Source organism: Labrus bergylta, chromosome 1 (assembly GCF_963930695.1).
Source record: "Labrus bergylta chromosome 1, fLabBer1.1, whole genome shotgun sequence".
In the NCBI taxonomy this organism is placed as follows: Eukaryota; Metazoa; Chordata; class Actinopteri; order Labriformes; family Labridae; genus Labrus; species Labrus bergylta.
In genome coordinates, this window is record NC_089195.1 from 18,039,587 (window position 1) to 18,319,013 (window position 279,427).

The 279,427-nt window shown below is 38.9% G+C and overlaps 13 protein-coding genes, 1 long non-coding RNA gene and 1 other non-coding gene across 27 annotated transcripts; 6 read left to right on the top strand and 9 right to left on the bottom strand.

Moving 5' to 3' along the window:
• Positions 1-5,387: 5,387 nt before the first annotated feature.
• Positions 5,388-14,096, bottom strand: ift27 (intraflagellar transport 27 homolog (Chlamydomonas)). 2 transcript variants are annotated; one of them, XM_065955497.1, is made up of 7 exons: positions 13,909-14,096; positions 13,316-13,395; positions 6,948-7,007; positions 6,556-6,615; positions 6,104-6,221; positions 5,748-5,857; positions 5,388-5,630 (listed from the first exon to the last, which is right to left on the bottom strand). In XM_065955497.1, exons 1-7 carry the CDS (start codon positions 13,940-13,942, stop codon positions 5,526-5,528), a joined length of 567 nt encoding a protein of 188 aa, XP_065811569.1. In that variant the 5' UTR covers positions 13,943-14,096; the 3' UTR covers positions 5,388-5,525. The 2 variants fall into 2 exon arrangements, with proteins under 2 accessions (XP_065811569.1, XP_065811577.1); XM_065955505.1 differs by lacking the exons at positions 13,316-13,395; positions 13,909-14,096 and adding an exon at positions 7,116-8,954.
• Positions 14,097-15,204: 1,108 nt separating this feature from the next.
• LOC109991308 (synaptogyrin-1) lies at positions 15,205-41,251 on the top strand. 2 transcript variants are annotated; one of them, XM_020643599.3, is made up of 4 exons: positions 15,205-15,677; positions 33,698-33,935; positions 35,828-35,973; positions 36,217-38,316. In XM_020643599.3, the coding sequence occupies exons 1-4, from the start codon at positions 15,576-15,578 to the stop codon at positions 36,304-36,306; spliced, it is 576 nt and encodes a 191-aa protein (XP_020499255.1). In that variant the 5' UTR covers positions 15,205-15,575; the 3' UTR covers positions 36,307-38,316. The 2 variants fall into 2 exon arrangements, with proteins under 2 accessions (XP_020499255.1, XP_020499247.1); XM_020643591.3 differs by lacking the exon at positions 36,217-38,316 and adding an exon at positions 38,822-41,251 and having other exon boundaries at positions 15,218-15,677.
• Positions 41,252-42,336: 1,085 nt separating this feature from the next.
• tab1 (TGF-beta activated kinase 1/MAP3K7 binding protein 1) lies at positions 42,337-62,242 on the top strand. Of its 3 annotated transcripts, none has more exons than XM_020643660.3 (11): positions 42,337-42,485; positions 43,466-43,596; positions 44,693-44,846; positions 45,250-45,345; positions 46,054-46,186; positions 50,036-50,152; positions 52,047-52,158; positions 52,950-53,094; positions 53,532-53,745; positions 55,837-55,996; positions 58,806-62,242. In XM_020643660.3, exons 1-11 carry the CDS (start codon positions 42,453-42,455, stop codon positions 59,029-59,031), a joined length of 1,521 nt encoding a protein of 506 aa, XP_020499316.3. In that variant the 5' UTR covers positions 42,337-42,452; the 3' UTR covers positions 59,032-62,242. The 3 variants fall into 3 exon arrangements, with proteins under 3 accessions (XP_020499316.3, XP_020499326.3, XP_020499335.3); XM_020643670.3 differs by having other exon boundaries at positions 58,809-62,242; XM_020643679.3 differs by having other exon boundaries at positions 42,338-42,485; positions 46,078-46,186.
• A 1,362-nt stretch (positions 62,243-63,604) lies between these two features.
• Positions 63,605-145,628, top strand: mgat3b (beta-1,4-mannosyl-glycoprotein 4-beta-N-acetylglucosaminyltransferase b). 2 transcript variants are annotated; one of them, XM_065955524.1, is made up of 5 exons: positions 63,605-64,005; positions 123,299-123,755; positions 128,277-128,935; positions 132,079-132,361; positions 132,580-145,628. In XM_065955524.1, exons 2-5 carry the CDS (start codon positions 123,300-123,302, stop codon positions 133,075-133,077), a joined length of 1,896 nt encoding a protein of 631 aa, XP_065811596.1. In that variant the 5' UTR covers positions 63,605-64,005; position 123,299; the 3' UTR covers positions 133,078-145,628. The 2 variants fall into 2 exon arrangements, with proteins under 2 accessions (XP_065811596.1, XP_065811594.1); XM_065955522.1 differs by lacking the exon at positions 63,605-64,005 and adding an exon at positions 116,075-118,089.
• Positions 64,990-65,061, bottom strand: trnae-uuc (transfer RNA glutamic acid (anticodon UUC)). The gene has a single exon. It is a non-coding gene; the product is annotated as a tRNA-Glu (tRNA).
• A 335-nt stretch (positions 145,629-145,963) lies between the features above and the next one.
• Positions 145,964-153,281, bottom strand: LOC136179352 (uncharacterized). Its single transcript, XR_010666491.1, has 2 exons — positions 151,560-153,281; positions 145,964-146,774 (listed from the first exon to the last, which is right to left on the bottom strand). It is a non-coding gene; the product is annotated as an uncharacterized lncRNA (long non-coding RNA).
• A 2,923-nt stretch (positions 153,282-156,204) lies between these two features.
• c1qtnf6b (C1q and TNF related 6b) lies at positions 156,205-167,878 on the bottom strand. Its single transcript, XM_020643961.3, has 3 exons — positions 167,744-167,878; positions 163,267-163,458; positions 156,205-157,197 (listed from the first exon to the last, which is right to left on the bottom strand). Exons 2-3 carry the CDS (start codon positions 163,445-163,447, stop codon positions 156,650-156,652), a joined length of 729 nt encoding a protein of 242 aa, XP_020499617.1. The 5' UTR covers positions 163,448-163,458; positions 167,744-167,878; the 3' UTR covers positions 156,205-156,649.
• A 14,580-nt stretch (positions 167,879-182,458) lies between these two features.
• Positions 182,459-200,163, bottom strand: LOC109991556 (transmembrane serine protease 6). 2 transcript variants are annotated; one of them, XM_020643880.3, is made up of 18 exons: positions 199,738-200,162; positions 197,139-197,262; positions 196,212-196,354; positions 195,163-195,230; positions 194,723-194,910; positions 194,532-194,573; positions 193,417-193,621; positions 193,159-193,295; positions 192,393-192,505; positions 191,660-191,769; positions 190,683-190,819; positions 190,461-190,559; positions 190,086-190,199; positions 188,761-188,877; positions 188,487-188,655; positions 186,254-186,516; positions 184,657-184,793; positions 182,460-183,290 (listed from the first exon to the last, which is right to left on the bottom strand). In XM_020643880.3, exons 1-18 carry the CDS (start codon positions 199,810-199,812, stop codon positions 183,126-183,128), a joined length of 2,406 nt encoding a protein of 801 aa, XP_020499536.1. In that variant the 5' UTR covers positions 199,813-200,162; the 3' UTR covers positions 182,460-183,125. The 2 variants fall into 2 exon arrangements, with proteins under 2 accessions (XP_065811606.1, XP_020499536.1); XM_065955534.1 differs by lacking the exon at positions 194,532-194,573 and having other exon boundaries at positions 182,459-183,290; positions 199,738-200,163.
• Positions 200,164-201,054: 891 nt separating this feature from the next.
• LOC109991792 (uncharacterized) lies at positions 201,055-212,628 on the bottom strand. 4 transcript variants are annotated; one of them, XM_029279256.2, is made up of 11 exons: positions 212,261-212,628; positions 208,094-208,145; positions 207,239-207,455; positions 207,008-207,155; positions 206,393-206,480; positions 205,662-205,746; positions 205,295-205,422; positions 204,633-204,831; positions 204,187-204,280; positions 204,007-204,085; positions 201,055-203,181 (listed from the first exon to the last, which is right to left on the bottom strand). In XM_029279256.2, exons 3-11 carry the CDS (start codon positions 207,330-207,332, stop codon positions 202,201-202,203), a joined length of 1,896 nt encoding a protein of 631 aa, XP_029135089.2. In that variant the 5' UTR covers positions 207,333-207,455; positions 208,094-208,145; positions 212,261-212,628; the 3' UTR covers positions 201,055-202,200. The 4 variants fall into 4 exon arrangements, with proteins under 4 accessions (XP_029135089.2, XP_029135085.2, XP_020499833.2 ...); XM_029279252.2 differs by having other exon boundaries at positions 201,055-203,184; positions 212,261-212,624; XM_020644177.3 differs by having other exon boundaries at positions 201,055-203,184; positions 207,008-207,146; positions 212,261-212,618.
• Positions 212,629-220,003: 7,375 nt separating this feature from the next.
• LOC109991438 (3-mercaptopyruvate sulfurtransferase) lies at positions 220,004-225,603 on the bottom strand. The gene is made up of 2 exons (XM_020643725.3): positions 224,928-225,603; positions 220,004-221,139 (listed from the first exon to the last, which is right to left on the bottom strand). Exons 1-2 carry the CDS (start codon positions 225,505-225,507, stop codon positions 220,841-220,843), a joined length of 879 nt encoding a protein of 292 aa, XP_020499381.1. The 5' UTR covers positions 225,508-225,603; the 3' UTR covers positions 220,004-220,840.
• Positions 225,604-226,526: 923 nt separating this feature from the next.
• Positions 226,527-230,236, top strand: rps19bp1 (ribosomal protein S19 binding protein 1). Its single transcript, XM_020643801.3, has 4 exons — positions 226,527-226,696; positions 227,130-227,315; positions 227,517-227,614; positions 229,264-230,236. Exons 1-4 carry the CDS (start codon positions 226,642-226,644, stop codon positions 229,408-229,410), a joined length of 486 nt encoding a protein of 161 aa, XP_020499457.1. The 5' UTR covers positions 226,527-226,641; the 3' UTR covers positions 229,411-230,236.
• A 2,791-nt stretch (positions 230,237-233,027) lies between these two features.
• atf4a (activating transcription factor 4a) lies at positions 233,028-236,917 on the top strand. Its single transcript, XM_020643534.3, has 4 exons — positions 233,028-233,196; positions 234,246-234,422; positions 234,746-235,051; positions 235,196-236,917. The coding sequence occupies exons 2-4, from the start codon at positions 234,374-234,376 to the stop codon at positions 236,170-236,172; spliced, it is 1,332 nt and encodes a 443-aa protein (XP_020499190.1). The 5' UTR covers positions 233,028-233,196; positions 234,246-234,373; the 3' UTR covers positions 236,173-236,917.
• A 7,797-nt stretch (positions 236,918-244,714) lies between these two features.
• LOC109990775 (uncharacterized) lies at positions 244,715-249,131 on the top strand. Of its 2 annotated transcripts, none has more exons than XM_029279244.2 (3): positions 244,715-244,911; positions 246,865-247,129; positions 247,654-249,131. In XM_029279244.2, the coding sequence occupies exons 2-3, from the start codon at positions 246,866-246,868 to the stop codon at positions 248,320-248,322; spliced, it is 933 nt and encodes a 310-aa protein (XP_029135077.2). In that variant the 5' UTR covers positions 244,715-244,911; position 246,865; the 3' UTR covers positions 248,323-249,131. The 2 variants fall into 2 exon arrangements, with proteins under 2 accessions (XP_029135077.2, XP_020498641.2); XM_020642985.3 differs by lacking the exon at positions 244,715-244,911 and adding an exon at positions 244,942-246,159.
• A 959-nt stretch (positions 249,132-250,090) lies between these two features.
• LOC136181295 (G-protein coupled receptor 4) lies at positions 250,091-252,367 on the bottom strand. The gene is made up of 3 exons (XM_065962521.1): positions 252,317-252,367; positions 250,993-251,412; positions 250,091-250,621 (listed from the first exon to the last, which is right to left on the bottom strand). Exons 1-3 carry the CDS (start codon positions 252,365-252,367, stop codon positions 250,091-250,093), a joined length of 1,002 nt encoding a protein of 333 aa, XP_065818593.1.
• A 3,743-nt stretch (positions 252,368-256,110) lies between these two features.
• On the bottom strand, positions 256,111-274,253 carry sun2 (Sad1 and UNC84 domain containing 2). Of its 3 annotated transcripts, XM_020644504.3 has the most exons (17): positions 273,974-274,253; positions 268,782-268,905; positions 266,824-266,932; positions 266,483-266,598; positions 265,159-265,527; positions 264,876-264,935; positions 263,587-263,658; positions 261,906-262,060; positions 261,193-261,243; positions 260,992-261,051; positions 260,210-260,404; positions 259,937-260,071; positions 259,346-259,442; positions 258,931-259,046; positions 258,517-258,690; positions 258,337-258,426; positions 256,111-258,135 (listed from the first exon to the last, which is right to left on the bottom strand). In XM_020644504.3, exons 3-17 carry the CDS (start codon positions 266,928-266,930, stop codon positions 258,019-258,021), a joined length of 1,914 nt encoding a protein of 637 aa, XP_020500160.2. In that variant the 5' UTR covers positions 266,931-266,932; positions 268,782-268,905; positions 273,974-274,253; the 3' UTR covers positions 256,111-258,018. The 3 variants fall into 3 exon arrangements, with proteins under 3 accessions (XP_020500160.2, XP_020500150.2, XP_065811650.1); XM_020644494.3 differs by lacking the exon at positions 268,782-268,905; XM_065955578.1 differs by lacking the exons at positions 264,876-264,935; positions 268,782-268,905.
• Between the last annotated feature and the right edge of the window lie 5,174 nt (positions 274,254-279,427).

Below are 279,427 nucleotides of genomic sequence, written 5' to 3' on the forward strand. Positions count from 1 at the left end.
TTGCCTAGTTTTATTTTTACCATGCATTAAGTTTCTGTAAGTGCTTGTTGAAATTTAGATTTTTAATTCTTGTTAAGGATTTGTCTGTTTCTGTAATGAAGCAGTGTTTACTGATAACAATTATAACTATTTTCTGATGCCCCCCAGAATATGTATGTAGGCATTACTTCTATTAGTTGGCTTGAAATAAAGAATTTTAGCTGACAGAAAAATGGTTGGCAACTTTTAGTACATATCGTCTCTCATACTGCACAACATTTTTACACAGAGAGCATGTGTAAAAACACAGTGTGTTTTTTCTTACCACTGTAACTTTTGCTGCTTTGCGAAAGTGCTCATGATGGATAGGCCGGGTCTTTCTAATATAGCAATAAGTAAGGTCTTTTACCTGCTTTTTGTAACATAACAATGAGTATGGTGTTTTTACCTGCTCTTTTGTAATGTTAAAAGACAAAGAGTAAGGTCTTTTACCTGCTTTTTGTAAAGTGTCTCGAGATAACACTTATGTTACACGTTATGAGTTGCTATGAATGCTTGACCCGCTCGGGCTCATGATGGTAGAAAAAGCAGAGGCAGATTGCAGTAAAGGGAAAATCCTTCCTCAGGATGCAAACAGTGTGTACTGCAACATGTTGGTTTGGTTTGTTATTGTAACACTATACACTGTACAATGGAAGCTCTGTACGTTATCCATATGTGTTTATTCACTCAGGCAAGTCCTTGCTCACTCATTCACTCTCTTATCATTACATCCTTATGCATTCATTCAATCACTCTCTCACTCCCTCTCTTTTTTCCCAATAGATCTTTTTTTGCCTGGCTGACCTGCTGTTCCATCAGCTACAGAATAAATGTCAAATTCTTCAACATCAGCCTTGATGACCTGCTGCATGATACTCTCTCTCTCTCTCTCGCTCTCTCTCTCTCTCTCTCTCTCTCTCCCCTCCCTTGGTGTGATGATCAAAGTGGCTGGCATGTCTCTCTGCAGCACTGCTGTGATCACTGAAGAGAGGCGAGCAAGCGAGGGAGGGAAAGAGAAAGGAGGGAGGGAAGAAGGAAGGAGAGAGAAAGGAGAGTGGATGAGTGGGACTGCCTGACCACACTGCCCCCCTCTGGTGTGGAGGTACACTATGATTTTTACAAAGCAGTCTTTGCACTCATTGACCTTGGCAAAGTACACATATCATAAAATTTCCACAATCAACACGAGTAAACCGGTGAATAAAGTTGGCTTTCCCATTAACTGAAGATGGTTAACGTGGTCTATAGGATTAACATCAGTATGACAGCATTTTATACATTATTGATCTGGTGTTTGCTGTCATAATTATAATGGATTTTATGGGTAATCAATTATATTTTTCATGTAGTGATACATTTTATTACATTTAAATACTGTTATTACCAATAACGAACATTTGCTGCAGTTGACAAAAATGAATTGACAATAATTGTATGGCTGTGAGAAGTTGCTGTACATTCAAGTTATACTTCCCATAGTTTCTGCTCCCATCCAACAAGTGGTTCAACATCTATTCAGCAGAAATCACAATTTTTTTTATTTCTTTGAGGGAGAGATAAAACAAATTAGACATGGCATTGATTTCAGTCATGTTTCCATCCAAAGTATTCAGAACCTTTAGCTCTAGCAAATACACTACAAGAAATGAAAAGATAACTTAGTCCTCTCATGAGAAAGCAACAGTTTTCTAACCCTTCATGTTTATGCACAGCTAAATAACAGCAGCAGTGATGATGTCATGTGATTTTCTTTTCCCTTTGCAGGTACCTGTTTTGGGTCCTGACTGCATTTCGCCTCTACATATTGCCTGACAGGGACCAGGCTTCATTTTTCGTTCATCTGTCATTTGCAATTTTCTGAAGGTCGTTCATGTGTTGAGCTCAATGGACAACGTGTATTGTACAAGCCTGCAGATTTTTCCCTGTGGTGAGTTCCTGCAGTGGAACCCTAGCTGGACTGAGCTTTACCGGTAGTAGCTATCGTATGCTGCGGATTTGATCATGTAGTCATGAAGTGGTTTCATCCTTTTGCCCTACCTCTAGGCTAGAGAGCGAGTATATACTTAATGCCCTAAAATGTTACTCCTTTTATGACGACTATTTCACATTTCAGGATGAACCATCAAGGACGTCAGCCTTTGATTGTGTTTACCGTCCTTTTTACAATGTGTGTCATGAGGTTAGGTCTGAAGAATGTATGTTTTATTTTACAAACCATTTAAAAAAAAGAGTGTACCTGAAAGAGTATTTAAGAAATGGCAGAGAGGTTTGTAAAGAAACAGAACATATTTGTTGTTGTGCTGTCAGCTTTGAGACTTTATGGCGGATTTTTTTGTCACTCTGCAGTTCAGACGGGACTGTAGCAGATTCAGGGGAACAGCTGCTGTTTCCTCACCTGTAATTAGCAAGCTTTTTAGGTCACAGACAGTTAGGGGCTACAAAACTATTTTTTCAACACGCACACGCGCGCACACACACACACACACACACACACACACACACACACACACACACACACACACACACACACATACAATCACACAGAGAGTAAGAGAGACCGAGGTTGAGGTCAATTCCATCATTAAATCATTCAATCAAAAATCTGCATTAATATGGATTAGAATCATTTACAATTACGGTATGATGGTATTATTTGGTGGGCTTGCTTTGGGGCACGACTTCCATAATTTAAATGGTGAATGGGAATTAACCTGCAGAAATGAATTACTTATTAATTTTTGGTGTTAAGGTTTGGAAACAGACTCAATGAAATTGAAAAGTCACCAGGCAGACAAAGAGCTGATCTGAAGGAAAATTGCATGAGAAAGAGAAACAGGGCCAGTTTAGGTGTAAGATAAAATATGAGCTGGAACTCTTTGCCCTCTGCTCAGGCTGTGACATGAATACAAAACTGTGTGTTTGTTTGGGTGAGAAGCACTGCAGTGGAAAAATAGCTACAAACCCCCTCCCTCATGTCCCAGAGTAGACCTTGCACAGACAGGACATTTATGCACAGATTGATTTGCGAAGGCTAATTGCGGCTGCCAATGCAGTGTAATTGGCTAATTACCAGACATGCTTTTGCTTTTACATGATTTGAAAGATCGCAGTAAACATCATTTGTAAAGTTTGAACATATGGCCACATGACATTTTGAGGTAATCCATGTATAAACAAAATTACCCAACATAGCAATTAGTGCTTGAGGTGTTGACTCAAGGTTTGGCAATTAAAGCACGTGGGAAGATTTCAACTGTCATTTTAAAGGCCCTTTAGTTTTAATTTATGATAATTACCAGTGAATTTCTACTATCATGAGAACCCACCAGTCAATGTCACATGATGATTTATGTTTTAAATACATTCTAGTATGTCTGAATGTTAGACCAGCTTACATGTTTAGCTTGGGTGAACAATTTACCGGTCAAATACGTTTCTATGATCAAGCAAATTCAACTTTGATTCAACAGTTTTTTTACAAACCATGAAAACTTTGATTGGTTTGATAATCCACAACTCTTTATAATTAGTCTAAAATTATAATAATTATAATATATTCCTACACATTAAGTCTTCTTATTGCAGATCATCTGGGAAGCAGAAAATCCTCATATTTTCTGTGGAACACAGTCGAGTTGGTGGTAGTTATACGATTTTCTTGACAGTGCTCTGCTCTTTTGTAAGTATTTTTAGATATCTAAATCAATTTTAGAGCTCACAGATAAGAGCGGTAGACTAAAAGCAAAAGCATCCACATAATGGCACATGTAAGCATGAATATGTTAGGCATGAACAGTTTTAAAACATTTATAAGAGGTCTGCTGAGTGCTGCAAAAAGTCACTGAGTACATTACAGGATTTCATTAAATGATCTTCAGCCATTCAAGCTCAAAATCAGAGGTGAACTAACTTTACATCCAAATAGTGGAGCAATATTAATGCTCTGCAGCAGGGATCTAGTGTGAGTATATGTCAGTTTTCTTTTTAGTCTGATCTTCATTCTAGGTGCGAGATGACCTCGATGACTTCAATGGGAGTTCTGCTATCAACATTTTTATCTCCCCTGTGCCTGAAAATGTGAACAGCAGATATTCCTGCTGGTCAATAGGTCTGAGACATGGGAGAAAACCGGTTTTGAATACTAATGATTGAGAGTGAAAAACTGCTCCGAGTACAGACAGGCAACTGAGCACACTGGAAGAGTAAAGAAATATCAAAACAGGCTTATCTCGACGCTTCTATTATTGCTGACCAACCGTTTCAATATCAGTGGAAATGAGAAGTCTGTCCCAAAGCAATAACCCAACAACCCACGCTACATCCGGAGATGTTATTGAGTGTTGCTCCCAAGACATAATACTCCATTTAAAATGAAAAGAAGACATACTGAAGGATACTGCTCAAGTGCTTCAGGTTATTATCCCGGATGATCAAGTGCTTGTGTTAAACCTTTACGTGTGAAGCACGTCGAAGCAAAAGGAAACTATTACAGCTGACAATGTAGCGCATGTCACCGACCTGTATGCTCATGGACAGGCATAAATGGAGGACAACCTGCAAAATCTATGTACTGATTCATTAAAAAAATGAACACGCAATAAGGGGTGTAAATAAAGAGAAGGAGAAAAATCCTAATTGCTATAATTATGACCACCCACTCAGAAAGTACGAAAAGACGAGGAGGAACCATTTTTGTTACAAATTCCTAACACACAAGGACTGAATTTCAAAAATAGGACAGGAGTACTGTGTTGTGATTATTGCATGCTGCAGTCACCTTTAATGTTGAGCGTAATCAGATAAAAACCATTGTGTCTGGCTTGAGCCTACTGAATGGCGGCAGCTGGCCTGAGAAACAGGGAGAGAACAAGGATGTGGCTTTGACCTGGTTTGAATGGGAGACAGTTAATTGGAACGGTGATTACTGGTTGTTAGCGCCACAGTTGGGACATGCCTGAAATAATGTGAGAGGGCTGCAGCTGGGGAGTTAACACAATAAGCGAGAGAGAGAGAGAGAGAGAGAGCTAGATGAAAAAGAAAAAAAGAGATAAAGAAAAAGATCAGAGAAAGCAAGAATAAAGGACCAGTATTTTTTTAAAGCAACAGATAAAACCTGATATAGAGAGAAAGAGAAAGTGAAGCAGCAGAAAAGAGCAGAGGAAGAGATGGGGAGAGAATAGAAAAGGATGTAGGCAAGAGAAAGTGATATTGTGATTACAAGAATACATTTGAGGCAATAATAAGGGTGAGTTTCAACCTTTTGTCCTGCTCAAAATCAGGAGCAGACATCTTTGCAGAGGAGAGAAAATAAGAGCAGTGAGGAACAGACTCTGCTCTTTCCTCCAACAAGTAGATAAGACGACACATTTTATCATAAAATAACAACAACTTTATTCATTGTCATATCAAGACATTTTTCAGAGTTGACATTAACTTGTATGTTTAATAAATAAATGATCTGAATGGAAACCCATGTGTCTCTTATCCTGTGACTTTGGAAGGCTTTAGCCTGGACTAAGGTTCTGGATGGTCTCGAGACGTTCTCTGTAGAGAGAGTGGAAGGCCCGGGCTAAACTGAGGAGCGGGGCATCACAGTTCTCCTTCTCCTTCTGCAACAGACAACACACAGTCTCAGGGTTGGGATGATTAATGGTGTTTGGTACTCATAAAGTCACACAACACAACCAATTTGATAAAATATAATGTCCGTCTTTAGATATACTTACAGCCGATGTCTCATGGTACTCAAGCCCCTGGCTTTGGGCCCATTCCTGGGCGACAGATGCCTGGACCTCCCTTCTAGCAGACAGGTCTGACTTGTTGCCAACAAGTACACCTGAGACACGAACATTCAAAAACACACACACATACAAAGAAAAGCAAAATGGAAACAATGACATTTAAAAAAACACCAGGGCTTACATTTCAGGATTTTTTAAACTCGGGCTGTCAGTGTTAATTGAAATGTGGTTGAGGTCAGAAATGAATGCATTTTTTTTCATTGCATGTTATTTATAATTCACATTTTATTGATTTAGTCTGCGACTGATGCACAGATACTTTGACCTAAAGAGATATTTACCGGAAACTTGGCGACTCTGGCAGTGGGAACGTACTCTCTCCATCCAGTGGCTGCAGTTGGCAAAAGACTGCTCACTGGTCAGGTCAAAGACCAGACACAGCAACGACAGCTCGCCCCACTGAGGAGAGTTAGGTGATGGATGGTCAAAAAAGAAGGAAGACAAAGTAATCATCATAAGGGCTGAGTGAAAGAATTGATTCATCTATGCCTTTTGATATGTTTTTCCTCAAAATTCAATATCGATTCACAACATCCTGATATTGATTATTTCCGCTGTAATGACACCACACTCCAGTGAGGGCACTGTGGGTGATTACCATCTCAACTTACTTCTTTTAACTTCTATTTAAACTAAATAACAGTTCAACATCCACCTTAGGTGTCAGTGTTTGAGGATGAGGACGCCTGGATGGTAAATTTCACTTGTTTCATGTAAATGGAACAAGTCTCACCATTTTCTCACAGGTTTCCACTAATGTCTCCTTCCCTGCAGAGTCTATGATGTAGAGCTCCTGGAGGGCGGAGGCGAGGAGAAAGGAAGGGAAGAGGTAAAGTACATGCAGATTAAATCAAATAACATGGTTTTTAAACTTCCTATTCCTTTAGCTTTCGCATTACTTTTCTTTCTACAATGCAGCCCTATTGCTTACTGAATACAGATGAAGAAAGAAATTATATTTTAAGTCCAGGAAAACTTTATTCACACACACACCAGATGAAGACAGCACAGTGGACATTTTTGTTGTTTTTGTCAACAACAAGAATGTCCACTGATGACACTGTTTAAACTTCCCACCCTAAAGGTGCAAATACAGAAGGAACATATTCCCGTGTTTGGACTCACCACACTGTCGTTGGTCTCTGGGATGCTGACACATTTCATCAGCAGCTCCACTCCAGTTGTCTGCAAAACAAACAAAATAATAAGCACTATGCAATGCAAAGCTATGAGACCTGACTACAGCCTGCACCTGATCTCTCAACGGCCAATGTGATCGTGCAAACATCTTGCCGTCTGTGTTTTCTTCATACAAGCTGTAGGGTGTGTTTTTGAAGTAGACAGTTTCTTTAATTTTTCTCCCAAAAGTTGAATTAGTCAAATCAGATCGTGGCTGAGCTTGTTGTTACACGTTGTCTTTACCTTTTATACTGAAAGAAAAAAAGAGAAGACAAAAAGAAGAGGAGAAAAGAGATGTTTGGCTGGCACAGAGTTGACACTTTGCACAGTAGCAAAACAAACTGTCTGGTATGATTTATTGTTAATGTCTAAACATAAGCATGACTAATTAGCAGCTTGGCTTGGCATAAAAGCAGCTTCACTGTCCTGAAAGCTTCTCTCATGTGTCTCCATTACTCTGAATCGTATTATTCTCAACATCTCAATAAAGAAAAAAGAAAAAAGCCTTTAGGGAGACACACAGCAGCTCTGTTGAAGCCTCAAAGAGATACAGGCCCAACATTTGGGCCCAACTGTGGCAACAAGACAGAGTGAGAGTCTTAAAGGTTAATCGAAAATCTAAGGGCAGAGGTTTTCATTTATACTGAGGTTGACATTTACTGGTAGCTAGTAGTTTGGCTTTTGTTGTAGTTAAGTTTCTAGGCTCTTTTGGCAGACCACTGTTATTGCCTCAAAGTTCTTTTTCCCTTTTTGAATTTTGACGGTGAAACAGTGCAGGCAAGACGAGACAGAGTGATGGTTCTTCTTTGGCGAGACTGTTTGATTGTACAAAACACCACGCAAAGATTTGGCCCATAAGTGGCTGACAATGTTCTAGATATAAAAAGAAGGGGAACATAGAAGTTAATGAAACGAAGGCAGCAGAGGTTAAATGACCGATTAGATTGTGGGGCAGAAATGTTGAATCAAGAATGATTAGTATCACGTGTGTGCAGCTGTACTTTTAACAGGCATGGCACCATCTTCGGGTCTGTTTTAAAGTCTTAATCACACATGCCAAGTCACACACAGCAAAAACAATCAGTCACCTATTTGTGTCATCTCGTTTATATTCTTTTTTTTTAACAGCTATTTCAGCTCCTTTGCATTCCAACAACCCTTGAGGAATTTTATTTCGACTTCAACCCTTAAATGCTGAACTATATTGATTAGCTAGTTGCCATCTACAGAGCTACATTTCTTCAAACACCACGTGTGAACCATAACTGTAAAGTTAAAAACTAGATATTTGAAAGATGGTGTAAAGCTTGATAGAACTGAGAAGATCTGCAGCGTTGGTTATTACTCTCTGTTGACTTGTGACGTTAGGCCAACCCTTTCACATACGAGGTAGTATGTGAATCATTGTGTACTCAATAACACTGATTACAGCGGCTTAGCTAATGAAGTCATGGTTTTCAAATGGGGAATGTTGTCCAAACAAAATCAATTTAAAGTAAATAAAACAAAGATGGCAAAATATGAATTTGCATTAATAACAAATGTAATCAGAGACTTATTTATAAGTTTAGATATGCTGTTTCCTCGGGCATTTCAAGAAAGAGTATCGCTTTTAAGTTTTGGGGTGAAGGTTGTGGACATTAAAACTCATACAGGGTGGATCTCAGAGGTGAAGGAGGATGATATAAAAAGATATTAGAGAGCAGGCAGCACAGGGTAAGCAGCAGGATATGATAAATATGGTCTTGTGACAGATGCACGTTCTTCACAGGCTTGGAGATCTAATGAAGTCCTAAGTGGACTGGATGGTAGCAGGCTGCATTTGGCCACTAAGTAACCGCTGGTGTGAGCAGTAGTGACCTTGAAGAAGCAAGGGGAGGTTTGTTCACATCAGCACCAAACTCTAAATTGATCTGATCTCCAGAGCTCACACTTAACTGAGCGTGTCAAATGCCAGGGACTGAAAGACTGCACACACACACACACACACACACACACACACACACACACACACACACACACACACACACACACACACACACACACACACACACACACACACACACACACACACGCGCACACGCGCACACACATATCATTTCATAGTCGCTGCCTCTGTGAAACACAAACAGACCCACACACAAGACCAACATTTACCTGATTCATACACAGAAACAGTTCATAACAGGATCTAACAGTACACACCCACAAACACACACACGCACACACACCACACACACACACACACACACACACGCACACGCACACACACACACATGCGCGCGCATGGCGATCCCACAGCGGTCTAATGAGCTGGTGTGATGCAGAGGAAGCCTCTCACTGGAATTTCAATGAGGGCCTATTAGTAACAAATAAGCTTGGAATATTGCTAACGGGCCGTCTGACATTTTCAAAGAAGGACGTGAGCAGAATGGCTGACAGCTTCTGTTACCCTTCAAGATGAAAAGTTGAAGAACATGAGGGATGACTTCGACGTCTACAAAAAGAGGAGTAACTCTTCAGAGTGCTGCATTCTTTGTCTTTACTTTGGATGGAAAGGACACACTGTTCCTCGTTTCCATCAGCAGTGAAATCATACAGAGAAAACCTGACGTGTCACATTCAATAATGATTCAACTGCTAATGCTCCTCTGATGGATGATTATACACTAATCTCAAGAATTACCGGAAGTTTACAAGCCGCCATTACTGTGGTGGCGTCCGCCTACAACGTCTGTCCTAAAATGTGAACAATTTTCTATTTTTAACATCACTTTTAATGTCACTTTATTTTGACAACAATTTAAAGGACATAAGGGAGAACCTGTGGAGATCTCAGCTGCTCTAACAGCCATGACAAACTTTAACTTTGAAAATAACACAAAGCACAATACACAAGCCTTTACTAGACCTGAAGAGTTCTTCAAAGTCCAATTTCATTATCATACTTGATTTATTATCTTATATACTGTATATATAATTATCTTTTCTTCAGATGTCGTTTTGTGTTTATCAATAACTCGCATATTTCTTTTGATTAAAAATACATTAATCCACCCCAAAAGACTTTGTGTGACGAAGACTTTATTCCTTGTTTTTATTTATTATTATAATTTACACTTAATTTGTTTTAAAACCATTTCAAAAGTTTTCAGAACACCTGAGGCAGAGTGATACAAATGTTTCAAAGTCACGTTGATGTTGAAAAATGAACAAGGTTTATCCTCAGGACAATGTCAAACTCAGCAAAACTTAACAGAAAACAGCACTGACTAAAGATATCTTTGCAGTTTTGCGAGTCAGAAACGTGCCAAAAAAATAATAATACATTTCCCTATGAATCAGACCAGTGGCTGCCAAGATGTTTCTACAGTTATTTACAAGAAAACTGAAGTTAATAATATTAAAAGTTCTATCAAACAAGCGGTTGGCTTCAAGTAGGTGTTTTAGTTGCATAGCAACAGCAGATAGTGTGACCAGCACATTCCCAAGGGTGCCTGTTGCATTGCATCCAGCTACAAAAAAGTGTTGGACTCGGGGGCTTGATCTACAGTTATACATGTGTGTGCTGTGTGCTTTCCCTCTACCTTTTGATACACCATCCGTCATCTGTCTACTCTGAATGAAATGTGCAGTTTTTACACAACTTTAGCTGTGTGTTCTGGATTATTGCAGTGATTTTTGATATTCACATATTGCAGCAGTGTTAATGCAATGTGTTAAGGCTTTCATAGAGCTCAGCAAGCATATCAGTGTAAATGAAATATGCAGCACTATGTCTGCGCCTTTCTACTTTGTTAGTACTCTACTCTAGTGGTTCAACATGAACAGACACGACCAGCATCACAAACTCGAGGGTACATTTGCCTATTCGGTATGAAGAAACTCTGTACACTTCTGTAGTACAGTGTTTGTGGGGTTGTGCTTGTTAAGTACCTGTTCTGGTGGCTTTCCAGAATCCTGCTGTATTAATTATCGACATTCCTGTCACCTCAGAGCCCCGATACAGCTGATGCAGCAGGAGTTGAACAAACACACACACAAACGCACGCTCTTGTATCGTATTTTACCGACCAACCCGTTCTGTACCATAACCAGGTACAAGGATTTAAAGTAAATTAAGAATGAATTATGTGTTATTCCCTGCACTGTTTGTCCCTGCAGCAGCTATAGCATGAGTGTATAGTGCTTTTAGTGAGCAGCCCCTGAAACACTGACAGAGGGAATCAGTGAGCAGCTATGACCCCATATATCACAGTCAGGTTAATGACACAGTTCCCTCCCTCGTGCAGATTAGCATAAATAATGCAGATTAGCCTTCTCTGAATCAGCGTTAATGGGTACATAATGCTGTTTTGCACTTCGCTGATTCCTGTAGTACATTTAGTAGATCTCTGCAGGACCTTGAAAAGCTTGGAAAGAGTTGCACTATGGGAAGTACTGGCATGTGATGTAATCCTGACTATCACTGATCACAGATGTTTTGAAACTGTTACCAACATAAGGGGCAAAGAAAAAAAAATGCTTTTACTGATATTAATCTGGACATTTCAATGGTTTCTTATTCTGGAATTACTGATCCATTGATTGATTGATGCTTGATATGTATATATGACTTATGTGATTCATTATGTAACTTTGCTCAACAACCATATTCATGTTCAACTATTGTAAACCGTAAATATACAGATATACAGAATATGTCAATGTCAATACTGTTCATTTACAACTCCAGCAAAAGTATGTTGTATTTATTTTTTCATATTTAAGACTATCCAATCCAATCCAACTTTATTCGTTAAGCACTTTAAAACAACCACAGTTGACCAAAGTGCTGTCCAGAAGAATAAATAAAATATGTAACAGCTCACATGAGATAAAAGAAAACTACATGTGAAATACAGAATCAAGTTAAGTAAAAATGAATAGGCACGCAAAAAAGAAAGAAAGAAATAAGTCGACGTCTTAGTGTGTGTCAAAGGCCAGGGAAAAGAGATGGGTCTTAAGACGAGATTTAAAAACAGGCAGAGAAGAGGCCTGCTTGATGTGCTGAGGTATATCGTTCCATAATTTTGGAGCCGCAACAGCAAAAGACGAGAAGTAGAAGACTAGAAGTAATTCTAAGTTAAATCCCGGATGTATATATTCTCATTCTTAGTTATTATATTTTTAGTGCTTATTTACTTTGTATTTAATATTATATAATTTTTATTTGCTAATATTGTGTGTTTGATAACCTGCTGCTGTAACGCCACAATTTCCCAGTTTGGAATCAATAAAGTAATTCTATTCTAATACAGAACTGAGTAGATCTTCACAGTAGGAGTACTATCTCAAGTATCAAACTTCCCAAAGACTATAAGATATGTAAACCCTTTTTATGAAACATTAAAAAAAAGTTTCATTTTAATAATAATAATAATAATAATAATAATAATAATAATAATGGATTTTAATCGTAAAACACTATGAATTAAAATAAATATTGACATTGTGTTAAAATTACTCTGCCATTGTTTTATTCCTATATTACATTTTAATTTACTTTTTTCCATGTTACTTCTTATGTCTTTTATAAATATATTTCCGTTTCTATACTCGGTTCTTGGTGCCAGTTTTATTAGCTATTTATTTGACTGCATGGTTTTGCTTGCATTAAATATTACTTTTGTTATAGATTGGTCTGGTTATATTCTCCTTATTCTCTATATTATAAAACACATTATAAACGTGGTGATCTAACCTTTCTGTATAAAAAAAGTGCTAACAATTAAGTTGCTTATCATTACTTTGAACAGAGACGATGAACATTGTGGCGGCATCTTCAGAATGAAATCCAGCTGATTAACTCACCAAACACCAGCTGGACCATCAGGCTGAATACTGGATAAATGATGTATCACTTTAAAGCACCTGGGTCAGAGTATTCCCAAAATACTGCTATCTATTTCGGGCTGGCAGCGAGCCAGGATCAAACCTCATGAGCTGATCCTTAAAAAAAAAAAAAAAAAAATCAAAAGTCTGAGTTATCTTAACTGAATGTAAAAATATAAGCCTGTGGCAAGCCCCTGACTCAGAGCACAGCACAATCCCTTAATCCCTCAACCAGATGTTTTACAACCCGATTCCTCTGCTATGATGGTGTGATGTGAATCTAATGCAGTGTTAACTTAAAAATGAGTCTTAAAAGTGATTGCTTCACATACAATGCAGTATACTTTGAACTATAGACTGTCAGACACGTAACAGGATAACTCCAGGTGATCAAACCAACAACCTTTCATACATTTCCATACATGTATTACAGTTCTCACCATGCTGTAGTTCTTCTGGAAAAGAGTACCGTCACTGTGAAACATGTGGGACAGGGCACTTTTTCCCACCGCAGCATCTCCTATACACAAACACACACAGACACACATGCACGCAAACACACAGTGATAGAAACACAGACAGCATTTTATACATTGTTTGAGAGTGTTTTTTTTTGTGCTTTCTCATTTTTCAGCGTGAAAAAAAGGGTGTGCACTGTACTAGATCTTTTGTCAATTGATTTCCCCAATGACTCTCCTACTTTCTCAAGAAAACGAAGAAAGTTGTTACTGGCACGTTTTTAAAACAGCGTATGAAGAGAGAAAGTGTAAGGGCCTTTTTTTATTTCAGGACAATAATGATGTAGGACATTTGTTTGGACTGCAGATAACTGAGAGCCATTACGTTGTTGTGCCGACCCACTAAGTCTGACTGAGGAACCCTCACAAGACGTAGGCTATTATTTTAGTTCTATTGTTTATCTATCTAGTCTCCCAGCGCGTTAATTTAAACTGACTAGGGAGCAACAATGTATTAGCATTAGCCCTCGAAGCATTAACATTGAGACAGAAGCACGGAATGTACAAAACCTTACCGATGAGGAGACACTTCGCCCTCAACTTCACCATTACAGTGGATACGTTTCACACACTGCAGGTAAACTCTCTCTAAAAAAAAAAAGGGAGCTCAACAAGTAAAACTTTCTGTTTTAGCTGTCCATGCTTCGAGATTTCTTCTTCTACTTACCTCGGCAACATGGACACAACGCGTCTCTTAGCAACCACCCACAGAGGGCGTTCATTGGTCCAGCCAGCGAGTACGTACTGTGTGCGACTTTGTGTGTGTGTGTGTAGTTGTACTGTCATTGGCTTCTTAATATGACGTAAAACAGTGACGTTTATGTGATATGTTTTCAGGTAGATCTGTGATGACAAAGTGGCCCATCTTTAATGTTTCGTGAAAGAGGGGCAGATATTATAAGATTAGTCTTCTTTCTGCTCCTTTTCATTCAAAATTTGAGATTTTATGTTTGTTTTGTTTTTCTTAACTTTATTGTTTCTTTGAATGAAATAAAATTGACAAATAAAAAAATAAAATAATAATAAGTGTATACAAGTTTATACAAACGTTAAGCGTCCTTTATTCTGTAGACTCAGTAGTAGTCGCATTTTCATTAGCCGGCATTAATATGAGAAACAATGTTTTACTCTGAACTGTAGAGGAAATCTAAAGGTGGATGCCAAATTTGGCAGTGTAGAAATTGTGTCTGCCATATTTTTAATTTCCCTGGGAAATTAGTGAGTAGTAGGGCTACGTAGGCTAAAAGAAAAAAGGTGATGTTCTGCTGGAAAGCAAAGCCATTTAAAACCACCAGAGGGCGGGCTTTCTTGACCCCTTCTGCACCACTAATCAACTATTTCAATAGAGAGACTTGTAGTTTTGCAATGTTTGGCCATTATTGTAGGCCTATCGATTTCACAATATTTAAATCAAATTCTTACAGCGTTTTTTTTTTTTTTTTTTAACAAGAGTCAAAGTTTTGAGCCCTTATAAGGTCACAATATCAGATCACAATTTGCCTTAGTACACTGAGCTATCTGAGTTATGTAACTTAGTTTTAACGAATATCACGTTCTGCTTTTATCAGCTTTTTTTCCCTCGCCTTCTTCTCCAGTAGGCCTTTTTTATTATTATTATTAGTTGAGGAAAAAATCCCTCTCAAGACAAATAGGAAAGCGCGTGACTCCTTGTGGCAAGCCGAACAAATGCGCGTTCCCACCTCACACATGCATGCTCTCGCTCTCTCTCTCTCTCTCTCTCTCTCTCTCTCTGTGTGTTGTGTTTTTACGAGAGCTGCTCCTGATCATGAGGAGCGCTCGGTGCGAGAGGGGTGCGAGGCGTGACAACGGAGGCGCGTTCACGAGTTCGCCACCGGCTGCTCCTGCGCTGAGAGAGAGAGAGAGAGAGAGAGAGAGAGAGAGAGCATCATCAAAACAGTTGCATAGACTGCCCGCATATCGAAAGAGGACGTAAAGAGGTTAAATTCGGAAAAACAAACCATAACAAAAAAACAAGCGAAAATAGAGGAGCCTTTTTTTTTTACCAAAGAGCTGAACGGAAGGACGGAGATCCATCCTTGCGTAGTAGTAGCAGGAGCAGCATCGGGGATTTTCCGAGCGGTTGCCCGGTGCTCCACACACCCTGTGCCTTTGAATCAGCAGCGGAGGAGGAGGAGGGGAGCACCAGAGAGGAAGGAGGACCATGGAGGGGATGCAGGCATACGGAGCAGGGAAAGCCGGAGGAGCCTTCGACCCTGTCACCTTCTTCCAGCAACCTCAGACCATTCTCCGCATTGTGTCTTGGGTAAGTGACCGATTTAGTTTAATAGGCGACAAAAACACAATAAGTTTTGCTTACTTCAGCTATAGAGACGCTGCATAGACTAATTACTAATAACGCTGTTAATACGACCTAATAGGCTATAGGCCTACATGCAAATACCAAATGTGGGTTTGAAATAGGCTACATTATTTTGATCTGTTTATCGCCAAAGGGCCAAGACAGGTTAGAGCAGGACATGTCAATAGACAACTCCGTCTCTATTGTATTATAGCTTATTCATATTCACTAGAGGACTGCTAGCACAGTGCAGTGTGTTAGCAGTCCTTGATATCCCCTCTGTGTTTATAACAATCACTTTGGAGTTTTTTTTTAGGCCCAGAAGTCCCTTTTCAGTGATTGTACCATTAACTGCCCTCTTTGCCAATAATAGGCCTATATTAGTTAGCAGCTAAAGCCTTCTAATAAGCACATAACACACAGGCTCCACTCCAAGGACTTCTTCTTCAAAAAAAAAATCTTATAACAACTGACCATCCTCCCCCATGACAAAGATCATTCATCAAATAGCAACAAATGCTTGTGGCTCGGTGGGGTGATGGAGACAATAGTCATTTAAGTCTCCAAAACTTCCTCGATAATGTTATTGGAGTATGGTGATCCCGGTGCAGAATAAGAATACAATTTACTATGATATGTTCACTGAAGCCATGACTCAGTTATTTAGCCTTCTGTTGTGATCTTCATTTGTCACCAGAATAAATCATAGGAAATACAGTCCCATTAAATATTAATACTAACCTCCCACAAAAGACAGAATAAGGCCACATTCATTTCTTATTTCTTTCTCCTCGTGTAAATTGGTGAAGAAGTAGGCCTACTCCTTTTGTCCACTAACTTGTAAAGGTCTCAAGCCTACATCAAAACTAGCTGAAGACTTGAAGGAATTAAGTTATTTTTTGAATTTATTTTAATATATTTATTTATTTTTTTCATATTTATTTTTATTTTATTTAATATGGTCTGAAAAAGTGCTTGTGTGTGATTTCTTTTTAGCTTGGATCAAAAATTTTAATCATTAAGCACAGTTTTTTTTTTTTACCCCCTGGTCCTGATAAAACAGTTTCATTACCTTGTTCACACTTCTGCATAAGGAATCTACATTTGGCCTACTATTTAAGTTAGCTTGTTCTTCATTAAGTGAAGTTTTTTTCAGCCTTTGCAATCCTACATCCCTGCTAAATGAAACATCTAACATCACAGTAGCTAATAGAGAGTTGACTGTCCTGATAACAAACAAAGTTCGTAATGTCCAGTCCAAACTGAGAGTCAGAGGCACTGATGCAGTATAAAAATCCTTTATTTGTCTACGTCGGGACACAAAAAAAACCAGTTGTTTAAATACAATTAAGACGTCATGTGACAGAAGCAATAGTCACATGACACATTGTTAACAAACACAGCAGGACATATCAAAAAAGAGATTTCATAGAATACCTCAGAAAATGTATGTTTCTAACATTCCAGTTGTCCTCGCTTTCCAGCCGAAAGTCACACAGATGAGATTATTTTTTATTTAAAGGTCTGTGTCTGAATATCCTTGAATAACGGCAAGGGCTTCTTCAGGCATACTGAGAGAATAAAGGCACAGGTGGATTCATGGAAACACAGGTTTTACCTTCCAGTAAATGGGCTTGAGCTGACTTGTGTTTCCTTCAAGAGTGGTGTCCAAAGTGGGGTTGACACTGAGAGTGGGGTCCTGAGATGCCTTCCAAAAACTCAAAAATGTAAAATGATTTAAAATTGCCTTCACCCATCATAGTGAAAATATATTCATATTCATTTTTTTTAAATAAAACCATTGGGATTAGGTGAGATTTATGTTGAAATGAAATGATGGTCCTATCAGTGTGACCAGCTTTGCACCATGGTAAACTTTTTAACCAGCTCTAGGGACAAACAGTCCCAAGACTTAAGCACTGTTTTTTGGGGGGGGTTGCGGGCTGAAAAAGTTTGGGGACCTCTGTCCTAGTGTACAGATACACACTTTTTGTTTCAGTGGCAGTTTCTACAAAAAGTACTTTTAGATGTTTGGAACAGAAGAAAATGAAGAAGTATAGTTGAACTTAATGTAACTAAGAAAAAGGATTATGAGTATTCCAGCAATTATGCATAGTATTAATACTATGATCTTATTTCTGTCACTCGTGACTAAAGCTACAAGTGTGACTGATAGTACACTTATCGCCACGGTGACATTCACATCTAAACTGTACAATTAAGTGTGGAAATAGGTCAAGAGAGTGTTAACCATTTAACTCTTAATGACTTGTGAAGCCAGTCATGTGTGGCGATTCAATGAACCGTGAACCACTTCATTGATTCACGTCATCAGGTTGAGTTTCTTATATAAGAATAAGTTGTTTTAGAATCTTTTTTTTTTTAGTCTGAGTGAAGGCATTTAAACACTTAAATCATGTAGATTTGTTGTGTGCTTTATGGGAATTAAACCATATCAATCATGAAAAAAAATATTTTTAACAGCTTATTAATTATTAATTAATTAATTTATTATTATTATTGTTGTTGTTTTAAATTCATAGATAAATATGATAAGTCAATTTTATTTTATTAACATTATGTTTTTCATCAATGGAGAATTCCACTGTTTCCTTAATATAATATAATATAATATATGCTTTTAGAAAATACAGTACAAAAAGCTTCACTCTGCGTGAAAATGATAAACCTGTGGTATGGAGGGACTCTACAGATCCCCCACGAGAAGCCACACCCCCTCGGTGTCACTGCAGCAACAATGTGTCTCCATAGTAACAGCCACAGCCTGAGTTGTGATGTTTGGTGTGATGGTGCTAAAACTCAGTCTGCTGTGGATTGTGGGGGAGGAAACACACTCAGCATTTTCAACATTTGGTGATGAGCGACGTCGAATATGGGCCTCTGTGTGTGTGAGTGTGTGTGTGTGTGTCTGTGTGTGTGTGTGTGTGTGTGTGTGTGTGTGTGTGTGTGTGTGTGTGTGTGTGTGTGTGTGTGTGTGTGTGTGTGCTAGAGGGGGATACAGGTGGAAATGGTTAGATCAGCGTGTCTATAGTTTGAAACAGAGAGAGGACAGTTTGATAATGGTGATTGAGGGTTCTCTTTATTTACCTCACATCTCTTGTGACTTTCGAGGCCTGTCTGTGGAGGTGATACTACATGTCTGAGTGTGTATCTGTGTGTGTCCTTCAGCCTCAGGGAATGAGTCACATGTGTTTCTGATGATGCACGGAGGAGATGAGCAGAGTCTCAGTCGGAGGGAGAATATCTTACTTATATTATATTCTATAAAAAAAAGTAATCTTTTTTTTTGCCTTGGGTTCTACTTTTGATCTGTATTTACAAGAGTGCTACTTTTGAAGTTTTGAGCCTTCTTGCTTTGAGGCCGTTCTTAAGTTTCCGCTGCTTTTCAAGGATTCGAGTTCATCACAGGGGCAACTTTAAAAATCGAACAACTAATTTTTTTTGCGGCTAAATTTGGTTTTGGGTCTCCTTTGTGCTCTATTTCACAGAAGAGGCATCTTTGCTTTTGGAAGTCCCCAAGCGAAATTTCTGTTGGCCACTGGGTGAACTTGCATATGCTTAACTCTCAACAAAGTAAAAAAAAAAAAAAAGAAAAAAAAAAAGAGGAAAAGATAGGGCTGATTGTGATGTGATGATAAGCGCAAGAACATACTCCTAAAAATGATGCAGGAAAGAACTCCTTTTGGACTCATCAAAGTTTAGGTTTGAGATGCTTATTGGATTGAGATACATGCAGTCATGGAAAACCAGAAACACTTCAACACACTGAGCAATCCAAATGCTTTTGTCATCACGGTATGACCTTATAAACCATCAAAATCACAGCATTTCCCCTGCATCTTCAAAATCACTAAAGGCTGGCTGTGTTTCTGTTTCTTTACAAACCCTCTGGTTTAACAGCAACATTTCCTGTCAGTCTTAAACTGAACTTTTATTTACAAACTCTATTACTCACTCACTTTCTCCTTCTTTCAAATGTACACACGCACACACACACGCACGCACGCACGCACGCACACACACACACTTTGCAGTGCAGCACACATTCTGTCAGGTCCATGTAAAACAGAAACACACTCACACACAAACACTAACCGTTTGTTATTGCCTGCATGTTGGAATTCATGTTTGCATTGTAGGATTGTTTTAATGTGCATGCAGCAGTTATGTTGTAGAATTGTATTTTAGACATTGGCCGCTCTGATGAAATCTGTAGATTTGAATTAAATATTTACAAATGACACTAGAGTCGCAGCTAACTAATAAGATTGTTACTGTAATACATTTGGGCATTTGGCTGGTCAGTGTGACTGAGGCCTTCAAGTAGTAAATGATATCATGGTGAATCTCAGTCGGTCAACATTTTCATGCGTATATTAAAACAAAAAAAATGTGATTAAAGCTCTTCTAGTTTCCCTTCTGCTTAACTACAGTTAAAAACAGTATTACGTTTGTTTTGCTTCTCTATTCTTCATCTGTTTGCCCTGCTCTGGTTAAAATATGTCAGGTTTCAGTCCTTGATGCTTAACTTAAAGTCAAGCTCAAAGACACATTCATTTGTTTTCTCATATATAATTCTAAAAACATTGTCTTAAGGAAAAAGAAACATGAACGTACACAGTGACTTTGCAAGGTGCGCATCATGCGTCTGTGATGCATTAAAATATTGAAGGATACAATAAACTCACTTTCAATGTTCCAGGGACGTCTCTTCTAAACAGTGCAGAAGCGATCCTGAGAGCCCTCTTGTCACAGGTTAGTTCAGCCGCTACAACAACAACTAGCCAATCACCACAGATTTGAATTCAAAACGTCGTCGTGGTTAATAAATACACTTTCCCACAGCTAATGCTGTGTCCACTCATGTTGATTATATGGCTTAGGGACCTGTTGTTTATACTCTGGTGGCTGTAAAAAAAAAAAAAGCAGTGTTCACACACCACATACATAAAGCTGTGCTTTTTAGATGACCATTTCCAGCATATGACATTAACCAAACACAACAAAACAGCCATTAATTCACAATTAAAATAAATGTACCAACTATCTGCATTCCACCATCACTTGCCATGTTTTATGCAAATGTGATCTCATATATATTCTGTAAATATCAGATTCAGCTACATTCTGAGTGTATGTGAAAATATCTTTTAACTATGACCATATCATACATAACCAACATCAAATAAGAGTTCAACCAAAAATGGGTATTAAGTTCATAAGAAAATCTTTTGACAGTCTTTTGAAACTTGCTTTCCATACAGAGAGCACAACGTGAAAGTTACAGTGCGTTAGTGTTATATAGATTAGGGACAGATTACATCTGAGTTTAATATGATGTTAATGTTCCTTTGACAAACATGAACAAACATGTTCATGTTCAAAACAATGAACTTTTCTTTTTCACTGTGAGAAAAGAGGAAGTGATCAGGCAGAGTATAGTAGGGTTCAATTGTTGAGGAGGTTTTACATTGACTAACAGACAGTCTACAGTGATGATTAGAGTAAAGAAGAAACCAGATGACCACCACTTCTGACTGTGGTTTCACTCTAACCTGATTTCCGCTCTACAGGATTAGGAAACTGAGTTTCCTTACAAATAATACAACCTAATTGCTCCTGTAATTTTAAAGGGAAGGTCATATCAATCTTCAAAAAGAGAGGCATGTTGAGGAGAGAAGAGTGTGATTGAATGAGTGAGTGGGTAGAACAGAGTGTGGATGTGTGTATTTTAGTGTTGGGAGTCCTGGACTTGTGAACATGTCTCTCTGTCTCCCCTGGATGCTGCAGTGACTCTCCTTGAATTGTACTTTGACAAGGTCTCCTCCCTTTATCACTCTCCCTCTCCCCTTCTCCCTTTCTCTCTTTCTCGCTCTCTCTATGACACACACACACACACACACACACACACAAACACAAACACAGACGCACAACGTGAGCAGCTGCTGCCATGGTGACAGCAGCAATCAGGTATGCCCAGTCTAGGCCAGCACACTGCAGCAGACAATAAGCCCACACACGCGCACACACACACACACACACACACACACACACAGACACACCCTCATAGTGTAAAATATCCTCCAGCACTGTTGACTTGTGAATGCGATTAACGTCAATATTTTCCGTCATATAGATCTTTTACAAGTTTAACCAAACATTTACTGGTATAGATTTCTGCAGTTGGCAGCGGTTGAAAAACTCAAACCAGTGAAGCACAAATTTCCCCAACTAAAGCTGTAACAATCAGTCGATGAATTGATCCATTGAGATAGAGAAATTGAAAGAAATATTGCACATTTCAGATCAATTTATCTTTTCAGTTCTTTTTATGCAGAAATGTCTCAAACATTTGGTCCCTGCAGCTTTGTTAATTTAAAGATTTGACTTTTTTTTGTCATTAATGATAAAAAAATAAGCAGCCTTTGAGTGTCTGACTTTTTGTCGGACAAAACCGAAGATATCACGATGTCTGGGAAATTGTGGTGAGAAGTTTTCACAATACTTAAACTTTGTCTGACTAAACCAATACAACATTATCGTTAGTTGAAACCCTAGTTGCTACCTTTCTATACAGATCAGATTGCCGTAGTGTTGAAGACAAAGCAGACTGTTCTTCATTTAGTGTTGTTTTTCATTGGTAATATTTCTGTTTTGTATATGCAGTAGTTCATAGAGTGTTTAAGTGATTTGAGTTACCTTTAATAAACAAAGCAGACCAATCAAGTGGAGCTGTGGACTGGTTTAACTTAGATTAGTGTAGATTAGTGGTCAGAATGGACCCGGGCCAGAGGTGACAAAGAGTCCTGAGAATTTAGATTTTACTTCTCAAAGTCTGTCTTGTTCACGAGGCTCTAATCCCTTTCCATTGCAGGATACCATGTTGCTTTTTTATTTGTTAACGTAGGACAACGTGAAAAGTTAGAAGTTGTTAAAAAAAAAAAAAGTGAGAGGAGGACATGTTTAGCAATTTCACTCCTAACTTGCTCGCTCAGGCCAAAATATTTGTCTACCCTTCAACTTTCCTCTCTCATAATCGGGCCCCCACATCAACTGTTGATCTGCTTTTTTTTTTTCATGTGTTTGTAACCATTTACTTCGCCGGACAAAGATGTTGCTATTTTGAACGTAAATCACTGCGCCGTGTATAGCAGGAGCATATTTCACATTTCAAAATCCATGTGACAATAGTAAGGACAGTGGACCCAGAGCTATGCAAAGAGGCATTTGACTGATGAACTGATGTTGGATGATGAAAGTTAGCGCTCTTGAGCAACATTAGCACATTTGTTTTCCCTACAATTGTTGAAACACCTTTTTTCACAACTTTTTTGACCCATTGTATTAACTTGTGTAATTTTCCAGTCTTGTTTTCTTTTCATCTTAAACTCAGATTTCCACATCACTAAAAAAACAAGAACTTCAAACCGATGCTGTGATGTATGAAGTACTGACTCTTCATCAGCTTGATGTGTTTCATCTTTTTGTCGGATCACACAATTGTCCTATTTTCCCACAATCAACACATGTCAACACTCCAGAAAGAAATCTGATTATTCGTAAAATTCACTCCATGGATCATCACATCATGGCTCCTATACTTAGTCTACTCCTTTCTACATAATGTGTGCTGTAGGAGCCACTGTACTCTACGGTGCAAGGGTTCATAAGTCTTGCAGTTCAGATCAGATCACGGATTTTTGCCACACATCGGTTCGTTTCTCAGCGAGTGTTCATGGCAGCTCCACGCACTGCTTAAACTCTGCCTTCTTTTCACTGAGACGCTGCACAGGGCTTAACCGCAGTACATTTCATTTTCCCCACGTTGATACGTTTTCCATCGATCCGCCGATCACAGTCTTGATCGTGATGATTTATTTAATTTTTGTTCATATTTTAGACAAGTTAACATCTTTAAAACATTATGGCAATATTGTGGTACAAAAATGTTGTCATGCTTTATACTTTTGGGGGTCACTCTGCAGATCAAATGACTAATGCATCGTGTCTGTATATTCTTACTTGTTATTTCATCTTTTTGTCATCTCGCTATGTTGAAGGTGGCAGTTAGAAAGACCTGGAAAAAAGTGCAAGGCCATGCTCAGGCTGTGTGTGTGTGTGTGTGGGGCTGTGTGGCTGTGTCTAAAACAGGATTTTGTTCGAGGTACACTGTGTGAGTGTGTGAGGGTGACCAAAGGCCCGGCTCATTTGTCCAGTCCTTACAATGGATCCAAAAAGCCTTTCATCCAGCACAACAGCAGCTTTAAATCATTCACAACCAGCCAGACTGGACTGGCTATGATTTAGGCTTACACAGTAGTTGAGATATCTGTCTGCAAAGTGAGTGTGTAACATGTAGCGATTACCCAGAAGCCAGATTGTAGTTTATTTAGAATTTAAGCAAATACAAAGGTTGATGCCGAACAATTAAAGTTAAAACAGATGGGGAGGTTCTGTTGGAAGCATTTTACGCGTGCACACAGTTTAAAATAAAGTAGACACACACATACACACACACGCACGCACGCACACACACACACTTTGGCATCCTTAATGTGAATTTTGTAAGTGAACCTCTGATAGTCACAAGATCAGAAACCCACGTGGTGTCCTTCACAGGGCTTGCCTTCAGCATTACCAGAAGCCTTGTGATCTGTCGACGGATCACAGGAGTCAGTGAACCTCTCTGCTCAGACACACACACACACACACACACACACACACACACACACACACACACAGAGACTAAGAAGTCGTAGTCCAATAGTAGCACAGCTGAAAAGAGTGGGGGAGGGCGTGAAAGAGACGCATATATGAAACCATATCACATGCTCCACACTTTTTTCATGGCTCCTCAAGTGACTAAAGACTGTTTAGGTGCAGTGGGTTCACATGTTTAATACGCTCATATTGCTTGACATTTTTCTGTGTCTTTATTAGTTAGCTTAAGTGCATATTATAGATTTAATCACTTTAACCCCAATTTGTTATTGTGGCAGTAACAACTATTCTTCACTGGGTCAACCAAAAAAAAATAAAGAAAAGTAGACATGACAGTCATTCAGCACACGAAATACAACCTTCAACCTCAACAAAACAAAGTTACTGTGGAGGAAAATTAACTTGAAGCTAACTTTGGTACATTGCAATAAAATGCAACATTTATGTTTCATATTGTACAGTTACCTAAAAAAATAGATATAGCCTAATTAAATAATACAAACAACTTTTTTTTCACATTTTTAGAGTCACTACAAAGGTAAATGGTCAACGCAGTAGTTGACAGTTGACAGACATTAAGGCCTGTGTCCACTAGTAGTTGCTAGGATACAAAAGTTGTCCTTCTGCACTCCTGCTTCCCTCATAGAGACCGTTAAGTCTGTATTAAATTGCTCTACATCTTTTATTAAAGAACAATTTACAAAGGAAAACATACAAAAAATGGAAAGGAAGATGAACGGCAGGTCTAGACCTGGATGTTGTAACTGTGATCAAACGAGTCTGAGTGCGAAAGGTAAAACGTGTAAGCAGTCGATGAGTTTCTCCTACAGCATTGTTGATAAAGTTGATGTAAGTCACGGCCTTTGTTGATATTGATTAGTCGGTAAGTTATAAGTGACACTGATGATGTTTTCTAAAAGTTGGACTTATTTTTTGGAGTGTTTTAACTCGTTGTGAGGGTAGTGATGAAACCAGCTGATGCTGTGGGCCTGTTTGTGTTTAGGATGCTGAGTGCTGGAGGATTGGTTACTGTAGGTTGCTGAAGATGCTGAACTGCATTGGTTTTCTATAAAATAGTTGCTGCCAGCGCAAAAAACACCAGCTGTGTGTACAATGCCCTTATTCCTTCAAATATACAATCCACTCTGAAATATGTAGCCTAAAGTCATTCTTCTTTCATAGTTACTGTTCGGAATTTTCTTTTGTTTTTTTTCAGTGTATCTCATAAATGGCATCAATGATCAGTCAACGTTTGTTCCAGTTTAACATAGCCTTATTCACTAGGGCCAACTTTAAAGCTACTGTTTGCTACTACTTTGTTTGTATTGATCAAGGCGACTCCTGTGCTGTCATCTGATCTCTTTGACAATCCTGTTCTGTACATTGTAGGTAGTGTTTTCTGCCAAAAAATATCTCATCCTATTGTGCTTTAGCTCAAACCTTGAACCAAGACTTCATTCTTCATGATTCCTTTTTTGTTTAAAATGCAAACAAAGGCTGTTTTGGCAATGTGCTGTTAATCGCTTTGCCACACCTGGTGTAGCCATCACCTAGTTTGCTTTAATAGTTCAGAAAGACGAATCAGAATTAATGTCAGTCTTGTAAGTACTTCTCACGTAAGGTGTGAAGGGTTGGACTTTAAGTACCATAAGCTTTCCATATTTAAGAAACACATCCAGTGAAAAAAAAAAACATGATATGTGGTTCATGCTGTTCAATCTTTTTTTGTGTGAGGGTACATTTTTTTAGCGAGTAACGGGATGAAAATAAAAACATATTTATCCGATTCATCATTTATTAAGTGAAACAATAATCTACGATTGATAGATTATCGAAAATGACCATTAGTTGTAGCCCTAGCTTTGAGTGCAAGAATGTATGTTTCTTGAGTGTTTATACTGTGTATCGGTGGGACACGCAGGGTAGAAAAATGACCGTTACATCCTGTGATATGCTCTTGATGTGATGGACATGCTCCGTCTCCAGCTATCTCAAACCCTCCTCGATTTTTGCTAGCAGTGGGGAAAAAAAGCTCAGTAATTCAATCTTCTCCTTGCCATGTGACAGCAAATATAACTGTGACCCAGAAGACGTTTGCTTTTGAACTGAACCATCTAGGTCATGCCAAAACAAATCCTTTTTTTTCATGTAAGGACCTTTGTGTGTCACCAAAGTAGATAGAGAAAGAAGTGTGGAACATGGGGGCACGTAGAAAAAGTATGATCCCTGGTGGGGAGTTTATTCCCGGTCGAGACTCAAAAAACCAAAGTGTGTCATCCCGCTGAAAAAGTAGTGGCCCTGCAGGTCTTGCCGTCCTTGTTACAAAATGACATGCTCGCCTCTGCATACAATAAAAAACAGTTAATTGTGGCTAATGTAATTTCTATAGTCACTATGTTGACAAAGACACTCGGAAATGCAGTTAAACACAACTGGAGGTATGACACTTTCTGGAGTTACATAAATTAAAATCTTAACCCAGGCCACCATAGAGGCCCACTTTTTTAGAGCTTTTGACAGAATCATAAAGCCTGATTTAAAAAAAAAAAGAGAAGAACTCTGTTATTTTCAGACTTAAGCACAAACACGTGCTGAATGAGTGCCTTTCGCTGAAGGAAGAGTGTGGGATTCTAAGTGTACTTTAAAGTCAGAATGTTTTTGACAGATTTGTTGTTTCCTAAAGCCAATAATTGACAGCAGCTACACTAGATGCAGCCAAACAGAGACCACAGCTACACCAAGTGTTAGCCTAAGCAGCTTCATTTGTCTGCTTAAAGCCTCCCAAGATCTAAGAATGAAATATTCTGCAATGGATGCAGAAAATTATTTGTATGAAAGTTGTGCTGTATTTATGTTTTCATCTGCCAGAAAGAAATCCCAATCATTGGAAACAGTTTACGGCTAAAATGTCCACCAATTCAATTGCATTGAATTTATGATTTTAGGGCTGGATGGTGGTGCAGTGTTGCCTCACAGCGAAAGGGTTCCTGGTTCAAATCCCTGTCAAACAGCTGGAGCCTGTGTGTAGTTTGCATGTTCTCCCCATGTGTATGCACATGTATACACATTATGGGTATCTCAATTACCCATAATGTGTGTGTCTCTGAATGTCAGGCCTGTAATTGACTGATGTAACCCGCCTCTCGCCCAATGACAGCTGGGATCGGCTCCGGCCCATCGGGACTTGAACCGGAAAAAGCGGCATAGATAATGAATGATTTTGAAAAGTAAGTTTATTAAAAAAACGATATTTCCCAAAGCGACCCATAAATATGCATAATATGCTTACCTCACTATTTTAATACATTGAGCAGTTTCAGCTTGTTAAAATATACAAGCCATGTGGTAACACACTACTTTTTATATGTTTTTAGACCAGAGCTACAAATCTGAAAGAATAAGTCAAGTTAGCGTGTACAATACTTTTTATATATCTTGTGCTGTACATTTAATTATGGACCGTTCTGAGCATACACATCATGTGATTGTATGTATGTGTGTTTTATATGCGTGTGTGTGTTTGTGTGTGACTTTGTGATTTCTGACCTGATTCTTGAAGTAAGCCATTCATGTGAGCCAGTGAATAAAGCATGCGTGTTTTAGCTTACATGCTTACTGCGTGTTTTAGCTTACATGCTTACTGCGTGTTTTAGTGCGTCTTTGTTGGAGCGTGCTCATTTTTCTCAAGACTGCTCGTGGGCATAGGCCGGGCCAGTAACGAAGAGAGATGGGAAAAGACAAGAGGGAGGGAGGGAGGGAGGGAGGCAGCGATGATGCAGGCAGTCTAAAAATAACACCGCCTCCATACCCCTTCTGCCCCCAACGCTTCCCTCCGCTCTTCCCCCTCCGCAAACCCTCCATCTCTTCATCATCTCTCTCCTTAATGAAAAAAGGCTGCAAGTAGATTGAGGGGCGATATAGGTGTTACTATCCTCCTCCATATATCCTCTGTTTCATGGAGGAGGGGTGTGTGAGGCCGAAGATGGAGCAGAGGGACAGAAAGGGTGACGGAAGGAGGGCGAAGAAAACAGAAAGGTTGAGCATGCTTGCTAACAAACTGTTCCAGTTAGACATCAAGATGCAGGCTCTAAATGTCAGCTCATGTTTCCTCTCCACTTGCTATAGAAGCTATTAGTGCTGCACTTTGTCTTTGAAGAGGGAATTATTGATGTTATTTACATCTTAAAAGCTCAAAATACCCTTTATTACCATTTATATCATAATATACTGAGTCATAGCTGATTAATACAAGCAATAAAGGCTTAACTCAATCAGAAATGAAATGTTTAATTAATGCTCTCTCCCTACATAGACCCAAGTCAGACTGGTGTGGCCCACGAAGACTTGAAAAGAAGCAGGTTCAGTTTCAATCCTACCGAACACATAAGGTAGTACTTTATTTGCTATGTGACATTCTGCACAACCTCAGAAGGTTGACGTTGAAGTCTCTCACCCTCCTTAAATAGACAGTTCTTCCTGAAGCCTGAGGGACACTGACTTGTAGTTTGGACTTTACTGTGAGGAAATTCTCAATACTTATGTATAGAACTTTTCTGTACATGAAAAAGCTGATTTATACCACAGGATTAAGTTGTTTATTTTTTTTGGTGTTTCCTTTTGCTCGGTTGAATACATTGTAAACCAAAAAACTGAGTCTTGAACTAATGAAGTCTGTGTCAAGTAAATTTCCCCCGGCTTATGTTCTGCTTTGGCTGGCGCTTCAGAAGTCGAGAGCTCGATGTCAGCAGTGAAAATGTGTTTTCACAAGTGTTCACTTGGACAGGATGAATTGAAAGCAGATAAAGACGAATTGAAGAGGAAAAGTGAGCTGTAATCCCCATCACGACTGACATCCCTGTTTCCTGCCGACCTGGTTGTTGGCCTTCATGGTCGGGCAGCTGTCAGAGGATGTGCAGTCTATTGTTCTCTCACTTTTTTGAATCACTGTCATTTAATATGTAAACACAGACACAACAGCTGGGTAAACTTAAGGCCCACTTTTACTCTCTAAATCACACACACACACACACACACACACACACACACACACACACACACACACACAAACGCACACACAGAATACACAAATTCCTGACATTTTCTAGATAACAGTCAGGTCCCAAAGTTTCCCAATGTTTTCCTTGATTGGCTTCTTTCACACATTTCTACAAAAGTTGGAGATTGTTGTTGAACGTGCTCAAAAATCGAAACGCCTGGTTAAGTTGAACAAAGTGGGATGTAGATCAGGAGGAGTGGTCTTCCATAATAGTTCGATAATAATTTTCTAAGATTCTGAAATGATTGAAAGCATCCAAAAATCTTTTCTTATGTCCTAAGTACATTTTCCCCAGCAGCCAGTTAGAGCACGGCAAACTGGCTGCTGGCGTTTTTGTCTTCAGTGCACCCTCTCCACCTTCCCTGGTACACTGACGCAGCTGTGTGGAGGGGGATGTCTGTCCTGTCTTATCAATTTCTCATCAGAAGAAGTCTGAACCTGCTCACATAGGCTACATCATCATCAGAGAACAGGTGATGGGTCCTGAGATTGTTGCAATCACAACACAATAGTAGAAAGTGTGATACAGAGAACTGAGGTGAGCAGTAAAGAGTAAAATACAGAAAAACTGAAAGGTATCATCAACCAACCCACCATCCAATTGTAAATATTTCAGATTTCACATGGGGGCTGGCAGGAAGAAGTCTGCATTAAGGCAGGGCAAACAGATTTACCGGACTGTATGTGTAAAAAAACAGGCTACAAACATTCAGAATCCATCAGTCAGCACAGTAAAATTCACTTTTGCCTGCAGACGAACATAAACACACTCAGACACGTTCCCATCCAGACTGAACCCTCTCCCTGGAGGTTTGCTCCTTAGGTTTGCTGGAAGCAGTTGTCTGATCGGCTGTTATCAAGTGAAGTACAAAGCGGACTGCTCCACTGACTGCACAGCAGGGGGGGAACACTACGCTGTGGTGTGTTTGGGTGGTCTTCTGTGATGCTGTTCTGATTCGGTGACAGCAGAGGAGAGGAAAGAAGAAAAGGAGAGAGAGTGATTGGAGGGTATCTTAGTAACCTGCTCCTGTTATTGGCTCAGTTTTGTTCCTTTTTTTAAACTGATAAAAAAAGCTGAAATAAAAGCTTGAGAGTAGCTGCAATCATTTATTGCCTTAATGTTTTAAAAGGTCTGGATAGAGTTGGTATTTGTTTAGTGACTTTGTCTGTAGTACCAGCACTGTATGCAGGTTAATTAAAAACAAGAAAGTTCACAATTTTTGGTGCCCAGGTATTTTTATTGTTCGTTGCTGTGGTATTGAAACAAGTATTAATATTATTACATTTTACTTTACTGTCTTAGTGAAATGAAAAATGTTGTACATAGAAAAAGGAACATTTTAGTGTTGTGAAAACTTGATGTTCGAATATATTGGACTAGAGATTATGCATTAAATAGTTTTGACTCAGTTATAAAGCAAACTATCTCAACTTCACATTTTTAAGTAAATTATGTAGAGTAATGCAAAGTATCCCTAATAGTGTGATATTGTAACACATGTGTCATGATGCATATCCTATTGGGAGGTCCTTTCTTAAACCCAGCCCTGGTAAAAAAAAACCCCAAAAAAACAAGGTTTCAGATGCAAGAATAGGAATATAAGGATCAACAGATTGAGAAATGTCATACAAAGACAGCAGAGTTGATTGATTGATTGATCAAACTTTACTGTCAGACATGAACTGGAATTTGTCTCGCATCACAGTGGTTCCATTTGCAACATTAAAAATTAAAGACAAAACACAAAGATACAAACATTTGACACAACATTCAAACACATTTTCAGAGGCCTTCAACATGCTTTGATCTGGGATTCAGCCCTGCGCTCAATTTTAGTATTGAGTTCGTCGGGATCCGTCAAACAGTTCCTTCCAGCACCTTTTAAGATCAATTACAAATACATACATCTCCTTTTATAATACCAACTATATCTGAAGTTTAAAAGCGCATATTGTTACCTTTAAAACTGAAGCCAGGCTAGATGTACCACTATTTTCTGTTGTTACGGTATGCTAAGCTAACAGGCTGCTGGCTGTTATTCCTCTTCACTTCCAACTCCTTGCATGAAAGCGAACATTTATATTACAAACAATTTGAAGCTGACTTTCAGCCAAATACAGTCATACCTTCAGAGATTCTGTTAAAGCAAACCAGAAGTGAGTCAATATCAATCTCATCACTTGTGAGACATTTAGAGGTATTATGGTACTGGTGTTCAAGACACAATATCGTACTGTTAAAGATATTACACACCACCTGTTCAAAAAAAGGTTTAAAGAAACTTGTAAAGAATATCCCATAGCACAACATATACAACATATAAAGGTAGAAGGATTCGTTAGTTGATAAATTGGGTAATTCAGTTTCACTTTGACTAAGTTTATTTTAGGAGAGATGGTCCATTAAGATAACTGCACCAGAGTTATGCAACTTTGTATCTGCAGTCCTTGTGGTGAAAGACAGAAAATTCAAGACAAGGAAAAAAAAATGTTATCAATTAAAATGTCACGGATAAGTGTCGTAATATTTGAAATCAAAAAGGATAAAAAGAGGTTATTGGTGATTCTTACCAAACCTGATTAAATCCTATTTTCTCTCAGGTTTTACACAATCTCTGCGTACTTGTTTCTGATTATTTTCCAAATCAGCTTTGTCCTCATTTACAGCCTTAGCACTGTGCACTCTAAATGTGTATTATTTATATCATTGTGTGTTCAGCAGCTCTTGCAGAACAGCACAAGCTGCACAAGCTCATTTTTCTGCAATCAAACTCTGTATTTTGTAGAAGACACAAAGGGAAAAACAGTTTTAATAAAATCACGGCAGATTATTCATGAAACTCCCCCGCAGGGTTTCTGTGACATTATGGACTCAGAGCGTCACGTCAGAGTGTTTTCTTTTTCAAATATGATCCGGTTAGTTTAAAAATAACATCTGAATGCAGCAGGTCATGTTCAGTTGTGCTGTAAGGAGCTTTTATGAATTATTACAAAACATAGGGATGTAGAGCAGCTTGATTTAGTGGTTTTAAAGTTCAACAAAACAGGGACAATATGTTTCCCTCTAAAGTAAATCAAATCAAACTGTAAAAAAGAAAATGAATAGGATGGATTCCTAGTTGATGTAAAAACTTTGTATTCATGTTATAACTGAATCCCAAAGACTTCTGTTTATAGTCATAACTGTAAGTTTTTTTAATGAAGTTTTCATTTTCTAAATGTTGTCTTGAGGGAAATTAGAAGTTGATTTTTCTTGTGACTTGAAGTACAGAAATCACAATGACTAACATTCTGACTAATCCTTTGTTTGTAAAGCAATTGTTTCCCAATGGTCCTTAGAGCTGAAGTGAAAAGGTGATTTGTGAAATGAGTCAAATTCACTTTTTCAGGGTTGCTTTTTTTTTTTTTTTTTTTTTTTAAATTTGTTTCAATTATTTTTATGGGAAAAATCTTGACCTGGTTCTGGTCTCAGATCCTGGAACCAGGTACATTACGGTACGATACAAAACAATACGATGCGATTCGATACAATTTGATACCATACATTATATCATATCATATATGTATATCGTATCTTAAGGATTTCTGAGGGTCATTGTCTAAACTTTTTTGATATTTTATTGATACAAAATATGGGGATTTGGAAGTAATTTTAAATTGCAGCCCTATTTGTTTTACACCAACTCAGACTATTTCAAAATATGCTAATGGCTTTTCAGACACTATACTTTTTTAAATATGAAAACCAAAATCTACCTTTTCATGACTTCTGTCTTCATCTCTTGACCTCTTGGTTGTAATCTGGTTTACAAAGCCAAGACCACCTCAAGAGATGGCAGCCAGTTCTTCTGGGGAGTAACTGTGGTGAAAGTGCAGATTTCTCTCTGTGTGTGTGTGTGTGTGTGTGTGTGTGTGTGTGTGTGTTGAAGCAGAAAAAGCAGGCACTGATGTATTCTGACAAGTGTGAACACACCACTGTTAAAGGTCTTAACAGAAACGGCATGGTTCTTTAGGTGCACAATATACTGAAGTGTGTTTAAGTCAAAATATCACACAGAATATTTTTCTCACTGGTTTTTAAATTCTATCCTGTTAATTCAAAGGTCCTGACGTGACCATGACCCACAAACAGCTGCACATATCCTCTCTAATAATGTCATCCTTTCTTCTCTTCTCTCTTTTGCAGCTCTTCTCCATCGTGATCTTTGGCTGCATCGCCAATGAGGGTTACATCAACCGCCCCAATGAAGTGGAGGAATACTGCATCTTCAACCGCAACCAGAACGCCTGTAACTATGGCGTCTTTATGGGCTCCATGGCCTTCCTCTGCTGCTTGGCCTTCCTGGCTTTGGACGTCTACTTCCCCCAGATCAGCAGCGTCAAAGACCGTAAGAAGGCGGTGCTGGCTGATGTCGGGTTATCAGGTAAACCCATTACATACATGCATGGTTCTTCTTTGTTGACAATGAAAATAAAACCCAATGGATAGCTGTGGCTAAGCCTTTTGTTTATGTTGTCTTTTTAAAATGTGTGTGTAGGAGCTTTATTTCTAAGAGACTTATAAATAATCACTACATACTGTCTTTATAACTGAACGAGTCTATCCAGGTACAGACTGGCTTGTTTTATGATCATCTGGAAAACCTGCCCAGTACCTCTAAAAAAGAGAAGCCTTCAGATGTATTCAGTTTAGAAAAAAGAGGAATTAGATAATCTCAGTTTTGGTCAAATCTATTTTATTTTAAACATGTTTAAAAATGTTTAAAATAAATCTGTGCAAATTGTGTTCAACCAAAGTTTAGAACAATATTTTCTGCTGAATTCACCTTCCATGTAACTTCTTCAGAAGAGACACAACAGCATGAAGACGCTGTGTGCTTGTGAACTGAGTCAAAGGAACCTGGGACAAATCATTTCAAGTTGAATAGCCCTGTAAGAACAGCAGTGTGTACGGCCATAATGGAATGAGATACACAACTTTAATGCAATCAGAAAAACACATATCCTACACATAAAGTTGTCTAGCTTTCAGTACCTCAAAACACCATTACTGCCGTGACTTACAGATACAGATACAGATACATTTGTTTACCAAATGTACCCAAATTATAAGAACATACATCAAATCTGGTCAGTCAATGAGTGGCCTAAGTACTATCACATATTATGAACATTTCATTGTAAGGTTAAGATCTTGCTTCATGCGTTCTTTTAAAACGGGGCCTTAGCTTGGAGTCATTACAATCCAACAAATACTACATGATAAAGCTTGACATTGCCTTTGAAAAATAAACCCAAATAAATAAATTCAGTACTTAAATCATTTGAGAGGTTTCTGTGCATTCCCTACTGAGTACAGTTCCATTCGCTTGTCCAGTTGTAAAAAAAATAAAAGGCAAATGGGAGTGCATTAGCCCTGAGTTGTTCAGGCCCACTTACGACTGAAAGTAAGTCTGTGAAAGTTGGAGCATTCTGTTCCTCAAATAAATCACTACGGATGGATAACCCTAACCCTTTCTCCCCCCCCAAAAAACGTCTTAATGACTGACTTTGCTTTTCAGGGGCTGAATTGTTTCGCTGCTTTTTTTATCTTGCTAGACTTTTGAACGAAAGTTTACACAGCATTCATGCTGTTTGTCAGCATTGACTTAGTCAAAACTGGTACTTTTCTTCACTTTTACACCAGCTTTTTTGTTCTACCAGATGGAAATGTATTGGATGTATGGGTTGAGGTACTTGTCTTGCAGGGAAGTTATGTTAGGTTTTATGGATCACAGAACATTTTGTACTCTCTTTTTCGAGGAAGGTATTTTCCTGCTGATTAGGAGATCTCACCCACAGAGAAAATGTGAGCCCTCTTTTCACTCTGTCAACATAGCATTTCAGAGAGTGGCAGTCAGGTTATCATCACAACAAAAAGAGAGGAGGTGTGAGAGGGATATTAAGGAGTAGAGGGCTCTTCTGGTGCTCAAAAGCCTCTAAGAACTTTGTGTGGCTTCATCTTGCTATACTCAGACACCATGACAGATATTCAACCCAGATATGACTCTCCTAACCAATTTCTATACTCACACAAATAATAGTCTTAATTCTAGCCATCTACAATCTCAAGCTTCATATTCAGCGACGGACTCAAGACATGTCTTCATTAAAATCTAATTTCTCTTAAAAAGTCCTCAAATATTATCAGTATCAGACTCATTCTGATAGGAACGTCCTTTTCTTTAATCAAGTGTTAGTCTGAAGTCAAGGTTGTACATCTCGGCATGATTCTTGTTCCACTTAACTCAACATCTTTACCTGTCTCTCTTCCCAGCATTCTGGTCCTTCATGTGGTTTGTGGGATTCTGTTTCCTGGCAAACCAGTGGCAGGTGACCAAGCACGAGGACAACCCGCTGAGGGAGGGAGGGGACGCTGCACGGGCGGCCATCACCTTCTCTTTCTTCTCCATCTTCACCTGGGTAAGGGCCTCCACACCTCATTGGACCAAAGTTTAGCACAGATGACAAATGATTGAACATCTAACATTATGAATCCACTGCAGGCTCTTCATTTACTGGCCTCTAAGCTTTTATGCACATGTTTGTCTTGACAACTTGTTCTTTATTTTTTCTTAGTGAGTGTTTGGATGCTGCAAACATGTTAATTGGTGTATGCATAGGCCTACCTGTAAACTCACAAGTGTGTGGATGTTGTTCCAACAGGGTGCTCAGACTCTCTTCTCTATGGAGAAGTTAAAGAATTTGTCGTTTGAAGAGGAGTACACCAAGCTGTTCCCCACTCAACCTAATTAACCTTTTATCTGACTCTGCTCTGTCGACTCCCCCTGCTGCCTTAACACTGTGAACACACTCCTGTAGCTTTACTGTGGCTGCACTTGTTTAAGGGCGCTCAGTAACATAAGATAGCCCTGGAAGAAGAGAGTGGTTTTGTAATCCAGCAGTGAGGAGAGCAGCTGCACCATCAGGGTTGTCAGTTAAGAAGCTGTTTAACGTTTTGTATTTGAATAACTGAATTAAATGCTGACCTGTGCACATCATAATGATAAAATATGGACGGGTGGGTGTATTCAATCGTCGATCAAAATGCATGACTCAACCAGTGCAGCACCAAACGCTGACAATTCTGGCCTTTTATGCCCACTTAAAATCATTTGATCTGTTTTGGAACGAAAGCTCTCTGCCCACTTTTTTCTTTTAAATGTTAACCAAAAACGCGTTTTTCATAAAAATGAAAAGTATGGATGTTAGAAAACGAGTCAGAAGATAAATTCAAAACTAATCTAGCTGAATGATTCCTTCAAATAGTTAGGTTTTTAATTCTCATGTGTAAACAATCAGAAGTGTGTGTTATCCACTGACTTGTCTTTTTTTTTTTTTTAAGTCAGCTTTCACTTTGTATTCAAAGCAGGCAGGTTGGCAGTTTGTTGCTGGTGTAGGAACTTCACCACCAATGCCAGAGCCCTTAAACAAGTGTGCACACAATTTACAGATCAGACTGCCACACGTCTCATCTATCTCTTTGATGTGAAAGTTTACAGAGTTGTTGGTGCTTTGTCTTTTTGCTAGTTAGAGTGATTTAGGTGATATTTTTATATACAACTGTTTTAGTTAAAAACATGATTTCTTAGATCTATGAAAAAAGTTCTTTTTCTATAAAAATGCACCTGCAATGTTTAAAGTTGCAAAATTTTGTTTTTGTTAATGATGAAATTACATTGAAAGCCTTCTCTCTGTTTAATTTACAGGCTAAGCTATCTGACTCAGGAAATTCACTTTTCCATTTCTGGCAAAACTTGGATGAGAGTAGTCTTGTATTGTTGGTAGGCTATGTGAAGCACAAGCTTGCAGCTAGCTAGCATAACTTAGCATGAAGATGAAGAAAACGTGTTGAAAATGCTAGCTTGGCTCTGTCTGGAGGTAAAGACACAAAAAATCGATCTACCAGCACTTAAGAAGCTAACATTTAAAAAGTTATCTCAAAAACAGAAGTATTAACAAGATGTTGCTAGGGGGATTTAACAAGCTTAGTGATGTACCATGTTAATAAATGATTTTTAGTGGTGCTGCCAGGTGGATTTTGTTAACTTTATACAGAGCCAGGCAAAATTGTTTCCATTATTTCAGGCTTTATGCTAAGCTACCCTAAGCTACCCGGCCTCATATTAAAGTGGTATCAATATTATCCTATCTAAATCTCAGCTGGAAATTGAAGAAGTGAATTCCCAAACTGTTTATTTTTACTTTTTTGTAGCACAGTATTCACTGTAACTCTCTTAAACACTTCCATAATAAGTTTCCACTTTTCAACTAGGCTATGTCATTAAGTTGATTTGGTATTTTAATAGCCTTTAGAGATTGCCTTTGCAGTTTAAGTGGGACAGTTTGAAGACACTTCAATTGAAATATCAAACGGTTTTATTGCATGTTCATGGGATTATATTACTTGAAATTGTGCATGTTATAAGTTTATTAGTTTATTTGAATCAGGGACAGGTTAATAGATAATGTTCATTACACAGATACTTTAATGTTCCACAAACTTATTGACAAAATAGGTGAAATTTTCAGGTACCTGAATGTAAATTGTTATTTTTATGGATTTGGGACTGCTATTAATTCGTTTTTATTTTCTTTTTTGAATTGCACTCAGCCAACCAAATAATGAATTTGATGGAACCAAGGCAGTTTCCTTCTTCAAACCAGATTCAAGCTGACTTCAACATCTGATTGTGCGAAAGAAAAAAAAATCACTCACTATATAAACCACTCGTCAAACTTCCCAGCACTGAAAGCTGAAAGCAATTCGACTGTTTCTTTGTTTTTCTTTCTTTGTGTGTGTTTGTTTTCTACGTGTACTTTGCTTGTTTCACTGCTGTATTGAAACAGCTCTAAATATCGACAAACTCGAGATCTGTGGTGTTTTACAGTGCAGGGCCTCAGCTGTTTAATAATGCACACAGACATAGTGGAATTGCTTTGTCCTGCTCCTCTGTGGACTGGAGTGGCATTAAGATGGTGTTTCTCATTAGGGACTGAACAATAAATAACTAGCCTTTTTGCATCGCTGCCTATAGAACTAACTCGCTCTGGCTGTTTAAACGACTGACCCACAGTATCTAATAAGCTTCACAAGCTTTCCAAGCCAACTAATCAGTGTTTCCTTCTCCCTCTTTGTTCTCTTTCTTCCCCCAAAACCTCTGCTCTAACACTACTGCTTTTTCTGCTTCACTATCTACCCATTTCTCCACACCTATTCGTCCTCTTTGCCCTTCTTTCCTCTTCTACCTACCGTCTCTCCACACCAAAGGCAGGTCAGTCCTTCTTGGCCTTCCAGAGGTACAAGCTGGGGGCCGACTCAGCCCTCTTCTCCCAGGAGTACACAGACCCCAGCCAGGATGCAACCGGAGCCCCTTACACCTCCTTTGGCGGGGACGACGTAGAGAGCCCAGGAGGAGGAGGCGGCCAGCCCAACAGCGAAGGGGCCTTTGACGGGAGCAGCGGCTATCAGCGTCAGGATTACTGATTTGTTGATGGGGGGTGTGTCGGGTGAAGTTGCCCATAGTTTCAAATTGAGTGAAGGTTTGACGAGCTTCTAAATCACTGGGTTTATTTATAGCACCAACACATACTGATTAATTTAAATGTCTTGATAGACACAACCATCATAAAGGCTGACTTTGTAAGTTTGTGGGATAATATTATGGCAGAATAATTGGCAACAATTCAAATAAAATAATATTGTTTATAGAGTTCATCATGACTGAAAACAAACAATGACTCGAAAGCAGGTCTCTCAGGTTTTCTGGGTTCTTGTAAACTTTTGGAAGAGGACTGTGTTGGTGTATATGACACTTCTCCATTAAATTTAACCCTCAAACTGTCAGAAATATATCCCGAGTTGCACATGAAATGTGCAGATGACGTTCAAAACTTCAAAGGATACACAACTCTCATAAGTAACAAATGTTTAAAGGTGTAGCAAATGTATAGTGTGCAACTGTTTCAGTTTAGGTGAATAACCAAAATGACACTGCATCAGAGCAGTAAATATTTTAGGTCACTTTCTATCTTGGATACAGTATTGTGTTGGTGCTTATTTAACCTTATCGGGTCAATTCTCAGCAAGTGCTTTTTTCTTGTGAATCTGCAACAGCTGTTCTATTTGGGAAAGGTTAGCTGATATGGCTGTGTCATTTCAGTTGGCAATCTGACTTTCATTCTTTATGCAGTTTAATTAGCAGATTTTTTTCTCTATCACAGAAATGTTGGGCAACTTTTCCAGTTGTGGGAGGATAAGGTAACAGCTAGGTTTAGGAAAATATGTCCGTAAGCTACAAGTTTGCAGGGAAATAACTGCAAAGGTTCAGGAAATCCATGGACGGGGGGTTGTGGGATTTTAAAAAGACACTGTATGGTTTGAGCTGTAAAACAAAAACACGATTTAGAGGTCAAGGGGGTTGCAGAAATGGTCACTCTGTAGCTGATCAATGCTCGTGACTGCATTGCCTTCATCTTCTTACGTCTGCTGTCTGTCAGCAAAATGACTATGATCAGTGTTAATTGAAACACACATACACACGCTACAAATTACAAGACATTCACAAGTTATCGATTTTAAAAAGACAACACAAGTTTTTTGCTGACTTAACTATTCAGAGGTGCAATACAGGATCTCAACATAAGCAAACAAGCAACAGCAGCATATCTGGCAACTAAACCCCTCAACTTTAACAAGTGTGTGTGTGTGTGCGCGCGCGCTGAAGGGTCTCCTTTAGATTTGAATGATGCGTGGATGTGGGACAATTTAGGTTGTCTCGTTTCCCTGGATAAGCCACTTTTAGGTTCCTCGATTGTTGCCTTAGTGCTGACTGCCAAGCGAAATCCAATGAACACAAACCCAACAACATGCACACAATCACAAGTCGTTTTCACACATACGCTCCTCCTGAAAAGATCTAGAGAATTTCAGGAGGACTGCTCCTAGCTTCTCTTTTATCGTCTGAAGAGCAGAAGCAATACCTACTAAATTTTGTGTTGCTTCTGTTCTTTAGGATGTAAAAACATTGAACAAAACGAGCATTTTTCATACTTAAAGAACGTCCGAAATGTCAGTTTCCTGTCAACAGTCTTTTGAACTCAACTTCCTACACAAAGAACAGCAGGTTATTTATCTTTTCACTGTATTTCAACAAATCTACAGATGAGGCAACCATGAACATCCTGAATATTTATGGTCATGCATTGCTCCATTTTCTTGAAGAATAAAGTATATCTATCTCTCTATAAATATATGTAAATCTATAATTCAGTATATTAGAGTGTTTGGAGAAAAGATTATGCTTTATTTTAGGGCATTATGCTAGTTCTGTATAAAAAAAGAAAAGACATAAGAAAGAAGATCTATGTTCTGTTGGGTGTTATAGTGATAAGATATACAGTGAGGTCGTCTATGCCTCCGTATGTTGCTTTCAGGTAACGGAGATGTTTTTATTTTGGGATAATAATACTAACTTTAAAAAAAAAATAAAGCAACAAAAAATGTGACCAAATTATCAAAGTGTATATGCACATATATACTTTATACTGTAATACAGTGTAGTCGTAGAAATGTGTGACGTTCCTTTGTGAAATCTGTTTAAATAAAGTAAGGTCAGATTTAAGAAAAAGATTGTGTACAAATGTATGTTTTTGATGTGTTTGATTTTAACCAATTAAAATAAAGAAATTCCCAAAAGTATATGAAGGAGTGGAGTGCGGCATTGTTTGTGCATTTCTAATTGTAGCCTTCATTGTTTATTATAATAAAGGCTACATTTAAAGTGTTTCTGAAGTGTAAATGGTAAATATGGTAAACCTTTGGGTCACTAGGCTGAACTAGCCACTCGTTGTGGTTGACTCTTCTAACAAAAGGATTGATCACCTACTGTATCAAAGGCAATAAACCTTACAGAAAATCTATGTTTACCAAGAGTTCCTAACTCACACACACAGTACAGATGTAAGCCTATTTAAAATGTTTTTGGTCCACTATTAATAATAACCTGCGGCACACAGACAGCGTTCAGAATCTTGACTCAGTTGCAACTCAAATTTGATTTGATAAAATTATAACTTTTAATGTATTCATTTAAAGAAATTGAAGCTATTTTTTGTTACAGACTGACTCAAGAATACTCTACTTTCTTCACTGAATAGGTATTAAAATAGACCCTTTTACAAAGCGTTATATACTCAATTGCTTTAATTATAGTCCAATGTAGTGCAAAAAAATGTTGCGTTAAAAAACGTTTAATGTGTGGAAGATATCAGTACTCAAAATACAACAGTCATCAACAAAAGCATTGTAGTTCTAAATCTAACCATAAGGTGGCGATATTGTCGAGGGAATTCTGCACAGCAACATCAAGGATTATTGTTTTGAGTAGATTTCCCTTTTGTTTTATACCCTAATCAAAATAAATTAAAAAATGAGTGTTTTGGATTGCTCTTGAGGAGGACACTTATAATCCGGCTAAACACGAATAAAATCTCACGAGTTGAATGAAGTTAGGCTATGAGGACGTTGCCTTAAATGTTGTTAAGTTTTAAAGATTTGCAAATGTAAATAAAAAAACAACTTCTCAAGGCATGAAGCGAGGAGAGAGGGCCCACAATATTCAAATGAAGATTGACTCGGCCTTTTTGTTTTACTGCTTCGGTGTAGCCTACTCTCCAAAACTATAAAGTTTATCTTAGGTTGTGGTCACATCTTTCTTGAAATATACTCAGCAAAAATGGCAACTGAATTAAAAAAAAAGTAAGCATATTGTAATGAAAGCGCAATATGTTCAAGCGAATCTACTTACGAATGCAACAATGTGAAAGTGATCGCCTCACCTGCACACTTCGAACTCCGACTTTTCCCACGAACCCGTGAACGCAACGGAGCACCGTCCACCATGGCGGCCCAGCGTAAGAATTTGATGCAGAGCGTGAGTGGAAAAATCAGCTTTTATCGCTCTCATGACCTTGTAAAGTCCTTGTCGCGCCAGTCTTGAGACGCGCGTTTGTGTCCTTTACCTGCCCGTGTTCGTCATTGTTTGTTTTTACTTCGTTCTGGGTTGCTTCGTTTCATTCAGTGATGCTAATGCTAGTTAATACAGCTGGAGTTTGTTATCGGCTTACTTATAGCTTAGCTAGCTGCCCAAACTTCATCTGAAGATAATGTTATTTATTAGTGTTAGTTAATGTTATTCACAACAGGAAGAGGTAACTGTGTCTCCTGTGTACACTTTGAATTAACAAAAACAGGCCTCACCCAGAATGTGCAGCTTAACTAAGGCTCAGATTCGGTTTTATAGCTGTTTTGTATTGATGTTCACGTAGTGGGCTTCACATAGTTACAATGTTTTTATTTTATTTAAGGTGTTTCCTGTTAGTTATGATGTCTAGAAAACCCCTGGCTTTCCTTTTTTTTTTTTTTTACCGCATTCAGTTTTGTTTTGTCAGTTTTACAGCACCTTAAAGCTGTCAGTGAATATTTGTTATTATTACCTCACAACCCACATTAGGAGAAAGTTAGATTTAATCAAGTGTACAAAAGTAAGTGTCCACCAAAACAAAAGAAAGTGTGTTTGTTTTTAGGTTAGAAAAGCAATTTGTTAACACGGAAAATGTTATTTTTGTGCACAAGAAACACTTTCTTTTTTGCATGCAGATAAATAGATTGCATTTATTTAACCTGTGAAAACTGCTGGTGTTGATCTTCCCATTTATTTTACACTCAATTATTAAGGGACATTTTATTTTACATGTTAGTTCTTCGATTTTCGTTGTGTGTCCATGATATCTAATCTTTCTAAATCATTAAAGTAATTAAATGTAAAAATGCAGGGGAATCCACTAGTAGTTTCCACATACATCATTCAGTGTAATAATCAATTTATTTAGATCATCTTCTGTATCTTTACAGCATCAGAGCTGGACAGATGACCTGCCTCTGTGTCAGATGTGTGGGGTGGGCACAGCACCAAACTGTGTTTACGGGCCTGACGGTAAAGGAACTCAAAGCCACACCAATGAGGACGGACATCTTGGTTTTAGGTGAGACGCTGGAAATACAAAAACTTGGCGTGAAATGAAAAGAAATGACTAAGAAAATAAGAATTAAAGTTGAACCTTGTGTGATAATAACAGTTAAAAAGGTGTCAGGCTTGTCTTTGAAACTTAAGCAGGACAGCTTCTTCCTAACACAGGACTTAAAACCCTTCCATTCATTCCTTTATTTGATATAGTAGTACTTCATTTTAGTACATCCTCTGTCAGAGGTTCAAATGAATTGTCTACATCATGTGATGTACATTTACACCTCTGAGAATACATTAAACCCTCAGTGAAAGCTTTGATTTCTGGACATGAGAGTCTTCAGCAAGCACAATCAGAGCAATGTGCTCTACAGGTTCAACAGGTTCTTTTAGTGACTGCATGTCTTTGCTTACCTGGGGCTAAGCGAAGACTCTGAAAGAAGGTTTAGTGTAAACTCTTGAGTCAGTTAACCCTGAAATGAGGGAAACTCTGGGTATTCCGTTTCAGAAGAGGAAGTCATTCAAACCCGAGAAAGAGGGGTAACTCCAGCCGGTTTCAGAGGGTTAGGTTACTTTAGCTCTGAGTCAGTTACTATGGTAACTAGGGGTGTGCACGTGTACGCGTGTAACCGTTTCGTAAATCATAACCATTTAGGAAAAATCAGTAAATGGAAACCGTTTAGAGTGAATCAACTCAGAGCTCAGGGTTAGACTGAGGGTTTGTTGAACCTTCTTTCAGAAACGTGCCCCTGATCATGTGTAAATAAATCCCCTTTTCCCAAACATTGGTTAATAAACATAACTTTTTTGTAGTTTCTAATGTTTGTTGACAGACGCACAGAGTCATGTTTCTACATGTAACGTAAAAGGAGGAGTTAAATGAAGTAAAAATAGAGTAGTCAGTGACGTTAAGAATTCACAGTTTAACATTTAAAGTGACTGACTGAAGTTGTGAAAATTACCTAGTTAAAGAAAAACTGTGATATTACCTTCTAAGTACACAAAACAAACTCAAATCTGTATAGTTTTACGTGAAGATGCTATTTTCAATACTGTCATGGTATAGAAGTAAAACAGAAGCCGTATGTTTGTTTTGTTCTCTTTCCACCAATCAGAGGCGAGGATGGCTGTTTCCTGTACGGGGTTTTTAACGGTTATGATGGCAGCAGAGTGGCCAGTTTCGCCTCCCAGTGTCTGACAGCTGAACTGCTGCTAGGACAGCTCAACTCCAGTCACACTGACAACGATGTCCGCAGGATCCTCACACAGGTGTGTGTTTGTTTGTGTGTTCACGAGAAAGATCAGATAACAAACAGATCTCTGTTATTTGAGAAGCGTCTGTCTTCTCACCGCCTAAGGGTTGATGGTCAAACACTTTACTTGTTGTACTCTCGTGTATTGTTATGCTCCAGTTAGGCATGAAATGATCTCTATTTTTATAAAGGAAAACTTTTTAATTCAAGTGATACGTTTATAGTAGTAGTAAGTACTGTGTAATAAGCAGGATAATGTATTGTGAGTGGACTTTGCTCACAATGCTATAGCAACCTGCGTGCTGTAGATTATCTGGCGTGCATTTCTACAATCTTCTGAGCTTTAAATCTACATTAAAACATTGATCATTTCCAACATTTTTCATCCAGATACTTGTCTTTTTCCTGTTTTTGTATAGGCCTTTGATGTGGTGGAGAAGAGCTACTTTAAGACCATAGATGATGCTCTGGCTGAGAAAGCTCACCTATCCAACTACCTTCTACCACACAATGAGGTACAAACACACACACACGCACACACACACACACACACACACACACGCACACACTAGTGACACATTAGGCTGAAATTCGAGAAGAAGAATTCTCTGTCGGTTTCCATAGAAACCACAGATTTGGGCATTAGTGTGAATTAATGCTCATCCATTGGAGAATGAGCTTTTTATGTGTCTAATTGGGCTCATCAGCCTATTTTCATTAGGTAAGCCGGTCTCAGTACTCCTCTGAAATCAGCTCTCCCTGCTCTGCTAGTGTGCCCCCCCCCCCTCCTTTTCTCCTCTTCTCTACTTCACATGGAGTTATATCCTGATCAGTTTGCTGGTGTGGGCATTTTTGTTAAATGCTGTTCGTTGCTTGAGATAGTAGTTCATCAAGAACATCCTTGAGATTATAATCTCTTTTCTAATATTCTTGTCTTTATCTCTCTTTCATGCTCTCTTCCTATCTCCTGCTCCTACTCATCTCTTATCCTTTTTCATCTCACCTCTTGCTTGTTCTCCTCCTCCCTCCTCCACTTCACTTCCTTTATTTCGCACCTCCTATTTCATCATTCATCTAATTTCCTCTTTTATTCTGCTATGTGCTATTCTTTCCTCCCTCCCTTCTTTCTCAAACTCACAACATCCTCTTCATCAATTCTAATTCTCTATGCTTCTTTCCTCCTCTCCTTTCTTCTCTTTTCCTTTCTCCTCTCGGCTCATCAGAATGTGTCATTCCATCACTCTCAGAGTCAGAAGGTCCAGGAACGCCTGAAGGAGCTGGAGCAGGAAGTCTCAGGAGGAGCCACGGCTGTGGTGGCTTTGATCCTCAATAACAAGCTGTATATTGCTAATGTTGGTATGGAATCTCTCTCTCACACACACACACACACACACACACACACACACACACACACACACACACACACACACTTCTATTTACTAATAGTACAGAATTATTAATATCAAGTTAACATTAGAAGGAAATAGTTATCTGTAGTCTTACCGTACTTTTATTCTTTGGAGTAGCGCTTGAAATCAGACAATAACAAAGACATTTCAAGAACCTGCTCCACACCAGTAGATGTCAGGCTTTAACAGGTTTGGGTTGAGAGCTTTTCACTCTTTGAAGATCTGCGTCAGTCACTAAACTTGTGTTACAATTGGAGGAAACTGGAAGCAATTTGTTTCCTTGAAGCACAAAGTCAAAAGAAACATCTCTGGTACAGGGTCAGACTTCAGTGGTTGGTTCAGGAAATGTTGGGGCAGAGTTTGCAAGGCAGATTATCCCTGATGTTTTGCTGCAGACATTTAGTTAAGTTTCACAGCAGTGCTTTTCCTTGTCTTGTGTTTGAAGTGTTTTCAAGCAAATGATTACAGATATATATTTTGGTCATCTTAATAACACAAATGCATGGACATTATGTAGATACAGACGTTGTCAACCATGGAAAGGATTCCAAAAATGCAAAAACAACATTGATTTGCCATCGATTTTAAGAACCCAAACCAATCTCTGCAGGCCACCCACACAAGTTGAGACTCTTTCCTTTACGTAGGGTGCAGAGAGTTTATTTTTACACAGAACCAGAAATATTTTCCCACAGGTTCTGATTTCTTTGGCGCTGAGACAGATGTTGGAATCATATTGACTCTTTTAATTTGAAACATAACCTACAATGCAGGTCACTGTTTTTGAATCCCTGCAGAGGCTGTAGCATGATCTTGTTCTGAGCGTGTATGTTCGTGTATTAATATGTGTGATTGTTTTTTTTTTTTTTACGTGTTAAGCGAGAGAAAACGAAGAAGCATTTTTCATCAATTTTTTACTACATCAACCAGCACAGTATTTTTTAGGATCCTTAACTGTGGGAAACACACCACAGCAATCTTATGGAAAGTAGGGATGGGCATTTACTGTAATCTCAATATTCAAGTACTCTCATCAACTTGAGATGGTATACTAGGTGTGCAGCTCGTCATCAAATCCCAGTTCTAGATAAAATGACAAGTGTTTAGCCCCCACTCTGCTGCGCCTTCCTTGTTCATCTTTTCCACTTTCTTCACTATTGTTCGCAGTGATGGAGGCTTATGTTACGGCTCGAGAAAGCGCCATCTGCCTGTATGGTTCTCTGCCGGTTTCTTCTTGTGCTTTAAGTTGATGTGGTCAAGTATCCAAATAGAACTTCTATGATATCCAAGTTTAACACCACTGATGTTGCACTGCACATTATCGTCATCTGTCTTTGTCAAAGTACTTCCAGCACTCGGTGTGCTCATTTGTGTGTTTGTTGATTAAAGCTGAAGCCAAGGCTTGAGAAGCTTTACATCTGTCTACCATTTGTTATTATCTTACTAAGTAGATTTATTTTGGCAAACCCCCACAGCTCAGTTACACATGCAGCACTAACTGAGCTGAAATATTGTAGCCTAAAACGACGCATGCTTAGGTGTTCAAGTAGTGAAACGCTACTTGAATGGTTTTGTCAACATCAAGTATTCCTGAACATGTCAGAAATCATTTTTAAGGACACTTTCTCTTGAGGAATAATCTCATTTTTTTAAATTCAGACCCCAGCTGCTTTTATGGGGTTTTTTCATTCTTAATTCTCTGTGATTTAATCACGGATCTCTGGCAAGGTTGCAGTTGGGTTCAAACTCTCTTGTTTTGCATTTTGGATTTTTTGCAGGCCAAGGAAAAAAGCCATTCTCCCTCTCACTGGGATTTCCTTTTCTTTTGTCTTGCAGAACTAGGCACACAGTAGAAAATGGGGCAGACAGTAGCAAAGTGGAAAGGAGAACTTTTTCCTTATTGGTCGATTGTGATGGGGTCAAGAGTTTAAATTTGACAAGCCATGAATCCCATGGTGGTTTAAACATTAGAGTAAATGTGCTCCCAGCTGTGGGTTTGATGTGAAATATATTTGACAGTTAAGGTCGTATGACCCATAATGTGATATGCTGGGAGTAGGTGTGTCTGCACACGTGTTTGTGTGAGGGGGATTCAAAGGCATACAAAACAGACATGATGAGCTTTTCCTGTCACATATGTAACAACTTTGCACATAGGAACATCACCAAGTATACCAGAAGGGTTATAGAGTATTTAGTGACCAAAGGATTCATCCCTGGACTTTAGAAAAACAATTAACTTCCTGATAAACACACATGGTTTCTCAAGCTGAAGTTCAGGGCCCACAGAGAGGATATGGGTCCCTGCATGCAATTTCATTACAGTGAGGTTAATTGAAGGGTCTCTTGAAATATTAGACCAGCAGCTCTCATAGCTCCAGGTATTAACAGAACTTAAGAAGGTGGTTCTGAGAGGACTTTAAAAACACAGCTTTTGTCTTTACTCTCACGTAGTTTTGAGTGACAGATGCGTGTTATTTGGAGCTTTGAGTCGTCGCGTCATTTTTTAATAGAAAGCATAACACTTTATCTTGAAACTTGTAATCTTAACTCATTTTTTTTGCAAAACCTGAAGTTTAAACGATTGGCTGGCCTCACATCTAGGCCATTAAGGCCGTCGGAAAAGATCACATTTAGAAAATGGGTAATATACAAGAAGTAATGAATTGGAACATAACAGGAATTTGACACCATATAATATTTCACCAGATAGCTGTAAATATCTTAACATTATAAACTCGATTTAAAAACAACGGTGATAATCTTGTGTGGATTAAAGCGTCGCCTGTGGAAGTATTCTGTGTGTAGTCTCAGTTAGAGCACTGGTTGTACAGATTTGGTCATCTTTAGGAGTCTGTCAGGTAGATTAATTTTCTTTTGCTCTGGCCCTTATGGGATAGGACAGATACAGAAAGACAGGATAATATTATTATAAATAAGATGTACTGCATTGCTTTGGACTCACTTATAAAAAACCCCCCCCATAAATAGAGATAATACTTCTCACAGCAGTGGCATATCGCAGCGCCCCTTGACATATCTTACATTACCTGTTATTCAGAATATGAATGGACATCAGCAAAAATGAATGTTTATAGCAGTTCAGTCTGGTCTGATGAACGCTGAATCTTCTCCCAGAGGATGAAAGCTGAAAGAGTGAAGAATGTGGGTCAGATCAGACACTGTTTTCTGTGCCTGACTTACAACAGACTGCTCATACAGTGTGTGGAGCATGAACTTCATAGTACTCTGCACAAGACGAGTTATCTGTGGTTTCAGCTGAACAGACAAGCGACTATACCACGCTGTTATCCCGTATCTAATAATGCTTTCAAAAACAGCAATGTAAAACATGATTTTCTGCTGAACTCCAGAGACTCTCAGTCTGCATAAGAAGTACATCTGCAGTCTAGAGCAGAGACTCCCAGCATGGCTCCTCCAGCTGAGTGTGTTGTCAATATCATGAACCCCGAGCGTGGTATTTGTACGAGCAGACCTGTGTCTGAGTGAAATGTAGGGAGAGAGAGGTGAGGATGACATGAACCAAACAGCGTCAGGATCGGGAGTCAAACCCGCAACCAGATCAACTAGGACTGTAGCCTTTGTACAGTATATGGGTCACATACCTCAGATCATTATAAATATAAGAATGAGGAGACGGAAATGTGCTATTTTGTATTGTATATAATTAGAGAATGGTTTAAGTGTAATACCACAATGGAACTTATCAACCTGACTACATTTATCATGTTTTTTATTAAAGTAATATAATGCTTGTGTTTGTGTGGGTCTCCAGGTACCAACCGTGCACTGCTGTGTAAGTCTAGCAGCGACGGGCAGAACCAGGTTCTCCAGATCGGACGACCTCACAGCACTGACAATGAAGACGAGCTGCAGAGACTGGCTGCGCTAGGTGAGACACACAGATGGATAGGCAGACATTTACAAACATGGACGACAGAAACGGAAGAAAGATAGATAAACCTTCTGTAATAGGCTGTGTATAAGTAGTGGACGTAGCTTTGTGGTGGTGGTGCCTTAAACACGCAAACCTTCATACAGCAAGCAGAGGGTGACTCCACTGCTATCATAAAACATTTCTGATTGTACGAAAGTTTGAGAAAGTCACCTTACTAACCACTTTTATTAAATCAATAATCATGTACCTGAGTTCAAGTTCTTCGTCCTAACTTTAAGTATCTTCAAGTCTCAGCTCCATTTAAAGTTAAAGAGCAGTAAAGAATGCAATGCTTTTCTGACACACTGTTATTGACAGCTCCTGGAAAAGGCTGATATCTTATGCATACAAGAGACATTTCTCACTAAACAGGACCTATATGAAATTAATTCTGTCAATAATGATTTTTATCAAGGCTAACAGAAGGCGATCGCTGCTATTACAACTCAGATTGATAGGACCTTAAGTTATACTGAGGAACCACTTGATGCTATTTTCTGTGACAACACAAACGGCGAGAATCAAAAACACAATGATCGTTCATGTTTGATGTTTGATAACATTTTAAAATGTCTTAAGTAAAAGCAGTAAACCGCTCTCCCAAAAAGTATTAAAACCATATTGTCAGGGCACGATGGATGAATATGTGTCTGAACTCTGTTGATTCCATGGAAAACTGGGATCATGCGGAGGAGCTTGGCATGGCCCAGAGTTTGAACACAAAAAAAAAACATTCAAACGCCAGATTTAAAATATGCTTTACAGTTTATTAAAAGGAATGAGTAGGCCATGAGGGCAAACTCCATGGCCAAAAAGCTCCAACAAAATAATGTTTGCGTATTCTGGAAGGAAGTTAGAGTTATCAATAACTGCAATATGCTCTTACCATCAAGTATTGATGGAACAACTGGGCCTGATAATATTCTCAGTGTGTTTAATGTGTGTAAAACAACAGATGGAAAAAGCAAGTATGAGTTATGGCGATGGAACTTTATTTTTTGGATGATGTATCACACTTTTTAATGTCATTGCACATTTTTCTCACATCGTGCAGGTTCTAGCTACAATGATAGGTTTAGAACAAGGTCTGAAAAAAGCTTTTTGAAATTTGTTTGACCTTTTATTTCAGTTTTTATTTACTGTAAAACAAAATATGTGGTTATGAGAGATGAATAGACAGTATCTTGATCACGTTGGTATCGAATAAGCACAGCAGCATGTGTTGCTTCAGACATAAATTAAATTCCTTGTGTTTTGAGCAGGATACACAGGCACATAGAGACACAGCCATTAGCGAAGCCCAGCTGTTATTGATACACATGCAGCCATCCATTCACGGTGGACAGCTAATGGTCCATACCGAGGTGTCGTGTATGTAGCAGGAAATACAGACATTGTGATTAGCTTTGCAGGAGAGGCATTGGGTGCAGCCTGGCACCTGTAATGAATATAACAGAGAATTAGCTGCATTGTTTAGCATCATTTCACACCACACAATAAGAAGAGGAGGCAGAGCTCTCTGTCTCTCTTTGTTCTCTTGCTGCTCCTCTCAGGGAGTCTCATAATTGTTCTGTTGTTCAGGCCCCTTCTCCCAATGATTTCAATGAAATAGCAGTCATTCCATTAACCCAGCTCAAGGTGACCTCTCCCCTCATATTTTCATACATCCCATTCCCACCCTCCCACTCCCATCCCCTGCCTCTACTGATTGCTCTTGTCTTATTGCTTTATCCTCTCCTTCCTCATACAAAAATCTCCTGCTCCTCCCCCCACATTCCCTCTGAATATCATCATACTGCAATTTGATTTAAGCTCCTTCCTCTGTCCTCCCTGTCTGCCTCTAAAACAGGCGTGGATTCAGCCCGGGTGAAGCAGGCGGGACAGATCGCTGGTCAGAGCAGCACAAGGAGACTAGGAGACTACAGGGTCAAGTTCAACTACAATGACATCGACTTACTCAGGTGAAGACTTAAAGACTTGTTTAGCCTTTTCTTTCATGTTCATGTCATTTACACTGTTTGCCATACATCCACCTGATATCTGATCTTTATAAGCAACAGTTACACATTACGAACACATTTCTTCTCAAACTTTAGTTTAAAAAAAAAGAAAAAATCCAGATTCTTCAGAAGAACTTGATTTCCATCCGTCTGTTTTAGTGCCACAACTATTTCATTTAAATGTATTGTTATGATGAAAAAGACAGAGCAGATGTCAAAATCTGTTCCACTGGGACCTTTACAGTGGAGGCAATGTTTCCACATAATTTTCTGTGTTATCAGATCAGACTCTGCTCCAGCCCCTCTTTCACCACAGCTCAACTTCTTGAAATTCCATGATCCTGGGGTCCCCTCTCTCGCTCTCTCACACACGTCTCATTTCCTGCTCCTGTCTGCAGACCAGGCCGAGCAAATCAGTCTCAGATATCTACAAGTCATTCTGATTGTAATCCTCAATAAAACACACAAAGGAATCTTTGCAGAATTTTCATCCTTAGTGCCGTCAAAAAGAGTGCAGTAAATTTGATGCGGGCCACATGTAAATGATTCTTTGGATCTATGAGGTTAGCCTGCGTTATTGTGTTTAGTCCAGATGCATTTATGTGTTTAGTTTTGCCTCAGTTCCTCCTCCTCCTCCTCTCTCTTTTTTACTTCTCATCCTCCCTTCTGTCTTTGCTTTTTATCCTCCTCCTCTCTCTTTGATAATGCGTCTGCTAACGTATCGATCTTTTCCTGTCCTCCTCCACCATCAGTGCGGCCAAGACGAGGCCAATCATTTCAGAGCCGGAGATTCATGGCAGCCAGCCTTTGGACAGCGTGACGGGCTTCTTGTTGCTGCTGTCAGAGGGTCTCATCAATGCCCTTGAGTCTGCCCATGGAGCCGAACAAGCTAATCAGGTTAGCAGATTCATCCAGACGACCAAAACCACTTTCCCTTCACTTTTTTATCGTTTTATTTTTTTTGTTTACTCTCTGCATTATTGGTTCTCTTCCTCATTTTCAGCCACCTCCTCAAACCACACCTTTCATCTTTCTTTCTTTCGTCTAAGCCCACTTAGTTGTTTTCCTTTTCTGTCCTTTTCCTATCTTCCCACCCATTGCCTTGTATCATGTCAGTGTACCCAAACAACCTCTTACCTCCTTTGTGTTAAGGTCATCTTACTAATTTGATTTTTCAGTAAGTATTGCTTGCCCCTTTTTTCCCTCCAATTCAAGTTTCTTCCCATCAATTTGTCGGCTCTTATCATTTTTCTGTCCTTTCCTCGTCATCATCTTCTGTAATCCATAAAATGTTTCCATCTCTGACTCCTATTCTCCTCTCCCCTCCATATTAGGAAATAGTTGCCATGGTAGCAGCAGAACTGGCCCAGCAGACCAGTCTGGAGGCAGCAGCTCAGTCGGTGGTGGAGCGTGTCAAACGGCTTCACCACGACGTTTACGTATCTGGCCGTCAGAGGGCGACTTACTGTTCCCGACACGAGGACATGACCCTGCTCATCCGCACGCTCAACTATCCGCTGGCTGAGGGCGCGCTAACACCTACACAGGGTAGGACAGAGCGTTCTGGGTTTCTTTTAGATTTTAGGAAAACATGCCGACCTCCACACGAGCCACACCATCAAACTTTCCACATTTAAAAAAGTGTTTCAGAACACTTTTTAAGGTTAAGAAGCATGTTAGAATGTGTGAGACAGATTCACTCAAGACAGTGAGACAACTTTAAACTCCATATTCAGCGCTCCAAACCTTTATAGACCAACTCAAATAATAGTCGAGAGACATGAGAAAGTGACTGTTCAGTATTCCACAAGTAAGAGGCAAAGATGGAAGTCCTAAAAAAGAAACTCAATTTTATAAACAACCTAGAGACAAAAGATCCAGGTGTCCAGGATGAAACCAACTGCTTTATTCATTTAAAAAAGGGAGACTAGTAAAAGCTTTTTTTATTTGAAACTTAACTACTTTATATTTGGTGTCAGGAGATGAATTATTAATTTGCAAAAAACTTGAACTTGACTGTAAACCAGTCAAGGAAATAGGCATCAAATTACTGAAAGCTAATCAGCTGTATATATATATATATATAAGACCTGCAGTATTTTAATCATTTCACTTTTTGGGACTTCAGGGCTCCATTAATGTCATGTATATACTTTAATAATGATAATAATATTTACTTTATTTATGCAACACCAAGTTACACAGGTTTAAGCAATGTTCAGGAAGTCCTGGATGAGAGCAGTAGAATGTAAAGGTACACGTACTTGGGACCGTTTTGGTACAGGGCTTTCGGTCCGGTCTGCACGCAGAGCGGGAGCACACCACAGACGGCAAGCGTCACGGCATCCACAACAAATAAGCAGCTCGAGCTGGAAGATCCCCCGCTATCTTCGAAGTCTCCTGTGTGGGAACATTTCGATTTCAAGTTAAATGCAATATTAGACAAAGACACATTGACAAGGCGAGAGTAATGTGCCGACGTTGTTCAGCGGACATCGAGTACGTCGCTGGAAACACGTCCAACTTATTAAAGCACTCGAGAAGGCACCACGCGAACGTAAACATCACTGCAACTAGGAAATAAGAGACCGTGGAGCAAACACAACCCTCCTTTGCATTTAAACAGCCTTTTGCTACTAATTCTGAACGGGCCAAAGCCATAACAAATGCCACTGGCGTTTTTATTGCAGCGGATTCATATAGAATGTGAGTTTTGTGTCATTGTTTTTACAAGTTCTTATATTGACAGAGGGAAATTTTAATAGTTCTGCGATTAAACTATTTTTAGGTTTATTTTTTGCTCAAAGGGCATTCAAAAAAGTGTTGGCTTAATAAACCAAAAGGTGTCAGTGTTTGTGTGTTTGCAATTTAAAAGAAATATTTTTATATATAGGCTATATTGATTATTTTATTTCATTCTAAAATACTTTTTTTCATTCATGTCTTTTATTTATTGGAGACTCTCTTGGTTGAATGATGCAGCATAAGTTTTTATTTTATTAATTTAAAATGTTATTAAAAAGAAACCTGAGCAGGTGTACAAGTCTGAACTGGCGATGCTGAACTTCAGACAATGTGTAAAAGGGAAGTTCTAAATGTTCCTAATGAAGAAAAAAAAGTGCTGCATCATGTCCCTTTACTGTACCGAAAATGAACCGAACCGAAGCGTCATAACTGAGAACTGTACTCAAACAAACTCTTAGTTTACCCTCACACCCCTTGTAATTATTAGAATCAAATTGGTATTTAAAACATTCATGTTGGATTTGGTTTTTATTGCATTTTATAGGCATAGTATCTCAGATGAGGATTAGTTTAAATCCATCCGTCCTACTCTGATATTTTTAAACCTGTGTTGGACTGACCTTCAAAGAGAATTTTGAAAAAAATATTCTATTTATCCACCTCCAAGCAGGGAGCCTTACAACAGAAATCAAAGATTTTAAGAGGGGCAGCCCAGAAGTCCTCACAGAGCCAAAATAACAAAAGTCCAGACAGAAAAAAAAAAAATCCAATTTTCACCATGATCCCAAAGTGCCAATTTAATGCTGAGGCTGCAAACAAGGTGCTCTGTGTTTTTAGAGAGCCTCAAATGGATGACACTACATAAATGAAAGTATTGCTCTTTCCTTCTTACAGGTGGGCGTATCTATCCCGTTTCAATTCCCTACTCCAACAGCCAGAGCACCAGTAAAACCAGTGTCACCCTCTCACTGGTCATGCCCTCTCAAAGTGGTACCCTCACCAATGGAACTAACACAGCCTCCACTCTGGAGGAGGAAGGCACCCCCACACCAGGGTAAGCTTGCTTTATGTTTATCCTCGTTCCCTCCTCACCCTGTGTTTCATCTGGGACCAGCTTGATTTTTTGCTCTTTCGCATACATATTCTGTGCATGCCTGAGCTTTTTTATTTGTTTTTGGGGACTCTGATGTTGTGTACTCTATTCATAAACTTCCCTTTTCCACTTCTGTTGTGTTCCCTATGTGAGCCTAATTTTGGATCCACTCCTCCCCTCCCTACTGTGAGGTTTATTTTGGGTGTAATTTAGATAAGCAAGATTTTCAACTCCCTCATCCCTCCCTTGCTGTATTTATTTTAGGTCAGCTTGATTTTCACTCCCATGCCTCCTCCCACTGCAGTGCTTATTTATGTGTCAGCATGGTTTTCACCTCTCTATTGTTCTGCCGCTGTGTGAGTGTGTGTGCTGTATCCAACCAGGGTTTCTTTCACAGATGACAAAGAATTAAGAGGTCTAATTGCAAAAGTATTTCAACATTGAACTTAAGAGTAAGGATAATGGAAGCATTTTAATGTTATTAATTAGTAATACTCTTGTGGGTTGTTTTCCTTGGATTTTCAACGGTGTTCTGTGAAACCAAATCACACAGGAGCCCAGTAATGTCCAGACAGGAAGTACAGTTGGAGTTTCAGGTTAATGCGTTGTAGAGCTTGTGAGAAGCCAGAATACAAAACAATGGTCTTTTATATAACTCTTGAAAGTTACTATGGTTGCAGTTTTGTATCTGTCATCATGATGATCGGGAGATAAACTGCATTCACATTATAAAGTAAACAGGGAAGTTCACTTGCATACATTTCATTGGCCAGCACACAGCCTCGGTGGTTTGACTTTGTGTTGCAGCAAAAAAAGTGAACCTAGTTCAACTCTTTAGTGGGGAGCCCTTCATTTTTGTTTAGTTTAACCCACCGCTAGGCCTCCAAACTGGCCCCATTCCACCCAGAGGAGAGGCTTTTTCCAGGAATAAGTTATTCTCAATTCTTGTACTTTTCAACAATAAGAGGCCGTTGTCAGTCAATGTCAGCTGCAGTATATTGTTCTTCGTCCATCTAGTGTGGAGCACAGAGAGTATAAAATGTTGATGTTGACCTGGTAATGTCACTTGTTGGGTTTCTGGAGAGGCCTTGTGAAGCGAAGCGGTAAATCAAACTTTTATATAAGTCATCCGTTTGATTTTACGAAGGATAATAATTATTCATTATTAGGGACGTGACTGCAGGCGGGGGCGCCCAGCTGTTTGTCAGGAACTTAAGGGTCCGCCTCAGCTCCGCCTCTTTGTCTGTTATCAGGTTGACCGAAAATTTGCTTCATATAGCATTTTCAATAATGTAACTATCATTGTAGGCCTGAACAAAGCTGCATATTTAGTGTCGTTCTCCAGAGCCTCCTCTGGATCGCTTCATGTCTGATGACATCTGATGTCTGATGACATCTGATGTCCTTCAGTGGTAATGTTATTGCAGAAAGCTATTTTCAAAGGCAGATGAGAGTTTCTCCAATAAGGGGCTGCTTTTAAAATGTCTGCCTCAAATTTCATTTCAAATTGTTTTAGATGATTATTTGTCCAAAACAGCTATCTTATTTCCTTTATTTACATGAAACAGAGAAATCAAAAAATGAAGACGAGATGCAGGATGAACGAGAAAGGGAGGAGGAAACTGTTACAGATCAACAAAGACAGTTGTTGAAAGTTTGATGTTTGAAAGATCAAAGTACCTTCCCCTCTTTGCTGCCTGTGTAGCTGTTAGTCTGTAATGTGCTTCAAATGCTTGTTGTGATTTTGTGTGATCGCGTAAGGCTATAAATGGATCAGGTTTTAATTCAGAGACGGAGGAGAGTAGGAATTATTTTTATTTACTTAATACTTTCAATGCCGTTTGTCTTAATAATGATATAAATTTGCCTTTTCTTTCTTTTAATAACTGACTAACAAGTATTTTTTTTTTTTCAATCTTGAATTAAAGTGACAGTGAAGGTGATAAATCAAAAGATCCACAGATAACACTAACTTACATGCAGTTCTCTCTTTCTAAACATTTAAAGGATGAAATGTACTAAAGATAATGTTTTGGAAGGAGAACAACATGTCCAGCTCTGAGAGGTGCATATGAATAATAGCACAGTCATGGGCAGAGTGGATACTGTGCTCAGCGGAGTGCTTTCCAGACCATTTAGAATCCCATAATCACAAAAAAGCACTCAGCAAGCTGCAAAGATGGTTTGATATTCAAATTTGACAATTCAAGTCGTTTTTTCTCAAGTAAATTGAATGTATGATTAATTAAAAAGCATAATGTATTTAGACCTTCTCACAGCATGCTTGAAATGTACCTGACCTTGCTTAAATCTACCTGTAGCTCAGCACAATTCAACATTATTAGGACTCTGCTTCTGCCAGCTGCTTTCTGTTTTCAGCATGTGCATACTTTTCTTCCCCCCTTTTCTCCTCTGCTGTCCTTGCTTCTCCTTTTTTTTGCTCCTTTAGCACGTTCAATCCCGCTAGCTGCCAACCATCCGTCGACATCCTGCAGCCTATAATTGAACTCCCTTTTTCCCCCTTCTCTCCTCTCCCCCTCTCCACCGCTCTCTTCTCTCTTTCCTCCACCCCTCCTCCTCTCCGCCCCTTCCCTCTCTCCACCTCTCTGCAATGTTTCTCCACCCATGATATGGATCCCTACCTCTCCTTGGATGCCCAAACGTCTTCCTCATCCATCCCTACGCTCATACCTGCACCCTCCTCTTCCTCCACCCTCCCCAACCAACCACCCTTCTCCTCCTGCCTCTTTTACTCCTCCACTCTCCCCAGCAGTCAGAGCCCCACCGCCACCCTCCAGTCCACCAACACCCAGACGCAGAGCTCCAGCTCCAGCTCAGGGGATGGGAGCCTTTTCCGACAAAGAGGCAGCCAGGCAGCTCAGCCCGACGAGACGGGCCGGGTCCCGCCTTACGTGGACTTCAGTCAGTTTTACCACCTGTGGGGGAGCGATCACAGCGACAGCCAGAGCGCCCAGGGAGGACTGGGACCCCAGTGAAGGAGGACAGGGAGGGTGCTGGGTTCAGGTTTGAAAGGGATGGACTTGGTTTTCTGGCAGAAAGTTGCCAGCGTGGAGGAAAGACGAGGGTGATTAACCAAATGTTGAGTTTAGCTAGTATGCAAAGAAAATCCCCTAAAACAACATCACCAGGTTAACTCTTCTGTAAGAGATGCTGGTCATGAGTCATTGTGAATATAATGTATGTTATCAAGATTATAGCTGTTACTGTCAGATGTCAAATGTATCCACAAACACGTGTCTCACAGACCTGAGAGTTTGTGGCGGTGAGAATGCTAACACACTGTAAGGCCTTATAATGGGATGAATGGACGGGTTTGAAAGTTGTTGTTTTTTTTGTTTTTTTTAAATGAAAGTATATATCTGAATGAAACAATATGCTCTCCCGGCTTCTCTTTATACCGACAACATGTGACAGTTGAGCATTTCGTCCTCTTGTCTGAAACATTGAAGATTGTTCATTCAACAGTTCCACAGGTTATTGTTCCTGTTGAGGGAAGCAAAGAAATGTACGAAAAAGTCGCCTGAGACCTAACATACAGCAGTGAGCAGACTTTAGTAGTTGGATGGTAAAGAAAAATGTACTGAAAGCGAGGGGATAACGTTTTCTTTTGTTCCTAGTGATGTGTCCCTTTGCAAAACTGCTCCTACCAGCTCTAGTTTTGCAGGCAACATGTCTGTTAGTCAACTGAAAACAAAAGCAGGTTATTTCGACTCTTTTTTTTATGATTGAACAAATGGCGAAAAAAATCATTATAAGGGAAAGCAACATAATTTGCTTCATCTTGGAAGGAAAATGAGCAACAAGCAACATTGTATTGCCTTGACGAATCAAGAAAAGCTATCAGCATGTTTAAGACTTCACAATGTAAGATGTTAATATAATCGCAGTTTGGAAATATTCTTTATAACCTTAAAATGTTTACTTCAGTTGCTGAAACAGAGTCAAATTAAATTATTGTGAAAACATTGGAAAACCAGATTTTTTTTTTTTTTAAAGAAATCTCTACAGCACGATTAATACTCCACTAGAATGCCGTTACTGTCAGCCATTTTTACTGAATCAAAAAAATGTCAGGTTCTGTGCTTCAGATATTGCACTTGACCCCGCTTGATTCCCCTGTGCGTGCAGAGGTCATATTCTACAGTAAGGAATGAAAACTAGTTTAAATAGAAGCACTCACAGAACATGAATGCATTGAATGGCCACTGAATCATACCAAACATGGTATTTAAAATAAATATAAAAAAAAAAAAACGAACATGTTTAGTCTTTGAACACACATTTGAAAAGTTAATGTCAAAGTGAGTCTGGACCTCGATTCTTCCCAGAGAATCTGTGAAACTCGACTACAGTCTCAAGGCCTGAAGATAATGAAATCTACGTATGTGAGACAGATGAGTGACTTTCATTGGCTCTGATTTAAAGAGCTGAAATGCTGAACCTGGAGGTGTTCAAGGATCAACACAAGCTACAGCATGAGAAGACAATGAGGTGTGGGGATGAGGTGTCTTACTGGAAGCTGCTCCCAAACCAAGTGCGTCATCGCCTCAGTGCTCGAGTCCTTGACTGTGAAGCGTGGTCGAGCTCTTTCAACATGATGAAGAGAAATGAAAGAGGGGAACTCAGCAGTGACATTGATGGATGGGAAAAACAGAGGCTGGAGCTCTAGGCGACGGTATTCACAACCCGTTAAGTAGAGAATCATATGGTGGTGAAGAGGAGTGAGGAGCGGTTTACAAGGTGGAGCTGAGTGATTGTTAGAGCAAATAGCAATCCATCACTTTTTATTCATCACCTGATGATTTCAGAATCCGCTTTGAAATATAAATGATATAAATATTTCCGGCTCTTCAATTCAAAATGTCAAACCTTGACAAAAAAAAACACTTTATCATGCCCTATTGGATAACTTTTTTTGAGAGGGTTTATTTGGAGTAACCTAAATATGAGCTTCTTCTAGCTAGTAATAGTTTCACAATACCATTTGGCAAGAAAGACAGAAAACACATTTATCCTTCAACCAAAAGTGCACAAATATACCAGCTCTGGGAGTACTCTGTTGTATTAAGCCAATGGGGAAGAGTTATTATGTTACATGTGTCTTCCCTGCTATGAAAGGCTGACATCGGGGAATCCAAGAAAAAAAATCCAGCTGTTATATTTGAAAGTTTGTCTGCATAAAACTGAATTTACACATTTGGCTGGTAAAATACATTTATGTGTTTTTCCAACATCATAGCAACAGCAGCACGTGTCACTACCCATTATGTCCATAGACTCTTCCTGTTGGACGTCAGGAGTTAATCTCTTCAGTTAATTAGTTAATTAACTTCACACTGTTATGAAACCCTAATTGGCCTAATAATGGCTGTAATTAGAAACACACACAAAAAGCAATAAACGTGGGCTAAATGACCTCCCATTAAAGCATCACATCACCAGTCAGAGCTGCACTGGAACACAGACTCGTCTGGTATCACAGCAGACACAAAACATGTTACTAATTGCTCACTTTAGAGTTAATTGGTGTTATCCTGCTGCTGAGGTCATAACCCCGTTCTTGAGAAGTGGCTTCAATTAACTTTATTGCTCCTTGAAGAAAATTAAGGGAGGTGAAAAAGCAGGTGAGAGATGAGAGGTTGAATTGAGATGCCAGCATCACTGCACTGAAATACTTATTTCAGCATTTTTCCTGTGATGGAAACATGGAATATGCGCTCCTCAGTTTCTGTATGTTCTTTGAGATGCTTTTGCTTGGTGCTGGGAGATAAACAGTAGTGCCTTGCTGTAGTTGTTTTACAATCATGTTGGTTATATGTTCCTGTCATAGATGGTCTGTGGGACCTGGATGTAACCGCTGTGGTCATGAATGTTGACAGACTTTGGCTTATTTCCAACGCTGAGACATTTAACACCTAACTTTTTTTTTGTTGTCAAAATCTCAAATCTTAATGCAGAGAACACTTATCTATTTAAAAATAGATGTGCATTATTTGTCACAGAAAAGACACTAGAGCAAGGGATTTAATGGTACACTCAACTCAGGGTATGATGCTTATCACAATTCAATTATATGATGTTTTTCTAAAATGTTCTAGTTTTTCTAAAGAAATAAGATTAAAGTCAATTTATTAATACATATATTTCTTAAAATAAAATTTCCTGACAATAAAAATGCAAAATATCCTCTGTTATTTTTTTTTTTATTTACACAAAGTGACACTTGTGTCTTCCAAAAAGACCTTTATGATATATTTTATTTGTAATGAAGGATATTAAAACCTTTCAAACTTTGGTGACACATCACACACATCGGCACATATAAAGGGGTTATATTATGCTTTTTCTGGTTCTATATGCTCTTCAGTGTGTTTTCCAAGTGTCCTGTGCATGATAAGGTGCTGAGGTTGTTACAGCACCCCCTGTCGACGATGGGAGGAACACATGCAATGTGTGAAAAAAAATAACTTCAAAAATAACTACTGACTGAATTTTGTTTTTGTTGAAAAATGTATGACAGTGCCTGTTATGTGCAGAGTATAATAATACATTTCTCTAGCATGACATGAAAACACATTCACATCAGGTCAAAGTGCAACTTCGGGTCTACTGCGGGTCACCTGGAGAGACGTTTTGGCGGCACGAGCAAAGCGCCGTCCCAGAGAAGACTATAGCCTACTTTTTTTTTTGCTTTACCGAAAGTGCCAAAACAAACTAAATAAAAACCGAGCAGGAGGACGCTCGGAGAAGTTGCTGTAAGAGTGTTTCTGCTAACGTTACACCTGCGTCTTCACCTCCAGACACACATGGAGTTTCTTCATGTCTGTCAGGATGTTATGGACAAGTTGGACATGGAGCCTTCAACTCAGATCTTTGTGAAGCACACAGCGGGATGCAAGACCACTTTAGGCATCTTCACTGCAATAAAGGTAAGTTATTCCAGAATTTTGATATTTTTTGCTAGGCTTTATCGTAGTTATTAAGCCTACTTTGGGTTATTTTGATGGTTGCATAGGCCTACTGTTTATTCCGAACATTTAACATAAGGCAAAAGTGAACAAAAAAAACAGCAACAGACAGAACATAAATAATAATTACAAACAGTGGAAAGTATAATTCAGAAGAAAGAAAAAAATGGACACTTTAATTGTTGGTCGTAGCCAAACGTAACATCCTTAGAATATCCATAAAAAGTAGTGAATGGACCCTGCTGTAACAGTTATTTCAGTCATAAAGACAGCACATGTTTTAAGTATTAGAACAAAAAAAGAACTGGACTGATCAGAGGCCTAAAAACTGCCTGATCTCATTTGACAGACGTAGCCTATTGTCTGTGTCATATTATAGGCTGCATATTCCCCAGCTGTTGTCTTTTTTTGCTGTTTGTTTCTACCAGCCCATCAGATGGCAATGTGGAGCTAGATTTCCTGCTCTGCTCTGTCATAAATCATATTGCCCAAGATCACATGCAAGTACCAACCTGTGCTTTCAATTTCAAACTTGGTTTGATTGTGACATCAAAGCGCCATAACAGTTGGAAGAAAAAATAAAGGTGTCGGCTTATTCAGTGTGAGGCCAATGCAGAATGCAGAATCAGCAGTTGCAGTCTGCTATAGTCAGTAGTTATATTATGACAACTTAAATCATTTCAACACAATGGATAGGAGATGGAACACAACACACCTTGTGAGGTGTGTAAGCATTGTAAGCATTACGCTGGGTTTATTGTCAGTAAGGACAGAGTGGATTGGCCTATTTGCTCAGCCCACATTCACCTGTTTTTTTTTTGTTTTTTTTTTCAAATTTTATGACTTTTAATGTTAGAGCTCATTAGCGTTACCTGGAAGCAGGAGTGCCGGGCAGGAGAAGCCTAAAAAAGGGGTGTTTTACCTGAAGCTGCTCCATTCTCTCTGATTGTACTGGAAAAGACAGGAATAAGATCATAAAAGGTAAGTACACAAGATGTTTATATTCATACTTAAATGTCTGTGTGTGTGAGGAGAAGATCTGTTTGTGTGTGAACGTTTGCAGAAGTGACGGCTTCTCTGCCACAAGTCTGCTAGTGAAGAAGAAATCCTTTGGTCTTTTTTTGTTTCTGTCGAGTAAACACTACACTTGGAAGTTTTCTTTTCTTGGAATACAACCTATGTGTCAGGCATTGTTATAGGATTTGTGACTTGTATGAATCCAAGGAATTGGCAAAAATGAATGACTGGAAGTAGGATCATTTCATACAAATGAGCTAATTAGGTTACATTTTCATACATTAACTTTCAACTGTTGACCACTAAACCTCCTGTGAGGAAATTCCAGTTTCTGTATATTTCGACTACCACTGAACAAAGCAGTACATCGAACCTCTTCCTCTGTTGATCTTATCCTTGAAAAAAACCTGTATGTAAAAAAAATCTCATCCTGCTTCTTGAAACATTTAAATGCATCACTCATTGAGAATCATTGCTGTGGAAAAAGTAAAAGAGGCTGTTTGGGCAGCATGCTGGTAATCGCTCTGTAGCTGTTTTCACATACACTCTCCTGAATATATCTAGATAATTTCAGGAGTAATGCTCTGGATATTTTCCTGATTATTCCTATAATAATAATAATTTATACTTAATTGAGAAATTGGGAAATTTGTTTTTTACACTCTGTCTAGTGAACATGCTACACAAACATGCACAAACAGGACTATATGGACATGCACTAATGGAGAGGTCTCAGAGTGAGGGCGCTGCCCACAGCGGGCGCTCCTGGCCTGGTGGGGGGGTTGGGTGCCTTGCTCAAGGGCACCTCAGCAGTGCTCAGGAAGTGGACTGGCACCTCTCCAGCTACCAGGCAAATTTCCGGACTTAGTCCTTGAGCCGGCGACCCTCCGATTCCCAACCCAAATCCCTACAGTCTGAGCTGCTGCCGCCCCCAAAAGAAAATCTCTGTTCCCATACCGGGAGTTGAACCCGGGCCACCTGGGTGAAAACCAGGAATCCTAACCGCTAGACCATATGGGAATGCTCCTCACAGAAGGAGACCGTTTCTGTCAGATGGGGGGGAGTTGTATATGATTGATATCAGACAGATTCACGTCTGTTTGTTGGACAAGATGCTGGATTTAGAGGGACGTTAGCTAAGATAAGCACAAAGACTGGAAACAGAGGGAGTCATGTCACCTACCAGTACCCCTGACTATCAGTAGTAAGCACCTTATATCTCTCTCTATATTTTTTTTTAATGAAAATAAAATCAACAATGTTTCAGGGATGAATAATAGTTTTATGTTATTATGTATGGGATCAATACCTTTCTGGAGTCTTCAAAGGGTAAAGTATGTTTATTCACATCTCTGCCTCTGCAGCACTGTGATAGGTGTGACTCTGTTGAGTTTAATGTTCTCATTCACATAAATATACATGATGTGATGTATAGTTTGACTTACAGTGTTCATATGTATATGTTTTATACAACGTTTATTTTGTATGCACTTGAAGAACAGTGTACATGTTGAGATCTTATTTTGTTATTCATGACGTGACTTCCTGTTGTGATGCGTTATGTTTTGCGACCTATTTTACGTCGAGATGAAAGAGCGGGAGATTGGTTGTTGTGTTCCATGGCTGCTGATGAAATGCTATTCCAGTTAGCTGTGAGGAAGGAATGAATAAAAAGGTGACGTGATAACACTAAAGTGTGATTCTTGGTAACATGGCTGACGAAGCAGCCTACCCACCAGTTGAAGCAGTCAACCCAACAGACTCATTTTGTTAGCATCCTAAACCAGCTACATACTATATAGCACAAACATTAACTTTGACTCAAGGATGAACTGAATTTTATGGCGAAAGGTTCAAGGCCACTGTGATCTGTTAAAGACTTTGTTTGATTCAAACCCTGATTTAAACACAATTGCACACAAATGATTTATAAAAGGATAAAATTAGCCAAGTGATGAATCTTTTTAAACACAAGGTGAAAAATGACTGACTTCAAAATGTCCAGGATAAACTCTATTCTGGTTATCATTCTCATCCCATTCTTATGAACACAACGTATCATTTATCAGTTATACAAGGGACACAAATGACCACTCTGATGCCTGATGGGGATTTTTATATATCTTGATTATTTTTATCTCGTTATAAACCATCTGAGGAAAGTATCCGTGATAGAGTAGAGGAAAGTGTCTCTCTGTCTGTCTGTCTGTCACTTGCTCTCGCTCTGCTTCTTGTATCTCTGTGGAGGTTTACATCTGCAAGTCAAAAATCTCTATTTCAACATTGACCAGGGTCGGCCTAACTGTCAAACCCCCCTTTCTCTTTCCCTTCTTAAAATTGAGCAGGCAGAAATGACAGAAGAATTTATCTGTTTCATCTAACCCTTGGCAAGACAGAATATGTGTTTCCAAGAATCTTTTATTGTAGGTCATTAAGCTTTGAAACATTGATAAATGTTTTGGGGTTTGGTTACTTTTTCTATCCCACAGTGTTTTGCTTATACCACAGAAATAGTACACTATAAAAATCTTTTTACATTTTGTCTCAGAGATGTAAACCATACTATGTAGATTATGCACTCCTTATCAGCACGCGTCTCCATAACTCTGCCTTGAGTTCTGCTCCAGATTTCTGCCTCCAACTCCGGATTTCTCTCTTGTCACTCTGGAATTTTATCTGAGGAAAAGCTCGGTGGTCGTGGAGGTGAATTCTGCCAACAGTAACATTTCAGTTCTTCCTCGGCCCCTGATCAAAGTCTTCTGTAACCTTCATATCTCCAGTGTCATCTGAGAAGGCTCTTTTGCTGAATATTTTACATTCTGCATTTGGAGGGCCACATATAACTGTGTATATGCAGTAGTCACCTAGACTGCAACTAGGAAATAAGATCCACATTTCCCTTATGTTGTCAAACTAGAGAAAGCGGGGTTTTCACATGGGCGTAAGAAGCTTGCTGCTTTGTTCTGGCATACTTCTGTTAAATGTGGTCTTTAGCGATACTCATTCAAGTGCTTAGTTTCTATATGACTGACTTTGTATCTGTGTGTATGTTTCGTCTGTTGGCAAATAATGGAAAAAGGCTTGAATGCTGCTGTGTGTTTGAATGCATTAACAACAGAGGAAAGAACCCACAGCTATGACCTTAAAAGCACTTGTTTAGATAGGTGCTATATAAATAAAAAAGTGATTATTAATAAAGAGAACCTGAGACAAACAGGACAGGAGTGGAAAGAGGCAGTATGATGTAAGGGAAACTGTTGAATCCTGACACTCAAACAAACTGTTACAGTTTTAGGTTTTAAATGTGAGCCTTCTCATTAATCTGCAAAAAAAACTGGTCTGATATCCTTTAGAGGATGTTCTTACATGGTGATTAAATAGTTGTAAATATCAAAGTGTTTAATATATTGCCTTTTAAATGGGATCCTTTCAGGGTGAAGGGACACTGAGATGGACTGACAGATAGATACCTGATTGTAACTTGATACTAAGCCTAAAAACAATGCCTTAGATATTTTTTGTGTCAATTCTATCAGTTATACATTTGACAATTGGCCAACACAATAGTGCCTTAAAAGTCAATATCAAAATCCGCTCATGATCATAACACATGTTTCCACTGGATGAAGATAGTTTGAAATGTGAAACAAGGTCAAGTCTGTTCCAAGAGTAATTATTATTAAACATAGCAGAGCCTCGCAACTGTTAGCTATGACGGTTGGAGCATCAGTACTGAACAAATTATAACAAATATGCACTGTAAAACATTACCAAACACCAGTTTGTCTCCACAAACTGTCAAAAGCTGGAAAACTTCCCAGAAGTGCATCTGAGCCTCTGATGACTCCTAGAATTATCCAGCTCATGTACAAGGCTCAAATCTAAAAGTTAACATAGCATGCAGTGATTGTTATGATGCCTGTTTTAAAATGTATTCTATTTTTTTTTTTTTACCAGTTTTTATTTGTATTAATGCTAGCGGCACGTGTCTGGATATCTGTGGATCATCACTTTTGACCCAGACTTAAGTATCTATTGAATGGGTTATCTTCAAATTTTCTCATTTAATGATTTTGCCTCGAGCACAAAGTAAAAGCTTTTACTTTCTGAATTATCTCTGTTTAAAAGATTGGCACAAAATTTATGTAGGCAAAAGACATTTTTGGTCTCCAGAAGAGGCTGTCGTATGGTCAACCCCAGAGTCTTCCTCCAGAACCACCATTAGATATCTGCATATATTTGATTTTTGGTGTTAGCAGCATACTGGTTTCTTTTGTAGTCCTAGCGCTAGGAACCATTCATGTTTGAGCTTTGTCTGTATGCAGGAAAACATAGACATCTGACAACAGTTTAGCTTTCTTTCTCTATTAACAACTGTCTCTTTGTAGATGATGAGTGCTTGAAAAATTAGGTATATTCTCAAATATTGTTTATTCTTTAACACTAATCAAGATGCCTGTTAGCTACATGAAGTATGAAGTCATGTGTGTTGTGTAGAATCACTACAAAGAGACAATTAACTCATTTAAAAATATATCATGAGCCAGGACTTGGGCAAAGTCTATCTGAAAGATGCAAAAGAAGCATTATGACACATTTCTGTTTAACTACTACAAACAGGTCTGGAAAAACCAAACTATTTCCTAACTAAAAACAATTAAAATATCAATGAAATGATCTTAATGCATTCAATGAATTTTAGGTTGGTGTTGGTCCAGGTCTGGCAAGATGGTAATCACTAGCAATAGAATAAAAATATCAATGTAACAGAGACTAATGTTTTTGGAAGGCACCGATGAAAGAGAAATTATTGATGTTGTTAATGGATTAAAGAGTAAAAACTCAACAGACTGCAGAAATATTGACATGTCATTGTTGAAAAATATGATTGGCTGTGTGGTGAAACCTTTTACATATATTTGCAATCAATCCCTGAAAACTTGCATCTTCACAAATCAAATAAAAAGTCGCTAAGGTTTTTCCAGTATATAAAGCAGAAGATAAACACATTTTCTCCAACTACTGGCAGGTCTCTTTACTGTTATAATTCTCTAAAATACTGGAAAAATATACTACTTAAGAAAATATTATTTCTTATAAAGCACAACTGTATGTCCAATATTATGGATTTAGAAATAACGAGACCACTTCAATTGCACTCGAATAACTTGTAGAAGAGACAGCTATAGCTGTTTAAATTCCCTGGATCTACAAAAAGCTTTTGACACAGTTGACTGTGACTTATTAAAAATACATCTACAGATATATGGAATAAGAGGAGTAACAATCACTTGGCTCATCAGTTACTTACAAAAAAAATATTAATATGTTCAGGTCAATCAGGGATAAATTCAGAACTGATGAAGGTAAAGTGTGGAGTTCCCCAAGGTTCAATGTTGGGGCCATTATTCTTTATTCTTATCATTAAAAATGTATGTGTACTCTATTGACAATTTTATTTGCAAAGGACACATATGTACTTTGATGTGGAGACAGCATGAAAATTCTTTTGGATACAGTTAGAAAGACATTAAAGAAACCGAAGAGTTGGTTTATTAAAAATAAATAACATTGAACCTAAGTAAAACTACTTTTAGAAACTGGTCGACTTCATAACTATTTTATCAATCGTCAGGTACCAAACAGTATCCAAAGGTTTTTTCAGCAGAGAACACAATCTCAGAGGAGGTTGTATGTTAAAAAAGGACTAAGGACCAACAATGTGAAACACTGTATCACAACAAAGAGTTAATTTATGGAACAGCTGTGAAGAAATTGACATATGGTCTCCAATATTAGCCTGAAACAATACAGCCCTACTGCATTGGGCTATATTTTGCGGCTTTGTGTTTTTAACTTAAACCTCATGGGGGCTCTGCAGCGGTCAGAATTTGACGCTGTTTCATTAACGCAGAACGTATAGATGATTGGATATAATTTGAGTATTGAGCTTGCTCACTGAATAATTACATGAGAAGTAGCAGCAATTGCACAAAATATGTAATAACAGTCTTCTTCTCTGATTAGACCCCTGCAGAAGTTCATTACAGACAACCCAACCCCCCCCCCCTTTTCCTTATTTATATCTCCCTACATCTCATCATAGGATGCGCCCCCCTCGTCCTGATAAGCAGCATAACTGGGAGGAGCTCTCCTCTCGTGGGGCTCCTCCTTCCAGTCCCTTCGTTTTCTCCCACTTGCCCCCTCACACACACACTCACTCGTCTCCACCTCCCCTACTCTGACTTGGAGCCAGAGAGGGAGAAGATGAAGAAAAAGGAGTAAAAGAGAAGAGGGCGCGCGGGGGATCTTGTTTTTTTTTTTTCTTACAAGCGGAAAAGGCGTCACACCGGGTGCAGCGCGGAGGACGGAAACGAGGGAGACGCATCAGAGAGAGAGAGAAAGAGAGGTATAGAAGAGACTGAGAAAGGAAGGAGGGAGGGAGGAGGCGACAGCGGCTCGTAAACACGACAGAAAACGGCGAATAGGACGACAGACAGCGGCGATCGACCCCCCCCGTGTCATTCCTCATCTCTTCATCTCCATCCTTTTCTGCGCCGTTCAGCTCATCATTTTTGCGCAACTCGGCCGCTCGCTGTTTTCTATTTTCACTCTTTTACACCTTTTACTCGGTAGAATTTCACACAAGAGGCTACACATCAGATGCAAGAGAGGAGGCTGTGCCATCACTTCCACGGACAGGATCCACTCTTAAGTCCTTCTCGGGACGATCATCGGCGAAACCGATCCGGTGCATAAACGGAGTAGTCGGGGGTAAACCCAGCCGGATGACTGAAGTCTAACCTGGGAAAAAAGAGAGAGACCCCGGCCCCCTGGTTATCACCGAGACTCCAGCATCACCAATGCGATGGTTTAGCGGCTCCTGCAGCAAAACTGCCAGAGCAGAATCGGATCAGCAGGGCTCTCATCCACCATGAACCTCTGAAAGACATCCGACACGGGCACAGATGGGTAAGACGAGACGCTCTCCCTTTTCGCTTATTTATTTATATTTTATTCCGGGATATGAAAGCTGGCCATGATGGGAGGTGGTGGAGGGGAGCAGGGAGGCTTGTGACGTGAAGACCCCTACACGTACAGTATAAGGCTGTAACGTAGAGGAGGGGGGTGTATTTCTGCGGCTGATGAAGTTGTTTCTCACAAAATTAGCACGTAGATGGGTGGAAATGGACAGATGCCATTATTGATGGACAGTGTGTTGACGGACTATGCTATAGGCTTTGCTTCCCCAGGGGATTCTTTTCTATGATGTTATGAAGGTCCTGGATATTTGACATGCAGTTTCATAAACAGCAATAAGGACCATGCATGCATGAAACACGAAATGTGCAGATTGGACAAACTCCCAGGGGCCTTAGGAGTCATGGAGCAAAATGTTGATGAAAGAGACTAGAAACAATCTTTAAAAAAGGCCTGAATACATGAAGACATACAAAAATTCTGAAATCACCACAAAGAAATAATGACTAAAGATGGCCAAAACTATCACGAAGGGAGCAAAATGACTGTTATCGCACAGCAACCAATAGAAACCAAAGCCCTGTCAAAGACATGCAAAAAGATGTCCACGGATGAATGAACAAACATCCTCACAAAGAGAGTGAAATAAACACTAAGAGTGTGAAATGGTCCCAAGAGACACTAATGACTCATATCAGTTTCACAAAACTTTCAGTGCAGGTGTCATGTTGTCAGTAGCATAACACACACACACACACACACACACACACACACACACACACACACACACACACACACACACACACACACGCGTATCTACTATATATACGTATATATTAGGGATGGGTACGAGTACTCACCGTTGACCCCGTTATTCGAGTAACATTTCGTTACTCGCGCACCTGTGGAAGTGCTGCTTTTGGCTACAAAACTTGAACTCAATCAGCGTTACATGTGTGACCCAGCTTTTTGTTTTCGCCTAACTGAATATACTAGGTGGGAAATAATTAATGGGATACAAACGTATGACTTCTCCGGCCAGGGCTTCAGCTTTAGTACACACCCAGCCAGATTTCAGCAAAAATAACTGTTTTACGGCAGCACAACAAATACAAAACCGTCTGCTACACCTGCGACATGTCAGTCAAGAAAAGTGATGTCTGGAAGTACTTAAACAAAAACAATGAAGTTAATGTGCAGTGCAAGATATGTGGCGTTAAACTTGCATACCATAGAAATACTAGTTCGATGCTTAACCACATGCGCTTACCGCACAAGGAGAAAACAGCGGAGACAGAAAACAGGCAGTCTCGCATCACGTCATTTGCTAGCCCTGTTAGCACACGTCATTGTGACGAAACCAGAGCGGAGAAGATTAGCCTGCTAATAACCAAAATGGTAATTGAAATCGCTTTCTGTTGTATATTTATGTTTAAATATTGGATGTTTATGTCATTTTACAGGCATAAAAAAAAAAATAATAATCTGCGGGTACTCGAGTACTCATTCATTTGGTCATTCGAGTAATCAAGTACAGGGATTACTGTAAATTCCCATCCCTAGTATATATACACACAAATAGAAGAGGACTGCTATTACGCCAACTTAATAGCAGTTCTGAGTGGCTCAACGGATTGATGTTCCATGTGACACTTCCAGCATTAAAGTCTGATTTCGATTTTGCCAATCTTTGAATCAATCCAGGTGAGGTACATAAACTGTCCTTAGTTGAAGACATGTTTTACAGGCTACTTTTTTCATTCTCACAGTGTTGCACATCACCCTATCCCCCCTCCCCAAACACCTGAACTGATGGGACCATTAAGCGTTGTCAGTGTTACATCTTATGGTCCAGAGGAAACTCCTGCTACACGTCACCTCAGCACGTCTGAATCACCCTGCCCCGGGCACTTGTTCTTACGTATTCAGTGACAGCAAGCCTCACTGACAAGAAACATTTTCATCTCCTATCTACTCCAACCAAAAAATAACCCACCACAGAACACTGAATCCATTTCTAATTTCCCACGAGAACCAGCCCAGGCTCCCTGGTTGCTGCTCAGGGGTCAGATATTGATCAGGTGTCCCAAATGGGTTTGAGTTTATGAGGGATTGAGTAATCTGATCCCTGATGGGCAGTAAGGGGCTAATTTAGCATGAACAAATGAGGGGTTTGTGATCACCTGGATGTTATAGAGAAGCAGAAGACATTTTTTATAGTCTATGTGGTAAAACCATGTACATAAGCAAGCTGTCACAATACATTTTAAAACTTTGATACAATACTAATAAAAATCTAACATTTTGATTTTGAATACAAAGCAGCTAATATTGAGTAAATTGTGCAATTCAGACAGTGCTCTCTCTCTCTCTCTCGCTTCTGTTTTCAATGTTGATAGATATGAGTTCTTAAGAGGCCATGTTGACTTAGAGTTTTGATTTTCTATACAGACATGTGTGTAATTTTCTAACAGATATATGGACCAAATGAACACAGATTACAGACAGAAGGCTCTGTTTAAGTTAGTTAAATGAACGTAGAGCATAAACATATAGAGTAAAATCAAGGATAGAGCAGTGTATGATAAGTGTATGGCTACCCCCGATTGACAAGTAAGTACTACAGCAGCCTGCCAACAAGGATATGTAACGCAGTCATTTCCAGTTGAAAAAAAAAAATTCTCAATTCACGTTGTCAAATAGGGGGCCTACAAACAAATTAATGACATCACGGTAGTTACATCCATTTCTATTATACAGTCTATGAGAAAAATGAAACAAAGACATCTTTGTAGATGTAGAGAGCAAAAAATATGACTATCTCCCTTCACATTTTGCACTTTAGCGAGGCAATTAATCAGCAATAGCTCTATTTCAGTAAGTGGTATAATAGTACCAGGCTGTTTCTGTACCTGGCAGCTCCCAGGTGTGAATGTGTGAAACAGGGCAGCACTGATGACGATGTGTGTGATCCCTCATGAATTTCAGTTTTAAAGATGCATGTTGGTTAGAGGTATTTATTTGAGAATGTTAAGGTTTGCTCCATGGAATATCAGATCCGATCTGGATGTAGTTGTTTGATGAAATGGCGTCGAGATTTTTCTTTGGCATGTTTGGACAGCCTAGTGGTCCTGCATGTGAACCTGCCAGACATGTAAAGGAGAGCAGAGAAGGAAAGAATTTGACACGATAAGCAGGAAGTATACTTCAGGCATGTTTTGAAGCTAAATAAGCAGAGGCTATGGTCTGCAACTATCCAGAGCTGCTCCAGTTATTTCAATGTGGCTTCAAACGGTCGACGATGCCCCGACCATCATCCCAGATCCCCACGTTTCAAAACAACAACATCAACAAAGACCACATCTCATGGGGATGCTGGCCTTTTCACTTCGCAGTGATGCTAATGCTGAGAGACAGAGCAGTGTGTGTGGGTGTGTTGTGTGTGGGAGGTATGGGGGCTTCCAGAAAGAGGAAGAGAGCAAACAAATAAGAAATGTTTATCAGGCATCCAATGGGTTTTTTTGGATGCCAAAGCTGGAAACAGAACACAGTTGTCAGACCTAAATATGTAAGTAAGTGTCTTTGCACATTCTAAAGAGATCTGGGATTGAAGAAAAGAAATGTGTGGAGAATGGATTGCTGCATAAGAGTGACTGAAGAGTAAAACAATGGAGAGTAGAGAGTGAGATGGAGAAAGGAATGGAGGGATGTTTCCCTGTCCGGTGTCTGAGAGAGTGCCTTGACTCCAGACATCCACCTGAGCCCCACAACTGAAGCCCTCTCCTTTTGTCAATTTGAATTAAGAACACACCCAAATAAATTCTCCCTAACTCCCATACATACTCACATCCACTGTCCCAATTTAATTTAAATTTAAAACATATCTCTGTATATAAAGATATATAAAAAGGCTGGTTCAGTAAAAAACTAGAAAGAAATCATCAAATGAAGCTAAATGTTTTTCTCTTCATTTCAAATAAAGGAATAGTACAGTATTTTAGGTAACCTTCCTATATACTTTCCTGTCAAGAGTTTGTTTCTACTCTTGGCAGGTTAGCACACATACATATAATCAAAACTAGCCCTTGCTATGTACAAAGGTTCAGTTCTAGCACCTCTCAACTATTCAATTCTACAACATAAAGTGACCTGGATCAGGTCACTGAGCTCCTGGGCAGGCTGTAGCGATACTTGGCCCAGTCGGATGCATCGATAGCGTCCAATATGTTCTCTATTGGATTTAGGTCAGGGGAGCGAGAGGGCCCGTCAATGTCATCAATGCCTTCGTCAACCAGGAACTGCCTACACACTTCAACACCGAGAGGCTGGGCATTGTCCTGACAAACGCTTTGAGGATATGCTGTTATACCGGATATCATCCAGAATATACCTCCACAGACCATCACTGACAGACAAACATGCTGCATGATGTTACAGATGATGATGTTACTACTTGCACAAAGGACCAGATACCGGTCCTGCTGTTGGGTTTTTGCCCTTTTATAGCCCTGTTCAGCGCTCCTAGTGTTACTGGCAGTCTCCTGGTATGGAGACATGCTCTTGAGACTGTGCTTTGGAACACAGCAAACCTTCTTGCGAACGCACTGATGGATGTGCCATCCTAGAGGAGCTGGACTACCTGTGCAACCTGATTGGCTCGTAATGTTACCAGTAGTGACAAGTACACAAGTAGGTCACTGAACGAGAGAGAAATTGTCTGTGGCCACCACATGCAAAAAAACAATTTCCTGTCTTGCTTTTGCCTCTCCGTTGCACCTGTTGTCACTTTCATTGGCACCAAAACAGGTGAAATTGGTTCAGAATCACTTGTGCTCCCTAAATGGACAGATTGATATCCCAGAAGTTTAACTGACATGGTGTTGTACTGTGACAATTAAGTCGTCCTTTGATTCTTTGAGCAGTCTATTTACTGTCTGTGAACAGCAACTTCCTGGACTCCCTGCCAGTTTGATAATAGTCAGATGTAATAGTTAAATGTCATTCTTACAACTTGGTTTGTTTGTAAACTGTACTGACCAGAGAGGTATCAATGAACCCATTTAACTTTTGGCAAGAAATCCAACATCTGTACCACCTGAAATCCAAATCTATTGCTTTCTGGCAGTTAGACAGCTGACAAATAATCTGTAGACCTGCTGTAGTCTTGCTCCGTGGCAGCAGATAACAGACTTAGCTGCTGGCTCTGCTTTGCTTCTGTCAAGAAAATAAATAGAAAGTAGAAAGGCATGGTCAAAATGTCTGAAAAACTGAAGAATTCTCAAAACTTTGATCACATTTAGGTCTGGGGAAATTTTATGATGTATAGATCGCAGCCTTTGCAGATTCTCTCTGCTTTCACTTCTTCTGTCTCACCTTTTCAAGCACAGGGAGTCGATAGATATCTCATGCACCATCTCTACTAACAGAGCATAAAAAGAAAAGAAGATTCATGTTGAGTAATTTGTTGTAATATTGGATAATGTATATGTCCTCATACCTTACTGCTTGTCTCATTGACAATTTGTCAAATGCAGCTTTACATCTTTCTGTTGATTTATTAAACTTCCCCATCCATTATTATTTACTTTTGCTCTTAAAGTTGTTTCATTATGGGTGTTTCCACACGAGGGACCGGGGCCTGGATCCGAGTTAATTAGACCCCAAAGTCCCGTTCATTTGATCAGTGTGAACACAAACGTACCTTACTTGCACCATACTCGGGTACTGTGCCCGCTTGAAGAGGTGGTCTTGGGCACGATTCATGTGTACTCAAGTACGGTCTGCAGGAGATGTGAACGCATCTGTGCTCAAATTAGCAAGTGTACCGCTATACGACGTAATTATAAACGGCTTCTGTCGCTTCAGAAACCGCCGTATCACGCAGCAGGGGCCCGTTTCATCCTCTGAGCTGCACGGAAGATGCGTGTTGTCGAAAGAGGGTCTCGGAAATAACAAAAACATTCACAGTTAGCAGGATGGACTTTGCCCGAGGGTGGTTGCCATGGTTTCTTCTTTTCTTTCTGCTTTTTGGCAGATTTGCAAACCAACTACCGCCACCTGCTGTATCAGAATGTGTACATACGCAAGTGTACTTGGGTACGGAACAATGTCGCTAATGTGAACGCAGACAAGCAGGGGAGAGGGGAGTGGTGAGCAGTCGTGCTTGGGCACGGTACGAAACAAACGTGCCTCATGTGAAAATGCCCTAAGTCACCTCCTCTTTTTGCTTCCTACAACTCGAGTTGCAAGGCCACGACTAATGGCTTAGCTGGCACACAGAGGGGCTTTCACTTAGCATAACCAGAAGTCATGTGGGTACGTTGAGATCAACAACCTCTTCCTCTTCAACAGTATCCTGTTTTGAATGTTGATCTACTTAAATACAATCCCACTTTATTTTCTTGGGATATCAGATGTTTGTTATGAGTCACTTAACAGTCATAGAAACACACTGAACACAAACTAAAAAGCTTTAGTCTTTAAATTCATGTTAACCTTTAAACTTTGGTTCATGCAGTCTTAAAATCTGTATAAAGGCCCCGTTCATTTACCAAGTGTAACATATCCATGTTGTACAAAGTGAGAGTGTAAGTTTGCAGGAAATGGACACAAACCAGGCTTGTTGTTCTCAGCAGATGGATGCAGGCATCTGATATCCTGCAATGTGTGAACACCAGTGAATGACAGCATAGGGCAGAATAGACACATTTGCAAAATAGCCAAATAGTTTATTTCTGTATCAAATGAGGTAAGCCTTTGGGATTTTCTTGTTAGACAAAACTATTGGTTTGGCTACAGGTCTAATTGCATTTCTTGTGCTCCTCCAATTTTGCATTTGCAATTATCTTAATTATATTATTAGTTCTCGAAGCATTCGGCCTGGGTTTGAATCTGACTAGTTGCTCTTTTGTGCCTCTGCTTTCCTATCTCTAAATAAAGGCATTATAAGGATTTGCCTTAACTGCAAATCAAAGAAAACAGGGATGTCACGGTTCAATATTTTTAAATGTTTATACAAAATTATACTCATATTGAAGATTTTGACAACGGTACTTGCTGGTTAAATGGCTAGTGTTAGCTTAATACAGTGAGCAGTAAGAAGCTTAAACACAGACATTTAGAAAGAAGGTGATGTTCTCTTCAGCTTTGATTTCTATGTTTGGCACAAACACACTGGAACTAGCGATAATACATGGAACTGGTGTTTCTAGCAGTAAAAACATGATGGAGGTTGTATGTGAGCTCAAGTTGAATACAGTGGCCTTTCATCCAGTGGTTGTGTCACTACATACAAGCCTTAAGTAGTCCTTAAAAAACAGAGCGTTACTTGAAGGGAAGGAGAAAGAGGGTCTATCTGTACGTAACCGTGACAAGACATTGAATTCCTCAATGGAGAAATAAGAGAGAAAAGGTTGAGTGCGCCTGACTGATAGGAGAGTCTTGTTTGTCATTATAAGCTAGGGTTACTTCCTGCGCAGGGTGGTCTTTGGCTTTATCATGCTCTTTAATTCCTTTGGAAGTCGATTGGACAAAGGGAGGTTTTCAGTGCAGAGACACCAAGGAGAAAACACCCCGGTGAGCTCTGAAGTAATTAGGAGACGTTGCTCAGCGTAGGGTGAAAGGAGAGAAAAAGGAAACTGCAGCAAGTTGAGCATTGTCTGTAATTTTTTATCTTTGACCTTGATCATACAATTGAGCAAATATCTGCCTGAGTGATCACCCTTGTCTGTGTGATATCTCTATGGCTGCCCTTTTAAGTGTCAACCAAACGGGAGTCGGTGAAAAGTCTTACTTCTCTATATTATCGCTGAGTTTTCAGTCACATTAAAAAAGGCTTTGAATCTAACCAGGAGCTGTGTATCCACATGCTTTCTATGCATTTTAAATGACAGAAGTGAGCACAGAGAGTACAGATAGTCTCAGGTTCATTGATATCATTTGTGAAAAGGTGCTGTGTTTTGTCTTTGTTGTAAAGAAAGAATGTGTTCGATGATGTTTGATGTTTTACACATACTTACTATTTAGTTAGTGAGCTATTGAGCAGCTACAAGCCTGGCTAAAACTTAGCCTAAAGACACCTAGCTTCTTCAAAATGCATTCTGCAGAACAAATAAAAGACAAGGACTATGTTTCATTGAGATCAAATAAATGTGATTTGTTGCTCGACAAAGCTATTTCCACGTTTGTCGTCAGAATGGATGTTAACAGATGGCTCCTTTTATGAACGCAGTTGTAAATTATATATAAGGCCTCCTATCGTGTGCAAGTTGACTACTAAATGAATACTAGTCAACTACACATTTCTGTACAAACCTCTCAGCTCTTTTCACACACTAAAGACATTTTACATTTTAAAAATATATTCTTTAATATCTTTTTTTTTTATTACTCCAAGCTTCTTCATAGTATTAGTAATGTTGTTCACCTTAGTTCCTTTATAATACAAATTCCTTGTATTTGTGAACCTACTTGGAAAAAAATCTGCTTCTCGGAAATAGTTGGGAGCAGCCCTGGTTATCCTGATGGTGCAGACAGGGTTTCCCCGGGCTCCAGGATGTCCAAACTGGCAACATGCTAACACATCCAACAGGTTAGGCACGGCTGAGCACAGCCTGCTGGGAGAATTAAGTGTGTTCCTCCTCTGATCTGTCATCTGTAGATACACACACACACACACACACACACACACACACACACACACACACACACACACACACACACACACACACACACACACACACACACACACACACACACACACACACACACACACACACACACACACACTGAGAGGCTCCTGGCTGTGCTCTCAGTATTCCTGGAGAGAGAACTAAGACACAGACACACACCCAGCTCCCTATTTTTTGACATCTCTTTCGACACTTTCTCTTTCACCTGACCTATCAGGCTTCCAGCGGTAACATTTGCATCTTCCCTTCCTCTGTGCCCACACAAAATCAAACATCTGCATTATCATGAACCCTCTGCCCACACATGCTGCAGATCCTGTGTTGTGTTTAGCAATAGGAATGGGGGGAAGGGGGGGGGGGGATTTGCTAATGGAAGCACATTCACATGTTGGTTTTGTACTAAAAAGTATTTCCGGGATTGCTTGTTCAAAGTTCGAAAACTTCTCTCTCTCTCTCTTCGAGTGTTTGGAAGATGGAAATACAATCAACACACTAAATCTCTCTGTCAGTACTTCGGAAAGTGAAGGTGTTCTGTTAACAAATCTGTTCAATCAAACCTTGCATGTACTCTGTTCAGGGTGTTCACTCTTCAGCTTGTAGAGTATTATACATTTGGGGGTTTCATGGTTTCAGTATATGGATGTAAAGCACACCAATCTTCCTTAAATAACTGGACATTTAGATGAGTTTTCTTTCTAGTAGTTATAGTTCATATTATAAGTGTTTACTGACCTGTATGTGACCATTGTATTTAGAATGAGGATTAGTCTGCCATTTATATCTGTTGGTAGTTTTTTACTTCACTAGTAAAGACAAGATGAGTCATTGTGACAGTGTGTCTTCCACAATCTCTTTATTTCGAAACAATATTTAGAAATATCACACAGGTTGCCCAGAGACCTCATCAAACCTGATGGTCAACACAGACATGATGTACTCTGCTTAATATGTCTGTGATACACAGCAAAGCAGCAGCAGCTATTTTTGTGTAGTGAGAGATATTGGGTCTATTTTAGTCGACATAGAACTTGGTCTTAACTGCGAATGTCTGCAAATGAAATGTTTTATGAGCAAAGAGGAACATCTTTTTGATGACTTAATTTGCTGTGAAAAAATACAGTGCAAACATTGATTTGGTGTGATGTCATTTCCTAAAGTATATTTAATCTCTTCAAATCATAACAACCTAAAGGCTTTTAAAAAAATTCTTATTCTTATTAAAGTTGTTCTTCAGCTACTATGGTTTTAATTTTAGATTTTTAACAGACATTTAAACAAACAATTTGGATGGGCCTTTGGGCGATGTCTCTATTTTTACTTAATAAAAGTAAAAGCAAAAAGTAATGAACAGCATCATTTAAAAAAAAGTCTTTATGTGGCAAATTTGTGATCATTCAAGATGATTTTTAACAATATCAGAACAATGATCTCCCATAGCCAGTTTTTGAGATGTTACCGTCTTTTTTATGTTTCTGCAAGTAACTTATAAGTAAGCTATGCTACGTTACGCTACATTATGCTACGTTGCATAAAGACTGAAGCCTCAGCTTTCATGTGCTTAAAGAGAAATGCTTTTCCTGTTACAATTTGATATTTTGTAGGGACCCAAAATTACCCACACCAAGTTTTATAGCCGCCCAAGCATAGTTTCTTCATTTTTTATCGGACATAACGTCTGGTCTTCATTGCATTAGACAATTGTTTTTACCCTTTACGAAATGAATGAAACAAGGCTCGAGCTAACGTCGTGCAAATTGGTCCATTTTCTTGACAAGATCTTGACTGATTCAGGGTGAATGTTTTTAAAGGGTTGAACCCTCTCAGTACCCCCTCCACAGTCTGTCGCACTCATACACAAACAGACGGGGTCTTTGAGCTGGGTTTTTTAGGGGCGGTAGTTGTGTTGATGGAGTATGGATTTCTGTATGTGCAGGTCAAACTGAGTGAGTCTGCAGGGCTCTTTGTCGGCGTGGATGAAAAGCTCTCCACACACCGGTGCTGTCAAGCAATACCGGTGTGCTCTCTCTCTCTCTCTCTCTCTCTCTCTCTCTCTCTCCTCTCTCCTTTCTGCTCCCCTCTTCTGCTGTTGGAGGTAACTCCCCTTTTCTAAATAAGGCATTTTCTCCCTGCATGAACCCCCCCCCCCCCCCCTTACTCTCACAAACTGCTGCTGTGTTGTACTTTTGTCAGACAGCCAAGCCTAGTTTACCACCGTGCCAAAATAGAGGCTGTCTGTCCTTGAGTATCTCTCTCTCTCTCTCTCTCTCTCCCCCTTCCTCTCTATTTCCTGCTTTCTATCTCACCCTCTCTCCTGTTCCTTCATCCCCCACTTGGTCCCCCTCAGTGTCACCTTACAGTCATGTCCCCGCAGTGTGGAGACCTCAGGAGACCCACCAAGCAGGGAGAGAAAAATGGATCTGAACTGTGCTCGACCCAGCAAGTGTGTTTATCCAGCTACAGTGCCGGGTCATACCACTGCAGCACTGTTTATGGGGGGCGTGTCAGGTGCTAGTTAGAAATAAAGCAGAAGTCATACCTGGGTCAGAGATGAATATGCAGATATTTCTTTGTGTGGTTAAGCCCTGTGGAGGACCATATGGCTTGTGTTTGTGTGAAGACGGGCAAAAGGTTCAATAAAAGGAGATGGTTTTTGCTGATAGCAAAAGCCTTGCTTTATGAGGGAACTTATTGCATGGTTCATTTGAAAGAATCTAGGTTTCTTGGCCAGTATATCACATGCTGGAAAACTAACTGTTTCAATTGACTCATTTTACCATCAACACTTAGTCGTGTAGTTTTGCACATTTGTGGACCAGTTTATAAAGTGTTTTGACAGGGTTTCAGCATTACATATCATGTCATAGTGTAGATTGCAAACTATAAAGATATGAAGGCTTAAAAATGGGTTCTCTTTGGACCCCTATTGGACTTAAGGTTTGCATGTATTGTTTGTATGGAAAGGCCCATTTTACTGGCGGCAGTAATGTTTAACCAATGACAGGTTTCTTAATCATTTACAAAGATGGTTAATTTCAAAACATCAAAGAATGGCTTCATTGTTAACAGTCATTTTCAAGCAGGAAGTCTAATATTTGCAGGTTTCAACCTCTTGAACATAAGGATGTTCTTCTTTCCTTGTCATTTCTGATAAAGAGTTTTGGGTATTTGAACTGCCACTTGTACGATAGAGGCCATTTAAAGATGGTCAATTTGGAATGGGGGAAATTGCGATGGTAATCTTTATACAGTAAGACTACATTATTAGTTGTCAAAAGTATATTTAGATCATAAAAACAGCTTTGGCTGCAGCCCCATAGCCAACATAAATAAAGTAGCAGTGTTACAGAGGTCAGCGTGACTTTGCAGAAGTTACTAACCACAGTGAACATTTTCTGTGTTGCATAAAAAAAAAAAAAAAACACTCCGCTTGTGACACCCTTGATTTTTATAGCCCCTTGCAAGCCTGCAGCATATCCTTAAATGACTCTGAAAAATCTGCCTGAAAATAGCCAGCCATGCTTGCACCATTTTCCATGTGCAGAAAACTGAAGACACACTGTTTTTAAATTGTCAAACTTAACTGTGTGTGAGGAAAACATTGCTTTTTCTACAAAGCATATGGCATCAGGGCTGGACAGAGGGAAATGTTTCTGAGGGAGTATCTTGTCATTTTTTGTAGCATATAGTCTTTTATAACATGCACTTATGAAGGTGCTTAAGAAATAAGAGACCGTAGAGGAAAGAGAGGAGGAATCTGGAGTGATCAATGGAGGCTAAGGTGAAAGCTACAGACTGCAGACAGAAGGAGAAGAAGCGGAAGATGGGGGTGTGATTATGAGTCACTAAATGACAACTAAAGACGCTTGTACATTCGACATGTTTCCCAAGAATGACCGATTCAGTCCACGTGTTACTTTTTGTTTTTCATTTTTCAAATTAAACCTTGGTCACCAGAACTGTTGCTGGAAATGTGTGGGAGGTGAGACACATATAGAGGCAGGAGAGGAGTAATGGAGGAGGAGAGACAAGTGTTTGTGTTTGGATGGATGGAGAGAACAAGAGCAAGAGAGGAAGAGGAAAGACATTTTCATCAGGATTATCCTGCAGCAGAGAATCTCATCTGGGAAAGTGGCCCAGTGCTTACCGAACACACAGATACACAAACACAAATACACACAGCCTCAGGGGGAGTGTGGGGTGCACAAACTGGAAAAGCTGTGCTTCACCTCTGTTTGCCCAGGAAAGACCCTCTTTAGGTTGCATTCTAAACCATGGAAGGCTGCTGGATCCTCATAGACTTGAGCATGTGTGTGTGTGGTCTTTCTGCCTGTTGTGTTGTTCAACACCACCACCACCACCACCAGCTATATTTGTGTATTAAATTTACTCCGCATCTCTCAGTCAAAACTCCAGGAGAAAGCCTTGATAGCTGGGGAGTGCTTTACATTTTGGGTCCTTAATTTGCATGTGGCTATTTTTTTTTCAGATGTATTTGCATGATGTCAGGGCTAATAAGGGCTAAAGGTTAACTTCTTGCAGGATCCAGCTTGAAACATTCAGTCCTTTTCAGTTTGACTTGACATTTTACATCCCGATGGATGATTGGAATTCTGCTGAAAATAATCAGCGAACTGATCCATAATGAACGTAGCATTAGCTGCAACCTTATTCATCTGAATGTAAATGGATACCTCTCTGCACCAACAGTCTACTGTCTGTCAGTGATAAATAAAGCATAAACCTTTATAAACACCTGCTACTATATTTACAACCCCTGTTTGGTTGTAACTTCATCACGCAAGCTGCTGTTAAACCATGATTATATGACCTCAGTTAATTATTTCCACAGGCAGTTCACATAGAGAGATGTGCTTCTCTACTGGAAGCTGAGTCCAAATGATTTTAAAACACAGCCTATGATAATACAGAAAACACACAAACATACAAAGTTCATTTGAAACCGATTCAGTCAGAATATATATATGTATATATTTTTCTTTTTTTAAAGATTAATTTTTGGGGCTTTTTGTGCCTTTAATGGAGCGACAGGACAGTGGATACAGTTGGAAATCAGGGAGAGAGAGAGTGGGGAAAGACATGCAGGAAAGGAGCCACAGGTGGGATTTGAACCTGGGCCGCCTGCTTTGAGGACCAAGGCCTCCATACATGGGGCGTGCATACTAACCACTTTTCCACCAGCGCCCCATATATGTATTTCTTTTACTTCTGTGGTGATAAAAGTGAGTCTAAAATATGTTAATTATTTACTATTTTTTTCCCCACAACAATATTTTTAGTGAATGCTACACAAGCAATAGTAAATACATGTAGTGACCAATTTGCTGACTGTCAGAGGGCAGTAAGAGTTGGAAGAACATAAGGGTCTAAAGGTAGAGTAACTGGCCTTTAGTTGGCTCGTCCTCATGTCACAACGCCTCAGTCCGTAGATGTGCAGCCTCATTTGCATATTTTAGTACTGTTGATTAAATATAAAAATGTCAGGATATTTTTGACAGGCTTGTTATGGAAGGCTGGATTGATAGTGTCTTTTTTTTAAGTTTAAGTTTTTGCTTTTATTCAGATTTTATGAGCAGACTTTAGGGCAGTTTTGCGACTGAGTGGAAGCCGGAATTTTTTTAATGTTTCCTCCTCATGGAGCCACGAAGGAGGAGGAAGGGGGGGGGGGGGGGGGGGGATGCAATGCACAGCCACAGCCTTGGCCTGGCTCATCTTATTTCTTCAGCTGTTTGCTCCAAATAAAAGGACTGACAATCTCAGTCAGCCAAAACACTCACATGTGCCCTCTTCCACCACATCCTCTTATCTCAGAATGCCACACTTTCGGTGCTGTTTGTGATTTATGAGAAGGGGATGAACAGAAATAGAAAGCTGAAATGCTCTTTCAGTCCATCAATTATGTCAAAACAGATCGTGCATGTTTGTCGTCAGCCATTAAAGATGTTTTATAAACTATGAGTCTACTTTAGGTTGATAGAAATAAGGTCGAAAATTGTCAAACAGTTCCTTTAATTTTTGCAAGTCTGGTTTTCTGGGATACCCCAGATGTGGAGCTGCTTTTTGAAATAAATAATTCAGAAGCAGTTAGAATTACTCTTGGGATTTATTTTAGTCTTTGTAAATATAGTTTGGTTTCACCCTGCTCTATAGTGCCAAGAGAAATATTTATTTGTGTTCTAGCTTTCTGGGTAAAAATGTTTACTTAAAAGGTTTGATCACCAGACAGACAGGCCCCCCTGTTGTTAGGATTCACGCTCTTTCCCACACGTTAATACTCATATTTCCATTGACCTATAGCTCAAGGATAATGATTGAATTCTTTCATTAGTGGAACTACAAGCATCCTGCACTAAAGATTAATACACATAGTAACAGCTTTGGATTTATGACAGCTGACAGAATGAGTTGTCAGGGTCAACAAAACGCTCTGCATGAGATGAGTTAGTTGACACTGGGCCAAACTAAAACATTTTGCTGTGTTTTTGTTCAGGTTGTGTTTAAGTGTCACAATCAGCTGTCTTTAATTTAAAGTGTTGTGACTGTACAGGGAGGCTGGTAGCCTTGTTAACACATTAACACGTCTGCTGTGAGGCATGCTGGGAAGTAAAAGATGGAGTGTCATCAGTAAGGATGCACAAGATGGCTTTCAAACTGGAGGGCTGATTTGGAATTTTTTTATTTTTTTACTGCAATTCTTACTGAGAGAGTGAAATTCTTACTGAGAGAGTGAAATTTTCTAACCATTTGTTCTTCATATTAAAGTAAAACATACCTGAATGGTTCAGAGTTTCATTTAGCTCCTGATCTGTAAAGATGCTGCTCCAAACCATGAATTGATTTTATGATATTTTGCTGCTTAAACAGGCTATAAAGCAAGCTCGTCAAAAGTGTTGCATTTAAGTCCCCTCCTTCCGTTTGTTTTAATCACCAGAGGCATGGATTAGATTTAGTCAAAAAGCCAGAAATGTATGAGCTGTGTGTGTTTGTGTGTGAGAGAGAGACAGAGAGAGAGAGAGAGAGAGAGAGAGAGAGAAAAAATGAATGATGCATTTTAATTAGTACTGTGATGTGGAAATATTCATCATATTACACTTTCTCATGGCATCATGTTGTTGCCAACATAGCTGCATTATTGTTTCTGTTTGCACACAGACACACACACACACACACACACACACACACACACAAACACACACACACACATATTTTGAGCAGCTGCGTTGCCTGGTGTGGTGCTTTGACACACCATTATAGGTGGAGTCCACTGTGCTGGTGATAAGATTAGAGCCACTACCTCTCATATTAAATCCACGCAGAGGATTGTTCATGACCTTTGAGCCTTGCTTTAACACACCTGCAATTTAGACAAGCAGTAACCTCCCGAGATGAAAATGTGAAGCCAGCAGCAGCAGCAGAAATAAACATGTTTACAGCCTGGTTCTATCAATAGTGCATTTCTTCAAAGGTACACACTGTATTGGGGATTCTTTCATAACTCATCTATTTTAATGATATTGAGGAATGAGTTATGCATTTGCATAATTAAGGACATGGCTGACAGGTGGACGTAATCTAGATGTATTTCAGGAGGCTTAAGACGCGGCTCAGCTCCCCTTCTTTATTTGTGTGTTGAATGATCAAAAGTTAGGTTGAGATAGCATTCCCAATATAATGCCTCTTTAGAATCTTATTTTTGGGAGACGACACTGAGAGTACATCTGTGTTTTATAGTCTAGGATCTCAGACTTATTTTTAAAAATACATTGCGTTAAAATGGAGCTGGTAACATTCTCAGCATTACCTTTAAACTTGCTTTATGCTTTACAGAAAAAAAATTTCTTTCTGTGAGATGTCACAGCCTGACCTTTGACCTGATTTTATCATACAATAAAAAAAATAACTTGATTTATGTAGCGCCTTAAAGTGACAAAGTCCTTTACAATAAAAACAAAAAAAAGAACCAAATAATCTAGGCCTATATGTCATAAAAAACTAATTACGTTGTATAAATCAGTAAGGTATTATAAACATACCCCATATATATCCCAAGACTTTAACAATGCTCCTGGTTCTGTTGCTGGTTAACCTATGATCAGCACTACTTAAATATCAACTTTCACCTGAGTAGTAGCATTGAACTTTTCTGTGCCATCAGCCTATCAGTAAAGACCCATATAAAGTTTACCACACCTTGCTGCCCTCCCTGCCTCACAGTCAGACACTGACCACACAGTGTTCCTTGTCAGTGTTTCGCTCCACTGCTGCTGCATTGTTGTGAAAAGGTTGTGTAAGCGGACCTCTCTCAGCGGCTCTGATACCTGTGAGACAATGAAGAGCTGAATTGTGTGACTGAGCCACGACTATTCTCTGATTGTGATGAAAGGTCGTGTGAGAGCTCAGGTTTTCGGGACTTTCTTTGTTTAAGGTCACATACGACACTATTGCGCTAGTTCACATTAAATAGCTGTGAGAGATGACTGGTAAGTAGTCTAACACTCCTTTACATACATTGTCAGTAACCTATATACTTTGATAGATCAGTTGCAACTTCAACAATGTGTAAAGATCATGTTACATTCTTCAAAAAGTTTGACGCTGCAGTTGACAACTGTATATGCTTTTTAAGTCCCTGAATGCAGAATGTGTCTTAAAGCACAAGTCATTCAACGCTTTGTTTGTGAATGTAAAATATATGTCACTGGGTCATTGTTGTGAAAGAAATCTGAGATCCTAAAGTAACAAGTAGTTCAAGGAAAGTATATAAAACATGCTAAGCACACACAGAGTTTAAAAAAGCTCTTTATGGTAATATTTTAAAGGCTTTATATGTGATTTTTTTGATCCAGCAGATGTCGCACTTGAGCACCAGTATGAAATCAAAACAACTCGCGGTGCATTGTTGTGTTAGCATGCTAATGCTAGCGATCTTTATTACGCTCGTATCTTCACACTGCATGTAAATTTACCCGAAATGACCGTGATCTAGAAATGCTTACGTGACATTCAGTTAAGCAGTGAGTACAGTATTGTATTCTTCTTTTCTCTAGTCCCTCAATTAAACAGCTTTTATACACGAGGGGATGAGCCGGCCAGCCGTCCTGGCGATGTAAACAAAGTGAAGATAGGGCTTGGAAAATTCTGAAAACATCACAGACAGTGGGACTCGGGTGTGACACCCATTGTAGACAGTCATGACTCAGATTTATTTTCAGAGGATATACTTGATTTCTATTACATTTAAGTGTGAAAAATCACATATAAAGCCTTTAAGTACCTACCACTTTATTTTACTCTTTTATTTTTACTCATTTTACTCATGTTTAAAGCAGTTTCGGACTATTTCCCTCTAATGTAATGTAGGAGGTATGATGAAGTGTCACAGAGGCTAGCAAATGATTTAGAAAGAAATACTTTAATTGATACCACAGTACAGAAAGAATGAATCCTGAGTTTTACAGGATGCAAAGAACACTCTTGTATGATGGCACCAGATTCAGGAAGCTTTAGGGGAAAGGTATTTACATGTCATATTTTAAGATCCAGCAAATGTGTTTGGTTCAGTACCACACAGCCTCATTTGGAGTGCTTTTGACTTTGTTGACTTCGTGAACGCATACTTTCAAGATATTAGAATATGTATAAGTAGTAAGTAATCTAGGTTTCACTACTGATTAGCAGAAGCTAGAAATGTGTATTATGGCAGGATGTAATATTTCCTCACAAGCGTTCGGGCAATGGAACTAAATATTAGTGATTTAAAATGAGTGGTAGTTGGGGAGAGTCGGCAAGACTAGGAATCAGGGCCTACATGGATAACACGACACAACACTGGTGACCATGACAATGCCATTTACAAAAAGGTATCGGTAAAATTACAATCTCAAAGAAGCTAGGATAAGGACGTCAAAAGCACCTCAGTGTCCAGAGGGAATTGAGGAAGTTTCTTGTAGATGAGGAGGAAATCCATCCATAAGGGAACTGTCAGTCAGCAGTAATTGTCAGAGGTTTCATCAGGCTTTTTTTTTTTTCTCCAAGCCTTTCACAACTTTCAACTTTTGTTGATATTTTCCGAACTTTTTCGAAAGATTTACTCATGATGGCAATGGTGTCGGAAATTTCAAATTGGTCCTGTAATTCCAAAAACAATGACATCTATCAGTTTCGACAATCAAAAGTCATCTTTGGTTGCCATGCATGTATTTTAAAAATGAAGGGATGCTTATTGCATGTGTCCCTGTTAAAGATCCCATGTTATGAGAAATCATTGCATTCAATTGCCATCCCAAGCATGACTAAAAAGGAAGAACTATTCCCTTAGAAATGCAGTAGAGTCGTAGCATAAGTGGGATTAGATGAAGACAATAAAGGGACATATGAAGTACCTGTTCTGCTCTCCGTGTACTACTTTCCATGGGTACATTGCTTTCACCATCATAGGATTGGATGAGTTATTTTTTATCCCTTGTAAGATTGCACTTAAATGCAGCACTGCCACAGACTGCCATTTAGTCTACATTTGCAGACACTCCATTTTAAAAAGCAGAAATAAACACAATAGAGATAAATGTAAGTGGATGAACAATCTGTTTGAGTGCACCGACAAAAAAATACAGTCATGAGTATCAGAAGCGCTGCCTACTCTGAGAAAATGAGTGAGAAGGACAAGTATTTTATTCTTTCTTCTGTTCCAGCAAATCTCCTAAAGATGTTTGGGAATTCATTGTATGAATTAAAGCAATACATTTGTCTTAAGGTTAGATCCCTAGTAAAAGTGCTCTTGAAATGGACATGTTGACTAATCAGGTGGCAACCTTTCGTAGGCTCTTGTTCTTGTGTGCTTATCAGTCAAGTGCTGATCATTTTGTTAGCTGAAGCCTTTCCCGTGAAAAGCTTGGCGCTGCGTGTCGACTTAGCGTTCAGTAACTACAGCATGAAATGTTATACTCAGAGAAATAATGAAGCCGTAGATCACGCTGTCAGAGGGGATTACAGCTCTACTGCTGCTGCTGCTTAACATGTTTTCATATCTATATAGTGTTTTGGATATATGAAAATGAGTGTATTATCATGAATCACTCATGAGCTTAAAACGCGATCAGGTTTTCAGCTAAACATGCAACATGTCAAATAACCCTCGAGGCGTGTTGCAGAGCTCTAGCACAACACGTTATAGGTCTGTTATAATTCACAAGCTGGCACAACGTCAGCTCCCCACGTTTACTCGTGATGGTATTACATCAATGTAATGACAAATGAAAGATGAATCTATTGAGGATTATGGTAGTGTGAGTGTGTGACTCATAATGAGCAAACACACACACACACACATACACACACACACACATGCTGCCACCCCCTCATGGAGCTGTGATGCAGCACTATTCTGGAAACAGGAGGTGGCTGCGGAGTTGAATGGGCTTCATTGTGTTCCAACAACACTATCTGGGAGACAGAGTGGCGAGCCAGTATGCGCACAAACACACATATACGATATTCTGGTCCCAGGCTACGCTTGACCCCCCAATGCTCTCTCTCTCTCTCTCTCTCTCTCTCTCTCTCTCTCTCTCTCTCTCTCTCTCTCTCTCTCTCTCTCGCACACATAATGAGAAGCACTGTACTGGATTCAACAGCCATCTTGTTCTCTATTAAGCGCTGCATATTAACACTGTTTGTCCATGTACACCTGAAACTTTGAAAGGCCAAGTGCAGGTTGGTCCACACTCTATGCAAATGAAGGACGGGGTTTGATTGTCTCGTCACATACTATCCATGACCACGGCAACGTGATTGACGTTTTGGCACATAACAAAGCAGTCAGAGTCGAACTCTGGAACATATGTATAATTAAGAGCATTGGGATTTCACATTAATTCCATAAGAGAAGAGAATTCCATCCTGTTATTTGTAGTAGCAACTCTGGAAATGTTGGTTAGCTGGTACTATGCGTTCTTTCTTTCTTTCTTTCTTTATTTCGAACGATTAAAAACATAGATGAAAATGAATAAACAAATGGAAAAAAAAAAATCTGTAAAAAAAATAAATAAAAAGCCAATTTCAATATAATACACATTTGACTCGTTCGAAAAGGGATAGGAAGAAGCCTAGGCTTGTCAAGTCCTACCCCCATTCTTCACTTGTCCCATGCTTGTTCTGAACTGAAAAGTCTCAAGATGGATGTATATCCTTGAAAGCTTTTACTGTTATCTGTATCTCAAGACTGATCTTCTTAAATTTCCTGTTTGAGAGTATTTTGTTTTTGTGTTCTTCAATTCAGTCACGTAGGTCCACAGTAGGTTTGTGAAGCTGGATCAAATATCCTTCTTACTGTTTTCTTCTTCGGCTTTTTTACCCCAATGTTGACTCAGGTGTGAAAATCTGCTGCACAACATTTCCTTCACATGCAGGACTGAAGTTAAGATTTGTCAATACTGTTCTTTTAAATCTCCGTTTTTTTGTTTTTAACTAAAAAGAAAGAGTGAACAAAAACAGAGCTAAAACATTAGTGTTCTGTTACAATCTAATGTTTTACCTAAAACTCAGTTTGTTCTGTTTATTTTATTTAACCAAAGCTAATCTTAGATCTAAGATTTTCTGTAACGACTGCATAATGATTGTGAGCAAGAGAGAGAAAGGTGTGTTTCATTTTTCGGAGCTGCACTGATGACAAGTCCATGTGATAAAAATCATACACAAACACACTCACATGCTCAAATACACACTCTACTGGCTGTCTCTGTTAGATCTGTCTTTTCTCTCACACACATACTGTATGCTCTGACTCTTTTCTGTGTCACACAGAAACAAGGGCTCCCCCTTTGCTCTCGCTCACACTGTACCGCACAATCAGCAGAGATGTGACACTCAGTCAAACAGGACTGGAATATAAATCAGCAAGCGGGGAGATAAAAGCCTGCAGGCAGGTAGAAGTGTTCACACTTGAGCTGTATCAACACAAATGAAAGACACATAATGAGCATGCTCATATCACATTTTATGTGGGAAATACTTGCTTGGTTGCTGTGACACAGTTTTTCCAACTCAAAACCCGAGCAGAACAATTGGTTATAGCTTCCTCTTCAATCAAAGACTCACTTCTTGTTTTCTTGCAACATTTCACTTTTTCCTCATCATGCTCTTTCGACACCTTTCTAACAATTCTGTTTAATGAATCTCAGTTTGCAAACCCTCACCTTCGCTTTACTTCTGTTTAGTCAACATTATGGGCCAAAATATATGAAAAAAATCAGTTGCAAATTCAATTGTTGATATTTAAGTTGGTAACGTCATCACGCAGGTTTTTCATGTTGTGCGCGGAACTTTTCCCCCAAGAAAACTTCACCCTTTCTCATTCTTTTAATAGCAGTTCTTGGCTCTAAACAACAGTGCAAAGTTTGACCAGATTAAGTAACCAAGTGTGCTCACCGAAGCTCACTATCATGAAGGACTGAAAACTGAATAAGACATAGATGACATAGTAATCACCTGATAATCACAAGGATACCACACTCTAAAGTTTAGCACGTGTTAATGGCAGGATATGGTTAGCAGAGTATGATTCAGGACTTCATACCTTCCTCTTTTTCCATTTACCTCTGAATGGGAACCAAAATTTACAAAATGTACATTTTGTTGTATGGGTGAAAACTTCAAACAATGGACACCATACACCTTCTGTTTAAGGGAAATGTTAATTGAGATCATAAAACAACTGAGATGAAGGGACATTTCTCATAGACTTCTATATAAAAGGACTGCTCTTTGCAACCAGTGAAGCCATTGCAGGTCAAATCACTGTATTGGGCTCACTTTTGAAAATTCTCTGGTCTTAATTTTTTTTTTATTTGCAGCAGACACACACTCACACAAATTCTCACTTGCACTCACACATAGTTTTCTCACTTCATGTCACCCCCTGCTTCGCTCTACCTATTTTTGTCTCCTCCTCCTCCTCTTAGAGTGACTCTGGTTCGGTGTCACGCTGTCTCTCTGCACGAATCCCGCCATTACTGCCAATCAGCTGTCACACAGTTTTAGTTTTAGTTTTTTTTCATCACAGAGTCCATTTTTGATGAAAGTCTTTGGAGATCAAGTTCTATTATTATCCAAGCGTATCTTTGCTCCTCTATGAACTTAAACCTTTTCTATTAGCCTAATCATTTATTGGCAAGATGCCTAAGAACAAGCAAACATCTAATACTGTATTTCTATGTATGAACCATCTTATTGCAGTATTTCAAGTTGACTGAAATGTAAATACAAAATATTTAAACAAACAGTGGGTTCTACTCTTCTTGGAACAATACCATTTTTTTCTTTCATCTTTCCTAAGTGCCGTGCTCAAACCATCATTCCCACTGTCACTCGAGAAATATCAGTTCTAAAGAACAAAGTGTCTTTTCCTCTTGACTCAATGTGCTTAGATTTGAGCTGATACTACCCGTATAATCCATGAGCTTACTGCCATACAACAATCTATAACGAGCTTTTGAGTTCATGAGACTCAGAAAGACTCAAAAAAGCTTTATTTAAAAAGCATCTTTCATATGAACATGCAGTCCAAAGTGCTTTACATCAAGCAGATGAAAAGAAGGCAGACACGCTCAGATTAGTAGTACAGCTAAATCCATGAAATGTTTGAAACTAATAAAGAACAATACAAAGTTAAATAAGACAAATCAAATGGCAGTTTGTTTGTTTTTTTGTAAAAAAAAAAAAATAATAATAATGAAAATGACTTAGCGATGCAAACGTTTGGCCTGTTTTTGTTTTCTTTGATTGTTTTTTTGTTTCTTTTTTTTAACCAGAAACTTTTACAAATGTGCTTTATTGCAACAGTGAAGCGTTTTGCTTTGTCAGCCTTCTTTCGGACAACATATCCGACACTAGAAAAAACGTGATAGTTTATTGAAGTTTGAAAACCTCTTAGATATTAGAAGATTGACTTGACTCTGTCGCTGAGTAAACGGCACACACATTACTACAGCTGCTGCTGAGGCATTAAAATCGGCCGAAGGATTGGTGGCTGACTCACCACCTATGCTGAATACATTTCAGCAAGATAATCATTTTTTAAAACAAGTAAAATTGAATAAAGTCCATTAAAATGTTCCGTCACCACACCACCAGTCACCATCTCTTTGGCTGTAATGTGTCAGCGAGGTTGTTTTATGTTGCAGGGGGTTTTTTTTGTGGTTAATAACTGTCAAGTTTGGTTGTGTAGAATAATTAAGAGACATGTTTGCAGCGTTCTTGGCCTTTAAATGAACTGCATGCTGATGCAGACTGCTGATGATGTACTGCTCCGTCTATAAAAAAAGACTTATCTTTGTCAAACAGGGCTTGGTGTGAAACATGTGTTTGTGTGTTGAACGTCTATAATCTGTTCTCATTAAGGCATGGTGTAGTCGAGGAAAGCCCCTCACTGTGCTGCAGCCCCTCACTGTTTCAGGCATATAGTGCAGCATTTTATTAGAAAAGAGGGGCTGTTTGTGCGTTAACAAGTTCCTATTTATCCATTTATGCAAACGGCTGCATCTCTGCTTAAATTATATCGCAGTTCAACCAGAGAGACAGTTCCTCCGTTGTTAGCTTCATTCAGGAATTTGTTGATCTGTTCTTTTCTTTGTCCTTAACTGGAAACTTAATTTACGGCTAATCAAAGAATACAATACACAACACTTACCACAACAATGCCTTCATTATTGGGAAACTTTAAATTAACAATGGTGGCAGGATGACCTTCTTGCTCTTTCCAGAGCACAAGTAGCTGTAGGCAGAAAACTCATCATGTCAAGAATAACCTCACGCCACCACGCTGAACATCCTGTCTCCTACATTGTCCTCCTCTGCTTGCACTAATTACTCTTATTTAAAGACATCCACCTTCTTCTTTCTCTCTCCTTCAATTCCCTCATTCTACCATGATGCATTCAAGGTCAGAGGAATTTTGTTTTCCTTTTCTGAGGCTTTCCATTCTTTTTTAAGGCGGTTGATTGAAACTGAAGTGATCCAGGAAATTAAGCGTATTCTGCTCCAGATGCAAGAAGAATGTTTAATGTAAGCAATGCAAAGAGCAGGAAATTGAATGAGCAGTGGAGTAGGGGGGATTGCTTCAGCGTTTGTAGTTGTGAAACTTTGCAGGAAGTTTCAGTTAGAAAATAGACAGCAGTTTGGAGCTGCAATTCACATGGGGTTTTTTTTTGGTATGGGATGTAGTGGTGGGCGATATAACGATCTTAGATTGTGAAAGATTTTAACGTGCTGATAATCTGCCAAAGCAGAGAGATCGTAGAACCGGGCTAATGTGTTTATTCTATCATGCTGCAGTTTATACTCCGACACAGACACGCCTCCCTATCTTTTGCTCTGCAGCGGTGAAAACGAAAACGAAAACAACTCCATCCCGGTTATATGCAACTGTTGTGATATTTTTCCAAACCGACACGGACAAGAAAAAAAAGGGGAAATAAATCCCAATGCCCAGACTAGGGACACGAGTTAGAAAATTAGCAACAGCTATCTTTATGCAGCACATCGGTTTCATGCTTTGTATTGAAACTATGTTAAATTGCATTGTCCCGAATAGATAGTTTTACAATTAGAGGCAGAATGATGATGGAAACATAAACTCCCCCAAAAAACACCCAAAACATTGTTTTTTTAATGTATGAGTCAAAATTCCGTTTATTGTCCGAAACAAATGTATGTATGTATATATATATGTTTTGCACACAGTTGTTCGTCCTGGGACTGGGACCATATATACATATATATATATATATATATATATATATATATATATATATATGTATATGTTTTGCTTTGGTGCAGAGACAGTTTAGCTGTGGCATAGAATAAGACAATGCAAGATGATTTTTCTGCACTCAGAGGAAAAGTGGAAACCAACGGTTCTTTCTTGATTCTGTTGTGTATATTGATCTGAGTCCTCTATCGCGGCTGACTGAACTTTACAGTTCACTCTGTTCAAACTGAAAGTCACTGTGGTCAGACAGAAACCCATAATTGTATGTAAAGGTCAGCTTGTTACATTTGTAGAAAGGTGTTAGAGAACTACAAACTCCTATGCCAAGATGTGTTTGAAGTTTTACATCACCCAAAAGATGCTTGTTTTTAGAGTTTTTAGTAAGTTATTGCTGATGAACATCAAAACTTTTCAACAAATGTCTTGGTTAGTTTGCAGGGGTCCCATCTCTGCCATTTAATCTTTTTTACAATATTGGTAAATGGGATAAAGGATTTGGGTCAGCACAGCTGCCAGCCTGCAGAGCGCTGCTGAAGCTTGGCAGGGAGTCCGAGACTTTATCATCAACCTCCCTCATTCCCTTTTTCTTTTTTTACAATTTTAACTTTGCAGACAATCAACTCTTGGTAAAACCCTCGAGTACAATTAACACAGAAATATTTCTAGTTTTAAAACAAGCTGAGGGCCTACAAAAAAGCTCGCTCTTTTAGGGGGGCAGCCCTATTTTCATGGCATATCTCTTTTAAATACAATGTCTTGTCAGGGTGGACGGCCTTTGAAGCAGCATTTAGACCTTCAGTAACGTAATTGTTTCAGGCTTAGTAGCTTTTAAATGCCAGCTTGACCCTCTGAACTAGATTTATTGCAGAGGAAATTACAGGCTTACCTTTAACATGAATATTATCATATCAAAGCCCATCACCAGAACTTGTGCAGAAATTCTCAGTTCAAAGAAGACAATAGGAGTCTTCAGGGTCCAGTCCCAGGACGAACAACTGTGTGCAAACCAGCACTCACAGGGAGGCCGACACATGCATATCTACAGAAGCCATTAGTCAGGAACTCTCTCATCCCCCCATCACGAGAAGGAAGGCTTAACATCCCTAATAGGCTCTCTGTAATTGTGTTGTGTGTGTGTTTTTTTTTTTGTGTATGTGTGGGCTTGTATGTGTGGCTGATTGGATGCTAAAGAGTCAAGATGAGGAGAAGCAGAACAATCTTCAATCTGTTCTATAAAGTTCATGAAGAAAGGGAAAAAGAGCAGTCAGACCATTTTAGCTTGCTAACTGTCTGTTAGCAAACTGTACTTATTGTCCCATTAGCAACAAAGCTAAGGAAGATAGCATCAAATTATAGATCTTTTTGGGTAAGTTTTAACTTCTTAAATGCTGTTGTGAATAGGCTTTGAAATAGATACACGTTCAGGCCTGTATGCTGCTTAAAAACTATACTAAGCTAAAACAAGAGCTGTACACAACAGTCAAGAGCATCGTCATTGATTGCCAACAATTAAGCGAAATGAGGACTTGATACTAAAATGTCAAAGTAACTTTAATGAAACAATTTAAACCTACAAAAATGTATTAGGTCAAGGATTGACTAACCAAGGGGAATTCTTCAGAGAAAAAAGCTCATTAATCAAAAAGTTATGGATAGGAAATGTAGCAGCAACGGTTATATTAAAGGCTGTAGCCGCTTATGAATAAAAGATTCAAACATTATCCAATGCCCTTCATAAATTAAAACTCATTTCAATCTTCACTTTGCCTTTGTTTTTTATAATAAATATGATTTGGCTTTGTACCGGTTTCAGACAATTAAAACCAATTTGAAGACAACACGTTGAGCTCTTGTAATCTGTCAACATTTTCATGATTTTCTGTCAAAAAAGTAATAATCCCATGAACTTTCTATAAGTAGGTATATTATTGTCTTGTACATTAGTCTAAAAGTCTTTGTGGTTCCTCTGGGTTACTTCTGTATATGATGACCATGCTCTTTAGCAACCTCTGACTTCTGCTCCAATTAAGAGCACTTACCCTCTATTTGCAGCTGACGGGAAATTCTGGTCTTATTTTTTTTTATTGCACCCTGTTGTGGCCGGGGCTGGTTGGATGGATGTTTGCTGTGGTTCTGCTGCATTAGCAAAACAACAACCATCTTCATGCTGCGCTGGAGCTGCATCAGCAGCATTTGCCTGGTGATGCTTTCACATATGACACATGCAAAGTTCTGGTGCAGGTGACTGCTGAATTTGCTTTAATTGGAATAAATGACAACTGGAGCTATTTGGAGCCTCCCTTAGGTCGCTGATAGGCAAAATACAGTGGTTTGTACTGATCCGGAAGTGTGTTTTATATCTCAGGCAGCTAATTTTCCTGAACAGGTTAACTTTTCTGATTGAGGTTTCGCTCAATGGTAAATCTTTTTTGCTGTATGATATGACTGCAACGAAAATGTTCTGATTTACTTGTCATAGCTTTAAACACAATTCAGTATGTCTTAACAAGATTCAACAAGTATCCAATAACCATATCCAATTGTTTTTACTCTTCCCTAGAAACGAGATTACTCTGGGATGTTGCTATAGTCACTTTCTGTGCACTTTTGGATTAAATATCGGCATCTTTGTCCTCATTTTGTACCCTGTTTGTGTGGATGAACCCTCCCTAACCCCCTTGGCTCTTGCAAGTCACTCCATTGCCGCAGCAAAACACACTGGAAATGGATTCATTATTTACATTTCCTAAATGTTCCATTTGCCTCCAATCAAGCAAAGCCTAAGAGAAGCCTCAAGTGGCTCATCAAAACTCTGTGACCCATCTGCTCCATTTTGGAGAATCAACGAAGAAGTAGCAGAGTAGATGTATCGTTCTGCATATTTTTAAAATTGGTGGTTGCTGTCCAAAAGAGGCTCTTTGAAGTTATGCCATACTGACAAAAAGTTAATGAAATAAGCAAAATTACAGATTCACATTGGCAACTGACATCAATGCATGGCACGTGATTTGCTGTTTGGCTGATGTTTGTTAGAAGGACCACTGTTGGCTGATACTCACGTTCAAGCGTCAATGCATCCCTTCTGTCTTATTTCTTTCAAATCAAACGATTGATATCTTCAGCGGGGTTAATGTATGGTGGGCGGGTTGTTATAGCTGATACACCCCTTAACGGTGAGACAAGTCATGCTCACCAAGTCGGGATTCGATTCCCCGATAACAGCTCGCTCACTTCAGTCCCTGCCAACTTATCATGAAGAAAATAAATGATTGCATCAGCACTTAGAACTCTGTTAAAGCGATCAGTGGCTATACATCAATATTTAAGCTTATCTTAGCTTCCTTAAACAGCTTCATATCCCCAATATACCTTAAAGTTATATAAAATAGGCCCTGCAGCTCTAGCACTGGTTTGACTGGTTTTATTGTTACTAAAACACAGTCTGGCTGTTGTTGTCATCATAAATTCAGATACTGCCTCGTTCATTTAGAGGGTTTGTAAAGTTTGAGGCTACTTAGTTACCTGACATGGCATAGTTTATTACTGAACTATGTGAAACTAATTTTCTTGCTTTGTCTATTCATAACTCTGCGCTATTGTTTTGATACTAACAATGTGCCACAGTGATAATCATACCTCCAAGCTGTTCCAACCCGCCAATCATGCTCGGCTGTCTGGATCCCTTTGTGGTGGCTCATAATGCACGTTGCCTCTGGTGGTTTGTGCAATACATCCTGTTGATAGACTGTAGCGCCATGAGCTCTGATTATTTGCATAAAGGGAGCACCTTACTGTTGAGTACTGTCTGAAGCTTTGAAGCAGTTTGAGCTTTGAAACCTCAACACACTGTCTTTCTTTTTAAGGAACAAGATGACAAGGAAATAAAAATTCAGGTGGCATTTTTTTTTTTTTTTTTTTTTTTATAGGCCCGAAGCAGAGAGAATTATTGTTGGGGCGAGCTGAAAAAAGGAAAGGAGAGAAAGGGAATGACAATGAACATGAAAACAATAGGTGGTAGTTTGTGTGTGTGTGTGTGTGCGTGTGCGCGTGTGCGAGCATCTGTGTGGAGATCAGCATGAGCACTAGCAGGAACAGGAGCACAGCAAACAGCCCATGGTTATTTACCCAGCTGTCTGAGGGGTTGGACATGCTAGCATGCCGCCTCCTCCTCTCTACAACACACAGCCTAGTGACATGAAGCTCTGGGTGCCTGACATTTTCCTTTGCGTCCAACACCCCCCACCCCCTTGTTTTTCATGAATTTCATCCTCATCATTCCTGACCTTTCCAGTTAGCGCCCCAAGTGCAGGTGAGGCCTGTTCTGTTGAGAAGGTAGAAGCTTCAGGAGAGATAAGGACATTTGAGACGTTTTCAAACGTGAGCTGAATGTAGAGATTTAGTGACGTGACAAGGTCACGTGAACCCAATATTTATTTTGTGTTAATTTTTTTTAAGCATGGCAGAATATTTTGTAGGCTGTACCTCAGAGGCAGATGCTGCAGTATTTCCTCCCACTGAAGCAAGCGCTTGCAGGATCGGTAAATACAACATTAAGACAGCCCTGTCTAGTTCTGAGCCCTTCAATAAAAGTTAAGTTTCCGACGACAGCATTTTGCCTGATGTAGCGTCGGCAGTTTCAGTCTTCAGTGTGGCTGCAGGGTTGGGGCTGTGCCTTCAGAACAAAATTAAAACGACTTTAAGATTGACCGCAGGGTCAGTGTCTGTAAAAGATTGTTCTTCATATTGAATAATATTATTAAGTTCATATTTCCCAACATTTAATAGTCAACATTTGAACCCCAATATTGGGTGAAGATACAAAGGCTCACTCGTTTTTTATAATTATAACTAGACACTCCCGCCCCCTTCATCTTTCCCAAGCATTTCATCATCTATTAGCTTAGCTTTTTTTTTTTTTTATGTTTGATAGCCCAAAAATGTCCTTGCTTGTATTTCAGATAACCCTAACTGCTCTTATCACGTTTATTTTCAGCACCAAAGACTTTGATAAACCTCTGTACACAACCCTCCTACACCAGTTTGGGAGGATCAGTATGAGAGGAAGTACTCCTGATAAATCTAATTGAAGCATTTCTAGGCTGCACTCCCTGAGCTGACAGCTGAAAAAGACTATAAAGAGTATATCAGTGAGTACCTCTTCTCTGCTCTCCATCAGTGCTCTTATTGCTCTCATGTCACTATCTCAGAGTGAGGGAGCTCTTATTCTGACAGTGACTGCTGCCGACAGGACACACTGAATCCAGCGTGACCTCTCTGTAGGCCGGGAGTTTAATCGTTTCTCTGGTCTAAGGATGTGTCAGAACTCTATCCATGGTGCAGGTTTAATCCCTCACTCTGTGTTTTCTCACAGTTTCTTTATGAAGTCTATGCATTCACTGTAATTCTCTGTTTTACTTACTTTTACTCGTTTAGCTTCCCTTTTTTTCACTAACAGTGCACAAACTGTACATTTGACTGGAACAAAAAGCATCTTAATGAAAGCATTGACAGTACACACAGCTGATCATTTTGTCTAAAATTCAGCATTTAGTCTTCAGTTTCAGTAATTATCTTTCTCCCCCTGTCAGCCTGGCTGTCTCTGCAGCTTTTTGGGGTTATTGTTATATAACTGCACTGAGGTTGGAAATAGAAGCACTATTTTTTCAGTACAATTTTGCAATTAGTCAGCTCTTCAACCACAGACTTCCCATCATGTTTTGACTCTAGAACTGACTAGGCTACCGTTCAGTAATTTAGAGTGTTACACAGCGCTACACCTTGCCTGTCTGTTCCCCAACAGGTGGAATTTAAGTGAGGGCTGTGAAGTCCATACTAAAATAGAAATCCTATGCACATCATTGGCTGCTGGGAAATTGCAGGAAACAGCGGACCTAAAGCTTCACCATGTGGCTCTAAAATGTCTGCGGGGTTAAGGGTATAAATGCGAGATCTGTAATGTTTCATTGTTTTATTAACAACAGTGCATGTTGTTTTGGATCTATTTTATCAGCATCTCATCCTTTCTCAAAGCTTTTTCTCCTGTAGATTTCATCTGCATGGAACAGAGCCTGATTAAAAAAACACTCAGTAACTTTATTTGACTCAAAATAGTCCAGCGGTCAGAGCATAACCAAAAAAGCCTGCCAAACCCTCTTAGATCAACTGTTGAGTCTCCAAAATGAAAAACAGTGCAGACACTTCATAGTGGGTCGTGTTGCTTTTGGAAGTAAATTTATGCAGCTCGCTCATTCCCGAGCAGATGTTTTGAAAATGATGCATCCTTTTCAACTCTCAGGCGGATCACATAGAGGTTAAAGGAGGATTTTTTAAGCCACAGGGGAGTTTTGGTTCATGGAAAAGGCAGTGAAGCGCCGATTTAAATAAAAACATTTCCTGTTACTTTTTATTTTGAGGTTGTTCCACTTTTATTAACTGAGTTGCTTTTCACTTGCTTGGCCTTTCTGTTCAGTTGCTAAAAATACTATCCTAAATGTCAAGCCTGAACGTGAGAGAGGGTGTGGTGTGAGGGCTTACAGGCGGTGTTATGGTGATAACAGTAACACACACATAGTTTCAATTTCTTAAATAGACATGTATTCACTGGAGCGACAGTAAGGCACACACATGCCTCTTCTCTTCACCCTCACAAATACACTCAGTTTTCAGAGCAAGCGACCCTGAATTTCCAGCCTTCTGATCTGTGCCTGTGACAAATAAGTGAGACGTAGAGTGCAAATATTGGCCTTGTGATCACAGTTGGCACCGCACTCGTTACAAGTTTAGACAAAAGCCACGGCCGCACAAATCTGCCAGAGCCGATCGGACAGCGTCGTCACTCTCACACATGCAACAGACAGCTGCTGATCAGCCTGTCGGACTGATTGAAAAGTCCTCTCCGGCAGGAAAAGAGCTGCAGGCAGCATGAGGGGAAGGAAACTGAGGAAGTTTTTGTGAGGGTGTGTGTGTGCATATGTGTGTGTGTGTCTGTGGGGGGGGGGGGGGGGTCAGTAATGCAGGTCTGAGCGTGTTATTTGGGGTTGTGTGAGGTGAGAAACATGGTTATGGCATGAGTCAACAAATCAGGCTTGAAGTCAGCCTGAGCAGTGTGAATTCAGCCGAATTTGATCAGCAATATGTTAAGTAAGAATATCCTTGAGTTTCAAACGTGAGTCGACAGCTTAAAAAGAACAACAATAAATTACAAGCACAAAGGCATTCACTGGAAATCCATTAAAATTATGGAAATGGAGGCTAATTAGCAGCATGTGTCAACGGTTTGAAAAGGGCTCTCTGATAAATTTTTTAATGTGAGTTTCAAAAGCTGCAAACAGCCACTTAAAAGTCTTAAAAGTCGAGTCATCTCTCCTAGCGGTTATGTTGCGCCCCATACAGGTGGCCATAGTCTTCCAAGCATGTGGCCCGAGATCAAATCCGACCTGCAGCTCTTCAAGTCATTACCCACTTGTAATCAACCTGTTTTTTTATCTTAGTGAATGCAAAACACACAAGAAAATACAATTATGGAGACACAAAAGTAATTACACATACTAGTCAAAAATATGAACCCTTTCTCTGCCCCGTCCCTGTATTTCTCTCCTTCCTCTCTGTTTCTGTCACTAAAGACGATGAGCGTTTAGATCTCCTGAGCTCCTGAAACACATCACAAACAATCGATGCGATTTCCATTGCAAATACAAGCAATTTAAAAGTTATTTTCTTTGCCTCTTGAGGACAGACTTGACAAAGCTTGACTTTTAATTTCTTACAAATCTGCATTATGATGCTGTTATTTCGGCAAACTTTATTGCTGTAACTTGCGAGTAAATCACAAGAAAGACTGTTTCTATCTCGGGCTCATACAGCTGAAGTGAGCCTCTTCTCTTCATCTTCTGTGTCTCTGTGTGTTTCTTTATGTCACCATCTGACATAAGGGAAGGGATCTGACTCTAAGCTTGTGTCAATGACGTTACAGGACTTCGGGGCAGCACTGTGCCGCCGGTAGCCTACTGGTGTAAAAAAGTTCTAACTTTTGGCAACTTGGACAACAGCCTCTCTCTTTCCTCCATACTGGCTTGTTTCTAAGTTACTATCTTCTGTCTCTCGCTCTCATCTCTTCTTCTCTGTCAGCTGTGGTGCCGCGTCAAAGTGCAGCTGGAGGGGAGAGGGGGCCCTGAGACCATGAGTTATACGTGAATTAGCCATTCTTCTGATTATATTTTTTGCACAAGTGTTTTTCAGAAAAACATAATAACTTACCACACAGTTGAATAATAATAATAATAATAATAATAATAATAATAATTCTTTTCTAGGGCATTTTAGGGGCCCCTGCAGTTTTGGGGACCAAGGCAATTGCCTACCTAGCCCAATGGTTAAGTATGCCACTATATTATACTGTCTTTACATAACACCTCAGTTTCACCTCAAGTTCACACACAGCTGAACTTTTCGTTTCCTCTTTTGAATAACTAAAAAGATTAGATATGCGTCAGTGTTTATCTTCTACTCTGCCCTGCCATCTGTTAGTTCATAACTGTAGGAAAACAGCAATAAGTGTCAGATAAAGAAGTGAAATGTGTTAGGCATGGCTTATCGTACTTTTGACATTTGCTTGTCAGATTTTTGAGAACTATAAATAAGAGATCCCTCTGTATAACTTGCTCTTTGTTCATGACACAGTCCGGCTTTATTTATTCAAACCCTGAGGTGATATGTTGTGGCATAATTTCCAAAATAGGGCCTTAAGCTTTGAGCCGATTCTGGGAAATCTGACATTTTCATTAACATGTTTATCCCCTGGTGCTAAGCCTGCGGTAGGTTAAGCTTTTCAATGAAGACTGAGGTGTTGGTTCTGCAGGTGACAGAAATGACTAAAGCCCTACAATTAAGAAAAGGTGAATCAGTGCACTGTTTGCAACTAGACAGCTTCAAACAGGAGCTTTATTTACAGAAAAATGTTGCAGATTATTACATTCTGTGGTGCGACATTTATCTCCCTTTTCTCTCCCTTTTTGAAAGCTCAGATCGAGTGAACTTTATGTCTCATCCGAGGGGAGAGGGAGGTACTGGCAGTGTTTGCCAAGTGGTTTCAGGTTTTTCTTTGGCCGTCTTTTTAGTTCGTGAAGAGCAGATGACAGCAGAGCCAGAAACGGCAGACCTGATAGCAGTCTTGCACTGACTCTCTCTCTTCTCCCCCTCTGCCTTTTTCTAGATCACACAGCTGACATGAATCACCTAACTCTTACTTCATCTTGCTTTGTGGGCGACTGTTTCTCCTTTTTTTGTTTTTTACTTTTTTTTCTCACCCTCCGTCCTTTTCTCTGTTACACACTGTATTTGCATGGTCTCTTTTAATTTGATTAAAGCCAGTGGAGTAATATAGCTTTGGTCAGATAAATCCCTGAAGAGTTATCTGGTTCACTTTAAGGTTGTCTTCCTTTAAGGTAGAAGCAGAACTCGATTAACCTGCTGGATTACAAATATTTCTCTTGGAACCCTTACAGCTAAGTGATTTCCTTAAAATAAAAAACATCATTTTTTGAAAAAACCCATATCAACCCGTACATCCATTATTTTATATTTCTAATTCCAGTTATCCACAATCTTAAACACATACTGCAGTGTTTCCCCTACCATTATATTAGGGGGGCGAAAAAAAAAAAAAAAAATATTATTTTGGTTTTTTAAAATATTTTTGGGGGCTTTTTGTGCCTTTATTGTAGGGATAGGATAGTGGATACAGTCAGAAATCAGGGGAAGAAGTCATTTAAGGACACCTTTCCGATAGAAAAGGACAGCTGTCATTAAAAGTAACCCATGAACACCAAGATTCCTTCAAGTGTTTGTGTCGGCGTGACTCCCATTGTGTAGAAATAAAAAGACTGAAGTGAGATGATGAATAGACACCATTTTTTTCTTATTTGACAAAACGGTTCTTGATTTAGTTACATTTTGTGGACGTAATAAGCAGTTAAAAAAGTTAAATCGCAATATATTGTATCTAAATTCTCAGCATGTCTCCAAGTGTTTAAAATCGCAATAATATCGAATCGTGACTCAAATATAGTGATCATATCATGACGTGGGGCCTCTGGGGATTCCCACCCCTAACATCCACGATCCACAAACACTGCACATTTTTTTTTAGCTATCTACTAAAATGCGGATATGTTGCTCAACTACATTTACATACGTTTTCTAACATGATGTCTGTATTAGTATTATAAATCCAGCGTCAGTCATGTTTTATTATTCAGGCCATAAGTTTACGGCAACACTGCTGTTGTTTGTATCAAACCAATCCTTTGAATCTGTGAATCCACACCGTTGAAGTTGTTTGTGTGCATGTAAACATTTGTAATGTTTCATCTTTTTCTTGTAGAACGTTGTCCCCCATCCAGCTCTGATCTTGTCTGCAGTCCTGATCTCTCTCTCTCTCTATCTCGCTCTCTCTCTCTCTCACTCACATACACACACACATACACACACACACACACACACACACACACACACACACACACACACACACACACACACACACACACACACACACACACACACACACACACACACACACACACACACACACACACACACACACACACACACACACAGAGGCAGCTTCTGGCTTTCTTTATCCTGCGCTTCCACCGCTTTCCTCCCCCACAAAACTCTCTTTCCTTCTCTCTCTATTTCTCTGTTTATTTCTCTCCCTCCTTCCTTCCGACTCCCTCTCATATCCACAGCCACACATCTTCAAACACCAGCCTTCCTTTTCTTTTCTCACTCTTGTGCTTCCCCTTTAAGACTGCACTATCGCCCCCTTTTTCTCTCGCTCCCTTCTAGCTGTTTCTTGTTTGATTTTTCGCTCTCTACATTCCTCCCCTTTAATCACTCTCTTCTCTCCCTGTGATCATGCTTCCTCCTCGAGTGCCTCCATCGACCTGAGATTAAAAATAGTTGCCGTGGATGGGCGAGCTGCGTTCAAGTGTAACCCCTGACTCCTGTCCTTTTTTGTCAGTTCTTTATCCTGCTGCTGTTGAACACCTTACATTACAAGCGTCAAAATATCTCTTTGCCTTGTCATGTGGGAAAGTTAAGTTGACCAGACAGTGCAAGAATTGAATGTGTTTTTGTAGATTTCATGACTGTGGGTTGCTGGAAACCATGGGGTATCCTGTTATGCATTACGCAGCAATAACAGTGGACTCAAAGGCGCCGTGCTACGGGTCCATCAGGCCTGACTCTTTGCGTTCAGCAATTACCGCCTGGACCTGAGACTAATGCAAAGAGCATAAGGCCTAACCCCGGCCAAAATGGAACCTGTCTAATGGTCTCCATCTTCCTGTTTCCGTAATAACAATGTAAGCCAAACACACAATAGGAGTGTGTCAGTGAATCCTTCAGCCCACTGTTTTTGGGTGTTGTTGACCTACTTAAGCTGATCACAGGCTTGTATGTACTGTATCATAGCTGCATGATTTGTATTGAACAGACATTTTTTATCTTTTTTTTAAATATTTATATTAAATCGTGAGTTATTATGAGAATATTTCAGCAGATACATTCACGATTTACTTTTTCTTATTAAAGAGATTCCCCTCCCTACTTCTCTCATACTTGGTTCAGCCCTCTGCTTCTGTCTACAGATAATGGATACTGCAAGTTTGATGTGCATTTTGTTGGCCCAACCCAGCAACAGCAACCTTTAAGATATAACTCATAGTCATTCACCGCCTGTGACTCACACAATCCTACACTGTATAATAAAAGTCAAAGTACACAAAAGCTGCTCTGCATGACGGAATGCATACCATGATTTAATGAGCTCACGTGGACTGTTTTCAAATGTACAGAATGTCAAACATTGTGAACCTCAAGAGTTGAGGTGACACAACCAGTTTGTCAATGATACAATTTGAGAAAAGTTTCCTGTAGATATTTCATGGGCAAACAAAACCTTGCATTTCCTTCCTGCACATCATTAGTCCTGCAATGTGAGTTGTTCACACGTGTACATTACAGAGTCCATGGTGAAGGAACGTATTGTACAGCCCAAGTGTTTATGTCTGTACATTGTTTGATAAGATCTCAACTTACTTACAAGTATGCTGTTGTGATTGTTATGTCACTGATCAGTTTTGGGAGTAGCGCTGGGTATTTCTCCCAATCCCACGACAGGATGTGTATCGCAATGCAGAGGCCACACGATACATTGATTTTGGAGAACAGCTGTTGAGAATAACAGCAGAGGCATATTAAGGATCCTACAATGTCAAACCCTTCGATTCAAGGTCCTCAGAGATCCTAGAAATACATTCCAATATTTGAATGGCTGTGATGTTACTGTGAACTGTCAATTTTCAAAACTGCCATCACAGAAAAGGCTACAAACGTATATAACATTTGTGAGTTGTTTCCTCTCACCTTGCCACAGCAAGATTTATTATTAATAATAATAATAATAATAATAATAATAATAATAATAATAATAACAGTGTTTCCCCTAGATTTACAGCATTGGGGGGGTGGGGACAAGCCGACATGGCGACACGACAACACAAACACTTGAAGGAATCTTGGTGTTCATGTGTTACTTTTAATGACAAACGTCCTTTTCTATCAGAAAGGTGTCCTTAAATGACTTCTTTCCCTGATTTCCAACTCTATCCACTAACCTATCTCTACAATAAAGGCACAAAAAGCCCAAAAATAAATCTTAAAAAAAAAATAGTAATAATATAATGGTAGGGGAAACACTGAATGATAATAATGTGTAGCCTACATAAATGTTGAAGCAAAAAATGTTGCTTAAGTTACTCTCCCAAGTAACTAGTTCCTTTAATAATGAAGTAACTAAGTTAGTATCGGTTACTTATTGATAGTAGTAACTGTAACTAGTTAAGTATTATCAGTAACTTGCCCATCACTGGTGTTGACCTCGTAGATTTACCAGATTGTTAGCCAGCCATTGGATTTCTTGAAACATAAGGCGGACTTCTTTCAACTTAAAGGAAAGAGGTAGATTGAAGGGTGCAGCAAAAAGAAAGAGGACAAGTAGGTGCCGTTTTCACAAAGGACGGCTCACACTGGCATGCATGTTCACATAAGAGAATTGGATGTTAAGCCATTTGTGACTGCTGTCATTTTCTCAGCGCCACAGTGATGCCTTTCAGTACAATAGATGACAGATCCACTAGACAGACAGACTGTCACCTCACTTACTCTCTCCTACAGAAACACACGCGACAAAAAAATGTAATGACTTCAATACTTGAGGCACAAATTGAAGTGGCAGTCCTTGCGGCAAACAATTCTCACTTCAGCAGGCATCCGAGGGGAAGAGAGAGAAGGATGAGAAGGGAGTGGGAAAAAAAAAAGAAGAAAACTGACGGAGAATTGTTGTTTTCATCCTTTCTTGAGAATAATGACACACCTGGGGAATGCATCACAAAAAGGATGAGGGCATCTTTGTGTCACTTTAAAACGATCTGCGGAGGCCTGTCATTACCTCTGATGTTATACAAACACAAGCGCGAGTGAACTAACACAATAAAGTGGTGATGTAGAATTTGCCCTTTTAGCCCCTAGAGTAGAAATGAGTAGGAGTGACTGATGCTGCAGATGACTAAAGGAGTGAGTCACTGCAGAGGATTTTTTTTTTTCTTAATTGAGAGCTCATTTTTAGAGCTTGCAAATTGATGAGTGTCAGTGCATGAGATTGAAGGAAACCAGGAAGATGGACATTAAGTCTTTTATTATCCATATACTATAGAGGTTGGTTGTCTTACTTTAACTTGAACTTAAGACAACAAGACTGAAAAGCGGAGCAGTTGAACTGAGATCAGGGCGGCTGCAGGGAGGCTTATAAAGATAGAGAGGAGGAAATTGAACCCAATTAAGGGTTGGAAAAAAAGCTAAAAAATTATGATGATGATAATTTCAAGAGGAAATCAATCTTGAAACTTGATTTCAGAAAAAAGAGAGTAAAAAGAACCCCCCCCACACACACACACACACACACACACACACACACACACACACACACACACACACACACACACACACACTGTGAAGTGACACGAGAGAGTCGTTTATTCTATTTTAATCTAAATCACCTGTATAGCTGCAACAACCTTAAGACTATTAGTAGCGTTACAGTTAGGGCAGTGACCGATGTGGGATTTTTGAGGCCGAGATCGATCTTGGGGAGAGAAAAAAAATCTGATTCCGAGAAATTGCCCGATATCCTTCTTAAATGTGCGAGTGTTCGATCTGTAGAGATAGACACATTTATTGCATTGATCCCTCAAATGCAGTTATCAGACGCTTGTGGAAATGATATATAATGAAGACAAGATGGTCACTCAACTGGAAAGTAACTGCGCTTGTTCGTGCATCACTGCTCGACACTGGAGAGTGATAATGCTTGTTGTAATCCCTACAGCACACTCTGCTGTGAAAGAGAACTGCTAGTGTAATGCAGTTAAACTTATAAGAAATGCTATTTGACTGGTGAATACATCATGTATCGGTGCATATCCGCGATGCAATTAGTCGATACCGATAGTCACTGATACGCTAACATGGACAGATATTATCAGCTGGCTGATTAATGGCTCTAATGCAGTTATATAAATGTAACATCAAATAACATGTGTTTATAGTATGTCAATACTTGGACAGCTTCTTGGAACAGCACATTAAGGCGGAATTGACATGAGTGATATTGCTGCTGTCAGCAGGAAAATGGGCCATTTAAATTGAAGCATAGTGACCGAGGAGAAGAAAGAAGAGAACAGTGTGACATTACAGTCAGTCATTACGACACAGAGACACTGAAGAGACGGAGAAAAACCCAACCTAATAATAAAAGAGGAAAGGTTAGAGTGCAGCTGGATCTGTACGTGTCTTCACTGCCTTCATGTACTGCTCATGTCAGAATATTTCAGCGAGGGAAAGTAGGAAAGAAGTGAAGAAAGAGAGTAAGCCTTGATAAAGGAATGGAGAGAGTTCAGTTGAGCGAGAATTAATTTTCCTGAGGTAAATGGACTGAGCAGCTTTTACACACAAACAAAATGTATTTGTCAGAGCTAATCATCACCATATTAAAACAGTAATATAATATGCCGCTGTTGGAGTCTTTCTTTCAGACCTGGCAGAGCTCGATACGGGTGTCACGTTTAGTGGATTTATTGCATGAGACCTACAGAAAGTGAACAGCTTTTCTACAGAACCTGAAAAACATTACCGCAAATAACCAAGACAAGACTGTGTAGGGATAGAGAATAAAGCAGTGAAGACAAATTGATGATATCCACATTTTAATCCTGATTTTAAGGCTCTCTGTTCCTCAGTTTGAACCCATTCTGCATCTTACAAACATCTTCACTGAGTGAAATTGTTTGGGCAGCTGCTCACAGCTGCTTACAGCTGCTTGGCCTCTAGAGAGGTAGCACTAGAAGAGGATAGATGGATGGAGAGAGACAGTGAAATTAAACTCTGTCTGTCTGCATTGACCTGTGTTTGTGTTTGAATGTATGCTTGTTTATGTGATTTATGTATGTATGTATGTATGTATGTATGTATGTATGTATGTATGTATGTGTGCTTGTCCTCTTGTCCTCGACCTGTGATTTTGTGAAATACTTTGTAACTGTGCGTTTTAGAAAGTGCTGTAATAAAGTTTATTTTATTATTATTATCATTAATGGATAATGGAATGGAACAGTTGTCTATAATGTAAGTGCAGAGAGCAAAGGGGGGGGTGAGGGGCAACAAGAGAAAGACCTCATGGACCGCTACAGAGCTGAATTATAGATGAGTTTGGAGGAATGGAGGCACTCCGTCTGCGTTTCCCATCCTCCTACCTCAGTGCAAACACACAAACCCTCAATCACACCTACTTCACCCGAGCAATATTCCACAAAAGGTGGTGCACATTTACTCTGCAGCTCCGGTCCCCAACTTCCAAGCGCTCATACCTTAACCAAGGCTCTGTTTTAAGATACACACAATCTCACCCCCACACAAAATTGCAGACTTTCTGGGGCCCTCCCTGTGTCTGCATTATTGAAACCCACTTAGTACGCTGTCTTTCTCCTGACATCTGACTCACCAAACCAGTGACCCATGAGCCCAGAGAATCAGTGCTGAATTCCCTGATTCTGCTGCAAAAAGAGACAACAGAGGAATATTTTCTGTCAGGGTTAGAGCGGGACACGACAGGAAAAGCTACTTTCTGGTGCTGCAGATAAATAAAAGCAAGAAGTAGAGGAACAACTTTTTTTTTATTTTCTGCTGCTGAAGGAACAATAAAAGAAAAGTCAGCTTCATATCTAAACATGTGTGTTTTTAGTCTGTAGAAGTGCTATATTTCCAAATCTGTATGTTTTTTTTGTTTTAAATAAATGGTCATGTTTGTTCTTCAAGCTATCAAACACCCAGTTAATTTACCAGTTATATTTTTCTGGCATTTCAAGCAAAGTAATAGTTTTCATGTTGTTAAAAAGACACCAGTAAATCAAAGTAGTTCCAGCTGCCTGTGGCTTATTTGAATACAAGCCAAGGCAGAAATCGAAAGTTAAAAAAAAAAAAAAGTTCCTTCTGGCCACATCATTTGATGGTGGTAGTGACCAAAAGACTGTTTATGTAGCTGGGCCCAAGATAAACAGACAACATCAACAAAAACCTGCTGTCAGCTCTTACACTGGAAAGCTAACTTGGATAGATAGAGATAAGGTTCAAAGTGGCTAAATTCCCCTAAGTACACCCACAGGGGTTACTCCCAGCTTCGAAGTGAATTAAGTGCTAAAACCAACAATAAAGTGCACCGTGCAGACTGAATTAAGTTAAGTTGACTCGCTGAGCATAACTGGAAGCTTCAAAGTAGTTTCACTGTGAGTGAGGAATTACAGTAAATCTTAGTGCTGATGACTTCCCGCATGAAGCTTCATCTTACCACAATCATTCTAGTGAAACATGCTTTTTTTTTCTTTGAAGGGAACCACCTAGGAGAGAGATTATGTTGAGTGAGCGTTTAAAGCCGATAGGAGACGGGGTGAAGTGTGGTCAACGACGCATGGTGAGAGATTTTCTCTCATACTCTGGAAGAATCAAGCTCATAAAACTTTATGTCCGCTGAATTTCGCGCTGAAAGTCCATCCATCTTCAGAGGAAGCTGCTGCCTAATAATAAAGATAAAGATTTTATATATAAAGTTTTTTTTTTGTTTCCCATCCAGTTAGTTTCAATTTCATGCCTTTGCTTGTTTATTGGATTAGGAATTATACTTTTTAAAATGGATTTATGAACAAAAGCCTTCGAGAAAAAAAAGCAAGTAAGGGGATAAGTGGGATTTTAGGTTTATGCGTTCTGCAGCTTATTATTATCTTGATTATTGACCAACTGTCTTTTATTTCTTTAATCATCTGATCTGTCATTTTGCAAGGAAGAAATATAAAGTACCTCAAGGGATTATTTAGCGGAATTTTTTGTTGTTGTTGCCAGATTAGCAAATATTTCAATTACACAGTGTGATATTCTGTTTCTTATCTGAAAGGGTTATGAGGTGACTGGAGCTGGGGTGTGAATTTATGTATACCTTCTCATCCATGTCGAACAGTAGATTATCCCTCTGATCAAACATGTCGCTGATACTTTTGTGGGGCTATTTAGCCGGGAAAGAAAGGAAATGTGGTACAAGAGAGTTATATAATAATAATAAATTAGATTTATATAGCGCTTTTCTAAATACTCAAAGACACTTTGATAGGAAACAACAAAAAACAAAGCAAAAACTAAGAGAACAACACAACAGAGAAGTAGTGTAAAGGGAATAGGATGAGAGTAAGTGGTTGTAGTGATGAAAAGGTGAGTTTTTAGGGATTTCTTGAAGGAAGTGAGTGTGGGGAATCTCTGATGTTTTTAGGGAGAGAGTTCCAGAGGGTGGGAGCGGCAATGGAGAAGGCGGGGGGGGGACAGGAGGTTTGCATCCGCAGACCTGAGAGTGCGGGTGGGAGTGTGCTGGTGGAGGAGCTCAGACAGGTAGGGGGGAGCCAGGTTATGTAGGGCTTTGAAGGTGAGGATGAGGAGTTTGAACTGGATACGCTGGGAGATGGGAAGCCAGTGGAGGTCATGAAGGACAGGGGTGATGTGATCTCGAGTGCGGGACTGTGTGAGCTGCGGAATTCTGAATGTATTGAAGTTTCTTGAGTGTTCGACTAATATATGATGATATCCGTGGTGGATACTCTCCGATCATGGAGTAGGAATATGTCATATCTGGAGCATATCTTATCTCCGGAATGTGACCACTTTGATACTCTCAAAATATGGAGTCAAGATATTTTTCTGATGACTTATGTTGTATTTTGAATGCCAAATACACACAATTTCTGGAGTCCGCATATCAAATGATACAACCAAAATAAAATCTGGAAAGTTTGATACGTCTGGTATCAGTGGCAGGAAACCTTCAGATATGACTTATATCTTGATAGCGGATATTCAAAGATATGATACAAATCTGATCAAAGTGACTGCAGATACTCACCGTTTATGATTTATGACCGGAGCATATATTATCTCCGGATTGGGACCACTTTGATACTATCTGAATATGGAGTAAAGATATTTTTTTGACATGACTGATACTGTACTTTGATTGCTAAATACATTACATTTCTTGAGTCTCCATATCACGATACTACCTAAATGTCTCACCTCAAATGAGTTAAAATCCGGCAAGCTGTGAGGTATCCGTGACCGGAATCTTGTAGATATGACTTGACGCCTGATACTCAAGGAAATTATTAAACATCTGATCAAACTGACTGCAGATACCTACCGTTTGACTTAAGACAGGATCATTTCCTAACTCCCATGACTGACTGATCGAATAAAAATTAAAGGACACTCACAAGTTAATTACTCGTATCCTGATCATAAACATCTACAGGCTGCAACCACTGGAATTTGCATTTTGAATATGACCTGTAGTCATATTTTTAAGTAGCCTACACAAAAAAGTAACTTCTTGTGTGGAGGTGGAAAGTAGAAGACGGGAGGCAGCCAAGTCGGTTGCTAATGATAGCTGCTTGCATTAGCCTCAGTGACCCGAGTGGAGCTTGTTGAGAACAGCAGTTCTTCAAGCAAAGACTGAGAACAGCGGGCCGATAGGGTGTCCAGGAAGGGGCTACCAGTAGTGGTGGATCAGCCGGTTGTGTCGACTACCAGAGGATCCGGTAGTTGGGGGGCAGAGGTCTGAAGCCAGCGTTGACAGGTGCCGACGACAGGTAGGCTATGTGAACGCTCAAAAGAAGCTATAAAAAGAAGCTATGAAGTGAGATTTAACCTTCACAATTAAACTGAGGTTAAATCATAAGACACAAGAGATGGAGGGATAGGTCAAAAAAATACTGCAAGAATCAAAAGTAGTCGAAACTTAGGCTTAGCTGGAGAAGCGGCGAACAAACACGCCAGCGAGCCTCTCCGACCCTGACAAAATAGAGTTGAACCTGCAACCAGTGTCACCAGTACTGTGACACCTGCTCTATCAGCTGGGCTAAACCAGCACCTCTTTTTGTCTTTTTTTGACAGTAAATTCTAACACTTGAAAATAAACAATCCTGCACACTACTCTTGCTAACTAGTCACACTTGACAAAGGTTCAGAGGGACCCAAACGATTTTTTTTTCTAGTAAATTGATGATGCTTAGCAAGAGTAGTGTGCTGGATTTTTTCTTTTCAAGTGGCAGTTTGTTTTCCTGTGCACAAGTACTTCATGAAATAGTCAGATGTGCAAACACCTCTTTAAAGACTCTAAATTCTAAGACAATCGATTTTTGTTTTAAATGTAGCTTATGCCACGGTCCCCCCTGCCCTCCCATTTTTTAAGCTCATGTCTTACACTTTCCCTCCAAACCAAAGTTTAACCATATGATTTACAGTGCTTTGAAAGTTTGTTTCTTTTGTCTCTTTTGACAGTAAACCCCAGCTAGAAGATGTTTGTTTTATTTCAAATGTTCCCGGATTTTCCCTTCCTGCCTGTATTTTAAATTACTTAATGGCTTGCTCTGTCCCTCTAAAGAAATGTGGTCAAGTATAGACGCCAGGCAATTAAAAGTTTGTAAGGACACTTTTGATTGGGCAAAACTTGTGATGGTCTAGTTTGAAGTTGGTCTCACTAACTGCTGCCCCCTAGATGCTTTGCTTTGTTCTGCTCTTCCCCCCCGGGTGCTTGTTAGGTGAGGTCAACAGACTGGTCAGAGACTGTGGGTTGTGCTGAATAAGCCGAGAGACGCTTTGTTGTTCAGATTAGATGATACCAAACCCTTTTCCCATGTGGAAAGATGTTTGTGAGTTTTCTTTGTTCAGAAAGAGAAGAGAGGGGGATTTAGTTGAGGAACTTCACTCTTCATAAAGCATCTCATAAAACACACACACACAGCACAGCTTTACTGCCTAAAGTTTTTTTTAATAATACAAGGGCGGCACTTTGGACAGGAAGTGCATCTTTTGTCCACCTGTGAAACAGTCGAGGTGGCGTGGCAACATTTTTAATGCCTCAAAGTATGTGTGTGTGTGTGTGTGTGTGTGTGTGTGTGTGTGTGTGTGTGTGTGTGTGTGTGTGTGTGTGTGTGTGTGTGTGTGTGTGTGTGTGTGTGTGTGTGTAGAAGCCTGTCTGCCTCTCTGTGTGTGCTGTGAACATTTGTTTATCTCAACATATGGCTGTCAAGTCCAAGGCTTAATATTAAATCTCTATATCATTTGCCCACTGCCATATTTATTAGTGTTACAGCATTGTGTGATTCCACCTGATATTCATTTTAGCATAGCCTTAGTGGTTTGTCTTTAATGGCGTGAGAGAAAGTGAGAGAAACAAAAAGATAGTCCGGCTGCTACAGTACATGTGGCATTAGTGTTGTGTGTATTAGTGATTTACATAAAAATACAATACAGTGTTAAAAATAGTGTGGGGGGAATTCCAAATTAGAATTGGAAAATGGAAAAGAAACCTATACTAAAAATAATAAATGAACATAGAAGTGATTCATTAATGATAAATAAATCTGAACAGTCCTAACTTTCCCAATATTTGTTACCTAACTGTTTTAAATGTGATCTGTCTTTTCTCAATACAAAGCCAATTTTTCCGAATGATAAAACAACCAAACAAAAGCACACACTACAATAAAAATTAAATTGGTAACACTTTATATTAATGTGCTTGTAACAACCATTAATTAATAGGTAATAAACCACTTATAAGAAGTTATAAGAAGATTCTAGATAAATCAGTTTTCGCTAAGAAACAATCACTATGTTTAGATTGTGTGTCTATCATGATGATTAGTTAATATACAAAAACTAATCCAGAGTTCACAAGGAAAAAAGCAAATGTATGCACTGTGATTATTCACCTCTAAAGCTCTACCTGTGCACTATCTGACAGGCAGCATCACAGGGGAGAGGAAAGTTACAGCAATAGACTGCATGGTGACATGAGGACAGAGGACTGATGTCTTGGCTCAGACATATGTGGGGGGCCCTGCGTCCAAAGGAAACAGCAACACGATGCCTGCGGTTGCTCTGTTTGTAAGTGCTTTTGTGTTCATCGATGATGGGCTGTGGAATGGTGATGGGATAGATAGGTTTAGTAAGTCTATGGGTACACTCTTCCTATACTTCATTGTCTGTGGTCTTTTCTTTTTCTTTTCCTATCATTGAATAAGTTGAAAAAAAGTAGAGAACGTAATGTATGTTTTAAGGTTGTTGTTTTTTTGTTATTCTTGCCTTTCTTTCTCTGTTGAAGGCCACAGTTCTTTAAACAATGATAAATAATTGCAGCAACTGACTCTGACCAAAATTTAACTGACGCGTAAAAGCCCAATGGTGTTTCTATAACCACCTTAATAGAATCAGAATCACTTCCACAAACACTTTTCAAACTGTCTTGTTGTTGCATATAATTCCTCACCGAGATTTGCCGAGCTATGTGTGCCAAAGTCTGTTATGTGGCACCAGGCATCTATCGGACATGGCTTCAGCATGCATTTTGAAGTTGCTTTTTTTTGGTTCCCAGCTTAACTTCCTTTAAAAACAAATAAATCATGTCGGCTGTATGCTATGTTAACAATTGTAAACCACCAGGTTACGGGAGAGATTTAGTATAGTGTGATCTCCCTCTCGTCTCTGCCTCGTTCTTGCACCTGGATTTTAATCAAGCACCAGTTTTTAATGTAAATAAGATTGTTTTCTGAAAGCCCAACCTGCGAAGCATATCAAACAACTGAAACCCACTCTCTAGATGTAAAACAGAAGAGGCCCTAGGATGGAACTTTGGGGAACTCCACAGTATTTTTTGTCTGTTCAGATGTGAAGAAACCTACAGAAGACACAAAGTAGGTCCTGTTCTCCTTTGCCAGAAAGTCGCACTCGCTTATACAGTAGAAGACTATTTTCCTTCTGTATGATTTTGGGAGGTGCAGTTGTGTGTAGGAAAGTCTAGTTATACATGCTTCCATGAAGTAATGTGCTGATTTGATCATCATGTGACTTTGTATGTTTTAAGGTTGTTGTTTTTTTGTTATTCTTGCCTTTCTTTCTCTGTTGAAGGGCACAGTTCTTTGAACAATGATAAATAATTGCAGAAACTGACTCTGACCAAAATTTAACTGATGCGTAAAAGCCCAATGGTGTTTCTATAACCACCTTTATAGAATCAGAATCACTTCCACAAACACTTTTCAAACTGTCTTGTTGTTGCATATAATTCCTCACCAAGATTTGCCGAGCTATGTGTGCCAAAGTCTGTTATGTGGCACCAGGCATCTATCGGACATGGCTTCAGCATGCATTTTGAAGTTGCTTTTTTTTAGTTCCCAGCTTAACTTCCTTTAAAAACAAATAAATCATGTCGGCTGTATGCTATGTTAACAATTGTAAACCACCAGGTTACAGGAGAGATTTATTATAGTCTGATCTCCCTCTCGTCTCTGCCTCGTTCTTGCACCTGGATTTTAATCAAGCACCAGTTTGTAATGTAAATAAGATTGTTTTCTGAAAGCCCAACCTGCGGAGCATGTCAAACAACTGAAACCCACTCTCTAGATGTAAAACAGAAGAGGCCCTAGGATGGAACTTATCCACAGTATTTTTTGTCTGTTCAGATGTGAAGAAACCTACAGAAGACACAAAGTAGGTCCTGTTCTCCTTTGCCAGAAAGTCCCACTCGCTTATACGGTAGAAGACTATTTTCCTTATGTATGATTTTGGGAGGTGCAGTTGTGTGTAGGAAAGTCTAGTTATACATGCTTCCATGAAGTAATGTGCTGATTTGATCATCATGTGACTGACTTTTTTTTTTTTTTTATCTCAATATTTTGAGAGCAAAGCAACTCTCTCACCACCTCTCATTTTCTGCCTATTTGTCCTCCTTCTTCAGCTGGACCTTACACTTTCTATCTCCATTTTTCCACTGCTTATTCCCTCTGTGCCATTTGCTTTAATATCCAGGAAGTGTGTACTGTGCTATTGAAGCTAGATGAGATAAATGCATGGATTGCCATGAGGTCACTAGCAGAGCTTGCTTTGTCTCTCTCTCCCCCCCCACCTAGTTTTGTTTTTCATTTCCCTCCTTCCCATTGTATGCTTCATGTGTTCAGCTGTCCAACATTTTTTGAAGATGGATTAGAGTGCAAGAATAAACCTTGCTGCGTAAGCATCCAGTGTCCCCGTTCTTGGACCGTGCTGCTGTTCAGCTAAAAAAGAAAACCCCCTCAGAAGCCAAGACAGATGCTTAATATTAAGATGCTTTGCGGCAACTTTTATGCACTTTTTAAATCCCTTTTTTATTATATCAGAAAGAGAATGCAGGTGAAAATTATCCATATTTAGTTAGCTCCATAAGAAGCTAAATGTGTATAGTGTCATGATTTGGTTTTATATTTTGTTGATTTTCTTGTTTTATTTTGTCTTATTCATCCCTTGTGTTTCCTAGTTTACTCTTTAGTGTTTCCTGTATTATTTTGTAATTTTGTATCCTTGTGTCTCTCTATGTTCTAGTGTGTATGACATTCTTAAGTTCTCTGTCCCCACGTCCGAATTTGAAAGTACCTACACAACATGTCAGTAGTCAGTAGACAGTAGCTACTATCTGTGCTGTATACTTTTGGTACCTACTGTTCAGTAGTAGCGCACAGTAGGCACATATTTGTTCCTACTTCGTCTGATTCATTCAGTATGGAAGTGCCGTCAAATTGCGTTTCCCGAACTGGCCGCATCCATCCTCGTTTCTTGTTTTTTTTTGTTTAGCCTTATTGAAGAAGAGTAATGCACATACACAGTCAGGTAAACAAAAACAGTATAACAATGTTAATCAAGTAAAAAACAGATTAAATAATAAAATAACATACAGTACATACAGGAAAGTACAGAAGACAGTATTACGCAGAATATAAAGTAAAATAAACAAATAAAGACGCATACATAAATATATGGAAATCATTATTTAAATAGAGGTCTCGGGGGGGGAAAGGTTTTATAATAATGCATACATTTGTTAATTTTTTTTGTTAATTAAAAGTAGCAATTTCAGTAGGGACTTTAACTCTAGATTAAATATTGATTCAATTAATCCATGCTCATTTTTATTAGAGCTGGGGATTGTCCACAACCTCACAATTTGATTCGATTTCGATTCTTTGGGTTACGATTCGATATTGATCAATATGCTTCGATATCGATTCAATATTACACATGTGAGAGAAATACCGAGATTACTACTCACAGTACCTTCTTATATTTGTTAAATAATTATATGTTTATATTTGTTTAAAACAAACCAACTCAAAAATGTATTTTATTATTGCATTATTTAATACCAAAAAAACATTGTAGTACAGTATGATCTAAAGTGCAAAATTGTGCCTGACTTTCACAGCACCCACAGTGGAGAGGGGGTCATTACAACGGAAAAAAAATAAACAATCTCAGGATTTCCCTAAATAGATGTTGAATTTGGAAAATAATTGCAATGCATTGATGAATCGATAGTTTTAACCAGCCCTAGTTTTTATATTTGGGGGTGCACGTGAAGTGACGTTTTACATTTAATTTCACACAGCATTGTGGGTGGTAAAATAAAATTAATTTCCTGAAAGGATGCATCCAATCCATACTGCATAAAACCTGAAAGTTAGTATCCATGCTGAAATGTTCAGTATACTGAGGTGGACCCAAAAAATGTGTACTGAATGACCACAAGACTTCAGTCTACTCCCTCCTGAAAAGTATGCACTAAATACTGAACTGTGGCTATTCGGGAAGCCTGTGTGTCATTAGTGTTCCCCGATTTATGTTGTAGTTCTTGTTGTGTTTCTAGTCTTGTATTTCTCTCTGCCTGTGTGTTTTCCCTCCAGTCTGTGTCAGTTGTCCCACCTGTGTTTGATTACCCCATGTCTATTTAGTCTGTGTTCCTTCCCTCTTGTTAGTTTGTCTGACCAATTTCTCCTTGCGATTCCTCATGGCTCCCATAATTCTTTTTAGTTGGACTTTGAGACGCAAGCCTTGTTTTTGACTAACTTTTGGTTAAATATTTTTGTTCAGCTCTGCACTTAGATCCTCTACTTTGTTTTTTCCTCAAAACATGACATGATTTATTTTCCTTTTGGGCTTCATTCTTTTTTTCTTTGTGTCCTCAATAAAAAAAGCTACTGACGTCTAATAATTTAATCGAAATGATCATCACCATAAATTATTTCATGATCACTGGGCAGAGTTACTCCTAACACTACTTACAGGACTTTTATCCTCGGAATCACCAATTATGCATCTATTAGATACTTTTATGCTATTTGAACTAATGAATCTGAAATGTTTAAATAGAGCGGAAGGGGAAATGCAAGCATAACAAGGTTAAAGCTCATGTGAGGAACTTTCAATTTGTGTTGCTTTTGGTACCCTCTTTTGTACGCTGCTTTTGTCCTGTTCTTGTGTAAGTAGTGGTTTCATATAAAAATCTGATCTAGCTTTTTTAAAACAGTCAAATGTGCTGCATCTCTCAAAACATGTTTATGCAGTGTTTTAGGTGTAACCTTTATGTTAAAGGCTGAAGCTCATTGCAATACAAAAGTTGAGTTGAAGCATGGGAATCAAGGCAGCGAGAATGATTCCACTTTAAGGTTTTTATTAGCACAGGTTTTTTCCTCAATTTGTCAAGTGGTTTTTCCTGTTTCGGAGACAAAATATAACAATTATTGATTTGCCTCATTAACAAAATAATGTTCAATAATTCTCAACAGGCTCAGTAAACAGGATGTATCAATTAAACAATAAATCAAGTCTGCTTATATGCATCACAAACAAACATAATCACTAAACTCATTTATTCAAACAATAACTCACATGTGGATGTACTCGGCAAAGAAAGGTGGAACAGGTCTTGTCCTTTGGAGAGCAAACTGAGCAATGAGCTCTCCTGGGAGACCTGATTTGGGGATCTGATTCACCTGTGACTGGTTGCTGCAGCCAGCACAGGTGATTATTGTTGCTCTTAATTGAGCTCAGGGAATCAAGGCAGACATGACATGTCAACATGCAGCATGCAGTTACTCATGCTGTCTGACATTTACGCTGCAACAGTAACTTTAGACCTTAAAATTACTAAAAAGAAATAAACAATCTTGAAAGGGATGGTAAGAGGTACCGATGGGACTAAAGAGATTTTTACAAATTGGAAATCGTTTTATCTCATTAGTCAGACTAATGGTTCTTAATTTCTCTCCATCCCCTCCTTTCTCTCTAGGATGAAAATGCGGCGGCACCGAGTGTTCTTGCTGTGCACAGTAGGCCTGTGTGTCATCTCCTTCCTGCACTACTACAAGGCCCTCCACTACGTTTCCCTGCTGCGCGAGCTCTCAGCCCCGTACCCCAACATCAAGTCTTTCATCATGGTCACCGGCTTCTTCTGGAGGGAGAAGGGTGTGTCTACAACCCCACTCAGCCCTGCCTCCCCTGAAGAGGCCCCTCCTCTACCCGGTCTCCATCAACCGGACACCAAAGCTAGAGCTGTGGCAGGTGCTGTAGGAGGAGGAGGAGGAGGAGGCGGGGAAGGGATGGGTCTTGGGATGGGGGGAGTGGTGGCTGGAGGTCCTGGAATTGTTGGAAGCGCAAGGCTTGAGATGAGGTTAAGGCAGGAGCCAGCACCCCCTCATCCTTGGGAGAAACCCGAGGAGAACCAGCGAGGAGACACTCCCAATGAGGTAAGAAATGTAACATAAGGAGTACCTACACTTTAACAAACAGAAATCTTTTTTTCTAAAAGTCAGCAGGTGGAGACTCCATTGGTTGCAAAAAAGAAGTTATACTGTAATACAATTGTTAGACAAACAAGTCTGTTGAGGCAGGACTTTTGCGCTTCTGTTATGCCTTGTTTTTAATATAAAATGCATGGTTGCAGAATGGTTGAATGAAGTTGTTTTCTGCTGAGTGGCAATGGAGATCATAACAGAGGCATAACATCACACCATTACTGTACACTAGGCTTGCTTGACGCAAATATGTATTGTGGTGAGGGGTTGTAGTGCACAGCACGCGCCAGCAGGGGTCAGCTCCTATGTAGACCCCCTTTACCGTGGCCTGTATGACTGCAGAGCTGATAGCACTGCTGGAAAGGTAACCGGCTATTATCAGAGTGGAGGAGGGAGACTTTTTCACATCATTTCTTTCTCATGAGTTCATAATCATGCATTTACAGAAAACATGGGTATATTGTACCGTAAATAAACCTTGTTGAGTGCGCTTTTCATTGAAAGAGTCCTATATTAAAGTTAAAGAGTGACCAGCGGAGTCTGGCAATGCGACTCGCAAGCTAGTGGGTCTGCTTCACAACAACTTTCACTGCAGGCTGAGCTCAACTACCGAACTGTAGCTAGTAGGAGTGCAAACTCCCAAAGTGAAAACAAATGGAACTAACAGAGTGACAAAACTGCACAGAAACTGCATGTTGTTGACAGTACTGAATACAATAGAAATTGTCACGCAGGAAGTGTAAAGTGTCCAGGGTGTCAAAGTGCAATATGCAAATTGGAATGTGTGGTGTGTGTAGTCACAGCTCTGTTTTGTTTAGTTCTGTTTATGTTTTTAACTGAGGAGAGTGGAATTAACAGTCCGGACAGCCTGAGGAAATAAGCTCTTCCTGAGTCTTTCTGTGTTCGCCTTGATGTGTCGAAGGCGCCTGCCAGAGGGTAGCCATGTAAACAGTCCGTTACCTGGGTGGTGGGGATCACTCATGATCCTGTTTGCCCTGGCTGTGCTCCTCCTTGTGAAGATGTCCTGGAGGGTGGGGAGTGTTGTACCCATGGTACACTCTGCTGACTTCAGCACCCTCTACAGGGCTCTTCAGTCATGTACAGTGCTGTTCACGTACCACTGGGTGATGTTTCCAGTCAGCACACTCTCCACCGCTCCGGAATAAAAAGTCTTCAGGACCTTCACAGAGACTTTGAATTTCCTCAGCTGTCTGAGGTGATAGAGGCCTCGCCCTCTTCACCTGACTGTTAAATCCTCAGAGATGTGCACCCCCAGGTACTTGAAGCTGCACACCCTGTCCACCAGTGTCCCATAAATTCTTAGTGGGATGTAATCCCTCTGCTGTCCTGAAGTCCACAATCAGCTCCTTGGTTTTGCTGACGTTCAGGAGCAGGTTGTTGTCCTGGCACCACTGTGACAGGTTTCCAACCTCCCCTGTATACATCTGCTCATCAATGTTGCTGATGCAACCAACAACCATCTGCAAATTTCACGATGATGTTGGAGCTGCTTGTGGCCACACAGTCATGTGTGTACAGGGTGAAGAGTAGGGGGCTGAGGACACAGCCCTGTGGTGCTCCGGTGTTGAGGGTGCAGGGGCTGGAGGTGTGTCTGCCCACTTTGACCACCTGGGATCTGTTCGTCAGGAAGTTCAGGATCCAAGCACACAGGGAGGGGTTAAGTCTGAGGTTGATCAGCTTGGAATGGAGGTTGGAGGGGACTATGGTGTTGAAAGCTGAACTAAAATCAATGAACAGCAGTCTCACATAGTCCCCCTTCCTTCTGTCCAGATGGGTGAGGGTGGTGCGCATTACCTGGGAGATAGCATCATCTGTGGATCTGTTCAGTCTGTATGCGAACTGAAGTGGATCCAGAGCAAGGAGCAGATTTGCATTTGGATGAGTCTCTCAAAGCACTTCATCACTTCTGAGGTGAGTGCTACTGGGCGATAATCATTAAGGCAAGCTGGAGAGGCATTCTTCGGTACAGGGACAATAATGGCTTTTTTCAGGCATGTGGGTACCACAGACTGACTCAGGGAGAGGTTGAAGATGGTGGTAAACACTGGAGCTAACAGGTTGGCACAGGACTTAAGCACTCTGCCAGAAATACCATCTGGCCCGGCAGCCTTCCTGGTGTTTACCTTTTTCAGTGTCCTCCTCACGTCGTGCTTTTACACAGTGAGCGGGTGCGAGTGTGCCGCTCCGGCCTCGGAGATCCTGCTGGCTGCATCAATTGGCATGCTAACGTTAGCGGTGCTAGCACTGGAACTGTGATTCCACTTTGTCCCTGTACCTCCGCTTGGCGTCTTTCACTGCTCGTCTCAGTCTGTAAGATGCCGCTTTGTATTCCTCTGTCCTGCCGGTGGGAAGTGACAAGTTGTATGAAGCGGTCCGTTCGTTCACAGCGGTGCGTTTTGGTGCCGGCACAGCACGTCATGCAGGTCTGATAAAGTTGTGTCCGTGTCCGCTTGTGGTGGAATGTAAACAGATGTAACGATGACGAAGTGAATTCCCGGGGGAGGTGAAATGGACGGTACAGGATAGTTAGGTGCTCCAGATATGGCGAGCAGGAGTGGGAGAGAGTTTTAATGTTCTGTGGGTTACACCAGCTGTTGTTGGTCATAAAACAAACCCCTCCACCCTTTGACTTGACCAGATTCCTCCGTCCTGTCCTTGCGAAACACAGAGAATGAGTCCGATGGTATGATGGCTTGATCCGGCACCACAGGAGATAGCCATGTTTCCGTCAGGCAGATGATGTTACAGTCCCTCATGTCCCGTTGGTATTTTACCCGACCCCTCAGATAATCCATCTTGTTATCCAGGGACTGGACGTTGGCAAGAAGAATGCTTGGCAGGGGTGGGTGGTGGGCCTGAGTTCTTAGCCTGTTTCGGACACCACCTCGTCTTCCGCGGTGCTTTTTCCTCCTCCAGGCATTGTTCCCGTCCTGTGTTGTGTTGCGCAGGAGTTCGACCGGCAACCATCGTTGAAACAGCTGGAAACTGTGTTTGTGACCATCTTGATCTTTATGTCCAAAAGCGTATTTCGGTCAGAAGTTAACTTTGCTGAAAGAGCTGATGTACAAAAGTTCACAAAAACAACATAAATTTTAAAAAAAAACATAGCCTCAGCAGAGCAATCCCTAATTGATGTAAAAGCAAAATAGAAAATGACATTAATTTGTGAGAACAGGAAAGTTAGCTAAAGCAAAACATAGGTCCGCAACAAGGTTATGAACTGTGAATGCTATAGCTGCAACAACTGAAGATTTTTTTTTTTTTTTTCAAATACCGTCATATGCCAGATACCGCGGTAAAATGGTAAGACGGTATGGTATTATGAAAAAAATGATACCACCCAAGCCTACTGTGCACATCAAAGCCTACAGGATAGTAAAGCTCTGTGATTATATATGAAAAGCCTGTGCTGTTGGTTTACAAGTTAGATTATTTTTGCTCTGTCAATGCTGAAAGGCTGTGTATAATTATATACTTGGACAGACCCCAACCCTAACCCAGGTTTTTTTCTATACAATAGAAACTATTATGCCTCCTTTTTAACACGTTTTTCAATTTATTTAGACTTAATAACTTCACTTCACACGAAACAAGCCATCTGATGCCTCAAGGATTAATAAAATTAATAAAATTGTTTAAAAATACACAGTACGAAAATGTGGCATTCAATACAGGATTATCCAGCTGTATCAGACTGATATACCCTCAAACCTACAAATTCTACACAACTCCCAAAAGAGCTCAGGCATGTTGAAGTTGTTAAACTAGAAATAATCGGCCTCTCTGGCTTAGATCATGTCTCAGTTTTACGAGATCCTGAAAAGGTCTTAATGAGTAAAGCGTACATGATTTTTTAAAAAACATTTCAAATGATTTTTGTAAATTTCCCCCATCATGGATATAATTTGAAAAGAAAAGATGAATATTATTGATATGATCGTCCTTTTTTAATCACTGTCATCGCTGTTTTATCAAGCTGTGCCTTATTGTTTTAATATTCTTCCATTAATGTTCATGTCTCTTTGGAGACAGAGGAAACTGCTCTGTAATTACTCTTCAGATGTCATATGGCGGTCTTATATCTCCAATCAGCACTGACCTGTAATTCTTACGAAGTGAATGCTATCTTCCTGACGTTGTGATGATAATTATCCTACAGTTAATGCACTAGTATCAGTCTACTTGCCCTAATTCAACATTACTTTAATGTTTTCCACATGGTTACAGTAACACTTTACATTAGTGTAATTTGTAACTGAACTAGCAATCTTTGAGTTTTTTCCAATGACAAGAGATTCAATTTCTAATGATTAAGTCTGTTAGTTTTCCCTCATAGACCCACATTTCAGGCTGTTTTTTGTTGTCGAATTCATTTAATCCATTAGAATAAAATAAACATGTTGGAGGCTTTTATTTGAAATCCCCTTCTCTCTACTTTTTCTCTATTTCCAGGAAATGACTGAAGACCGTTTGAAACCCCGGCACCCCAGCAACCCAGCTCAGCCTGCCAAGCCTGAGCTTCCAGAGGTCCCATTTGCGGGACAAGAACATCGAGTGGTGTTAAACAGAGATCAATTTCCAGAACCCTTAGAAGCTTTGGGAGACCTCCACACCCGCACTTACCATCTCAAAGATGACAAAACCTCATACTTTGTTCGAACCAAAGCTGGAGCCCTTTGCTTCAGGCAGGGAACGGAGGTGGCTACCCCAAAGGAGTACTCTGGGAAGGCAGGGGGGACTTTGGCTAATCGAGCTGTGGAAGGTGCTCGAGCAGGGCAGCGGAAACCTCTGGAGGTTCAGCAGCAGCCCTCCCTGGCTCCAAAAGCAAAGGCCAGGGCCAGAGGCAACGGGAAACGACTGGTAAAATGTGTGTGTCGGCCGGGATGGCATGGACCTTACTGTGGGGTTCCCACTATGGTGTACCACTCTAATCTGCCCACTAAGGAGCGGCTGACACCAAGAGAGACCCCACGAAGGGTGATTAACGCCATCAACGTTAATCACGAGTTTGACCTGCTACATGTACGCTTTCACGAGCTCGCCCAAGCTGTTGATCTGTTCCTTGTTTGTGAATCAAACTTTACTGCCTATGGAGAGAAACGGCCACTAAGGTAAGACCCTTTTGGAGGATTATGTAAGTTATACACTGAGGTCAAGGTCTATTTCAGCAAGCTGTGTAATCTTTAACTGAGTTGCTCTGTGGCCATCAGCAGATAACAATGTGCCTGAAAGTACAGCATTGTACAAATAGGCCATAATGCTCAGCAAACTTTAAACTATATTAAATAGGTTAAAGAGTATCATACCAGGATTACACTTTCAGCACAGCACAGTCATGATAGTAATATATTATAGACCTCTGGGTATGTCATCATCAAGTCTTAATATAGATAGGCTAGTGTATTTGAGGTAACTGACAGAGCCCCTTATATTCTCTCTTAATATTCACATTAAAAAATGTATTGTTGCACAAAATCCTACTTTTTGAGAAGATGTGACGCTGTGTTCAACGGTGTGTTCAATGGTTAATGTTTACATCTCTCAAGTCTTTGTTTTTACTGCCATTTTACATGCTTATTGAGTATCAGCATGGTGAAAAGAAATTATAGTCGGTTCCTTTGGCAACTGCATGAAATGCCTTGGGGCAATTTTACAGTAGATAATGACAAGAGAAACATGATTGACTCTGCGTGCAGCCTTGGAGGAAGAGATTGGTGTGTTTAATCATAGAATTTGACACAGCATGAAGAGACAATGTTCAGTTAACAATCTCTTTCGCTATGCAATTCAATAGGTTAATAGAGTTGTCACTCCAGTCAGTTTGGCATATGGACAGTGCTTTTTTTTTTTTGCTAAAAGGTGTGATTTGTCAAACAAGGACTTTTGTTGTCAATGCTCTTTATCTTACATGCACTCTACACTCTTGATTTTTTTGTTTTACTCTTCATGAAGGTTTCTGTTCTATTCTCTACTGTATGAAAGCCCTGAACGTGTTTATCTTGCACTTCTTTGCAGTGAACATCAAGCCTCGAATACATATTTCTAAAGTCACTTCATAGTAGTAATAACAAAGTACATTGAACTTAGTCAGGCAATTTGGCCACGTTTCTGAAATGAGAATTAGCATTTAAACACACAGCAAAGACTAAAGCTGTAAGCCAATCAGCATGTAAACCCTAGCTCTCAATAAAAGTAAGTGGTTGTAGTCTTTAATCGAGTTATTAAAAAAGTGAAAATAAAGTTGAAAGATTGTAGAGATGTTTTAAAGAAAGCGTTCACACATCCAACTATTTCATAAAGTCAGTACATTGGAAGTAAAACTAAAGCCTTGAAACAAAAGAAGGAGGATATCCGATGGTTGAAGGTACAGTAAGGACAAGGATAAAAGATAAAAGCCAAGTGCTCTTGAAGAAGATTAACAATTAAACTTGAAGAAGGAAACCCATCAGGCTATCTTCAGGCACACGTGCTTGGAGACGATACAGTTAAAATGGATTTCAAATAAAAGGTAATATATCAATATAATTCAAAGACGAGCAGGAGGAAAACACCAACTGGTTTTGACCACACAGGGTCTTCTACAAAGACACCAGCCTATATTTACATTTAATGAACTTGGAGACTAACCAAAAAAGGCTATGATCTAAGTTCTATAAAGAAAAAAAGGAAAAAAGGGTATTATTTAGGAGAAATACGTCCATTGGTCGTCCATTCTCTCAGTATTAATAGCTGAATCAAGTGTCTTTTCCATAGTCCTCGTTGCTGCATTGTGTTCTGAATAATGTCCATTTTACCACTTGTCTTCTATCATACTTCTTGCAATCTCAAGCCATGTGTCAGTTTTTCCATTTTGAAGATTTCCTCTACTGTCTCTATTTGGTCCTACATTGGTCCTGGGCAGAGCAGTCTTCTCAACCCCACTTCGTTGTTTAGATTTTTTTTTCAGATTTCAGCAGTAGGTTTTACCAAATACCCTTTTTCAAACAATTCCTTCAAATGAATACAAATTACACAGATAGAATATCATGAAGCTAAATGTAAATGGGTTATGATATCCAAGTGTCTCTTGCATGAAATTGTTTACAATATTCCAAAATATTACATTTTTTCAGCATCATCCTGTATGTATGTGAATTACCTATGCTAGGACTCAACATTTTCTCCTGCATGTTAGACTCTTGTTGAAATACTTTCTTCTGACCTTGGGTGTAATTTAAAAAAAAAAAAGGATCATGTTTTTCTGAGAAATTCCCCTCCAAGCCGTGAATTGGTGAATGTTTGATGTGTTTTCCTCGTCATATCAGTCATCATCTGTTGTATCAAACTCTTGCATTAATTTTGCTTTCATATATTATACAGTGATTCCTTGTGCAATATGATTAGAAGTTGGTTTACACCATTCGCTCCTTGGCAGGGTCGTCTGTGATTTGGTTCTTATAGTAATCTCTCAGTTGTACATACTTATAGATATCATGCTTATCCAAATCAAATTTTGGAAACTATCCAAAACCCTATCCTTCTCTAAAGTATACCATGCTGTGATTCCCTCTGTAACCAATTATTTTAATCCTGTATCACAGCAAGACATTTGAAAATACTATCAAAGGATACCAACTTCAGCACATTAGTTTTTTTTCTTTAACTGAAAAATGTAATTGGGTCTACGATGTTATTTATTTCCTTTGCTTCTTTATCCCCAATAATGCTCTGAATTTCATATTCTCCAAACTTTTTTCCCATTTTCTTCAATTTTGCACTGTATTCGGGTTTGAACGGACAAGAAATATACCTTAAAGAGCCCATATTATGCCCTTTTTGGGGTTTGTATATTTAATCTATGTACCTACTTTTGGACGTTCACAATAGCTAAAGTCCGAAAAAAGTGTCTGTTTTCATGTACTGCTCCTCCTTGCTCCCTCTCTGCTCTGAGTCCGTCATGAAGAAGCCGCGTTTCCGCGGACTTTGAATTTTTGCACACAGATGTGCCTGAACATGCACAGGACACTTGGAAAACACACTAAAGGGCATATAAAACCAGAAAAAGCATAATATGGGACCTTTAACTTAGACTCATGAAAATATTTTTTTAGGTTTTGAGACACCCATCTGTCTTAGTACAATCAAATAATGTCCATCATAGGGGCAGGGTGAGACTCAGCTTAGAGTCCAGTTTAGATACTCTATTGGATATGACTCCAAGTTTGAAGAGTACCATTTATGAAAATAAATTATACCATGTCTGTCATTTCCCCAGTTTCCTCAGGCTACTCCTCAATGGTACGTACGACTACATACGTCACAAGATCCTGTATGTTTTCCTCGACCACTTCCCAGAGGGTGGTCGGCAGGATGGCTGGATCGCTGACGACTACTTGCGTACCTTCCTGACACACAATGGCATGTCTAGGGTGGTGGGCGTAAGAACAGATGATGTCTTTGTCATTAACGATGCTGATGAAATCCCTGCTCACGAGGGCCTTATTTTTCTCAAGCTGTTTGATGGCTGGACAGAGCCGTTCGCCATCCATATGCGCAAGGTACCGGTGATTAATTAAATCAAAGTATGGTTGTTCAAACTTTTTCACAGGAGAATGTTGGATAGATGTGAAGCATAAATAGATTCCCCTTTTGATATTAACTGAGAGGCTCTTTTTGCTTTGTTTCAAGAATTTTTAAAAACTTATGTAACAAATTACCTACATATTGTGCTTTTATCTGTCTTTAATTATGGTTTATTTTCTTTCCCACCATCTAGTCACTGTATGGGTTCTTCTGGAAGCAGTTTGGGTCTCTAGAGGTGGTATCTGGATGCACGGTAGGGATGCTTCGCGAGGTCTATGATGGCGATGGTATAAAGCTCAGACGCCGCGAGTATTACACCATGCCGGGTTTCCGCAAGTATGAAAACGACACAGGCCACATTCTGGTGCAGTGGTCAGTGGGCAGCCCCTTCCACTTTGCCGGTTGGCACTGTTCCTGGTGCTTCTCACCCGAGGGGATCTACTTTAAACTGGTGTCAGCGCAGAACGGAGACTTCCCGAGGTGGGGCGACTACGAGGACAAGCGTGACCTCAACTACATCCGTGATCTTATCAGGACGGGGGGCTGGTTCGATGGTTCCCTCCAGGAATATCCTCCCGTAGACCCCAAAGAGCACATGTATGCCCCAAAGTACATGCTGGAGCACTATGATAGGTACCGCTACCTCCTGGAGAACCCTTACAACAAAGCGTCTAGACTGAGTGAGGGCTAGGAGTTCAGCAGGCAAAAGCTATGTGAAACAACAAGTAGGGCCTGAGTGAGGCTTCAACACTGACTTTTTGGGGGCTAAACGGTACTGATGAACTACATCTCCTATTGGTGAGGTGCTCATGTAACTTCATCAGGCAGCACCCATGATGCAGGGATTAAAAATCTCTTCAAAATAATTATTTTGGGTTCAAAAAAAGAAACTGAATCTCATCCGTCATGGATTTATAAAGAGATCATTGCGAGGATACAACCACTGGATAAACAAATCCCTCCCCTTTTTGGGGGAGGAGCCAAGCTATCTCTCTTTTTGTCACCCTGCCTCCGTCCTCCCTTTCCTCATCCGAGCCAATAAGCCTGCTGACTGAGAGCAAGAGAACTCTTTGAAAGCAATGAGAGGAAAATGTTGCGGCCATGTAGACCCTGTGGAGAAAAGAAAATTGGAAGTGAAGGATTGTTTGTTTTGTTTTGTTTCTGTCTGTTGATTTTAGTTTACTGACTGGATGACGATCCCTCTTCACTCTCCACCTCCAAATGTCTTCCTGTCATATTTGATGACCTCATTCCAGAACCAGACATTTGGATATTTTTTCTTTCTCGCGTATCAGTACAAAATGATAAACCGTATGTAAACCCAGCTGGAGTGTACCCATTGCCAAATGAAAAGGAATGACTTGATGGAGATGTTTCATTTCATTCTTGCACTCACTCTCATCCACATGCACCTTACTCCCCTCTGTATGTGTGTTTGTTTCAAAAAAGTGCGAGTGTTATCCATCTTTGTATCATTTTTTTTTCAAGGCTTTGGGGTGTGAATTAGGGACAGGATCTGTGAGAAGAAAAAGGAAGCAAGCAAGAATCATTACGGGAGAAGACAGGGAGACCAACAGCACAAGTGAGACGGAGAGAAACAGTGATGTGTTAGGTATAGAGCTTGAAAAGGTAGGAAAAGGAGGCTCTCTCGATGCCACCTTTCCCGCAACGTTGAGTGTTGCAGGGATGACTGTGCAGAATGTATGCTCCCCTCTGGCAGCTCTGAAGACATCATGGTCTATCGATGGCATACAAGACCGATGAAACTCGTCGTTATTGTTTGTCCAATGAGAACAACCGGGACCAGCTGGGGGAAAAGATCGGCCTTCAGTTTTTGTCTCTCGGTTTATCCAGCAGCTGAGATGAGGTGACTTTGTTTCCTTGGAAACTAAAATAGGAGATAGATGGGATGGTTGTTTTTAAAGATGAGTGGGAGGGTTCACGTCAGACGAAGAGTTGCAGCGTTCAGAAGAGGTCAACTTCGACTGTAGGTCCGCCTTCGTTAAATATTATTTTTTCCTGTCATCTGTCAATCACAGTCTATATGAAACTATTTTTCTGTCTCTTTTAAATTTGCTTTCCTTTAATTGCAGTACCTTTTTTTTTTTTTTTTTTTCCCTGTTTTGTTGTTTGTTTGCTCTTAATCGTGATCCAGAAGCATATATATTGTCTCCCTACAATTTATTTAAATTCTCTCCTTCTCTGTCTAAAAGGTTATAACCTCCAACTTTCCTTCACACTCTCAATCCATTTTGGATGTGTATCTAATTCCTCTTAATCCTCTCAAGTATCCCACCCTTTTTCAATAATAGGGTGTATTTATCATCTCTCTGTCTCATTTATATGCCCCCGTCTCAGGACAGAGCTGGGCAGGGTTACCAGGAACCATGATGATACCTTCCCTGTGCACACAGATCACAATCATCTAAACATTCGGGCATGAGTGCTCATGCCTCCCGCCTTCTCTGTGCCATAAGCGGCTGTTGATGTGGCTGAATGCCTAAATCCCCACCCGCATTGTTTGGCAGAAGTTTTTGGACAACTTAGTGAGCATATTTTCCCTCTGTGGGTGTGTGTCATGTGGGCTTGGTGTGTGGGGGCGGCTTGGTTATAGTCATGTCAAGGGCAAAGGAATGATATTATCAGAAGACTGTGAGGAAGGAATTAAATTAGCTAATGATGCAGCAGACAAGTACCAATCAAAGAGGGATTGTTTTCTTCTTTGATTATATATTGACAGCATCCACCATCTGCTTCTTCTAAGTCTCTGTGGGCTACTGTTTACCTCAGCTTCGGGCTAGATGCTGTTTCAGTGTAAATAGCTCCTCAAGAGAATATCAAGTTTTTGCAGAGGTGAATTGATAACTTTCTGAAGGATGATGATGGGACTGTGCTATGTGTGCTATGAAGCCTGAACGCAAAACTCTTTAGTTTTAATTTTACTTTGAAACAGGACAGTTGTGCAGAATAATTGAATACAGAATCCCTGGATGCTCTTCCTTTCCGTTTTCACCAAGCTTAAAGTGTATTTTACTGTTATGTTAAACTAAAGCTTTCTCAGTTATCATGTAGTCAATATGCAAAAACCTTTATATTTATCAGAGAATGAGTAACAGATTGGCACATTCCTGGACAGAATTTTTTTTTTACAATTTCAAAAGAAAACATGTAAAAATCAAATCACAAGCAAACATAAAGACGCTCTTATTTTCAACTATTGAAAAGCTCCTATTGTCACAGCATGGTAACGATAGACATGATAGGAATCCTGTAATTTGATTTATTCCATAGCACCATGTCCTAGTGGACGAATCCTATCTATCAAATACCACTTTAACGATAATAACTTTTATTTCTATGGCCCCTTTTCTAAGCAAGGTAACAAAGTATACAAAAACAAAAAAGATTAGAAGAAAGCAGTTATAATGAACAGATGGACAAAAAAAGATCAGTTCTCCGCTGGAAGGCCATCTTTAAAAAGATTCCCTTATAAGAATCAGGCATGCACCGATGCATTGGTTTGACATTGGTATCCTCTGATATCGGCTGTTTTGACAAGCATCTGCCCATCTGCAAATAATGTGGCATGAACTGATGTCTGTAGCTGATGTTGTATCAAATCAATTAAATGCTGGCATCTAGTACTCCTAACTACTGATTCGGAGAAAAGGCTTTTTATTGGGCAGAGCAAGTCACCTGTTGGACAAACTCTGATCTGTTTTCATCATCAAATGTGTAAGAAAATGTTGGCAGTGTGGGAGTCTTGCATCAAAAGAGGTGCTGAAAAAAACACTTGTATCGTCCATTGGCTTTCTAAATCCTATACAAAATAGTTTTTAGATAAAATGTAAAAGGTGTCACTTTAGTTGAAGTCGCTAACAGTGCTTAACACTAGAAGACAAAGGAGTTTATTTGAAAGTTTAGGTGACCATGCTGTGACAATGAATGCCTTTGGTTGTTCAGATAGTGAGTGAATTGGAGATTTCCTGTGATTTAAACCTTAGAATGTATGTTGAAGACCTAAAATTGAAGTCTGTATATCCGTCTTATGATCCATGAACAAGCTGGCTCTTCATTGGTTTGAGCTCAGAGTTGAAGACGTAGATTACCCAACAGGCCTCTGACAGTTGTGAGTCTGTGCTGTTGCTGCCTCGATGGCAACGTGGTCTGCGGCAGCAGCTGTTCGGGGTTTTGGTGTTGAGATCCAAACTACCGTCTAACCCCAGAGGGGCCACAAAGAAACGAGCTTGAAATAGGATTTGACATGAGGCAACATAAGAGACGACAACAATGGGGAATGAGATGCTTTTTTTTATATTAAATTTGATTTTCTACCCTTTAAAAAAAGATTGATAATGATTGATGTAGACAATAAGGGAACAGAGGATGGATTTTAAAGGGAAAGAGTTCTAGGTTAACTATAACCTTAAATTATTTAATTTGATGTCAAATACAACCCAAAATGTTTCTTGTTCTCTCCAAATGTAACAGCAGCATGCGCAGAGTAGACTCACTCTAACAGTAGAAAGAAAGTTTACCCTCTGATTTGCACACTGCTGCATGCAAAGAAAAATGTTTTTGCTTAATGGCCAAACGTCATCTGTAGCCACAGGGGTGTCTGTTCAATCCCATCAAGATGTGGGGTGTGTGTATGTGATTGTGTGTTTGTGTTCAAGCTCTGCCAAGAGGCATTAAGCAGAGTTAACTCCCAACTCTCTGCCTTCTGCAATCAGGCTGCACATCTGGTCAACTGCATGAGTGTGTGTGTGTGTGTGTGTGTGTGTGAGTGTTTCTGTATGTGTGGGTATGTGTGTTTGTGCATATCTGGATGTATGCTTTGCACTTTTTTGTGTGTATGTGCGCAACAGAGAAAGTGATTCAAGCCAGATAAGGGTGTCTGGCCCACTGAAAGACAAGCCAGGGCTACTTCACTCTGTCACTTTTCCCATTATTGCCATGGCAACAAACCTCTTGATGACTACCTGACATCCTCAACTCATCTACTGAGATAGGAGATCAATAGGATGAAATATGAGGAATAGTAGAGAGAGAATTATGAGAAAAATCATGAAAACAGTTTTGTTCCTTTTTTTTTTTTAATTTACCTATACAACCTACATTGAGTAAAAAAAAATGCAAAACCTCATTTGGTTTAACTGCTCAGTAAATGTCACAGCACTGCAGAAAAAGGACTATAATCACACACACGCAGCACACATTGTAAACCAGCACACACTTCTTTACTTTTTTATGTATTGTTAAAAGGGAACATTTGGCAAGAGGAGTGATAGGAATACATACAAACAAAAACATTTAAATCATAAACCAGGAATGAAACATGAATGGGATTATTTTTCTTGGCCTAAGCAAAGACAGAAAACAAAAAAAGGAGGGGGGACGATTCTACTTCAAATAAAGCCAAAACTTGATAAATGGAGCCTAAAAGTCCAAAAAGACACATTTCTGAAATAATCCTTCCATTGCTGTTTGTCATGACGCACTTATTGAATGAAGCATGGCTGTGACAAGAAGAAGGGGATGGAGGTAATCAGCTGGACAGAACAAACTTTGATTTTTCACTTTGATGAGGAAAAGCCATCACAGCCATGAAATGAAAACGCTCCAAATGTGTGGTGGCAGCTCATCATCCCAGTTAGAGAAAATCTATAAACCTGTGACAGTTAAAGTGAAAACGAGGCGGCGTTGTACGATTTAAGCATTGTGTGCTCCACCTCACTGGCTCATAATAACTGTAAATGTTTGATGGCCAAATGGGAGGCACTTCAGCAGAGGTTTTAAAACTTGAAGCTGGTGAAAGCCACCATATATTATGTCTATATAATATAGGGTCTTGTGTACAAAATTGTAAGCATATAAAATGTTTTTCACATGATACAAATGTTAAATACTATCATTTAACCTTTGGAAACTTGACTTGAAAAAAAACCACCCAGCTGCTAATAAACCGTCTATGTTCAGAGTAAGCTTCATCCATTAAGGATAAGGTCGTACTGGTCACTTCAGTCCCTAGCCTACATTGGGCCAGTGACATAACTGCAAAGCTATTCTGCGCCCCCAGATAAGAAAAAATTAAGTCAGATTTCTCACTCTACATTATATCATATAAATAAAGGCTCATTGATTTAATATATCTTACAAAGAAGAACTAAAAAGGTATGCTCCAGAGATTAAGATACTTCCTAAAGCACTTAAACCTACATTTCCCATGATGCAACCTAAAAGCCACTTTGTGATACACTTTCCCCTCTATCAAAATTCAATAACCCAAGTCATTCTAAAGGTTTTAAGATATTGATTCGTAGTTTCCATGTATTTCACACTGAGATAGCCTTGATGACATCAGAGTCATACGGGCCTCTTTTAATACATCCCAAAACTAGACAGCTTTGAAAACACAAAATAAGAACAGTCAGTCTAATGTGATCACAAACAGCCCCTTAATAGTGAGCCCTCCCACTTCTCAGCACACACTCTAACCATCAGCACATGTTAGGAGCATTCAGAATGCTTGTGTCTATGTGTGTATCCCACACAGATGTGTTTCTTTAGGGGTGTGTTTCTCCACACCATCTCAACCATCACCCCCCCATCTGTTGTTGTGCTTGGCAGAGTGACTGACTTGCTGCCTGTCTACACGGTTTTACATGCCTTCATGGCTCTGTCCCCCTGCCAGCCCTGTGGCCCCCACCGATTGATCTTTTCCAAGAAACATTAGAGTCGGGCCGGCCGGAAATCAAGGAGGGGGGTGTGGGGGTACGGAGAAAGGGGGGGTCATTTTACCAGGGTCCCTTAGAGAAGACTTTTTTTTCTGTGTCTCAAACTAAAGTCTGGAATGTGGAAAAACACGAAGAAAAGGTTGAACATTGAAGGCAGATAGTGATAGAGTTTTGAATCATACTTAAGCTTTAAATTAAGTACTAATTGGTTCCAACACACGCCTCCATTATTACCACAGCAACAGAAATGTGATGCTGTGTCGTCTTGGCTGTAAACATGTTGTTATTCTGTTTGTGTAAGCAATGGAAAGCATTCACATTCCTCAAGCTGAGCGATCACATTACTTCCAACAGCTGCAACGGTGTGTCACAACTGATACTACTTATCGCAAAACAAGTGCAGCTATTTAATCTTCTGGTTTGTGTTACAGAAAGTTCAGGGATAGATTTGTAAGGACAAGACAGAAAATATAATGTGAGTCAACTTTGTGGCAAACATTTTGAAGACTCTTGTGAACTCCCTCATCCAAAAGACGGGAATAGATTTTTACACTCGGTGCTTACAACATTGCAAAATGACACTTGGCAACTCTGTCTCCTAGAAAATATATATGTGTGTGACTAAACACTTTGTAGTTTAAAGAAAAAAACACCCTTATGGACTATGCTAGACTTGAAGGGCGGATCTGTGACATTCCAGTTCACATACAGTCCTGTATTTGTAGTTTTTGTTAAGGTACTGGAAATATTGCAGGCTTGTCTTGTTTCAGATACAACCACACAAAATTAGTCAATTTAATGTAAGTACATGGTGAATCATAAAACTTCCCTTTTTGGTGGAAAAACGATTTAAATAAATAATTCAACTGAAGCATTCATTATCAACATTTTCTAGACTTGCCAGCCATATGAATTTACATTTTTCATTATGTTTATTGTAAATGTAATCAGGTCAGTATTTTGTGTTCAAGAGTTTTACTCTTGTACATTCGCTGCATATGTAATTTTTAAGAGACAGCGTGTTATTTAGACAAAAGACATTATATTCACTTCTATTGTATTCTAGTGGTGGCAAATATTAGAAAAACTGGCACATCAGTCCAAAAGTATTTGCATGTGTGGACACCATTAGAGGTAAGCGTATTCATCTGGGGGTTTTTTTGAGTGCAAAACAGGAAACCTCACAAAGTTGGATCACTCCACTGAGAACTAAAACCTTATTCTTGTGTATGTGTCTTTAATGAGTAAGAGTTGGGCATTGTCCAATTTTCTTTAATAAAGCTGCCGTCTTGTTTAGAAGTAGGGGTGGAAAATAATTTGCCCTATCACACATTGAAATGGGTTCTAATTCAGGAAGAAAAGATTTGGATTAAGCAGCAGTTTAGAAGCAGCAGGGAGATGAAACAGAAAAACATGAACATGAAATGATGAGAGGATTTTGCCTCCTCTGTAAACATGTCATGCTAAGTCTGATGTATGCATTTGGTATTTATAGCAACATAAAAGAGATGTATGTATTTGTGAGTCAGAAGTCACAACCATTCTGAATCCAGGACAGATTCTTGGCTTCAGGGGTCTGTGCGGGACAATTCTGCTCCACAAGTCCGTATGTTGTGACAAGGCAGATCAAATAGATGAGAGTTAGTGTGGTGCTGCAGAGACAGATGGATGCAGTGACACAAACATGCATGAAACGGGCAGGCTGACACCTGGCTGCAGATCAAATGCCACCAGAATCTGGAGGAAAGCGATCAGTGTTTGATTGTGTTGAGCTATGAGACTGAACATACAGTGTGTGGACAAACCTAACAACATAATTTTGCCTAGTTTTTAGTTTTAGGCTTGATTTCCATGGTGAACTCATGGACTGTATAACAAGATGGACAGTGCATCTCCAACTCCTCCGTTCTACAAAAGTGAAGTGAAGTGAAGTGAAGGGACAGGCACTTCATATTTAGCATTTGGAGCCAGAGGCTGCACTGTATGGATCGGCATGAAGAGCCTTGGTATTGACATCACTACACTTTCACTACGAAAACAAATTTAACTTACAGATAAACTGGCCAAGATCCCTCAGATCAGTACAGTCCACAGCAGAATAGATTCTTGTGTCGGACTGAAACAAACCATTACAGTAATTGCAGTTCAATGACTGGTGTTAGTGGTTGTAATGTTCCTCTTTCATTGATCTTCTACTCTGTTAATACGGTGCACAAAGCGCTGCAGGAGCAGCATCAAATCACATAATTCAGCTTTATAATAACTTTAACCACGAATGCAGTTTTGAGAAAAGTAAATATGCAAGTGTTAGTTAATCTATTAACATAGGGGAGTCAAGATTTATGATCTATACTGCAGAAGTGGGAGCTTTAAATATGTTGGCTTCACTTCAGACACATAGTTTCACTGTCCATTCGTTATACAGTCTATGGGCTAAACCAAGACGTGTCATATATTTTCCACAATTCGATCAAACAAAACTAGTTCTCTTTAATGCCCCCTGACTTTTTAAAGCTATTTGTGAAGTACTTAACCTCAGACATTTCCAAAAATATTTCCCCATCACATGAGTGTGCTCTGTCACAATTGTGGTGAAGTCCCAGAGAGGTTGGGGAGATGAGCACAGAGCATTGTGTCATTCTTAAATGTTGCTTGTGAGTGGGCAGAGGGCCATCCAACCATTTCATTGGGTCAGATTATTTATTTAAATTTATTTTTCCAAGCATTTCAATGTTTTGAAGTGAGGATGAAAAGAAACTGCAAAAATTACCTTCACATAACATTTCTTACCCTTTCTTTAATGGATCTTATCTGGATGTTTTAGTCACATTTCAGGAATCAGAATTTACCAACAGTGGCCAAACACCAAAAAAAACATCTTCTGATTCTAAATCCTAATCTGTGCACAGAATCACTATCCTCTTGAAACCAGCTAGAAAGCAAAGAGGGAATAAAAGCAATTTCAAATGTAAATAGAAAGATCTTTCACAACCGCAGAAAACGGTGTGTTTATTTGAGATCCCTTCAGTTATAATACGAAGCTGGTTGTGAAGATATTTTCAAGGCCTTTGAGGGGGCTCCATATTTCAGACTGTGTCTAACTTTGTGGTCACAGTTTGGGGAAGGCCCTTTCCTGTTTTTTGCCCCTGAGGCCATAAATGAGGTCCATAGAGAGATAATTTCCCTAGTTTGGTGTGGAAAACCTTGGCTTGCACAAAGCCTTGACCTCAATCTAAGCCAACACCTCTGGGGTAAATTAATAAAGGCTCTTGTGGGAGAAAATTGCTGCGGCCTTGTGGAAATCCCTGCAAAAAAAAAAAAATTGTCAGCTTTGAAAGTTTTAGAATGTAATGAGATGTTTATGATCACACATTGGTGTCATTTTCAGGTGTGTCCAGATTCGAGTCGGTGAACTGTTTTTATTTCCGTATTTAAATTTTTCTGTGCCTGTGTGTGTGATCTACTTTGAAACTGGAGCTCATTATCCCTGCAATGCTCTGAAACTCGTCGTCCCTCAGCTGCCTGACCTGAACAGAAACTGAGGCATAGAGAGAGAGAGAGAGAGAGAGAGAGAGCGAGAAAGAGGGGGTGGCAGGGTCAGACAGAGGCATAAGAAGGGAAGAATAAGAAGTTAAAAAAGGAGGGGAGAGCGAGAGAGAGAGCCTCCAGAGGGGATTCGATTCCCCTGCAATATGAAACAGAAACAGAGATGGAGAGAGAGAAAAATCGACTGATCTTACAATCACAGACATCACTCTTGGTTTTGCACTTTTTGCTTTTTTTGTGAAGTCAATCAATGTGTCTTTGCTTTTCTTTTTTTTGCTTTTTTTTTTAAGTTTTGATTTTGGTGAAAGTCTGAGAAACATGGAGGGGGACTGGGGTGTTTTTTTCTTCTCTGTTTTTCTATTTAACTTTGTTTTTGTCCTTTTTTTGTAACTTGGTCCACTTGGCAGCTTGATATTTAATGTCTTTTTAAGGCGGTGTATGTGAGTGAATGTTTTTGTGTGTGGGCTCGTAAGCACTGTCTCAGCCTACTGTTAGAATAGACTTCCACTCCACCTCACACATCTCTTACCTCCTTCAAAGCCATGAAAAAGGGGACTTCATATTGTGGTGGCCATGTTTGTTTTTCTCTCTGTAACTGTTTGTTGTTCAGATGACATCATGGTTTCCTTGTGACTTTTTCAGCATCACAGAACCACTTCTTCAAAAGTTGCTCCTTGTTTGAAATGTTTGAAGGGATTTTGATGATTTTGATCACCTTCACACACAAACAAAAACAAAAACACACACAAACAGTATAGCCTCTTTTTATTACTGTGCTCTGATTGTGTCCTCCGCTCATCACACAATCACACTACTGTAGCCGCTCTGTTTGTGCCCTCGCTGTTATGTGATCGCTATGAAGGCTTGCCATTGTGCCACCAAAAAAAAAACAATTTTGTCGTTTCTCAGCCACTTAGAACCGGTTTGGGCCAGAGCCCGAGAGGAACGCGGAGAAAAAAAAAAGTTATTTAAGCCCTTATCTTTTGTTTTATGTTTGGCGGCTGTCTGACTGCAAACTGATGCTGGTTTGATTCTTTTTTTTTGGTTATTCCCCATCTTTTCCTCACCCTTTACTATTGATATCCACTGTTTAAGAAAATACTTTTTGCAGCTTAAAAACTGAAACATTCTGCCTGCAAAACTATGAATTGCACCTTAATGGAGTTTTTTTTTTTTTTTTTGCTTACCTAAAAATATCTAATAACGGAGGATGTATTGGATTATTTTTACTTGTGATAAAAGATGTAACTGTAAATGAGTCAGGCATTGTATTGTGTCTTCAAACAGGGTTATGATTTTGCTTGTTAATGTCTGTTGTTTTCATAATTGATTCATTCACTGGTGTTTGTTGTGGGACGGCTTCATTAAGCAACTTCTGAAATGAAGCCTCATACTGTTGAACATGTAAACTGACCTTTCTACATAAAACAACAACTTCTGAGGTTCAAATATTGTTAAAAATTATCATTTATCTCAATATTTGATGCCATCTATCTTAAAGTAGTTGTCCTTAAACATTTATCTTTCAGGAAGCCCTTTGAATAAAAACAACTTTTAAGGCTTGAACCAGAAACAAGTTTGGTGTGACTAACACTCTATTTTCTGCTGCTTAATGAAGCTTATTACACACACACACACACACACACACACACACACACACACACACACACACACACACACACACACACACACACACACACAGTGACCACTAGGGGGCATCCTGGTTATTCCATAACATGAAAACAAAAACACAAACACTGATGCTGCCTTCCGTCCATCTTGTCCTTGAAAAAGGACAAATAACTGACATGAAGACCATGTTGCATAAACACATGCAGTTTTTTTTACACACTCACACACATCAACAGTACAGCCTTGACAGACGACTGGCATCGGGCATGGTGCTGCCACCCGGTCTCATGTCCCCGGGGCAGAGTGCTGTCTGCAGCCAATTAACCAACAGGGCCGGTTGCCAGGTCCATATCCATCTAATCCTCTCCTCCCTCCTGCCATGTTGCCAGATTTAGACCTCCACTTTTTTACACTGCCTTTTGTTGTATTGAAACATATAAAAACGTTTACAGGACTGGGTTTGGGTATGTTTTTTTTAGTTGACCTAAATGATCTGATCTGTCTTTATCTACTTGTGCAAACACCTGACGTATAAAAAACAGTCCGATTTTTGTAAGCATTTTAAACATGTTTGTTGAAGCTGTCAGGAGACGACATAGCAGGAAAAAAATAAAACGTTTCTTTTGATTTTGGCGCCAAAGCTACATGAGTACATCCTATTCCTGAGACATTGTGTAAGACCACAACCTGTATCCCCTGCCTCCCTCTGTCCCCATGCACTGATAATGATTGTAAATGGTGGCATAGTTTTATTTTTTTATATTATTGTTAGGGCTTCATTGTTTCTGGGATCTTTTATTATTTTGTGATTTTATTTTGAAATTGTTTGATGGGTCTCTTTAACTTCTTTGTGGGAGAGTGTGTGTGTATGTAATGTAGCTTACTGAATGTGTGTGAGATTGAGAGAATACGGAAAGGTTGGTTATGTCTGGGTTTTGTGGCTCGGTGTTCAGCTCCTAATGCACAACAGCCCTTTGCCTGTCTTCATCATTGTGCCAGTGTGTGTTCAGATGTTCCCTCGCCTCTGCATCCGCTCATCCAAATGAAAGACAGAGAGCAAGAGAGAGTGAGAGATAAAGGGAGGAAGAGGCAGCAGAGGGCATTTTCCCTCAGTGGAAAATACACAACTGAGAAAAGATACTTTTGAAAAAAGGATATTTTTCTCCTCTGCGGGGTCACAAAGAAGAGTGTACATTTCTAAGTTAATTGAAAATGATGAATAAAAAAACTCATTTGTTCTCTATATGAATGGCTGTATGTTAACCATGAACAAAAAGTAATGAGTTCTATGACAAAGACATATAATAAATTAATTTGAAAATTTTAATACAGCTTTAGGTGTGTTTATTTAATGCATCAGTTGTGTTTTTGTGTATGTGTGCATGTGTGCGCACAGTGTGTCTAAAATGCAGTAATTTGCATCATCTGTCCCTTGTGTCACTAGAGGGCAGCACTGCAACACACATCATTAAATATTATGATGCTTCAATGTGCAAAGAAAAAAAACAAATCTACAGACAATATTTAAAAATGTTATTTTTGCGTATTACAGGTCATACTTTGAGCATTACAAAAATGTGTAGCATTAAAAACACAACTTCTATTCATAGCTTACAAATATGCAATGTGTCACCGTTCGTCAAAAACAATGGAGGACCCAAATACAGAAACTAAAGAATTTATTTCACTAAAAAGGCAAACAAAGGCTTACGCTGTAAATGTCCAGGTATCAATCTAGGTTCAAAGAAAAGTCAAAATGGCAAAACAACAAGGAGAAGTTTAAGGGATGACACATGACAAGAGGGGAGAAACCAGACAAAGGGAGGAAGTAAGACAAGACGAGAAACACTGGGGACAAGTTCTACAAAATAAAACAGGAAACACTAAAGACAAGACTAGGAAACATTAAAATAAAGAAACACACAAGAGAAACAAGCAACGACATGGAAGAATAAGACAAAATAAAACAAGAAAGGAAATCTATACTCTCCAAATATACAAATCTAAACGAGACCAAATCATGACATCATGTTGTGAACCTTGGCTTTCCGCGGCTCCCTGGGATGTGCTGTTAGCTGCTGCACACCCATAGTTGATAGTTTGGCCTTGCTTTTTATCACTGATATGGAATTCTAAAACTGAGCCAAGGTAATAGAGAACATTGTACTTGTCTCCTTGGACATATCTGAAAAACACTATAATTTAGCTTAAACAGTGTAGAGAGGGATTACATATCTGCTAAAGAGGAAAAAAATATTCTGTGGGTAAGACCATCAAACTAAATACAACAAGAGCAATGTGAGAAAAAAACACATGCACACTAAAGACCTTAGTCCATGATATGAGATAGAGTTAATGTCCATTTTGAGTGCCAGTTCAGTCATAAAGGAGCAGGGTGTAACAGCTCCCAGCCCAGTCACACACACGAACAAGCGCACGCACCACTAATGTTCTGCTGCTGTTTTCTTGTGTCCTGGAGACAAAGAAGAACAAACAAAAAGATCCTAAATATTTTTAATGAGCACACACATTAAGAAAATGTAAACAGCTGCATTCATAAAGATATGGGACAGGCGTATGAGAGCAGAAATAGATACAGAAATATGCACACTGATAAAAACAGGTAAATATGAATGCTGCCAGGTGATCATGGAGAACAATCAGGTGATATTATATGGATTAACTGGTTGTTTATCCACATAATGGCATTTGGTTTTTCCCATTTGAGATAAGCAGCATTAATGTTAAAGTGACTTCTTGTAAAACAGTGTCAGAGTTTGCTTAATAGTCACACATTAGTCCACCCAAAAAACACGAATGACACATCTTTCACAAAATCTTTCTCTGGATATGGAGGCTGAATCATGTTGTTTTAGGTCAATCTGACTCAGTATTCCCTCTTGTTCCCTCACCAGGCCAAACTATCAGCTTGCAAATGACACAACATATTATATGGCATTACAATGGTGCCCATTAGAGCTCTATAGCCTCTAATGGGAAGTAAATTAAAAGGAATGAACCTGATCAATTTGCACATGCAACCTTCTTTAAAGAGCCCTCATAGAAGTATGCTGTAGAGACAGAAAACATGTAATGAAACACGTTGAAATAAAATGAGTTGAGCTAGAGTATGATATAATGTAAGCAAAGAGTGACACCTGTTGCCCAGAGATTGAAATCTGACACTGGAAATTAAAACATGTTGGCTTACATACTTTCTGACCTTAAAGTTATATTTGCACACTGAAATTGTAATTAAATGCATGAGCACATTAATTTCTAAACTAGCAAACATCATACTACCATGATCCAGCTTAAACATAAGATCCACTGAATCATTAAAAATGTTAGGTTCCTGGACTGGGCCACTCAAAATGGTCTTTTATGTGCTTCCTTTATAACCAAATAAATGTGTCAGCTATCATTTGGACCATAAGCAATGGCATATTGATAAAGAAGAAATGTTACAAATTATATGTTTGTTTACAAGCACTTTCTCTTACTTTACCACCTGAGACTACTTTGCCACTTTACCCCGAGAAGTTAAAAAAGGTATTACTGCAGCCAAAACTTCAGGATGTTGATTGTGCTTTTTTAACTTTTTTTGCGTTGGAAAACTGTTAAAACATAACTGTGTGTGTACACATTTCTAAGTAATTCCCCTTAACAGAAAGATTACATCTTACAAAAAAAATGTATTTTTTTGTTTTGTATTGTCATTTTCTTTAGGCTGTATATTATGTCCTTTTACTATTATTATTACTTCTTCTTTACACGCAGAATGGAAAAAAGCTATTCAAATGGAGAATGGGTATTTCAATCCACAAGTAACTAACTGATAAATCACTTTTTGTTCCATAAAACACAAGGCATGGCACCTGAACTACATTTACTTTGACTAAAAATGAGTAATTCATGGAATGAAACAGAGAAACACTTTGATTTGAGACATGGTTTATGCTCATTACCTCTGGTTGCAGAAAGTTTCCAGTGCTTTTAAGGACAATTCACAACATCACTGTTTAGTTCTCTCTGTCCTTCATCTAAATAGGCCCCTATTTGTTTTTATTACACGTCATAAAGTGTAAATCACAGTCTCACTAGTTTATTGAAATCTTCTGAGCCTGTTTATCTTAAACGTTCCATTAAACCATCTGCTGAAAGTCTCCTCTTCAGCCCAAAGCTATAATCCATCATGCAGAATTCAGCAGGGATGTGTTGACTCTGATCACTGACAGAAACTTCCTTCTCAGGTAGCATTTGAATTACAACACTGGTGTATTTTTAATCTGAGGATCAAGTCATAGTTTGCAGAGATTTTTACAAGAGCAACATTGTTGACATTCAAATAGTAAGGCATATTTTCACATCCATTCTGAACGTATGAGGAAAAATTTATTTTTTTCTGAATATTAGCAAAGCCTGATTCTTTTTGGATTGGATAAAACTATGTAAACTATACATGATTATAAACTATGGATACTATATATTTACTAAAGCTGGAAAAGGGAGTATTTCCCTTTTCTTCAAAGCCTTTGTTAGTTTTTGTTTGACTTTATTCCACCACTTTACATCAATAATATTGGTTTCCTGTCAGTAATAATCATAAAGTTAATCACCTTGTGACATCATATTTGAGTTTTTCTTAAATGCTGAGGACTCACCCTGCCATCTGAGCAGCTGGTAACCTCACATTAAATGTTCAGAAGAACTTTACAAATGTTATGTATAGAGAACAAATATTGAAAATAAAATGCACTGTGATGCAAATATTATTTAAAGACATAAATGGCTCCAATGTGCCAAATAAATAAAGACCCTGAAGGGAAGTAGATGGACTGTCTTCCAGATCAGCTGCAGCATGTGAAATTCTTGTAATTTGTATATTCTCAACATAAAAAACAATGTATGGTTGAGAGTGCATTGTTAGTTGTAAGCTTACTTTACGTTTCACAACTTCAAACTGTTGCCTGTTATTGAAGTTATTTTTATGTATTAGAGGAGCATCAGAAACTATTGTGAATTTACTATAATGGAAACGCTCAACTTGGTTTTAAATGTCTCTATAATGCTTTGAAGAAATGAATAGCAAGTACTACATGCAGTTCATTCTAATTATAGCCTTAAACTTATTAAGATGGGATACCAAAGGGCTTAGTTATTGCTTGATGAATGAACTTGTAATTAAAAACTGAAAAAAAAGTGTGAGGCTTAGCAAATGGGAAAAGTCAGTGTCACAGATTAGAGGGTGCTGATGACGGACAGGTCTTGGGTCTATGACTTGGATGAGTGGCTTTAGTTTAGATGATACAACACGCCCTCCACCGAAAGAGACATGATATTTAGTCTTCTTACACCATCTTATCTTTTAACAAGTGCACTTCTCTTAGGGGTCACATGCTTTATCGCAGAATTTTGGCTTCTAATTCAGAACCCATGGGTATCATCTGCTTTCTACCCATGCAACATGCTGAAATGGTCTGTTTGGTTAGGGGAAGTTCAGAAGCAATTACCATCTTGGTTTTATATTGAATTGAATCCCCAGTGTCCCTGTGTTGTTTGACAAATTCATCATCCCCTGACTGCCACTCTTTCCATGCTGTCTTTCTTGATCTCTTTCTGTCACCCAGAACTGTTGCTATGAGAGTCTAATATAACTACAGATAGATTTACATATTTTTGATGTATGTTGTATTAGTGTGATGCAGACACTGAACAGAACCATATTCATCTGTATCAAACACAGCTGTCAAAGCCTATAATATTTGAGAACTCTGTCTGCAGTAAATCAGTTGTGTTCTTAATGCAGATAGTTGTAATTTCAGGTGGAATTATTTACTTCATTTTACAAATTTACAACAAACTAAAAAAGGCAAGTCCTTCCTTTTTAGTAAGTAAAAATAAACAACCAACAATAGTTAAAGTGACTTTAAGTCATGCAGCACTCAACATTTGTTTACTTACTCTGCTGATCAATCCTACATTGCCTGCTATCCCACAATGCCTTGAGTGTGGATTCCCTGGATCCCCCATTGCATGATGCTTAATAAATAATTAGTCGGTAAACCCCTCTCTTCTACAATACATCGTCTAGAATTCACCTCTGTTTACCAAAAGATCGAGAAGAAATGCTTCAAAAGAGAGAGAAATCAGGCTGGAGAGAGCCAGAGGCCGTGTATGCCAGCGTTAATGATAATAACTCAAACAAACCTGCAGGTTGAAAACTCTGCAGAGCTTAATGGCAAACATTAGACTGCCTCAGGATGTATGGACGGGTATTGCTCCTGTATTGCATGGTGCTTTCTCTCTCTCTCTCTTTCTTGCTTGTTTGTGCGTGTGTGTGTGTGTGTGTGTGTGTGTGTGCGTGTGCGCGTGTGTGTGTGTGTGTGCGTGTGCGCGTGTGTGTGCGTGTGCATGTGCGCGCGCGCGCGTGTGTGTGTGACTCAAACAGCGTCAGGCTAACTAGGGCAAACCACTCTGTAATTTGCAACCCAAAAAAAGCCAGACAGGGCGTCATTTTTTGTGTGCGTGTGTATGCGTGTGTGTGTGTGCATGGAGAAAGGGTTACCTGCAGGCTTGTATGTCTGTGTACAACTGTGTAGTGATGGGGTTGGTACAGTTTTGCGACAGCCTCAGCAGGACATGTGAGCAGTGTAGAGGCCCTAGTTTACTGTTTATGTTGTCCTCCTTCACTGACGACAACAACAACAACATCAACAACAGTAAACATGGTCAAAAGTCCTTACAGGTGTAAAACGTTAATTGTAGTACTTCAGAAATGTATTTATTTTTAACCATTCAAAAGGTCAATAATAACAAATAAAAAGTTAGACAGCATGCCTGAAAAGTCCAGATAAGATTTTTATGAAATAAAATAGCAAAGGAGGTTATGACATCCTCTGACACCAAACCAGCCCACGAATCATAGTTCCATTTTCTGCATCAGCAGTTGAATATTTCTTTTCCACTTTGCTAAATCAAGACATGGCAGGTTCTAACAGGAGCCAAAATGACCTTTAAAATGTATGCAAATGAGGACACAAGGTAAAGCCATACTGCGCAAAACTATCATTTGCTGTTAAAAAAATGGGACTCAAAGTTTGTTCAAGCATAAATATCCTCATTTGACCCATATATACTGTAAAACTCTGGCAGACTCTGATAAGGGAAATGTCTTCAGGTATCATTAAGAGAATCAGCTCACTCTTTCCCAGCTCCACACCACACACCATGCACGCAGCAGATAAGAGTTTCATACCTGAGGCATGTGCATTTTGTTCTTTGGCCATGAGAGAACATCAGGGCAGATCAGGGCCTGGATCAGAGGAGAACCTTCTCAGTCTGCTGGAGGATTGCCCTGTCAGCTGCCTTCCCCGGCTCAAAAGAACACACAGCCAAATTAGTCCTCTGATAGAGAGATAAGGCAGTGTGAGGAGGTTTGTCTTTTGTACATTTACATCTTTTGCTCCCCCCTACCTGTCTGAGCTCCTCCACTGGCACACTCTCGACACAACCCCCACCCCCACCCCCCCCCCCAGTCCCCTGTCCCCCGTCCCCCATCCCCCTCCCACAGCCTACTACGACCTACAAATGGAAAAGACAGCATCAGTGAGAAGTTGGATTATTATTATGAAGCACACTGCTTAAACAGCCTATGACTTCATCATGGTGAAAGATAAGTTCCACTATTAACAGACAGCAGAAGGAGAATTTTGTCCATATGGGGCACTGGAAATATCATCATTGTGTCCCTCAGAAATACAACATCCAACATCCCTTACATATGAACTAAAGAGCATCAACTGTACAGTAGTGAAACTGTGGACTTTACATTCTGTAGTTAAAACTTTTAATGATGTTCTGAACAGCTCTCGCTGCCTCTGTCCTCCATTGACCTGCCTGCTCTGCTGGCTCACAACAAGATTTCACCTCAGACCGGAATCTGCTCCTCTTTGCTCAACTCACGACCTTCACCGCAAAATAAAATAAAACCAACAGAGCATGGAGCTGTGTCTGGCAGGGCCATGCACCTCCTCCACGCCACTCATTTTAGACTAACCTCGCAGAAGTCTGGCAGTTCTCTCCATTACTCAATTATTAGGCACAGAGGCATTTATGGGGGAAATAGAGAAGAGTAAGTGATGTGGGAGGGACAGAAACACCGCAATGGAAAATGTTAAAAGGACCCGTTGAAGCAGCAGTTGTTTCATAATATCCACAGTCACTTTTAATGGATTAAGACGCGATTACAGAGATATGGACTAGACCCCTAAAGTTAAACCTTTAAACTACTGCAATTAAATACTGAATTTAGGAAGATTTTTTCTGGGATTAGGCATCATAAAAGTAATATTAGACGTATAATAGATACCTCTTTTAAATTATCCACTGTGTCCACACTAAACTAGTAAGTAGTGGCAAACAGTTTATAACAGTGTTATAATCCTTCGTCTTGCTTTCATTTTACACATGGTGACTGAATTTATAGCCTACTTGTGCTCTTATTTGTACAACTCTTCAATACAACTTGCCAAGAAATCATTGCTTTCGGGCTGTCAAATTTAAGAAAAAGAAAAAGTAGAAGGAAATAAAATACATCTGCAGACTTGTAGCAACATGAAACTCCAAATGACCTCAATACATCTTTATTAAGTAACACACACAGAGACACAGTTACTCACTGGTGTGTTCACGCTGTCTAAGAATGGTATAACTCTCCAGCCCTCGTAAATGATGTTGCTTTCTTTGGAGAGCGTTTTAAAGGTTAGCTGTCTCTCTCTAAGCACCACTGCTATTCATGCAATAGATTGTAGATATAGAAACTGTAGATTGTTAAGGTTTGCATGCTGGCATTTTCTGTTTGTTGTAATGTTTCAGTGTTACTGTGTTGTGTCTTCTGATCTGCCCAACATACTTTTATTTGACCTTTTTATAGGCTATTACTTTTTCTGTTCCAGTTGCTCATTTTCTCCTACCTGTTTTTCTTTTCCTTACCCTTTTTTCCTCTCTATCCACCAGCCGCCGTCTGACAGATGAGTGTGGTCAGAGGTCGTGTGGTTGTAATTAGGAGAGGGCTGCCTCGGCAATCTTCCTGCTTCCTGTTTCTAATCTATGAGAAAACAGGCTTCACTTAAGTCAGCCCCGAAAACAGCTGTTAGCTGTGGGGCATAGCCTTCAAACTCAGAAAAGCTAAATAAAACTGTCTTTGACTTGTCTTCCCTGTCTCATAACATTTATCAAATCCTTCCCTTCACCACGTCAGCTTCCGGCCTGATCAGTTACATAACTGCTGGAGTCTAAAGGCCTCAGAGTGCTCACAAAGTATAGATACTTTACTGCTGAATAAACATTATCTACTCATATTTACAGCAAATGTTTCATTTTTTATGGAAGAAAGAAAAAGGTAAGTTAATGTTGGGTGTTTTCTAAAAAGATCAGAGGTTATAAGCCCTTTAGACCCTCACCCCTTTTTTTACTACAACCATAATTATGTTGTCTGTTTTCAGTGTTTTAAAATTTGCTTTACACGTGGTTCATATTATCCAGGGGAAATCTGTGTGCAGGATCCAGCCTTTTTGTTTTTTTCAAGGAAGTTTAGTTGGTGTAGAGAGTGCTGCACTTACAGCCTGTAAAAACAGTAAAGGACTTCAAAATCTTGGCTGAAGTCCATTAACTGAATGGCCTGGAGATACAAGCACAAACACATTTTTCTTGGCCTGTATAGAGTAAAGATCCTTTAAAAAAAAACGTTTTCATGCTTTTGGTCAAATATGGCTAAAATGTCAATGAAATGAGGCAAAAATCTGAACCTTAGATACCTGTTTTTATACTTCTTCTGAAAATAATGGTGATCTCAATACAACAATGCTGATCAGCATAGACTGTATAAAACAAGGACATAGTCTCAGTGACGTCACCGACTTGTTTCTGAAGTTGCCTTATGATGCTTTTTAATAAAACTGGTTACGATAACTTCAGTTAATTATTAATGGAATTCACTGATGAACTGCTAACATCTTTTTCAATACGGTTAACAAGTTACATTTTTTAACAGTGACCACCTCTGTTTATTTCTAAGAATGGTATTATTAAAATTCATCTAACTTTTGTAGAAAATGGAAGCACTCAGAAGATCCTTGCGAAAGTATAAACCATGCATGTGTGAGGATATTTAATACCCAAGAAGCCCAAAGGATCACTGTACGTTGAGTGTGCACACAAGGTAATATCTTGACTTCAGGGGCTCTGTAGTTTCTTATATTTTGTCCAACATCTAGTCATTTTCTTTCACAAAAATTGCTTTTGAAATTGAAATCTTTGAGTTTAAAGACTTTTACATATTTTCCTGAACACTTAACTCCTTCATTTCACTAGTGAGTAAATATTCTGTCATGTACAACAAACATAAGCAAGTTAAACTCAAACTAGGCTGACCAGCTCGCCGTGCATGTTGGAGCAGCGTAACTAGTCCAAGCTGATGATCCAGGAAACTATTCAGATGTCTTGCTTTGTTTCCCAACAGAGCTTTTCAGATTCCCACTCAAGGCTTAAAGTATTTACAACGCTGCAGTCTGCTTTCCTCTAGCAAAGTTCTCCCTGAGGACAGCATTACAGCTAATGGGAGGGATATGGCTGAACAGATGGAGCTGGCCCGCTGCTGGATCAGTCCCTGTCTCTGTGAGTTTGGGATGAGTTCCTGTTTGCTAGTTTATTTATTTACTTTGGAGACTTAGCCAACTTTTGGACTTAATTCTGAAATACTATTTCCCTCGTAGGGCTAAGTGGATTAATTGCATGCCAAGTCTTAAGCTGGATGGTGTCATTTGTAATGAATTAGAAAGCAAAGGAGAATTTCCCTGAGAAATATGACGATCTGTTTGTTTGGGTTGAAAAATAGGTGATATTTAACATTTAGTCAATAATCGTGTGTCCAACCGTCGTGGTCCATCACCGGTGGCTGCCAGTTGTGCCAGATCACTCTGCTCAGCTTCAAATATTCACTTGCTGAATATGTGAAACCCAACACATGACAAAAACAATGATTGAGTTAAGAGTTACGTTCTTGTAGTGTGTGGAGAGCAACCATATGACCAAAACAGCATACCGCACACTAACAGACTCCATTTACCAACAAGAAAAGAAAAAAGTCAAACTAATGATGTAGTCCTGGAGACTGCATACACATGCATGTTAAAGCCAAGCTGGTGGAAAGGAAAAGTTGTTCTTCAGTCAGCCCGCTTTCCAGTTGGTTATCATTTTGATTAGAGTGATTGCTCGGCTGTCTAGGTTCCCCCCACACAACAGGAGAATGCATCATAAATATAAATTTAGGATATGAATCGGTGCTGCCCCAACATTTTTCTGAGCAGATAAGATCCCTCTAAACAAAAACAAAAAGCAGAAATAGAGACCAAATAAGTCAGGCATTAGCAATGCCCTCAAGGCTGTATTTGATGGGGAGAGTCACGTGTCAGAGTAGTTTACAAATGGAGCCAGGATCTGATTTGTAAATAGACACTGGAATTAGGCACTCTGTTGATTTGATAGCTGGAGGAGAAAATATTTGATTTTAAGATTTCATTTTTTAACCAATTTAGCAGCTTTGTCATCTTACAATCAATCCTATATATTATATATATATATATATATATATATATATATATATATATATATATATATATATATATATATATATATATATATATATTACATCATTGTGTAAGGCACAACATTGTTCAGAAGTAAATATCTTAAAGACAACTTGAGCAGTCACCATCAGGCCTAGGTGGGACATTAACTTCTTCTTGTTTAATTGCATTTGGCATCCATCATGTTGTTGCATTACCGCCACAACGGACTTGCTGTGTTCCTCTGAGAGGCACAAAGAAAACATTTGTTAAAGGTTCAATAAACAGGCTGTGAAAAATGCATTTTAATCAAACAGAAAGTTTTCTCTAAAAAGCACCATGGCACAAATACACAACTGATTGCACAGATTTAAGATTCCTGATACAACTTGCGTTCATACACAAAGTCCCTGAAAAAAAGTGATCCAAGAAGAAAAAATAGCACAGCGAAGAAGAAGGAAATATGCCTTTCCTTTGTTATTCAGAAAGTAATTCAACATTCCCTATTCATGTTGTGCTACCTTTCTTGTTAACTGTGCCTTTGTATTCTAAAAGCCTCATTAAAAAAGCACAGTTTGTTCCTCTCAAGTCTAAAAGGAATATTTGATAAGCACCAAACTTGCAATGTCCTCTTTTTGGCTCTCATTTCTTTGCATTAAGCAGTATCCATGGCAAAAAGTCCAGATAATACCAGAGATTCTGTTACTCTCTTGCTTCCGTTTTACTGAACGGCAGGCGCCACCAGGTATCCGTTAAAGGTGATGTAAACATCCACATCGTCACTATAAACAGCATTCTCCCTCTCCCTCTTGTAGAGTCGAACCCAGACCTCGTCATTCAGAGCCAGATTGAGCATGACACTCTGGCTCTGCATGATGGACCTCTCGCTGGGCTGAGCGTACAGAATGACCTGCTCCTTGGTGTTGTGCATGAGGTGGAGGTAGGTCTCTTTAAAGTTCCAGGTGTGGATGTTCACATTGAAGAAGTAGATCCCAGGCACGTAGCAGTAGAACTTTCCCTTGAACATGTTGAAGTGCTCATGGATGTTGACGAACACAGTGTCGAACACCAGCGCCTGGTAGTAGTCCACGCTGTGCAGGGACTTGCGACGGCCCACCGAGAAGGAAGAGTGAGGGATCTTGCAGGCATCTCCTGGAATGCCCGCCTGGCCTTTGCTGCCTGTAGGGCCCACGGGGCCTCGAATGCCTGGATGACCTTCTATACCTGGCTTGCCAGGTGTACCCTTGTCGCCTTTGTCTCCTTTGTCACCTGAGTGAAAAAAAACCACATAATCCAGAAGATACTCAGTATAAACACTAAAATAGAGTACTGAAGTACTGTACACTTTATGCTTCTTCCTACTTATGAACAGAAATCTACAGTTTGAATAAACAAGTTCCAAAGACTTCTAGTCCCAGAGCTTCTCATCAGGGAAAGTTAAAATGTTATGTAAGTTTTTTGCCCAAGAAATATTGCTGAAATGTAGATTAAGCAAATTAGTTGGAATGTGAAAAGGCCACTGCTGAACTTGGCCAATTAAAAATGTTAAGCACTGCAAGGATCATCATAATGTAAGGGTGTAGGGATAACAACCCATGTTTCTCAAAAGTACCTTTTAGTCTGGGTAAGTTGTCTCTTTTGTTTAACTAATCTGTAATGTAACTAAGTATGGATACTGAAGTACAGTTCTCAAGAACCAGAAGAAAACTAAAAAGGTTCCCTAAGCCCATTTCTGTCTATTTCCACCGACGTCCCAAGAACCGTGTAGATTAAAGAAATAGGAAATATGTAAAAATCAATAACTCTACTCTATCAGTACTGTTAGTGCTGCAGGGCTCTCCCCAAAGTCCCTGTATCTTTGAAAGTACCACCCTATGTGTGTATGCACGTTTTGGTGAATAAAAGTATTAAAAAAAAAGAAAGAAAGTACCATCCTAGGAGTAAAGACCTCTTGCAGGAACCCATTTTGGTCCCTGCAGTGGAAACACACTGGTCTCTTCAAAAAGTTTATTTTCCCAATGCAGGGAAACTTCATGCTGTAGCTATTGCAATGCAGCTATTGCATAGTAATTTGCAAAGTTTTTTTTACAGTTATAGGGTTCACATTTCATGACAGGACTTGTCATCAAACAAATAACCTACAACATCAACAATACAACGCACCATTAAAGACTTAATGAGTAATCTCTAAATCCCTTTGGCATGTGGCACATTGCAAGAGTATCAGATGTCAAAGAGTCTTTCCCCCACTCAACTTTTGCTGAACAACTGCTTTTACTTAAAAATGATATACAGTTAATACGAAATAATTTTACTTAATTGTTAAATATTTTTAATGAAGACCTTTTACCGCAGCTGTTAAAACAACACTGTATCCAAAATGTAAAAGTTCCTCATTAATGTTTTGTCACAGAAGCGATAGAAAATAACACTTCTATCCTCTCTCTGTCTGTTTACTTGGAAATGAGTCACTATTGTACCCATTAATAGTCAAGCTGGTTCAGGTAAGATTATTTTTAACGACAAGAAAAGTTTATAAAAACATGGAGTCTGCTGCTGATTTATAGAGGTGAACTTTCCATTTACCAAAGTTCAGCTTGCACTGAAAAACAAGTACAAGATGTGATTACAGCCTTTGCTGAAACACAGACCTTTCAGCTTTACATGCACACAATGCCATTAAGCATTTTTTTTCTTCTTCTTTCATAACAGTTACAAATCCAGACATGGACATGAATTCGAGACAGGCTTTTCACATCAGCCATTCCAAAACCTTCTACCTTCTAATAAATCTCTAGCAATTTAGTTAAACCGGTGCTTATGCTTTGATGCTTTGCTCCTTTAGACTGTAAGACAAGATGTTCTGTCAGGAATGTGTAGGGTGTGTGTGTGTGCGTGTCTGAAAATGTGAGCTGTCTTGAAATACCAGGAATATTTAATGCAGAGTTATAACTTACTTGTATTTCATCTTTGAACTTTTTATAAACAAGTAGGAACTCGTCAAATATGTATATCTTTTCTACATTATATGGCTAAAATTACTATTTGGATACGTTACTCTTCAGTGTCTCCATTCTTGTTTGTATCCTGCTTTCTCACATTGTGTTTGCTCACCAAACAACCCAACTCTGTCTGGATTTTAAAACTACTTGATAAGCTTTGAAAATGGTTAATGTCCTTCTGAATGTCCTCCTATTGCTGCTCATCGTATACATACCATCGTAAAATGGTTATTTGGAAAGCTGTTTTTTTTTTGCATGATATCTCTTAGCAGGTCCAAAAGCAGTCCTGAGTTAAACACCTCTGGGTTGGTTTAACCACACAGGAAGAAGCTGCCACGCTGCCCTCGCACAGCATGACCAACACTTCCAGCAGACCTGAGGTAAATACCAGTGATTCTCTAGTCTACACAGATGCTCAGTCTGTTCATGATCCACCCAGCTGTGACCAGTGTCCACACAAAGAGCTCTGTGGGGAGTTACAGCAGTTTCCACAAGCTGCAGCTTAGCAACACCTCTACACTAGATGACCTAACATGTTCTTTTCTTTAGCTTAACATCAAGACAAACCTCATGTCCAAGTGATATTCTGAGCCTTCTTTCTTTTTAAATATAGCAAAATATCTCCTTTTTAAAGACATAAAAACACTGATAGATATTTCACTGTGATGTGTGTGCATAGAGAGGGAATATTGTGAGTTACTCTTCCGGGTTTCCCTCAGCCTTCCCTGTCTTCTTTTAACTGAGCTGGTGATTTTCCGCACTTTCACACTGCATCTTCTCTGCTTACTGAAAATAAGGGGAACTCTACATTAGTTAAACAGCAAAAGACACTAAACAAGACTAAGTGAATACAGTACTACAAACTAAACAATATGTGGACCAAACCATTACATATTGCAATATCAGACACCAGAGGCCAATTGAACATAATGTATTTAATGAAGCGGCACCCTACGGCTTGAAGAAAATGAAGCCAACACGGAAGTATAAAAATCTGCAGGCCATCAAATGTCCACTTGAGGCTGGTTACAAAAGCACCGGAAGTGACATACACACTGATTCAATAAAGCACATTTTTACAGCAGAAATGAACAGTTTACAGTCTGGTTAAAAAAAAACGAAAAAAGTAAGTCAGAATCATCTGTTTCCACGGCTGAGATGTTTTCCACCTTCTTTTTAGCTGTTGGCTAACTGCTCTCTAAAGAGGAGATTGGCTGCCTAACTAATTGTGGGTCACGCTCTGCAAATCCAATCACTTCAGCTTAGCAGGAACACATCCAACCACACACACACAATCAAAGCTGGGTTTATTGTTTTCATGTCAGCTGTCAGTGAATTAGAGAAACACAGTGAAGAAAAGTGTGTGTATGGGTGTTGTCTGCTGCATAAGCAAGTCCAGTGCCGTGGTAAATGTACGTGATGAGACCTCCCTCATTAAGTGCCTCTGTGTTCTGTTGTGTTGCCTCATTTGGACAGAAAAGCAACAATCTGATATTAAATGCAACTACTCAGCTTAAGTTGTCGACAGGACCTAAAAACTGTTATTAAATCATTTCCATTAAAGACAAAACATCTCGAACAAAGGTTTTTTGCTTGCAGATAAAATGGGATCCCATAGTGATTTCCCACCAGTGATAAATGGGACCAAAGCGCGAGGCACCTTTTGGACTACCACCTTTGGTTTTGAATCATCATGCTGAATAAAAATGTAAATATAGTTTAAGCATTAAGTCCCTGCTTCAACTTATACATCTGCATGTCAATCAGTGTTTTTTTCGATACTGTAAGTATACTGTCCCTAATGGAAAGAACTGCAGGGTTTACAGGGGGTGTTTAATGGTTTAGTGTGTTACCTTGTGTTTTTAAATGGTATACTGTATTGCACATACAAGTCAAGTTCAGATTTCTTCCTTTGTGTGCAAAAGTATACCAAGTATTTTCTATCCTGTTTTAACTATTAGTTCCAGGAAGTACTTTTTAAGGAACCAAAGGGTTTTTTTGTCTAGGTAAGAAGTGTCCAGAAAAAAATAATAGTCCTTGGCTGAAATAAAATGCTGCAAGATTTCAGCCTGTCAAAAATATTCAGTGTTGCATGTGCCAATGTGAAAAGTCCTGTTCATTTGGAAAGTACTACACCCAGAGAAGGAGTTTTTTAGGGGTAAAACAAAAATGCCAGCAGGGCTCTAAGCTACTGAGGTGAACATGGAGCACACACTGGTTCAAGCATCTAACAATTTTGTTTGAATTTGTTCTGTTCAAAAGTAAAGGGTTCTGCTGCAGAATAAAAAAGTGTTTAGTGCCTGTGTTCCCATGCATTGTTTCTGGATGGGTGTGAGAGAGAGTGTTTCAGCAGCTGGAATGGGTTGGGGGTTGATCATGGGTCAGAAGAAACTTGGCATGTCCAGTTCTCATACAACCAGCAGATAAAGCAGAAGAGTGATGACATATCATTTGGATTGATCTGGGTGAGTTAGCTGCCAAGGCTCTGATATTAGACACACATGTTCTGACAAATCCCTCTCCAGCTAGGATTATGTGATACTGGGAAATCCTTGTATTTAGTCACTTTTTCTCTTGTCATGTTTTCCTAACTCTCTTGCCTTGCCCCCAGGCTTTCACAAACATTTGGGCATTCCATTAATGCCACAAAAATGCGCAAACACTATTACACTGCTACAACATGGTCACAGAATGACTATGACAAGGCCTGTGGTGAGTCGGTAATGTGTAACAAGGGCTTCAGGGGTCTACTAGTTTTCTAAAGCTGAGGACTTGAGTATGCCTTGTTATGAATCAAAATTCTGTCTGATTATTGCCTTTCTATTGAAGCAGGTTTTAGGTAAGGGGAAAGACCCATAATGCAACTACATCCCCACATGGCGTAAATGACTCAATCGGGAGATGTGACCCACAAGCAATTCATCAGTTTGACCCTGATTTTTTGTCTTTTCGTGTAGGTTATATTGTGAACGGGGACTTGAGTCAGCAGTACAGTTCTTATATTTCCCTGATAATCCAGATAATTGTGGAGGAATATCAGGCTCATAATCAAACAAAATTTTATATGACTTCATCGCTATAGTCAACAATGACCCACTACTTTGAGCTCAGGTGTCCCTTTCTCTGCTGTGAGTGTGCACCACAGTTCTTTATCACCATTGAATGTATTAAGGGTTAATGAAGGTGAATGAGGCTCCATGTTAATTTGCATATGGATTGGAAAAATCATGACAAATTTGCATTAATAGTATAAGTCCATTATGATCTCTAGATACATCTCATGTGATCATGACTACAGTTGAAGCCTAAGGAAGAAGTGAAAAAATACATGTATTACTACTTTTCCCTACACACTCAGTATGAGGTCAACATTAATAATAATATAATTTTTATTTATTTATAACACACTTGACATTAAAAAAAATCTCAAAGTGCTACAATTTCAATAAAACCATGAAAACAACAGTAAATTGAGCTTTGGGCATCCAGTTGAGTCCCCATGCAGCCCTAGAAGGAAGATTTGACTATGGGGTCTAATTATTATGAAGAGGGCACCTTTAAAGCAGATCCAAATATCAAAAGATTGCTTTTAAATTTGGTCTCTTTTTTTGATTACTCATGAACCATAAATTGTTTCTTTAGGTTCTCAACAGATCTATTACAGACTGAGTGTGACATTTTGAACCCATGAAGACACCCAGAATCAAGTCAAGCTAAAGCCTGGCGTACAAAGCCTACAAAGCTAAAGCCTGATTTGGCCGTGGGGCGTGGCTGGCTGTCGTGCTGCACCACTGATGATGTTCAATCGGGCTGAAATTCGGCCCGACATCAAACTGAGTCATACAACTCAATATTGGATCTAAATGGGCCTGAAATCACCGATGCACACTGGGCTTCAATAGTAAGGCAAGTCTGTTTTGAATTTCTCCACTCTAATACATGAAAAATAATGTTATTAACTGTTTTTTTGTCAGTTGGCTTATTAGTATGTTGATAAGCATTTCCTTTGACATTCACTGTCAAAAGCTATTAAGTCTGTTTGACTTGGCAGTTCTTTAAAAAAAATGCTGGACCTGGGTTGATTTCTATTTTTGTGCTTTGAGGTTTAATGTCCAACTTTACAGTCTAATTTCAGTATAAATTCCAACAAACTTTCAAGGCATAATAACACTAACTAACTCTGCCTCATTACAACAATGTGGCTGATTAATCTGCTGTTTAAACAGAAGAAAGTTATATTAAGCCAGAAAAACGAAAGATGGTGGCGCTGCCAAACATCCAAGCACCAACCAGTTTCAAGTTAAGTAGTTAAAAGAAGCTTTTCATGTTGTGGTACCTTTGAGGATGGTCATATTGATGACAGTGCGGACCTCAGGCATCTGATATTGAGTAGAAGATGCTGGTGGCTCATGGTGGTCGCAGCATCGTCTGCAGAGTCTGGATGGAGGTCTGGAAGGGGAGGGTACAGTGCTGACCAGGGTGAGGAGCAAAAGCAGCCTTAAACACACGGCCAACATGGCTGCACAACCTGAGGGTCAAATTAAACAGAGAGTATAAGGAAAGAGAGTGGAAAAACATTTTTTTAGAGAAGTGATTATTTTTCAGAATATTTAATTCATATTAAAGTTAGAAATGTATGGTTTAGGGATGTGTGCAATTAGGCGACTAAACAATTTAACACTCGTCACCCTCACTAGCCAGTATCAGAAATACTAGTCATTTAAACTCATAATTTATATTTTTTATTAATTAAGACCCTGCAATGCTGTTCAAAGGTTGTTTGTAAGCTGTAACACAGCCAGTTAATGGCTACTGCCATAGCGCTCTACTACTACGAAAACCAGAACAGTGGATGGATGGCATCTTGTAGAGTGTTTGGAAGAAATATGATCTAGAAAATGGGGATCAAATTATATGAAGGCTTGTTAGGTTCCACCACTGGCATACCAGCTTGACCAGAGCAATGTGTAACCAGCACACTAATGTAGACGTCAACCTGCAAGGAGGACCAGAGGCTGGTGGTGCTAACAAGCAAGTCACACTCAGCAAACCTATATGACATTGTTTTTCTGCAGATGCTGTGATAATTACCTTTGGACTAGTCGACTAGTCTGTATTAACATTTTTGTTAAATCAACAGCGAAATTAGTCACAAGAAACATCCCTAGTAAAGTTATGACACTTGGGGATCCTTGTAACTCTGAAACCCATTCAGGATAGGCTACATACGGTTTTATATTGAAGCTTCTGCTTGCTCCCCTGTCCAGAGGAACTTTTATGGAGTCAAACAAGTTCAGCTGAACACTGAAAAACCATCAACTATCAAAACTGACATTTTTGGGTTTTAACTGGTGGTGTACTTTTCAAATTCCTGTGGATAACTGACCCAATGTTAAGACATTTCTGTGAAAAGTTGGAGAGCTTTCTTCTCAAGAGTTGAATTACAATAATCAGTCACGTGGCTTTGTTGGCAGCACTTCAGAATCAACAAGCACAATAGTCTTTCTGGATTCACAAATGTTCAACAATTACACAACAAGAAGTCCTTTCTTAAATGGTGTACAAAGAAGAGACCCTTTTTGTAAATGGCACAGCTACATATGGGCCAGTGTTCACAACTTGTTAGCTGGATATCAAAATATTCATCTTAAATGAATATACTGTAAATCCTCCATATTTGCTCATTGGCAGGAAAAATAGGAAACCACTAATGAGACAAGACAGGGCAAATGATAGCTGATGTATAAACATATGTGACAAATCATTTTCCTTTTCACTTCCAAGGACAAAGAATAAGCAGTGTGAAGGGAAGAGCTGCAGATGACTGATTGTCTTCTGACCTTGAAGTTCTCATATTGGACTCAGAGCACTTGGATTTAGAAATATAAGCCCAGGAGAGAAGCTATAGATTTGGAAAAATAAGATGAAGGGAGTTATGTGGCCTTGCATAGGCACACACATGCACACATGGACTCCATTTGATGAGAAAACATCAGCTGTGATTAGATTCACTGCACATGATAAAAGCAATTTTTGCACTCATTTCCAAGGACAACACGTGCCACTAAACCTGTTACCCTTCTTTTATAACCCACATGCATAAATTCCCATCAAATAGTTCTCTTTGACCCACAAATCTGCAACATAACAAAAAAGAAGCAAGAAATAAAGACATTAATTAAGACACCGGACTAATTTCAGTCAGATTCACACTTGAAATGATCCAAATAAGACCAACAACCTGAGGTTCAAAGGCATTTAGAGCAGTTCTGTGTGTTACATCATGTAACAAAGAACATATGGCCCTTGTTTGATGCCGTTACCCTGAATCACTTATGGTAAACTGAGTGCATATGTTTCTAGGATTATCCCTGATGGTTGGAACCTCCTAAACCTGGAACATTGAACTCAAGACCCTGATGTGAAATAAACCCAACTGGTTCAAAAAGTTCTTAGGCTTTGCTATCTAAGATTTTTAAATTAAAATGTTTGGTAAAAAATAATTGTGAGATGGGGGCTCTGTTTTAGTCTTCAAATGTTTAAGTAATTTCCTCCTGGCTTCACTGTGCCCTTGTGTTCCATCTGGTGTTTGGGAGGTGGTATACAAGACAAGACAACAACTTTAGCAGAGCGTATATTTGCTGAAACAGTGCCTGAATGTGGTGGGAAAGTTGATAAAAATGGAATTCAGGGATCAAAACAATGAGCTTAAGTAAACCCTCGTTTTGTTGTCTCCCATTTTTCAGTTTCCCCTTTTTCACTCTCATCTCCCCCGCCTTTTCTGCCTTCCTGCAATCCATCTCAACATTGAGCCGCTGAAATCCACACGTGTATCACAAATCCTCTGGAAAGAAGGATTGAGAGGGACAAACAAAAAACAAAAAGGATGGATAAGAGAGAAAACTAGCAAAACATAAACAAGGGAGAGACCGATGAGAGGGATAACAGAGGGATTCCCAAGAGCTTTTACAGTTATGAAGGACTGTTAACTGGATTCAAAATAATGGATAAAGCCTGACTGTGAGAAAATAAAACAACTTGAAGCTCTGCCACATAATATTATCTGACTACTGACAGTAAAGTATAAACACGCTAGGTGTTGTCTGAATCTGGTTGTCACAGGCAGACAAACGTAGCAGAACATGTCCATAGTCAGTCAAATACATTCACACAATTCATTTTAGTTTTGACCTTTTCTTATACCTTCTTCACATACTCATGATAAGTTGTATGCCAGCAACATATATATATATAAATATATATAAAATGTGCAACCCATACAGTGTGTGCCCATGATGATAATAACTAATCAGACTAATCGTTTTTTGCACCAGGCTGTAAACATGGTTATTTCTGCTGTTAAAAATATTTTTTTGGGGCTGTAGTGTGGATATGTGATTTCCTTTGTTCCTTGAGCCAACCTCAAGTGGCTGCAGGATTTTGCAATTTCGCATTGGCTTCATCTCTCAAGTGCAGAGGTTGCCACTTGGACAAAACACAGCATGCTGCAGACTTACACTATGTAGTTTTATGGAGAGTTGCAAGTAAGACATTTAAAATGAAGCAGGCTAACATGTCAGAAAACCTACGGCCTGCAAAGATATTACAAGTAGCCTACCACTTTGTTCACAGGGGTACAAGATTTACCCCAAATGAAAGTTCCTCACAGTAGTAATAAACATGATTTCAGCTTGGTAAAAACTACAGTTGAGGTCTCTGTAGCTGGTTTTAACATTCATACCAAGCGTATAGGCATGTTTTTTTTTTAGTCTCAACTGTTTGTTTATGCTTACTTTTGAACTTTTGAACTTTTTGAAAGTTTGAACTTTTTAAAATTTGAACTTTTTCCCAATGAACTGATCATGTAAAATTCTAAGACACTGATATCTTAGCCTATTTGCAATATGTCTTCTCTCATGTTATGAAAATGATGTAAAACATTCAGTTTTCACCTCACAGACAAGCTACACGCTTAAAACTTGTTGTTAGATGCCATCTAACAGCAAATATTGAAATATATTGGACCATGCACCACTAAACTATATCCAACCCTGAGTCAGGATATATTTCATAAACCTTCTGATCTTTCACCTTCAGTTAACCTCGTAGCCTATTAACCTGAAACCACAGCGAAACAGGAGCTACACGTGCCCATAACCAGCTCCAACTATCTACATTAACCTCATGTTACCCCATCAACTGTCAACCTTCCACACCCACCAATCATGACGACCCCCGGAGCTGTGTGCACAATCTGCATCATTATCATTTATGCCAACGCTAATGAAGCGAACACACACTGCTTTAAAAACCAACCACAACACACACACACACGCAAAGCACTCGTAACGAATTCATTGTAGGAGCCACGTCTACAAAGCCACAGCATCAGTTTGGCATGCAACTGCAGTACGGATAAACCACACATTCACATACAACTCAAAACGCAACACACACACACACACACACACACACACACGCACACGCACACACACGCAGGAACCTCGTGCACATCAAGAACCGTCAGCGAGCCGGCGTGCCCGGAGACGCGCACTTTGATGTAAAAGGGATAACTTTTCTAGAAAGATAAAACAGCAGCTGAGTTGGCGACTTGTGAATAACTTCTTCAATGCTGCCTGTACGCCCCTGCAAGCACGCAAACGCGCTGCTGGCTTTCTTATAGTTCTACTAGACCTACCGTCTTTTTTTTTTGTTTTAAAGCTCCAGAGGATTGTTATGCAGAGTCGACTGCTAGACGGATTGTCATAGAGGCGATGTCACATCGTGTCTGAGTGTCTGGTCGCTTTTCTTACCTGCTGCTGGAGTTTCACTTCAGCCAGGGAGAAGAAAATAACAGACTGCTGGTGTCAGACAGAGAGGAGGAACTAGCCTACCCTACTGAACAGATACATCTCTCCCTCCCTCTTTCCCTCTCTCTCCCCACACACTCACACACTCACACACACACACACACACACACACACACACACACTTTTCTATCAAATAACTTTATTACAGTTTACAGTTAGCACAGGAAAGAACAAAACAAACACACATATCACATCACATCCATTAGCGTATCAACAGTGGTGAGTAAAGCATGTAAGACATAATACATAATGCATAACAAATAATAACAATAATGATGCTAAAAATGTGAATATGATGTTGAATAATCATTCATAAGTCAACTTCTAAAACGTAAAGGTCATTATAAATAGACCAAGAAACATCAGTAGCCTGTCTCACCTAATTACATAGCCCCCTGCCTTTCCTTCTTTCTGCTCCTGTGATCATCTCCTGTACTTCCCCGTCCTCCCCCTTCATCTCTCCCTTAACTCCACATCCATCACTCCTACTAGAGAGCCAGCCAGCCAGCCTTGTGGAAGAGACTTTAAAAGGTTTGCAAAGTATAGGCCTATCAAGTTGTCACTAGAAGAAGCTAAATCCTCTGTTGGAAGAACTCAAGTTTGGTAACTAGAGATACTTAGGAAAATATTTTCAAATCAACAATGTACAAGTGATGTGAAATTATTACTTATTATGAAAAAGAATCCCTCTTTATGTCTTATAACAATTTTAAAAGGTAGAATTGAGGCCTTCCATTATCTTACAAGTGGCTGAAGGCAAGCTTAGTCATTTGCAAATGGAAATCTGTAAATTCATAGCTTTAGACAAAGCTTGCAAGGAATTGGTTGGACATGGGATGTTGTCTCATGGTAGCTAACTGATTGTTATGTTGTTTAACTTCGTAGGACCCAATGTCCTTCCAGGTTTTCACTGTTTGTTGTCTATTCAGTAGCTGATCAATATTGTCGTATCAGTATTCCCATGCTGAGCACAATGTCAGAGAGTAATGGTCAATTTAGTTTATTGTAAAGGTTTTCTCCGGTTAATAGGTCATACATGAACAAAACACAAAACACAAAAATATGAATAGGAATGTGAAAACAATGAAAGCTTTCCGAAAACAAGAGTCTGGGTTAAAGTGTTGCAAAAAGACTTTCTCCGTGAGCCATACATGTATGATAAATGGTCTTCTACAAATATTTAAGTTTGATTTTAAAATTCCAGATTCAAGACATTTGAAAGAATTTGAAAAAATAAAAAATCAGCATCTTCTAAAACAGTAAAGGAAACACAAAAAATGGCCTGGTATTGTAGTTCCAGTTGTTATCAATACTCCAATGGCTAACAAGTTATTCAAATACTTGAAATATGCAAATATATAAGCAGAAACGGCAAGCTGCTGCAAAAAATGTGTTAAACTCTATACTTAAATTATACATATTAGTTCACCACTCCCCAACTTATGCAGCAACATGAGGGATCTGTCACCACCAAAACTGAAATGCAAGTCAACTCTCTCTCTCTTCCCTTTTCTCTCTCTCTCTCTCTCTCTCTCTCTCGCGTCCACATTGTACAATTCTCTGGCCATGGCTCAGTTTCTGGACAGTAACAACTTATTTTTTCTTTAGTGCCAGAAATAACTACATTTTAGCACCCCTCATAAACTTCTTCTGCAGTTCTTAAATCATGCTGAACCATTTAATATGGCTGCCATTAACACAAACTTGACATCTTTCTCTACTTTCATCTGAGTCTCGATATCTTTGTGTTAAAGAAGTTGTTAGCGTGTCAAGATAATTTTGCAATGATGATAAGAAAAGCACAACTATAATTTGTGCTGGCCAAGTAATATGGATAACATGAAATTGTTCCTTTCACACTGATTTTCTCTGTATTAAAGGTTGTGTTCCACTCGTTGTATTAAAAGGTGTTTTCTGGTCAATAATAAGTTTTATTGATTAGTTCAGCTCTTAAATACCTTTTTTTTAAAGGCACCATGAACAAAGCAGTTATTTTACTTGCAGTACATAGGAGTTGCTCACGGAAAGAGTTTTGTTGTGTTCCTTTTCTTTTTTTAAATGGTTAACAAACCAACACATTATTGTGTAACACACTATTATAAAACAACAACCATTTAATGCAGCCATAGAACAGCAGCTCTTTGTTCTGTGATGCAAAGTCAATGTTTTTGTGAATGGAGTCTGGTGGCTTTAAGAGAGAGATATATAACTTTAATGAAAGGTACAGTATGTAATGTGATCTTTTTGTAATGTTGTAAGACACTAAGAATAACAATCTCTCGCCTGTCTATGGTAAATACAAGCATTTTTAGTGACTGTACTTTGATTCTCTGCAATTGCTCACAATGATTAAGTTGCAGTCATTGTGGTTCATTTTAGGGGCATCAAGCTGATTCTATAAGCAATTCCTTAACTCTTTCTAACATCCCGTCGGGTCCTCCTTGAAAATTTGAGCAACAATACACACTTTTCCAGATGTCCTTGCATTTAATCTAGCACACATTGTGGGATCAAACATCTGGATGTCCCAGGTGTCCAGAGGCCCAGTCTGCATGGCCTATTGTGTAGTGGAAGCTTCAAAACTGAAGTCTTTTAAACCGAACCATTCACTGCTCAGAAAATGTTCAAACAAAATGGACTTCTGCATTGTTGTCTCAAGTTCATAACATCAAGCTAGCAGCAACATTGCGCCCAGCTATTCCCTATAGGACTTCAAAAGGGAAGCACCTTAAAATAAAAAGCTTCTTAAGATTAAACTTGCAGTCGGTAGGTAAACTGAGGTTACAGAATTTCACCCTGGGATTAATAAAGTATATCTAATTCTGATTCTGATCTTTAAACATCCACATACCATTTAATCATATTGTAGTATAAGATCAACTGAGGAGGAATTCCATTTAGTAAGCAAACCTGTGAGGAGTCTCTTTCTCGCTCATTCCTTAATAGAGGCCTAATGCCCACTTGTTCTTAGCGCTCCAATTGGTTAAAACCCATATTAAGGGATGGCTGTGTGGGTAAAAACTGTAAATTATATGGCAAACACATACCACACGTTACCAGACTATTATGTCCGGCTGCTGGGAGGACAACACTTACCGGTTTCTGTCCTTTTTTAATAGACTTAGTTGCAAAAGAGCAACCAGTCTTTTTCTCCCTTAATCATTTCTTAGCATAAATCTTTTAGCATGCTTAGTGTGATCCGTCTTTACCCCACTTTCAAAGCCTGTCTTCTGTCTGCTATCCATCACCAAGACTTAACCTCCTTTCACTCAGAGGATTTGGCTGAGGTCTGCTTATTCTGTTTCCTGTTAGCCAGCCCAGAATGGAGAGCAGTCAGCCAACCAGATGCCACAGAGGTGGAAGTACCAAAAACAACAAAGACATTTACGAGGGGGAGTGAAACCTCTACTCATGTATAGGAGCATACTTGTACAGTGAAGACCAAGGGTCCAAACAAAGCTTACAGTATCAGCTGAGAAGAAACATCCAAGCTTATATTTGTTTTTTCCAATCTTTGGTTATGAGGACCAACATTTTTTCAGTAATTTAACAAGGGCACGGTATCATTGGACTTTATGTTTGATATGCAATAGCACTTCCAGCCTAAACCTTATATGGTGCTAATTAATCAAATTAACAGGGCAGCCATTTTTCTGACATCCCTCGGCTAGTCCAAATACTGATATAATGTCAAACTGCTGTTGTATGACATTAAAATATGATATGTGATATGGAAAATGTTAAGAGACATCATACGTTAAATAAAACATATTTGATAACCTGAAAGCTAGTGTTAGACAACAGTTAACTTTAGCATTCAACCAGGTAACATGTAATTAGCTTGGAAGTACGATAACGTATGCAAAGTACATTTCTAGCTATATTATGTTTTAGAAATGTAGGCACTATCCTCTTGTATTCATTTACTTTCAAGTTTCTGAACAATGAAAAAGCAGTGAATTTTGATTGAACAGGATAGATATAACAGCAGCTAAGCTTTCCACCCTTTTTCACAACATCAAATGGAAATGGCTGCCTGGTGAATATGGTCAAGTGCATGTGCAGAGAAGAGAATTGACATTAAATGCCAACCCTATATGGTTGAACCTGATGGATTTGGATTCTTGCTCCTATTTCTCTTGAAACCTTGGATGCTCATTGTATCATGATTTCTTCTTGTTTAGCTTGTTTTATTGTTTTGATTTCATTTCCTGTTTTTTTTGTAGTTCTTGCCCTGGTGTATTATGTCTATCAAGGGTTACTTTCTCCATTATTGTGTTTCCCTTCAGTTGTGATTGCCCTCACAGTTCTCACCTGTAAATTTATATAACTTATATAAAATAATGAATTTCAATAAATAATTCAACATAAACACACCAAATCAAGTTTATTTGTGCTTTCAGACTCTGGTCTTGTGCCTGTCATCAGAGGTCATTTGGAATAACTAACATTACTCTGTTGAATATCAAATGCACTTCCCTCCAAGGCTGCTAGATTTCAGTAAATATTAACTTTTCTGTGTCCCTTTGTTTACGCTGCTCACTCCCATGATTTTGGACAGAGCCTCTGTCTTCCTTCCTTTCTGTGTTCCCTACGTCTTACCTGCCAGTGTTCTCTTTGTGTTATTTTTTGTACTTTTATTTGGGTTTTTTCCCCAATATTAACAAAACATACACAAACAAAAATACATGTATTGAAGGGCTCTGTCTCAATATTTCCTTTTATGCAGTTTTTTTCTGCCCTGCAGAATTTTGCAATTCATCCAATAGTTGTTGAGAATTGGGATGGAAAAACAAATAATTAAAGCTTCTTAAATGAAGAAAGAAACACAGTTAATTCTAAGAAAAAAAATCTCTCTTTGGGAATTCAAACAGAATCACAAGAGGTACCAAACTCTCAAATCAGATTCTATAGTCGATTGAGTATGATTCAAAATGAGAAGATATTCTAAACATCTGAAAATGAGCACCCTCTGTTAAGTGCATGGCTTTAAAATAATCAGCACTGATTTTTGAGAGATGGTATTAGTCATTCAACCCTTCAAAACTGATTTAGTCAATGGGCTCTTGAATTAACCAGCAATGTTACAGTCTTCAAAGCAGGTATTTCTTTCAAAATGCTCTTCGTTACACGTGTGTCTGCAATCAGTGTTCTTCAGTGCTTTTGGCTCCATATATTCCAAGCTCCCTCAGATAACAACACGAATCATCAGGTCTTGATTAAGATACACGGTTTATTTAGTCCAGACCAACCCGTGAGAACTGGGATTGAGAAAGGATAGAGGAAATCAAAGAGTTTACATTTAGACATCGTAGATAACACACTTTCATACACGCTAATTAGCATAACAATTCCTGCATGTCATCGCTAATTTACATACATAAACACAAGCAATAAAACTCACACATACCTCGTAGGCTGCTTATTATCTAAGAGGGGCTAATCCTGGAATGTTCTTCTTTTTTACTCTCCTTAAAGGGATACTTCACCCGTTGAAACATGAATCTGCATTGACATTGGGTCATATATGTAGTAGAAATGTGAAATAAATATTGAAGTTGGTGCCATCTTGGCCATGAAAAGACAGAAAGTGTCTTTTTGGCTCATGTTGATGAAAGATACCAAATCCCAGAATGCACAGCACTGCAGGCCACTCCCACTAAGGTCCTCTAGTTCAGAATCAGAAATACTTTATTAATCCCAGAGGGAAATTCGACCGATACAGTTTCTCCAAAATATACAATATAGCAGTAGAAATATAGTAATAAAAACATTTACAGACATATTTACTTCAACACATGAGGCCATTTCCTCCACTCATTCTGAAATTTCTTCCAGAATTGATCTTGGAAATTCCTGGCAGAAAACAGACTCTATGTCTGTGTCCATAGGCAAACAGTGAGAGCACCGACACTACCAGTCCGCCCCAGCTCGAGCCACCCCCGGCTCCTCGTCCTCACCGCTGCAGACAGGCAGGCCTTATGTCTCGGCTGCTGAGCTGGCAGCGGCCGGCGGCAGCAATTTAGCAAAATAGCCGCAAGACGGTTGCTGCTGACAGGCTGATCCTGTGTCGTGGCCAGAACCCGGCGGCCGGGCTTGCTGCGGCCGGGCTCCTGGCGAAATTCAAAAAATTATGGCGGACTTCCTTTTGGGTTCTGACTATGGTTGCAAGAGGATTTTTTGTAGGTCCTGACATGGTTAATATACATAAATTGTCATGCATGTAGCTGAATAAAACCTCTATGGGGAGGCCTTTTGGAAAGGTTGAAAGGGGCGCCCCGAGACATCAAAGTTTGATGGTACGCCGTGGCCACGTCCTTTATGTAGAAACATGTAGAACCCAAGCTGATATCTTCAACATGTCGAGAACACACTGACACTGAGTTTTGCGATGATCGGATGAACGCCCTCGGACAAGTTCGTTCAAATATGCATTTGATTTTATGTCTCCTTGTCATTTCTTAGCCATGAGCTAAAAAAATACAAAAAATAAATAACTTTAAGACTAACATGCACAGCATTCCTTCTTATTTGTTTGACATTTCTTTCTCAACTACTCCACCTATACTCACCGTTTTTTTATTGACGATCCCTGCATGCATTTCTAAGAGGACTTTTCCTCTGAATACTTTTTCTCAATCTTTTTTCCCTAATAATTAGAATGTGGTATTTTGTCAAGCAACATGAGGATCCTGTACAAGCAAACTGAATTAAAGACATATCCTATGAAGCAAGTACAACATAACCAGGGTATCTTTTGGTTGACTGGCTTCACAAACCCTAACAAATCACAATAATTGTTCATATGAAGCTGGTTATCATCCTTAAAAGTCAACCCAGGGATTTTATGGAAGTCCCCTCAAACTAGAGCATTTGATCAGCTTGGATGTGGAGTAGAGGGCTTCAGTGCTTAGTGTGGTCTCTAGTATAAGACGATGACTTTACAGAATAAACAATATCTGAAACAATCACATTTTATATGAAAAAACTTGTTTGGTGTCCCCCCTCCCGGATCAGATTTCTCCCTTCTATATAATCTGAACCTAGCCCTCTGCTGGGATCAGGTTGATCCTGATTTTAGTCGGATCCAAATAATCCTTATCCTTTGAGCAACACAAACTGGAGGTATTATCTTGATAACACCGGGACTGGTTTTACCTGATCTCATCCAATTATAAAATCCTTTGTCTTTTGATAAACCTGATTTCCAGATTTGATCCTATACGATAGCTCTTATCCTTTTGATCTGTTGATTACTTTTGAACAACTGGACCCTGAGGTTATAGTAAGATTAGAATTAAAGGCGTTAAAGTCAACCAATCACTGTTCTTCTCGAAATATGGCATCTCTGTACTGTAGCTTTTAAGCGTATGTATGTAGGAGTGCTTTTTTAATTGGGTGTCTGGAATCTACAAGAGCATACAAATCCATCTCCAAGCCATGGGGCTTTAACAGCTCTTGTATACTGTACCATTTTTTGGCTTTGCAGAAAGATCGATACTAGAACTATTTATAAACATCTACTGAGTTGCATGAACTTGTTGAAGGAGAAGAAGGAAAGAGGGCACAACTTTGCCTCTTTAGGATACAAATTGTACATGTACTGTAGAAAACTGTTCGTCAAAACCCTCCTCTTGTCTTATCCCTCTGTCTGTCTTTAATCATTCTTTTGCCTGCCCTTTTCTCTCTGTTTTTCCTGCTGGACCTCTGTACACACAAGAAACCCTCCTCCCACAGCCTCTTCCTTTCCCAGTCTAACCACCGCTCCCGAGATACACCACAGTGAAAACACACATAGCCTTCAGCTGTTTAACCCATCATTGTGTGGTACAAGATGGAGAGGAGCCCAAGGGAGCAATGGAGACATGAAGAAAGAGGAGAAAACATAAAAAAACAGAGGAAACAGCCTTTCTTTTAATAACAAATCTACTTGGCTGGTTATTTCATCATGGCAGCACAGTACAACACCACAGCTGTGAGTTGAAAGTAGGTTTGATATATAAAAACAAACCTAAAAGTCTCACAAATTCAAAACTATTAGTCTTACTTCAACTGTCCGTTTTACTTATAGTTTTATGTACTTTTGATTGAGATTTTTTTTAACGATCGGGATAAAATGCATTTTTTACATTCAAACTCAAAATATGAAGTTAACAAGTGAAATAGGAAATGCAGGTTGAATCCTGTGTGTTGGTATTTTTTCTTTCCATTGTGTCTGATAGTGCTCATAAGGTTGTTTGCGTTCCACTAATTGAACCACTTTTGTGCTGGGTCGATGACAAACATTTTTTTTCCATTAGACTATTAGTCACAGATCTATTATTGTCTTTGACGTAGTTGTTTGGATTTGCAAAATAAACAAAAGCCAAGTTCTGTCCTACTTATGGATTTTCCACAGCTGTTTCAGAGAGGGTTTTTGACCTTCATCATGTGGAGAGGTTAAGTGTGCATGCCACTCTTTTTTTCAGCTAACGATGAATAGGAGTGTGTTGCCGTTAAAATTTGTTACACACATTTGTCCACACTTCTTCTAATGGCTCACTTCACTATTTACAGTATCTGTACCATTAACAGCTGTCAAATATTCTCTTAGCCCAAATCTCAGGATAACCGACACTACTTTGTGCTGGGGCTATAACCAAATATCATTATATTAGTGATTATTATGCTTTGTATTTGGGCTTTCAATGTTACCAAGTTAACGCTTGTAATTCATCTAGACCTTAACACTTTGATTATTTTTATTGCATTGAAACCATGACTTTCTTGCTTCATATGCAAACTAAAACAGAGCCTCATTCACCAACCAGACTTTAAAAAAATGACTCAGAATAAAAGGAAAAAGTGAGCGACTGGTCATAACGGACTGAAGTGATATAAAACTTAACTTGATCATGACGCCTGATGTTCCACAATTCTGTCATTATTAGTTAAATAGAAGAACTACACCCATGTATCTAGTTTCTTTTTACCATGAAAATTCAGACGAAACATCATCATCATTAACACAAATATCCCCAGTATGAAACATCATTCTCCTCATTGCCCTGCTTAAAGTTGTGGGTGATATCTTCCGATCTAATCATTTACAGCATGTGAAGATGAAGTTTATGCATTTATATCGGGCGATATGACTTTAAAACTGTCTCTAGAGAAGATAGTGAACATCTATGCAAATGTGTGGCAACATCTGGTTTAAATTGTGCAGAGTTTGAATGTATTTGTCTGAGTGATCTTGTGTTTGCAGCCATAGTGTTGCGTAAAAGGTACCTCCGTGATGAACTAAATAGTTATTTTGGTGGCAGGGGTGGACCCAGGGGTTGTCTGGGCCCCACATGAAATCTGATAAAGACACCCCAGATTTCAAAATAAACTATTTGGAAAGGCTGCTTTTAGCTTCATTTCAATATGGCACATGTTGAGTATTTTAAACTAAGAAGTATGGTTATTTTAAATTTGAGATTGTGATTAATCACAGGCCCAGACTGTGTTTTATTTTATTTTAATTTTTTTATTTAAGCTGAAAAAAAAATCACTTCCAGAAGAGCCACATTTTGTCCAATGTAATGACACACATGATCATGCTATTATAAATCCTGTTTGTTTCTGATGAAGTCAGTGAAGCTGTAGAGTTAGATTGTAAGAAGTTCACGCAGCTGGACTTACAGACTGGTATACCTTAAGTGACTTTTTATTTTCAATCACTTCAGGCCTTTTACTTATATAGGGAAACATTTGACCATACACACATTGGAGTCAATAGCAAATTTTAAGCTAACTAAAGCTGTTAATTTACAGATAAAATAATGGTTCTGTAAATACTTACTCTGAGAGCAGAATTAATTTTGTTCTTTGACCCTATGAAGATGTTGTTCACTTCAGATGGTCATTTTCTGAACGTGTCTGAGGTATCTATAACAAAACTCAACGTAGACACACATACTGATCCAGTCAAGCCAGATACACTAAACATGCACAAGGACATTATCTTAATCATTTTGGGGAACGTACATTGTTTATATTGATAAAAAAATACGGATATGATTTTTCCTGGAAAATGAAACCTACATTGTCAGTGTTTGAGGTCAGAGAGTTTGGAAATGCTGACAACTTTAACACCACTTTGGGCGTTTGCATACTTGGCCTACAAAGTTAAATCCGGAGCCAGGACATTTGGAGGACAGTGGGAGTTGAAAGATCCATGACTTGACAGTTTACTGCTCTTATTTGCAGGAAACTTGATTTTAGAAATTACTTTCTCAATGTGAATCAAACTCTATGGCTCTGTTTAGTGGCTGTATGAGTTGTGCAATCATTTAACATAAATAATGTTTTTTTAATTGAACAAGAGTTTAAAGGACAAATAAGTAACTCTGACACCTAGTGTTTAAAATGTGTACTGAAATTTATGTGACATGATCCTGTTGCTTTAACAAAATAATCAAGGAACTCTCTTGCCTTTTTCCACTGATAAAACATTGACCATGACAAAAAGTCTTTAATTTTATTTTGGGTAGAATAATAATGTCACCTGTGCCTCCACTCCTGTCAAGTTTGAACAGTTCCACCTCCTAGATTACGTTAAGTTTTCTTTATTAGTACCTATAGAGAGGTAAATTTGTTGTGCAGAGAGGATTTAGCATTCCAATAGGTACATACAACACATAACAGTCCTAGATTCATTTAGGGGAGTAACAAAATAAAACCCAGGGAAAAGAAGGAGAAACTAAATATAAGCAAACCTTAAAATAATCTATTAACAAACCGAATACAAATGTTAAAGACAAAACAAGCTTCTTCTACAAAACACAAAACAAAAGAGAAGCCAATTCAATCGTAAATAAATAAAAGTCAACTAACAGGCAAGATACAACTAAAAATGAGGCCTCAATCAAAACACACTGCTTCCACAGTAGGATCACACTAAAGTCATTCATCGTCAAAGACACAGGCACACACTCAGCCAAATCACCCACTTGCAACTGACTGGCTCCTCTCCTGTTCTTTATATCTCAGATGCTGATTGGTAAATTGCCACAGGCGTGGCTCGGCATTCTGAGGCTGAGAAGCAACACCTGGGGAGCACACAGGAGAGAGAGGGAGAGAAAACACAAACACAAAAACATACACTCACAACACTACGGCACGTAACAATTACGTTACTCTAGCAGAGACTGTTTATCACTTAAAACCAACTACTTGCAGCCATGACACTCTGCCAGGCAACTTTTTTACATTCTTAGCACCAAATGTATTACAGATAGTGAACAGCTCTCTTCAGTCAGATGTTTTTCCATGTGGCCTGAAGACTGCTGTTATTAAAGCACAAAAAAGTCTAACCTGGATGCCTCGGTATATAAACAGCTATAGGCATATATTCAAGTCATCCTCAAAAAGGTTGTCTTTTAGGAACTCTACACTTTCTTGGACCACAGTAAAGAGACAAAAATTAATTAAATCACATTCAGCTGAGCATTGATCTCAGTTCTTCTTTTGACACAGTTGACAACACCATACTGCTCAACAGACTGGAACAGTGGGTGGGCCTTCTGGTACTGTACTGAATTGGTTCACAACATACTTACAAGACAGGGACTATTTTGAGTAATTTGGTAATTATGAATCTGATGATATGTGGTGTTCCACAACGATTAATTCTTGAGCCCATTCTATTTAACATCTACAAGCTACAGCTTGCTCAGATACTAGAATATCATAACATCTCTCACCGCCGTAACGCAGACAACACACAACTCTGTATCTCAGTGTTATTACATGACTACAGTCCCAAATAAATAACGAAAATTGAAATACTCATCTACAGCCTTAAAGAAGAAAAATTCAGTGATTACCTTGGATCCATCCACAGAAATCTACAAATCAAGCCAGAAATATTGGTGTAATTATGGACTCAGGCCTTAATTTTAACAGCCACATAAATAAAGATCAGCCTATACCATCTTAAAATATCGCAAGAATAGTAGTTTGTATTTCTACGTCTTATTTTTGGTTAATGTGATATTTATTTATTTGTTTGTTTTGGATGGTTTTTTTTTTAAAACATATTTTCATATATAATCTTCTTTGTGATTATTAATTGTTTATTTTTTTTAATTTTCTATTTTGTTTCTTTTTCATTTTGTCATGATGCCTTTGATGTCATGTATGAAGTACTTTGAATTGCCTTGTTGCTGAAATGTGCTATATAAAAAAAAACTTCACTTGACAATGCAAATTAATAAAAATCTAAAACTCCAGCATGCATTGGTTGGTTTCACTTGGAAAAAACACAGATTTTGGGGGAATATGGCTTTGGAGTCTTAACAATAAACCTCTCAATTTTGACAGTGCTGCTCTCCATACCTAACGTAAGTATTGTGATCACTGTCTACTTTGATTTCAATACAAGGTTGGCCTATTTGGCTGGGGCAGGCTCAATCGAAGCAAAACATAAGAGCAGATGGCTGATGTCCATATTTTTATCATCATGCCATGCATAGTCTGCCATTATTTTTCTTCTGTCTTTCTGTGCTTTGATTTTGGCAAATCAATCCTCCTCTTATGAACACACTCATTTGTATGTTATCACTTTCCTGACAGTAATGGGCCTTCAGCTCAATGGTTTGTTTTACCTACAGCTTAAATATATTGCTGTATGATTTGACACTACTGATTAACTGGCCAAAGATTAAGAGGTTAAGGGAGCTGCATTGATGTCGTCCTCTGCTGCCAAGACTCTGTAAGAGCTCATTATGAATGAAGTGAAAACAAACCAATCTCCATTTTAGGACCCCTGGGGACTTGTGTTGTGCTATGAGAAGCAAAGGAAGTAAGGATTTCAGTTCAAATACATCTAATAACTCAAGCTCAGTTGCCCAATTTGGTAGTCTTGGCATCTCAGACAGTGCTCTGTTTGTCTCAGTGGACTGGATAAGATTTACAAAATCAACATGTGACCATCCTTTTGTTTTTGTTGTTGTTGTCAATGGCTTAACAACTTTATCCTTACACCATTGGTTGACATAATGGGGGGCTTTATCCATTTCTAATTTAAAGCTAAATGCTTTTATTTTCAGGTGGACAATTCATTTGACTGTTTAAGAAATATATCTGCTTATTAAGACTTAATGCCAAAAGGAGTCAATGCTAAATCTAATGCTAATTTGTTATGCACTATACATTTAAAGACAAAAAGCAGTGTGTAATTTTGTCTATGTCATCAATGGGTTACATGAACCTGTTTTTTGTGTTTTTCTTAAGGTTACATATAATGCAAGACACACTTTATTATGTTTTTCCAACACTAATATGTGTCCCTAATCTGTCTACAAACCCCCCAATTGCATGAAAAGTCCATCCTTGATCTCTTTTGCCGGCTCCACATTTCAGGAAATGTGTGCTCAAACAGGCATCACAAAGGGCAGTAACCCCTCCCCTAGGTGGGTGACACTCCCACAGCTAGATGTTTGTTCTTCCCTCTGAGTCTGCCTTCTCACAGTACACTCCAAAGAATAATGTTAAAAACATTTATTAGCATTGAAGGTTACTATTTGGCATACAGTATAAGCATCCAATAACAAAGTTGGATGGTAAGCACTGGAACCTGCTCCAAATTCTTTTAAGAATATTTATAATTTTGATAGTAAAATCAGCTTAAAAGAAAGATGGCCTCCCCTTGAACACAGTAATTCATACACCGATAAAAATAAGCCCCTCTAGTTTCAAATCAAAAACAAACCGATGCACTGGCATAGGTTCATTTTTTACTAGGGTTGCATGATGTGAATTTTATTGAGCCAATATGCATAATCACCTGCTCCTAAGATTACCAATATATTTTAACATTATTGCTTTTTAAAAATAAGTTCTTAGAATATAGTGTATTCACATCTGGGGATAAGACAGGCTCAACATGTAGTCAGCAAAAAAGGACATACTGTCGGCCTAAATTAACATTCTCTAGCTAACATCTCCAATGGAAACACCTAAAACCAAAAAAAACAGTTGACTTTTTGTGTTATTTATATTTTTAACCTTGTAAAAATGAATAACTGTTTTACTCTCCGCAGATAACCAATAAGGCACAACATATAGTACATGCATTTAGTTATCCAGCCCCTGTGTTAATTAATGCTTTAAAATAACCAAATTACTTTTCCTTTTCACCAAAATGTTTTTTATACATACACGTTTTCATGAGATTTTACGTTGCTTTTGTGCTGTCTCTTTCAAACACTGTTTTCAAATGCCTGTTGAGTCTGTGCTATGGTACCCACCTTTGACTTGGTGCTAATGCTAGCAACTGCTGCTACTTCGTATTACTTCGCTGACTTACTGTATAAGATTCAGTGTGTTAAAACTGTTTGCCTCCCCGCTGAAACCTTGCGGCACACGTTTTGCAAATTACAATCATGTTATTCTGCTCTGACAAGGAGCAAAACATCACACACATTTTATTCTATTCTGTTCACACTGGTGATGTCATGTATACTCTTGCTGTGGCTGTGCTCGTGTTCTTTTCTCTATGTTCAATGTTGGTTTGCATACCATACTGTGTTGGAATGTGTAGGCTTGTTGATAAGTAAAGGAACAGTATTATTATCAGTTCATTTTATTAGTTAAATTTCATTATTGGAATAATAAATAAATATAAAATATTACTAATAATGGCCGAAAAAATTATCTCAACCGATATATATGTAGTACATCCCTAGTTGTTGCCCATGTTATTGGTATAAGTCTAAAAATGGATATTTTAATTGGTCAGACAAGTTAGTTTCCATGGCCCAAATTGAGATTTGTCAAAAGCTATTGGATGGAGTAATTTGAAATTTTGCACAGATATTTATGGTCCCAGGAAGATGTATCCTTAGTTATCCTTATTCTCTTTCAGCATCAACAAAGCGTTGTTTCGTGTTTGTGTCATGTTTCAGATGTTGGATAGATTTTCATGAAATCATTAATGACTCCAACTGCCAAATTTTTCCAACCAAATATAAACACTACAAAACTTAAAAAGACAATGAAAGGACATTTCAGAAGAAGGAAATGGCTGTAGCTCAATACCTTTTAAGTAAAGACGATTGGTTTGTTAGAATGTCAAACAAAGGATTATACAGTAGTTTACAAATATTTTATTAAACCCCATCACCATTCTTTACAAACATTCCATTTGATTGTTACTAAAGCATTTCACAGACCATCTTTTGATCCTAAAAACATTTGTCTACCAGTTCCTTTTCTTCTTGCATGGGTAATGTTTTATCAGCCCCCAGTTTCAGGACATTGGATAGTGATTTAAAACATGATAAAGATAACCAATGACTCAGGGGCTGCTGATGACCTGTTTGATCCAGTCAGTGAGCCTGGTGATGCGGGTGTAGACGCCATAATAGTCTGGACGTCCGCAGCCTCGGCCCCAACTAACAACACCGGCCAGGAACCAGCGACCTGACGGCTCCTGGCAAACCAAGGGACCTCCAGAGTCTCCCTGGAAGATGTGATATAGGCAGGTAGTTTAACCACAACAAAAAGTTATAATAAATAAGATGGATGTGGCTAATTACTGGTGACTCCACTATGATATCACCTTATGGCTAGATGTCTGGCTTTAAGGAAATTTGTGACAGAAATGGCTTTTTAATTATTTATTAAGCTCCACTGTTCTTCTTCTGGTGGATAACCCTCACTTTTAACGTTTCCATATTTTGTGTTATTACAACTGAAAATTAAAATGGATTGTATTTGGGCTGTAATCAACAAAACCAAAATAGTTTAAAAAAAACAAACTAATCCAATATTTGTCTGCTCTTCTTTTGTTAATCTAACTAAAGTTATGATCTCAACTGCAAACTGCAAGTAGAGCCTCAGAAATGCATGAACTGCTTTGTTTTCGCCACTTGAGGGCAGTAAAACTCTAGTTCCAAACACAGCATGAACGTCTTATAAAGTTGCCATGTTTTTGTGCTTACAGAGCGGACCTTAGTACTTCTGTTCACACCTGCCCAGAATGCATCTCCAGTGATCACTTGAGTTCCTACCAACCAACTTTATGTAAAATAACACGCAGCTATATAATTGTCATTATGAAAACCATCAACTGATTTTTTTTTTTTTTTTTGATGCAGCCTGATTACAAAGAGAGGGGCTGAGAGAAGGTGCTTGTGTGAAAAAGAAAGGCAGAGGCAGAGTAAAATAACTGACAGAAATTTGACATGAACTTTACAATGCTACTCCACAATTGTGTGGTTTGACGGTTAGATGTATGACCTACATTGAAGACTAAAGTCTCTTTAAAGTGTTGCAAAAACATTTGTGTGAGATTCACTCATCTTCTATATGAAACTTATGTACTCTCACATTCATGAGACCCTTTTACCTACTTTTATCTGTTTCCCAGGGGATTATTATTGAATATTGTTGACAATACATTGTCCTTTAATGAATCAATATGGGACATAATTTCTTCCTGTAAAGCCCACCATAATGCGTAAACTTCTTAGAAAGGCCGGGAAATAATTAAACTAATAAAAGCTGGGGGTGTGCTGCACCTGTGGCCTACATGATGTCTACCATTTGATGTGTTCACACCTGAGCTTGGAGCTGTCTATTTGTATGGTTTACTCAGGACACATTTTATTGCCCGGTGTCAACATGGTCTTAGTCTGCCTGAAACCTCCTTACATTCAATGACAACTGTGGAGATTAAAAATAGATATCCAACCTTTTTTCACCTTTTATTAATTTGTTGTTTTCATCCTTTGCTGATAGGAAAATATTTTATTCCAGCCTTAAATGTAAAAAAAACCCACTTTCTTATATATGTATGTAGTAAGTGCTGTATGTTTTTTCTTTACCTGACAAGCATCTTTGTCTCCTGTGCGGTAACCGGCGCAAAGCATTCTGGGAGTGACCAGGTGACCATAGGATCGAACACAGGCTTCCTCACTGACCAGGCGAACATCCACCTTCTGAAGCACAACACTGGCACTGCCTGAAGATAAAAAAAAAATGGTCAGCTGGAGACGGTCATAAATTCATCCTTTTTTTTCTTGTGTATTTGTGATGAGAGGCAATGTGTAATTCAATATCAAGACAGCGGTCACATTTGATTGTAAAGTAGTTGAAATGCTTCTTTGGTCTCCTGAGAACTGCAGTTTTCACTCACACGTAGGAATATAGTCTTGTAACCACACACTAGAAAATGTTTTCCATTAAAAAGTTACAAAGCCACATAAATGCTGTGAATTTCTACGAAAACAAACCACAGAATGCTTCACACAGTTTATTGAGTGCATTCTAGAAACCACAACCAAACTCGATAACAATCTATCTCTCTTCCCCTGCATTCAAAGAAGTTCATTTCATCTGTTTTTGCCTTGTTAACAAAATTGCAAACCAAAGATCCTACACAAAGACCTTCTTCATCGTGATAGAAGTAAGTGCCACAAAATAAATGTTTTATTTTAAGAGCTGCACAAATCTCTTTGAATGAAAACACTGCATTATACTACATGATACATAAGCCTGGGGACAAATGTTTATTGCTAATCTGGTAACATATTAACCTTTATAACAGAACAACTATTTAAAATATAAACCTGAAAGTCAAAAGCACCAAATAAAAGTCTATCTGAAAATGGTCACGCTTATAAAACCTTTTACTTTAATCTAAAATGGTCAGAGTTCATAAATCAATAAATGAAAAAACAAGCTAAAAAGGCCAGGTGCAGTAAGGTCAGATACCTTTTTATTTGTTCTAAAAATGCCTCAATTAACTGACATCAAGCCATAAAATTGGTTTGATATTTATCAAAGAATCTGAAAAACGACGCCAATAACACAACACAGCTGATGCTGTTGCTGGAATCTACCTTGGGAATTTTGAGAGGCAGAGAGGCACCAAGGACAGTTGAGGGACATGAGGATACGCTGGTTGTATTTTGCGAGGGAGATAGGGTTTTTTTAATTGGTGTAGTGAGAAAAAAAAGATTCCAGTAGAGATGCAAGGGCAAGTTTGGACCAGCTGATGAAAAGCAAAAAGGGCATATATAGCCTTTTTTCACATGCACTCTTCAAACTACCGGTAAATTTCAGGACAGACTCCCTGGCATCCTCTAGAGTTACCTTTTGACATATGCATCTCACAGTGGGAGGCTATCCTAGTCCAACAGAAAGGGGGTTCTCAGGGGGAAGGACAAGGCGTAAAAAGGAGGAAACAGAAATGGTTAACGGAGTCTCATGCTATGATGACAGTTTTTGTCCTTTTATTAATCCTTTGTGTTATGGTATGTTAACACCAAGCAATCAGCCACTACACAAGGCCACCTGTAAACTTAAAGTGATCCCAGCTTCAAAACTAAACTTTAGGAAATGTACTATTACTTCCAATATTTCACCCTCTATTGTCCCTCCCATTGCCGCCAAGCTTCTCTTCCCTCTTTCCTTCCTCACCTCCTTCACGCAGAGTCCCCCAGCCGGTGACCCAGCAGAGCAGGTCTGGCTCCAGCTGATGGGTCGATGGAGGCAAGCAGGCGGGTCGAGCGTATACTGCCACCCGGTCGAGCTTCAGCAGGGCCAGGTCGAAGTCATGGGACTCGTCATCGTAGTATTGGTGAAGATGGATCCTCTGAACTCGAGCCACCTCCTCAGTGGGGCTGCTGCGACTGAGCAGGAGTTTACTCAGGTAGACCGTCCACATTGAGGGTGAGTACAGACTGCTCGAGGAAGAGGAGGAAAACAGTTATTAGGTGCTACAGCAAAATAAGTGAGCCTTTTGTCTTTACAATGACATTTCAAATAATTTTGATATAACTTATCATAATATTCTACAGTAGGTGCAGTCGTTTACTGTTGAGAGATGCTTTTTCTGTCTTTAAATGTATGGAAGCGATTAGTGATCAAAATTCAAATGATAAAGCTAATTTGAAAATTCAAATGCATTAACAGAAATGCTTTTTAGTTTTCAGAATATGAGTGTATTATTTGACTCAAAAATAAAATGATGATTAATTTATCTAATTTGAATTTTAGTTTTCAACTTCAAAAATGCACATTCTTTGACTGAATTAAAATGAGGAAGAAAATGGCATTTGTTTTATCATTTAAAAAAAATGCCCCGATAAATCTGTATCATAATTCACATGAAAAAGCTAATTTTAAAACGAAAATACAGTAACAGAAACACGTTTTAATTTTCAGAATATAGGTGCATTATTTGACCTATATTTAAAATGAATATTCAGTCATCCAGCTTGCATTATACTTTTACTCTCTATGTATGCATATTGTATGACATCGTTCAAATGAAAACGAAAAGGGCTTTGGCTTTTCCTTTTCAAACTTGCCGTGCTAAAAAGTGATCATAATTCAAACCAACTCGAAAACGAAATGACAAAGTGGACGGCGCAGGAAAGTGACGTCAGACTCCAGCTCCCAGGCAGGTAAATGTAATGTTTACAGTCTATGAGGCGAGCGGGCAGAACGCGCACTACGATGGGTGGCGGGGTGAATCTTTAATGATAAAACAAATGCCATTTTCTTCCTCATTTTAATTCAGTCAAAGAATGTGCATTTTTGAAGTTGAAAACTAAAATTCAAATTAGATAAATTAATCATCATTTTATTTTTGAGTCAAATAATACACTCATATTCTGAAAATTAAAAAGCATTTCTGTTAATGCATTTGAATTTTCAAATTAGCTTTATCATTTGAATTCTGATCACTAATCGCTTCCATATAAACGTACCCCAGTCTTTGGAAATAACTAATGAATGAATATTGTTCTATTTTCATGTCATATCATTAACCCTCCTTCATTGAATTACATTTTAGGCAACCATCATCCAAAAGAAAATATAATCAACCTCTTCCAACAAATTATGCAAAAGTTATCTACAAATAAACTACCAAAAAACAACAACACTCTTAACTTAAGCTGCTCCTGTTTTGAGAACTGTTATGGGTTGTGTTGTGTTCTGTGTCGTCTCTACCCTCCCGCTCTGTTTCCTTGTGACTGACAAGTTGGTGCTCCGCCCATCTCTGGGCGAGATGGGAGAATTGGAATCACCTGTGTCAATCAGGCTGCATACAGCAGGAGAATAAAGTCACTTGCCGTTTCCGAATAGCCACAGTTCAGTAGGCAGTGTGTACATTTCAGTAGGGAGTTTCAGTATACTGAACTTTCGTGGTCATTCAGTATGCATTTTTTTGGTCCACCTCAGTGTACTGAACATTTCAGTATGGATACTAACTTCCGGGTTTTATGCAGTATGGATCAGATGTGTGCTTTCAGGAAATGAATGGTATTTTACCACCCACAATGCTGTGCGAAATTAAACATAAATCGTCACGTCACGTCCGCCTCCAAATCAAAACAGACAAGATTAATATAATCAATTTTTAATCTAGAGTTAAAGTCCCGACTGAAATCGCTACTTTTAATTAACAACAGAAAATATAACAAATGTCTACATTATTATAAAACCTTTCCCCCTCTATTTAAATAATGATTTCTCTATCTATCTTTTGTAGCCTAATTAAATCCATACGCTTTATTTTTATGACGAACTCTGGTCTCCACCTCTTCATTCCAGGTATTTAGAATTGTTCTAATACAAAACATAACAAGAACATTTTCACAGCTCAATCAACACACCACTTCCTCCCCCCTCTTCCTGCACTCACCGGTCGTCATAGAAACAGTGAGCAGCAGACACCACCCACTGGCTGGAGATTAGAGTGCCCCCGCAGATGTGGGTACCTCGAACCTGCAGGCTGACCTGCCACGGCCACTCCCCCTCTGAGGCGTTGGTACCCCCAACAATTCGGCTGGAGAACTGCCTGAGGCCACAATCTGAATACATAGACAGAAGTATTTCAAAGCCAAGATGTTATAACAGATTCATATATATATATATATGTTATTAACAACGAAAATATTGTGTGTTTATCTTCTTACCACACTGTTTCTCATCTGACTGGTCCGGGCAGTCTGTGACAAAGTCGCACTCTGGGTTAGGCTTCTTCAAACATGTTCCATCAGCACAAACATAGGTCATATCTGTACACTGCACACCTAGATACATAAACAAACAAACAAACACACACACACACACACACACACACACACACACACATGCACATATATTCAACTTTAATTTGTTAGAGTCTCCGCAAAATACATTTCAATACTGATTATTTGTTGATAATAATAATAATAATAATAATAATAAGACATTTGATTTATAAGCATTTTTTAAAAACTCAAAGACACTGTACAATAATTAAAAACAGTAAGGACAGACTAACAGACATTGCAACATTACACACAAATCATAAAGATAACAACAATAAAGGTAAACTACAGAAAACAGAAAATACATCACAATCATACATTAAAAGCTTTTTTTGATTCGTGATTTGAAAGTAGGAGGGTCGGTGCAGTGTTGAATGTGTGTAGGGAGTTCCAGAGGGAGGGGGCAGCTATGGAGAAGGCTCTGTCCCCCCAGGTTTGGTGCTTGGTTCTAAGAGGGGGAGATAGAAGGTTGGCTTTTGAAGAACGGAGGCTGCGTGCAGAAGTGTGAGGGTGAAGGAGAGCCGTGAGGTAGGAGGGGGCCTGGTGGTTAAGGGCTTTATGTGTGAGGAGAAGGATTTTTAATTGGATACGGTAAGGGACAGGGAGCCAGTGGAGATTTTGCAGGACAGGGGTGATGTGTTCGTGTGTTCGGGTGTGGGTGAGGAGGTGTGCAGCAGAGTTTTGGATGTATTGAAGTTTATTAAGGACTTTGGATGATGTGCTGAAAAGGATGCTATTGCAATAGTCGAGTCTGGATGTGATGAATGCATGGATTAGGGTTTCAGCAGCAGAAAATGAGAGTAGCGGACGGAGGTGGGCTATATTTTTGAGCTGAGCTGGGTGACGTGGTGATCAAAGGAGAGCTGGCTGTCAAAGATGACTCCAATGATATGATGAACAGGAGGGGACCAAGCACCGAACCCTGGGGGACGCCTTGGGACAAAGGCGCTATGGAGGAGGAGCAGTTATTGATGTTGATAAACTGTTGTCTGTCAGTGAGGTAGGATGTTAACCAGGAAAGAGCAGTGCCAGTGATGTTTCATTTTGTATTCTTCTGAAAAGGAAGATTTGTTGGGAATACAAGAATCTGTATGTAAAAAAAAATCCTGACTGGAAAAAAATACTAAAAAATTTGTTTGAATTAAAGGCAGTCTGGTATTTGTGGGTGTGTGTCTGATTCTGCACATTATGTGATTTGAGTGTGTTACCATCTGTACAGTTCATCTCATCTGTTGCTTCAGGGCAGTCTGGGTGTTGGTCACACAACTTGTAGTAATCAACACACTGACTGTCCTCTGGACACTGGAACTGTCCCGCACACACTGGAACATACACAGACAGACATAAGGTATTGAATGTGTCTGATACATTCTGGAAACGCTATATTACAGTAAACCTGAGATAATTTGAAGTGCAAAGTCATCAACGTCTGAATGAATTGAGCTCTACTGGAGCTGTGTGGTGGTCATAACCATTTAAAAAAAACTCTTTAAGCACATCTAATCCATTTCTGTTCCCATGGATCCAACAAATTGTACAACAAGAAATGAGTAAGGTAATTAATTAAAAAGATAAATATATACCACAGTTCCTTTCATCAAGACCATTTGGACAGTCCTTGATTCCATCACAGGCAGGAACACACAGGCCATTAACAGTGCACAGAAACTGGCCTGGACAAGCTATAAAACACAAACAAACATGTAAACACATACAACCCCGTTCTTCAACATACTAGTTTTAAACATGACTCAGAGTTAATTTGTCCTCATTGGTAGCCTGAATCTCCTGCTTCCACCACTTACGATCTGACAGGTTGAAGACGCTGTATTGCAGCTGAAGGCCCGGCCCTGTGAGTGATACCTCTGATGTCATGACAACAGTGGCTATCGGTGAGAAGAGGCGTTCACTGTATGACTGCAGGCTCCTGACACCACAATGCCTGAAAGAAGGACAGAGACACTGAAAATCAATATTTCATAGGTATCATGCAATGTGGTCACCAAACCTGAAGCTAATGTGGGACGCTGCTACCTCCAGTTGTTCATTTAAAAAAAAAGTCTTTATAAAGATGTATATCTGCGTAGTTTGGTTCATTAGTTCTGTTTCTTTAAAAAAAAACACTGATAGTCTGCACATCCTGACCTTCTTGGGTCATTTTAACATGCACACCACTGATCTATGCTTCCTGTCAGACATCAACCACACACAGGTGGATGCTAACAATAGATATTACAGTAAGATGCAACTTTTCTGATCTGTCTGTGTTTACTTGTCGCAGGTGCATCCTGTCTCTAAATTAAAATAGTTTGTATTTATTGCTGCCATCTGTGTTTGGTTCATTTCTGTTGCAAATTACTCAATTACTCTCTATCTGATATTTGAGCACCTGACACTTAAAAAATAATTTAACAAGTCAGTTAGAAACAAAATGACAGGGAATTAAAAAATATATTTTCTGAAAGCTGATTTATAGTATGTCAACATGCTCGTTAGAGGGTATGAAAAATTACGCATTTATATTAGTTGATCCAGACACTTTTAGTCTTTATGATAGTGGATAAGGCTGTGGTATAACCAAAGAAAAACAGATACATTTGAGTCAACAAGCCAAACCAATCATCATAATAGGACATTTCTGACATTATTGTCTTCATGTTTGCATTACTGTTATTTTCTACCTTTCAAGCCCAACTCAAGTATATGTCTTTTAATGAAGCTTTTACTGTTGCTCTATAACTGCTTCAGACACACATCTGGAGCTCACTGTAACATAGCTTACCTACGGTTCTGGATAATCCACTGTCCCTGTGTGCAGGCCTGGTTGTAGGCGGCTCTGCTCAGCTCGTAGCCCTCAAATTCTAGAGACAAACCCAACCCCAAACTGGGCATCTGCAATCACATAGATTTTAATAAACACCTTAATACATTGCAGCATTATTTACAGCACATTGTTTCTCTGGTGTCACACTCAGAATGTAAAGTCTAATTTTTATGATAATGTCCTATGGCTGTTTCATCTTCCAAGCCATAAAATACAGGGAATCTGACAAAGTTATCTCAATTGGTCAACAACTAAAACTGAAATGGTGAAAATAAAATAGGTAGTGAAAATGATCAACAAGACAGGAGGGACTTTGGGTTATAGTTCAGTGTAAAATATATAACACATAAGCTACCATTGGAAAACAGCTAACACGAGCACTTAACTAACATTAAATAGCTAACATTAAGAAAGGTGTAAAATATATCTAAAAAGTTCCATTGCTACACCAATAAAGTGTTTGAGAAATTTAAGCTGTAGCCTATCGTAGCTAGAAATGATATCACGTATGCTGTTGTTTTACTTCAAAAAATGGCGTAATGTCCTTCAAGATGTTCCTATCTGTTGTCTGTTTAGTAACTAAGGGATGGAAAGTGGTTTAAATTATAGAAATCTTGATTATTCTCTACATCTATGACCTGCAACGTCAACATTATCACATCTTCACACACATGTGGAAGGAGTGTCTTACAATGAAGCTCCAGGTACAGTTAGTGTCAGGGGGATAGTAGCTTGGAAAAAAAGGTGTCCTCAGTGTCCCCTGGACACCTGATACTGACTTCAGCTCTATAGTGGAGTTACAATCTGACAAAGAGAAATGCAGAGAGGAGAGTAAAACCAATTAAAACAAATACACTCTACTTCGAGGATTTGATTAAGGTAAACTAGAAAACCAGAGATAGAACTGAGATGATTAAAGATCATCATGAACAATGAGGGATCAAGCGCTGTACAGATTGCAATCCAATTTTAAAACAACAGAGCAGGTTGCTAATAAAAATGCTTTACTATCCTGCTTCATGGCAGAGTCATGTCATAAACAAAGTCTTAAATGGGTACAGCTGCTGAGGAAACATGCATTTTTACACTGTAAGTATGTTATATCATTAGAAGACGACCTGAATGAAAATTGGACATTCTTCTAAATAAGATTGACCTGACCTGGGAAAGCATTATTTTTTCTGCCAGCACTGGGCTGGTGTTACACTTGTAAATGAAGAAACATATCACCATAAGGCACAATTAACATCTTGTCATGCTTAGGCCTGGTGTTGGAGCTGTAGAAGATCAACATTTTAACTATTATTTTTTTCTCTGGGCTGGGTAGTGGAGTGATTATTCATAATTTGGACCAGTTGTGAATAGTTGTATGCTCTTTAGGTTGGGGTCAAACAGTATTTAACACCGAAACATTTCTGAAGAGTCAAAAGAGGGCGGATGCTTTCATGATGTCTTACCCTGGTGGTCCCAGGCCTGGGCAGACAGCGAGAAGGGGTCCTTGTAGTTATACAGACCCTGTTTCCAAACCACAGTTAACCATTCGCCTGAAGACAGGACGCCCACCACACGCTCATGTCTGCTGCAGCCATACACACTAGGTCAGAGGGTTAAAAATAAATATTTAATATTATACAAATAAACTGACAGTTGTAAGGAGGTGGGGGGGGGGGGGGGGTCTGCCTAAATGTGTCTAAATTTGTATTAAAAAAACTCACGAGGTGATGAGATGAGTATCGGTGGGGGTCAGGGAGTTGTACACCACCAGCCTGTCCCGGCACTCAGGCAGCAGCCACTCCATGTGGAGCTCCAGCTGGAAGCCGGGGGCAGTCTGGAGGTGCCACAGGCAGGAGGAACGTTGTGTGTCGGGTCCACGGAGAGCCACAGGACTACTGGAAACCACCTTGTGGTAGCGATAACAATCTTGAGGAAAGGTTGGCACAAAATTAGCATTTTATCAACACAGCAAGTCTTTGCAGCTTAGAATTGTGTCGTTTTGAATAAGCCTATGCATTGCCATAATTAAAAATATTTGATATAAAATGTGTCTTGAAGTGAATTACTGTAAAACGGATTAGATTGCTCTAATGTGTAGGTTACTGTAGGAATTAGTAAGCCTTCAGTGACCTAGCACTGCTAATATTTTAAGAGTTAGCATCAAAAGCAACGTTATATGTCCCTTGTCAAGACAGCTCAAAATGTGTCAGCTGTGTCTGACATCATTCTCTTCTTCACTGCACCCTTCTCACTATTGCAATTTTCACAAGGGATTTTTAGGTACATAATGACTTAGTGAGCTTATTTGCAAAATGGAAAAAAAATTGAATTATTATATTTTGCAATAAATGACAACATAACTTTTTTCATTAACAGAAGTGCATGATGGTAAAAAGTGCCTTCTGAGTAACCATCAGTTGTGCACATATTTTTGAAGAGCACTATGACGTACTTTGCAGTCTGTACAGTGTTTAAGAATGATCACTTAACATACAGGTGTAACTATACAATAGTGAACTCACTTTAGAGTGAGCTTTGAATGCTTTCCAGGACAGCAATCCATTCTGTCTTTGTTCTTATCATAATTTAAGCTAACAATGACATGTAAGTAAGTCATAATTCCAAAAATAGGAACACATTGTGATTACTGATTTTTTTGTCTTTGACTGAAATTAAAATAATTGATAAACTACTTTTGTCCATTTTGATCAGCTTGAATGTGAATTTCTTATCTTTTAATTAAAAAATCGCAATAATGCTGTAAATTAAACCTCATAATTAATAACTTAATGACAAGAAATTGTGAAAAAAAACAAAGGAAAATAAAGTGTGATACCAAATGAAGCTTTCAAAAGATCTATAACTCTGCTGTCGGTTTCTGTAGAGGGCATAACAAAAAGACAAGAGAAATTAAAGAAAATAATTGAAGCACTTTTCATGTCCTCGTTTCTTAGTTTTTTAGGATTCCCAAACATTTCATTTCTTTGTTACACCAACACACATTGTCCCTCCCTCTCCTGCTCTCACCACTGACAGACAGTGAGGGAAGGTGGAGGAGGTATCCATCACATCTGGCTGTGTCCTCCTCCTCTGACTCTCTGTACCACCTCAGGCCCGTCTCCAGGCTATTGGTGACCATCCCTAGTGTGATCCTCTCAACATGGCTGCTTGGCACTGACATTATTATCCAGAAGTGAGCCACAACACTCCCGTCCCTGCAGAAAAGTCAGCCAAAAACAAAATCTGCAAAGTGGATGCAAATTTTATGTACATACAACCACACCCACAAGGCTATATCACAGTGCACTTTTTTCATACACTTTTATATCGCCTCAGCAAGATAAAGGTGCACTATGGAATTTTGGTTGAGAAATGTGAAAGTTGGAGAAATTCTATGGCATTCTATGGAAGTGATTGTCATCTTATACATTGGTTAAAAGTTATTTTACAAGTTATAATCCGCTTACCCAAAGGCAAACACAGAAGTGTAGTTGAAGTATCGAGAAAGAGTCGAGGCCTTCATTATCTTCTCTACCTAAAAAAAGGACAATATCATGTCTTAACATGTTACACAACTGCACAATGTGTACAAGTATCAGTAGGCTTAATCCAGAATGTCATCACCCCTAATGTTTTATCTTCTGAATGCTTATTGACAATTGTTTTCCTTTTTTATCCCTTCTGTGCTGTATCAAAGTTTCCAAATGGACGTAATGCCTCAGCCTCTGCCATTAGGATGAAGCTAAAATATCTGCGGTGCTGACATATTGCAACTTTGCAACCAGAGTCTGTGCATGCAGTAAAGGGATCGTCTGGAAAAGCTGCGGTATTGATGTCATGCGGCTTCCGCTAAAGAAATCACACATTTAACTTACCGAGAGAACAGCAAAGATCCCTCAGGGGGGTACAGTCCACAGAGGAACAGCGTTGCTGTTTGTTACGTCTCCTCTCAATGTTTCAGCTCTGTTAATCTGGTGCACACAGTGCAGCAGAGGCCGCATTTGTCAACAGAGCTGTCAATCATGGCATCATGTACTATTTATTAGAATTAAATAACTAATTAAGAAACTTCTAGGGCTTTCACACTTACATACTGAAAAACTACTGATATTTTCAATAGGAGGTCTATGTGTGTGAACACAAACAGCCAAATAGTTTACTCTGACTTTACCCAGAGTTTCTCCTGCCAGCCCTCATCGCATGTCTTTAAACTGCTGCATTATGTTCTCTGTTCGCCATCTGTTGATATTGTTGTTCTGACTTTGTTGTAAAGCAAATATTCTAATTAAAGTGTTGTATGGCGGATTCTGTTGCTTTTCACGCCATTTCTGCATATTTCTTTTTACGTCATATCTTCCCAAAAGAACACAATGCTACTGGTCTTTTTTCTTGGTCAGTTGGTCTAATTGCATTTTAGACCATACAAAAAAACATCAGAAGTCTAGATCCAAAGAGATATGAAAAAAAGTTATTCTACACCACATCAATATCCGATGAAGTCTTAGCCTGCACTCACCACTTTCTGTACTGCCCTGGCCTCTTTCCTGAACGCAGGGCTATTGTGTAATGACAGATCAGCAGAGAAGTTTCTGTTGAGGATGGACAGGTGTGCTGTGTACTGCTGCTGGACCCGAGGCTCTAACACCCAAACCCTGTATTCTGTTACAGAGAAAAGAGTGATTACAGACACAGAATAAATGACCAAGTGTTAAGAAGGCTAAAGCCATGTTAGCTGTAATGGGAATAAGCAGAGCAGTGTTTTTAGCTGAATGCTGACATTATCATGCTTACATTCTCCTAGTGCTAGAAATATTTTTTCTCCCACAGAAAAGCCTGGATTCTATTTAGTAGCAGATCATGTACCACAAAGTGATATGAAACCTACCAGCCGGCAGCAGAGTTAGAAAACAGAGGGCGAAATGGAGTTACTTTAAATGTCAGCACAGCGCTGTGTGTGTGATAATGTGAATCTAGTGGTGTTTACACATTGTGCCTCTCGCATGTTGGCAACCTTCGTTACGCAATTAAAATAACAGACTGGGAAACCGACATTATGCTGTTGCATTGTTCAATGTAAAATTACAAAGGCCAATTGATTGCAGAGTTTTGTTACTTTGCGGCAGAATAGCAATGTAAAAAGGGCTTCTAGGACTTATTTTCTGGGGACCATGAATTCATTATCTTAACCAGATTGAATAGAAACACAACTTAAGGATTTCTTGATATTTCAATACAAGTTTAGAATGTCTATTTGCTGACTAGAGGAAAGTCAGGGGAGCACCAAATGCTGTAGGGTTCATCTTAAGGGGAACATGAATAGCTGTATAACTGAGTTGTTGTCCTATGTTCTTTCTTTTTTTAATGAATGGATAGTGTCTTTTAGTTCCTGAAAAGCGCTTTTGTCTAGAAAATGTACCAATACAAAAATTAGAAATCTCTCTACCTAGGAAGTACCAGGTTAGTATGGCTCCTGCTGCTATGAGGATGATGAGGAGGAAGGCCAGGAGACACTTGCAGCACCGAATCCTCCGGGTTTGTTGAGTCACAGATAGTCCCCCTTCTCCAACCTTTATAGAAGAGGCATTTCTTTGACTCTTAGGGGTTAAAGATAAAATCCAGTCTGAATTCCTTGCAAAGCACATTGAAGTGAGGACACAAGAGACACGTTACAGTCCCAGTGGATTAACTTTAGCCACAAGGTTGTTATGTGGCTGCCCTGCTGAAATATATCCGAAAACAATGATCTGAACAGCATATTATACTTCATATTTCTTTTAAAGAATCAATCACTTTCAAATTACTCACTTAGCCTACTCAGTAAGTGATGCATATGTTTCAGTTCGCATTAGTTATATATTTTCTGATTGGTTTCAGAGTTGAGAAGTTGCTGCTTTGATGAAGGAGGAAAGTGTCATACTTGCAAACACATGCACGTGAGATTTTAAAAAACCAATTACCTACATTGATCATGATGATGTATTTACACTGTAATACTAAACAGGGTTCGTTTTCCAAACTCCTTTACGTCTTCCAAGCAACCTCTGAGGTTAATATCAGAATATCCTCTTGAAAGAAAATTATTTTTTTTCTGTGAATGAATGTTTCAATGACTAATGTGTTCAAATGTTTTACTTACTGATGCACAAACAGTTTAGCACAAACTCATCTTTGGCACAACGACATTATGTTGGGAATCTTCAAATTCATTTTAAGCAAATTTGTTTCCTGCAAAGTAAATTTTGAAAGCAAAAACTGAAAATAGACAAAAGACCTACAACTTGGTTGTGCATATTCAAAGATGAAGCCAGCAGAATCAAAGAGTGTGAAGACCAGGACTTCTGCACATACAACAACAACAAGCCCTGGTTTATACCACAACTTAGGAAGCTGCGTCAGGCAAAGGAGGAGGCCTACAAGAGTGGGGACCAGGACCTGTTCAAGCAGGCCAGGAACAAGCTGACGAGGGGGATCAGGGTAGCTAAAAGGATCTACACTGAGAAGCTGAGGAACAAATTCTCAGCTAACGATCCTTCGGCGGTTTGGAGAGGCCTGCGAGAAGTCACAAGCTACAGGAAACTCACCCCCCACCCTACAGGTAACAATAGACTGGCTGAAGACCTGAACAGCTTCTATTGCAGGTTTTCACAACCATCACCCAGCCCATTAACACCACCCCGACACGATGATCTTCTTGCTGACCTCCATCACTGTCTGGTTTGGATCTGCAACCAAACTGGACAGACACAGACTGCAACGGACTATAAGGCCTGCAGAAAAAATCATCCGTGTCAACCTGCCCCCCATCCAGGACTTATACCAGTCCCGGGCCAGGAAACGGGCAGGTAGTATCACTGCAGACTCCTCACACCCCGGACACAAACTTTTCAATCTCCTCCCCTCTGGCAGGCGTTACAGAACACTGTACGCAAAAACGACCCGACATAAGAACAGTTTCTTCCCCCAGGCTGTCACTCTGATGAACGCTAAACAGTCACAGAGAGTCAGACCTGTCGCGGTGAAATGACTCTAAACCAAACCATCACTGTGAAAATATATATATATATATATATATATAATTTCATTTAAATGATCAATATACGCACACTTATTTATGTAAACACTGTAATTGACATCTTAATTGACCCTTCTGTCACATAACTGCATTTTACTTATTGTCATGTAACTTCAGCATCTTTTGCACTATTCACCACTGCACCGTTTCATATTTAGTCATGTAAATATTAGTCTTTTCTTATTATGTTTATTGTTGATGTTGTATCTGTACATAAGAGAGCACAGTTCATCGAAGTTAAATTCCTTGTGTGTGTAAGCATACCTGGCCAATAAATCTGATTCTGATTCTGATTATTTTATATTTCATTCAAATTTCAAAACCTGGAACTTAAATGTAACCTCAATTGATCTACAGCGGTCTGATTAACCTACTCCATATCACGTGACCAGATTTTCTCATTTTCAAACTTTTATCTTCAGCCCCAGCAGGTCATCACTTGAAAACATGTGTTTCAAAATGTCCCCTCTGGAACTATTCAGTGCCTTGTAGGCTACAACTTTTTGAAATGCAGAAATGCTCCCAAAGACCTTTAGATAGACTTTGACGTGTTGTTGGAGTTTCCCTTCCACAGCTCTTTTGAGAAGAGTGTGTGATGAATCATTTAAAGGAAATAAGGCTCAACCACTTCGAAACATAATAGGAAGTGGTAAGTGCAGAAGAACTAAAAACCTGGCTCTTTAAGCTCCACCATAACCCTTCAAATAAGCTTTTTAGACAGATACATTATGCTTTCTCATTTTTGATTAATATTTTTTGCCTGCATCTGCATGTGTTTGCTTTGATAGTGATTTCATCTTGTGCAGATTTAAGATGAAACAACATCACATCCAAAACAACAGCCTCTGTGCCTATAATTGAAAATAAACCTACATTGTGCAGAACTGCAGAATGAAAAAACGACTTTACTCTAAAATATCCACAGGCTAAACATGCATTAATCATGCTATTTAATATTAGAAATACTGACCCAACCATTCGGAGAAGCAGAAGTGACCCCCTGGTCACATGAAATAGATTTCTTAGAGCCTTGTCCAAGCGCCATCTCCTCACTCCACTTCCATTGGTGCTTGAGAAATCATTTCACTCTCAATTGTGGATTTTTGATTTCTGGATTTTCCAATTCAACAGCTTTCATTCATGGTGAAAACATAACCAGACAAGTTTCTCTGACAGTCAGAGAACAGCTCCCTCTGTGTTTGTTAGTCCAAAGGTAAAGAAAAAAGAAATCGATAATTCCCAAAGCTGGTTTTGTGTTTGCACATTGATCAGACGTGGATTGAGTTTTCTCTTGGGGAGGCGTAAAAGCAAAACATAATTTAACTTATAACTGATGGCTTTATCATAACTAGCTAAACATGTCACAGAGCAACAATTTCTTCTAAAGGCAGCCACGAGTCAGGTAGACACAGGAACACTGATATCTCCAATCATTGCCTGGCAACAGTGATTCAACCACTCTTGCACAGGCAAATCTGATGGGAATCAAACAGGGTGAGGCTATCTATGTTCTCACTTCACTTTCCATGCAAACAAGAAATCCCAGTGGGCCATGAAGGGAGTCAGCAGCACAAAGAGAACGCCTGAGGTGACAATGACTTGTTTTCCCTGCTTGGGGATAAACTCACATCCAAAATGTACTATCTCTATCCCTCTATTCAGATTTATTTCTCTCCAAAACTGTTTTTGTCTGCAAGTTTGTTGTTATGTGTAAAGCACTAATAAAATATTAGGCTGCTAAACTAGTCTACCCTTCCAAAGTTTAAAAAATATATGCATATTCTTACAAATAAAAAAAAAATAAAAAAAGTGCAATAAAAGCCTAAGAAAATGCTCATAATTTTAAAATATTTTATAAGAAATGTCAACACTTTTAACTCTTCTCTTTCTTCTTTCATCATTTCATACAGGCTTACGTTGCAAAGACAACAGCAAGAAACAAGTGACAACAAAAGAGAATGAATTCGACTATCTGAGATCATGTGAATAGCAACAGTACAGTACATATTGCAATGTATGAACCTGGAAAAGCTATCTGAAACATTTGAGCATAAACAGTTAAACATTAAGGGCAAATCAATCTGGCATTTTGCAGTGCTTTTTTTCTTCGGTCTTTGATGCACCAAATAAAATAAACAGTGTGATTTTATAGCTGCAGCCATTCCAAAATTAAATTATACAGTTTAATTTTATATCTAACATATATATCTTTCTGGCACCTGCTAAATGTTGCCAAGTGATGGACTGATAATCACCTCACTCTGATCAAAAATGAAAGAAGATGAAATATTTCCCATCATGTTTATTTTATTTCAACAGAACAGAACAATTCCACATGATATGATGCTAGCAATGAAGTGCTTATAAATAAACCATAGATACCATACATAACAACAGACCACCACCACCACACCAAGGAGCACACATTCACAGCAACACATTTTGCTTAATTCAGAAACGATTTCAGCATCAAACTAGAATAGGCAATTCCTGAAGAATTTGCAGAGTGAGAGCTGGCAAAGCCGTGAGCATAATTAGCTACGATCACAACCATGGCTGTTGCAACCATCGCTACCACAGTCTCTTTTGCAGCTTTTTCCACCTCCAACCAGCAGCAAAAATGTCCTTGAGCACCACCTATAGGTGATCATCTGTTAGTTGGTAGTTGAGAGGCCCGGTGCATCCGAATTGCCAAGTGCCTACACAATCTTTCAGTAGTCAGTAGACAGTAGCTACTATCTCTGCTGTATACTTTTGGTACCTACTGTTCAGTAGTTGCAAACAGTATGCAGATATTTGTTCCTACTTCATCTGATTCATTCAGTATGGAAGTGACATCATTTACGTTACCCGAACCAGCCGGATCCATCCGTATTTTTTGTTTAGCTTTATTCAAGAGGAGTAATGCACGTCTACTGTAAGGTAAACAAAATAACAGTAAAAGTAAAATAACATACAGTACATACAGGAAAGTACGAATGAAAGACAGTATTATAAAATAAAATAAACCAATAAAGGCATAAATAAATATGGAAATAATTATTTAAATAGAGGGGGAAAGATCCATACTGCATAAAACCCGGAAGTTAGTATCCATACTGAAATTTTCAGTATACTGAGGTGGACCCAAAAAATGCATACTGAATGACCACGAAAGTTCAGTATACTGAAAAGTACGCACTCCATACTGAACTGTAGCTATTCAGAAAGTATACTGTATAAGAAAAAAGCATTACAGCCAAAGTGTATTACAGCCAAAGGGTGGAGCAAGGAGAACTAAATGCATGTATTTCAGCCAAATTATGTGGAGGATGTTATTTATTTCATTTCAAAAGACATCAGAATTTTGAAATAGGCTTGTTTTGTTGTTACAGCGCCACCAGTTCAGGTATCATACAATTGAATAACATTCATAAGAAAGCTTCATCCTTTTTTAGCTCTGTTCCTGTCTTACTGGCATGTATCCATCACCAGAGGGCTCTGCAGACCTGGTGGCTGACATTAAAGCAAGCCTCTGAAGTATATTACATTGCAAAGGTTGCATGGCAGGACTCAAAGCTTGTCCAGCCAAGTTCAATGGCAGAGGCGTGATGGATGAGAATGTGCATGATAAGGTACTAGACGAAAGAGGAAACAGGAGGTTTGTCGATTCAGTGGGCTTGTCAGCATTCTCTAAGCTCTCTTCCTGACTAAACTGCCCATCGCCCTCGCTCCTAACACCCAGATCCAGGCTTTGGAGCTCAGGGCTGTCAAGTTTCAGATTTTGAGCTGGCTCATAACCAGAACAAACCTGAATGGAGCCTTTTCCAAAAATGTCTCCAGCCCCTCCAAACAGCTCCTGAAAAACGTGTTCCTTTGCTTTCCCTGTCTCCCTCTCGACCTGTCCGTCATAGTTTTCAGTCATATTGATGCTATCTGCTTCAAGGCTTTCCTGACTAACCTCCTCACTGCTGCACACACCTGAATCTAGACTCTGGAGCCTTGAGCGCTCAACCTGGAGTTTCTCAATCTTCTCGTAGTCAGACATTACCGGCGCAAGATCTCTTTCATTGCTACCTTTTGAGAGCAATTCTAGGATCTCCCTCTTTTTCCTTCCAATTTCACTCCTCTCCTGTTCTGTATCTTCGACTGCATTTTTGCTACAAACTGGCCCATAAGGGGTATCAGCAGCACAGGGGTCCAGATTCCCAGTGGTGAGCAAAGAGGCAGGAGGAGCGGGAGGAGGACACAAATGGGCATAACTGGGGTTGGAGAAACTTGAACTGGATGACTCATTGCTGCTTTTGCTTCTCATTTTCTGTAGAAGTGCCACCTCTGGCCTGCAGGGTGCGAAGACATCCACAGAGGAGGTGATCTCTTCAGTGGTAATTTTCAGCGGGTTAAAGAAGTTGGGGAAGTGAGGGCTCAGATGATTCTGCTGGAGAGTCAAATGGGAGGGAGAGACAGAATTAATTGGAAAGGTTAAAAAAAAAACATACAACATTAAATCTGCCTACACTAGAAGGTGGTAAAACTACAAAAACTGAAGGTCTACCCAATATTTGTCTATGCTTTCTTCTTCTCTTGCTTAAAAAAAAGAAAACAAAACGGAGGCAAAATATATTATAGGAGGCAAAATATATTATAGTATAACACAAAGATATGAATGCATGAAAATATCAACATTTGAGGATGCCTAGAGAATTTAAAACTCATTAAAACATTATCAGCCATTTGTTTTATATGGGAAACAATTAAGCTGGTACATAGTAAGTCTTTTGACTTATTTGACTTTGACTTATTACTTTTGAATAATGAACATATGTTCTTGTTTGTAATTACACAGCCTACATAAGCTATACATCTTGCTGTATGGTTTTGCTCTGACAGCTCTGATGCTGTCTTTCAAAAGTTCCCAAAACAAGTCTCTAAATAACAAAGTTGATTACTGTATCTAAAGCAGTCATATGGGATTGATGACCTAAAAGGAACCTAACAGAAGAGGTACTGATGCCCCCCTGTCTGGGACATGAGCTTGATGTAAAAATATGAAAGTATTATCAATTTGTGTGCCTGACACAAAATAGCTAATCTGTTTTGAGTTGTCCAGCGGACTTGAGTTTTGCGATGTTTAAGTGCTGTAAAAACATTTTTCCAGACAGCAAATATTGCAAAAGGTATAACAATTAAAATTCTACTGCAAACCATTGCACTTTAAAGACGTTACACATGGGAAAAAAATAAGATTTCATGGACTTACTTGGAAATTAACATCTTTTAGGAAGGATTTTGCTGGGTTTGGTATGGGCTGACCTTTGATTTTTGTTATCATATAAATCCTATAAGAAAAATTACATAAAGTTTCAGCAAAGTCATCGAAATGAAAATATTTGACCCCAATTAAATATTTGTCATCACATGTGACAGAAATTCTACTCACCAGATGGTTTTGTTACGTTTCAAATGTATGACAGCCAGGAGCAAAGCAGCCACTACTAAACATGCAACAATGCTAATGATAACCCCAGGACCATCTAGAAACACAGTACAGAGCATATTACATCAGTAAAGAGGTACACACAATGTATAAACAATGTATAAACCCCAAACAATGAATAAACCTCAAATATGTGTTGTATCTCTATGGACTATTATGTGCTGGAAGATAATAACAAACTAAGACGTTTATGTGAGAATCATTTCATTATGTAAACATTAAATGACGATAAGACATGTTTGTGCCAGCTCTGCAGTATGAGATGGGATAGATTTGAAATGTCAAAAACATACTGATCTGATGAAAAATTACAATAAAGCAAAATCCCCATTTCAGATATGAAAACACATTTTCCTTTAAATAGATGGTTTTGTATTTGCAGACTTTACCTGATGGTGGATTTGGTGTTCTGATAGGTGACACCACTGCAGAAGGACTCCAGTCACTCCAAACTGAAAAGCGGCTTTCTGGAAGTGCCTTCACTCGAACACGCACCTCGTACTTCTTGTCTTCTATCAGCCAAACCTCGGCTGAGCACTTCCATCCACACAGCTTTTCAATATTTTGTGTTTTCTGTTCAGAAGCCTCCTAAGAAAGGAAAATGTATGTTGATGTTCTACAGGCTCAAATTAATGACCATACTTATACTCTTTATTGGATTTTCTGTAACCATACTGTTACAACAATGTGAGCCCTTAGGGTCAGTGGGAATGCGAAAATTGGTGATCAATTTCAACATGTGATCTTAATAGATTTTTTCCCTATTTTAATGACTGTACTATAAAACGTAACTGTAAAATTATATCAAAACTGTACAGAGTGTAAATGGAAGAAAAAAAAGCCTAAATATTTAATAATAATACTAAATATTTCAAAGTGTATTCTCCTGAAAAAAAAATGTTCGAGGATTTTTTTATTTATCTGTTATTTCTCTACGTAAACATTTTTCTGAGAAAAGAGGGGGTAAAAAAGTTCATGCAGGCATTTTAAATTCACTTTGAAAACCTTGTCAACATTTAAAGTACTAACTAGACAAAAAATACATACACACCTTCCATGACTGATCCTCATGTTTCCACTGAAAATGTAAGTTGTATGACCGGATTTTATCTCTTTTCTTTACAATCCAGGACACAGTGGTAACGTTGATTTCTGGCTTTTGCGGAGGGTCCAGCTTTACTGCAATGACACACACACACACACACACACACACACACACACACACACACACACACACACACACAAGCACACATGCGCACACACACACAAGCACACACACACACACACACACACACACACACACACACACACACACACACACACACACACACACACACAAACCCATACACGTAGTTTGTTGAAGGTCATAATGAATAGCTTAATAAGTAGTCGCATCGTGTAGTAGTTATTGTACTCACTGTGATGAAATGGCTTGAATGTAATGTTGGTAACCTTCACAGCGTTACAGGTCAGGTTAATGGAATAGTCATTTGAGGCCGAAAACTGAGAAACGTAGGATAAGATAAGATGAGATAAGAGAAAACTTTAGAAAAAATACATTTTTTCATTAAAATCAGAATATGCTCAAAGTTCAAAAGTTTTAAAAGTGGAATTTTTTATCTTTAACTTGTCAAGGGTTGTACTATAAAACCAATATTACTAATCTGTTAATTAAAGTTACAAACAACAGCCTGCCTTCTTAGTGACTTTTTAAAAACATTTAAACTTCTGTGTACCCCTTTTAATGTGATATGTAGATGAAGTAGACTTACTGTATAACTGTGATAGTTTATATCCCAGTTTACTATAATAGTCTGTAAATTACTCCATTATATTTCCCGCAGAGGGATACAACTGGCAGGACGGAGCTTTTCCAAACAACATACCAGAATCAAAGTAATCAAAGTATTTAAAGATGTCTGATCATTATGTCAGACAGAGCAGCATAGCAAGATGTTATTTTAGTTCGAGTTTCTTTATATACATACTGTCTGTGTCCATTATGCACACCATTACTCAATATAGCCATGTGATCCAGCATAAAACAAAAGTACCGTAACTGTCTTTTATATTAAACACAAGGCATTTACTTCACAAAAGATCCTGTCTGATAATGTAATTTTAATATTCATTTTAGGTTTTCACTCACAGCTTCATCCTTTTTGAAGATCATCAAGCACTTCTTTAGTGCTGGTCTTGAGACATCAACAGACTTCAGGCAGTAGGAGGATATAGGCCTACAGAAAAAAAGGTTTTTTAAATGTTTAGGAATGCACTGAAATAAATGCTCAAAAATACTGACAAAAAAGCTGAATGTACCAGTATATCAGTGACAATTTTACAGGCTGAACCACTAAGGTTATTTTTTATTTTTGCATATAACATCATCATGTGTAAGCAGCAAACAGGGTGATAATACTATAATCAATATGTTGATTAAATCACATCATTTCAACCCATTGGTCTTTATCAAGTGATTGAGAGGGCACTACTTGGCCCTTTCTCTTTTTTTAAATGAAGCAATGCTCTATATGTTAATCTTTACTTTGGTTCAATGTTGCATTATATATCAACAGTGTGTAATCATTTAAAGCATTTTGTACTGTATTAGAACGTTTTGTCTGTGACAAATGGGTTGCTGCATTTATAACACATGATTTATTCATTTAAATTTGAACCCTTTTTTTGCACGATTGTTAAATAAATCTGGTATTATTTTTTTAAGCCCTGTTTCAATTAAGCACTTGCACTAACTTACACTTACATGTTCACATTAGATTTTCCTGTCCGCGATATATACTTAGTCATCTTTTTGGCTGTTATGTTGCACACAGTGTCACACTCAAGTGTGCTGTTCCACTCACAAGTGATGGTACGATTGTAGTCAGTGTAGCAGGAGAGATCTGTAAGAAATAAAGGAGAGAAGATGATATAGAATGGATGAAACCTATTATGCAAGATGATAAAATAAATAAGATATTGAAACTTCACTTACTTTTATGATTGGAACAATTCTGCCCTTTGATGGCGCAGACATGACACAAGGCAAGAAGAAGAAAAAACAGAGTGGCGTCCTTCTTTCTCTCCATTTAGCTGATCGTCAATCTCCTCTTTAATGGTTTCCAAAGCTTGATTACTCAGGATATGATAGGTGTCGGTGAATAGGTCTTGGTTCAGGTTCAAACTGACTGCTTCCGTCTTCTCCTCATTCTCTGAAGATGAAAGATACCGTCAGAGTCCAAAGTACCATCCAGAGTTACTGTAACGCCACTACTATTTGCGGTAACTAGTAAGGAATTAGTTGCTTTCCTTATTTGAATAACGCTGTTACAGTTACTGACATTAAAAAGCACTCGTTATTGTGAGATAGCCAATAACAGAGCAGCATCCTGGGAGAAAGAACGTTGAGCGTAGTAAACACAGGCAGTGGGGGGGGGGGGGGGGGGGGGGTGGGGGGGTCATTAGGTTAGCTTTCTGTCTCTGAAATACCGACATTATTTTCCCTGCTCGCATTAAATGACAAGAATACAGCTGCGAGTTGTAGTGTGTTGACAGACCAAGGTTGAAACACTCCATACAAACAGCTGGCTTGATTTAAAACACCGCCTGCTCCATGTTGTGTAATCGGCAAAATACCTGTCACAGCACCGTTCTGCCACAGCAACACTAAATAATCTGAACATTAATGTGAGGATTGAAGCAAAAAAGTAACGCTCAAGTTACTTTCCCCAGTAACTAGTTACTTTTATAAAGCAGTAACTCTGTTACTTTTTATTGTAGTAACTGTAACTAGTTAGTCATTTTCAGTAACTACCCAACACTGAACACACCTTAGAAATTAATGTCTTACCTGTTAGGTCAGCTGCCCAGGATGTAGAGCGGAGTTCACATAATCTTGAATCCTTAAAAAAGAACATCAGAAAATAAATGTCGTCATCATAGAGAGAGCAGCAAACCATCAACCTCAAAGAGAGGAACGATGTGAGATTGCACTTTGTGACGTATATCTAAGAGATTTAATCTAAAATCAACATCCAGCGTCACTTAGTCTGAATACAACCTCACTTCCAAGTTTGAGAGTGTCTGTGTGTGTGTGTGTGTGTGTGTGTGTGTGTGTGTGTGTGTGTGTGTGTGTGTGTGTGTGTGTGTGTGTGTGTGTGTGTGTGTGGTTTTATTTTGCGAATGGGGCCACTTTAAGGGATGTTTCCTTTTGTAGTTTACTAAACAAAAAATGTACCTATTGTAATGGCGATACTTTTTGTAGACCTAATAGATCAGTAAAAGCTGTTACAGGATTTAAAAAGAAAAATCTAAACAAATCCAACACTCTGATACTGGTTATTTAACTATTCATTCTATAATTTGTTGTTATTGTTCAATCTCTTGTACTTCCCTGCAGGCTGTCATCTACTCTATAATGTTATACATATTAACAAGCAGAGTATAGTGGTATATATCTCAAATAATGCCTATTCTCTTTTTCCCACATTTCCCCTTTGTGGCAGATTCCAGATTTATATGAAGAGTTCTGCTATTTACTTTAACCAGATCACATTTAAACAGGGTGTGTGTCAGTCTGCAGAATATCAATAACAGTGTAAAATTGGTTCACACCAAACTTATAATGTACAATTTGAATTTCTGTGCAGACAATATTTATTTTTCCATTTCCGTGTTCAGGGGAATTCACAGGTTCTTGCTGTAGCCGGGTCACCTGTTTCTGTGGTTTATTGTTTAAAGGTCAGAGTTGTTATTTCTGAGAATCTATTTGTTCCTTTATTCTGACAGGTGCACTTCCTGTAAAAAACAACTTCCCTCTCCTAAAACAGTAGCTATCTGACTATTTTCTCAGAAATCATAGTCATCATTGAGTCCAGAAACTATATGCCATATAGAAAGCAAGCAGTTGTGTAAGTAATCATTAAGTTGAATTATTAAACATGTCCCTTTTTTATTTTTTCTAAATCGCAAACAAAAAATCACTAGTAAAAGAAAAAAAATGCTGACAAAAGGCAAGTAAAGTGTACCACTGCATGAAATTCAGGTCACTATAGCGCAACTCTTGCTTATAAAGGACCAAAAGGTTGAAACAGTATCAACCAAAATGTGTTAGTTGTAGTAGTTTGTATTTTTCTTAAATAGTCATGTCAATATTCAAGTCTTCATAGTAGATCCCTCAAGGACACAAGATACTCTAGATGACTTCAAGAAACTTCTAGGAAGTTTCATATTCTGTATGGAGGTTAAGTTGCTTCTTCATTATGAAAACAAACAAAATAGGTTTGTCCTGTTCTGAATAAGGAGGACAAAAGCTGCGGCCAAAACTGTTAGTTATCCAATTTATGTTCTGCTGTTATTTGGTCACTAAGTAATACGCATTTTCTCCCAAATCGAGGGCTACCTGAATAAAACTATAGTCGCAAAATGACACGCTCATGAAAACCTCTGCACGGCTCATGTGAGTTCTCCAAACATGAATGGGAGTAAGTGATTAAAGTGACTTTGAACGTGGCATGGTTGTTGGTGCCAGATGGGCTGGTCTGAGTATTTCAGCAACTGCTAATCTACTAGGATTTTCACACGCAAGCAACTCAAGGGTTTATAAAGCATTGTCAGAAAAGGCGCAAATATCCAGAGAGTGGCCGTTCTCTGGGCCAAGAATGGCCTCCACAGTCATCAGATCTCAATCCAATAGAGCTCCTTTGGGATGTGGTGGGACGGGTGACTCGTCCCATGGATATGCAGCCGACAACTCGGCAGCAACTGTGTGACGCTATCCTGTTAATATGGACCAACATCTCTGAGGAAAGTTTCCAGCACCTTGTTGAATCTATGCCATGAAGAATTGAGCCAGTTCTGAAGGCAAAAGGGAGTCCAATCCGGTACTAGTAAGGTGTACCTAATAGAGAGGCGGACGAGTGTATTTTCATATTTGACCAGATTTTATAAGGCTGCTGTACTGGACTACTGCAAACAAAATGTTGTTGTGTTTTATTTTACAATAACAATAAAGTGCCTATCCTATCCTATCGTGGTCTCAAAACAGTGCTAGTCATCTAACAAATGTGAGAAAAGAGTGAATATACTTATTTTACACATGTTCCATTAAATGGTTGTGAAAATGGAGATGATATGATACATTGATATGAGGACACAAAAAATAAGTGATTCGGTTTCTCATTGACATAAAGAAAAGTTGAAGAAAATAAGTTGTTGGGCCTTAAAAGAGATATTCATCATCTTGTTTTCTTTGAGGAGTACTTCTGAAGTTTATTGGAACTTGAGTCATATAGAAGTGAAACTTAATCTGAAATTAATTCAGTCAGGGTAATCTCCTTCTGTGACTACCATATCCAGTGAAAAACAGTCATTGACCCAAGTCCAGTGTATCTGTTGTAAGTTCTCTCTTGTTCAGTCAACTCACGTCTGATGTCATGAGATTAATGACACCATTCAAATTCATGCTGTTCAGTCTACAAACTTTCCCAATTGAAAGGTTAGTTTTTATCAAGCATTTCCCAGCCTCAAAGATTGAGTGACGATAGTGAGGGTTAAGCAGAACTTTGAATCACATTACCAAATAGAGTCTGACTTTGTAAGCCAATATCAACCCCAAATCTCTCTCTCTGTTTAACCGCTCTTAGGTTTCCATTTATGTGTCGACTTCTGACATTTTGGGTTTCCCCCAAACCCTCTGCGACTTTCAACTCTCTCTCTCTCTCTTTCCCCGTCACTCTCTTTCCTTTTCCTGCCTCATTCTTGAAAAAAATCAACCACAAACTACACAGACACACAACTGACAGGAAAAACACATCCTCCACTTCTCAGAAAGCGTTATAATACGAAGAACAAAAAAAACCTTAACCATTCAACAAGTTTGATGTGCCTTTCTTTCACGTACACACATTATGCAGTAGTATTGACCCTTGTGGTGGCAGGTTTGATGCATTTTCTGATTTGTCGTATCAGCTCCAATAAATCCCATAGATGGGTTTGGTTTTAAAATTAAGCTGGTGAGAGAGACTAGAAGTAAGTAGTAATACCCAATGTAACACGACAGACTGACCAGCTGACTTGGGGCCCTATCGTAAACCCAGCAAAAATGTTAGCTTTTTTAAAGGGAAATGTTTGGAACTCTTTTGGATTGATTTCTTTGAAATTTGGAGCAAACATTTCTCTCTACCAATTAAACACCCTGTTATCCATGTTTGTGTCTTTCTCTCTTGGTCCTCACTCCCCCACACTGTCTGGTCACTTGTGTTTTTGCTCTTTCCCCTTCTCTCACCTTCCCACATACCAACCTACACATACCGTACATCTTTCACTTCCTATATCATCCAAAACTTCCAATACAAACATTTAAAGTGTAAGACAGGCATAGAGTGATAGTACAGAAAACGTTATTTGTTGATGTTATGAAAAACCTCTTACATAAATGAGAGCATTTTAATACCAAACTACCCTCATTAGTGTTTTTGCAACATACAGTTGGTTGTTTTAATTGTTATGTGACTCTTGATTTAAAACAGTCTCAGACTAAAAATAAATAAATATCAGCTTGTTTCCACTTTTACATATTTGAAAATAATTTCTGATACCTTTTAATTTACCAAAGGCTCTCAGCCATTGACATATTTGATGAGCATATGGTTTAAGTGCTAGCAGTCACGGAAAGTTCTAAAAAAGGTTAGCAAAAGGAACTATAGTTCACATTGTCTTTTCAAACGTTATTCTACTCGGAAGTGTGTCGAAATGTTGAAATCCAAAATTTATCAACAAAAACTTGTTGTTTCATAACTGTCTTATTATCATTGTTATCTTCTTTGTAAAACCCTGAAATAACTTCTTATCCATCATCATGAAAAGCCAGAACACACGTTATCACCTTCATCATCCACCTCCCTGCTTGAGCATTATTTTCTCTCAAACAGTTACTCATTCATTACACTGAAAGAAGTTTGACAAACAACCAGAAAATTGTGAAAACAAATTGAAATAAGTTTAAAAAAGAACTTACCTGTCCAGTGTTTATCTTCCCTTTTAGTGACTTTCATTCTTTCAAAATGATCCAACAGTCTTCCTTATGTCATTCAGAACGTACTGATTATTGGTCTCTCTTCGCAGACTCAAGTTATGATAACGTGCTATATGGGAAAGAAACCTAGCTTGTTGTGGTTTCACTCATGTAAGCATGAAACTAGAGAAGTGGAGGAAGGGTGGAAATTTTTAAAACTTCTTGTGAAACCTCCCCTTACCCCCCATCTGCTCTGTAGGAACTTAGATTAACACCATAGTCCTCTTCCTGTGTAAAAATGCAAAGTTTAGCTACAGTTTATATGTGGGTCAGCACTCCATAGTTGTTGATATCAATTCTGTTTCCTCCAAAGAAAGTACAAGTTTCCTCTTTGTCTTTCCCCATGTCTGTGTTCTTGGAACATGCCTGCTTCCTCATTATTTTAAAGTCCAGCTGAAGCATTATTTTTTTCACCAAGCCAATAAGCTCTGTGACTCCTGACTTTTAACCAACATATGTGATTATAGCTCAAGTGAGGAGTTTATGGCTGGTTATGAAAAATAAATGAATACTGACGCCTCTTTATGACCTATAAAGGCAAAAAATGACGCTGCAGGGGAAAGAACATTTTGTGTCTCGTGCCTCATGCCTCGTGTCGGTTCATCTTGCATCTTGTGTCATCATAACAGCAATATTTGTAGTGTTTCTTGTAAGCTTTTAGAACTAGCCGTTTATGTATTTTGAACTAGCCCTCAGAATTATATTTTGGATCCCTCTGCCTTTTTGGATGTCTATTGAGCTATTACTGTAGCAAAAGTATTTGAAAATGCTTACACAGATCCACAAATGAATGAATAGATCCATGAATGCACACACATCCACAAATGTGTAAAAAGATCCTCAAATCAAAATAAATAATAAAATAAATACAATTATATTTTGATAATCAGAAGGTCACAAAGCTCTAGGGGGTGTGGCCTCAGGGCACCAGGTGAGAGGGCATAAAACAAGAGGCTATAGTCTGCAGCCATACACTCACACATTTGAGGATGTGTGTATGCATTTGCGGATCTTGCGAGGTAGGTGTGTTGCAGAAGTCAGGTGTAACATGACAGCTGATGACAGCTGTGACCAATGATTTGTGTGTATTTTATGGACTTAATGCAAAATAAGCTCACCTTGACAAACTCCATAATATTATTGTCATTTTCTACATTTTTTATTGTGTACAAACTAAAACTTCATGTGCCGAACTACATTTTTGCTGTGTAGTCACCTTACAATCAAACAGTGTGATGCAAGAACAAAAAAATGTTTTGGTGATTTGCTGCCCATGAGTGAAAGCAACTAACCATCCTGACCAGGGGTCTCATTTATCAACAGTGCATAGAAAGTGTTCTAAATTCTGTCTTACAAATGAAATTTAGAATGTGTATAAGTAGGAAGAAATCCGTATTTATCAAACAAGCAGACAGTGATCGTACGCACACTGCTATGTAATTAGTGTTGATAAATCCCACATGTTCCTAACCAGCAGGCTCTTGCTTGTTTGGGAACTTTTACATTCAGAAACGCCTCCAATAAACCAAATATGGTAACAACACACCTCTTTAAAAACCACATGAATATATTTACCTCCTGATGATGAAAACGAGAGCAAAGAAAAGGAGCTCCATAGCAACGGAAATGGAAGTAGGATGAGGTTGAAAAACCACCTCAACTGGCTCCTTTCGATGGGGAGGAGTTGCGGTTCTACTCCGAGCTCCCCCATGAATGTCCAAGCTCCTCACCCTATCTCTAAGGCTGAGCCCAGCCGCCCTCCGGAGGAAGCTCATTTCAGCCGCTTGTATCCGCGATCTTATTCTTTCGGTCACTACCCATAGCTCATGACCATAGGTGAGGGTTGTAACGTAGATCGACCGGTAAATCGAGAGCTTTGCCTTCAGGCTCAGCTCCCTCTTCACCACAACGGTACGGCACAACGCCTGCATTACTGCTGACGCCGCGCCAATACATCTGTCGATCTCACGCTCCACGCTTGAACTCCTCCACTTGGGGCGAGGACTCACTCCCCACCCGGAGAGAGCAATCCACCTTTTTCCGGCAGAGAACCATGGCCTTGGACTTGGAGGTGCTAACCCTCATCCCAGCCACTTCACACTCGGCTGCAAACCGCCCCAATGCCTGCTGGAGGTCCCAGCTTGAGGAAGCCAACAAAACCACATTGTCTACAAAAAGCAGAGACGAGATTTTGAGGCCCCCGAACTGGAAACCCTCATCCCCCCGGCTGCTCCTTGAGATCCTGTCCATGAAAATCACAAACAGGACCGGTGACAAGGGGCAACCCTGGTGGAGGCCAACACGCACTGGGAACGTATCTGACTTTGTGCCAAGGATGCGGACACAGCTCCCACTTTGGTCATACAGGGACCGGATGGCTTGTACCAACAGCCCCGGGGCCACATATTCCCGCAGTGCCCCCCACATGATCCCCCGAGGGGCATGGTCAAAAGCCTTCTCCAAATCCACAAAACACATGTAGACTGGATGAGCAAATTCCCATGCCCCCCCAAGAAGCCCTGCAAGGGTAAAGAGCTGGTCCACTGTCCCACGGCCAGGACGGAATCCACATTGTTCCTCCTGTATCCAAGGTTTGACAATCGGCCCGAGCCTCCTTTCCAGCACCCTAGAGTAAGCTCGAGTAAGGCTGAGAAGTGTGATACCCCGATAATTGGAGCACACTCTCCGGTCCCCCTTTTTGAAAATGGGAACCACCACACCGGTCTGCCACTCCACAGGCACTGTCCCAGATTTCCACGCGACATTGAAAAGGCGTGTCAGCCAAGACAGCCCAACAATGTCCAGAGCCTTCAGCATCTCAGTGCGAATCTCATCCACACCTGGCGCCTTGCCACTGAGGAGCTTTCTAACTGCCTCAGTGACCTCTGCCAAGGTTATTGATAAGGCTTCCCCTGGATCTTCAGACTCTGCCTCCTCTCAAGAGAATGTGTTGTATGTGTTCAGGAGTTCCTCAAAGTATTTTTGATCACAAAAACTCAATTTTTTTGCTTCCCTTTGTCAGATAAAAGGTGATCAATAAGAATCCCTGTGTCACAGCTTCATTAAGAATTCACACAAGACAACGCAGAAATGTCTGCCACTGGTTACATGGGGAAATAATCAAGCAGTGATACCTCCAAACAGAACAAGCTGGACCAAACAAATCAGCACGCTCTGTTAAAAAGCATTCTCTGCAGAGCGCAAGTTGGTTAGCCAAATAATCTCATAATGTTATATTTTTATGGGTTTGAGACAAATTAGGCAACATGTCTGTTTCAAACTAGACAAAATCACTAATTTTGTGCTTTTAGTTGAAGAAAATTCAGAACATGCTCCTATGTTGAGATTGATTAAGGCATGCTGTGATTCTTGTAGTACTTTTTATTTGTAGTTTCAATGTTCTACCACTACCACTGAAAATCTTCGACATTTAAGTAATATTATTTTATGAAAAATTTTGATATTTTTGATGTAAACACTTTTTCATCAATTTTTTTGGACATTTTTGAAGTCAAATTTTTGTCATGAAAATTTTCGACATTTTTGTGGTCATTTTTTTTCTCGAAAATGTTCAACATTTTTTTAAGTCAAATTTTTGTGGTCAAGTTTTTTTCATTAACATTTTTTGAACATTTTTGAATTTAATTTTTTTGGAGGCAAAATTTTTGTCATCCAATTCTATCCAATTGACAAACTTGGGGCCCAAGCCAAATTTGTTTAGGGTGTAAAAAAGATATCTCCAATCCACCCGGTCAAACGATTTCTCCGCATCATCCACATCTTAGTGGAGAATAGTGTACCACTGACAATAATGTACCTACCATTACGGTCAGCAATAACATTAGAGCAAGTAAAGGGTATTGATTTATGAAGTAAAATAGCCACACCACTTGCCCTACTCTGAAATGAGGAATGGAACACCTGACCCACCCACCTGCACCTAAGAATTGAGTGTTGTGATACCTTAAGATGAGTTTCTTGGAGAAATACGATGATGAAGTACCTTACTGTGTTTTAACTGGATTATTGATGCCCCTACAGTTCCAGGTGAGACAAATAAGACCGCCACCCCCCCGCCGGATGTGTGTCAACATGTGTCAACATTTTTTTTTTTTAATTGACATTTTTGAAATCAAACTTTTTTCATGAAAATTTGACATTTTTTAAGTTAAATTTTTTTCATTAACATTTTTTTTCATGATAATTTTTCGACATTTTGAAGTCAATTTTTTTAAATGAAAATTTTCGACATTTTTGAAGTCAAATTGTTTTAATGTAAATTTTCGACATTTTTGATGTCAACATTTTTTCATGAAAATGTTTGACTTTTTTTTAAGTCAAACCTTTTTCATTAAAATGTTTTCACATTTTTTGTGGTCAAACTTTATTCCTGAAAATTGTAGACATTTTTTAAGTCAATTTTTTTTCATGAATATTTTGGACATTTAATAGATTATTTTCTTGAAATTTTCGACATTTTTTCTGTAAACATTTTCAGTACATTTAATTGACATTTTTGATGTCAACATGTTTTCGACATTTTTGAAGTAATACATTTTTTCATTACATTTTTTTTCAAATGTCTGTATATATATATATATATATATATATATATATATATATATATATATATATATATATATATATATATATATATATATATATATATATATATTCCTTATATATTTAACATGTTCATAGTCCCTTTAGCTTTTACCCTACCCTACTTACTGTACTATTCACTCAAACAGACAACAGCCATACTGTAGCTACCTACCTGCCATGTTATGTATCTACCCTGTACATAACATGTTCAAACTTCTGTTCTATTGTAAATACTTATGAACATATGTAAAAACTTCATTAATGCACTCCTCGTGAGGTACTAAACTGCCTTTTATTGTCCTTGTACTGTGACGACAATGACAATTAAGTATAAAATGTATCATATCATAGCAGTATGCCCTCTGCTGGTCATAGCCCTAAATTAAATTACAATTCTAAAAGAAGGTCAAGTTTTAATGATATAAAACTAAAGTTTGATTAATGGTGTTAAAGCTATGTTTGTATACCAAATAATCTAAAAAAAATGTACCGGTAAGTAATAAATCTGCAATTTCAATATTTTATTTGTATAGGCTACAATGAAAAAGAAGAAAGGGACAAAGAAATAAGAGGATCCTTAATCCATTAATCACTTGTGGTAGGCAACCCCTATGCTTACAGAAATGGTTTAACCCTTGTGTTCAGCAAACCATGGGAACTTATGAAACTTACCTGTTCAAACTGTACAAGTGGCCAAACTGTTCAAAAACACATGACTTTTCACACGTCAACAACACGTTAACAACACAAATATTCTATCAAAAAATATTTAGTTTTTCTAAAATTACTGCTGTGTTCTCTAAATGTCTGGTTGGGGGAATTGTGTCATATTATCGTCGGTACACTTAGTAAGAGTGGGAGAGTAGTAATCATACAGTAAATGTACAACTATACATTCATTTTGTCTAATGGAGGGGGATGGCATGACTTTTACATTCGCTGTTTATACGAGCACCGAATAGCCAAGCAGTTATGTGGAGTACCCATGTACAGAGGCTTTTGTCCTGGTCGCAGCAGCCGTGAGTTTGAAACTGACCTTGGCTCCCAACATATCCTGCCTCTCTTCAGGTGTCCTATCCAGAAATACAAAAATGGTCCAAGAAATAACTTGTAAAAAGCTCTGTTCATCCATTAACGTAAATGTTTCACTTCCAGACTGATGTTGTTTTGTACATTTGTCTCTACTACAACATAAAATGGTGGCAAAGAACAACTGTAAGGTAAAAAAAAAAGAGAAAAATTAAAGGAAACTTTTACAGTCATCTCAAAAAGTCTCATTTTGTAAAATAAATCGTGAGAGAATCATATTGTGAACCCAGTATCGTGAATCGTATTGTATTGTGAGTTGAGTAAATCGTTACATCCCTAGGCGATAGGGTTCGTTTTGTTTTAAAGGTAGCTACTGGAGGTGGGGGAAAAAGTCGATACAGCATAGTATTGCGATATTTTGTGTGGCGATATTATATCGATTCATGGCCGCCAAGTATCGATATTTTATTTTATTATTTAAAAAAAAATGACAAGAGACAATTACAGTGAGCACAGGCCAGAAAAGGGGTATATTCAAGTTTTATGTGTGTGTGTGTGTGTGTGTGTGTGTAATTAAGTGTTTAATAGACTCTCTGGTGAGGGGTATGAAGATTTCTAGAAAAAAAATAATGTTCAAGTTGGATTAGACTGAAATACCAACAGTTCAGATTGTGAAGTTCATGCAGCCTTTTACAGGGTTTTAGTTTTATCACAGTGTTGGTCAGTCTGTGGGCTTGACTCCCCTTGTGTAGAAATAAAAAGACTGAAGTGAGATGAATAGACTGAGCATTTTTTCTTATTTGACCAAATAGTTCTTGATTTAGTTTAGTTTTGTGGACATAATATGCAGTTAAAAAAGTTAATACGCAATATATTGTATCACAATCCTCAGCATATTGCAAAAAAAATTAAAATCTTAATAATATCGTATCGTGACTCAAGTATCGTGATAATATTGTATCGTGGGGCCTCTGGTGATTCCCACCCCTAGTAGCTACACAAATATTTACCTGAATTAGATTAATTTAACTTACTGTATTTACCAAAAAAAGTAAATTGTTTAACACTGTATTCTTACTTACTTGTATTAAAATAAACTGACCCCAGACAATGTTTTTAAAAGGAAAAACATGTCAGGTTTACTTAAACGTTTTTGCACAAACACAAATATTAGTGCTTTGAATAGCATTAAACACAAAAACACAGTTAAATGTATCTCTGAAATGTCCTTTAAAGTAGACTAAACACCCTGAAAACGATGTAGTTTCAGATAAGAATATCACTTAATAATAAACAAATAATCAGGCTAAAAGTAACTATTGATTGGCTTCCAAAATATGCAAAACCACAGTAGCAAATCTTACACTTAAACGACAAAATAAAGCCTTTAATGAGTTGACTCATTAAAGGGTCCACACACACAGGAGCACGTTGCAGGCCTGTTGGATGCTCGTGTGCCTTGTGGCCAATAGAAGTCCTCCGGTCAAGCGACAGAAACACAAAAAATGTCTACCTCACGGACCATAGTCTTCGAAAATCCTCTCCTCACAAAGCAGGGGTTCAGAAAACAGTCCTCTCCTCCCGAAACAACGTCTTTTACACGCCGTCGAACTGACAGACCGCCGAACAATCCTCGTCAAAACTTCACCGAAGAGAAACCAGACGGATGCAGCAGCGACACTCCTGGTCGACGCCTCTGCTGTCCGATCTCATGTTCACCTCCACTTCATTAATTAACACACACACGCGCGCACACTCACTAAACACTAAATTAATGAGGAAACGCGTTGTCGTGCAAGTAACTACTGGTTTCTTTTGCTAACTCGAAACGAAAAAATATACATGCACGAAGCTAATGCGACTAGCAATTAAAATGTGCACTTCCCTCAGTTAATCATCTCTGAACAACTTTATTAATAACCTTACTTTAACTTATTTGTTATATTTTGTTTTGTGAGACTTTACATATTATTGAGACATGCATTCACTTATTTACATCTACATAGGCTATTTCTTGATGTAAAGATGAGCATAACATTTCTCGACACGGTGCAATTTACACTTCAATTTTATTCCAATACATGCATCACAGCTGTAAACAAAAATGTTCCAGTTTCTCTTTGAATCATTATAAAGTCCACTTTAGTGTTCACACAATACTGGCACTTCAGTCAAGTCATCATGGGAAAAGAAATAGATAATCAGATGCACACTGAAAATACTTAACTGCACTTCATTTTGAGCGAACAACATGTATTGCCTTTAGCTTCCTCAGGTTTGCCAAGCATATCTCACAATAAAGTTACAATAAAGAATTTACAGTGTGTGGTGGATTTTTTTTTTTTCTCTCATTGTATATTCCTGCAACCGACTGGCAGCTGAGAAAGTAGGATGGTTGCTTGTGGGGCATCCTGTGGGTCATCTTTAATTGGTTTTGAAAGAAAGAAATGTCTCTTAGAGATGTTTGTATGTTTCCTGGATGAACTACTAGTTTTTTTGTTGTAGGAATAGTTTAAAGTATAGTGAAATTTGCCTATTAGCCACAAAAATGGGCCAATACCTACCAATAGCTTAGCTAAGCATTTAGATATTTCTTTTAGTGCATGGTTAATGCAATATATATATAAAACGTATTTTTAAACAGACGTAGGCTAGCTGTGTTGTTCTGTTTCCACACTGTATGCTTAGCTAGGCTAACAGCTGCTGTCCATAACTACACAGCATACAAACACAAGAGAGGTATTGATCATCTCCTTTCACTTGCCAAGAAAAAAAATCAGTATATCCTAAATGTCTAACATTTTCTTTAAAACTTAGAACACAAAAACTAGCATGTTGCCTAGTACCAGTTTGAACCCATTAACCACAACTCCTGCCATCCTGAACCAATCACAAATGTTTCCCTCGTCCTTCCGATATGACCTGCTCAGGCACAGCACGAGCGTACCATTCGGACCACCCTCCATCATAAAGTGACACCCCAGGATGCCCGCACTCGTGGGCCGCCAGCGCCACATGACACGCAGTGACAGCCGAGCCACACAGGACACAAATAGGGCGGCTAAGGTCCACGCCAGCCTGGCCAAACAGAGCCTGGAGTTTTTCCTTCGGTAGGAAGTGACCCGACGAGGACAGGAAGGTGTGGAAGGGGACACTGATGGAGCCAGGGATGTGGCCTGGCTCTGTGTCTATAAATCAGAAAAAGAGAACACATTGAGGGTTAGGAATGTGTAGAAAAGGTCTTTGTTGTATTCTTAATAAATTAGCAACATGCAAAAAAATATATTTAACATGAGACACATATGAAAAAGCACAAGTTGTAATGGATTTCTTAAACTTTCAGAGTAAATGATGACATTTTGGGGATTGTAGACTTAAGTGCTGTTGAATATCAATGAGTTGATTTCATTGACCTCTTGGGGGCAGCATAACAAGAAACAGCACAGACAAATACGGAGCCCCTCTGATGACATTAGTGAAAATTTTATAATTTGTGGCCAGGGAATAATAATTTGTGCCCACAAATAATAACTTGTGGCCACGAAATAATAATACAGACGGCATCAAAGGCAACACCCACAAAACATCACAACCGGTTAGCGCTGAGGGGAAACTTAAACAAACCACTAGGCACAATCGGCACAATGCTGAAGGGCTGCTGTATGCCCTGCGTCATTACAAATAAACTGAAAAATCTAAATCCAAGGTTTTATATTTTACCCAACTGAAGCACAGAGCCGAGTAGGAGAGATGGGAGGCTTCATCGCCAGTTGGATGCAAAATTCAAATGAGTATGTCTGTAGTCAGCACTGCAGTAGTTAACTTTAACGTTATTTTCACATCATCCGAAGCATGTAAGATTGTTTCAGGGGGACCATGTATGTAGGATATTATATTATGTTAGGTGTAATTCATCATATCTCTAATCAAATGTGATATGGTCTCTACCGGCTTATCTGATTCAACCAGGTAGCAAAAGACATCTGGGAACGAAACTTTGGGCCGTTTAGTTGGATCATTTGTCTAGTCTTTTAAAATGTATCGGACAACAATTCACTCTTCAGTTTATTAATATACATGTATTTGTCAGTTGACAGTAATGAATCAATATGGGACATGACAACTTGTAAGATGATAATGTCATCAGAGGGGCTCTGAAGACAAAGAATCACAAAGTTGTTGTTTTTTTTTCCATGTGTGTGGTTATATTAGCAAAACGTGTCATATGACATTGACCAAAAAGCAATGATTTGAGATTTTGTACCCAGCAAGCAATATCTGTGACTTCAATGTTGACATTTGGTTGACAATAATGTTAAATCAGTCTGTCCAAAAAGTATTTTCAGCCACTGGCTAAAGGTTATTTCATTACCAACTCACAACACAACAGTTGTGAGTTCAAAAAGTCTCCTCATGCTTGCATGTTTTTCGTTAGTGATTGCAATGCACTGCTCACAATCAGTTTAATCAGTATAAATATGAGATCCATCTAGAAAAAAATCATTGATGTGTGTGTAAATGTGAAATAAATCTTGCAACAGAAGTAGAATTCCCAGGGACATCTGGTCTTATGCTAAACACAAGCCGTTCACATAAATGCACATTTCTAAACATTTCTACTTCCCCTGAAATCTTCTGATTATATCCTGCTGTGGTCTCACACCAGCTCACACTGACATCTTGCAGAAAAAATACTAGGGGTCTGGCAGGAGAAACTCAGAATAAAGCCAGAGTGAAAAAATATAAAATTATATATATTTATATCTGTATACAAATATAAAATAAAGGATGAACTCATGGTGGCCATTGAACAGTTCAAATTTCTGCATTTCCTCAAGAAATGCAAGACCACTACCATTTTGGCAACACAACAGTTGGCACGATTCTTCAGATATATAAGGCCACCTTGCAACTAGACAGAGAAACCACTATAAGAGAACGAATGTGCTTAAAGCAAGTAGGAAAATGTTTGGCAGCCTGCTCTTTGTAAGACTTGGTCCAAATAATAAATATAAGCAATCCAGATGCTTACTCCAATTATCATCAAGGTGGTTAAACTGGCTCTAACACTGCCTTTGGCTTTGAGTATAGCAGCCTGTAATAAAATATAACAAAAACCAAGTACAGATTTTGTCTGTCACATGCTCATCCGCCCTGATGCACATTCACTTGTCAATAAAGACTACAGAGACATTTGACCCAAAGCCAGCTGTTGACCTGTGGATGGAGACAGCTTAATGGAGTCAGGGAGGTGCATCTGCAGCATCTTCATCATCTATCTACTATGCAGGAAGCTGAAGTAGGGGACAGTAAGGGAGACACTTATACGCTATAATGACAATATTTGCCTTTATATCAATGCTATGTGTAGTCCAATGGAATGACAACATCCACAAAAGAGCGGAGAACAACATACTGATGAACAGAAAACATAATGCAGCCGTTTAATTACGTGCACGAAGATCGTAGTGGTCGCGTGCAGGCACTTTATGCTGTCACTGTATATAAACGTCATTCTCTTTCCATTGGCTGAAATTGAAATCTCCAGAGTATATGCTGCCGCGTTCAGACATCAGCTCACTCAGATTTTCTGCGGATAAAATACTAGAGGTCTGGCCAGAGAAACTCTGGCTAAAGTCCGGTGAAAAATGCGGCTGTTTGCGTTCACACATAGCCTAAAGAACCTCCGGGTAGCCAAATCTCCGGAGTATTTCAGGAGATTTCCGTATGCGTGAAAAGGGTTTTAGAGACTTTGTTAAGAATTGGGTGAGTACTAATTACCATCTACTGGTACTTTCCTGAGTAAATCACTGAACAAGTACTGTACAGTAGGTACACCTCTGTTGTTCCTTAAAGAGTATTGAGAACCGATAATGACAAGCCTTAATTTTGAGGATTGTCCATTATTTAAAACTGCCAGATCCCCAAAGTGATAGAGGTGACAGTGAAGTAATAGTGGCATTTAGACTGTAAAATGATAACGCTATTTTTTTTAACATACTCATACTTCCCTATCTAGACATGCATAAAGACAAGTCTTTTAATGGCCACTGAAAGTAGAGCTGCTAGCTTTGACATACAGAGTATCATCTTGTGGATGCTTGCTCTAAGAGCACATGAAAGCTTTTCAGTGAATGTCAAATGATATGTGTATGTACACTACAGTACGTATGCAGATGCTTGTGTGTGTGTTTGAGAGGGTTAAAGTGTATATGGAATAAGATAAGGCACGTAGTATGGGAGTGTTACCACAGTAGGCACAATACTATCTGTAAAGATTCACATATCTACAAGGGTGGACAATGTCTAAGACCGTTATCAGCTGTTTTCTTCTGCAGTGTGCATGTTGTCTGTCTGTCTTTGAGTAAAAGAATACAGGTCAGTGTCTGATTGTTAAATGCATAGTTATGTGAGCATGTCATGTGTCATCTGTGTGTTTGTTCAGAGTAAACTCTGAAAAAAGCTGACATAAGCAGAGCAGTGGTTTTGTTTTCATGCTATACTGTAATGATTGCATGCATGTTTACACAGTATTTTTAGTTAAAAAATTATATTTGCAGTATAAGCACTGTACAGTGTGCATTTAAATATGTAATTTAAGTCACATTTTAAATGTAAAAAGACAAATGGAGTGGGATGGAGCGGCTAGGTTTAAGGCAGCTTCTCAGGTGATAAGGTGAGTTAGCTCTTGCTCAACCAAGTTAATACATTAACCTCATTGATTTTTCAATCAAATGACCTTTTTATGTAGGCTTTGAATCTCCTTGTGAAAAATGTTTTTTTGAACCGTGTGAGACAAGATCAACATTCAAATTCCTACACAAACGTATGTCACAAAGGTCTTACTTCTATACCCCTGCTTTCAGTTTTGTTGTTGTTTCTGTGTTTTGTTTTGTGCTGTGTAATCCTAAAAAACGCAAGATACCCAAACAGAAGTGTCATCACACAAACTCGGTTAAATACTTGGCCTACTCACTGTCTCTGGGTTCAGGGTCCAATCCTTTGAACCTGCCAGCAGGTCTGGCATCCAGCACCTGGAACTCTTTGGTGTCCAGGTTATCCAGTATATCCTCATAGGTCTTTATCCAGGCGCGGTTTAAAGAAGCCTTAAACTCGGCCGGTGCTGGTCTCGCGTACTGGTCACTCACCGGTCGGCCCTCCAGCAACCAGTTCCGGAGCCCCCCATTAAGCATTGACACCGAGCTGTGGCCGAACACCCGGAACATCCACCACACACGGGGCGCAGAGAACGCGCCAAACTCGCTGGCGTCGTACACCACGACGTGCGTGTCCCTTTCTATTCCTAATTTCTCAACGTAATCTGCAAAAATCTCCTCTGACGGAAGCATGTGGTCTAGAGGAGATGTTTTATCACAGCACTGGTCAATGTCAAAGAAAGCTGCGCCCATGATGTGCCTCTTCTTAAACTCGTTTTTGGAGTTGCGCCGCATTTTGGGCAAATGCCAAGAAGTGTCCAAGACGCGCATTTTCCCCTCAACCTTCATGGCCTCGGCGAGCCATTTAGAAGTGAGCAGAGCTCTCACTTGAAGCGCCATGGTTAGAGGCAGACAGGCTTTAAAGTTTACTTTACTCAAGAGATCCAATTTATCTTGTGTGTGTGTGTGTGTGTGTGTGTGTGTGTGTGTGTGTGTGTGTGTGTGAGAGAGAGAGAGAGAGAGAGAGAGAGAGAGAGAGAGAGAGATAGCATCAACAAACACGCCCCCAGTTCACAGTACAACCAGTACAACAGCTGAAAGTGAATGAAGGCGATGACGCGTTACAATACTGTAAAAACTAATGTGATACAAGTAAATTGTCAAGGATCAACCTGTGTCTCAATAATTTGCACATTCTTTTTAAACTAAGTGGATGTAGTTTTCTTGTCCCAACTATGTATTTATTTTCAATATAGGCAAGGCCTACCTAGGCCTATAGATCATGTTATTATTAGCTTTATTCCTATTTCCTATCCGAGATTACATCAACCCTGTCCTTCATGACCTCCACTTTAGACTACTTCTATGTTGTGTTGTTCTCTTAGTTTTTGTTGTGTTTTTGGTTGTTTCCTGTCAAAGCGTCTTTGAGTATTTAGAAAAGCGCTATATACATCTAATTTATTATTATTATTATTATTATTATTATTATTATTATTATTATTATCATTTATGTTAAAAAAAGTGACATGTTGATTCAACAAAGTTAAGAAAAATAAAACACTAGCTAGATTTACAGAGCTGATTTCCGTTTCAGTGGATAAACTAAAATGTGCATCTAAATTAAAGGTACTCTTATTATTGCCTATAGTTATTATCTAGGGTCACATTTAATATAACAGACGTCTGCATAAAAATAGTACAGCAATAGAGATGAGCATCATTTTCAGTATACCTGCAGAAATGATTCATTATTTTCATTGTTATTGTTATTATTATTATTATTAGCAGCAGTATAAACTTATTATTTATAGTCTATGATTATAATCAGCATTTGTAGAATGGGTATTGAAAATGTAGCTACAGGTTGGCAGTGCGGAACTTTACTTTCCTTCGATTGTTTGCTAGACGGCTGCTTTCAAGTGATACACTAAGGGTAGTGTACCGGATGTTGATAGACCCACACGTTGCCTTCAAGAATTGAAGGCACATTCTTATTGATGTGGGTAGCATTTCTTCAAAACCTGACTTTATAACATGTCGGCGTCGTTGATCAGGAGAGGATTGGAGCTGCTGAGTAATGACATTAAAGGTTAGTGCATCACTTTAGTTCAGTGAGCTACATTATCATCGGACATCACAGTCCTCTAACAAACATTTCGAGTTTTGTTTCAAGCAGCTCATTCAATCAAATTGAATCAATGCGTCTGTCCTGGAGCGAAAATCTAATTTTTTAAATTCTAATTTAGCTTTATTTGGGAGCTATAATCTGCATGTGCTGATGTATTACTAACTCCAAGATGACTCAAGATTGTTTAACTTTGTTTTTTGTTTTTATTCGGACTCAAATGGTTGTTTGACTTTACGTTTTTATGTCTTCAGTACAACATTATACGAAATATAACGTTTCAAAGCATTGGCCAGTCTATGCCTATAACCTACAAGAAGTGAGAAGCATTGACTGTGCAGCCAAATCTGGTTTTCAGCCCTTGTATTGTAATTATTCTGTTTTTACATCCCGCCAGATGCCAGCAAAGTGAAGAAGAAGAAGCAGCAGCAGCAGCAGCAGACTCCCAGCTCGGCCAAAGTCATGGAGCTTGTGAGCACCAAGCGGCAGGGAGTCACCAAGCAGGTCAAAAGGTTACAGGGTCGCCTCGGCCCTGGCAAGAGCAAAGCTACAGTCAAAGACAAGAGGATCAAATCTGCAGTCGGTCAGTCACAGCACGGAATTTGGAGGACAATAAGTCCTTCTTCTATAGAAATCACGTATCTTATTCAAGCTTAGGCCTTTACAAACTTGTCCAAAAGGCTGAATTAAAAAACACGAAGACAAGATTGGGGGACATGTTTTAAATAACAACATTTTTTGAAATGACAATAACTCTGAACTTCTTCTTTGCTGTTTATTGTAGAGGAGTTCAGAAAGAAGCAGAGGAAGAGCCAGATGAGTGCTAACCTCAAGTACTTCATGGAAACTGGCTACAAAGCAACAGACTCGGACACTTTGAAGGTAACACAGGGCAGAAACTTGATGACTCTTTGCAGTACTTCATGTTTTATTACGATACATAGCTTTTTCAATTAAGGAATAATCTCAAGTCTGTCTAAGGGCGCACTCACACTGGCAGTGTTGTCCCGTACCGTGCTTAGTCACGATTCTCCCCCCTTCCCATTCCCCCCCTGCTGGCCTGCACTCACACTGCTCCAGGACTAACCGGGCCTGAGCACGGTTACCTCTTAACGTCGTGATGCAACACGTGCATGGCTTTACGTAATTATGAAGCGTTCTTAGTTTACGGGTCAAGCAGACTCGAGAGAGAGAGAAAAAAGATACGCTGTCGTGGCTGCGTCTGCACATTGGAGAACAACACAGAGACCTGACAGCTACGTTACTGACTTTATGGCTTATTTTGAGTCATTTTAGTCAAGATACAGCAAGCACACTCCAGGATTTCTCCTGAATGAACGCTGACAACGTTGTTTACCGGCGTGCTCGTGCTCGTACATGAACTGTACCGTGCCAAAGCACACCTCTTTTTGAAGCGTGCCAGGGCCAAGGAACTGTGCTCCAGCACGGATCGGAGCACTCACACTAGTCAAACAAACTGGACTTTTAGGGGTGAAGCATGCTGCCGTGTGACACTTCAGGAGCGCCGGTATGCCAGTGTTGTTCGTGGCATGCCAGTTTTGCAGCGATATGTGCACTTTCTTTTGTGACATGGCACCTAAATTAAGTGGTATTTGCCGTGGCGTGCTGGCAGGAGGCCGAAACCATGTACCACTCTTCTCTTAGTACGGCCCGTCTTTCACCACCATGATTCATATGTAAATTAATAACAGTGGTCCTTCTTTACGACATTTACAGCCAATAATGTGTACATGTGTATGGTCTCTATTGACAATGTGAAATAGAGTCTGTTGGTGATACAGTACATCTTACAGTGAAACTATTTAAGTGTAATCAATATGCAGCCCAAGGTCTAAAGCAATCACAAATATGTCCCTGAAAATGGTTAATGCCTTGTTAATAACAACAGATAAGATATGATAAGTATTTCCTTAAGGCGAGGTTACGTACAAGTGGGATCACTCGTTCTGCGATCGATTATTTTGACTGGCTACCTTGGCTAGGCTAAACTGAGATTAGCTTTGCTACGAGCGCACTGCTATCATCTGCAACAATAGTTATTTGAAGTTCACATTTATGGCAGTACTTACCTAAAAGTAAGACCACTCAATTGATTTGCAAATGAATAATGGGGGTGGAAGATGGGCCATACTGGTGTGAGAGACAAGCGGTACAAGGCTCTGGCCCACCGCCATCGGCCCCAGTAGATACTGATACTGATTAATGGAAGTTTCAATCTCTGTGCTGCTGAAGTTCTTAATTTAAAAAGTCATGATTAGGGCGCTGGTGGCCGAGTGGTTCGCTCAAGTGCCACATGTACAGAGGCAATAGTCCTCCAAGCGGGCTGACCGGGTTCAAATCCGACCTGTGGCTACTTTCCCACAAGTAATTTCGCATATCTCTCTCTCTCTCTCCCCCATTTCCCACTCATTCACATTCATATTTGCTATCGTGTCTTCCTACTGTTCCTACATATTTCAGCTAGTTTGGTCAACGTTATAGACTTTCTCTTTCTCTCTCTCCTAACTTAGATCTTAAACCACAACTCGGGGAGACAGTCCAGGAATCGCCCCGAGCGACCTGCTAAGAAAGCTAAGGAGCCAGAGTCTTTGTTCACAGAGGAGGAGTTCCAGCAGTTCCAGAAGGAATTCTTTGGGAGGACTGTGGAGGACAATTAATAAAGCACACCCAAACAAACAATACGGACACAGTGGAAACTCCACAGCTGTGTTTTGATGACCATAGACGATTTCTGGACCAGGTTAGGTTCTGGCAGGTAAATTTACTGCATGTCGCGGCAATGGGCAAAGAAGACTTGGAGGTATAATGTTTATATGAGTTGAAAGTTTAATTGTAACTGCAGACACATTCAGCTGTATACATTTCATTCTTAAATGTCTCCATCTAGAATCTATTTACAGAGTCATTAGTTAATGTGCTTATCCAAAAAGGAGTCATTGCTCTTCATTTCTCAAGAGATAGTGCCGCTTATTAAAAGGTTTTAGAAGCCGCATTTTGACTGTTGTTTAAGTGAAACTGCCAAACCATTGAAGCCACTTCATTTTCACATGAAACGACTTATCTTTAAAAAAAAAAAACACAATAAAAATGTTTCTTTTTTTTGTGTTTAAAATTGTTGAACTTTTCTCCATATTTTACATTTTTAGTGGGATTCTGTTCTTTTCATTGTTCCACTGTTCTCTGATATTGATCATATATTGACATTCTATTCTATTGAAAAACTTTGGTTCCGGTCAATCAATTGTAAAAATCATTGGAGCTTCATTGATGCAGCTGTGGTCCGTTCTGTGCTAGATTTTAGTTGAGTCAAGACTTCACACCAGATTTTTTCGAAATTAGAATAAAAAGAATCCCACGGTCGTTTAGTATTCTTTGATTCATCATGGTGCAGCAGACAAATCTAATCTAAAATCTAAAAAATCTAATCTAAAAAGACAGTAATGCATGTTTTAATGACATAATAAAGTTTAAGGTGTCTGTTTTTCCTGTTGCAGTAAATGATACAATCACTGCTCTTTATAACATCAAACTAATTAGTTTTATAAAAGGTAATGCTCACAATGTAAGTAGCATCATTGTAACACATATGGGATGAGCACTTGTACAGTGTCATGGTGAGGGTGTGTGTGCGGTGGAGCCATCACCTTTATGGACTGTCGGACTTAAATTACACTTAATAAAATATTGCTTTCATTCCAACAGCAGCAGAACTTTTGAGCGTTTTGCAAACAAGGAAACAAGTTCTTGAGAATAACAGTTTGAGTTGTATTATTTCAAGCATTTGCAGGTACAACCAGTGAAAATGTTCAAATCGGCCTTCAAACCTTTATGGTGAAAATGAAAGTGTAAAAGACAGTGATAGCAGAACCACTCAGAACAGTCTGGAACGTTACACAATGGACAATAGTGTAGGAAAGAACAATGATCATTCATTCAAGTGGTGTGATTTTGAACTTTGTTATTGATGAGCAGTTAAAGTTTTTTTTAATGTTTTCATCAACACTAACATTATTTTTGCCATTGTTGTACATGAAGTGGATACCTTATAAAGATAAGTGAGGATATGTACTTCTTACTTTGATTATCATATAACGATCATCATATGTCTTTGATCTTTATTTTCATTATGATAAAAGTTAACCGAGGTGATAAATCAATTGTTAAATGTCGGCATTTTCTCATCGACGTTTTACATGGTACACAATTTATAACCAGAAGAGATACCCACAGCAGGTTATAAGAACGAGTGCAGGTAAAGCACTGCTGCATTGGATTCACTTTTGAAACGGGGCTTTTTGTAAACAATAGTGAGAAAAATATTGTAAACAGAATGAACAGAACATTTTAATACCTATGTTTATTTAATCAGTCTTCAACATATTTTTTCACCTAAATCTATGTAGGTTATTACAGAGCTACACGTATACAGTGATTCATCTAAATACTAAAAATTAGACTAAATGTTTAGAGTTAAGTGAAGAGATGCAACCTTGCTCATTACATGTGAGAATGGCAGAGACACTCAAGATACACAATTCAGGCCCACAATAATGATATATTAAAAGAAAACCATTAAATGAAACATGATTTCTGATTAACTAAATAATATATAATGCCGCTTAAAGGTAAAGTAGAAGTATTTATTCACTGCAATTTGGTGCCGGTTTTACCTCTAATCATGCTACATCCTTTCATCCTCTTTTATCTGACTGTTAACTTTTTCCTCTGCCATTTAACTTTCATTTATGTTACTCAGTCATGTGACAAGCGTCACTCTGAGGAGTCATTAAGTAGTGGTGGTAACTCAGATTGCCAGGGAAATCTATTTATTGCCCTGTTTAAAAATAAAATAAAATATAGATATTTGGCACCAGCTCTTGGATTATTGTATCACACGTCATGACGATGCTATTTTGTCATATCGATATTTTGTACGACCCCTACTGCTGATTGTTTTTTCTTTTTATTAATTTAAAATGTTTTATATTCAACACAAATTTTGCACATATACTATCTGCTGTATTAACTCTTATTGTTGCAGCATTAGACAGGGCCCAATGAACATAATGAATACAATTTTAGTAATTGTGTTCTTGCAATTTATGCTTTTTAATTAATGCAGAACTTTCAGTTATATATTTGCCTTAAATCAATTATGTCAAGACTTTTCACAGCTTCTTTGTATGAAATGTGCCACATACCCTTTTTTGTGTGTGCCTTATTTAACCTCACCTGCTTTAATTTAGTATGATGTAATAATCATTACTTTGGATAAACATTTAATCTGATACATAAGGATTGATTGATTACCCTTTCTCACCAAAGCTTGAAAGGTATTTTGATCTGCAAAAATTTGATATTCTCTGAAAATGATGTAAGGCTGAAATATGTTGTTGTTTTTTTTTGTTTTTAGAACTTGCATGTAACCACCAGGGGGCAGTCTATTTCACAACCAACATACAGAGAACTACAGCTGAGTTCATTGAGTTTAAGCAGAAGCTGCAATTAATTCACAGAGACTGTACGGTGTGAGCTATGGGTGCAAGAGGACAAATAAAATAAAAAAATATAAGTGAAGAAGGCTAAAGGAAAATAAGTGATAAAAACTGCAATAATTAGATTGAAGTAGATTAGAGAGTTTTCCTAATTGACAGCTTAAATAAGCGTAATTGTCTATGTTTAATATTTTCATTGGCTTCAGCACATTATGAAGAGACTATTACTTGTTGACCATTAATGCATTCAACAAGCTGTCGTCAAAAACAAAAGATAAAACCATGAATACGGTTAAAAACACAAATAAGTCTAATTGAAGGGGTATACAAAGGGGACAGAACCAAAGACTGACATTTTTTGACTGTCATATTTAGATTTATGCTTCTTTAATAAATAAAAACTTGAAATGCAATACATTGTGTAAATTCGTACGCATAGTTAAATGTCATTCCTCCCTTTCCTTTCAATGTTTACATTTCGTATTTGACCTACATTTGCCGTAGGGAGGCACTCGTGTGTAAAGCGCCATATGGATCTATTTCCTCATTTCTTCATTGTGCATTTAGCCAATCACGAGAAGGTCTCTGGCGTAGTAAGCACACCGTTGTTTGGGACTAAGCTTTTGCACGCATCCATTCGTTACTGCTCGTAAATCAATTTAATTGAAACGGACACTCCTTGCCTGCGCACTTCTTTACACTGACAACAAACGCCTCTGCGGATTGACACCGCGGAGGAATGCATACGGCGGTGCTTCGGTCTTTATATACCGGGGAGCCTTTCCTCACTCGCCTTTCGTCCCGTGAAGCTTCAGAAGAGAATATAGATCCCTGGTGTACACGCACCCGCGTTAAAATGGCAGTCTAAAGGCGTGCGGCGGCTACCTTTGCAGCGGCAATAACCCGGCAGTGCAGCGCAAACGCACTGGCTATTCTTGGCAAAATGGCGTAAGTACTTTTTATGTATGATTTATATCCGTGAGTGAAGAATGCCAACTTTTCTTGGTGCTGTTTTACATGCAACAAACTTTTTGAGCACGTAAAAATAGGCCATTATTATTTGTATTCGTGTGATAACTAGATAAAGCATGTTTAGAGTTATATAATGTACATTTCCTGGTTCTGAATTAATGGTAGTGTCAAATTACAGACTGTCAGATGAAGTCAGGCGGTACTTCATAATGTCTCTTTTTTTTTTTTTTTTTAAAGTGTTGGCGACGCATGTTAACTGTTTACTAAGTCAAAATCCAAGACAATACATGGCTTTAATTTAAATTGTTTTAGCGCTAAAAAAATTTTTAACATTTACGATGTTTCTTAATATTGTTAGTGTCTGTGTGTATACAACATTGACAACGTGGCGCGTCCAAAATGGCGCGCAGTGTCCTCACCCAGCGTTTTGCACAGATGGCTCTGTAGTGAAAATGGCGGGTGAGCCTCCCACTTCTCCGCCGTGACTCACCATGGTGGGCGGAGTTACCGTCCAGTTCATGACCAAATTAGGAAATGTTATTCCCCGGTACAGGGCTGAGTACTTCCCCGTCGACGCTGCTTTGACGCTCAGAGGAAGACTTGTCCAAATTTAGCCTCCCCGCCCCTCCCCCTGTGCAAACAGCTTTGACGTCCTGAGCACACACTCGTGGGAAAGCTGTATTGTTAACATGTAGGTAATTAGTCAGTGAATGTGTTCTTATTCCAGCGAGTGTGGAAACTATAGTGATATTTCCACTTAATCAGTTCCAGTTTGCTTTTTTTAAATGTGTTGTCAACCATGGATTACATTGATATACGTTTTGTATATTAACTTTCGATGGACAGCCTTCTCATATTTACAACTATGGCTCTTGAATTGGTTGAAGTATTCACCTGTGGTGGACATTAAGTTGTTACTGACAGACTCTTAAAATGCTTCCCCCCCTATTGTGCCAAACAATGAATCTGCATGTGATTCAAGTGTCCTCACAGTAACATGTCTTATATTGGTGTCCCCCATGCAGGTCTCTCTCGGCAACCACCCTCAGCTCTGCTGCCGTCGACAGCACAACCGAACCTCTCGACTTAACGTCATCAGACTCCTCTTTGTTATTATTCACCTTTTCACAACAACCACTGACCAGCAGCTGCCATGACACTCTCCCAGCTCGTGTTGGAGGACGTGGAGGCCCTGTACTTAGGTTGGTGATGTGACAATGACACATGTTCCCACTCGAAACATACTGAGTGACCAAGCACTGAGATGGAAATCGCTTAAGATTTTCACAAAATATTGGAAATAAAACTAAAACCTATCAACATAATCTATCATTTGTCTATTCAATATAGATTAATACTTTGTCACACAATTTGCTTTGAGGATTATCAAATTTACTGAAGCCTAAATTCTAAGTGATGATTTGTGTAGCATCAAATCCCTTGTCAAAAATCAGGGCTGTAATTTAAAACAGATTTTATAATTTGTGTAAAAAGATGTGCTTAAAGCCAATATCCTTTTCCACAGGGCCCTCATTTCTGATGGCTGACCCCATGGGGCCCCTTCTGGACCAAGATGATGAAGCTCTTTCTCCCTCTTCCTCTCTAGAGGGGAAGGCACCAGCTTCACCCCTCTCTTCCTCCTTCTCCTTAGATTCTTCCCAGTCTCCTTATCAGACCCTGTCGTCCTCACCACTCTCTTCTGCCTCCCCACCTCTTACTCCCTCACATACCTCTTTTCATGGAACCAAGGACGTATCAGACTCTTTGTCTTTCCCCTGGCTGAATACCAGCGACCTGCTTGATGCCCATGTAGGAGCAGACGATGGCAAAGGTGAGTGGGGATATGAATATCCTTTAAAAAATATTTAAGATACATTAAAAAAAATGGGGAAAAAAATCATTCTCTAGGAAGTAATCAGTGAAAACAATTATTTCGGACCAAATATCAATGAATAAAAATGATCTTTGTCAACAGATGATGCTTTTGAGGGTATGGACTGGATGTCAGAAAAAATTGATCTGAGTGAATTTGACCTGGATTCCCTTATTGGCTCCTGCACATCAGATGAGTCCCCCAACTCCCCAGAGGATCTCTTGGCCTCACTTGACTCCCACATAGATCTGGATCTAGACTCCTTTGACACAACCATCCCTGTTCTGAACAACAGCCTCAAGCTGTCACTGCCCAGCATCCCCGCTCTTCCACTTGAGCTCTCCTTTCCTGGGGCTACTGAGGCCAACAAGACAGAGATTGTTCCTGAGCAGGAGGTTGTCATGAAGTCTGAGCCTCCCTCCCCCATCCCCTCCTCTTCGGTCTACACATTGGAGCTTGGAAGTGAAGTTGATGTCCTGGATGCAGAGAAAATAGCAACATCCATCACAGCCACCATCATTCCAGATCCCAATGGAAGCATTCAGACCAGCAGCCCCATTGTGCTTTCCCTTCCCTCATCTGGGCACATTGTGGTGGTGCTCACCAAGAAAGAAGAGCCCTCCCTCATTGCCCTCTCTGACCAGTCCATCATAGTCTCACCTCCATTGAGTGATAGCGACAGCGACTCTGGTATCGAATCTGGGTCCAGCTCACCTTCTCGCCTCCCCTCACTGCAACCAACCCTCTCTCAATCAGCTGGTTCGTCCCGGACTAAACCCTACTCAAAACCAGAGCCCCCTGCGACTTCCTCTCCCAAGGTCAAATCAGTGTCTGGCGCTCCGAAGGTGGAGAAGAAGGTAAAAAAGATGGAGCAGAACAAGACAGCTGCCACTCGCTACAGACAAAAGAAGAGGGTGGAGCATGAGCTGCTGGGCACAGAGATGGAAGAGCTGGAGAAGAGGAACCAGGAGTTGACAGAGAAGGCGGAGTCCATCAGCCGAGAAATTCAGTACTTGAAAGATCTGATGGAAGAAGTACGTAAGCACCGACGGGGAAAGACCAGTTCAGTGGCGCAGTAACCAGAGCGTGTTTGGCACAAAGTAATAATGGCATTACAATTCTACTCTAATGCACGTTTGTCTTTTCAATTTGTTTTAAGAGTAGAATGAGAAACTGGCCCCTGAACAGAAAATAGGGAATAGCTGGATGAAGAGAAAAGCCTCTGAAAGTTGAGATTATTAGTGTAGAGCAGGGGGCTGGGAGGTAGTCAGGTGAAGCATCTGTACATGCTTGTCTCTCAGTCCCCTGTTAGATCCCCATAATGAACTAACTTTTAAACTAGCAGTACTTGTTCCAAAGGAAATGTAGCATATTTGTAGACTAGGCATGATAATCACTGTAACTCCTAGTGGTAATGTAGACCTAAATCCTTACAAAAAAGTATTCCTCACACTCCAGCATCTTGGAAGACTGTTTACCACAGCTCAGTTGAAATAAAATAAAAGTCCTTCATAAGTCAAGTGATATATGACTTTTACCCTGGTTACCCAACCCCCTTTAACCCTTTGTCACCCAATTTCTAACTTCCTCTTGACAGCTTCATGACCAGAAAGGGGCCTCTGCTTATTTATGAATTCTTGATGTTACACTGTCTTCATGGATGTTTTTGTGTATATAGTTTTCTCCTCCTTTGCTTCGCCGATTGTGGCTTTCGTTATTTAATGCTGGATAAACCTGATAGTGGCTCTAGTCGCTCAGTCTCTTAATGCACCTGGCTTGTAAAAAGCTCTTTTTCTTTTCTAATAAATATCTATCTGTACTCAAGGAACTTGTGTTGTCTTTACTTATGGTAAGAAAACTAGTTAAACTAAAGTATTTGGTGTTGTGTGAAAAACTGGAAAATACTTCAAGGCTATACCTTGCTCTTAAATTATTAATTTATTCCATAAATAAATTGTTTTTACAACCTAGGGTGAGGTCTTCACATTCCTTTAATTTGAACAGTTTAAAAAAAAAAAAAAAGATGTCCATCTTGTATAATTAAGACTTCTAACTATTTTTTTATCAACAAAGTTATACTATAAATGCAATAATCTGGACATGAAAGTAACATGTGTTACTGGATGTTAGAAATAAATTATAACTTAATCCTGTGTTGATTTGACCAGTATTCTACAAATGATAAATGGACAGAATCATAAAAAAGTCCATGTGATTACCTTTATTCAAAATAACACCCTTTTAGCTACATTCCTGTGTGAGTTATGACAGATTTGTAATAAGGAATGTTTTGGATGTGTAATTGTGTACAGTATATCATGTAGACATGATAAAGCAGTTCTACAGTTTCACGTGATAGAAAAAATATTTAGGATAGAAAGGTTACTCAGTCCAACATGACAAAACAATGACACAATCATACATATGTAATTATTAAAACATTTAAATAGAGAAATGTCATGGAGATCAAATTCAAGGAAATCCTGCTGTACTGGTATTGTGCCCAGAAGAGGTGAAATTCTCTCACGAGTCATGTTTGAGTCATAACAGTTACTCTGAAAGGTGTGTTTGCTGTGATTAAGGGTGTGAACTCCCAGGTTTGACCTACATAGACCAAAGCTATCTGAACAAACTCAAAACGTTTGAAGAAAATGTTGGGCACAATTCCGATTGATTTAGCTTGGCAAACTCAAACCATGATGTTCATTCAGTCTGTGGTTCAAGCTGGAAAAGTTTCTGCAAGAAAAAGCTGAGGCCCCCTGTCATTGCCTGGAGCTTTTCTACAGCTTTCTATCAGGAAATGAGAGGCAAGGAGGAAGAAAGAAGAGAAACATCTGTGCAAATGTTTTATGGGACGAACCTTGTAATTGTGGAACCAGACCATTCTCAGCAGTTTCTCACATTTTACAAGTGGGTGTCGAAGAAAGGGGGTTTGGAAAGAGAGTCAATATGGGGAGTTGAGCAAACCTTGAGAACCACAGGTGTGTCAGCCACCCTTTGTTTAGTCACACTTTGAGATATGAGAGCAGTTGAAAGACAGTTGGTATATCTGGTTACAAAACTGGCAAAAGTCCCTATAGTTTCTGTCCTAATTGGGATTTTGTTAAGTTTAGAACTGCAAATAACTTTTTACATTGTTCACTACTTCAGTCGATCAGTGTTCAGTAGAGCCCAAGTTGATGGTGTCAAATTATTTTTTTTGTTTTGAACTCAAAGATAATCAATCACTGTTTTAGAGGAGGAAGAAGCATTTAAATTATTCAAATAATATAATATATTCAAATGTTCGTTTTTAAATATGAAATCAGATCAGTTTAACAGTTTTATTATTTAATTCATCGCTAAACAAAACATCTGTCAATTAACTGAACAGTTGACACCTTAGAATTGTATTGTTGCAGCTCTACTTTATGTAAAGATTGGGTATTATTAAATGTGAGGTACAGTATGTAGGAGTGAAAATGAGTCAAAGTACAGTATGTGGTTCAGACTCGACTCAGTGTGCTGACTACTGTCAAACAGCTGCATCGGTTTTCTCTTGGCAGCACTCCTCTGACAGAATCCTCAGTAGTGAGACCTTGCACTCCTTAGAGGACAAAGATAAGTAGAGCTGAAAGCAGAGAGGAAGATATAATACAGACTTCTTTAGTATGACTTTGATGTGTAGCTTGTCCAGTTGGTTTTAAGTGAACCTAAAATAATGCATGCATTCAAAATGTTGCTTTCTCATCGTCTTGATTCCTATTTTAGTCACATAAAAATGATCTTATGACACTGTAACACAGATATTTCTGACTAGTGAGGGCTAATGCCCAATGGAGTCTTCTTTTTCAGGTAATAAGATAAGTGTCCAATAATTCCCAATGATTGACATCTTGTCCGGCATGATCCTGCTTCAACTGTTGTCACTTACACAAGATAAAAACCAGACCATGAATTCATGTTTTCACACATTTCTACAATCAACATCTAGAGATTTGTTGACAAGCCAAAAACTCTGCATACCTTGAATCACCTGATGCGTTAACTTTAAACAGAAACAATTATCATTAAATACAAGGTTTCTTATACAATAAAAATGTTTGTCACCCATAGACACAACTTGGCAACAGGAAATACTGTAGTCTGCTTAGCTCATAGAATTCTTTGGCTCAGCTGTGAGCCAGGAAGCTAACAGCATGCTAGCAAGATTCAGTTAAAACATTTTTGTATGGTTCTTGTGTTGAAAAACAAGACTGGACAGCATTCCAAATATGTCACCTTTTTTAGATTAATACACTGCCTTCTCCACTTCTTACAGTCTTAGGAGTCTGAAGTTATAGGTTGACAAGTTAAACTATAACTTAATAGATCTTTCTATAATAAGGTGTGATGGAGCTGTATGGCCACAGAGACGAGTCGATGTGAACTCTTATAGATTTTATATTCCTTCATGGGGATATTTTCCACTTTTTGCTTTTTTTTAACAACAGCACCACGGGTGAATCCCTTAGAATATTCATACAGCACTCCCCTTGACAGACCTGCACTTCTGTGTGTGTTGGCCAATATAAATTTCAATGCGGACTAAAAAGAAGTAGAATGGAGCATATTAATAGCTTGTGTCCTTAGTATAGCAAAATAACCACCATAATAAAAGTGGGAGGGGGGATGGTGGAAGACCCAAGTTTATCGATCACGTGTCTTAAAAATATGTAGAGCTTGTGTCAGAGATCACTGTCATTCCCATGAGACGTTACCTTAAGCATTTGGGGTGAGGTTAACTTGCGCGTGCAGTCCAATGTTACAATGTTACAATTCACTTAGCAGATGCTTTTATCCAAAGCGACGTAGATCATAGAGTAGGTACAACACTAATCCATTCATACACCGCCACAGTAGCAATGCAGGATTAAGTGTCTTGCCCAAGGACACATTGGACATGATGCTCAGCTGGGGATTGAATCCTCAACCTTTAGGTCGAGCGGCAACGACTCTACCAACTGAGTCACAGCCGCCCCAGCAGTCCAGTTACTGTAAAATAAATTCAAACATGATTTACTACAAGTTTGAAATAAATCAAAGATTACTGAGTGTAAAGTAAGTGATTCACAGAGATGATAGATTCAAAGAAACGTCTTTTCAACCACATGAGCAGATCATGGGTGTGGTGTCTCCAAACTAAGCATCACAGATTATTCTTGTCTTGTCACATTCCTCTGTGGTCAGGAGTAGTAATCAAGATCATGGCGGTTTCATCCAGTTCACTTATTCAGTGACGTGCGTCAATGCGTTTAATGGTTTCCTCATGCAATTTAACATAGACTGTCACAGCAGAATCTGTTGATGTCTCAATGTAATCATGTGTCTCATTTCATGAGATTTGTATGACTGAGTTGGTCTGAAGTAAAGCCTCCAATAACATGCACACACAACATGCAGTCAGAAAGTTCAGAAAGTTTCAGAAAGGTCAGAAAGTTTCCCAGGAGAAGCCTCTGTGACTGTGTGAGGCCAGGCAATGATGCATGAGACACAGGATTTTAACACTCTTGACATGATATCAATTTGTTTTTGTATTACAAACTTTACTAAATGGTAAATTAGTTAACCATGATGCATATTACTTAATCATGAATTGACCCTTTACATGGTCCTTTTATGCTAATATGTCTATTGTTACAAAGCTATTTTATGATGAATGCAATCAAAAAGATTACATCGAATGTCTCCCTAACGCTATGCTTTAATATAACAGAAAACTAAATGAAGCCAAGGAGAATGTATGAGGATTTATAAAACAGCTGCAGTGCTAAAATAATCCCACTACTGTTACACTGAAGTCTAACAGACTAAGTGTCTCTTTTCTATATTGTTCTCGTGAATTATAGTAAAGCAAGATTTACTTTTACAAAGGAAGGTCCAATGTTTCTTGTTGTTAAGGGAGATAAGAAAGGAAATTCTGAAGCACATTTATTTAGAACTGGACTGGCTCTTATCATTGCTGCCAAATCAATATCCAGTCAAGGACCGTAACAGGTAGAAGAATCATGAACCCACAGACAAGTCAGTGGTCAGGTAGGCAGTGAAAGGCAGGTAAACAAGGCAAATGCAAACTAGATTGGCAAAGATAGCATGCAATTGGGCTGGGATATAACCTGCTGTACTTACTAGGGAAATGGGGGAACAGGTGTTGCAGAGATGGTTAGGCCAATGACAGGGAAGGAGTTACTGCAGGGCAAGAGGAAGTGGTTGGGTCGGTTATGACAAAGAGTTGTTTAAGGACAGGGAAAAGGTTAAAACAGGTTATTGAGTTAATAATTATCTGGATGAAGTCAAAAGAAGGAAGTCTTTGTTCATAGGGTCTTTGATTAGCACAAGGAACTAGATAAGGGTAGGGATTATTAAGATTTGCCTCACACTAATCAAACTATAAAGAAATACTCTGAAGACTAGACTTGATCATTGCTTCATGAAAGCAAGATTTAAAACAGGACTCTTGCATTGATAACCAGTAATTGTATCCAGGAGCCAACCCCATAAAATAGTTTAAAAAGATGAATGGATTTTCAAATGTTCAAAGGTAAGAGCATTGTGCCGTTAAATGCTGAAGTGCAGTCTGTTCCACGGTACAACTGAAATGGCTGTTGAGGCTATCACTGGCTTTATTTCAAATTACATGAGAGTACATGACTTAATAGCATTTGGCTAGCCAAGGACTGTAACCTAATAAGGCTGCGAGGCTATTCATAGTTTGTCTACTGTATGTCCATGATAGCAAAGCAATCTGACACACTATTCCGACGCTGCACTGTTCACAGGTCTATTCCCAGCTAATTTAAACTCTCACACATGCAGAACTTGTGAAGGATAAATAGGATAAGCTAATATTATAATTGTGATACATTATGGAGTCAACTTGGAGTTAAAGCAGGCCCAACCTTGTAATTTATGGGACTTGAGATCTCCTATTTATAGATTAGAAACCAAGCATTAAATTAGGCTGTGTGGTTTATCCTGATTTGTTAAAGGAAGTGTTGGCATATCTACGCTACACAGCAAAGTGTACAGGGCTACAGTATTTCTCACTGTTAATTTGCATTAGAAAGTTCCCCTACCAAAACTACTTCAACTTTTAATAAACGCAGAAATACCAGGTCTGTTAGTTGTAATTTCTTGCATATTTACTGATTTTGTTTGTCTTTGTACCATCTTTCATTAAAAACTATTCCCCATAGGTTATTTTAAACCAATGTTTGTTTTAGCTGTGAAAACACCCAAGATATCTCCCAAGACTAACCCATCAGACATGGACCTGTCACACATGTCCCACACTGAGGGAGGTGGTCTAACCTGCTCTCATAGTTGCAGAGGAACTCAGCTAAACGTGAATGACGTCTTCACACCATCCCTTTTGTTGTTTGAATGTTGGCATGAAATAAACCGCTTAAAGTTCAAGTGAACAGATCCTGACATTTTTTTTAAAATAAAAATACCCAATCCAGAGGATGTAAGGACATTTTTGGGAAAGGAGTGCATTATGTGTAAAGGGTTATAAAGATGTGATTCAGGGACTTTCCCCTCCATGATTTCTCAAAAGCAATGTTTAGCATTTTTGTATTTTTTCCAGCAAATTATCAGATTTTAAAGATTCTTGCCACAAAGCCATGGTGTTTATTAAACCAAAATTAAACTAGCTAGTTGTTCAATCTCAGGGAATTTAAAATAATTTTAAAGTGGGAAAAAGTATTTAAAAAGCATGAAAAGTTAGAATCTGTATGAGAAAGCACCATAATACTTATTCTGTCTATAATGGATAACAGACAATGGCTTGGTTACAGGAGCAAATCCACATCAGCTGCAGGCGTGAAACATCACAGCTCCTTTTTTTGTCAACATGACCTGGAAAAAGCTGGATATACTCTTATTAAGGGCACGTGGCTCAGGCATTAAAGAGACCTTTAACATGGTACATGTGCAGGTTGTTAGCTAGAGTCAAACAGAGACACAGAAATGCCACTCATCTGGATTTCTTTAACCCTTACATGACCCTATTGGAAGTATGCAAAATATTCAGTGGGCTTTTTCAGTTTCATTAATAACAAGTCAGGGTTTGTGGTTACTGTTGGACATCTGGGCTTGATTAGTGCGTAATAGTGTTACATAATCTCCTACATTTTTTTTCCACTTTAAACCTCTCTCCCTCACCACTAAAAAAGTAAAAACAAGAGATATATGGAGAAGTAATTTTGTGTATCGTTTTGTTGCTGTAAATTAATCCTTTTTGTGAAGCCTAACTGCTCTTTGTTTTGGGTAAATGTTACTATTTTCTTATCAATGCTTTAAACGCAAAACTGTGATTGTGAAGGCAGTGCAACTGCTCTCTTGGCCTGTGTCCACTAACAACCTGACTTTCACACTGACATCATATACCGTTGCAAAGTCAGGAAAGCTGTCACATGGCACTTCTGCTTCCCTTGGTATAGTGACCATTAAGTCTGATCAAAATAACTCAGTGATTCTATTAAAGGAAATTTGACAAAGAAAGCAAAAAACAACAGATGAGCAGTAGCCTTAGACCTGTTAATTGTATCCTTGAAAAAACTAGTCTTGGTGCATAATATTATGGTATACAACGGCTATGATCCAATGCCAAAATTTACCTTAAAAAATGTGACCAGCTGCCTTCAAATAGTCTTATATTGACAGTTAATTTTACAATAATTTAGAGGTGCTAACACCAGACACATAGTTCAAACTGTAAAAGGTGAACTAGAGAAATATATCTAGGTATTTCTGTAGTGCCCCCGTAACTTTCACCCAGGGTGACCCTCTCCCCTCTTGCAGGGTGAATCATCGTGCTGGTCTTCAGCGAGACGCTCCGCAGAGGATCTCTGAGCAGCTGAGCTCATTACCGAGGTCATGGGCTTCAGATTAAGAAGACAGATTTACTCTCAGAAAGTGGGACGACACATTTATTCACTATGACCCACTGTCAGTCTTGAACACCAAAATAACTTATTTTGTCATGTATTGGATGTAATGAAACAAAAACATTTCTCTGCACATGTTTAAGAGTAAATGCCAAGGGAGTTGTCCGTTTGTTTAAGGTGATGAATAAAGTTTTATTTTCTAGTGTTGACATTTATGGCTGACCTACACTTTTAAATCAATTGAGGACAAGCAAAAACACATCCCCCCCTCTTTATCATAATGTTCCTTTTTATTGATCTCTGATTTATCAAAATAATTTCATTAGGACATGTTCAGGTGTGAGTGGGCAGTGTGGTGCTTGTTTTTCTATCTTTGTGAGGACTAATGAGCTATTTAAGAATGAGGAAATGTCTGACAAATGGGGGATTTGTCCTGTCTTCACTACCTCAAATGACTGTTCAGTTGCTAATTTAGACTTCTTTTTGGGGGTCAAGATTTAAATCATGTCAAGAGGAAATTCTAGTATGACTTGTTGTTTAAAAAGCAAGGTATACATTATGTCAATGAGAGGACTCCGTATTAAAGTAGTGTGCATGTGTGTATGAGTGTGTTTGACTCGTGTCAGGGTATCGTAAATGAGAAATGGGCAGGGAAAGACGAGAAGGATGTTCACAATGTGGACATATTTCAGTCGAGTTTCTGCAGAAAGAGGAAGTGAGTAATACCGGTGGACAAACTAGAGATAAGAAGGTTTCTCTGTGGCGAAACTGGAAATCTGATAAGATGATGATGACTAATGAAACATTAGAACGAATCAAAAGGTTTTCTTTCCGAAATTACCGGTATGTTTAATTTCATTGCCATTTCGCTATTCTACCAGTAAGCAACTCCCTCGCGTTCGTCTGGAGGTCAGTAGCGCCCCCTACTGTTACTTCTTCAAACTGCAGCAAATGTTATAACCCATTGTCTGAATGTCGCATGACGCTGTTAGGGAAACTTACAGTCTATGGTGTGAACAGGTCACAGGACTTCTTACTGGCCTACAGGTCAAAGTCACCCTGAGAAAAACGAGTGAACGTGGCCCTGTTTATTTGTTCATATTAGTTCACTTGATTGTTTTTATTCAGTCTGTATTTATATTTACATATTTTTGAGGCTATTTCTAGAGCACATATGATTACATATAGCCTATATATTTTTTCTGTGTACTACAAATGTCTTAACACAATATCACAGTTTGTCTTAACACTAATAGTAGACAAGCAAGCATTCTGTGAGGAATTTTTTAAGTTAGTTTTAACTTTGTTATAACAAAGATTTTTTTTTTTTTGTTGTACATGTTTTTATTTTATTCAAAAAGACCAACCTGGCTCTTTCAACAATCAAATGTGTCATTTATTGAGAATCTTTGCTGTGGAAAAAAAGTAAAGCAGGTGATCACTTTGTCCCCTTGATAAAAACAATATAGCCTAGCATCAATATTGTCTCTGATGACCAACCCTTTGCCTTTGAAGGTCATAAAGAGAAAATATTCATTTAAGTCTGTCTCCTAACCAGATACAAACTTTGAACAGAAGCTTTAAATGAAATATTAGGGAATAGCCCTAGCCATACAGGAGGTAATTTAAAGTAGGCTACACAATGGAAAGTATTTCATAGCCTATAACTTTAGGTAGGCCCTATACTAGATGGAATCAAAAACATTGCCTTTTTTTAGATTACAAGAAATTTGCCTTTAAAACTTTATTAACTAATTGGCATAACAGATTTTGCTGAGAAACATGGTATCCCTACTGATCCAATCTGTATTAGTCCAGCAGATGGTGGCATTGCACGATTAAACTCGTTTTCCAAACATCAACAGAGGGTCAAGTGAGTGAAAGAAGTACAGTAGTAGAAAGTGTTGAGGAAGGGGTAGCCAGGTGTGAGAGACATGAGTGTTTTACTGCATGGATGTAGGTTAACTGAGCATAAAGTCATTTTAAATGCCTCCATGTCGCTTATGTTTGCACTGACGGATGTGTACGCGTGGAAAGCGGAAACGACCGTGTTGAATTGTGTTGCTGTATGTGCATATTGAACTACTCGAGGAGGAGCAGAGAGAAGCGACACTTCATGCTTAACTTTATGCTGATCGCAAGATTTATTAGCAAAAGGTAAGTAGGCCTAAGCTCAATGTGTGTGAATCATTAACATTAAGGGTATGCTACCAAATGCTCATTGCTCGAAGTTATCTGTCCAGTTAATTGTTAAACCAAACTCCATTTTAAAATCAGGTGTTTGACAGCAAATTCTTATTTTTCACAGTGAAAACGTAAGTTTAAAAATTAAAAAGACTGTTGTCTTAATCGCTTTGATGTAAAGTAAAATTCGGCATTTGTCATTAACTTTGATGCCTCGAAGTCACATGAGCAAAATAAGAAGTAACACAAAACCTTTTTTTTTTTTGGTCTTGTTATTTACATTTAGACTATTTTAAAGAACATTTGTGGCGTTCATCTGCTCGACTTTGGGACACAATAGTCCTGAAGTAAACAGTTATTAACTCGAGTTAACAAGTCAACAAAGTTGCCTTTTTTTTTCCAGCTGTCTTTGTGATTGGCTCGCTCTTGACGTCCATCATCAGCGTCACGTGGTAGTGATGTGGCTTATACGTGTGCTCTAAAATATTAAACCTTTAAGTCGTTATATGTCCTATTTGGTTAAAAGAGATATGCTTATAAAAGTATAACGATTTTTTTTTCTTTGATCTACAATTAATTATGGTAGTTGTTAGTTAAAGTAGCAACACTGTAAAAATATTACTATCAAAAGATTTGTACTTTACAGTTTTACTGTAATCTCATGCTCTTCCACTACAGAATGTCCTTCACTCTTCCCCGTCATGTCATCTGGGAGTCGGAGGGTCTGTTGGCCTACCTCCATCCCCGGCCCTGGACCCCAGGATCTGTTGTTCTGGAGAGCAGCACCCCTGGCAGCCTTGGAGGCAGCATCTTCCACCTGGAGAAGCAGGAATTATTAGCCTGGCTGCTGGGGGCGAGAACTGTTGCAGAGCTACTGTGTGACAGACTGGCAGTAAGAAGGTGTGCGTTAGTCAGTAGACCCCGCAGAGACAGACCGGCGCAGGTGAGTGTTGTATGGCCTGAGGATATTCTGGCTGTTCGTTATTTTCAGGCCATGGAAAGCAAAAGAATAATAAGTCTGATAGAAAATAATGTGCTGTATTTGTTTTGATGCTGAGCAGTCAAGCATTTGCTAAATGTTAGTCCTGTACTCATGTGAGAGCCTCAAAAGCAATTACTAGAGTTATTCCCTGGTGGTAAAACCAGTGATTGTATTAGGATTTGTAACTACAATCCCATGAGTCTGAGCAGCAAATGTGCTCCGAGCGCCTGGTGGGAGGCATTATTAACAATTATAGTTCTTGTGGGGATGAAAATATAAGCTTATTAATTCCAAGGGATTTAAAGTATAAATAAAAAATAATTTTGAAATTATAAATGAAAAAACATGTAGACGTTTAGTTTGAACCTTTCATTTTTTGTAAATCATTTCAAATGGTTAGGTGTTAAGTTGGGAACAAAAAGCAGCAAATGCTTAAGCTTTGTCATTTTGAACAACTAAATACACATTTATTACAATTTCTTCAGATCCTTGTCCTCCCTCTACATGGCCTTGATGCAGACTGGCGCCCTCACCTGGCCGGAGAAGAGGAGCACAATGCTCAGGACCCTGGATACTGCACCTCAAAGACAGCTCCCCGATGGAGTGACTCCAGCTTGTCAGACATTCAAGCTAAGATTAGAGCCAAACTCCCACTACCTGACGCTCCACACAATCTGACTTTCCTTGGGGATGATCCAGCTCACCCTGGTCTGTTTTCACGCATCGTTCGTGGGGAGGAGCAGCAATGGCGGGTGTGGGACGACGAAAGCCATGTTGCCTTTTTGACTCCTTTTCCAAATTCTCCGGGTTTTACTGTACTGGTCCCACGACGGCCATTGACCTCAGATATATTCAGGCTAGAAAAAGGGGACTATGAGAAGCTGGTACTGGCGACCCTGAAGGTGTCAAAGCTTCTGGAGGAGGGTTTAGGTGCCTTTGGAGTGGGCCTTATTTTTGAGGGTTTTGAGATTGACTACGCCCACGCCAAGTTGATACCACTGTTTCTACCTCCATCAGGGACAGGAGATGTCAGCAATAAATCATCACTTCCTGAGTTTTACCAAACGTACCCTGGATATGTGACGTCAGAAGATGGACCTATGGCCAGCCAAGAATGTCTGAAGGAACTCCAAATGAAAATTACTCGGACCTAAGGCTTATACCTACAGCTCAATAGTTGTTTTTAGCTGTAAAAGGAATCCCTCTCTGCTTTAAGTGAGAAGAAGAAGTATGTAAACTAAACATACAGCTACTATTGCAAAGGCTACAGGCTGTAAAGGTTTGCATGAATAACCTTAACTTAATAATACAAATATTATAAATAAACTGCACGGTACATTTAAGACTGACATAAACCTTTGGAAATGTTCCTTAAATTTAAATTGATCATATAGTTACTAAAGAACCTGAATACAATAAGGATAGACCTGTCTTTTTTTAATTTATTAACAAAGTAAATTGTAACTAAAAATATTAAAATTCATGTAAGGACGTTATATCATCATTCTTTCCCTCTTTAATTATCGGAAACATCAGGGATTCTTTACACATTCATTTGGAATTAAATGTGAACGGAATAAAGCCCAATCATTTTTTTCATTCTTTGACAAAATGAAGCTTTACTTTAGGGTAAAATTCAGTTTGTATAATCAGCATTAATGACAAAGTTCCCTCGTGGAGTAAAATAATGAAGACCTTATGAAATCATAAAGATGTCACAGTCTTTATCTGTTGTTGATGAACGTTGCACTCAAACCGAAGTTTAATTAAAACTGAAAATGGAAAGGAAAACCACAGACATGAATTACATCAAAGCATTTTCACTTGAACACCACTTGTTTCTTAAATGTTGTTACTCTAGTGGATACAATTCTAATCTTGAAATTTTCCAAATGTAATTCCCTCAAAATAAAAGCAGTTACAATGTAATGCAATCATTAAACTCCCTGTTTGTGTTCCTTTATTAATTGCAGTGTGTTTTGTACTTAGTTAACCAATCACACAATCTGCAGGCTCACTCATTACATTGACGCTAATTGGTCCCAAAGTGGATTCTTAATTATGAGGCTTAATTAATGACTTGCTAAGTGCTAAATCAGTGCTCTCTAAACCCGATTCACCCCAAGGCTTTCATTAAAAGGGACACAAATAGGCCTCTGTGTTTTTGAAGGGGGTTTTTAACAGTGGTCGCCATGGCAGCTAAAGAGAACAAACTCAACTCTTCACAGGAACTATCTCCCAGTGTTTACACCATATACATGTCTTTTCAATTCAACAAGGAAACATTATTTTTTTCTTACTCTAAACTTGTTCTGTGATTTTATTGGATGTACTGAACAGACATTTAAAAGTGTACCTGCGTTAGAAATGTTTGCTATCATATTGTGTAATACATAACAAGGTTGCAGCTTTTATTACATATTTACACACCTTCATTTCTTATCTCTTACACTTATTATCCCCAACGTGAAACAAGATGACGCTCTCTGCTTTTGGATAAGTGTCCTAACAATGGATTTAGAAACTGTCAAGTTAAATTTTCTTTGTAAACACAAACGGAATAACCTATAGGTTTATAAAAACACTACACTAGATAAGAACTAATGATAAAGCTGACAGGTAATGTTTAGCTTCAGCTTAGGCTACACTTTAGCTATCTCATGAGCTAGATGATTTAGTTGTGACGGAAATGGTAATTATGGTAATGGTAATTCATTTGCGGCTTTCACATAAATTCAACATTTCTTTCTCACAGTTAAACAAATGACAAAAAGATGATACTCTCACTCAATAGTCAATCAATTATGAAGTTATTGTGATAAGGCTTTGCAGTGCACATCTCTTAAGTTATACAGGGTAAGAACCTGAGCATATCCATTTTTTTTTTTTTAACAAGACTAATTTGATTCAGATGAGGCTTAATCACACCATGTCATCCTGAGGCTTCTTAGAAACGCTCTGTGCACAGCACCTGCCTTCCACACGCTCCATCTTTGTGATGTAGAGGAGAGGTTCAACGCTGCAGCTCAGATCCATGATGGCGAACACGCTGATGCTGATCTGGCAGCGGAATTGCAAGAACGTGTAGTAGGGCACAAAGGGCATAAGAGCCACAGGGGGCAGGTAGTTGGCTACGATGATGCCGAGGATGATCAGAACCATCTTGAAGGCCTTCTTCTTCACTGGGTGCATCTCCTCCTTTCCTGCCACAGAGCGTCTAAGGACCCAGATAACAGAGATGTTGCAGAAGACCATGACCGCAAAGGAAAAGAGGATGACACCACTGAAGACCTCGTTGACACTCATGACTCCTAGGAAGCACTTGGTGAAGCCGTAAGCTAGAATGAAGCCCCAGACCACAACAGATATACCAATGCGGATCTTATTGTCTCGTATTCCACTGAAGAGTACAGGGTGGACCACAGCCATGTAGCGGTCTAGGCAAATACACACCTGGAACAGCAGATCCATTAAGGCATGTTAGAGTATAGAAATGTTTTTAAGTAAGAGGTGAGACAATCTGTTTGAGTTTGTGTGGAGGGAGAGAGTTACATTTGACTACAGATGTGATGTACTCAACAAAACAGTTTCAAATATTCTCAAGATGTTAACTGACCTGATGTCATTTAACAATATGTCTGAAATTAACTATTATATTGTTTGTGACTTGAAAAGGGGTTGAAAAACAAAACAAATAATTTATTGTATTTAAGACTTTTTGGGCCTCAAAGGACCCGGTATTATATGGGCAACAGGTAAAAAAGGATAGACATCAAGCATTGATCAATCTGCTGTACTGTATGTTAAAATGTGGAAAAACTCACAAGAAAGAGTGGAGCTACATCTTTGATCCCGTAGGCGAACCGCTGAGAGTACCAAATGCGGCTGTCATCCAGTAGTAGCCTGTTCGTCATCTCTATTGGTGTCATCAGACCGAAGTATGCGTCGAGAATGGCCAGGTTGAAGATGAAGATGTCACAGGTGGAGGCGTCGCTTTTCCTGGTGGCAATCTGCCAGATGACCAGGAAGTTACAAGGTGTCCCGACTGCCAGGTTAAACACCTTAACCCCGAAGTAGAAAATGAAGCCGTAAGGTGCAACTGCGCATACAGGGAACTGATACCATGGTGGAGTTCCACGGGGGTCACCAGGGCTGGTGGAGTTAACATAGAGGCCGGCAGATGGGCTGAGACTGGAGTTGAACATTGTGAGGAGGAATTTCTCTTGGAGGGAGAGGCTCGGATGCTAAGAGAAAGAAATTGGAGTAAAAGGTTAGTTATACTTATTCACATTTCAGTGACCCCTAAATAGGAAAACCCCCAGAAAACGTACTATTTATTCTTCAGTCACATATTAACACTCTCTTCAAAGAACCTCCACAAGGAACAACACCAGTCAAAAGCAGTAGAACCAGACTTCAGATAAAAACAAACGTACCTCAATACAATTCTTTGTGTCAGTCCTAGTCCTACAAACTTTCTTGCGCACAGCACATCATCTGTGCGGACAGAATCTTATAAAGACACTCCACAGGGACTAATGCCATTGTTGGATTGGGCCCGTCTAAAAGGGCATTGTTTCTCTCTTGTTGTATGATTGGGTGTTAATGCAAGTAAGGGTTTCTGAAACATCTTGGCTGATTGGATGGTTTGGATATGAACAACAGGGAGGTTTTAGGTTTAGTTTGATAGGGTTGACCATTGTGTCCATGTATAGACATATTGTTATACATGCTGCATGAACAGAGATTTTCGCTTTCTTGTCATATTCTCTAGCGCTTAAGTCATTCATGTGTTAAGACGACCCTTTGCTTTTGAGGCGTCTATATTGTTAAACAACCTGCATGAAGACTAATAATGTCCGCACAATCCATTCAATTTCACTTTTGTTGTGTGGCACCAGTGTGTTGATACGCCTTTGCCTGGTTGTTGCATTATAAAGGCATGAGTCTTATAGTTTTGCACAGCTTCTGATGTGTTGATTCTTCTTCATTTCTGGAACCTGCAATGGCATCAAAAGGGTAATCTGACCCCAGGGTTGTTCTACAGCCCCGCAGCTGAACATTTGTTCTCACTGATGCAACTGTACACTTTCAGTAAACAGGTGATGCAAGGTCAGCATAAGTGAGAAATCTAATGCAAGGTGTTACTGATGTTCCCTTACTGTGGTAGGAGTTGAGAATACCCTGTTTAGAATACATGATTGCAATGTCATGACAAACACCCACTTACATTAGATATGTTGTGATGTTATTTTAAAATGTGTCATTGCATAACTGACTAGATGAGTGTCTATGATGTGTTTGGAAAAAGGTTGTATCTGTGTTACATAAATTTATGTTAGAGCTATGCAAAATCACTGATACATTTTATTATATGTAAATGCTGCATGAATGCAAACAGGTGTAGGTATACGCTGCGTGTGCAAATGCCATGAGAGAAAACGTCAGCATACAGTTCTATTTTTTTGCTATTTTAGTATTTTAATCCATCACCCAAACATTTGTCTTGACATTTAAAAAAATAAAAGATCAAATATTAAGGTGTTCATGTCATTTTTTTTTGTGGGAAAAATTCCAGATCAGCAGGACCACACAAGGTGTTAAGTTATTCTAAGGATAATAAGGTGTTACGAATATGTAAAGTTTATAAATAATGATAATGATTTGGTAGGGTTGAATTCACAAGAGGCTCTGAATGTGCAGAAGAAAACAAGCGTGTAGACAATATGTATGGCCAAAGACTATAAAAACATTCTGTGGCATAACTACTCATTTAACAACAGACACTATCAAAACAGAACTTCGCTAGCAATAACAATAATTGGTTTAACGCACGCCATTTAAGGGTATTTGCATCACGTTACCAAGCTAGACAGAGTGCACAAAAGAACACCTGCCATAAGATAAATACAATATGCAAAGTATAAAATAATGTTTTTTGGTGATTGTGTGCAAACATACAACACCAGGATAATACAGCAGGACACCAAGATTACTGTGCTGTGGGGAATAGACAGATCTGGGAGCTAGGTTGACATGAAATGTGCTTAAAAAATCTCACAGGGTAAGTGAATAAACATTACTATTTAATGCTCTACAGTAACCGAAAAAAAAAATCTGAACAATGGTTATTTTGACATGGTACTACAAAAATAATTAGTGTACTTTTTTGCTGTTAGTAGTGGCCTTGCAAGCTTCAGGCTCTTGGTGAAGTTTATCCTGGACCTCTGATAGTACTTACTGGGACAGCTAATGGTAATTGTATCGGATACAACTAAGTTTTCTCAGAGGCAAGCGTAACAGAGATAACTGCTAACACTTTTGACACAACATATTTTTTTTAACGTGAGAACATGTCAGTGTTATGAAATTGCATCATTGGTTCATTTAAGTAAAGTTAAATATTTTCATCTTCTGATGCAATGCAAATGCACTCATAAATCCAATCTCCATAAAAAAAGAATTGTTGTGAAAATATCTGGTAAAGCATGACTTTATAGTAACCTATATACAAATCTGCATCATTACATCATTACTTGTTTGAGCATCTTTTACATTTAAAGCCCAATCAGATTAAGTTCCGGAGAAGGCGGTGAGATCCACTGAGTGGTGTGAGCCTTGGGAGGGTGCTGAGAACCTAGACATAGAAGCTTTTGATTTACCGACATGTGAAGGTTGAATATTTTCAGGTTGTTGTTTAACCTATGGGGATGATCACAAGCTTCGCCACAGGCGAACTTGCACTGGTAACATAACTCGGGCGGCTGTAGCTCAGTGATTGGTCATCTCTCAGCCGGAAGGTCAGGGGTTCAATCCTCAGCTCCTGCATCCCCACATCGAAAGGGTCCCTCAGCAAGACATCACATCCCAAATTGCTCCAGCTGCTTTGTCAGCGGTGTATGAATGGATGTAGTTAATACTGATGGATACTTTCACCTAACAGCCACAGTGTCAATGTGTTGTGAATGGGTAGGTGTCACCTGCATTGGAAAAAGCGCTTTGAGTAGTCAGAAGACTAGAAAAGCGCTATGCAAGCTCAAGTCCATTTAAAAACACCTCTAATGTGAGTAGAAGTTGTTGATGTATCCTCTCTGTTCACAGATAATTCAGATATTGACAGCACCTTGACCTTTGGGTCAGCCAAAGTGATGGAAAATTTGAATGGCAGCAAAACCAGTAATCAGACCAACACAGAAGCAGATGTCAGTGTACTTATCTGGTACCTCCTGCCCACTGTAGTAACAGTGCCAACACTGGGGTTACCAACCAATGTTCTGGTCTTACGCCTTTTGCTGGGCAAACCTGGTGTCTGCTCCACCTCAGAGATCTTCACACTCAACCTGGCAATTTTTGACTTTCTGTTCTGCATCACGGTGATCGTTGAGTTCAGCCGACTACTGTTGATTAAAACAATGGAGGCCTATAACTTCCTAGCTTGGGGTTTGAATCAAGCAGGAGGGCCATTGTTACTATGCATGTTGAGTTTGGACAGCTACATGGCTGTCTGCCATCCCCTGGTCTTCTTGCGGCTCAAAGATCCAAAACTGCGACTATTCTTGTGCCTGGGGACAAGTGTTTTAACTGTTGGATCTTGCGCTCTGGTGAAGCTCAAGTCGTCGTTCAAGTGGAAAGTCATTATGGTGCTTCAAAGCTGTGTCATAGTGATCATATCAACCTGCAACATCCTGATTCTCAAGTCCCTCCACCAAGCCGGGCCAGGCAAGAAGAAGGTTCATCCTGTGAAAAAGCGGGCATTCAAGGGGGTGCTGACTGCGTTTGTGCTGGTCAACATCCACTATATCCCCCCTGTTATTGAGTACCTGATTAGAGAGTTAGGTCCCGAAATTTTTAGGCCCTTTTCATTCCTCACCTGTGTGGCCTACATAGCTTTGTCCGTGAGCTGTTTCGTTCAGCCTCTGAGTTATCTTATCCGCACCAAACGACTACCCAAGATTAGATGTCTCTGTGGCTCAATTGCGGAGAAAGAAACAGTGGCAACTGTGGCAGCGTTGCAACCTTCATGACATGTAGAAACCAACATAAGGGAAGAGAGTGACTTCAAACAACCTGGGGACTTTAATCTTCATCCTATTCTGCCTTTTATTTTTTGCCATTGCTGCAGCTGTTTATGTGTTTGTTGAAGGAACCAAGGATGACAGCCGGAACTGATACAAGTTGTTCCTGGATTGCACATAAATCAAGTTGATTTTTTATAACTTTGAGTCAAAAAATGACTTTTAAAGCTATTCAAACTTGAAATTCCTAAACAACTTTTTTTTTTCTTTATCTCTTGAGTCTTAAATATGGTAATTTAAATCATTCTCATCTCTTATAGGCGGTTTATAAAACTAAGAATGAACCTCAATTTGTCCCAGACTTAAAATAAGCTGCTGCCTTAAATTGTTTAAAAATGTAGGTACAGTCATTGTGACTATTCCTACTTGAAGACTAGACAGACTTTCCCAATTTATCAAAATATTACTCTTTACTGGTACAAATAAGGGTTGTCACAGCTGCCAGATTGATCCTTGGACTATGGAAAAATACACCTGTACCTTAAAAACTGGATGAAATTTGTTAGAAATAGTATCATTTGAACAAATGTTAGTTACAATCAACAGAAAGGTGAGAATTTAAGCGGACATGGGACTACTGTCCTGCTAACAGCTTTGATGGGACTCTGTCAAATTTCTAAAACTACTGAATTTTTATTTTGGATGTCCCAATTGTGCACTTTAAGCCTATCCCTTTAGATATTTTGTATCTCAAAATGATGATGCTGTCTGTATATCTTTAAATAAATGAAAACTTCGTATGAACATTCTTTGCAGTTTATAGTATATATATATATATATTTTTTTTTACAATATTCTCTTTCATAAGTATGTCATCTTTAAGGACATATTTGAAAATATGACTTAATAAAACAATAAATGCAATGACACATTGTAATGCTTTATTTGGTAAATCAGACAAACATCTCAGTTTGACTCACAAATAGGCATTGCTATTATAAAACACTTCAGGCAGTATCTGAGAAAATGAAATTGATTAATGAAGAGCAATGGCAGTGAACATCGTTCATCTTCTAGCCTTTCAAAAAAGAAAAAAAAAATCAAAGATACATCTTGATGTGTATTGAGAAGATGAATTTGTTAACTGTGAAACTGTGTCTTCTTTTTGCATAACACCTTAAAATCAGCAATAAAATATCACAAATGCAAACCAGATACAAACATAAGAACTGTACAGGCTGTTCAACAGCTTTCCTGTTTTACCTCTTAGGTAATATAAGAGAATGTGAAAACTGTCCTGTGTTCAGTGTATACTGTACATAATAAAGCTAATCTGACATCATTTGTGTCTCAGAAGAAAATCAAGTTAGGATGTAACATACCAAATCATTTATAATGGAAAATATTGAGTATTGCAATAGTAAAAGAATGGTTGTGACATAGGTGCCTAATGATTGACATACAATTAAAGACAATATGAGGGCAGTATCATTATTAGTTTAAATACAGAATATTATATAATTAATCAAAACATTTGATCCCTGCCCCACAAGAGAGAGAGAGAGAGAACATGAGCATGACAGAATGGATTTGACCTGGATTGACCTCTAGTGCACATGATAATTAAGACACGTCTCGTCCCCCCCCACCATCTCCAGTCTAAATGGACTGTACAACAAACAAACACAGAACATGGGCAATGACAGTATACACACTTCTGTGTGCAGTCCAAACAACATTTGAATGAACAGTCAGGTTCTTTGTAATTCAAAACACCTTGATGGTTTACATGTGTCAAGAGAAATGAAAAAGGATGTAAACCTGGTAATTAATTCTTTCAAATTAATACTCCTATTTGACCAATAAATAACTTTGTTTCCTTTCTGTTTGTGTAGCTGATACAAAATATAACTGATATGTACAAGGAAGTAACAGATTAGAAAAATAAGTTTTCAAGTATTCAAATACCGCCAGTGATGAAAGCTGATGAGTATAAACCTAAGAATGATCTTTAACTTTCCTATATGAATATTAAATTAAAAGTAATTTAACAATAAGAAATAATACCTATTAAAATACATTCACTGCTGCCCTCAACATGATTTCTAGACATATTGTTCATAGGATGGATCATCTCATCAGTCACATCAGATACGACAGGAACGTGCAGACTAAGTGGTTCCTTCCAAGTTTGTTTCTTGTCTTTTTTTAAATTTTAATTTCAGAATTATTTCTCCAAAGTTTCTGGTTTTAAAATCTAACAATGTTCAGATTGTATTCTTTAAGTTTTAATTTTGGTTCTTGATATTTGCAATTTTAAATTAAGAATTTATGATTTTTCTTTTTTTTACACTTCACCCATGGAAACTGTTTTTAATGTGAACACATCTGCCCTCCCCCAGCTCCACTGTAATAAGGAATCCCCTGATAAATAGCAAACATCTAAAAACAACAAAGAGATTACATTTACTCTGTGGCACTCTTAAATGATCCAAAAAAACAAACATAAAGTTTCCAGAACTTTATGCAAAACAAAAGTTTTACTAGATAGATTTTTGGGTTGCTAGCAAATGCTGAATTTTTTACACTTCTTTCTGTACCAAGACTGCACCCGAGATAGTGCACAAAGAAAACTCATATCCTTTCTGTCACTTTAATCACTGCAGAGCCTGCAGTCTCAAACGAGTGACAATATTTAAAACAAAATCAGTAGTATTTGGCATAAACTCACCAAAGACCACCACATTACTTTTTATTTTATTTTATTTTTTAATAATGTACATTGCACATGTACTCTCTGATATGTTGGAGTGAGGAGTCAGTGGATCTTCTTTTTCACGTGCTGGCAATCTGTCCATGAACACGGAAGCGGTACAGGCATGTGTATTCTACATGACCCCAGTTAGTGAGGACACGCAGCTCCACATATCGATACACCGCATCACTGGGATTCTACATGAGTAGAAAAAGGAGAGAGAAGTATAGAATGAAAAAAGAAGAAGACAGAAATTGTAGGAGTAGATGAAACCAGTGCAGGAAAGATAGAAGACAACAAAAGATGTTTGATTCATGACAAAACAAATTCTTTGTTTTTACACAGAACAGAAAGTAGGTCAAGTCATGATGTTTTTATATTTGTTGATTTCTACTCACCGGCAGCTTGAAGGTCTGTGTTGATTCACCATCTTCATTGTAAGTGAATGTCCCCAGCAGAGTTCCTTCTTCTGTGTCGTCTTTCATTCCCTGTGAAGGAGAAAGTTTGTCCTCTGAGATTATTCTAGAGCAGAGCAGTTATAGGTCAGTATGCTACGTTTCTAGGTCCCCAGCACTCACATAGACTTCAAAGTCTTTGGGAGCAGATTCAATGGTGCCGGTGGGAGAGTTGTAGCGAGGGAGGTGGTCCAGCGTCACATGAGTTATCCTGATGGGATGAGACAGGGAGATCACAAGAGTCCCCTCGACACCGTGAAATGCCCAACATTTCCCAGGGAGAAGCACCGGGTAGCCCTGCGAGGGAAGAGGGGGAGGACATATAGCCGTGAGTGTCCAACAAAGTGCTAAACAGATTTAACTTTATCTTCCAAAAGAACTGAGAGAGAGAAAGCAGGAGGAAGAAGAGATAGAGGAGAGGAGAAAGAACTGAAGTGAGACAGAGCGGTCAGATGTTTTCAGAAGAGGGAGGAGAAACTGAGATGACAGAAAAGATGGAGGCAAGTGAGAAATAAAAATGGCGAGAACATCTTTTACCTGAATAACAGTGCGTGGGCTTTCAGATGGGTACCACAGAGGGATTCCGAAAAGGGTGACACAGGCGGAACGGATTCGATATGTCTCTGAACACCTGGTGCTGATCATGCTGGCCCCTTAGCACAAACAAAACCACATCGTGTTAAAGAAGGGTTGAAATGAACTCATGAATAATTTCATAAAAAAAATAAAAAAATAAGAAGAATTATGATCTGCTCTTTTAACCACAAAGAAACATGACGATTAGACACCTCTGTGAACTAAAGCTATGACGACATTTTTTACAAATGTAAATCTGAACCAATACACTAATCTATTATTATTGTTTTTTGTGAAAATGAAACTTTGCCAGCATGACCACAGAGAAAATGTAACGTGGGTATGTAAATCATGAGACAGTGACGTGAGCACCTACCTTGAGTCTCCAGTGCAAAGTCAGCCATTTTGTCAGCCATGGGCCGTCCGCAGTCTGGGGAGCTTCCTTTGTCTCTGAGTCTGATAGCATCCTGCTCCTGATTCACATTCACAGACAGTAAGTAACGTAAGTAAGTGCATTCAGTATGGTTTCAAAATGGTCAATATTTGGATACTTGTTGATATCTCATCACATGATTTAAAACAGCACAATCTCCATTATCTTACTGATCGATGTTACCCAACAGTACAGAAACTTAAGAAGAACCTCACGTCTTTGTTTTGAACCAAAAGATGCCCCAACAAAAGAGAGCATTGTCTAAAGTGCACAGATACGTTGGCAGCATTTGGCTAATTAAAAACTATAAATTAACCAATATTGCACGACTGCAACTTGTATATTTGTTGCAGTGGCATCGAATCAGGTTTCACTATCCTCTGACTTTTACTAGCATCGTATTGTGAGAACATACAGAGTCAAATGTATCAACATACACCTAGATACAGATTTGCAAACCACCATAGAATTGCACTTACAGTATATGAGTAATTTGTCTTAAATGACATCTACAGAATGTATTCCTTTCCCTACCTTGATGCGGTCTGTGAGCCACGCCTCCATGGCCTGTTGGAGCTCTGGGGTGAGATGGTTATCGATGGGGGCAGAGTGTGTTTGAGGGCAGGGGGCCGGGGTAGACAGCTGGATGGAGGACAACTCCTGGGACAGCTACAAGAAACAAGAAGTCTTATTGTAGCCACACAATGTGTAGTAAACAAGTCTGGTTGGAAAACCAAATTAAATAACGTAAACTAATGATGAACACTTTGAGTTTGTCAGTTTGTACATATCTATCAGTGATGTCACCTTTGAGTTTTGGGCTTCTAAAGCTTGGATCTTGAGGGTGAGAATGGCAGCAGTGTTGCTGCTGTGTGTCTGGTGATCCACCATCGTCTTGCCCAACCCAGCAACCTCCTGCTCCAGACGGAGCCGACTGTTTACGTCCACGACATCAAGTTTTGCTTTCATATCCTGCATGTCCATCTGTACCCTCTCCTTCATCTAAGGGGGAAAGAAATTAAGTCATCACTGTACTAACACTGAGATCGAATGCGAAATGTTGAGAATTTCAGGTAGTGTCATACAGATGAGACTCAGCAGGTTACGAGGTCACTGCAGAGGCTACTAGTGGTTAATTAAAATCTATATGACTGATGAGAAATATTGAGCCAAGTTGGATTGATGCATTTTTCCACAACAACATTTAACTTTTAACAGTTTATTTCCCACTAAAATCATAGACGGATATAGTTTGTAAAAAGGACTGAATATGGATCTATTTTCATTTTTTTTCAGAGTTTCACTCTTCTAGAGTACTTTAAACTTTAGTACTTTAGACGGCACAACAAAGAAACCTACAAAGTCACAGAGGAAATCTGTATTCTCTCTGCACTTCCATATGATCTCCAGTAGATAGTACTCTAGCACAGATGAGTTTAACCCAATCTGGCTTCTATCCTCGCATCAATAGGCAGGACTTTTCAGATTTTACAGACCAAGTCTATGAATGATAAGAAGAAAGAAATGAGCAAGGACACAGAGAATAACAGAAGAAAAGGAGGCAGAATTGCAGGGAAGTATTCTCTTACCTGGGAAAGAAGGTGTTCCTGCTTCCGCTGCAGTTCAATCTGTGTCAGCTTCAGTTCCTCCTGAATCAAACACAGATACAGATTGAGAAACATGAACTCTGATTTTTCATAGAGGCCCCAAATCATATTTGTTTCAGCACTTTTTTTTGGGCAAAATGAAGGCCTCTCACTTCAACAAAAAGCTGATGATCTGCATCATACCTTAAGACCCTGCATCTTTGCTTCTACAGCAGCGGACACAATGGCTGGATCCTAGAGGGGGGAAAAAAACACTTCATACTTCATGGTAACAGAAAAATCCCCACATTTGCATCAAACAAAAACACCCAAAATAGCTTAATTTATTCTGTATCAGTATATACTGTATACAAAGAAGGCCACACAATACTTTTGAAAATAAATTTCCCATGCACTTTATCTACTTTAAATCTGCTAATCTATGTGCTTTGACATAAATAAGATTTAAATCTCAAGACTGAAGCTTCCTTTAGAGAGGAGTGGTGGAGACATTCACAATCAGTTTCCAGCTTATATTCAGGAAGTTTAAGATTGATCCTGAAGAAGCATATAGATTCCATGTTTTGCATAATCTTTCTTTAAATATGCATGACATGCATTGAATCATATTATTTGATTGAACAGAAAAGTCATTCATCCATCAACATGTCAGTGCAATTATCTGTACCTCCTTAATGAACAGATTTTTTTAAATGTCAAAATACTGTAAATGTTACTGAACACGGGAGAAGTTTGAGAATCAGATTTTATCCAAAGCTAGAAGTTAAAGGAACTCTGATGGACCAACCATTTGCAAAAGCCCACAGATATCTATCCTCCCAGTCATTTAATATCAATGAATTTTATTTCAACCCTCCCACAGAATGAACCAGTGAGATGAAGATGAGCTTTCCTACCACCACAGGTGTAAGATGCATGGCGTTGGGTTGAGGAGGAGGAGGAGGAGTGGAAAGGATAACAGGTTGACTCTGAGGTTTGATTTGTGACGGGGTCTTGGTAACAGTCATGCGGGAGGTGAGAGAGGTCAACACAGGAAGGAAGAACCAAATACCTGGAGAAAACAGAACCAATGGGGTCTTAACACACAGCAGAGACACAGTCTTCACAAAGTAAACATCACCTGCTGCAATGAACCTTCGTCGATCAAAGGCCTTGACATGCAAAAGCTGTATAATGAACGACATTTGCTGTGACTCATTCAGCCTGAGTTGACCAAGCTGTGCTGCTTTACAAGTCAAACTAGGGCTGCTCAGTTGTGACAAAAATCAGAATCATAGCCAAGTTAGTTAGTGCGCACACCCTCAGGCTCAGGTTCAAATCCGACCTGTGGCTCCCTGCATATTATTCCCCACCTGCTCTCCCTGATTTCTGAATCTCTCCACTGTCCTTTCCCCCCAAAAAAACATTACAAAGATTCACGATCAGAATCACGATTCGTTTAATTGATATTGAGACAATTATTTAACAAGAGTACTCAATGATTTTACAACATCTGGATCACAAGCATTCATCCAACTTAAACACTCGTTAACACTTTGAAAACAAGCAATACATAAAAATAGCTCAGTCAAAAACATCTCAATATAATACAATAAATTAGCTGTGTTTTTGAGGTAGCGTTGATGTACTCTTGTGGCCAAAATGTAACAACATAAGCTTTGACCATTTACAGAAATGAAATGGTGTGCTCAGAAATGAGCACACCTCTGCATGCCATGTGCACAGGCGGCACAGTTATTGTTTAATCTTGATTATCTTGTTTTCACGATTGTGTAAAGCCATAATCATAATTGAATTTCGATTAATTGCCAAGCCCTAACAGACATTTTGACACTACCCCCGCAATTAGACAAAATGTAGGTTTTAAAGGAAAACAGATAGGAACAGAAAGCCGTAAATTGGCCCTTTATGTAGATGATGTTATATGGTTTATTTTACATCCCCATAAGAATGAGACCATAAATTAATACAAAACAATAGATGAATATAGCAAAGTTTCAAGATGCGATACGATGCAATGCAGACACTTTATTGTCCCCTTAGAGACATTTTCCTTGGACTCAAAGTGCTGACAAACACTCAAATTAAACTTTTGTAATAAACTTTGTTATCGGAAAACAAAATAGCCAAGCTCTTGAAGATGAATATAAACATAAATGGCACAAAGAAAATAAAGTATCTGGTCATTAACATGCTACATGTGCTGCAGACACTGTGATGAGTATATTAAATAATAGAGCTGCGGCTTGGTCTGCTAGATGATGAAGGGACTTTTTCAAACCATTTCATTATTACACCAAGAACTGTTCCTGCTAATAGAACATATAGTATTAATTGGAAAAAAAATGATATGCCAATACCCATATATATCTGTGATAAGCCTGTACCTGGAGATAATATTAGCTGAGCAATATATTGGTGTGTTTCTTATAGGTTTTAGTATAAGTTAGGTAGAGCCGGAGAGTTTTTTTTAAATTTTGGATCCTGGTACCTATCCTATACAGGTCTCATGAAACACTTGGTGATTAAATGTGTTAAATTAATGCAAACGACCCACTTGTTGTGTTTATTACTTACATAGTAGTAGAATCAAGAGGAGGATAAACAGACCACAAGCCTTCTTCATGTTACTGCTGATTGACCCGTAGGCTGCAGTGATGAGAGGAAAAGGTTAGTTAGCAGGGATTTTGGTAATCTGTAGTACAATCACATGCATCAGTTGGGAAAACATAAACCTGCTGACACGTGAAAGCAGTATGCATGTTGACATGTGAGCATAGACTGTACAAATCCACTTGACAATGTGAGAAAAACAAACACAAGCTGGTTCAAATACTCACATATGTTTAGTTTAGGCATGGGTATCAAGAAAAGGTATCAACATGAAACTGGTTCTACATTTCTAAGATTCATGGATTCATTAAGGCAGCTGAATTTCAAATGTGCTTATGATTCCTAACAGCAACATAATTCATTCAGGATTTAATATCAGATAGAATTTTGAGGTCCATTAAGTATCCATAAGTTGGAATAAAAATGTTTTTCAATATTGATTCCTTAGATACAAGTTCAGAGAGCACCACTCCACCCCTGGTTCCTATAAGTAACCACATAGTACAGAAACTCTGTTCTCTTAAGCGATGAAGGGTAAGATGGATGAATGTTACCATGTCGTGACAAGCTTTGTGGTGAAGGGGTTGAGTCACCAACGTGTAAGTTTGCAAAATGCACAAATTACATCTGGGGCCGTTTCAGAAAGCAGGTTTTGTGCAAACAACCAGCCAGTTAACCCTGAAATGAGGGGAACTCTTTTCCTTTTCAGAAAGAGAGGTCACTCAAACCCGAGAAAGAGGGGTAACTCCAGCCCGTTACAGAGAGGGAGGTAAGTTTACCTCTGATTCAGTTACTATGGTAACTGAGTCTGTGAACCTAATGTGGTCGGGAGCATGTTTTCTTCAGTGAACCCCCGAGTTTCTCTCGGTCTCCTCCCTCTTTCAGAGCCAGAAACGCGGTTTAATTTCTTCATTCTTTCAATCAGTCCCTATCACGTGCGTTAATGAAGATTCACAGTTTCCAGTTTGTTTTAATATTAAACGTTAGGTAGGCAGTACTATAGCGTATAAAACTTTCTAAAAATATAGGAATTGGAGTCAAGATTCTGTGACAACCAGATACCATAAGCAGAAATCGAAATGATACCCCTGATATGATAAGGTAAGGTAAGGTAAGGTAGGGGAGGGTGTGGTAGGATACAAAATGATGCGATAAACTTTATTGTCGTCTGGGGGACATTTGTGTTGGACTTCAAGCGCTGCACACTTTAAGCTAAACATAAATATAGAAAAAAAACAACAAAAATATCATACCTAAAGCTGTGAGATGTATTACTTTAGAGTGAACTGCAACAGCCATCAATGAGAATGAGTCTACACAAAACACAGGAAACATGAGATCATTATTTAGACATGCAGAGAGGCATACATTCCAGCAGACACACACACACACACACACACACACACACACACACACACACACACACACACACACACACACACACACACACACACACACACACACACACACACACACACACACACACACACACACACACACACACACACACACACACACACACACGCCAATACTCACCCATCAGACCAAACAAGGCACTGCTGATTCGGCTTCTGTATCCAGCACTAGGAGCCCCACTGTTACTTTGGATCCTGCTGGTGAAGGCAGTGGGCTTCCTGTGATTCCCCTCAGAGGACGAGTACCCTGAGCTGTCCACACTGCTCTGACTCAGCTCCTTGGGGTTTGGTCTGAGGTGTAATCCTTGTATACTGGGGCTGTGGAGCCCAGCAGTGTAAAACCTTGTCTCTGGAGGTACTGAAGGGCAGCGTGTGGGCGTCTGACTCCGGGCTGACGATGGGGTCAGGGCAGGCCGAGGGGTGGCAGTAACATAGGGTATGGTCCTCATTGTTGTCTGATTCTGACTGGTGGAGGCAGAAACACTCAGGCCTGAAATCAGAATGGAAAATAGAGAACAGTCAGCTGTGCAGATTAAATCACTCAATACTTGTTCTTGTACTAAAAGTTACAAGAATCATTTTATATAATAAGATGGATATTTTATCTCCATTTAAATTGTTCGTCATCATTAAGCAAAGACTAATTTCCATTTTGATTTACGCAAATTGGGCTGAAACAAATCATTTGAAAGTGAACCATATAAATTGATTTAAATGGATTTTTGTAGTTTTTGTAGGTTGTAGTACTCAATATGATTCAATGTACCCTGGAATGAAGGTATGAATCTGAATGAAATCCCAACATTTGAATTAACATCATGGAACTTTGGATTTTTTAGCATTTTTACTTGACTAAAAGGTGAAAATGATTTTCAAATCATTTATTGATGAACTGATGTTCATGTAGGGCTGGGAAATTAATCCAGTTCCAATTATGATAGCGATTTTGGCCTCCATCTCCATCGAGATTAACTGATGACTGTGCTGCACGCCTTGTTGCACTCGTTTTGTCCACAGGTTTTGTCTTGTGTGATAAATGTTTCAAAGAGGTTGTTGGTATATTTTGGCCACATTAGAACTTCAAAGACCTCAAAAACATTTTTCATTTTTCAAAATGTATTTTATTATTATTTTTATATACTAAAATTTGTGTCACTTCTGTATTTTCATATATTGCTTGTTCAAAGTGTTAAGAGTGTTGAAGTTTGTTAAATGCATGTGATGATGCAGATGTTGTACAATCAAGTAAGATTCAAATTGAGTAAGATTTTGTGTTTAATAATCGTGATCTCAATATCAATCAAAATAATTGAGTAACCCTACTAACATGTCAGAGAGACACATGTCCCCAACTGGATTCATTCTAGAAATGAATATCACTTTAGTATTGACAGGTTTCTATGTCCATTGTGTGTCTTGCTGATAGGACGTCTTCTTGTGTTTACCATCACACTGGTCTACTGGATCGAGCTGCTCAGGGCTAGAAGATCTAGTATTGCTTTTGGTTCTACTCGGGGTACGAGAGCCACTCTTACGGTTTCCAGACTTCTTTTTGAAAACCCTGCAGATAAAAAACAAGACAACCCAAACACACACACGCACGCACGCACGCACGCACGCACGCACGCACGCACGCACGCACGCACGCACGCGCACACACACACACACACACATTATCGTGACAAAGAACAAAAATGACTTTGCATTACAGTTTGAAAATCAGAGCTATTGACAATAAAACAAGATTAAGACACATTAGCGCACACAAAGAGATAGAGTGACATACTTGACAGGGTTTTCCCGGTAGGAAATGTTAGTCACACTACTCGAATCAGACTCTTCATCTGAGTTATAGTAGCCGCCGGACACGAGGCGAGAACTCCTACGAGACATGGCTGAAAGACAAAGAACGAAAAATAATGAGATATCAGTGTCATTTAGAAATCAGGCTACCAGTGTTATTAAGCAAAACAATATTTTCTGAAACACAGAATCCATCTTCTATAAATGAAAGATCTCTTTAACGTCATATTAAATATTCTATTATTTATCTGCCTTTATTTGGTGACTAAACTTGTATGGGTATAAAAGACAGATCTGTACATCTATTATTATCAGTAGCTGAGACGGCTGTGCCGAAGTAGAAACAGAAATACTAGGCACAATAGCAACTCAGTAACAACAGTAGTGGTGGTTATATGTAGTAGTAGTCAAAGTGGCAGATTTAGTTGTAATATATAAAGCAGCAGTGTAAATAGAAGGAGATGCTGCAATGTGCTTGCAGCATCAATATGCTTGATAAGGAATAAAGGCAGTGTTCAAATAGTCGTTGATGTAATAGTGTCAGCAGTTATACTACAGAACTCTGACAGATGCTCTCTTGGTTAATCTCAACAGTCTGTAATCCAACTAATCCATAGAAAACTATCCTGCTTCAAAAACACTCACTGACAGTCACAGAGCAGAAGTAAAACACCAAACACACACACACACACACACACACACACACACTGGCATCTAAAACACAAACTTAACCACCTAAGACAGACACTGCTAGTATGTGACGGTGCAGACACATTCTGAGTACACACAGTAAAGAACACTAATGCAGCCTGACAAAAACAGACACAGATGCAGCATACCTTAACTGAGCAACCATGCTTGAGGTGCAGAAAAATATTGACAAATGCTACAGTTAAAACTAAAGAAAGTATGAAAACATTCATCTTGAGCTTTGCTGTATTTGTTAAGACATTAGCCGCCAGGTTTAATTTCAGAAATTCTCCCATCACAGCCTTCATGTAACAGACATCTTAAAATGAGCACTCTGATTGGTCGGTGTGTTTACAGTGAAGCTGATTTGCATAAACCACAGCTCACAAGCCTTGCCACTTACTGTGCCAACTCGTGCCGCAAGCAGCAAAGTAAAAATCCCCTCACCCCTTAATGTCAACTAGAAGAAAATAGAAAAGCCAGAGATGTATCCGTCTACAACTTAATAGACATATCATTGATTTTACTGTCCATATTACAGGCCAATAAGATGACTTAGAATTATGAATACATAAGAATGATGTATTTATTCCGCTACAGTAGAGGCTTAATGGTCTCTGAGGTTGTGCTGAAAGAACACATCATCAACCACAGTTTGCCAAAAGTCAAGTTGGATATGATGATATTGTCTGTCAGTTGCACTGATAGCTTTGTTCAAAGTTACACATGAAGAGACATTATCCCATCAATTCAGCAACCACATACTGAAGCAACAATAAAGATAGTCTTCCTGTGTACTCCTGTCAATAGAAATCAAACATCAGTAGCTCCAAAAATTAAGCAGTCACCAGTCTGCAGACAACAAATGGCAATTCTTGAAGAGCGCTGTGATGTGTACTGATCCATTCAATTCCAAATCATCGATCTTTATCTCTGTTTGTCATTCATCCGAACACGTTTACATTGCAGATATTCTACCTAGCATTTGCTGCATTTAAACAACTCACGCTGTAGGTCAAACTGACCATTCAAAATGCGAGTTAAGAAAGTAACCTGACTTTAAAAGAGTTATAAACTTGAACAACCAACACGTCTTTGAAACACTCTACCTTAAGAGTCAATATATATCCAAAAAATACATCAACCTTTAGAATGTGCTTTGTAATGAAGTCTTGTAATTTGACAGGTTATCCTGTATCTTATCCTGCTTCCTCTTGATTCAAAGCAACATCTGGTTTTAGAGGAACTAACCTGGTTACAGTCTTTCTTTGCCTTCAGATACCGTCGTCAGCTGAGGGCAGGACAGCAGCAAAGCAGAGACTTACAAATGCTACTAGAAAGAGCGGCAAATGACGACTGAAGGGGAAGCTGTGGCCTACAGATAGAGACAGGAAGTCAGCACACTCACACACACAAACCTTCACTTACACGAAGGGTGTTAAGGCCTATTTTAGCTTCATTTGAATATCTTGATCAGGAAAGAATGTAACACACATGCCGATGTTTTTTCTCCACAAAATCCTACCTCAATACACAACCATCCCAAATACATCCAACAATCCATATGGTATATCCATAGTTTATCATCCTCCATTTCTTCTATGCATGCATCTTTTGAGTGAGTTACATGAGAGGGATTTTTTTTTCTTACATAAAGATAGATGGCAACAGACTAAGACGAAAAGAGATATAAACATCAACAAACTGTCAATTGTTTGAAAAGGTAATAATAGCAACATCACACATGACTACGCCTGACAGCAGTCTTTTGCTGTGCACACAGGCCGTCTTTGTTTATGGTTAACAACAACAACAACAACAGCATAGTAACAGAAACAGCTCCAAACACTTCACAAGTTTGGTCATAACAAAACTGTTTGATGGTTTGACGATCAACATTATAAAGAAACAAGGATCACAAATGTTTTGACTCCACAGCAACGGCAGCCTGTGTTGAGAAAACAAATTCTTCTTTTTTTACACGATTAGAATTCCTGTCTTAATGTCGAGAGGCTTTAGCTCAGAGTGTTGGGTAAGGAGCAGTTTGTACTATAATTCCCTCAAATCCTCCCCTCCACTTTAATTGCTCAGCTCAGGCTAACTCAGCACTTCTCCTGTCCTGAACACCAACCCCCTCCTTATGAAAGCAGAGGTTACAGCTATTGATCCTCTGTTTCTTTTTTTTTTCATTCTTCTCATTCTCATTCTCGTTCTACCTTCACCTCTTACACCAATTAACACATTTGACCGAATCCCTCTTCTTATTGTGTTCCCTTCTTGTTTCAGGGCAGGCTTTTTCTTGGATCACATTTATTAACTGCCCATTCATTCTCTTAAAGAGATACTTCACCCATTTGCATTAAGCTTCATATCATTAGAAACCTGGTAGTATTTTTGAATGGTCGTGCATCCCGCCCTCATTTTCCCCTGAGATGGGAAATCTTTGTATTTCAAAGTCTGAAAAGGAGCTTCCAGTGACGCAAAAATCTGCATTTTGCGTCATCGGAAGCTGTTGCGGTTAGCGGGGTGAAACTACTACGTTAGTTCCTCATATTTTCGACCACTGAAGCTACAGACCAATCACAGATCAGTGGGTGGGAACTCACTCCCAGAATCGCCATATTGCTTGGAAGCTTTGCTAACAGGCTCTATGGACAAAGCTGATAATGGCGAAAAAATATAAATAGTGGCAAGACAGCTGCTGCCGACAGGTCGGTCTTGTGTTTTGGCTGCTGCGGCCGCTTCCAGCTCAGCAGCCGAGACATAAGGCCTGCCTGTTGCCGGCGGTGAGGACGAGGAGCCCGGGCCGGCTCGAGCTGGGGTAGACTGGTAGTCTCGGTGCTCTCACTGTTTGCCTATGGACACAGACATAGAGTCTGTTTTCTGCCAGGAATTTCCAAGATACCAATTCAATTCTGGAAGAAATCTCGGAATCAGTTGAGGAAACGGCCGTATGTGTTGAAGTAAATATGTCTGTAAATGTTTTTATTACTATATTTCTACTGCTATATATTTTGGAGAAACTGTAACGATCGAATTTCCCGCTGGGATTAATAAAGTATTTCTGATTCTGATTCTGAAATAGAGGACCTTAGTGGGAGTGGCCTGCAGTGCTGTGCATTCTGGGATTTGGTGTCTTTCATCCACATGAGCCAAAAAGACCCTTTCTGCCTTTTCTCAGCCAAGAAGGCACCAACTTCAATATTTATTTCACATTTTTACTACATATATGACCCAATGTCAATACAGATTCATGTTTCAATGGGTGAAGTATCCCTTTAAATCAGCCTTTTTCCCCCGAAAATGGGTTTCAAGACATTTAAACATTTCATTTGATATGTTCCTACACTGGCTGGCTGCAAGTAAAGCATGTTCCATTGCTTCACTCTATGTCCTTAAGGTATGATTCCTCAACGTGTGAGTGAGTGTAAATTCATGACAGGGAAAATATCATAAAACAAGGACAAATCCTTAAGAGATCACCTTTTTTAGTTCCTGAGGGATTCATGTTAAGACAGACAAAAAGGGCCTGTTCATAAGTATGAATAAAAAACTGCCAAAATTACAATCCTTCAGCAAGACTTACTATCTTTCTTTTCATGCTGCCAGTTCAAGGTACGATTTTTACGCCCCTTGGCAAATCTCGCTTTCAATATGAACGTCATGGAGGCGTAAACGTGGGACCAAGTCGTCCCACCATGTCTGCCAGCATCGGAGACAGCACATGTTACAGTGACAAGACGGGATCACTCAGTAAGTTTGCATGCACTGTTAAGTCCTTCATTTGTCTTCACATTATATTGTATCATATTGTTATGCCGTAAAAATAAAAAAGTAAAAAAGGGCTTATGATTCTTGAGGATGAATTAACTTTCTATATTTATCAATCTCAAAATATATGACAACATACACTAGGATTCTATTATGCAAGCTGTTTGAGAAGCAAACTTGTAATGACAGTGGCTTTATAAGAAATCAGAGGATTCTTTACTTTAACTTTAGTATAGTTTGAATGACTTGGTTGATCACACTTTTTGAGGGCTATACTGATCTACTAAAATGTCCTATGTTTATCATCATTATCCTTGTTGCTGTTAATTGTATTGCCATCCCCTATCTACCAGTGTTTTTTTTTTATTAGAATGAAACTCTGTAGGCATCAGTATTGGTAAAGCTGCTCACAGGAAGTCAGTTTGAAGCAAAACTTGAAAGTGAAACTGAGTGAAGCTATCTTACTCTTCACTTTGGTGTGTTGAATCTCCTTGCAAGAATATGTTGTAATAAAAGAAGTGTTACGTTTGGACCCAATGACTCAACAGACATGTCAATATCTAAATCCTACACACGTCACATTTATGCATGTGTGATCCCTACACCTCCACACATGTACGTATACAGGATTGAAATCTAAGGAAGCAGAGATTGGGATGGAGTAGCGTCTGCTCAGGGCTGGGCAGGGTGGGGCTCTATAACTGCTCTAGTATCCTGACCACAGTCACTGGCAGTGCACGGACACAAAAGGAAAACTGACAAGAGCAGGAATAAGAGAAAAAGGGCTAGACCTAGCACAAATAGGCACAAAGGCATTAGGAAGGTGAAGAGTAAGACCGAAAAATTGGCAGCACAACCACAATGACAGAATGAAAGATGGACAAAGAGATGAAATAACAGACAGGGAGGGGCGAGTAGAGAAATTGTGCTTTGAATCCACAGTAGGGAAAATGTGTAGACCACTGTTTGATTTAAATCCAGCCAGTTTTCTTCATGAGTGGAACATTTTTTTTTTTTTTTTTTAAAGCACATCGAGAGAAGCCAAAGGAATGAAAGGCTTCGGAAAGTCAAAGAAGTAAATACATTTGTATAAAAGTAGGCAAAGAAAGGAATGCAGAATAAGAGTCCACATAAATCCCAAACTGGACTGGCAAATTGGTTATTATACTGTGGCTAACTTCAGGGCTGTGCCTGTGAAATATGATTCAGACATACAGAGCAGATGAGTCATTGTGTGTGGCATTAGATGAATTACCCCAAGCTCTTTGTAAAGTCGACGGGGGAAAACACCAACTACAGTCATTAAACCGAGCAGCTACTTAAAAAAAAAAGGTATGTTTACATCAATGTGAACCAGATGTTTACACTTCATTCTTTCAGCCTCTCCTCTCAGTTTGAAAAGAAGGCCACTCAGCTGTCTGGCAATCCCTGCCTGAGAATCTTAGGCAGTCAGATGGCGCTCTATTCCCCCCAAAAATATCATTTTAATGTCCAGTGTTCTCTTAACTGTTACAGTATGTCTTTGTCTTTTTTTTAACAATCTTTTGATTATTGTTCTTGACAATATCATTGTTTAGTTCAATGAGTTAGTGAAATAAAAATGGATAAATTGATAATAAACAGGGTTTAAACAACTGCAATTGATATGCCTAAATACACAATACAATATTTATAGCAATTCAAAGTTAATTGATGCTAATGATGCTCAACTTTTCTAAAAACTGATGATTCTTTCCTAAGAGTAGTCACATTTTAGTCACTCCTACACTTTTCACTTGTCAATGATTAATATCATTTAAAACAGAATGTTTTGTTACTTCAGACTGGCTAAACATGACAGGTTCTTCACTATTTTCTGACACTGAATAGAAACTTTACTTTTCAAGACACAAGCCAGTGAATGAACCCTGGTTGTCTCTGCTGGATTCACTATGGTATGTCCTGACCTCCATAGCTAAATTGTAAAGAGAGGATACATTTATGCCACTTATGCCACTATATTGTCAACACTTAAACCAATAAATTAAGAGCACATGCTTGTTTACATGACAGGTGCATCAACATTTAACACATAATCTTGCAAAATTAAATGAAACAAAATTAGGGGTGTTTTGTTTTTGACAGACAGTACAGAAAATACTGCATTTCTTGAACTGAATGAATGTTATTCTTATAAATACAGTATTTAAATTTGGAACACAGCTCACATTAGGACAATCACGGCAATGTGTTTTTAGATCAAATACTTAATAAGATGCCAGCTAGTAAGCCTTTATTTATGCTGGATAACTACCTTCTTGGTAAACTTAAAAAAAAGCTAGATGTTAATTTAACTTAACCAAACTTTGAAGACATAAAAAAAAGTCACACTTCATTAATCAGTTATTAACCACATTAACTTCTAGATACACAAACCATTACATCTTTACTTTCAGAAGCCAGGCAAGGAGATGAAATGCAAAGAGTCGCTTACATGTGAGGTTTTAGTAAAATGTTAATTCCTCATTAACGCGTCAACGGTGGAGATTTAAACATCCAACAACAACAACAACAACGACAACAACAACGACAACACACTGAACACAAAAGCTTCACGTTTCAACACAAAGCTTAAAGTCACCTCCTGACATTTGAAATGTAAGTTGCTTTAATGTTTCAGTTCGTTATCTTACCTCGGGATGTTTTGATGTCTGTCGCAGTTGAACAGAAACAGCCTGTCAGGAAATGATAATCTTCTCTTCAGCACCTCACGACCAACTAGCTCCGTTCAAAGAAACATCTCCACTCTTTTCAAACTCTTACAAAGTACCAGAAACAGCGACTTCGTGTTTTAATTATTTCCACGAGTGAAGTATCGCGTTTGGAGGCATTACTGTGGGCTGAATCAGAGAGACAGACCGACGCTGCTTGTCATGATAGTGCGGAGGTTTCGCCGCTACAAAATATTGACAGCGAGGATAGAATTCAAGCTAGAAAAAGTAACGATAGCGAAGACTTCCGGTTAAGGTTTACAAAATAAAGTTCTTTATCGTGATTAAATTAAAATGTTTATTTTGTATAGTGTGACTATGTTATGTTTTTATTTTATTATTTTAAAACATACGACTACTTTTGGTATTATTACTACTAATACTACCATCACCGCTACCACTACTACTACTAATAATGATAATTTTGATAATGAAGCCCTAATAATAATAATCACAACAATAATAATTTTAATCTTTATTATTGTGTGACTGTCTCACAGTGCACGACCTTTTTTACAGCAGTAAAATCTGGAGCATCGTTTGCTATAATTATAAAAATAAATACAGATTATACATAGCGTATTACGTCTTGGGATGGAATGAACTCATCTTCTATATAAATAAGACTATAAATATAAATAATTTGGTGCAGTAGCAGGAAGTTGTTATAACAGAGCCCTTTTTATTTATTTATTTATTCACTGTACACGACTGTAGTGGTGATGTTGTCCACTGTGAAGCTGTTTCCGGTCTCTTTCTATCGACTCATTGCATAGTGCATCTGGTAATAACGAAACATAGGGGCCCTCTAGTGGTTATATATGTGCCCTTCAACAAATTAAAATGCAGCTGCATTTCAAGCTATTGACGCACAGAGGAGCCATCTGGCTGTAAAACGAAAAACAAACCTGTTATACTGTTTTGTTTTGGGCCCTTGTGCATCATCAAATTAGAATTTAATTGTAAGGCCAAAGTCGAAATTAAAATGTGAAAACCTTACCAAATTCTGTAAACTTGGAAAATCAGATTCTAATTCAAATTACAGAACCCAAGCTTAATAAATGGCTTGTTAATAGATGTTTAATAAACATAACCCTAAACTACCAAGCAGCAAAAACTCTTGTGAAATCTTTCAATAAAGCTGCTCTAAAATATGCTGCTGACTTTTAGCTCCATGGAAGGGAAGAAAAAATGTAAACTAATATGAGAGATGCAGAGTCAAACACAAGAACATGAGGACGCAGAAATATAGCTGTGAATTATAATAAGCTACCACCAGCATATACAAACATACATGAATTCAATTAAACAAACAGTGTAATGTCTAGCAGAGCAATATCTTTATTAATCAGTCACCAAAATCTTTATTAAACAAAACATTTGTCTTTGTGGTGTATTGTAGTATTTAACATATGAAAGGTTTTACTTTAGAAACACTGAAGTCAAATTTAAGCATCAAGTCATCATATCTTGTCCAATGATCTCAAGGTGTTATTTTCTATAATGACAAACAAAAACACTTTTTTAGGCTGACCATTTGGTCATGTGCAAATCACTTAGTTTAAACAAATGTTATATATTGACTAATTGATTGACTGATTGATTGGTAAACACAACAAAACCACTTTTACATAATGCAACCAATTCAGGTCAAACCTCCCACAAAGAGAAACCAGGTTTTATAATCTATTAGATCCCAAACCCACCCCCAAAAAAATGCTTTTAAGGAAAACCCTAAAAGCTTATGTACGATATTGCAAGCTGCCCAAAATAAACCCAATCTGACCTTATCACTGGGCAGACAAGGTCCATTCCTTATTCAAACGGGTCATTTTTGAAAAAAAAGAAACTCAAAAATGCGTCTGGTATGTCCGGATTGTTCCATATTTGATAAATAATTTCAGCAGTCTGGAGACTATCAGCAGCACAGCCAGAATCCCTGACCTCTGAGCTTCAGCCTTACACTGTGTGTATGTGTGTGTGTGTGTGTGTGTGTGTGTGTGTGTGTGTGTGTGTGTGTGTGTGTGTGTGTGTGTGTATGTGCGTACACGCGTGCATGTGTATTTATGCCTGTTGAACCTATTGTCTCCCAGTCTGTTATCATTATGCAGCAGTTTCCTCTGGCTGGGGCGAGGGAAAGGGAGAGAGAGAAACAAAGAAATAGGGATACTCAATCATCAGACACTCAACAATGAAGAGTCTGTTAAATTGACAAGCTCATCCCTCCTGATGCCGAATCCAACGACTTTCAACAGATCATTTTTTATGGACTCTTTCATGTATGGCATTTCCCTGTTCTCTGCTTCTTAACATACACACACATAAGTGTATACTCCCAACCTGCTTATCTACCAAGCTGCTGCCCCAGACACCACCACAGAACACAAACAAACAGCTGATGTCATGGGCACACATGAACACTCACACAAGCTTCCCCATTTCTGGCCTGAAGTCATTCGGTTGGAATGTGATCAAAAATAGAGTGAGAGTGAAATGTGTGCTTGTAGGAGGCATTTCTTTGAAACCAAGAGAGTGACGGGGTGGGGTGGGGCAAAAGGGATATAAGTGAAGAGTGGGGTTAGAGTGAAATTGCTTAACAGTTTCACAGTCATGGGGTACACCAATCTATAGACAGTGACACACACTACCCACAATCACAGACATAAACACAAACAGACACACACTGAGTCATTGCCAGCAATCCCTTATGAAGTTCAACAGGCAGCACATATAGTGAATCCACCGGTCATACACTATGTACACACAGTACTGCAGGTGTGTGTACACTATGTAGCTTTAACCCAATGTGGACTATTGGCCCATGAAACTTATTTTTACTCTTGAAAAGCTTTTTTTTCACAAGAGTTGCAAATGTTAAATGAATTAAATACTTTTTAATTTAGGGAGTTAATAAAAACAAAAGACATCCAAAATATACTGACAGAAGAAGTACTAGGCAACACTTTTTCAAAACAAAAACATGGCACTTGTGACATTCAAGTGTAATTGTGCTGCAATTGCCAAAATGATTACAGTTTGGAGAAGCAGACTGCTTCAAATTCCACCATGACGCAAATTCAGTCTAAACAAATCATTGAACCCTACAGGGGAAAAAACACAAGTCACACACGGAAAAATGGAAAGCTTTGACTTCCTGTGCTGTAAAATGTTACTGATTTCAGGTGCAGCCACTTGCCTTTAGGTTAATTGTAGGGCATCCAACAGATGTCTGCTTTTTGGATTGCTTTTTTTTTTGTTAATCAACTGGTAAAAAGCCCCCAAAAGTCAACTTGAATTTCCCGTTAGAACACTGTCAAATGTGTGTATATCGAGGGTTAGTGAATAGGTAAGAGGCTGTGGTGATGAAGTGGGACATATCTAACTATCAACCTACATGAGGATTTGGGGGTGGAAGGGGGACAAATTTAACGTACTTAGCAGCAGTAGTGGTTGAGCATTGATAAACATTAACTGTAGTGTTTAACAAAGTGGTGAAATTAGATTGCAGTGGGTGCTTTAAATATAGAGTATGAAGTAGTGAACAGAGCATGTTTTATGTTTAACTCAAGCACCCTGCGGCTCGCCGGCTACGCTTCATTTATTCTAGGTCAGGTTCAATAAATATTTCATGGTGCAGGTCTGGTGAGAAGCTTCAATTTAGATGGTTTAATCTGGGATGGAGTCCAGACTTCTATGATTACCAAGTGATGTAACTATATTGTAAGGAGCAGCAGCAGAAAAAGTACAATAGTGAGCCCTGCAAAAATTCTCTGGAGAGAGAAAACAAGACTATAAGATTTGAGAATGCCTTCCAAACTCCATCTTTCAACTTGATGACACTTATTGAGCTTAAAATGAAGAAAGGCTGCTTCCACAACGTTTTTAATGTGATTAGCCATGGTTTTTAAATTCAAAGAGTTCAAGCTCCTGGATGGAGCTTTTGGTTTGTTTTGACTTTAGCAACCCCTGTGTATAAAGCGGTACCTTTTGTCTCGTTGCTGATCTTTCCCCAATTCATAGACGGTTATATTTTATTCTTATTTTTATTTTACAAAAAATCTCATCTTCTTCTAAGGCTTAGTTGCTTATTTAATTTCAAAAATGTTTACCTTTATTTTACCTGGAAAATATTCTCATTGAGATACAGCAAAAAATAATCTGGGTTTATTTTGTCTTGAATGTGCCAAATGTTCTTACTGTACTGTTTATGGAATATTGTATCCATTATGATGTAGATAGATCACATTAAACTTTAATTATTGTGATTTTTCATCAATGTATGTGTTTATGTCTTTATTTCAATCCCTTTCAGCATCTTTGAAATGTAGGATTCTCCTAAACATAACAAAGATTACAGTCTAGATACAAAACTTTATGTAAATGTCCTGAGACACTTAACATAAAGTAATAAGGAGGATGATGATGATGATCATGATGATGATCATGACGGTGTTAACCCTCGGCTGACTCAGCCAAGTGATTCATGGTTTAGCCAAAACATTTCTTGTCGTTTGTTCTTACATTGAGATAATCATCAGAGAAGTGACTATTGAACTGATTTGAGGATTTATAAGGACTGAGCATCTATAAAAAATAGACATAATGATAAATAGACAAGATTATGTGTTCATGTCCAATCAACCATTATTTTCTACCTTTATTTGCAAGATAACATGGTGGTGAAAAGGTGACATAAAAGACAAAGAAAGAGACGATAATGTACAAATGTTACAGCAATGACTGAATGGGAAATTAAAAATCATGCGCGTGTTGTTATGCTGCTACCTCACCATGATGGCACAATAGAGGATTACTGGAGTTTCCCTGATGAAACAATAAAGAAACTTCCAATAAGTAGTTCATAAAGTTTCCATTTAAGTAGCTGCTTTTTTTTATTTCCCAGAGAACACCGTAGTGACCTGTCTTTTACGAGAAAACTGAAGGGCATTTCCACTCTGGAATCTGTTTTCCTGCAGGAAGATGACACAGTATGACCTTTGTATTATTTGGTATGTGCATAAACAGGATGGATTTTCCTCCTGTATAGCTGATGAGCGTTTCCAGCAACACAGTTTTCTTAAAGGAACAGCTCCCCTAAATGAAAGAAAATGAATTGCTTTCTTCTTATGAATATTTTTTTGTTTCTTGGAATTACATTAGTCTGAAGAAATAGTCCTTATGAACATGTTGAGAACATGCGGTCTAATGGGAGCACTACTTCTGGAAAGTAATGTTGCTGTTCTTTCAGTATCATCATAAATGTTAAAGCAGTTTAAAAAAATTGAACAGTCCTTATTTTCAGTCCTTTGAAAGATACATAACTCAGAAGCTGGACTAATAACAAGCTTTATATTTCCATATTCTTGATCAGTTCTT

Coding starts and splice junctions, on each gene's coding strand:
- tab1 (XM_020643660.3), top strand. CDS start 42,453: ATGGCGGCCCAGCGTAAGAATTTGATGCAGAGC. Junction 45,346..46,053: donor ACCTTCTACCACACAATGAG/GTACAAACACAC, acceptor TCGGCTCATCAG/AATGTGTCATTCCATCACTC. Junction 55,997..58,805: donor GAAGGCACCCCCACACCAGG/GTAAGCTTGCTT, acceptor CACTCTCCCCAG/CAGTCAGAGCCCCACCGCCA.
- ift27 (XM_065955497.1), bottom strand. CDS start 13,942: ATGGTGAAGTTGAGGGCGAAGTGTCTCCTCATCG. Junction 6,616..6,947: donor CAGAGACCAACGACAGTGTG/GTGAGTCCAAAC, acceptor TCCGCCCTCCAG/GAGCTCTACATCATAGACTC. Junction 5,858..6,103: donor CCAGAGTCGCCAAGTTTCCG/GTAAATATCTCT, acceptor TTCGTGTCTCAG/GTGTACTTGTTGGCAACAAG.
- LOC109991792 (XM_029279252.2), bottom strand. CDS start 207,332: ATGGAGAGAAAGAAGGACGCCACTCTGTTTTTTCTTCTTCTTGCCTTG. Junction 205,747..206,392: donor TCTTCAAAAAGGATGAAGCT/GTGAGTGAAAAC, acceptor TACGTTTCTCAG/TTTTCGGCCTCAAATGACTA. Junction 204,832..205,294: donor ATGAGGATCAGTCATGGAAG/GTGTGTATGTAT, acceptor TTCCTTTCTTAG/GAGGCTTCTGAACAGAAAAC.
- LOC109990775 (XM_020642985.3), top strand. CDS start 246,071: ATGTGCATATTGAACTACTCGAGGAGGAGCAGAGAGAAGCGACACTTC. Junction 246,160..246,864: donor GCAAGATTTATTAGCAAAAG/GTAAGTAGGCCT, acceptor CTTCCACTACAG/AATGTCCTTCACTCTTCCCC. Junction 247,130..247,653: donor GCAGAGACAGACCGGCGCAG/GTGAGTGTTGTA, acceptor CAATTTCTTCAG/ATCCTTGTCCTCCCTCTACA.
- atf4a (XM_020643534.3), top strand. CDS start 234,374: ATGACACTCTCCCAGCTCGTGTTGGAGGACGTGGAGGCCCTGTACTTA. Junction 234,423..234,745: donor CGTGGAGGCCCTGTACTTAG/GTTGGTGATGTG, acceptor CCTTTTCCACAG/GGCCCTCATTTCTGATGGCT. Junction 235,052..235,195: donor AGGAGCAGACGATGGCAAAG/GTGAGTGGGGAT, acceptor CTTTGTCAACAG/ATGATGCTTTTGAGGGTATG.
- LOC136181295 (XM_065962521.1), bottom strand. CDS start 252,367: ATGTATTCTAAACAGGGTATTCTCAACTCCTACCACAGTAAGGGAACA. Junction 251,413..252,316: donor ACCACAGTAAGGGAACATCA/GTAACACCTTGC, acceptor TCTTTCTCTTAG/CATCCGAGCCTCTCCCTCCA. Junction 250,622..250,992: donor ATGTAGCTCCACTCTTTCTT/GTGAGTTTTTCC, acceptor CTGCTGTTCCAG/GTGTGTATTTGCCTAGACCG.
- mgat3b (XM_065955522.1), top strand. CDS start 118,013: ATGTCTTGGCTCAGACATATGTGGGGGGCCCTGCGTCCAAAGGAAACA. Junction 123,756..128,276: donor GAGGAGACACTCCCAATGAG/GTAAGAAATGTA, acceptor CTCTATTTCCAG/GAAATGACTGAAGACCGTTT. Junction 132,362..132,579: donor TCGCCATCCATATGCGCAAG/GTACCGGTGATT, acceptor CCCACCATCTAG/TCACTGTATGGGTTCTTCTG.
- c1qtnf6b (XM_020643961.3), bottom strand. CDS start 163,447: ATGTTGGCCGTGTGTTTAAGGCTGCTTTTGCTCCTCACCCTGGTCAGC. Junction 157,198..163,266: donor CAATATGACCATCCTCAAAG/GTACCACAACAT, acceptor TTTTTCACTCAG/GTGACAAAGGAGACAAAGGC.
- rps19bp1 (XM_020643801.3), top strand. CDS start 226,642: ATGTCGGCGTCGTTGATCAGGAGAGGATTGGAGCTGCTGAGTAATGAC. Junction 227,316..227,516: donor GAGGATCAAATCTGCAGTCG/GTCAGTCACAGC, acceptor TGTTTATTGTAG/AGGAGTTCAGAAAGAAGCAG. Junction 227,615..229,263: donor CAGACTCGGACACTTTGAAG/GTAACACAGGGC, acceptor CTCCTAACTTAG/ATCTTAAACCACAACTCGGG.
- LOC109991438 (XM_020643725.3), bottom strand. CDS start 225,507: ATGGCGCTTCAAGTGAGAGCTCTGCTCACTTCTAAATGGCTCGCCGAG. Junction 221,140..224,927: donor GGACCCTGAACCCAGAGACA/GTGAGTAGGCCA, acceptor TCTGATTTATAG/ACACAGAGCCAGGCCACATC.
- sun2 (XM_020644494.3), bottom strand. CDS start 266,930: ATGTCTCGTAGGAGTTCTCGCCTCGTGTCCGGCGGCTACTATAACTCA. Junction 260,072..260,209: donor TAGAAGCCCAAAACTCAAAG/GTGACATCACTG, acceptor TGTTTCTTGTAG/CTGTCCCAGGAGTTGTCCTC. Junction 259,047..259,345: donor CTTTGCACTGGAGACTCAAG/GTAGGTGCTCAC, acceptor GTTTGTGCTAAG/GGGCCAGCATGATCAGCACC.
- LOC109991556 (XM_020643880.3), bottom strand. CDS start 199,812: ATGGCGCTTGGACAAGGCTCTAAGAAATCTATTTCATGTGACCAGGGG. Junction 193,296..193,416: donor GATACTCATCTCATCACCTC/GTGAGTTTTTTT, acceptor CCTCTGACCTAG/TGTGTATGGCTGCAGCAGAC. Junction 183,291..184,656: donor GAGACAAAGATGCTTGTCAG/GTAAAGAAAAAA, acceptor CACATCTTCCAG/GGAGACTCTGGAGGTCCCTT.
- LOC109991308 (XM_020643591.3), top strand. CDS start 15,576: ATGGAGGGGATGCAGGCATACGGAGCAGGGAAAGCCGGAGGAGCCTTC. Junction 15,678..33,697: donor TTCTCCGCATTGTGTCTTGG/GTAAGTGACCGA, acceptor TCTCTTTTGCAG/CTCTTCTCCATCGTGATCTT. Junction 33,936..35,827: donor GGCTGATGTCGGGTTATCAG/GTAAACCCATTA, acceptor CTCTCTTCCCAG/CATTCTGGTCCTTCATGTGG.